Raw genomic sequence first — 245,602 nt, 5'->3', positions numbered from 1 at the left:
GGCTGTTTCCATAATTTGGGCTATTTACATAATTTGACTATTGTAGATAGCACTGCTATAAGCATCAAGTGCATGTATCCCTTTATATTAATATTTTTGTATTCTTTGGATAAATAACCTAAATATTTTTAGGTATGTAAAAACTTAAAGAATTCATCACTAGCAGAACCACACTGCAAATAATAATCCATCATAATCATCATCATCATCATCATCCTTCAGGCAAAGAAAATATTAGATGGAAATATAGACCTTAAACAAAGGATTTGAAACTCTGGAAATGTTACTGACATGTATATATATATACATAAGATATTTATATTATAGAAATCTCTTTTATTTATTTATTCATGAGAAACAGAGAGAGAGAGAGAGAGGCAGAGACACAGGCAGAGGGAGAAGTAGGCTCCATGCAGGGAGCCTGACGTGGGACTCAATCCCGGGACTCCAGGATCACACCCTGGACTGAAGGCAGGTGCTAAACCACTGAGCCACCCAGGGATCCCCCAGAAATCTCTTTTAAAATAATTGTTTAAACCAAAACAGTAACAGTATGGTTTACAACATATATAAAGTACATCTGAAGTTTATAAAATATGTAAAAGTAACTTGTATGCCGAAAATAGCATAAAGATCAAGAGGAGGAAAAAAAAAAGATTAAGAGGAGAGAAATAGATGTCTACTCCTGTGCATGAGGTGCTATAACATCACTTGTAGACTGAAAAGTTTAAGATACATACTATAAACCTTAAATTACTAAGATAACAAAATAAAGAATTAATAGCTTATAAGTCAGGAAGGAAGGCAAAATAGAAATCCTAAAACATACTCAACACAAATGGCAGAAATAGAAGAAAAGGAGGAGCAGAGATTAGATAAGTAGAAAGCAAAAAGATGATAGCTTTAAACCTAACTGTATCAATAATAATATATTAGTGGCCTAGACACCCAAAAAAAGCAGACTTTGTCCGATTAGATACAACTATATGCTACCTACCAAAACAAAACACAACAAAAAACACAGTGCTCTTTAAATCTGAAGAAATAAACAGATAAAATATAAAAGAATGGAGAAAGATAAACCATGATAACACTAATGGAAGAGAAGATTAGATGTCTGTAATAATGTCAAAATAGATTTCAGAGCAAAGAATATTACCATTGGTAAAGAACATCATTACACTATAGTAGAAGAGCCACTTCATCAAGACCTTATATTTATGTGCCTAATAACATAGCTTCAAAACAGGGCAAAATCTAAAAGAAGTGGAAGAAGAAATAAAGCCACAGTTCTATTTGGGAATATCAATACCTCCTTTTCAATAATTGGTAGAGGAAATAGACAGAAAATGACTAAAGATAAAGATTTGGAAAAAAAAAAAAAGATTTGAATAACACTGTCAACCAGATTGGCCCGATTGACATTTATATAACACTCCTGCAACAGCCATGTTTTTTAAGTACACACAGAACACTGATTTCAAGACTTATAAGCAGATAGATCAATGAAACAGAATAGAGCAGGAATTGGGTAATTAGAGCTCACAGGTGAAATCCAGGGTGCCTCCTGTTTTTATAAAGTATTGTTAGAACACAACCACATTCATTTGTTTATGTATTATCTATGGCTGCTTTTGTGCTACAAACAGCAGATGGGATAGTTCCAACAGACATTATGGTCTGCAAAGCCTAAAACATTTATTCTCTGGCTCTTTACATAAAAAGTTTGCCCAGCCGTGGAATAGAGTACTAAATAGACCCACACATATATGGACAACTGATTTTTGATGAAAGTGTAAAGGCAATTCGCTTGAGAAAGGATAGTTTTTCTACAAATAGTTTAGATACTATCCGTATGTAACAAAATGAACTCGAATACCTACTTTACACCATATATAAAAATTATCTCAAAATAGTTGATAGACCTGAGTATATAACCTAAAACTATAAAACTTACAACGAGAAAACATAGAAAACTTTTGAGACTTTGGGTTAGGCAAGGATTTCTCAGATACAGTACTAAAAGTATTAATTCATAGATTGGACTCCATTAAAATGAAAATGTCTCCTCTTTAGAAAGCACAGTTAAAAGAATGGGAAGATAAGCCACAGGGAGAAATTACGAAGGATTTTCTAATAAAGACCTTATATCTAGCATTCTATTTTTTTTAAACTTTCTAAACATATTAATGAGAAAACAACACACCCAATTTAAAAATGAGCGAAGTATTTGGACACATCACCAAAGAAGAATATGAATAAATACTTACCATATATAGTACCTAGCTATTCAGTATTTTACCAAGAGAAATGAAAGCTATGTCCATGCAAAGACTTGGGACTAATATAGTGTATTTATTCCACTAATACATTATGCACCTACTTATAACAAGGAAGTCAGTTTATCCAACAAATATATTGGGGTGCTTACTATGCCCGGTATGATTCTTGATGCTAGGAATACAGTAGAGAACAAAACAACAAAATTTCTTGCCTAATTTGCTAGCATTCTGTTTTAGGTGCACAGACAATGTATTAGTTTCCCAGAGTGGCTGTAACAAAGTGCCACAAACTGGATGACTTAAAATAACAGGAGTTTATTCTCTTAAGGTTCTGGAGGCCAGGGGGATCCCTGGGTGGCGCAGCGGTTTGGTGCCTGCCTTTGGCCCAGGGCGCGGTCCTGGAGACCCGGGATCGAATCCCACGTCGGGCTCCCGGTGCATGGAGCCTGCTTCTCCCTCTGCCTGTGTCTCTGCCTCTCTCTCTCTCTCACTGTGTGCCTATCATAAATAAATAAAAGTTTAAAAAAAATTAAAAAAAAAAAAAAGGTTCTGGAGGCCAGAAGTCCTTCTGAAACTCTTGATAGAATCTTTCCTTGCCTTTTCATTACTTCTGATGGTGGTTCTTAGTTAGCCCTTGACATTTCTTAGCTTATAGCTCTATCACTCCAATGCTTGCCTGTGTTGTCACATGGCATTGTGCCTGTGTGTTTCATAAGGATAGCCAATCATATTGTATTAAGGACCCACCCTACTCCTTTATCACATCTTAACTAATTACATCAGTCACAGCCCTATTTCCAAACAGGGTCACATGATGAGATACTGGGGGGTTAGGACATCAACATATCTTTCAAGAGGAAAACACAATTCAATCCATAACAGCCAATAAAATAAGTAAATTAAATATTATTTTAGAGCAGGGGTTGGCATACTATGGTCTGCAGACCAAATCTAGTGTGCATCCTATCGTAATAAATAATTTTATTAGAATTTACCCATGCCCATTTGTTTACTATCTATAACAAAGTTGAAAAATTGCAACAGAGACCTTAATACCTACAAAACCTAAAATATTTATTGTCTGGCCCTTTACAAGAAATGTTTGCCAAATCATTTTAGAAAGTGTTAAGTGCCATTGAGAAAAAAAATAGGAAAGGGGTGTCCTTCTGTCTAAAATGAGTCTCTTGTAGACAGCAGATAGATGGGTCCTGCTTTTTTATCCAGTCTGAAACCCTGCACCTTTTGATGGGGTCATTAAGCCCGTTCACGTTCAGAGTTACTGTGGAAGGAGCCTCGGTGTCCATCGAAAGATGAGTGGATAAAGAAGATGTGGTTTATGTATACAATGGAATATTACTCAGCTATTAGAAATGACAAATACCCACCATTTGCTTCAACGTGGATGGACCTGGAGGGTATTATGCTGAGTGAAGTAAGTCAGTCGGAGAAGGACAAACATTATATGTTCTCATTCATTTGGGGAATATAAATAATAGTGAAAGGGAATATAAGGGAAGGGAGAAGAAATGTGTGGGAAATATCAGAAAGGGAGACAGAACGTAAAGACTGCTAACTCTGGGAAACGAACTAGGGGTGGTAGAAGGGGAGGAGGGCAGGGGGTGGGAGTGAATGGGTGACGGGCACTGGGGGTTATTCTGTATGTTGGTAAATTGAACACCAATAAAAATAAATTTAAAAAAAATAGGAAAGGGGGAAAAGCAATCCTGGGTGCTCAGGGAAGACCTGTTTGAGAAGGTGAATTTAAGAAAATGCTATAAGGAATTAATCTTTATGTATTGACTTAGAAAGGTGTCCAAATATAAGTGAAAAATGCATGTTACAGAACATTTTTGTGATCCCATTTTTGTATAATAAGAATGCATATACTTGGGCGACCCGGGTGGCTCAGCGGTTTAGCGCCACCTTCAGCCCAGGGCCTGATCCTGGAGACCCGGGATCGAGTCCCACGTCAGGCTCCCTGCATGGAGCCTGCTTCTCCCTCTGTGTATTTCTCTGACTCACTCTCTCTGTATGTCTCTCATTAATAAATAAATAAAATCTTAAAAAAAAAGAATGCATATATTTATACAATATAATGTTGTAATATACAAATTGAAAAAGTCTTTTATAATCCCACCAAGATAACTAATGTGAACAATTTGGTGGATACTTTTGGAAAAAAGACTTGTATATGATGTATTTTCAACTTCTGTTCATTTGAAATTTTAAAAATAATTTTTCCTTTGCATTTTAATATCTCATTGATATAAATTTAATTTCTTATGTATTATTAAATTACATCAAAGGCTTAATACGTGTGAAATAGTAATGGAGGATTCAACTTCTTGCCCAAGTTTGAAGTTATCTTTTATATTTCAAAGAGGAACCACCATCACTCACACTAGAATTTAACCTGGAACTGAATTTTAAACTGAATTTTTATGTCTGTGTGCACAAAATAGTATGGCAGTTGAAGAGTCAGTAGCCTTTAACTGCTAGTGAAAGGGTAAAAGGTGTGATTCTGTTAATAATTTGCTTTTACTCCCTTTGTCACATTCAACAAAATATCCCTTTCATGTCTCTGTGACATTATGTCAACATCAGGGAAGTTTGGACTGGACATGGAGGGCTGATAATGTTTCCAAGTATTTTTCAAAACAGGACTAGGATGCTTAAATATTGTTATATAGGTGTTTATAGGATTGTTTTCTACTGAAGATCCAAGGGTATGTAAAATGGGATACTTTCAGAAATGCTTATAGCAGGCAAAGATTTAAGAAGAATGCTTATAATAAATATTATCAAAGCCAGCTTTCTGAACAAGGCTCTCCTCTCTTTATAGTGAGACCTGATGAAAAGAGCATGACCTTTGGAGACAGAAGACTTAGTTTCAAGTCCCTGTTTCTTCACTTCTTAATTTTGTGATTTGGGTACGTAACTTAAACTGTCAGAATTTTTCTTTTGTAAAGTTCCAGTAATTAATCCTTGCAATGGAAACCCATTGAATGTACAACACCATCGAGCCCTTAAGGTAAACTGTAGACTTAGGGTAATTCAAGTGTGTCAGTGTAAGTTCATCCTTGGTAAAATGTACTATTCTGGTGAGTGATACTGACCATAGCAGAAGCTATGCATGTGTAGGGGCAGAGAGTTATGGGAATTCTCTGTACCTTCCTCTCAATTTCATTTAAACCTAAAGCTGTTCTAAAAATATAAACTTTTAAAATAATGAAATAATGATTCCTGCCCTACCCACCTCCTTTTCTAGGATATTAGGAGAATCAACTGAAGTAATTTACATAAAAGCACTTGTGTAATGTGTCATACTATGTAAGTGTTAGTATGAATTAATAATTAGTAATAATGGAATAGAGCAGAGTTGGATAATTTTTAAGATAATAATTAGTATAATGTAGGGTATGACTGACTCTTTGCATATTTATTCAAAGTAACACTGTAATGTGTATATATGATACCATATTTAAATTGTCCCCATCCTTATCCCTGCCCAGCTTACTCATTCAACAAACATTACTTTGCCTTCTTTTTTGGCAATTGTACTTCATCTACCATTCTACAATTATAGGAGTAACGTTACTATAGTAACTAAGTTTATATTGACATTCTTCCTCCCATGAAATCTGTATCTAAATGTATTATTCATACTTTTTCTTCTGTCCTTCCGTCAAAAAGAAAAAGAGACTCAAAAATCAATCCATAAGTAACAAAAATAATTTATAAAGGGCATAACTATTAAATATTTATTAATTATAATTCCCACTTAAGAAAATCCATGAGAATGAAAATGAATAAGAGTGATCAACTATAGGGATAATCTTGAATGTGTTCTAATTTTTAAAAACCATTTATAGACTTTATTGCTTTAATAGTCAATTACTTGTGATGCATCTTTTTTTTCCTCCAATTAGCTTTATTTATTTTTTTTAATTTATTTTTTATTGGTGTTCAATTTACTAACATACAGAATAACCCCCAGTGCCTGTCACACATTCACTCCCACCCCCCGCCCTCCTCCCCTTCTGCCACCCCTAGTTCATTTCCCAGAGTTAGCAGTCTTTACGTTCTGTCTCCCTTTCTGATATTTCCCACACACTTCTTCTCCCTTCCCTTATATTCCCTTTCACTATTATTTATATTCCCCAAATGAATGAGAACATATAATGTTTGTCCTTCTCCGACTGACTTACTTCACTCAGCATAATACCCTCCAGTTCCATCCACGTTGAAGCAAATGGTATTTGTCATTTCTAATAGCTGAGTAATATTCCATTGTATACATAAACCACATCTTCTTTATCCATTCATCTTTCGTTGGACACCGAGGCTCCTTCCACAGTTTGGCTATTGTGGCCATTGATGCTATAAACATCGGGGTGCAGGTGTCCCGGCGTTTCATTGCATTTGTATCTTTGGGGTAAATCCCCAACAGTGCAATTGCTGGGTCGTAGGGCAGGTATATTTTTAACTCTTTGAGGAACCTCCACACAGTTTTCCAGAGTGGCTGCACCAGTTCACATTCCCACCAACAGTGTAAGAGGGTTCCCTTTTCACCACATCCTCTCCAACATTTGTTGTTTCCTGCCTTGTTAATTTTCCCCATTCTCACTGGTGTGAGGTGGTATCTCATTGTAGTTTTGATTTGTATTTCCCTGATGGCAAGTGATGCAGAGCATTTTCTCATATGCATGTTGGCCATGTCTATGTCTTCCTCTGTGAGATTTCTCTTCATGTCTTTTGCCCATTTCATGATTGGATTGTTTGTTTCTTTGGTGTTGAGTTTAAGAAGTTCTTTATAGATCTTGGAAACTAGCCCTTTATCTGATAAGTCCTTTGCAAATATCTTCTCCCATTCTGTGGTTGTCTTTTAGTTTTGTTGACTGTATCCTTTGCTGTGCAAAAGCTTCTTATCTTGATGAAGTCCCAATAGTTCATTTTTGCTTTTGTTTCTTTTGCCTTCGTGGATGTATCTTGCAAGAAGTTACTGTGGCCGAGTTCAAAAAGGGTGTTGCCTGTGTTCTTCTCTAGGATTTTGATGGAATCTTGTCTCACATTTAGATCTTTCATCCATTTTGAGTTTATCTTTGTGTATGGTGAAAGAGAGTGGTCTAGTTTCATTCTTCTGCATGTGGATGTCCAATTTTCCCAGCACCATTTATTGAAGAGACTGTCTTTCTTCCAATGGATAGTCTTTCCTCCTTTATCAAATATTAGTTGAGCATAAAGTTCAGGGTCCACTTCTGGGTTCTCTATTCTGTTCCACTGATCTATGTGTCTGTTTTTGTGCCAGTACCACACTGTCTTGATGACCACAGCTTTGTAGTACAACCTGAAATCCGGCATTGTGATGCCCCCAGATATGGTTTTCTTTTTTAAAATTCCCCTGGCTATTCAGGGTCTTTTCTGATTCCACACAAATCTTAAAATAATTTGTTCTAACTCTCTGAAGAAAGTCCATGGTATTTTGATAGGGATTGCATTAAACGTGTATATTGCCCTGGGTAACATTGACATTTTCACAATATTAATTCTGCCAATCCATGAGCATGGAATATTTTTCCATCTCTTTGTGTCTTCCTCAATTTCTTTCAGAAATGTTCTATAGTTTTTAGGGTATAGATCCTTTACATCTTTGGTTAGGTTTATTCCTAGGTATCTTATGCTTTTGGGTGCCATTGTAAATGGGATTGACTCCTTAATTTCTCTTTCTTCAGTCTCATTGTTAGTGTATAGAAATGCCACTGATTTCTGGGCATTGATTTTGTATCCTGCCACGCTACCAAATTGCTGTATGAGTTCTAGCAATCTTGGGGTGGAGACTTTTGGGTTTTCTATGTAGAGTATCATGTCATCGGTGAAGAGGGAGAGTTTGACTTCTTTGCCAATTTGAATGCCTTTAATGTCTCTTTGTTGTCTGATTGCTGAGGCTAGGACTTCCAATACTATGTTGAATAGCAGTGGTGAGAGTGGACATCCCTGTCTTGTTCCTGATCTTAGGGGAAAGGCTCCCAGTGCTTCCCCATTGAGAATGATATTTGCTGTGGGCTTTTCATAGATGGCTTTTAAGATGTCGAGGAATGTTCCCTCTATCCGTACACTCTGAAGAGTTTTGATCAGAAATGGATGCTGTATTTTGTCAAATGCTTTCTCTGCATCTAATGAGAGGATCATATGGTTCTTGGTTTTTCTCTTGCTGATATGATGAATCACATTGATTGTTTTACGGGTGTTGAACCAGCCTTGTGTCCCAGGGATAAATCCTACTTGGTCATGGTGAATAATTTTCGTAAGGTACTGTTGGATCCTATTGGCCAGTATCTTGTTGAGAATTTTTGCATCCATGTTCATCAGGGATATTGGTCTGTAATTCTCCTTTTTGGTGGGGTCTTTGTCTGGTTTTGGAATTAAGGTGATGCTGGCCTCATAGAACGAATTTGGAAGTACTCCGTCTCTTTCTATCTTTCCAAACAGCTTTAGGAGAATAGGTATGGTTTCTTCTTTAAACGTTTGATAAAATTCCCCTGGGAAGCCATCTGGCCCTGGACTTTTGTGTCTTGGGAGGTTTTTGATGACTGCTTCAATTTCCTCCCTGGTTATTGGCCTGTTAAGTTTTTCTATTTCTTCCTGTTCCAGTTTTGGTAGTTTGTGGCTTTCCAGGAATGCGTCCATTTCTTCTAGATTGCCTAATTTATTGGCGTATAGCTGTTCATAATATGTTTTTAAAATCGTTTGTATTTCCTTGGTGTTGCTAGTGATCTCTCCTTTCTCATTCATGATTTTATTAATTTGAGTCTTCTCTCTCTTCTTTTTAATAAGGCTGGCTAATGGTTGATCTATCTTATTAATTCTTTCAAAGAACCAACTCCTGGTTCTGTTGATCTGTTCCACAGTTCTTCTGGTCTCGATTTCGTTGAGTTCTGCTCGAATCTTTATTAACTCCCTTCTTCTCTTGGGTGTAGGATCTATTTGCTGTTTTTTCTCTAGCTCCTTTATGTGTAAGGTTAGCTTTTGTATTTGAGTTCTTTCCAGTTTTTGAATGGATGCTTGTATTGCGATGTATTTCCCCCTTAGGACTGCTTTTGCTGCATCCCAAAGATTTTGAACGGTTGTATCTTCATTCTCATTAGTTTCCATGAATCTTTTTAATTCTTCCTTAATTTCCTGGTTGACCCTTTCATCTTTGAGCAGGATGGTCCTTAACCTCCACGTGTTTGAGGTCCTTCCAAACTTCTTGTTGTGATTTAGTTCTAATTTCAAGGCATTATGGTCTGAGAATATGCAGGGGACGATCCCAATCTTTTGGTATCAGTTCAGACCCGATTTGTGACCCAATATGTGGTCTATTCTGGAGAAAGTTCCATGTGCACTTGAGAAGAATGTGTATTCAGTTGAGTTTGGATGTAAAGTTCTGTAGATATCTGTGAAATCCATCTGGTCCAGTGTATCATTTAAAGCTCTCGTTTCTTTGGAGATGTTGTGCTTAGAAGACCTATCGAGTATAGAAAGAGCTAGATTGAAGTCACCAAGTATAAGTGTATTATTATCTAAGTATTTCTTCACTTTGGTTAATAATTGATTTATATATTTGGCAGCTCCCACATTCGGGGCATATATATTGAGGATTGTTAAGTCCTCTTGTTGAATAGATCCTTTAAGTATGATATAGTGTCCCTCTTCATCTCTCACTACAGTGTTTGGGGTAAATTTTAGTTTATCTGATATAAGGATGGCTACCCCTGCTTTCTTTTGAGGACCATTCGAATGGTAAATGGTTCTCCAACCTTTTATTTTCAGGCTGTAGGTGTCCTTCTGTCTAAAATGAGTCTCTTGTAGACAGCAAATAGATGGGTCCTGCTTTTTTATCCAGTCTGAAACCCTGCGCCTTTTGATGGGGTCATTAAGCCCATTCACATTCAGAGTTACTATTGAGAGATATGAGTTTAGTGTCATCATGATATCTATTCAGTCCTTGTTTTTGTGCAATGTTCCACTGAACTTCTTAAAGGGGAATTTTAAGAGTCCCCCTTAAAATTTCTTGCAGAGCTGGTTTGGAGGTCACATATTCTTTTAGTTGCTGCCTGTCTTGGAAGCTCTTTATCTCTCCTTCCATTTTGAATGAGAGCCTTGCTGGATAAAGTATTCTTGGTTGCATGTTTTTCTCATTTAGGACCCTGAATATATCCTGCCAGCCCTTTCTGGCCTGCCAGGTCTCTGTGGAGAGGTCTGCTGTTACCCTAATACTCCTCCCCATAAAAGTCAGGGATTTCTTGTCTCTTGCTGCTTTAAGGATCTTCTCTTTATCTTTGGAATTTGCAAGCTTCACTATTAAATGTCGAGGTATTGAACGGTTTTTATTGATTTTAGGGGGGGATCTCTCTATTTCCTGGATCTGAATGCCTGTTTCCCTTCCCAGATTAGGAAAGTTTTCAGCTAGAATTTGTTCAAATACATATCTGGCCCTCTGTCCCTTTTGGCGCCCTTGGGAACACCAATTAAACGTAAGTTTTTCTTCCTCAGGCTCGTTTATTTCCCTTAATCTATCTTTCCCTTAATCTATCTTCATGGTCTTTTAATTGTTTGTCTCTTTTTTCCTCAGTTTCCCTCTGCTATCAACTTGTCTTCTATGTCACTCACTCGTTCTTCCACCTCGTTAACCCTCGTCGTTAGGACTTCTAGTTTGGATTGCATCTCATTCCATTGATTTTTAATTTCTGCCTGATTAGCTCTAAACTCTGCAGTCATGAAGTCTCTTGAGTCCTTTATGCTTTTTTCTAGAGCCACCAGTAGCTGTATAATAGTGCTTCTGAATTGGCTTTCTGACATTGAATTGTAATCCAGATTTTGTAATTCTGTGGGAGAGAGGACTGTTTCTGATTCTTTCTTTTGAGGTGAGGTTTTCCTTCTAGTCATTTTGCTCAGTGCAGAGTGGCCAAAAGCAAGTTGTTTTGGGAAAAGGAGAAAAAGAGAGGAGAGAAAGAAGGAAAGAAAAGAGAAAGAGAAAAAAAAGGAAGAAAAAAAATGAAAAAAAAAAGAAGAAAAAGAAAGAAAGAAAAAAGGGGGGTGGGGGAAGGAAACAAATCAAAAAGCAAAACAAAACAAAACAACACAACAACAACAAAAAAAGAACCACGGGGGAGTATCTTCTGATTCTGTGTACTTTAAGTCCCTTGGCTTCTCCTGGAAGTTGTCCGTCTAGCTGGTCTTCTGGGGGAGGGGCCTGTTGTGCTGATTTTCAGGTGTTAGCAGTTGGGGGAGCTGCTGTGCCCCTGCCTGGTGCAGGGCTCAGTGGGGGTTGTTTACCCCGTGAGGCCCCAGGAGCAACAGCCCTAGTGGCGGGGCCAGCTCTGGAGCCCTGGAGTCAGCCCCTGCAGTAACTCCGGAGCTCTCCGTCTGCAGGGCCTGGAGGCTCCGGGGCGGGCCGCTGATCTGCTCAGCTCGGGGCAGGAGCGTCCTCGCTGTCCTGGGCCCTCTGGGCCTCTGCCTGTCCCGGGGGGAGGCCGGATCCTGGGCTGTGTCCCGGCGCCCTGTGCTCCGGGGCCTGCGCTGTTGGATTCGCGCTCCCGGGCCGCAGCCCCCTCCGCGGAGCCGCCGCCCGAGCCCCTCTGAGCTGCTCCGGGTCCCGCCAGGTCCTGCCGTGCGCGCTGCAGCCCTTAGGGAGCTCGGCGCACTCTCCTGGGCACGCAGTTGCTCTGTTAGTGTCCCCGGGAGCCCGAGGGCATCCTCGCCCTTCTGGGTCCTACTCCAACTCCCTGCGAACCCCTTTCCGCCCGGGAAGGTCGGTGCAGCTCCTGCTTCTCCGGGACGGGGCTCTCCTGTCCTGGGGACACTCGCCCCAGCCTCAGCCCGGCTCCTCGCGGGGCCCCTCCCCCTTGGAGGCCTTTGTTTCTTTATTTCTTTTTCCCCGTCTTCCTACCTTGATAGAAGCGCAAACTCTTCTCACTGTAGCATTCCAGGTGTTCTCTCTTTAATTCTCAGGCCGAATTCATAGATTTTCAGGATAATTTGAAGGTTTTCTAGGTAATTTGGTGGAGACAGGTGATTTAGAGACCCTACTCTTCCGCCATCTTGCCCCTCCTCCTCCACTTGTGATGCATCTTATAGCACCTTTCAACACATTACCTTGTTGAACCACCGTAGTTGGGGAATTGTCACTCTAGAAGAACCACTCAGTGCTTGGAATAAACCTTCTGTATATGTGGTTAATAATTATATTTTGGTTTTATAGAATCTTGTAAGATATATGCAGAATTCAAGGAAAATCATTGTATGCAATATGTGGTTATATGCATGGAAATATATACGTGAAAAATTCTGCCAGAGATGAAGGAGGATAAGGCTAATAATAGAAATTTAAGTTGAATATGTATTGCCAACAAAATGAAAGGAGAGGAACAGTAAGCAGTATACTGTCAATTTGGTCCATTTTAAAACAAGCCCCAAAATGAAGTTGACTGTATTGCATTTAATATTTTAGGTAGTGCTACTGTGTTTCCATATCTTAGGTTGGGACTATGAAATTAAGTTCCTTAATAGATGTTTCTTCACATCTCAATGACAATCTTTTAAAAATCAGGAAACATTACTTTTTTAAAAAGATTTTATTTATTTGAGTGACAGAAAATGAGCAGGGAGAGGGACAGAAGTGGAGAGAGAGACAGAGAGAGAGAAGCAGACTCCTGCTGAGCAGGGAGTCCCATGTGGGCTCAGTCCCAGGACCTGGAGATCATGACCTGAACCAAAGGCAGATGCTTAACTGACTGAGCCACGCAGGCACCCCTGCTTGCTTGGTTTTTTTTTTTTTTTTTAAAGATTTTATTTATTTGAGAGAGAGAGCACAAGCAAGGTGGGCAGAGGAAGAGGGAGAAGCAGACCCTGCTAAGTGCAGAGCCCAACACAGGGACACCATCCCAGGACCCTGGGATCATGCCCTGAGCTGAAGGCAGTTGCTTTACCAGCTGAGGCACTCAGGTGCCCCAGGAAACATTACTAACTATTAAAATGTGAAACCTACCTTTGCCTGTTTTTCTTTTACATACTTTGTTTCACAGCCCTGCTTAGATAAATTTAATTGCTTTGTGGTAACTATAAATACTTTTATGGGATCTCTTTGTATCCGAGTTTTGTTACAAGATTATAGTGCAGCAAGAGAAAGATTGCCAGTCTCTAGGAACCACAGAGAATCTTCCCTACACTGTGAACAAACTCATTGGTGTAGGTGGTCTGGATGGCATGACCACATAGTACTCTCCCAGTATGCTCAGATGTTTTCTTCTTTTTGTCTTGATGAGCAGTTGAATTATGTGGATTTTTCTAATATGGGACTATTTAAAGTTAGGAACTAAGAAATAAAACAGGTGGAGAAAAATAGTCCTGCAACTTAATTCTTTAATCCTTTATCCTGGAATAGTCTGAACAGTTTGTGATGAGCAAATAATTTATAGAGTGATTGTTGCATGGTTAGCGGGTCAAGTTAGTATTGATATTTAATAAAAGAATACCATATTCCAGATGTAGTACTGTGAAGCCCTCATCAAGAAGTTCATAGTTTTGTAAAGTACTAAAGAAGTTACATCTCAAGTATTTTTTAATTTAAATTTAGGTTTGACTAAGTACTGAAGTCACATGGTACAACATTGGAAAGATGCAAAGAGTATATGTAGAGGATTTTCCTTCTACCCTGGCATCTCACCCAGTGGCAGCCAGTCTTTATTTTTATCCTGCTAGAGGTATTTTATGCTTATATAAGGAAATGAGTGTGTGTTTTAGCTCCTTTTGGGCTTCTCCCCACAAATAACAAATATACTGTTCTCTGCCTTAATAATATTTTATTTTAGATATCATTACACACCTCTAGGTAGAGATCTAGAGCTTCCTCGGTTTTTTTGTAGCTACACGTATGCTATACTTGGATATACCATAATTTAACTGGTCCCCTATTCACGTGTCAACCTTTTATTATTAAAAACAATGCTACGGGGGCGCCTGGGTGGCTCAGTCAGTTAAGTGTCTGTCTTCCGTTGAGGTCATGATCCCAGGGTCACAGGATCAAGCTCTCTGCTCAGTGGGGAGCCTGCTTCTTCCTCTGCCTTTCCCTTTGTCCCTCCCTGTGCTTTCTCTTTCTCTCTCTCTCTCTCTCTCTCAAATGAATAAATAAAATCTTTAAAAAAAAAACAAAAACAGTGCTGTAGTGAATAACCTTGTATGTATTGTTTTGCTCATATCTATAGGATAAAATACTAGAAGTAGAATCATTGGATTCAAATGTGTATATATATTTTAATTTTGATTGATAATGTAAAACTGGACATAAACCTTGTCTGGGTAGTTCTTTGTTTATAATTGAGTTTTAATTTACAAACAATGAAATTCACTTTTAAATTCCCACAGTTTGGGGAACCCTGGGTGGCGCAGCGGTTTGGCGCCTGCCTTTGGCCCGGGGCGCGATCCTGGAGACCCGGGATCGAATCCCATGTCGGGCTCCCGGTGCATGGAGCCTGCTTCTCCCTCTGCCTGTGTCTCTGCCTCTCTCTCTCTCTCTGTGACTATCATAAATAAATAAAAAAATTTAAAAAAATAAAAAAATAAAAAAAATAATAATAAATTCCCACAGTTTGTTGGGAAGGTTATGCCATTTTACACCATACTGTGCAGTGTATAAGAATGCCTTTATGTCATAGTCTCATAATACTGTGTTGATAATTTTTTAGTTTTTATATTTTTGCCAAAACTAGAAATGATACTGGGGTAGTTTTTGTTTAGTGTTTTTACTAAGTACAACTTAATATACAATAAAGTCCACAGATCACAAGTTTACAGCTCAGTAAGTTTGGGTTTTTTTAAGGTTTTATTTATTTATTCATGAGAGACACAGTGAGAGGGTAAAAGACATAGAGGGAGAAGCAAGCTCCCTGTGGGGAACTCGATGCAGAACTCAATCCCAGGACCCTGGGATCACACCCTGAGCCGAAGGCAGATGCTCGACCACTGAGCCACTCAGGCATCCCAATCGCAGTAAGTTTTAATCACCATCTAGTTCAAAGTATAGAACATGTCCAGCGTCCCAGAAGGCTCCCTTCTGCCCTCTTCCCCAACCCCCCAAAAAGATAACCACTGTTCTGATCTCTATCACCACAGATGACATTTGCCTGATTTTGAACTTTATATAGAGGGAATCATGTATAATTTTTTTGTGTCTCATTTCTTTCTTCTCTGTTATATATGAAATTCAGTCATGTTGTAAGTACCTGTAGTTCATTTTCATTGCTGTAATTGAGTTACTTGAATTTTTCTGTTTTACTATATTTGTGGTTTTGGTTGCTTCTACTTTTCAGTACTTAGAAATAAAACTTGTATGTACATTCTTGTACATGTCTTTTGGAGGAGTGAAGCACTCATTTCTTTTGACTCCATACGTCGGGTAGATTTGGTTGATTTAATATCTAATCTAATTAGCATTTAATTTATAAAGAATAAAATCTATCATTTTTAGTGTGCAGTTTTTAGGGAACAATTCCTCATAGGGCTCTTGAAGATTTTCTTAGAGGCTTAGAAAATAGAGATAATGTCTCTCTCTAGAGTAAAAGACAGACATGCTTACGCCCATTTTAAAAGGCCTGGTTTCCTAAGCTCAGTCTTCATCCCTGTAACATGACCCACTGGGTGTACAGGTGTTACCAGTCTCTCTTCACAGCGCTTTGTCAGAAACGGGCCCAGGCAGCCAGCACAAGAAAATGCTAATACTCTGAAAATGCTGCTCCTGGTATGAGTGATAAAGTCTTCTGTCTCTGACACAAGAGTCTTGTGTCTTCGGCCAATATCCATGGAACTAGCAGGCTAAATTGTTAGCTTGCAAATAGGGTAAAATCTCAGTGCTTTCACAATTCTTGATACAATTCAGTGAATTTTGACAAATATTTAGAGTTTTATCACTGCCACAATGAGGTCATAGAACATTCTTACCACCCTTAGAAAGTTCTTTTGTACCTTTTTACATTTATTTCCCTTTTCCACTTCAGCCCCAGCCAGCCCCTGATCTGCTTTCTGTCACCCTGGTTGTGTCATTTATTGAATATCCCATAAATGGAATTATATAGTACATAGCCTTTTATGCATGGCTTCCTTCATTCAGCTTAATGCTTTGGAGATTCATTCATGCCCTTGCATGTATCACTAGGTCATTCCCTTTTATTGCTGAGTGGTATTCTACTATATGGATGTTATTGTTTAGATATTGAGTATTTGTTTATTCTTTCTCCAGTTAAAAGACATTTTAGTTGATTATAGTTTGGAACTATGATGAATAAAGCTGCTGTGAACATTTGAGTATAAGTCTTCATGTGGACATGTTTTTTTAGTTCTCTTGAATACATTCTTGCAGCTTATTATTATGTTCATTTAACTTGGTAAAGAACTGTCAAATTGTTTTCCAAAGTATTTGTATCCTCTTGCATTCCTTTCTGGGGTAGTTTTAATTTGCATCTTTCATTATGAGTAGGGTTGAAAGTATCAATCCATATGTTTAAATTATTTGTATTTCCTTTTCTATAAATTGCCTATTCAGCTCATCTTGCTGGTTTTTCTCTTAGGTGTTGGAGATTTTTAGTGATTTGTAGGCATTCTTCATATGATGGGATGTTTTTGGTCATGGTATGAATTACAAACTTTTTTTTTTTTTTTTTTACATTTTGGCAAGTAGCTTTTGAGGTTGCTTTTGGTAGGTTTTGCCTACTAAAAGAAATTTGTCTCTCTGAAGTACTTGCTAATAGCATAAGTCCTCACATGATAAAGAAACAGGATTGCTCTTTTAATTAACCTTAGAGTATAAGTTGTGTTTCATCACTATTTTATGTAACCATAATTCCAGTGAGAATAAAGAAAAATATTCTGAAGAGTTAAATGTGTTTTCTGCATTCTCTAAAATTTTACCACCTTTTAGAAGATAGCTTATACAATGGAAACAAGAGCTTTAGAAATCGAGTCTTTACTTACTTTGTGTAATAAGAGAAAAATTAATAAAAATAATATTATATGTGTCTTTTACAGAAATATCTACTGCAAGATGTTGACATTGAAGATTTGGATAGTGCAAGCATTGTTTATTTTCTTCACCACTGAATCTGTAGGTAAGGCTCATGAAATACCCTACCTCCCAACCTCACAAATTAGGTTTATATATTTTTATATAATTATGTAATTATAATTTGACATGAAAAGTCACCCAGTAATCCTAAATTCTGTCTAGGTATACTAAAAATAACTTTAAGGTGGGAGGGGGAAAATATGTTGTTGGTTTTTTGGTTGTTTAATATATAGGAGAAAATCTGTTAACCTTTAGCGCTTTGTTTTTTAATGGCCAAAGGTGTCACTGCTGTTCAGTGCTCAGTGACACCTTTAGCAGAATAAAAAGGTCTGAAGCAGTACTGCTCAGACTGGTCCACAGCCTGATGATTCCTTTATTACTACTTCACAATGAGATAAGTACAGAAATTAAGAAAAAATGTTTAGACACTCTTAACAGTTTGACATAGCGGTGACATCCAAACATGTGATCATTGGACTTATCTCATCAAACATGGTATAGAGCGAAAGTATAAGTCTGTGAAACATTGAGGATAAAAAACCAAACTGATCTTTCATCACAGATAGCTTGAAAAGCACTGCCATAAATCAACCCTTTCTAAATCCGGGAACGCAGCTTCTTTTTGAACACTTCAAGTGACATAAAACTTATTTTGAAAAGTTTTGTTATTTAGAAATTTTTTCCTCATTCTTGAGCCCAAATTTTCCTTCTTGTAATTTTTTCCCATTATCCTTAATTCTAGAGTAGTCCCACTTTCTCTTCCCACTGTTCAGCTCTTGAAAAATATTGAAGGACTGCTTTCATGTGTCTCTGAGGCATCTCCTGCCCAAACTAAACTTACCCAGTGTCCTAATTATTCTTTATAGGACTTGACTTCTAACCCTATATATGCTGATTACCCTTCCTGATTCTTCTCTTGGTTGCCCATAGCCCATTTGAAATAGACCATCACACCTCTCACACTTACCAGCTGTAGGACTAGGCCAGTTGCTTGATTTGTGTCAGTTTCCTGATCTATAAGATGGAGATAATAATGGTTCCTGACTCCTATGGATATTGTGAAAATTATATGAGTTACTATACTGAAGACATCTGGACAGTGCCTGGCCCACAGTAAACATTATAAAAAGGATAGTAATTATCTGATTATTATTGAGGTTTGAATAAAATGCACTTAAGAAAAAAATGAATTTAATATACCAGAACTGGACATGGTCTGAATATAGTGATTTTATTATTTACTTTGATCTGAACATCATTTTTATTTAATCAGCATAGTTTTTGCTAGCTAAGATAGACCATAGTTTCATGGTAAGCTACTGGTCAGTGAAAATTCTTAGGTTTTCACATGGATTACTTTTAAGCCATTTCTCCCTTACTGTATGTTTATTTAATCTCAGCTTGAGTAAGAGATATTATCCTCTCTAGCAAGTTTCATTATATTAGTTTTGGCCTGTTGGTCTAATCTTTTAAAATAATTTTAATTCTAGTATTACCATCCAAAGTGTTGGCAATTCTTCATAGTCTTGTCCTTTGCTAATTTGATGTGTGTGTGTGTATATGTGTCTGTTTTCTGCCAAATTATTAAAAACATGTTCAGAATAGCAGGACTACATTATTGCTGCCTCACAAATTACTCAAAAACTTCATGGCTTAAAATGATAGTAATTATTTCTCAGGGTTTGTGTGTGTCAGAAATAAAGTTGGGCACAACTGGACTGTTTCATCTTTGCTTTGTGATGTCCGAGGCCTCAGCTGGAATATTCAGAGATTGGTGACTAGAATTATCTGAAGGCACATTCATTTACATGTCTAGTATTAATGCTGGCTGTAGGCTGAGGGCTTTGCTAGGCTTGTTGGCCAGAACACTACATGTGGTCTCCCCTTGTGGCCTTGGCTTCCCTGTAACGTGGGTAGGTTCCAAGGACAGATGTCCCAAGAGAAAAAGAACGGTAGTCGAAAGTTGTGTTCTTTTCATAGTCTGGCTAGTCACATAGCACATTTCATTGGCTGAGGCAGACATAAGCACCCACACAGATCTGAGGGCAGAAGGGGAATATTGACCCTATTTCTTTGTATTGGGGGTATCGGTCACATTGTAAGAAGAGCATGTGGTATGGAGTAAATACATAGGTATGACCATGTCTGGAAAATATAGTCTACTGCAAGGACTTCAGCATATTCTACTTAAGACCTCTCTGACTTTTTTTGGTAGTATTTTTTATATATGAGTTATCAACCAATTAAGAATCTCTTAGTTTGAACCTATGAAATTTCTTTTTTTTAAGGATTTATTCATTCATTCATTCATTCATTCATTCATGAGAGACACAGAGAGAGGCAGAGACATAGGTGGAGGGAGAAGCAGGCTCCCCATAGGAAGCCAGATGCAGGACTCAATCTTGGGGCTTCAGGATCACGCCCTGAGCCATTGGCAGGCACTCAACCCCTTAGCCACCCAGGCATCCGAAACCCATGAAATTTCTATTTTTGTAGACCAAGGACAGCCAGATATCAGCAGTTTTGTAATGTTCAGCTGTTATCTGTTATGGTATATACTAACCTATATTTCTTCATCTTGTCTGAATAATTACCCCAACTAACTTTATCAAATGCTTTTTTAAAATTAAAATGCTCTCAGGACGCCTGGGTGGGCTTAGCGGTTAAGCGTCTGCCTTTGGCTCAGGGTGAAATCCTGGAGTTCTAGGATTGAGTCCCACATCAGGCTCCCTGCGTGGAGCCTGCTTCTTCCTCTGCCTATGTCTTTGCCTCTCTCTCTCTGTGTGTGTGTGTGTGTGTGTGTGTGTCTCATGAATAAATAAAATCAATCAATCAATCAATAAAATTAAAATGCTCTTTTTATAATTTAATCTCAAATAGCCTGATAGCCCTGTAAAAATTAGATAAATTTGGCATAGGATGATTAATGAGCCTGTGTTTCACTTTGGAACATTTGCTCATTTCTAGTATTTCTCTTATTCTGTGTGATTAAAAATGACTAAGTCTGTAGTTACATCTTATGTTCTTTAGTATTTTAAACTATATTTCATATTTACTGTTCCTTATTACTTTCTCTAAATCATAAGAGTGATTTTACCAAGGAATAAAGTGAGGTCTAGGGAGTTGTAAGGACCGGCTCAGTATTACAGGGTAACTTATTAGTTTACCATAAGATGAAGTTGCATACATTTGGCTGTGTAGAGTAATATGTACACTGGGATTTAGTGTAGACATATGTAAATAATAGTAAGGTCATATAAACAGCCCATAAGTTTTGAAATAGAGAAATACACATTCCTACTCTGGGCATTATAGGTTTTATGAGAGGTTCTGGGATTCCATTTGAGAGTATAGTTTTGACCTAAAAAACTGTTTTTAATTCTTCCTGCTGATTTTGAGAGAACCTTCCAGACCCAATCAGTGTGACTTGATTGTCTCTGGAGAGTAATAATAATGATGATAGGCTACCATTTATTATTGGTAGACTGCTGAATACCAGGCATTGTTATAGATGCTTTACATAAGTAATTTTTAATCTCAAAACTCTTTAAGATAGCTTTTATTAACTTCATTTTCCAAGTGAAAAAACCGAACCTCAGTTAGAATGGGTAATCACCGAAGAACCCATTGGCAAATAGGGTTCGCTAGGGAAAGCTGCCTTACACTTCTGGGCAGTGAGGCTAGAATCATGCCAAGTACTTAGGATTTTATCTTGATGGTAGTAGGTAGCCATTAAATAATTTAAAATAGGGAAATGGCATGATCATTTTGAACAGTAATTCTGATAGCAGTATATAGGGTAAACTGGAAGGAGGTCAGACTGCAATATAATGGCTTGAACTTCAGTAAGCAAAATATGGTTGGGGGTAAAGAAGTTGATAGACATATTAAGAATATAGAACCAACAAGATTTCAAGTGATATTGTTAAGTTGGAAGTTGGAAGAGATGTAGAAGGTGACTGCAAGATATCTGGCCTAGATGACTGGATATAAATAGTGCTGTTAGCAGAGGTAGCGAAATAAGAATAAGTTTGAAAGGGACTGTGATGCTTGTAGTTTTAAATGTATTTATCCTTTTTTTTTTTTTTTTTAATATTTGAGAGTGGATGGGTGAGTGGGGGGAGGGGCAAAGGGGGAATCTCAAACAGACTTCCCACTGAGCACAGAGCCTGATGTGGAGCTCAATCCGACCACCCAGGAGATGAAAGCCTGAGTCAAAACCAGCCTGATGTTCAACCAGCTGGGCCACCTAGGCACCCTTTAGATGTGTTCATCTTAAAGTACTTAGGGTTTATCTCAGATAGATGTGTCTCACAGGTTATTGAAAGCAGTAGGAAGTTAGAGCTGGAGATAGGAATATAGTTATCATCAGCATGGAGTTAGGTGATAGTTAAAGCATATAGTTGTGGTATACTTATTTTTTATACAGGCTGATTTTTTGATTTTTAATATGGGATTTTACCCCATTCATTTATTGTTAAAACTAATATATTTGACCATCTTGTTCTCTTATGTTTTTTTTTGTTGCTCCCTTGCTGTTTCCTTTGTTGTCTGAATTTTGATAAATGAACAATGTATAATATCTTCCCTGGCGCCATCCACATCCAACAGCATTCAGGACCAGAGAGGAACAGAGCCTACCACTGCCTGTTTGCTGGGGGTGGGTTTAATTTAGACCCTGGGACAGGAACAGGATTGGTGGTGGAGTAAGTATGAATCATGCTGTAGACAGTCTGTGTTTCCTTAAAGTAAAGTTAGATATTATAAAGAGGGCTAAAGCTAGGATAGATTTTTTTTCATCAGCCTTATAATTTGTATATTTCTTTACAAATCAAGGCACTGAATTCTGGCCGTATTATTTTTTCACTGTGTATTTCTTTTTCCCTGTCTTTCAGAGGTAGTTTAGTGAAGATTAAGGGACTGCATTGATATGAAGTATCATTTTATACCAGAATAATTCAGTCCATTTTTATATTTTCTCTTGTTCCTTTTCAGGTGAACTTCTGGATCCATGTGGCTATATCAAACCTGAATCTCCAATTGTACAACTTGGTTCTAATTTCACTGCAGTTTGTGTGCTAAAAGAAAAATGTATGGATTATTTTCATGTGAATGCTAATTATATTTTCTGGAAAACAAACCATGTTACTATTCCCAAAGAACAATATACCATCATAAACAAAACAGCATCTAGTGTCACATTTACAGATATATCTTTATTAAATATTCAGCTCACTTGCAACATTCGTACGTTTGGACAGATTGATCAGAATGTTTATGGAATCAGAATAATTTCAGGCTGTAAGTTTTATTTTGTTTTTGTCTCATTTCAAACTTTGTTATGACTACTGAATTGCGTTTGTAATGTCTGGTTGGTCTTTAGGTAATGCATTTATTTGTTGATTCATTGGCTTTTGTACATACTTGTTTTAAAAAAAATACGTTTTGAAGTAGGACTCCATTTGCATCACTAATATACAGAAAGCCTGAAGAGTAACATAAGATTTGTATCTTTCCTGAAAGCCAAGTATCTGTCAGTTTTCTAGAAAAATGTTTTTACATGAGACCTGCAAAAAAGCAGTGTTAAATTGAAACTTCTGAGTGTATTCATAGTAACTTTTAGTATCCTTCAATTGCTGAGAAGATTCACATTTAAAGCAACTATCTGAAGAAAGTGAATAAATACTGGACAAAGTCCTTCTGTGTCAGAATAAATAATATGATCCAAGAGTGGACTGTCAAATTTTTGGATCCCCAAAACCATAATTTGGTATTTGCTTTTCCTCCAGCAGAGTTTCAGAAAACAATAGGAAGCGAAGTATAAGTGAATCATATATTTCCATTTAATTGCCTCTTACTAACATGCAGTATATTACTTTTTAAAATACACTTCATTGAGAATCAGTAAATATTCTTACTTATAAATGAAAGCTGATTTTATGTAGAAAATTAATTTGAAACATGCTAGTTAGTGATAGTTATAGAAAATGTGTATTAACCTAAAAATAGAAAAGATTAAGTTTTTAATCACTAATCTTTCTTTGTGTCCATACGTTTTGCTCATGTTTGGTTTTTTCATCTAATTTAGGTTACAAATGTCTTGGGTAGTATATAAATTGCATATTATTTGTGGATATAAAGCTTTTTGAAAATTGCTCATTTTTCCCTTTTAGTGCCACCAGAAAAACCTACAAATTTGAGTTGCATTGTGAATGAAGGGAAGAAAATGATGTGTCAGTGGGATCCTGGAAGGGAAACATACCTGGAAACAAACTTCACTTTAAAATCTGAATGGCAAGTTGTTTTTTATTTTTGTGTGTGTTAAACTTATAAAGTTAGTAATTTGTGCTGGAGTTTCTTTTTCTTCAAGTGGAAATATTAAATGCATATTTTTGTTTAAGCTTTTATTTTAGAACATCTGAAACATATAAAAATAGAAAGTATAATAAATTCCCATGGGTTCATCATCCAGCTTCAGTAACAATCCGCTCATGACCAGTCTTATATACCCCACCCCAAATTATCTTAAAAAATATCATCTCATCCATAAATATTTTAGTTTATATCTCTAAAAGATAGGGATACTTTTTTAAAACACATAACTATATACCATTATACCAAAATATAATTGAAGATACTTTAATTGTTGCATTTCATTTAGTACTCCTCTTTCCTCAGATGTTTCATGAATAGATGTATATACATATTTTTAAATTTTTTTCTTTGGCTGTAGTTGACAATGTTATAATAGTTTCAGCTGTACAATGTAATGATTCAACTTTTCTATGTCTTAGGCAATACCACAACATAGCTTCTGCCATCATATAACACTATTAAAATATTATTGACTCGGGATCCCTGGGTGGCGCAGCGGTTTGGCGCCTGCCTTTGGCCCAGGGCGCGATCCTGGAGACACGGGATCGAATCCCACGTCGGGCTCCCGGTGCATGGAGCCTGCTTCTCCCTCTGCCTGTGTCTCTGCCTCTCTCTCTCTCTCTGTGTGTGTGACTATCATAAATAAATAAAAAAAAAAAAATTAAAAAAAAATATTATTGACTCTATTCCTTATGCTGTATCATGAATATATGTATATATTTTTACAAGTTACCAAATCACAGTCTAAATAATCTCCATGCGTTGCAAATTGATAATGTAAATCTAAGTAATCTCCATGCATTTCTCTTTCTTTTTCTTTACAATTCAGTTGTTCAAGTAACAGTTATACATTGTTTAACATACTCCTCTTTTTTTTTTTTTTCCTAGAAATTGCTATTAGATCTAGACACTTGATCAGATTTGGGATTCTTTTTTTCCCCAAAAATAATTCATAGGGGTGGTGTATACTTCTAATCAGGAACACGACATAGTGTTTGATTCTTTTTTCTCCCCTTTTGCTGCCTTTTTTTTTTTTTTTTTTTTAGGCGCACACCATATTTTATCACAATTTAAAGTGGAGTAATAATAAGCAATTAGACAATGTATGTCTACTATTTTTGTCAGTCATTTTAATCTTTTCTAGTTTTATTGTGAAATCCTTGATATACATTACTGTATAAGTTTAAGGCATAGAGAATGGTGGTTTGATTTACCTAAATTGTGAAGAGATTACCACAGTAGGTTTAATCTAACATCCATCTTTTCGTATAGACATAATAAAAAAAAAAAGAAGGGAAAACTTTTTCCTTGTTATAACTCATAGGATTTATTCCCTTAACATCTTTCCTATGTATTGTACAGTAGCTTTCTCTTCTTTCACTTAGCATAATGTCTTCAAAGTATATCTCTGTTAATGCAAATGTAGGATTTCCTCATTTTTTAATGGCTGAATAAATAGTACATTGTTACCACTTTTTTATCCATTTATCTATTGATGGACGCTTCAGGTTGTTTTCATGTCTTGGCTGTTGGAAGTAATGTTGCTATGAATGGGGCTTGCGGTGGGGGAGGTGGTGGTGGTGGTGCTGATACCTTTTTGAGTTAGCAGTTTTGATTCATTTGAATGTATTCCCCAGAAGTGGAATTCCTGGATCATGGCCACTGTATTTTTAATTTTTTTAGGATCTTCCATACTGTTTTTCATACTGGCTATAGCACTTTACAGTTTCACCAACAGAGCATAAGGGAACCGTTATGCTCCACATGCAGACCAACATTTGTTATCTTTTTCATGATGACCAGTCTAATAGGCTTGAGGTGATACATCATTATGGTTTTAATTAATATTCTTCCCATGACAGGTGATGTTGAGTGTCTTTTCATGTACCTATTGCCCTTTCGTAGATCTTTGGAGAAATGTCTGTTCAAGTCTTTTGCCAATTATTTATTTGAATTATTTGTTTTTTTGCTGTTAGTTGCATGAGCTCTTAATATATTATGAATATTAACCCCTTATTAGGTCTAGGGCTTCCAAATATTTTTTCCTATTCTATAGGTTGCCTTTTCTCTTTGTTGATGGTTTCTATGTGGATTTTTAGTTTCATGTAGTTCTACTTGTCTATTTTTATTTTTGCTTGTGCTTTGAGTGCTGTATTCAAAAAATCAGTACAAAGACCCATGTCACAGAGCTTTATTCCTGTGTTTTCTTCTAGGAGTTTCATGGTTTGAGATCATACATTTAAGTCTTTAATCCATTTTGAGTTCGTTTTTGTGAATGGTATGAGATAGGGGTATATTTCATTCTTTTATATGTGAATATCCAATTATCCCAGCACTAGTTATTGAAAAGAGGCTCTTTTCCACAAGTATTCCTCTTGGCTCCCTTGTCAAATATTAATTGGCTTAATTAGTTGAAGTATGCTTGGATTTATTTCTCTCAGTCCTGTTCCGTTGGTCCATTTGTTTTTATGATAGTACCATACTGTTTTGATGACTTTAACTGTGTAGTATAGCTTGAAATCAGGTAGTGTGATATCTCTGGCATTTATTTTTATCAGGATTTTTTTTGACTATTCAGTCTTTTGCGTTTCCACATAAGTTTTCAGAGTGTTTTTCTCTATTTTTGTAAAAAATTGGAATCTTGGTAAGGACTGCATTGAATCTATACATGGCTTTTGGTGGTAGTAACACTTTAACAATATCAATTCTTTGAATTCATTAACACAGGGCACCTTTGCATTTATTGCATCTTTGATGATTTCTTTCATCAGTGTCTTAGTTTTCAGAGTAGAGATCTTTTACCTCCCTAGTTAAATTTATTCCTATTTTTTTTTAAGATTTTATTTATTTATTCATGAGACAGAGAGAGAGAGAGGCAGAGACACAGGCAGAGGGAGAAGCAGGCTCCACGCAGGGAGCCCGATGTGGGACTCGATCCTGGGTTTCCAGGATCAGACCCCTGGCTGAAGGCGGTGCTAAACTGCTGAGCCACCTGGGCTGCCGATTTATTCCTATTTCTAACAAATCTTTTGGTTGATATTTTTTGTTTTTCTGGTACTAAGATTGAGCACTGGTTTCAGTTGTCAGCTTGATCCATTTGTTATAAAATTTCTCTTTTTTTTTTGCAAGGACAGTTTCTGTTTATTGGACTTGGCTTTTTTTTTTTTTAAGATTTTATTTATTTATTCATGAGAGACACAGAGAGAGGGGCAGATTCATAGGCAGAGGAGAAGTAGGCTCCTTGCAGGGAGCCCAGTGTGGGACACCCAATGCAGGACTAGATCTGAGGACCATGGGATCACACCCTGAGCCAAAGACAGATGCTCAACCACTGAGCCACTCAAGTGTCCCTGGACTTGGCTTTGACATGAGTGACACATTCTGCATACCCTAGTACAAATTGATCATAAACAAACAGTTCTTGGCACAATTTTTATCAAATATAAAAGCTGGAAGAACTTTTTAGTGAATGTTTACACAGATCCATCACATATGTCATACAACATTTTACTATATTTGCTGTATCATATATATGTTTATCTATGCATCCTTCTCCCCACCTATCCATCTTTTTTTTTTTTTTTTTAACTGTATTTTAAAGTGATTTGCAGGCATTAGTATAATTCATCCTTAAACACTTTGGTGTTTACATCACTAATTAGATGTAATTAACTAGATATTTACATGTACATTTTTGGTTTTTGGTAAAATTTATGTGTATCTTAAAATATACTTACATACCTTATGTGTATCAGTCAGTAACTTTTGACTAGTACAGTTATGTAACTCAGACCCTTACCAAGGTATAAAACATTATTCATACCCCCAGAAAGTTCCCTCCTGTTCCTTCCCAGTCGAATCCACCCCCATCTCACGTCATCCCACAAGACAACTACTGAAATGATTTTCTTCACTGTAGATTTTTGCTTGTTTTGAATGTCCTGTAATGTAATCACACAGTATATACTCTTCTGTGCAAGGTTATGACTCAGCAAAACGTTTTGGGGATTTAACTATATTGCTTCCCATTAGTTTTTCACTTAAAGGTTTGAGATCATCAGTGATCATTATTTGTATATGAGGTACAAAATAGTGGTATTCTTTTTTTTATTTTTTTTTATTTTTTTTATTTTTTTTTTCTTTTTTTTAAAACCTGATATACTTAAAACTTTCTTTTATTACCTGTTGGTTATCCTGAGGTACATTCATATAGAGAAGCAAAATGGTATTAATGTTTTCCCTTTCTAACCAGTTTTATAATGAGTTAGCATCCTCCACAGGTAGATGATGGTTATTCCCTTCATTTTGAATTCCTATTAAGATATATTTGAGGTGTTTCAGTCCATTACCATTATTTTTATTGATACTTATATTGTCCCATCTTTGGTTTGTAGGAACTTACTCAGATTGGCTTTTCCTTTTGACTTCAGTCATTAGTCTTGACAGCTTCCTTCATTTCTGATATGACATGATTTTCCAGTTTCATCTTCGTATATATGTCTTGCCCCAGACCTAAAATCAACCATTTCCCAAGTAGCCATGATTCCATTTAATATGAAATACTATTTAGAGACTTATCTATTGTCTGGGTGCAAGGGGAGCTTACTGCTACTGGGTTGTTCTTTCTGAGCTTTTTCAGCAGAAAAACCTAGAAAATGTTTTTAAGGTAAAATATGTCATGTACTAATACTGATGTTTCTAGTTTAAAATCTGGACTGTTTTTACTTAATTTCATCCATCTAACATCTACATCTCTTTTTTTCTATGCTGAAAACCTCTCCAACAGCACCAATATAATTCATTTGCTTTATCTCATAGTAAACATAACAGCTGCAGAATAGTAATGCCAGTAACAGCACCAACAATATGAATACTAAAAAGAATTTTAAGATTGTTTTTATTCCACTAAGGATATAGTTAAATTACTGTTTTAAATATACTTAAAATAGTTTCCTATGTGTTATAGTACCAACTCAATGGAAGAGTTCATTTGTTCATTTTACTTTTGATTTTTAGGAATTTTTAAATTAAGATATAATTGATATACAATATTTTATTTGTTTCAGGTGTGTGTACATCATAGTGATTCATAAAAGTTTCCTGTTTTGTGGTTTTGACTTGCTCTTTTATTTAAAGACTATGTGTATTTTTTTTAACTGATGCATAATTTAAATATGAATGAGTAAATAGTAGTATCACTTGAAACTTTTTTGGTGATAGAAATCAGGAAGCTTTTGCCTTGGTTTGACTGCAAAGAGGCTAATGGGATTTTTCTGGGGTTGACAGAAATTTTTATCCCTGTCCCCCTAGCATATTGTGTTTAGAAAAAACATATTGTACTTAAAGAAAGGCATTGCAGGTAGTTTTCTGGAATGGAAAGAAATAGTAGTAAGATTACAGGAAATAGATGATTTTTAGAGAAGTATCATTGGGGATAGAGCACAGTATTCTAAATGTAATAGTGTTCTTGGAGTAAAAATTCAAAAATAATGTGTTTTAAAATATAGATCAAACTCAGTTTTAAAGGAAAGCATATTTTTAAGAAATTTTATTTCAAGTTGTAATAATCTGGGTCTCATCAAGTAACCTTTTTCACTCTAATTTTTTAGAATCTATTTTTAATGACTGATTCTTCCATTTTTGTATTTAGGGCAACAGAGAAGTTTGCTGATTGTAAAACAAAACGTGACACACCCACCTCATGCACTGTTGATTATTCTCCTGTGTATTTTGTCAACATTGAAGTCTGGGTAGAAGCAGAGAATGCCCTTGGGAAGGTTACGTCAGATCATATAAATTTTGATCCTGTAGATAAAGGTAGTTATAAACCTGAATTTTAGAACTTATTAGGATATATAGAGTGGCTTATTAATTAAAGTGGTTTTTATCCAATAAATAAATAAATAAAGTGGTTTTTAGATTTTAATTAATATAGAAACAAGCACTTACTATCTTAGTGACTTCTAAAAATTCATTTTATCAACAACATTAAAAATAATCTGGAAAAATCTCAATAATCTAACTGTACTTATAGTAGTTTTCACTTTGAATGTTACCTGTTAGTATTTATGCAATTTTCAAACATTTTATAACATAGTAATCATAGTATACATGTTTGATTTTTATTGTCTTTTTCTATACATATATCATAAATACTTTTGATAACTGAACCTAAAAAGATTAACGAGCATATAATAAATTGACAAAGAAAAGTAAGATTTCTTTAGAAACCTTTGCTCTTCATTATATTAGTATGACATTGCATTGTTTTCAAAAAAATTAGTTCATTTGGTAAGAATGAATATTGTGAAATAAAGAAAATATAAGGAGTATGTTTGATTTTATGTAAGAAGTTGTAAAAATAAACCACGATAAACATTCAGATTTATTTTTTTTCTTTAGTGAAGCCCAGTCCACCACATAATTTGTCAGTAAGCAACTCAGAGGAACTGTCCAGTATCTTAAAATTGACATGGATCAACTCAAGTATTCAGGGTTTTATAGGACTGAAATATAACATTCAGTATAGGACCAGAGATGCCTCAACTTGGAGCCAGGTAAATTGCAAGTTACTGTTTATGCAAATAGTCTTGCATCCCTCTAACCTAAAAGTCTCAGTGTCCTAAGATTGTGGTTATATGAAATATTTTGCTTGACATCTCCTCTTGTTCTATATTTCATAAGGGCAAACAGGAGGACTTTCAGATAAAAAATAGAGTTTTACTGAGTACAGTAGCTTTTAAGTGAAGTATGGAAGCGATACAAGGTGATAAGGAATAGTATTTTTTTTTAAGGTTTTATATATTTATTTGAGAGAGAAAACATATGGGCTGGGGGGGAGGGGCAGAGGGAGAAGCAGACTCCCCACTGAGCAGGGAACCCAAGGTGGTGCTTGATCCCAGGACTCCGAGGTCCTCACCTGAGCCAGAGGCAGACCCTTTGACTCAGCCACCCAGGTACCCCAGAAATAATACTTTTGATGGAAGGTTAAAGGAACATAAAAAATAAGCATATTAAGTGGGGGAATATATGAAGAGATTATATAACTCAAGTAGAGCAGAGGTTGGCAAACTATATCTGCAAGCCAATTTCAGCCTGCTTTGTTTTTATAAATAAAATGTTATTGGAACACAGCCACACTCTTTTTTTTTAATATTGTCTTTGGCTATTTTGTGCTACAGTGCACAAGTTGAGTAGTTAGAGCAGAGACCATCTGACCCATAGCCTAAAGTATTTACTATCTAGCCATTTTTAGAAAATTTGTCAAGCTCTTAGTAAAGGAAGGAGTTGTTGGGAACTTATAGGACTGAAAAGGAACAGTGAACCAAAGATGATGCTGTCATCAAAAGAAGTGCTTGGAACTATTTAAAAGATGATCACCATAGCTTTGTGCTCCCCAACGATATTCTTTGTTATAGCTTCATTTGTAACTAACAGTATGCTTTTGCTTTCTCTGGTTGCAATAATGAGCTCATAAGGGATTTGAGCCCATGACCTTAATACTTCTGCTCTCCATTCCACTTATCTAAAAGGCTACTCAAAATAAAATTAGAAAAAGCAACAAATGAAAATGGCTCAATGCCTCTTGTTTTACAGAGAGTATACATACCTGAACTTCAAAATATTTTTTAATATCATAGAATCTTAATTCTTTGATACAAAAAAGTTGATATACCTATTTTGTATTCAATATTGAAATCTCAGAGTAGTACAATCAGTTATCTATATATTCTCTTTTCCTGAAAACCAAGTTTATATACAATGATACCTTTTGCTTTTCTTGATTGAGCTGGATATCTTCCTTTTGCCTATCCAGAGCTGTACTCTGTTCTTCCCTACTTTACTCTGTCTTGGAATGCTGATCCGTATGAATTTCATCTGTGGATTCACATTCTCTCTGGTTTCCTCATGAATATGGTTAATGAGAGCCAGAGGGTCTGATGAAAGGAGGGAAGAAAAGTGAGATCAGCATATTTATTTTCCCTGCTTCCTTCCTGGAGCTGCCCATGTCTTTCAACCTAAGGCCACTGCTCCTCTCAAGTTAATCCCAACTGACCCTCTTCCAGTTTCGGGTACCTCGCCTCATTTGGGCCTATGGGTGATAATAGCTACAAGCCCCAAAGTCCTTACCACTGTCTAAGGTTTCCCTCCATTCTGCCCATACTTCCTTTAGTAAACTCTTCTTGAATTAAATTCTAATTGGAACATACCATCTTTTTCCTGCTAAGTGGTAGAGGCCCCATGGAAGAAAGAAATAAAAATAAATGATTAATAATAGATACTTCCATACTTCCTAAATCTATTAACTTCACTAATTTAGACTGCTTTTGGACTTGCACTTATTTCTTTCTAGAGCTTGAGTTTATTCTCATTTCATTAAATCACTTTCTAAAATCTTAGGGAATTTAGGACCCTTACAATAAATACCACTGGATTTTTTGTTGGCTGATGTGCTTTGATTTCAGATTCCTCCTGAAGATACAGCATCCACCCGATATTCATTCACTGTCCAGGACCTTAAACCTTTTACAGAATATGTGTTTAGGATTCGTTGTATGAAGGAAGATGGTAAAGGATTCTGGAGTGACTGGAGTGAAGAAGCAAGTGGTATCACATATGAAGATAGTGAGTAATTAAGATATATGAAGAAATAAAGGTTTTGGAATTGCGGCTATGCATTGTGCCTGGCTTTAATAATTAAGACCTCATTGCTTTATTTTTGTGATTATTTTATTCAAATTTACATGTTACAGTTTTATTTTAAGGACATCAAGATATAAAATGTACATTGATAGTATAAATCTATTTGATTTTTAATAAAGAAAATTATCATGGAATGACCATGAGAAAACTGTTGACCTAACAGTTAAGTATAGAACATTTTATTAAAGGACAGTGGTTCAGAGATGTCCCTATATAGAGAATCATATCCTGAGTCATTAAAATCATACTAACAAAATGTACCATAGTCCCTCACTATCATAAATATGTTTATACTATTATGTTTTTTTCTACCAGCACTTAAACCCCTTGAAAAGGACCCTGGAGTTTTGGTTGGTTTATTTTCATTTTCCTTTTTTCCCTCCATGATCATATAGGGCATATAGTACAGAATCCTAAAGGGTATAGGGTCTAAGGTAAGATTCCCTGCCCAGAGCAGTTAACATCACTGAGTTCTTTTGTAGCAGTCAAGAAATAGTCCTGTGGCATAAAGATTTTCCTTTTTGAACATTTTTCTTTAATAGTCTCACCTTTCATGTGTCAATGGCAACAGCTATGTCTGTAAATCCTCCTATAACCACCTCTATTCTTTCATTTCCAGCTCCACTAGATAGTGAAGTCAACATGTGAAAGGTAGAAAAGTAAAGTGCCCTTCTTCACAAAGAATTTTCTTTTATTCTCGTAAATGACATGAAAGAAAGCAATTCTGCTATTGCTGATTTGGGAGTTCTCAACCGGATTTCTTTGTCTTGGCCAGGAATTCTTACTGGAATCATTGGGGCGTTGAAAGTTAGTGGGTCAGTCTGGGGAGTGTGAGGGGTGGGTTCCAGAACTACTTTAAAGTGTAGACAAAATATTATGGTTAGTGCCTATATGTATTTTCTGGAGAGATGGTACTACATAATCTTTATCAAAGAGATACTTGGAAAATGATGAACCATTAAATTAAGTAAGCATTTCTTCAACTTAATGAATGATGCCTCTAGGTTCTTCTTATGTTAGGAAGTCTTTCTGGCCTGTAACATTTCTTAGAGTTTCTTGGTCTTTATTTTGTATACTCATGTATGTATATCTGTTTGACCCCCCTGTACTGGCAGCCTTGGCCCCAGCCTCCCTCATCTGCCTTGCCTTTTTTCTCTATTTTGTCCTCCATAATTACCTTTTTATAATCAGCATATCACTGCTTAGATTTTGTTCAGATCCTTTTTTATTCTGTTGAGTGCCATATCTTATAATTGCATTTATAAAAATTTTGAAAAATCACTTGATTCCATAGGAATTTTTAAAACCTAATTACTAGCATTTGATACTTGGTTTTATAAAGTGGACTTTCATTTTTCACATTGGTTGGTGATTATCAGAAAATGCTGTGAATTCATCTTTATTATATCCTATAAACAATCATCCCAACATAAGGTAATAAACTTGGCCCACATTTACCCCATTTATTTTGTTTTGTATTCTTACATATATGAATTCAGGAGTTTTAAGTATATATCTAAATATAATTTTTCAACTTGATTTTTAGCAGTAAGAAATGGTGATGCATCTTTGGTTATACCTTAGGATATATTTGTAGCTTTACAATTTTAAGATTAGAAAAGCATTCCAGCATAATTAAATTATCAAGCTATCTGTCATTCTGACTAAAGGAAGACCCAGGCATAGCATGCTAGGGTGCGGAAAAATGCTAGTTTAAACAAAGAGAGATACCATGTGACTGAAGAGCAAGAATATTAAGAACAAAATGAGAATAATCTCCGGGATTATATTTTAATGTTAAAAACTTTTATTTTAAAAAGTTTATATCATTTCTTTAGGACCATCCAAGGCACCAAGTTTCTGGTATAAGATAGAGCCATCTCATACTCATGGCTATAGATCTGTACAACTCATATGGAAGGTAAAAAACAAAAATTGCATGTTTATATTCTTTTTCACTTACATAAATACATTTTATATGGCATTATGAGTATAGTTTTTTAACTTCAATTTTTATTCATCTTAATATCAGGAAAACATTTGATAACATACAAACACAAAGCTTCATGTGTACTACTACATAAAAGAGCATAAGCTGCAGGTTATATCTCATAGATAATTTAGGACAATTCTATGGAAGTTTTATAAGAAGGATCTTGTCTATCATTGAACTTTCCTCAGTTTCATAGAAAATAATTATTAGAGGTTTTGAGTAATCAAAATGTATGCCAGTAATAGGAAATATAATATGTATGCAAGTAATAGGAAATATAAAATTATGCCAGTAATAGGAAATAAAGAATTATTGTCAACTCCATAAATGCAAGTGTATCATACAAAGAAAAAGAAGAAAGAAAGAAAGAAAGAAAGAAAGAAAGAAAGAAAGAAAGAAAGAAAGAAAGAAAGAAAGAAAAAAGAAAAAAGAAAAAAAAATACTCAAACATAAAATAATTTAGGGCCAGATAGTCACAGTGCAGAAACCTATATAGAACTAAAAGCTAACAAAATGGTGCTACTTTCCTGCCTAGTCAAAGTCATAGGTTTACTCATTTACTATGTAATAGTTTTACTTAGGATAGTGAGTTGTAAATAAGGTTGCCAGTACCTTTCAGTTAAACATTTAGAGGTTTGACATAACAAAATTTGTGAACATCGAGAAAAATGATTAGCTTTATTAAAGAGTTGTTAAACATATTTTAAAAAATAAACTATCTTATTATAGACATTGCCTCCTTTTGAAGCTAATGGAAAAATTTTGGATTATGAAGTGACTCTCACAAGATGGAAATCACGTTTGCAGAATTACACAGTTAATGACACAAAATGGACAGTAAACATCACAAATGATCGTTATATAGCGACTCTGACAGCAAGAAATCTGGTTGGCAAATCAAATGCAGCTGTTTTAACTATCCCTGCCTATGACTTTCAAGGTTTGTGTCTGTGAGATGGAGTCGGACTTATGGGTGGAAAATGGCAGTTGATCATATATAAGACGGGGCAACCCCGGGTGGCTCAGCAGTTTAGCATCGCCTTCGGCCCAGGGCATGATCCTGGAGACCTGGGATCGAGTCCCACATCTGGCTCCCTGCCTGGAGCCTGCTTCTCCCTCTCCCTGTGTCTCTGTCTCTCTCTGTGTCTCTTATGAATAAATAAATAAAATCTTTAAAAATATATATATATATAAGATATTCTAAGACATAATACATAATGATTCTAAGTCAACAGCCACATAGTTTGTTCCATTATTATGCACCTCACTTAAACTTTGAAGTAATTTTCTGATTTCTTATCTGGTTTTTTAAATATTACTTTAAGGCTCTGGGAGCCATAGACGAATATCACTGAGATATATTGTTTATTGCTTTAAAGAAGAAAAATTGCCATTTACCTATAGAAAAGATTTGAAGAATTTTGAGAAAACTTTCGTTTCAAAATAAATTATATGTGTAAATTATAATAAAGTGCTTTTATTCATGAAAATACATAGTAATACTATAGGCTACAAAATTTGATAGCAAGGTTACATGGTCAAGCAAATGTAAAATATCAAAATTTAAATTTTTAAATGTTCATTTATCATATCAGTATTCAAACTTTGTTTTAAAGCTACTCGCCCTGTAACGGATCTTAAAGCATTTCCCAAAGATAATATGCTTTGGGTAGAATGGACTGCTCCAAATGAATCTGTAAACAAATACATACTTGAGTGGTGTGTATTATCAGATAAAGCACCTTGTATCCAAGACTGGCAACAAGAAGATGGTACTGTACACCGCACCTATTTAAGAGGTATACCCGGCTAGAAGAAATTTAAATTGATATCCTTTGTGTAACTCTTCAGATAGATTTTTCTTTTACATATTTTTTCATGCTTTATAGATGTTGTGGTCCATTGAAAAGATTGTCAATTTATGGCAGTTACTGGTTACATCTAGTTTTCTAGATGTGTGACTCTCACATTGTCACATTTAACCTCTCTCAATTGTAGGGTCTGTTTATCAACAAAATGGGGTTAGTAGTATCTTCTTTTTATAACTAAGTATTTTGATCATCAAAGAAACACTTAATGGTAAAGGAAGAGAAATCTAATCTGACCTCTGATGGTACTTAGTTGCATGTTTTCTGTACCTGATTTAACTCCCTCCTCCTGCAGTGAGAAAATAATTTCTTGTAGCATCTGAATGACTTGTTAACCTCTTAAAAATGTTGAATAGGGGAACCAGAACTAGAACTCAGATTTTCTTATGTCTTTTAACTGTAAGTTGTAATGGAGAACAGAAAGTAATGATGTTGTAGAGCTCCAAAATGGTGGATTGCTCTTTGTTTTAAGGTACAACTTACTACATAATTTTAAAGTGATAAAACAACTTTAAAGAGAAAACATTCTGCTTGAATCTGGGTTTTTGGTTTTTTGGGGTTTTTTTAGTGAAGAAGGATAAACATTAGAATTCAGCAATGAATAACAGGATTAATTAGAGAAAAGTTGTAAAACAAGAACATATCTGCCATAAAGTTTGTGAGTTTTATTTATAAAATAGGCTATTTGGCCCTCATTAACCTCTTATTTATTAAACAATTTTAATAAATTTTATTGTTTATCAGCCTTATCAAATTAAAAACCAGGTGGAGCTAGAGAGAAGATACATGTTGATAGTAACTGGACAATAGAAATGTTTTTAAGAAAGCATGGCATAATCTCCAGAGACCTTCAGGTTGCACAGGGAGCCCCAAAGCTCAATAGCTCTTACAACATCACAGAATATAACACTTAATCATTATCTTCCTGATAATATTGAGTCAAGAAAAAGTAAAATTACTCTGTTTAAGAAAGCAAAAGAGCATATATAACTTTATGAATAATACTTAAGGAAATAAAAGTTCTTGTTGAATGTATAAGCTTCAGTATAACAAATACCTTATTTTCTGTTATGGACAGATAAAATTCTATATAAAAAGAAAGATTAAAAAAGATTTTACTATTGTATATTAAAGGAATAGATACTTTGTTAATTTGAAGAGATTATAAAGAGATATTCAAGATAACTTTTTATTCTGAAACTTTTTTTACTTTCTGGGGGAAATTACATGAATTCTTTTTTTCCCAGTTGCCTGACAAACCAGGACCATTTTCCTAGCTCTTACCAGTGAGTCTTTAGGCAGTTCTCAGATAATTAGTTAATATATACAAACACTGTCAAGCTATAAGGCCAAGGATAATTCGAAATCAGTATTTTAGAAGTTCTGGATATAAATATAATTACTTTTACTGACAGTATATTTTTTATATACATCATATTGGCAATAAAAGTAAGCTTTTACTTTCATAAACAGCTTTACTCTATTAAGCTTGAATCCATTACACAAAAAGCAATGCTTACTTTAAAAACTGCAGTTAGAAAAGAAAGTTCAATAACCATGAAATTATAATGTAAAAATAAATAATGGAATTAGACTCTTTTCTTATGGGGGGAAAAAATGCTTACTCTCCTATTCTTTCTTTAGGAAACCTAGCAGAGAGCAAATGTTATTTGATAACAGTTACTCCAGTGTATGCTGATGGGCCAGGAAGCACTGAGTCCATAAAAGCTTACCTTAAGCAAGCTCGTAAGTCCAAACTCATTTTCTTTGAATCGTGTTGAGGGATCCCTGGGTGGCTCAGCGGTTTGGCGCCTGCCTTCTTCGGCCCAGGGCGTGATCCTGGAAACCCGGGTTTGAATCCTACATCAGGCTCCCTGCATGGAGTCTGCTTCTCCCTCTGCCTGTGTCTCTGCCTATCTCTTTCTCTCTCTCTCTCTCTCTCTCTCTCTCTCTCTCTATATATATATATATATATATATATATATATATCTCAGGAATATATAAAATCTTTAAAAAAATGAAATGTGTTGAAATTTCTGTTAACAAAGACATTTTATCTTTTTAAAATAAGGGGGTGTCTCATAATGTTCAAATATCATAATGAAATTTTGGCAAATTTTAGTGATAGACTGAATCGTAATGATTTTCAGTTATCAAATACTTTTATTCTGTTCTAGCACCTTCCAAAGGACCTACTGTTCGGACAAAAAAAGTGGGGAAAAATGAAGCTGTCTTAGAGTGGGACCAACTTCCTGTTGATGTTCAGAATGGATTTATCCGAAATTATACTATATTTTATAGAACAATCATTGGAAATGAAACTGGTAATGAAACTATCAGTTATTAAGAATTACTGGGGGGTTTTTCTTAAGCTTTTAGATATTAAGTCTCACCTTATGTTATACATCTTAGTAGGGTATATTATCCTCAGAAAAGAGACACCTGAGAACATGCCTTGTGGTGGCTTTCATGGTTATATTGAAGACATACTGTGTTGTGATTGTAAAATATTGTCAGATACAAAAGTTTTCTGAAAAATATATTTTTATTCCTTTTTAATACTTTTGCAATGTCAAATAAAAGCCAAATCAAACAGAAACATTGAGTAGTAATAAAGCACACTTCTTGATTTCTTCTAGCTGTGAATGTGGATTCTTCCCACACAGAATATACACTGTCCTCTTTGACCAGTGACACTTTGTACATGGTACGAATGGCAGCATACACAGATGAAGGTGGAAAGGATGGCCCAGAATTCACTTTTACTACACCAAAGTTTGGTAAGAAATAATGATGTTTGTTCTTTTCTTTTTTCTTTTTAAAATTTAATCAGACTAAAAACCAGCTTAGTTAATAAGCTAAAATTTTGTTAAAAGTGCGTCTTTGGATTCATAGAAATGCACTGTCCATAAATAATGGTCTTTGTACTGTTTATCTGATTTTGGTTGTTTCTTTAAACTGTCAAAACTCACCTCTGTTATTTCATGAACTGCTTCTGACTGATTTCATCTATACTCTATAAATGCCAAAAGAATTTGTGTTTCTTTCTAAGTGGTTCATATATTCACTGGCTAAAGTCAACTGTGGTCTCTTTCCTCCTTCTCTTATTGCTTCTTTTTATAGGCAGGCTGCTGGAAAGATGAGTCCACCCTTGCAGGCTCCACTTCCATTCCTCCACTCAGTCTTTAACTTGCTAAAAACAGGACTCCAACCCACCACTCCACTGAAATCTCCCTAATGTCACTCAGGGAAGACCTCCTAGTTATGATCTCCAGAGCATGTTTTTAGTCTTCTTTTTTCTGTACTTCTCAGCATTTGACTCTTGGCTTCTCCATCCTTGAAACTGCCTCTTCCCTTGGTTCTTCTAACTTCTTTTTGTAATAGCAAATTTATTCTCCTTCTCCTGAGTCTTCTCCCTCTCTACTTCCTTCTTGGCTTCCTTTTCGCTCTTTTTAAAAATGGTTTGTATTTTCCAGAACTCTGTTCTCAATCCTATTTTATTATCTACCTGTTCACACTCCCTGTCCATGACTTCAGCCATCCTTTCTCTCCTTCCCGAATACATTTCTCTTTTCCCTGCCACATTCAAGTCTTTGCCAAAGCCAGAAATTTAGATAAGGATATAGTAAATTTCTTCCTTTCTTTGTGCTTACATAAGCCAAGTATAAAGTCCTGTTGATCATGTCTTCTAATTACTGCTTTTGCATGCCCTTTCATAGTCTCTTTCCTTGACCCTAAGCTTCTCATGATTTTCTCCATCTTTTTGTCTTTTCCTACTCACCTTCTCTTGTTTTGCCTGTTCCTGTAGCATCCCTAAGGCAGACTGAAGCTGCATTCTTTAGTCCTACTACATTTTTAATCATTACAGAAATTACCTTATTTTATTATAATTGTAACCCCCACCCCCAAGTACCAGCACAGCAATTGATAAATAGAAACTCCATATCCCTTGTTGATTGAATGGTTGCTGAAAGAGAAAATGAATGAATAATTACATAAAATAGATGATAAAAGATCCTGAGCTTTGCTGGGATAGCCAGTAATGAATATAATTTCTGAATAAGATTTGTGGTGACATATTAACAAAATATATATGTAACAAGTAATATTTGAAATTGATCTTTAGAAAAAAAATAAACTTTTAAAATATTATCCAAATTATGAAAGTAACATTCATTAATGGGAGTAGACTGCATCCTATATTGTCCTCTAAACTATACCATAAAATACAGAAAAGAAAAATCACTTCTAATCCCTCATCTAGAATAATCTCTTAACATATTTGTATATTCTTCTAGTATTTTCTATGCATACATTTTTTTCTAAAAATTAGAGCATATGTGTTAGGATTACTTCATCATCTGCTGTTTTCTCTGATCTGTTTATTGTTTTATGGATCTATTATGACGTCATATAACATGCTCCCAAAGGACCTTACAGCTTATTTGAAGAAATACAGCATAAGTAAAATAATTAAATGGAAAAGCATTTGGGCTGTGTAGGCAGTAGATAGAGTAGGAATTTAAAGGGGAGGAGTTTCATCTTCAAAGAAAGGAGAGAGTACTTGAGCCTCAAGATTAGGATGTGGACAAATAGGAGGAGAAGGGCATCTTAGGACAGAATGAGCAAAGGTCCAAGACATAAGAACATAGTAAATTGAGCAGCAGTAAAGAAAGGTTCTGCCTGAATTCAATTTGGTATATATATGAAACCTGAGTGTACAAGAGTTAGTATATGCCGGTCTATAGTCTGTTGATCTGATTTACTGATTTGTGTTAGGCTTCATAGAAAATCAAGTTCCCTACAAAGGGATATGTGTGGTGCAAAGATTAGAGTAAATGAATAGTATGTGACTCCAATATTTTATAAATTTTTCCAATAAAATACTAATTAGAAGGAGACTGGAGGAGTTAACCTGAGACAACCAGAAGATAAATCATTAAAAAATATCTCCACAATATAAACTATCCAATTAGTGATTCATTTGATTAAGTCAGCCCTCTTTTAAATGCAGATTAGGGATCATCTGCTATTTAGAAATCTTATGCTTACTGGTTTTTAGGTGCTTCCACTCCTGGTGCTTAAGATTCTTAAAAATTCTGGGGCACCTGGGTGGCTCAGTTGGTTAAGCATCTGCCTTTGGCTTGGGTCATGATCCTGGAGCCCTGGGATCGAGCCCTGTCTAGCGCTCCCCACTAAGCAAGAAGCCTGTTTCTCTCTCTCCTGCTCCTCCTCACCTCCTGTGCTCTCTTCTGTCTCTCAAATAAGTAATGTCTTAAATTAAAGAAAAAAAAAGATTCTTATAAATCCTTAGCCGTTTATCAGATATGCCATCTTTTTTTTTTTTTTTTTTTTTAAGATTTACTTACTTATTTGAGAGAGAGAGAGCACACATGAGCGAGCATGTGGTGGGGGAGAGGGAGGAGCAGAAAGAGGGAGAGAATCTCCTGCAGACCCCTTGCTGAGTGCAGAGCCTGATGCAGGACTCAGTTCCACCACCCTGAGATCATGACCTCAGCCAAAATCAAGAGTTAGACGCTTAACCAACTGAGCCACCCAGGTGCCCCAATGACATCTATTTCAAAATAGTAAATAACTACTAAAAATTTTGCTTGAACCTTTATTTCTTATAGAGAATCACAGTGCAACTTTTCCACTTCTCCACAGAACTCAAACAGACCTCAAAGATAAGGTTTTGTTAAGGCTCTGCTGAGGGGAAATCATAAATGTAATAAATAGGTTTGGAAGCTTTAACTTATTGGTAGATTGTCCAGTAAGATAAACTAGTCATTTTATTCCCCTAACCAACATACAGTTTATCTTACCCTGTGGCCAGGTTACTGTGTAAGGTATAAGGGGCTAGGATATCATTTACCAAGGAAAGAAGGGGAGAAAATAGCCTCTAAGTTTGAAAGGGCTATAAAAACAGGATGGTATTTTGTCTTTTCAACAGTCCTCTCTGGCTGGGAAGTTTCATTATTTGTGTTAGTACATGTGCTGACAATTATTTTCTTTTTTTTTTTTTTTTCCTTCTTATCTCTGTTTTTTAGCTCAAGGAGAAATTGAAGCCATAGTTGTACCTGTTTGCTTAGCATTCCTGTTGACTACCCTTTTGGGAGTATTGTTCTGCTTTAATAAGCGAGACCTGTAAGTACCCCTATTTTTATTTTTGGTGTTTTTTCCTGGGTTTATGCTCTGTTCTCTCCCTCAACCCCTAGCCCCATATAATCACTGATCTGCTTTCTGTGACTGTAGATTTGCCTTTTCTAGGATTTCATAGAGAGTCAAATAATATGTAGTCTTATTTTTATATAGTGTTTCTGAGACTCATTGTTGCATATACTCCTATTTTTCTATTTATTGAATAGTAATCTATAGATTTATCAAAGTTTGTTCATATATCTGGTATGGAAATTCGGGTTGTTTCTTTGAATTGGGGCTATTGTGAATAGTGTTGCCATGAACATTCACCTACAGAGCTTTGTGTGGACATATCTTATAATTTATCTTGTGAAAAAGCTAGTAGTGGGATTGCTGGGTCATATAGTAAGTGCCTATTTAACTTTATAAGAAACTGTCAAACTATTTTTCAAAGCAGATATACCATCTTGTAGTCTCACCAGCTCTGTGAGTTACAGTTTCATATTATCAACACTTGGTACAGTCAGGGTTTTTAATTTTAGCTAGTTTCTTATTGGTGTTAATGCCATTTTTACATTGGGTTATTTGCCTTAATATTGAACTTAGGACTTCTTTATGTATTCTGAGTACAAAATTATTGTCAAATGTATTTTGGAAAGTCTGGTCTTGTGGCTTTTCTCATTTTCTTCACTGTGACTTTAGAAAAACAAGGTTTTTAATTGTCATGAAGTCCATTTTATCAATTTTTTTGTGATTCTTGTTTTATGTCCTGTGTAGGAAATCTTTTCCTAAGTCAGTGTCACGAATACGTTCTTTGTTCTCCTCTAGAACTATAATCATTTTAGCCATATATCTGTGATCTAATCAGAATTTCATGAGATCAGGGTCAAAGTTCTTTTTTTGTCATAGATAACTAGTTAGTTGCTCCAGCCTTACGTGCTGAAAATACTTGTATTGCCTAGATATCTTTGCCAAAATCAATTATCCATGTAAGTCTGGATTTGTGGATTCTCAATTCTATTCAATTGATCTATATGTCTATTCATCCCAATACCATACTGTCTTGATTTTTACTACTCTATAATAAGCTTGAAAGTAGCTAGTAGAATTCTTAAAATATTTTTCAAAATTATTTTGGCTAGGTTCTTTCATAAGCTTATAATATTTATGGAAAGGAATTTCCTTTAAAAACTGAGATTTTATTGAATCTGTAAATCAGTTCAGAGAAAGAAATGTAATCTGAACAGGAGTTTGCATCTTTATAAGTCACCCTTTCAGTCCAGGAACATGTTAATTCTTTAGATTTTCTTTAATTTTCTTTTGTAGTGTGTTGTGGTTTCCAGTGGATAATGAGCCTTATACATCTTATGTTAAATTTATTCCTAAATATTTTTTATATAATTGTAAATGGCATTTTGAGAAATTTTTATTTTCTAGTCACTCATTGCTAGAAATGCAATTTTTAAAAATATATTGTCCTTATATACTAAGACCTGGGTACATTCATCTACTCTATACCTTTTTGGATTTCTTAGCATTTTCAATGCTCACCAGTAAAGATGGTTATTCTGATGTTTATGTTTTCATTTACTTTTATTATACTGATTGAGTAGTAACTTTTCATTATCCCCAATTTTAAGGGAAAAAGCATTCAGTCTTGATCATTATATGTGATGTGGTTTTAAATTGAGAAAGTTGGGATCCCTGGGTGGCGCAGCGGTTTGGCGCCTGCACAGGGCGTGATCCTGGAGACCCGGGATCGAATCCCACATCGGGCTCCTGGTGCATGGAGCCTGCTTCTCCCTCTGCCTATGTCTCTGCCTCTCTCTCTCTCTTTCTCTCTCTGTGTGACTATCATAAATAAATAAATAAATAAATAAATAAATAAATAAATAAATAAATAAATAAATAGAGAAAGTTCTCTTATATTTCTATTTTGCTGAGAGTTTTTGTCATCAGTAAGTGCTACATTTTGTCAGGTGTTTTTTTGGCATCTGCTGAGATGATCATACTATTTTTCTCCTTCCTACACATATGGTGAATTTTATTCGTTGTTTTTTTTTCATGTACTAAACCATCCTTGCATTTCTTAGACTTTTCTGGATTCATTGTGTTAATTTTTGCATTTATGTTTCATGAGTGATGTTAGTCTGGTCTCTTTTGTGGTGTCTTTATCTACTTTTGAAATCAGGGTAATAGTAATTACCTCATAAAATGAATAGCCTCATCAAATTAATGGGGACACATTGCCTTCTCTGTTTTCTGGGAGAGTTTACATAGGATTCATATTATTTCTCTTTAAGTGTTTGCTAGAATTTACCAATCCATTTGAGCCTGAAATTTTCCTATGGGAGGAAGGTTAATTTAACTCAGATTTTCTTTCAGTCCGTTTCCAGGAATTCACCTATTGACAGGTTGGTCTTTTTGTTTAGGTTGTTAACTTTATTGCTTTTTATGTTACACCCAGATTGTTATAGTAGTTTCCACAGGACAGTCAGTCTAGTCTGTTAGGATCTTATTACTCATTTTTATTTTTATATTTGAACCTATTCTCAAGATGACTCACTTCCTGTATACTTAGTATACACTTAGGGACCTTTAACTTTGGGCTAGGAATTATATTAAGGGAAATAATCTTGTGAAAAACCAAATTTATCATGTTTTATCTGGTAACTATGTGATAATTTATTATTTGATTTTAGTTGGAAATGGAACACTTTTGCTTTTTTTGTTGTTGGGAAGGGGTGTACTATAAAGTTTTGTGACTTGGCTCAACTTTGAATTGGTTTTTATTGCAGAATTTTATTTCAGTTTTTTTACATTGAATATTTAACAGATTTTTATTATGACTAGATTAAGCTCATGTTTAGAATTAGGGACTATTATTTATTGCATGTAATTCTACAGACATTATATTTCTTTTTTCTCCAGCATTAAGAAACATATCTGGCCTAATGTTCCAGATCCTTCAAAGAGTCATATTGCCCAATGGTCACCTCATACACCTCCAAGGGTAAGATAATATTTCTGACTTGTTTATACACAGGCATGTTAAGGGTACATTTAAGGAGTTGACCAAATGATGAGACCAAATTGAAAAGTAAATGATAGTAAGATATTATCACAGCATATTCTGATATTCCTTAGTCTAGTCAGTAAACATGAAAAGTACTTGATTGAACTTGCAAATAGAAAAGTTCATGTGTAAATACTACTATATGGCAACTGTGTTAGAAGGCAAGCATTTGGACTGGATATTAAAACCAAATTTAAATCCAATTTAATACTGTTGAAATAATTTCTAGAAACCTAGATTAAATTCTTTGAAATTCTCTAAAGCCACAATAACTGAACTATATTACCTTCTAATAATTCTTGAATTTTATGTTAAACTGTGTAACACATTTTAATCTTCTGTAAGACTTAAGTCATTTGAGTTTGATTTCTCATGTTTTCTAGTTTTTCTGTCCTGTTAATCCTAGGCTCTGTACTCTAGCAATGAAATACTCTGTACACCAGTAGCTTATCAAAATTTAACAACAGTGTTGATTTGGAATTCTGATGAAATACAGACTGATTCTTATTTCTCAGAATCATTTCCAACAGTATCTGCAGTTCATCTAGTTGACAGGGCTTACTGATAGATTATCTCTGCACCATGGGAATTACTGAGAAGTTTCAGAGATGCATTTCTCTGTGGCTTTAACTAGAATTTGACATATGTGCTTCAGAGTTTCTAAATGAACATATGCCATAGATGATAATACCTTCTTCTTTCTTTCTTTCTTAGCATAATTTTAATTCAAAAGATCAAATGTATTCAGATGGTAATTTCACTGATGTAAGTGTTGTGGAAATAGAAGCAGCAAATGACAAAAAGCCTTTTCCAGAAGATCTGAAATCATTGGATCTGTTCAAGAAGGAAAAAATTAGTACTGAAGGACACAGCAGTGGTATTGGAGGGTCTTCATGCATGTCCTCCTCTAGGCCAAGCATTTCTAGCAGCGATGAAAATGAGTCTGCACAAAACACCTCGGGCACTGTTCAGTATTCCACAGTGGTGCACAGTGGCTACAGACACCAGGTTCCATCGGTCCAAGTCTTCTCAAGATCCGAGTCCACCCAGCCTTTGTTAGATTCTGAGGAGCGGCCAGAAGATCTACAGCTGGTAGATAACATAGATAGCAGTGTTGGCAATTTGCCCAGGCAACAGTATTTCAAACAGAACTGCAGTCAACATGAAACCAGTCCAGATATTTCACATTTTGAAAGGTCAAAGCAAGTTTCATCAGTCAATGAAGAAGATTTTGTTAGACTCAAACAGCAGATTTCAGATATTTCACAGCCCTATGGATCTGGGCAAATGAAAATGTTTCAGGAAATTTCTGTAGCAGATGCTTTTGGCCCACGTACTGAGGGACAGGTAGAGAGATTTGAAACAGTTGGGATGGAGGCCGCAATTGATGAAGGAATGCCTAAAAGTTACCTACCACAGACTGTCAGAAGAGGTGGCTACATGCCTCAGTGAAAGACTAGTTCCTGTTACAACTTCAGCAGTACCTGTAAACTAAAGCTAATTTTATCTGTTATTTCAGATAAAAATAATCTTCACTCACTGAAGATGATCATTTGCCCTTGAGGACAACAATAAACTGTCCTCCCACATGGGCTATTTCTCTTCCAGAATATCTGGGATTCTACTTTCAAGCACTACATAAACTGACTTCATCCTCTGAATAGCTGAATGATTTTGTGCTGTTTCAGGATGTTTGCACTGAAGAAAAACAGAAAGCTTGTCTGAAATTTATAAAGTAAAACTTTGTTTTGGTAGCTAGAAAACAGAGGGTATTTAAATAATAAGCAGTGATATACTTAGCACAGCTATACTGATTTTAATGAGAATAGTCACCAAACACATTGGCTGAGATAGAGTTAAGATAAAAAATAACTTAGTCTGAGCAAGATCTAGACTCTACTTCGGCTGACAGCTTAAAGAGATGCAGGTGGCATAATTTTACAAACCCAGTTTTTGATGTCTGACCAAACTCAAACCCCCCCACCCCAAAAAGTGGGCTTAATTATAATCTTATCAACAGAAAGTAGTGGACATTCTCTTCCTCTCTTCCACTGGTAATGATGCTGCCAGTAACTAGAAAATGGAATTCTAGAGTCTGAATTTTGCAAATTAAAAAAAATATTTTTGAACATTATATAATCATAAATAATCTAACTAAATTTTCAAAATTTGCTTTCTGTCATTATTACATTATTACAAACTCAGCAGACTGCCCAGTTTGGAGGTAGCAGTGAATGCCAAACTGTGTTAACCATTTAAAAAATTCTTTGCCATTTATGAAAATTTATTTATTAACATTTTTCTATAAACATTATTGACCCTTTTTGTTAAAAGGCTAGAGAATTTGGTTGATGAAGCACTTTATACAATGAATCTTCACCTTAAAATGTGTTTTAATTTAATAGGTTTTGGTTTTGATTTTAAGTAGGCCAAGATTTGAAGGTTGTTGTTTTTTTCTCTAATTGTGTGAAGCAAACTAAGAGGACATGGGCACTACTTATCAAAATAAAGCACCATCCAAAAATGTACGTGTTGATGTTCGTAAATATCACAGTGCATACCCTTGTTGTAAAGGCACTTAATGAAGGGATAGTATTTTAGTGTCTGCCAGTTCTGAGGTAGGTGGAACTTAGTTCCCCATTGTGATTTAGATTTTAAGCGTCTCCCCACATGTTCTGTTCTTCCCAGAGAGAAGTTAGCCAGGACTCCAGAGTTAGCACTAACTCCACTTTCACATTTATGCCATACTCTACCTACCCACCACATTTGACGAGGAGGCAGGCAAAAGACAGGAACAAGAAGTATGAAGAAATTTTCATTAATCATTAGTGGTTGACTAGTGCTATCGAGTAGATTTGCAGAAAGTATGTTTTGGTTTTCTGTCGTATTTAACTCACAAAGACCAGGCCAACTTCAGATAATTTGTAGAAGTTACTCAATAATAAAAGGCTAAGAAAAGTTGCTATACATTGACAATTGAAATCTAATTTTATTCAGTACTATGAGACTATTGTCCATATTAGACCTCCTGTTTACAAGATATCCTGTGTATTCTTGCCTGCTATGTTTCAGAGCGCTTTCACGTACATGGTCTTGGTGAGATGGGGCAGAGGCATCATGAGATTGGCAAGGAAGCACATGATGAAGACTGGGCACAGAGAAGCCAAATAGGGACAGAAGGACCCCAAAGTCACACTACAGGATAATGGCACCACCACCATTTAGGTTGGTCAAAGCCTGGTCCAAACCAGGATTTCACTGATCTTGCTAGGAGTCTGTCAAGAAATTTCTATCAATTTTATTTTTCATTTCCTCCAAGTAAGTAGTCATGTTATTATAATCATGGTCAGCTCTACCCTTCCTCATGATAAACAGCAGCATTAGGAAGAATTCCAGTGTGACATGTACTCGGCAGCATAGGAGCAGTTAGAAAATGTTAACTCATAATCTAAGGGAATGAGAATGAAATCATTGAAGAAAGAACACTGTATAAGCAAATCTGTTGAAACTGGTCTAGAACATGGTGCCCTGGGTGTCCCCCAGCTGCCAGGCCACTTTAGACATACTAAATAGTTGCTATACAAATAATCCATTCAGGAAATAGCCCTAGATTCGTTTATAATATGTGATATACATCTTTGCCCGACAAGAGAAAAGCATTCATCAAGCTTGTTTACAGTACAAAACTACTTTCCTAAGCCAGGTCTTAGGATAAATTGGGGTTAGGGGCGGTTTCTTCAAGTTTCAGGGTAATTTGTTTTGAGGCATGAAATTGTATCTTAGGTAGGCATAGAAACAAATCTGGTTTATATGAAAATGAGTCTATGAGTTAGTGGCTGTGTTACTAACTCTTGAGTATCTAAAAATTTCCTGTAAAGTAATGCTGGCAGAGCCTCTCAATGGACAAAACTAATGCACTGCTTCTGATGCACTTGCCCTCGGATGGGATTAAAAAAATACAAGTGTGTCACATGTATTGCCACTGTAGTTTGACTGTTCCTGGCGTGTTGGGTATCCCATCCCCTTATAAAGGCATGATGCTGAGCAACTATGGGGAAACACCCAAACCTCAAACCCATTAAAATCTAAAACTTTTTTTTTAAAACTTGGATCAGTAGGTCAGCACCCAGGAACATACCCAACATGGAAGTAGAAGCAGGGGGAAAAGCAAAACAATTCACATGTTATGTGTTCATATCAGTTCTCTACCTGTCTGTTCATTTAATTTCAACCTTACACATGAAGTTACCTAATCTTCCTGGCGTACTGTGAAGTTCATGGTTCATGAAGTAGAAATATACTTGTAAAACATTTATTTATGAAAGCTCATCCTTTAAGTAGAACATCTTAAATAGTTTCATAAGTAGAAATCAAATTTTTTAAAATGTCTGTGTTCTCTCCACAGGGTTAACTAGTTAAAATCATGGCAGAGAATGTACAAGTAGGATAATCATACATACAATTCTCTAAAACTTGTTAACTGGCATGTATCAACCAAGTATAAGTAGGAGAGCTCTTCCTCCCTTCTGTTATATTCCACATCATTCTCCTATGTTTGGTTTTAAGAAGTTTTTAAACCATATATATATGTTACTTCATTGAGAGGGGTAGTATGTCAATGTAATAAGCTATATAAAATTTTTAAAATTCAACTGTTAAAAGTTACTGGGATAGCTTCCTGTTGCAGGTCGTGTTCAGTTCTGTTGCCTGAGTAATACTGCTTTAAAAAATTCATTGCACTTTTCTATGTATTGAGACTATGGAGCCATAAAATGGCAAGCTGTTTAATGTAAAATTGTTCATTGTTGGGGCACCTGGCTGGCTCAGTCAGAAGAGCATGCGACTCTTGATCTCAGTGTCGTAGGTTCAAGCCCCACGCTGGGTGTAGAGATTACTAAAAAAAATAATAAAGTAAATAAAATTGGTCATCCTCATGGATTTCGAAAATGGTATAAACTAACAACTTAGAGCCTAATTCTTTTGGCTGGTCTTTTGATAGCAGTTCCTTTTCAGAACTGCTGACTACTTCTAAACAGAATTCAGATGTAAGTCAAAACAGACTTTCCAGAGCCAAACGTACCATCTTTTCAATCTTTTTTTGTCACACGTGCTCCTAGTATGCATTAGCGTGGTATTTTGGTCTACACTGCATTAAAAAGGAAAGAAGGGAACTTAGTGTGAGCTCAATTGGTGTCCATTTTTTTCGTAAATTTTTAAGGGCTTTTTGCAGTCAGCAGCTCCTACAAGTGGGTTAGTTTCACTTCATTACCCAATGCTTTAAAGTTGATTATAATGAAAATGCATTGAAGACCAATGGAGATACATGTCCTAGATCTCTTATCCCTTAAAAACAAGCTTCGTCTGGATGGTAACTACATGTTTCAAGTGCTATAACATGAATACCAAAATGTGATGTCAAATGGGTATTTTAAAAGCAGATATTTGAAAATTCTTGTCTTAATATATGTTTATTGAATATACTCTAAATAAGTGTGCAATTTGCTAGTATTACAATACAGTGATTAGCATTAGGTATGTATCCTCTTTATATCCCAGCTGTGTCCCTTTTACTTGTAAGTGCAATCCTTTCAAGTTCACTTGCTATTTTACCCCCACCTAGTCTACCTTCACGTAGAAGGCTTGCCTAGAGAGTATTGTACGTATTTTCACTTGTGTAGTGAATTGCATGTGCCAATTGTTACCGTAGTTATCAGTCTTATGTTAACAAGTCTAAATGTTACTGTAAATGTATCAGCTCTAATCTTTCAAGTAAATTTAAGAAATAAATTCTTGTTTAAATTTTTTTCTGCGTGATCACTAATGTGATGTAACTGCATGTAATGTTTGAGAAAACTTATTTGTCACTACTGTTGTTGGGTCTTACTGTAAACTAGATGCTTTTAGAGGTTTCTTTGGCTTTTTAAATGTTCATTTAGCATAATGGAATGGGTTTTAGAAGAAAATTAGTACATTATCTTGGTCTTAGTAACATGGAATGGACTGAGAGCTTGTAAATCTGGAAAACTGTTAAATGAATTTGCCAAGTTGAGTTCTGGAATCCAACCATCATACCGCCTCCCCGTAGGTTTTATTTTTTGGTTTTGGTTTTTCTGTTGGGCTGCCGGCGGACCAGCCAAGTGCAGAGGTACTGCGCCATCTAGTGGCTGGCCGAAGCCACACTTCTAGAGTCTCCTTACTGGCAGAGGCATGAAGCCAACTGAAGACGCAGCATCCCACTGCTACCCTGAGGTTGCTGAGTAGTAGTATGTAAATCTAAGTCAACAGTTCCACTTGGAAAATCCTACGCTATTAGATTTGCACATCTTCTCATTGTGATTTTGTCTAAAATATGCAGGGAGTTAAATCCACAAACCAAGTTAACTTCATCGCCTCACATACGTACTACAGGTTACAAAAATAATAATCTGGCTTTGGGCTAAGTGTTCCTGTTTTAAAATCCCTCATTTGACCCTAACAGGCTCAGTCTGACTTCTTAGTAGCACTTCTTGTCATTTATGTCATTTATATTATGCATCCAATACCTGCTTCCAGGAAGATTACAGACTTCCCTCAGCATTCCGTTCCCCTAGCTCAGGGGCAGAGACAACTTTGAGCTGTCTGTAATGATTTAGCTCAGAAGCCTGCCTTCCCCCGCCAGCCCCTGCATTTGCTCTTAGCACACACAGCAGCACCCCAAAGGGAGGTAAATGTACTGGAACTTAAATAAAAACAAGAAAAAGAAACAGAAACAGGAAGGAAGGGAGAGAGGAGGAAAGGGAAGCAAAAGGGTCCTTCCTTCCTCAGCAGAATGCATTTTAACCCAACGCCTGCTCCCTCTTGGGCCTCGAGGGGAGGTGGAACCCGGCGCACAGCAGCTCGTGACAAGAGGCTCTGGGGGCAGGAGCCCTTTCCTGAGGGCCCAGGTCCCACACGTCCTGTCCCCGCCGTCCTGCCAGGCCGCCCACGCCCACGCCGGCGCCCCGGGCTCGCACCCGCCCGGCTTGGCCCCGCCCGGCTCCTGCCGAGCCGCTAGGGGGCAGCACTGGCGGCGTGAAAGGCCTGCCGCTGTCCAACGACTCGCAGCCTAGGGCCAAACACTGGCTTTTTCGGTTCAATCACCTTTCCTGGTCGGGCTGTGCCTCTCTTTCCATGCTTGTGTAGCCTCCTTTCCAGATCTATACCCTCCAGTTGCTGGAACACAGTTTTCTCCTACCTCCCAGGCTACACACATGATTTTTTTTTTCTTCTAAAATGTTCTCCTAGGCCCAGTCTCTTGTTTAGCTAGAAAATTTCTCACGTATTGATGAAGGAGAGACTCCCCTAGATCCTCCTGGGTGGGATCTTTCACTCCTCTTTCTCCCCAGGCTTGATGGCCTTCCGCGTCCCGAGACCACACTGATGGCCAGTGCTTGCCTCCAACCTAGGAGCCACACCCCTGGAGGCAGGTTCCCTGTTTCATCTCCGAGTCCCTGGCACCTAGTATGTCAGGTGGATGTAGGTGCTTGGTAGATCTTGCTTAGAGGAAGAAATCAAAGCGTGAGTATCAGAGCAGATTTCCAAATTCGTTAGTCAAATTCTTTTTTAGCACAGGTGTCATGTTTCTTTTTGCCCAAGGGTGCGTGGTACCCAGGCAGTCAGGGCCTTGCCTCTCCTCCACCTCCAACATGAAAGCACCCCCTGATTCCCACCTCTAACCAGCAAGGGCTTAAAGGCTTTTCTAAAGCAACACAGATACTCGATGTGTCAAAAAACAACTTCCCCCCTCCCCCCCAAAAAAATTTAAAGCCGGGATGGATCCTTACAGCTTCTTGTTCCATCTCCTCATCCCTCAGACAAGGACCATGAGAAGACAATCCAACAAACATTGCCACACCACAGGAGGGCAAAACTCAATTTGGGGGTGATTACACCAGAAAAAGACAACAGCCCTGTCCTCAGAAGTTATTCTGGAGAGGAAGATGAAATAAACACTTTGGATGAGGCCTTAGCCTTAAAAAAAAAGAGTACATCAGAAAAGGAACATTAAGTGCAGACTAGGGAACCCAGGTTCTCGGTTACCTCAGGGCTTGAATATAAGGCAGCCCCAAATAAAGAGACATCTCCCAATTTTCCCTTAAGAAAAACCTGAAGAAAATTTTTGAACACGAATGTGTACCTTTTATAAATGTTGATTAAATAGCTGCATGTCTGCCTCTAGTTGCTATTTTAAATCAGACAATATCCAATACACCAGGACAAAGTACTGATTTTTCACTCATGAAATAATTCTATCCAAATCTTTCTGTGCTCATGGACAACAGGGTTTTCCCTTGTCATCACCAGTTCCTCTTTTTGAAGTATTAGCACAGTTTTCCAGAGCTCATCCGTGTCACTGCCACACAGCTGAGACACAGAGTGATGCAGCTGTCGGGAAACAGACTCCCAGTCCTGAGTACCCACTTGTGTAATATTGACAGTTTCCCCAACTGCCTCCGAAGTGGATATGCATTATCCCCATAAGGTAACTGCTTACCATTTTGCTTTTTAAGAGAGTCTTTAAAAAAAAAAAAAAAACTTCCTTAAAATGAAATCATATATATTTAATAGTGAGCTCATACCATGGGAGTGATTACTAAATCTGTGGGGTTTGCCTTTGGCTCTGTTTATGGCAATTCTTCTGGTGATCTCCACTAAAACTTCCAAACTAAGCCTAATTGAGGTCTTTTCCATTTATGAGTCTTTCCCAAACACTCCTATTTTCAAACTGAAAAAGAGCATGTAATAAGAGCAACTTTGCAGGGAATTTATTTTTAGGTGACTCCTCCTTTCCCTGGAAATGATTTTAAGGAAAGTACTCATTTCATATTCAGGCAAAAATCTGTTCATTAGGCATGCCTTCCTGGAAGAAAAGAACTTTCTATAAAACTTTGAAGAAGTGATGGGCATGGATGGATCAAAGAAGAGAGATCAGTATGTGCACACTGTTCTCAACTTAATGCTGCCTTTCTTCTCTGGGTCAGATTCAACTGTAATTCTTTTTATAATATGAGATTTAAATTTCAAAACTAAGTCAACCATAATTCTTTTTTTGTAAAAAAAATATAAAAATAAAAATAAAAATTCTTTTTTTGTAGTAGGATATTAAAATTCCAAAACTGTAATAGGAGATCAAAATTTCAAAGGAATTTTGTTGACCTTTCTAGCAACACCCAGATGTTACCAGCCCTACTTCCGGCCCACAGCCAAAAGTGCGACTTTCTCAAGCAAGGACCCTAAGTGTCCTAACACTACTACTCTCAGGCTGGCCACGGTCAGGCTGATCTGCAATCCACAGTCCTGTGCAAGGCAGAGAGCATCCTGCACTTTTTCTTCACCCAGGACAGAAATAGGAAGGCCTTCTAATCATGGATCTCTGACCACAGTTGAGGAAGGTTCAAGACAAATATCCAATTGCAAGCTTTTTACTGATTTTGAGGCAACATTTGAACAGGATTCTCTCCTCTCCTAAAGAATCATGGAAAGCAAACCAGTCCCATTTCTAAGCAACAAGGCTCTATGCAAATAATCCTGCAGGTGAGAGTCTCTCCTGACCCCATGATAATCCAAGTGTCAGGATTTGATAATGTCAGACAGCCTCCCTAGGACCTGTCATAGCACAAAGGGAATAGTTAGAAAAAAGAATGAGCAGGACAGACGGAGCTTGGTGACAGGCCTGGCTTGAGGCCATCCTGACACTCAGGATATGTCAGTAAAAGAGGCACTCTGGGTGCATGTGCATGGCCTTAAGGGTAAGCAGGTGCCTCCCTTGTTCCCATCTTGCTTGGAGAAGGTGTAGCTCTGGGATTTCTGTCAACTCATGAGACTGGGAGTATTCCAGGTTCTCTAGCTGGGCAAGTGGGGTGACCGTGAGATTCTGGTTAAGGAATGGACAAGAGAGAGTAAAGCCTGGGGGAGGACAAATGTTACAAAAAGCTTTGTTGATGCTGATGAAGGGTGACACAGGAAGGCAAAGACAGCTCACTAGACATCCCAGAAACCACACTGCCCAACAGGAAAGAGGTAAATGAGCCACAAGGTGAGACACAGGCTATACTTCTTTTGATGCTGTGGATAATGTGCCCAAGGAGAGACATCTTGCAGATAATGAGTGAAGCCTAAGGATCTAGGTCCCTGGCTTATGACACCAGGCCCTATCTCCCCTCCGTAGTAGTACTGGCAGGTTTCTGTCTTGGGGAGGCCATTTTATTGATTGCAGGGGCTCCTGTCTATGCTATGCCTCTGGCTGTGCCCACTAGCTGGAGAGGGTGAAGCCAACAAGAAGGAAGCGTTTCCTGGATGTGACTAGATAGGAAACCTCACAAGGGTATCTCCATGCAATCACTAATGGCCAGGAGCTGAGAAAGAGCTCATTTCCCTTTTTAAGACAATTGTAGTCAATACCCCTGCCCAATCAATATCTACCTGTATCCCTCCTTCCTATGTTCCAGCATCCACTGACTAGCCTTTGAGAGCACAGCCCTGAGACTACAGGCCTCAGCTGAGATTCTGTTTGTGGAAAGCATCAAGAAAAATGGTAGAGAAGGGGGTAGGAAAATGTGGAACTCCTGCCCCAGCTGCTCCCCAGGTTTTCAGTAACAGCCAAGTTCACACCCCCTCCCCCCACCCCAGAATTTAGCCATCCGCAATTACACACTCTGACCCACATAGAAATGAACAAACTGCAAGATTACCCATTAGAATCAGCAGGGACTTTGAAGGCACACTAACTTGGTACCACTTCTCTGACCCTCATTTTAATAACAACAATAAGCATACACCAACCAACTGGACAACCGGACATGGATAAATTCCTAGAAACACACAATTTACCAAGATTGAATCATGCATGGAAAATCTTAACAGACTGATTACTAGTAAGAAGATTGAATTGGTAATCAAAAACCTCCCAAAACACAGAAGTCCAGGACCAAATGACTTCTCTAGTAAGTTCTATCAGTCATTCAAAGCAGAAATCATACCAATCTTTCTCAAACTCTTCCAAAACAATAGAAGAGGAAGGAGCATTTCCAAACTTATATCATTAAGCCAGTATTACCCTGAAACCAAAACCAGATAATGACACTACATGAAAATTAGAGGCCAATATCCCTGATGAACATAGATGCAAAAATCTTCAACAGCTCTACAGCCATATCACCCTGAACATGCCCAATCTTGTCTGATCTCAGAAGCACAGCAGGGTCAGGCCTGGTTAGTACTTGGATAGGAGAAGTGTTGAATTAAACTAACATTACACAGTATGTTACATAATTGGAATTTAAATAAAAACTCTTAAAGTCCTCAATAAAATATTACCAAATTGAATTTAATAATGTTCTAAAAAATCATACACCATGACTGAACAGGATTTATTCCAGAGATGCCAGAAAGGATCAACATTTTCACAAAAGTCAACATCCACTGACAACAAGAAACTCTCAACAAAATGGGACAGAGGAAACATACCTCAATATAATTAAGACTGTATATGACAAGCGCCTAGCTAATATCATACTCAACAGTGAAAATCTGAAATCTTTTTTTCTTCAGGAATAAGACAAGGATGTCTACTCTTGCCAGTTTTATTCAACAAAGTATTGGAAGTCCTAGCCAGGGCAATTAGGCCAAGAAAAAGAAGTAAAAAGCACCTAAATCAGACAGGAAGAAGTAGAAATGTCACTATTTTCAGATGACATAGTTCTGTATGTAGAAAGTCCGAAGACTATCAGAAAATTGTTAGAATAAACAAATTTAGTAAAGCTGCAAGATATGAAAATCAATATAAAAAAACCCTCTTGCATTCCCATATGCTAGTAACAAACTGGAAGAGAAATTAAGAAAACAATCCCATTTACAATTGCCATAAATAAATTGAACTCAAGAGGTGAAAGACCTGGGCTCTAAAAACTATAAGACACTGATGAAAGATAAAGATGACACAAGTAAATGGGAAGGTATTCCATGCTCATAGATTGGAAAAATATTGCTAAAAGCCCTTACTAAGAGGGGTCCAGGATGGCAGTGTAACAAGACCCTGACCTCCTCCAATGGACTCACCAAATCTACCTACATTTAGAGCAACTCTTCCTGAAGAACTCACAGCTGACTAAACCACCTCTGCCCAACAAAGGATAGAGGGATCACAAAGAGAACAGCAGGAGACATGGAGACAGTTATGACAGGAACCCCAGCCCCAGTGCTACAAATTTCAGCAGGAAAGGATATCACCGAGGGGCCCACGTACAGATTCACTTGACCTGGGGCAGAGCAAACAAAACAAAACAAAACCCCAGTTGTTTAAAGGGCAACTAGACTGTCAGTAAAGGAAACCTGTTTAACAAACCCTAGACCATCCCCTAAACGGTGGGAGAGCTGCTTCAACTTTCTCCAGGGTTGGAGGTGCTGATGAGTGGTAGGTTTGCATTTCCCCTCCACCTTGACAGAACAGGTGGAAGCAGGGTGCGGGCATTTTAGCTGACTTGCTGCCTCCATGGGCCCCAGGCACCTAGCCCACACCAGCCCATCATCATCTCAACACACGCCCCCGCCTGTGCTGAGCTACAGCCATCCCACCAAGGCTGCCGTGGTGCAATGCACACCAGGGAATCTTCAGCCTATGCCCACTACAACCCCATCCATCCTGCCAGGTGACCACTGGCCAGTGTCTCTCCTGGCTCCAGCCATCCTGCCAGGGTGGCCCTGGCATGGAGCACCCTAGAATCTGCCAGGCCATACCCACTTCAGCTCCAGCCATCTCAACATGACACCCTCTGTGAGGAATGCCCCAGCTCATGCTTCCTGAAGCTCTAGTCATCGCAGCAGGGTGGCTCCAGCATGGAAAGGCCCGGAACCCTGGCCTACACATGCCCAGATCCAACCAACTAGTCAAAGCTGCCAGGCATATGTAGTCCACACAAGGAAATTCCTATACAAGCCCACTCCTTTAAGACAGAAAAGTAGATGTTTCACCCATTTCATAGGAACAAAGTCAAACAAAATGAAAAGGCAGAGGAATAGGTCACAAAAGAACAACACAAAATTGCAGAAGAACAATTTTTAAAATGAAGATAAACAATTAACCTGATAAAGAGTTCAAAGTATGGTCATAAAGATGCTCACTCAGCATGAGAGAAGAGTACATGAACTCAGTGAGAATTTTAAAAAAGAGACAGAAAATATAAAAAACAACCAGTCAGTGTTAAAGAATACAACAACTGAAATTTTAAAAACATGCCAAAGGGAATCAACAGCAGATTAGAGGATGCAGAACAGATCAGCAATGTGGAAAACAGGAAGTAGAGGGAAGCACCTAAGCTGAATGGTAAAAAGAAAAAGAATTTTTAAAAATAATGATAGGGTAAGGGAACTCTGGGACAATATCGAGCATGTGAACACTCACATTATAGGGGTCCCGGAAGGAGAGGGGAAAGACTAAGGGGAAAAAACTTAATTGGAGAAATAATAGCTGAAAACTGCCCTGATCTAGGGAATGAAACAGATATCCAGATCCAAGAAGCACAGAGAGCCCCCAAAAATATGAACCCAAGGAGAGCCACACCAAGACACATAATAATTAAAATGGCACAAATTTCCCTTTCAGCACTACGGCCACAGCCATGAGTATGCTCAGGCTTCAGAAGAGGCTTGCCTCCAGGGACCTCCACTGTGGCAAAAAGAAGCTCTGGTTGGACCCCAATGAGACCAATGAAATCACCAATGCAAACTCCCATCAGCAGATACGAAAACTGATCAAAGGTGGGCTGATCATCTGAAAGCCTGCGACTGTCCATTCCCAGGCTCGGGGCCAGAAAAACACTCTGGCCCACCGGGGAGGCATATGGGCATTGGTAAGAGAAAAGGTATTGCCAATGCTCGAATGCCTGAGAAGGCAACATGGATGAGGAGGATGAGAATTCTGCACAGGCTGCTCAGAAGATACCGGGAATCTAGGAAGATTGACCACCACATGTGTCACAGCCTGTACCTGAAAGTGAAGGGTAACATGTTCAAAAACAAGTGGATTCTCATGGAACACATCCACAAGCTGAAGGCAGACAAGGATCGCAAGAAGCTTCTGGCTGACCAGACTGAAGCCTGCAGATCTAAGGCCAAGGAGGCCCGCAAGCACCGTGAAGAGTGGCTTCAGGCCACAAAGGAGGAGATCATCAAGATTCTGTCCAAGGAGGAAGAGACCAAGAAATAAAACTCCCTCTCTCTTGTCTGTATGTAGTGGCCTCAGCATTAATCAGATCAGTTATTCGAAAAAAAAAAATCAGTTATTCGATAAAACACATCTTTATGTACCCCCCCAAAATAAATAAAAAAAATAAAATAAAATAAAATGGCACAAATTTTAAAAAGAGAATCTTAAAATCAGCAAGAGAAAATAACTGGTTGTGCACAAGGGACACCTCATAAAGCTATCAGTTGATTTTTCAGCAGAAATTTTGCAGGCCAGAAGAGAGAAGCAGGATACATTCAAAATGCAAAATGGAAAAAACTGACAGCCAAAAATACCCTACCCGGCAAGATGGTCATTCCAAACTGAAGAAGAGTTTCCCAGACAAAAAAAAAATTAAAGGAGGTCATCACCACTGAACAAGTCTTATAAGAACTTATCAGGAACTTCTTTAACCAAAATAAGTCCTACCTAGATTTAAGGAAATTAGAAAGGGAGAAATCTCACTGGTAATTGCAAATATACAATAAAGGTAGAAGATCAATCACTTACAAAGCTAGTGTGAAGGTTCAAAGACAAAAATAGTAAAAGTTCAATTTTATCAAAAAATAGAGGATTCAACAAAACAGAAGTATGTAATGTAATATACTATGCAAATTATGTGGAGAAGAAAAATTAAAAATGTATTGCTTTTATAATGTGTTTCAATTTAAGTGACTATCAACTTAATAGAGGTGTCTGTGTACTTAGGATGTAACATAGGTGCAGAGTAACCACAAAACCAACCTATTACCGATACACAGAATAAAGCCAAGAGTAACATTACAGAAAGCAATCAATCCCAAAGAAGGAGAGCAAGAGTGAAATAGTGCAGAACTACAAAAACAACCAGAAACCAATTAACAAAATGGCTGTAAGTGCATAACAATCAATAATTTCTTTAAATGTAAATGGTGTAAATACTCTAGTCAAAAGACACAGGTTGATGTAATGAAGTAAAAAAAATAAAACAAGACCCATCTATATGCTGCCTACAAGAAATTCACTGTAGACCTAAAGACAAAAACAGACTGAAGGAAAGGAAAAAGATATTTAAACTCAAATTGAAATGGAAAAAAAAAAGAAAAAGCTGTGGTACCAAGACTTGTATCAGATAAAATTGACTTTAAAACAGACTGAGGAGGGCAGCCCGGGTGACTCAGCGATTTAGCACCGCCTTCGGCCCAGGGCGTGATCCTGGAGACCCGGGATCCAGTCCCACGTCGGGTTCCCTGCATGGAGCCTGCTTCTCCCTCTGCCTGTGTCTCTGCATGTCTCTCTCTCTCTCTCTCTCTCTCTCTCTCTCTCTCTGTGTGTGTGTGTCTCTCATGAATAAATAAATAAAATCTTAAAAAAAAAAAAAAAACAGACTGAAGAGGACGAGTTAAGATGGCACAGCAGTAGATGAACCCTAAGCTTGCCCCATTCCTTGAGCACAGCTAGATAAACATCAAATCATTCTAAACACCCAAGAAATTGACCTGAGGACTGAGAGAACAAAACAAACTGCACAATTCAAGGGAGAAACACAGGTTTCTCCTCCCTTGAAGGGAGGAGCTGTGGAGTTGATTTAGGGGAGAAAAGAGCTGCAGGTGCTGCAGAGGGGAGGCAGCCTTGATCACAGAAAGGAGAGAGAGAGAGAGAGAGAGAGAGAGAGAGAGAGAGGGAAAGCATGAGCAGGAGATTGTGCTAGGAAACTACTAGTTTGGCTTCCTCAAAACTACTGGCTGGGATAAGGAGAGGAACTGACTGCAGCAAGTTTTTATAAGCAGCAGAGAGCAGTCTAAAGTTTTAAAGTCTGTCCATGGCCAGAGTCATGCCTGGTGGGGTTAGTAATGTTCCAGTGTGAAGGAGAGGGGAGACCTGGGAGTGGACAGTGTGGGCAGAGAATCCACTGGATCACATGGGGAAACAGATTTCCTCTTCCTGGAGTGCTTTTGGGAGTGGTGACATGGCTTCTCTGGGGACAAAAGAACTGGTGGTGCCAACATGTCACCCTGTTCCCTAGCAAAGTAACAAAGACACCTTGGCTTCTTGCTGCATATAAACTACAAACCACCGTGTGGTCACAGACCATTTTCTGGGGTGCACTGGCCACAGCACAGCAAGACCTTCCCAGGGCACCTGGGTGGCTCAGCAGTGCACACTCTTGAACACCTCCTGAAGCACCAGGCCCAAGACCAGCTAGGGCCTTTCCTACTATAGTCAGTCTCAGAAGCAGGACTAGAACAGGCTTTCCTTACTATGACCCAAAAACAGTGACCTAGACAAAATAACAGGATGGAGGAAATCACCCCCCCAAAAAAGAAAAGGAAGAAGTAACAGCCAGAGATTTTATCAATACACATATAAGTAAAATACCTGAACCAGAATTTGAAATGACAATAATAAGGATACTGGGTGGACTTGAAAAAAGCATAGAATACACTAGAGAACCCCTTACTGCAGAAATAAAAGAATTAAAAACTAGTCAGGCTGAAATAAAAAATGCTATAATTGAGATGCAAAGCCAACTGGATGCAATAACAAGGAAGATGGATGGAGCAGAGGAACAAATCAGTGATATAGAAGATAAAATTATGGAAAATAATAGAGCTGAAAAGAGGGGAAAGAAAGATTTTGGATCATGAATGTAGACTTAGGGAACTCAGCAGCTCCTTAAAAATTAGTAACATTCATATCCTAGGAGTCCCAGAAAAAGAAAAGAAATAAAAACTTGTTTGAACAAATTATAGCTGAAAACTTCCCAAATCTGGGAAAGGAAACAGACATCAAAATCCAAGAAGCACAGAGAACTCGCATTAAATTCAACAAAAGTAGGCTATCACCAGGACCCAGGAGATCGTGACCTGAGCCGAAACTAAGAGCCAGATGCACTACAAACTGAGCTACCCAGCTCCCTCTGAACATTTTCTAATTGAAGACTGGTTAACGTACAACATATTTGCCTCAAGTGTGTCAAGTTTGAATTTGTGTTTTTTGCATTCTTTGGATAAATAGCCAGGAGTGCCATTGCTGGATCATAGGGTAGTTCTCTTTTTAACTTTTTGAGGAACCTCCACACTTTTCTACGGTGACTGCATCAGTTTGCCTTCCCACCAACAGTGCAAGAGGACTCCTTTTTCTGCACATCCTCACCAACACTTGATGTTTCTTGTGTTTTTTTAGACACTCCGACAGGTGTAAAGTGATTATCTCATTGCAGTTTTGATTTGCATTTCCCTTATGTTAAGAGGTATTGAGGCCATTGAATGTCTTCTTTGGAATGTCTTTTCGTGTCTTCTGCCCTTTCTTAAATTGGATTATTTGGTTTTGGGGTGTTGAGTCGTGTCAGTTCTTTATATATTTTGGATACTAATCCTTTATGAAGTATGCCATCTGCAAATATTTTCTCCCATTCCATAGGCTGCCTTTTAGCATTGTTGTTTCTTTCACTATGCAGAAGCTTATTATTTTGAAAAACAACAATAACCATATGTTATTCACCGGGGACGTACTGTGTGCCATGCCCTCCATTAAGCTCCAATCATTTCTTCATTTCATCTCTCCTTAACTGTATGCAGTGTTACTACTATCCCCCCCCCCCCAACAGTTTATAGATTAAAGAAGCTGAGGTTGAGGGGCTCGTGCCAGACCACAGACAGATGAGCAAGCAGCAAAGCTGAGGCAGTTTAACGGAAATGCTTCTGCTGCGAACTCTATCTTAACAATAGAGGGTTGCTCTTACAGGACTGCCATGGGAATATTAAATAACACAAGCTTTGACCAACACACACAGACCAAAGAATCTGCTGCATGTTAGAAAACACATCCTGGGGGCTCCTGGATGCCTCAGTCCATTAAGCATCCAACTCGTGATTTCGGCTCAGATTATGATCACAGGGTCTTGATATCAAGCCCCATGTGGGACTCCAGGCTGGACCTGAAGCCTGCTTAAGATTCTCTCTCTCTCCCACTCCCCTTTCCCTCTCTCCCCCTCTCTGCTCCTCCCCCATGCTCCTGTGAGCGTGTTCTTTCTTTAAAAACAAAACATATGCATTTTTAGTCGCTAAATCTGACAGCCTTACCAGGATACCTCCCAACCTACCAGCATCCAACATCTGAGAGCTTTTTTCTGTCACCTGGCCCCGAAGCTCCCATTGGGTGGCTGGCCTCCTCCACCTCTATATGGAGCCAAAAGTGCCTAAAAGTTACACATCCAGTGAAGAAGCCCTTAGCAGTGACTGAGGGGTTTAGGAGTGTGAAAACTCAAGTCCCTTGCCTTGACTGGCGACACACTCCAGGAACCCAGTTACTTACCTCTAATGTCCCCCCAGAATCAGGGTGGGTGTGGGGGGGAGGACTCTGCCCTCCACTGGCATTTGAAATCCCACCATATTTGGTTTCTTCCCCTTCCCTCTAAGCCTTCCCTCACTCCTTGACCAGTTTTTCCTGGGAATGTGCCCCTAGTAAATTAGTCACCTGAACTTGTGTCTCAGTGTTTGCTTCTGGGGAATTAATCTCAGATACCACCCCAACCCACACCCTGCACAGATGCAGGCTTCAGTACTCTAACCATATGGGTGTGGCCTTAATTTGGGGTGAGAGTGAGCCCCAAATAAGAGAGAGATAGGGGGGCCCAGGTGATGGGCGGAGGCAGACTCACACAAAGGCTCACACTCGCTCACCAGGCCCCAGTTTATCCAACTCAGAAAGGGCCCATCAGCATAACTTGTTTATGCAACCATTTAACAGCCAGGCTTCACTTAGAAATGTGGACGGAAGAGAACCTACACCTGGATCCCATCAGCCGCGCAGTACTCTCCTGCTTCCCCACCCACAACACGAGCTGACTCCTGACCCCAAGGCCCTCCACCAGGAACCACCCTGCCCCAAGGAAACAATGGTGCCCCATTTTGTTTCAGGTTCCATTTTTAAGATGTTGGCGTCCACAGCAGTTTCTAATTAGATGCCAGTTGTGTATCTTCATTTACAACACTCAGGCAGAGATAGTCTATACTCTGATCACCAGAGATACAGTATCCAAGGCCGGGGAGTTTTTCAAGGATCTACGAAAACATACACATCCTTAGCAAGAAAAGAGCATTGCTAAGTTGAAAATTGAAGGGTATTTGAGTAAGTGGTTATAAAACAAAATATCAACTTCATTATTTTAGAAGTTATAAAAATGTTATGTTGTTCCCTATAGAGGGAAGCCCAGGTGGCTCAGTGGCTTAGCGCCACCTTCAGTCCGGGTGTGGTCCTGGAGACCCAGGATCGAGTCCCCCGTCAGGCTCCCTGCATGGAATGGAGCCTGCTTCTCCCTCTGCCTGTGTCTCTGCCTCTCTCCCTCTATCATGAATAAATAAATAAAAATTTTTAAAAAAGAATCCCTATAGATACAGGATGATTGCTGAGAAATGTAATCATATAATAAAATTACATATAGTCAAGTAATTTCAAAAGCAAAACATAAAAACCCTTACAAAATGTTTATGGAAAAAAATGTAATGTGAGTGGAAGCTTCGATATAGTTGACAGTATGCAGGCTCCCTAACGTCTCTGCAAGCTCAGGAGGCCCAGGTTTTAGGATATGTATTAACCCCAACCAACAGGCCCCAACTGCTGAAGCACAATGCTGGCAGGCCAGCCAGAAATGAACCTATTTGTCATCATGCTGCAGGGGAAGGGATTTGACCGATCTAATCTGAGGGGGCTCATCACAGCCCCAAGGGGAGTACAAGCTTGCTCACAGCAGGCTTTGCCAATGGCGTGGCAGGGCTGTGGTCTGTTGGGAAGAGCAGATGCTTCTAGGACACCAGTGCCGCTCAGGAAGGATGGGGGCCTAGGTCATCCTAGGAAATGGAACAGAGCAAATCCTGAGGTCTGTGGTCCCACGCCCAGCTGGATCAGTGGCAAAAGCAGGTTAGAATGGACCCTGGCTATAGGAGTGAAGCGAGAGGAGATCCCATTTTGTTGCTGGTTTAAAAAAAAAAAAAAAGGACTGAATGTGTCACGGGGCAATTTTCTGTGACATGACCAGATGTGCTGACGGGGCCAGCTGCGGTCACAAGGAGCATCATGGCAACAGGGAGGGACACTGGAGCCTTACTGGAGGCCGATGAGCCTCAGGAGCAAGCGGACCAGGAGCGCCCCGCGCACCACACCAGCTTATGCCCCGGTTGGAGGATGGGCTCCCCGAGGGTGCTGTCACAGAGCACAAGCCGCCTGAGGCTCTGGGAGCAAGCGCACCGGCAAACGGAAGGTAACACCCGCACAAGCACAGAACTTTAAACGAGGCAAGAGGCCCGAGTTGCTACAGGAGAGGATCACACTACCCGGGTTTACTGGGACTTGGGGGTTCTGTCGCGGCAGGACCCACGCCCGGGCAGACGCCTCGGTCCCACTCAGCTGGGCTCCTACCACAGCCCCGGCTCCGCACAGCCCTTCAGGAGCCGGGGGCAGCCCTGGGCACGAGGGACGACCAGGTAGCCATGTAACCCTACAAAAGAGGGCTTTGTTGCTTGGTTCTGGAGCCCTGGTGGTGAGAATAAGCCAGAGAATCCCTGCTGTGTTATCGGCCTCTGTCCGAATCCCACCGGAATGTGGCCTGGCGAAGCTGGGGTGCCAGCGTGCCAATGCCCCAGAGCCTCTACCGTCGGTCATCGCCCCCCCGGGCAGCTACGTGGGACATGGCCTGATCTCCCCCGAAACCACGGGCTGACCCCTGGAGAGAACCGGCAGGCAGCCAGAGGTGCAGAGCAGATGCACACTCTGTTGTCTTTTAACACAGAAGTGACCTGAGCAATGTTTATGGAAACTGATGGGAAGGACTCACTCAAGATAGGGAAGTTGGGGGACGCCTGGGCAGCTCAGTGGCTGAGCGTCTGCCTTTGGCTTAGGGCGTGATCCCAGGGTTGTGGGATCGAGTCCTACTCTGGGCTCCCTGCCTGCAGCCTATTTCTCCCTCTGCCTCTCTTTCTGTGTCTCTAATAAATACATAAAATCTTTAAAAAGAGAGAGAGAGAGAGAGAAGTTGAAAGTAACGAGAGCCAGAGGGAGGGAGGTATACAAGCAGGGCCCCCTCTGCCTCGGAGACCTTCCCAGAAGTCTGGCCTGAGGGGAGGACAGATGGGCTGGTGCATCCCCTGTGGAGTAGGGGAAACACATCATCTGCTGAGAGCCGTGAGGGGAGATGCTGAGGGAACTTCAGGAGCTAGGATTGAAAATGCTGCCCCTGGGAATCAAGTAGAAGCAGGGTGAGGCGCAGCCGAATCCCCGGCGGGAGGTATGCTGGCAGGAGCAATTCCCTATGTCTGATTCCTGCTCCTCTGTGGGTCCGTCATCAAGAGACTCCCTTGATCTTTAACAAAGGTGGATATTTACATTTTGAAGTCTCATTTTAAACACCGGAGTAGGTAAAACTTTAAAACAGTAGCATAGCTTTACATGAAAATGTTATTACAGTTTTATTGCCTGAAAGATTGAAATACAGATGTGCTTACCGTAAAGGATTTTAAAGGCTATTCGAATTATAGCACCCCCTTTTCATACTCTGCTTAGGAGGACGAACTGTCACACACATGCATTACATACGGTATCGATTTCTGAACAATACGTGGGAAAGACAGCATGCAGAGCCTAGAGAGAGTGGTCCTCTTGGCACACAGGTCCGGCCTTCTGCATTACAATCATTCAGAACATTCTGCGTGTCCATTCTGCTTCGCCCATTTTGACTTCTATTTCAAAGTCCAGGCCGCAGGCTACTTTCCTGGCATTTTAGCTCACACACACAGTGAGGTTGGGCAGAACAGAGAATCCCGTTCCTAAAAATGAAATCGGTAGTATGTGCGCCTAGATTCCCTTGAATGACCATCTGAGGCTTGTGACTGCTGCCTTTGCACTCTCGTGGGCTTCCTCCCCTTGCCTTCTCTCACACCATTCTCAGCAGCAAGGGCCATGCACCTCCAGGCTTTCACCAACATGGACTGGGGCAGTTTGCGCTTCTGAGCAAACTCGCTCCCCGCTGACCCCAGCGTTGAGTAAAAGCTGCAACATGACAAGAACTGCTAATGGCATTGTCATACTTGGTCCACCCCCCAAAAGCACAAGACACAGATAATGTCCCGTATTACAATTACAAATAGGCCTTGTCACTAATAGGAAACACATCAGTGTGAAATTTCCTTTTGAATGCCCTACAAAACCCACATTATTTTAAGTAGTCAACCAAATGACAAAGTCAACCCATTGTTGTAAAGTTTGGCTGAGGGCTTCAAATGCCTAGCAGCTCAGCTGGTCTCTCAATGCCCCAATGGCTTGGAGGTAGAACATTCTGTAATGTCAGCAGGTGGACAAGCAGACTGTAAAATACACACGGGAAAACTTTGTCTTCACAATGACTTAACACAAATAACTATGAAGTGTCATTAACCATATCCAATAAATTGACAAAATCCAGTGTACAGCAGTAAATGGTTGATTATCAATAGCAAAGTCAAAGGATACCCCAGATACCCCAGGCGATATTGCAAACCATTGTAGCTTTCTTGGGGAACAGAGTTATGCAATAGGTGACAACAACTATAAAAGTTTGATCCAGTAAATCTACCTTAAGAAAGAGCCCCCGAGGAATTAGGACAAAGGTAGGAAAGGGAAGTGTGCAAAGAACAACATCTACTGAAGTTGCTCTCTATACAAAGATGATGTTTAAAACAATCCTATCAAATACGGGGCCTTAGCAAGCCATAGTATGCAGGGACACCGTGGAGTCCTGAGTGCCCATTCATAATGCTACCATGATGGACTATGTTCCCGCGTGAAATTTTAAACATGAAATAGTAAGTGAAAGTAAAGGTAAAATACAATAGAATCAATATATAACACGCAGTGAGATGAACACGTATATAAGTACACACAGATCATATCAGGAAGGGACAAAAAAATGATACAAATTATTGGTGTTTAGAGATTTTTGTTGTTGATGGTGGTATTGTTACAGGAGAGTCCAAAACAAATTTTAAATTCAAAAAGCGGGGAGGGGATCAGCTATGGACAATGAGTAGCACCCGTGCAAGCGGGCAGAGGTAGCTCCACCTGGATTTCTAAATCTCAACACTACTGAGGTTTTGGGCCAGATAATTCTTTGTTGTGGAGGCTATTTGGTGCATTGCAGGGTCTCTACCAGCATTGCTCACTCCTACCCACTAGATGCCAGCAGCACACTCCCCAAAATACCTCAAGGCATTGCCAAATACCTTGAGTTGGAGGGAAACCAAATAAACTGTATCAAGAACCACTGGGGTGAGTGATAGGCAACCACCAACTCTCCACCTGAGCTGTGGGCAGTTATGAAGCCTGGGCTGGGAGCAGAGTGTGTGCCCTTCCTACAGAAGCAGCCCCTGCTCAGAAATCCAGAATGATCATGACCATTTTGTTTAATTAGCAGCTAATTCAAAGTTAAAACGTTCTGTGGGCCAACACTGTGCGGTCCGAGCCTCCTGTCTGTGGGCTACCCAGCGGTGAGCGAACTTTACCTGTACGGGGCCAGGTGGTGAATATTTTAGGCTTTGTGGGAGAAATTCTCTCTCACAACTAACTCAGGTCTGCCTTTGTGGGAGGAAAGCTGACACGGAGGATACGTAAAGGATGGGCATGGCTCTTTTCCAATTAAACTTTATTTATGGACCCTGAAATTAGAATTCCATACAATTTTCACATGTCATTAAACATTATTTTTCCTTTGGTTTTGTTATCCAGCCTTTAAAAATATCAACATCATTTCTGGGTCATGGGCCTTAGAAAAACAAGGCCCAGCTTTAGCCCGAGGGCCAATCTGCAGACAGTAGGCAACAACTAGGGGTGTGCCAGGAGAGGGTGCTAGAAAGCCCTCAGGGTGTCTGGGCAGCCGGGCACAGGCTTCCTCCACACAAGGGAGGAACAGCAGTGGGCATCTTGCGACCCACACCAGATGCCTCTCCGTTCCCAACTCCCTCTCCCCATCTGCTGTCTCTTTTCAAAACCTACCTCCCGGCCCCATAGTGTCTGTACTGGGTGTGGTTTTTGCTGCCTCCAGAAAAACCACAATGAGAGTATCACTTTTTTTTTTTTTTTCCCCAGCCACACAGTGGCTTTTCTGCCAATCTTTTAACATTTTCTGGCATTATTAGAAAAGCCATTAATAAGGCACGGACATAGCGGTTTACATGATTCCCAGAGCCCCAGAAAACTTCATTGGGAATGTTAACAGTTTTTAATGACCTTACTGAAACACAAGTTTTCCTGCTTGTGTTCTGTCTCTTTGATATAACAGAGAAAATGCAGATGGCTTTTTCAGGCCAGAGTCAGCCCAGGAGGCTGGGAGTGGGGACAATTTGTGACTCAATCCAAGGAAAGAAAGGCCACTGTGGCCTTGTAGCTTTTAGGCCTGCGTCCTATGAATCTGCTCTGGAGAGCAGTGTGTGGCCTGCTGAAGAAGCTTTTGGGGTTCCTGCTCCCCTTATGGCAGGAAACACTGACTCCCATGACCTATCTCAGGCCATCTAGAACACAACAAAGAGCCCGTTTCCCTAGCCCTCAAGACAGCAAAAGTCAGTATGAAAAATGATAAAAGGAGGCTAGTGGAAAAGGAAGAAAAAAAGAGAAGATAGAAGAAAGAAAAAACTGAATTTAAATAAAATGCATTTTAAAAAAAGAAAGAAAGAAAGAGTAACTGTTAAAAATATGAACAGCTCCTGGGAGAGACAGGAAAGCCAAAGACAGGAGGCAAGAAGGGAGGGAGGCATGAAGCAGAGGAAGGACCAGGAGCGTGGCATATGCCAACTGTCCACCAGAAGACACTTCAGGCTTTAATGAATAAGGGAGGAGGAGCAGAGGGGAATGTCTTCGTCTCTGAGACCCACTCACAGGAGCCATCTGGGGCCTCTCCTTTCTCCTCAGACATCTCATTCTTGAGTTTTAGGTTAAAAAACTTCATCCAGGGGCATCTCCCGTCAGTTCAGGTCATAATCCCAGGGTCCTGGGATCAAGCCCCGCATTGGGCTCCCTGCTCAGCAGAGAGCCTGCTTCTCCCTCTCCCTCTGCTGCTCCCCCTGCTTGTGCTCACTTGCTCTAATAAATTTTAAAAGTCTTGGAAAAAAAAAAACAAAACACTGGGTATTGTACTGTATATTGGCAAACTGAATTTAAACAAACATTAAAAAAAAATCTCATCTAGGTGTGAAACAGACAAGATTAGGGGAACTCATTCCAGGCACTCCCCTCCTCCTCCACTTTGCCCCTACAAAATTTGTGAAGATCTCTCAGTGGGAGTGGGCAGATGGCCACGGGAAAGAGGACAGTTGTGGGGTACAAGGCCAGCGTCTCCCTATAAGTGCACAAGTCCAAAGGCACAGGTGGAAAGGTCTCCATCTGAAACTCTGGAGGGCAGGGGTCCATAGAAGTGCCTGAGTCACCACAGATAGGGTGGGAAGATAGCAGAGAGAGCCTACCACAGCTGGATCTGGGGTATCCCTTTTGTTTGGCTCTGTTCTACTCCCAGTACAAAGGGGCAGGTTCCCCAGTGAGGCCTCCTGCCCCAGGCCTCCCTCACTCCTTGCCTTCTCAGCAGCCACTGTTCAGTACACTAGGCGTGAAGAGTTCCAGGTGGGGGGCAGCGTAGTGTGTGGAAGGGTGCTGCAGACACTGGAGATTTCATGAGGAGAAAACTCATGGAGAACAGCACTATCTGCTTGTGCCCAGGGTAAGGATGCAGCAATTGGCTGAGGAAAGCAGCAGGTGACCCAACAGGTGGGGGCATAGGCACATCCCCAGACCAGAGTTAGGCAGACACCAAACGGGAGAGAAAACCCTGCGGTCCCACTGAATAACCCTGTGGCACTCACAATCAGCCCCAGGTTGGACAGGGGAGTCAAAATCCTGAATGTGACTGAGTTCAAACCCAAAGCCACTCAAAAATCACCAAATTGGTTATTTCCAAATATCAAGGGCTTGGGCCAGAAATTAATTTCAGTTATAATTCCAGCATCCTGGAAAGTAAAGTGATATTTTTGCACATCTGAACTGGTGGCTTGTGAAGTGCATGCCTGCTACCTAAGTACTGACTTCTTATGCTCTCTTATAAAAAAAAAATACCGTCAGCCTTTCTGGCCGGTAAATGCCAGATTCACAGCCCCTTGGCTGCTCGCTTGTTGCCTGGCCTCCCCCGATCTCACCAGGCTCTTGCCACCTCCCTGAACCACCAGATGAATCAAAGCCCACACTAGGAAGTCGTCTGGCACCACTGGGGTCAAGATGCCAGGTCTTGACAACTGAATCCTGCCTGCCCTTAGCACTTGGCCTAAAGGCTCCCTTGACTATCATAAGTTCTGTGTTCAGCCAAGGCAAAGGAGAGAGGAGTCCTGGTGACGGAGCAGCAAAATTTTAGCAGCATGTTTCCACACCCTACTCAGGTCGTTCCGGGAAGAGGCCCTGAAGGTTGTGCTCAGGAAGCATTCCCAGGCTCGAGCCAGTGTGAGGGCCCAGAGTCGCTGTCTAAAAGCAGGCAGTGTTTGGTGCCTTCCTACTCCCAGGCTTGGGTGCAAGAGAAAGTGGCAGCAAAGGCCTCCAGGAATTGTTTCCAGGGCTGGGCAATGTTAAGATTGGGGTGGACCTTCTGGCCCAGCCTAGAGTCTACTCCCCAGTGCCCTGCTGAGACCTCCCCACATTCCTTGATTAACCAGCAGCCAATGTGCTGTGAGCTACTGGCAAGAATCCTGAGTGGAGGTACTGCTGCAGAACACTTGAGATGTTATGAGGTTAATAAGAAACCTCAGGCAGGCACACCATCAGGAAAGGCCACTCCATTTCCCCTACCTCTATATTGAGGGACAAACAAAATCTCAAAAGTGAGATTTCAGTGCTGCCTTGGAGGTGGAGGCCAGAGCTCAGGGGAGATCAAGGTATAAGGAGAGACTCTCACTTCCTACCAGACCTCTGTCCTCTTACAACTGGGAAAGTCTGCTGGAACTCTGAGGAGTAGCTCCAGCAAAAGCTGTGACAATGACCTCATTCCTAGGGAAGGCCAGATATATCCATCTTAGAAGCCCCACTGTTCCTTAAAGTCAGTTTCAGAGGCCTCAGGGTGAAATTGAAAAAAATAAACTGCTTTTTCCTGGGCAACGTGCTCAGACATATCATCACCCCTTCTCAGGCAAGTTACATGTCTGTGCCAACCAAGCTCAAGAAGCCCCTTGGGGGTATGTGAGAGTTTCTCTAACACAAGCAAGGGTGGGGAGACAGCCAAAGAAGCTCTTCTGGCAAGTCATGATACATTCTCTCTGCAAGAGTCACCCACACTGAGACCCATAGAGATTCAAGCCACAGCAACACTAAACTTCTCTTTAGGCTTGGTCTTGAAGTTTTTCAGACAGACAAATTCTCTGGTTGTCACTGAATTTTTCAAGTATGGATTTGGTTCTCCTTCCTCACAGAGATGGTCTGGCCCTAAACTCTGAACAGAAGAGAAAAGTTGCTCTTTGGTTTCTGAGCAGGTCCCCTCTGGTATTCTAGAACACAGCTGCTGGGGTTTTCTCTGTGGAATCTCGGTTGAAATGGGAGGATGATGAAGGCAATATGGAGAAGTCACATGCTTATTCTTTTCCTCTTTCAAAATGTTTTCCTGACTCTTTCCAAGTTCCTCTGTGGAAACCTCTTCCAAAAAATTCTCAAAGTTCACCACCAACTTGTCAATAAAGTCAGTGGGGGCAGAGTATGGTTTTAGAACCTGATCTTCTTCCATGTTCACAGGGTCATCAGACTCCTTCAGATTTAGCTTATCCTGAAAAAAGAAAGGGACACCCCCTATGATCATTTGGGAGCTACACATGAAGTATTCTACAGTTCATTAGGTTAGGGATTACCAATGTCTAACCTCTTGACCAGCTCCCCCTACATTCCTTCTAGAGACCAGAAGTGATGGCCAATCACCTCCATATGCCCTTCCATAGAAGCCTGGCAAGACTGGCCCATCTCCTGAGAAACAGCATATGATATTCAAACAACTTTTTTCTTCTAGAGAGCTCAAGGATATTTTCTACACAATCATAAGCTCACAAAACTCTAGTTGAGATGGGAGCATCAAAATTAGAATTCTTACAGATGAAAAATTATAATCATGAAGACAAGTGACCTTACCCAACATTACCAGAAAATCAAAGGTGGGCAGGGGCAGTGTCTTTGTCATCTTTGTGTCCCCAGAGCCTAACTCAATGCTTGGCATTCAGTGAGTGATTAATAAGTGCTTGCTATGGAAGTCAGCCCTATATTATACAAAAAAGCATTTTAAACATCAGACAATATTACCTATAAATTCACTTACTCTCTTCACGACTTTTAATAAGTAGCAAATAGAGTAACACACAGATGATAAAGGAGAGAAGAAAACAAATAACAAATATTAAGATAAATTAAAATGTCCATGTTTAGAAAATATTTCTGAGTTGAAACAAGCGCTAATACTAAAAATTCCTGCATCAAGAAGTACTAGAAACAGGGGCACCTGAATGGCTCAGTGGTTGAGCGTCTGCCTTCGGCTCAGGTCATGATCCCAGGGTCCTGGGATTGAGTCCATACCAGGCTCCCAGAGGGAACCTACTTCTCCCTTTGCCTGTGTCTCTGCCTCTCTCTCTCTGTCTCTCAGGAATAAATAAATGAAATTTTTTTAAAAATAAAAGAAATACTATAAATTATATAATTATAATATAATTAATATATATAATATAATTAATATATTATATAATATAATATAATTATTGAAAGACTTTTCAATAATTAAATTAATGGTTATATTTGAAAGGGCTTATTTTTACTAAGAAATTATACCTTAAAAATTCCAAAACAGTTTTCAATTTAAACTTATAAGAAAGGAAGTTTTCTACTTATGGATAACTCACTAAAAAACCCGATTGCCAGTTAAAATCTGGCTGTAACTCCTCCAAACTGGGGAAAACTGGAGGCAGCCTTGTGAGCCTTTGGACAGCTTCATATGTCAACATTCCCTAACAGTTTCTGGTGGTCTTTAGATTAGCTTGCTCTTGACTGCTTTTTAAATAGTCTTGAATCTTATAGCCAGGCTTTCTTTTGCTCCCCAATTAGGCAGTCAGGTCCTTCAGGGTAGGGCCAGTGTCCTTCAGTACCATCCCCAGTAGACCAGCTCCATCCCCAGCACACACTAGGTCCTCTGAGCCTAGTGAAGTCCTTTCTGCTCGTCCAAGAGGACTAAGGCCAAAGTGGATTCAGGAAGGCTGGTTCCACCTGTCATGCCAGCCATACCTCAAGTTCTGTTTATGTGAACCCTGTACAAATCTCAGCCCTGGACTGACTCCTCCCCACCTCCATCGCCCTTCCTTGTCTTCTGCAACCAGCCTGCTCAATGATTTCCTTAACAAAAACAGATGCATTTACCTTGAAATCATCTCCACGCCATGTGGCTATACTGCTTTCAGCAGGGTTGGGGACATCAGGCCAGCATAAGTGCTTCAATTTGCTAATAAGAAATGAGATTTTAAAATATGAAGCGAATTCAAGAAGTATGTTACTTACACTGCCTGGCTATGCTAGAAGAGGGAAGCTTTGCTCCGGGGAATTGTATGGCTCCCTGTTAAACAATGGCAGGCTTCTGACCTCCTGACAGAAACTGAGAACACATAGTCTGGGGAGTGAAACTGCAAGTCATCAATGGGATGTGATGGAAAGACACCTTTTCTACCTTCCCCTGCCCCTGCATCTCTACCACTGGTCCTGATGCTGGAAATCACACCATCACGGAACCATGTCTTTGAGATGTGTTCTCCAGGAAGAGTACCACTCGAAGCCTGATACAATACCCACACTTTAGTGCAGTGATTCTCAAAGTGTGGCTTCAACCAGCAGCAGCATCACCTGGGAGTTTGTCAGCCAAACAAGAGTTTGGTTGGTCACTTGGTTTCTACCTATAGTTGGGAAATAAGGTTGACATTCCTTTAACTATAACCAAGCACAGCTGTGTGGCAGAGTAGGCCCAGAACTATGCAGTTCTGGAGAGAGAGGTCTACTGGGGAGGGAGCCCTTGACCAGCAGGATAGCATGAGGCTCTCTGGGGAGAGAAAGCACAAGACTCTGAAGATGAGCTTCCTTTTCCACAGTGGCCAGGGCAGGCAGGACAAATGTCCTTGCAGCCAGGCCTCCAACACTGCACCACGAGCAAGGAGCAAGTCTATGCTGGGCATAGTACTGGCCAGTGCTCTAATTCCATGGGTATGTTCCCTCTCTACCCAGAAAAGCAGCTAGTGGCCTAAGGCCTCTTGCTGCTGCCAGACACTGGGAGAAAGGACCTTCTCCCTAACTTTAGTTTCAGATGCCAGATACAGAAGATAAAGCCTATGGGGCAGCTGGTAATCCCCTGGCGTAAGCCTGCTGCATGGGGCTGCGAGAAGTGAAAGTCATCTTGTTTGGTCAGAATTCTGATAAGCAGGCTATGGCAATATAATAAACTCAGTATATATGTACCAGATTAATAAATGAATCAATACCCTCTTAATAACAGAGTACCCTCTCCACTTATGACATCTCCCACCCCTTTCGATCCCTGATTTTGAGGGTATGTGCTGTTGCCTATAAACTCACTTGGGTTTTTTGAGACCATATGCCACTGTCAACATGATGAGAATGAGAAAGCCACCTCCAACCAAAGAAGTTATGAAGAAAATCTCAAGGACACCTTTGGGAATAGGAGAACAAAAGTCAGTAAAAGGATGGCCTCCTCACTTTCTTGACAAAAATTAATCTTTTTTCTTCCAGTAGTTTCAGCAACACATTGCTTAGGAGTTTTCAGTTCAATTAAAATTTATTTATAAAAAGAAACATGGTATTTGTGGCTCCTCATCCAGTTCTCTTCTGCCTGAATAATACCAAGTTTATTCTCCAACTTGTTCATTTAGTACATATTTACTGAGCACTTACCATTTATCAACCACTATTCTGGGTAATAAAACAAACAGCAATAAGCAAGAAATACAAGATCCCTACTCTACATTCTGGTACAAGGAGTCAGACAATAAAAAAAGGTTATTTCAAATATAACAGGATGATCAAATGTAATGTGGAAGGACAGTTAGTAACTTTCCATATTGGCAAAGGAAGATTTCTCTGAGAGGTGAAATTTGAGCTAATGTTAATAATAAAAAGAAACCACTCATGCAAAAATATGGAGAAAGGATTCCTGACAGAAGGAAAAGCAGATGCAAAAGCCTTGAAGCAGGAAGAAGTCAGAGAGCACAGATGGAAGCAGAAAGCAGTAGGAGGTGAGTTCAATAAACCAAAGCTCATGAAGGATCCTGAAGGCTATGGGTAGGTATTTGCATTTTATTTAAAACCCAACAGAAGCTACTGGTGGGTTTCAAGCAGAAGGCTAGAGTTTTAAACTCTGACTGCCGTGTGGAGAATAGACTGCAGAGGAATAAAGATAGGAGCAGAGAGATCTGCAATCTGCAGACAAGTGTAAGAAATATTGAGGCTCCAAGGTAGGCTCTTGCCTAAATTTGACCCATGGAGAAAATTCTAGCAGATAATGTAATCTGTGCCTAGTGTTATGAAAATACAGTATGATTTTAAAAGATTCTAAAGAATAATATCAAAAAGAACTCCGAAAAGGCAGTATTAGTCCTTAAAGACAGAACATGTTTTCTGTGTAAATACACATACTATACTTATAGTTTCCAGAACCTTAAAGATATTTTTCTTTTGAAAATATGTTGAGTAAGAGGCTTTCCAAAGTACTTGAACCACGGGTACCTGGATGGCTCAGTGGGATGGGTGTCTTGATTTCCGGTCAGGTCATGATCTCAGGGTCATGAAGCTAAGCCCCACGTCGGGCTCCATGCTGAGCATGGAGCCTGCTTAAGATTCTCTTTCTCCCTCTCTCTCTGTCTCTCTCTGCTCTTCCCCACCCTCCACCTACACTTTCTCTTTAAAAAAGAGAGAGAGAAAGAACTTAAACCAGATTATTTTCAGTTTTTACTGCAAAAATTGGCAATGTCTCTTCACTTTTAATATAAATAGTTCTTAAAACAGTTCTAGTATATGCTTAACACCAAACCTCTGCCCCTCAAAGACTTGAAAAAATTAACATATTTCTGTTTCTCTCATTCCCCTTCTTTCTCTCTTCATCTCTCTTCTCATTCTTCTTTTCTTCTTGATTATTTCCCATAACCATCCTATAACACTATATTATATTTCATATTTTGTTATTTACTAAATTTTTATTTCTATTTTTTCATGTAAAAGCTGGTAAGTAGAACATAGTATGTACTTTTTTTGCTCAAAAATCTTCACAAGTGATGGAGGTTAAGTTCCTTCCTGTGGGACAACAGTGCTTGTTCAACCAAGGCTTTCCCTCCAAGGCCCCACTGTGCAGTAACCTCTGACACACAGAAACTGGTGACTATGACCTTGGGGACAGCTGTGAAGCAGGGGCTGGTTTGGACTGAGAGTGAAGTTGGAATTAATTTGATCCCCTCTCCTCAAGAGGACATGGTAGTATCCATGAAGAAGGAGCAAAAGGACCTGTCTTTTCAAAATCACTTCTCAGTGTGCCTGCTCTCTCCTCACCCATATGCCTTCCAGAAAGGTCAATGAGCCAGAGGGCAGATGGTTCTTCTCACTTATATACTTCCTCTATGTTAGGCTTCCCCCTGCCTTTGGCAAATATCATCTTTAACTGGCCTAATGGAAATGCCAGGAAGACCTAGCCAAGGTGTAAAGGAAATACTCACTAATGGATAATGTCTTGAAGTTTATCTTGGTGCCATTAGTTCCCCCAGCATTGGTGCTGGCCATGACTTGGAGACTATAAGAGGTTCTTCGTGTCAGGGACTCCAGTCTGTACTGCAGGATGTTGGAATTGACTGTCTTGGCTAAAGGAAAAATATAGAAGTCAAATACAATAGCCAAGCCCAAGTAAAAACTGTGCTTTAGAACAGTAAAATAAGAGTAATGGAACCTGTACTCCCAAGCCAGTCCATCACATATCCCAATCTCTCTATCCATGTTCTGCTTAAAATTACTCTATAAACATATACCAAAGACCTAAACATAAAAGCTACCACTATAAAACTCTTAAAAGTCAACATAGGGTAAATGGTGGCCTTGAATTTGGCAGTGGTTTCTATATGATGCCAAATACATAAGTAACAAAAGAAAATAGATTAATCTGGACTTCACCAAAATTAAAAGGTTTTGTGCATCAAAAGACATTATCAAGAGGGATGCCCGGGTGGCTCAGCAGTTGAGCATTTGCCTTTGACTCAGGGCATGATCCTGGGCCTGGGGATCAAGTCCCACATCAGGCTCCCTGCGAGGAGCCTGACTCTCCCTCTGTGTCTCTGCCTCTGTGCCTGTGTGTCTCTCATGAATAAGTATATAAAATCTTTAAAAAAAAAAAAGACATTCAAGAGACATATCAAGAGAGTGAAACGACAAACCACAGAATGAGAAAAAATATTTACAAATCATGTATATTATATGGAACTTCTATCCAGAATATATATTTAAAAAATTCTTATGACTCAACAACTGAAAAGACAATCCAAATTGTAAAAAGGGCAAAGAAATTGAAAAGATTTTTTCAAAGAAGATATACAAATAGCCAATAAGCACATGCAAAGATGCTCAACATCATTAGTTATTAAGGAAATACAAAACAAACCATCCACACTGATAAACCATTTCATACCCACTAGAATAGCCATAATAACTTTTTTAACAGATAATAAGTGTTGGTAAGAATGTTGAGGAATTATAACTCTCATCCATTGCTGGTAGGCATGTAACATGGGGCAGCCACTATGGAAAATAGTTGGGTAGCTTCTCAAAAAGTTAAACTAGAATTATCATATGACCAGCAATTCTACTCATAGGCATATGCCCCAAAGAATTAAAAGCAGAGATTCAAACAGTATTTGCACACTGATGTTCATAGCAGTACTAATTACAGTAGCCAAAAAGTGCAAACAACCCAAATGCCCATCAACTGATGAATGAAAATGTAGAATAATAGAATATTCTTCAGCAATAAAAAGGAATGAGATACTAATACAATCTACATGATGGATAAACTCTGAAAACATGATGCCAGATGCAAAAAGCCTTAGATTGTATGATTCCATTTATTGGAGATAGCCAGAATTAGGTAAAACCAAAAAGACAAATAGCAATTGTGTGGTTTCCAGGGACTGTGGGAAGAAGACAATGAGAAGTGATTGATGAATAGGTATGGGGTTTCTATTCGGGGTGGAAACAGATAGAGATGATGGTCACAAAACATTCCTGATACACTTAATGCCACTAAATTATACACTTTCAAATGTTTCAAGTGGTAAATTTTGTTATATGTATTTTACCATAACAACAGCAACAACAACAAAATGTTAGCCTAAATAGGAATCCAAGCCTTGTCCAGAATTTAGGATGTGAGTAGTTATTGTGGATCAAGACAAAAGTATGACTTAGCAGTGGGCAGCAGGAGTCAGGATAATGGGTCCTGCACTGAGGTAAGTGCCACCACTCTACTCTTTAATCCAGGATAACCCCACTCTGCATTAATGATTGGGAAGCTCCCAGGAGGCCAACTTGTTTACAGCCTAACAAAGACAAACTGTATCAACTCCTGTGGTTCCTACAGGATGCTTAAATACTATCACTTCACTCTCATTTGACTCCAAAAGAACTCAAGAGGTAGGTGCTCTTGGTCTCATTATCAGAGAGAGTCAAAGAAGCGAAGTGACTGATGCAGACTGTAGAGCACCAGCCCTTATGGCAGGTGTATCCATAGCATCTACTTGGGATTTGGAGGTTTTCCGACTTGTCTACAAGCACACTTACAAAATTCCTTTCCATCTTCAGCTTGGTAAAATATGGTGTAGTTTTTGATAAAACCATTTCTCTTACTCTTGGGAATCTCTTTCCATGTGATTGTGACTGTCTTCACACCAATGCTGTCTGCCTGGGTCACAGGACCTGCTGATGGAACTTTACAGGACAGGGAGAAAACCAATAAACACTGAATCACAGCTGAGTAGATCCTTTCTCCACAAAGGTTGTGGCTAGTACTCAAAGCAAAACCGGTGCCAGAGGTGGAAGATAGGGGCAGAGTAGGGACACGATGTATCACCTTGTTTGGGAACACAGTTTTCTGGCAGTATCCATCTTGAACAGAATAAAAGCACTATTAAAGGCCTACAAAAAAGTACTTTCTTGCAGAGCCCTCACTGTCAGTTGGCATTCAGCTTTCATTCATATCACTAATCACTATTATCAAATATAGCTGAAGGACATGTCCCCATGGGTTACATCTGAGTGACAGGATTTATTTTCTCACATTGAATCTGGAAAAAGTTAACTACTAAAAGATAAAAATAAAGCGTGAGCAGTTCATCAGTACAAACCTTGATTACTGCCGCACAATTAAAAAAATTTTTTAGCATCTCCGACTTATGATTTAAATCTGTAAAGTCCCTAACTTGGTCTTAAATAAACGTTATTTCTGCTTATAGGGCTATTTGCACAAAGTTCCTTTGTGAGGCTGGGCAAACTATCTCACCTCTCTGAGCCTTGATATTCCATTTGTAAAATGAGGGACTTGGACTTGATGGTCTTTAACTTCTACCCCAGCTTTGAAATTCAGTGAACCTACAGCCTGCCCACACTGTGTCAAGAATATGTAGTTTACAAGCTGAAGGTGCAGCACAGCTAAGCACTGAGGCAACTGTGAATGGGCTACAGACATTCATAGCCTCATCTGGATGTTTGACAGGCCCCAGTGTTTACTCGCTCCACATGGCTTTTCCATACATACTGCCTTCTTGGACGTAAGCCTGGGTGGAATATGGCTGACCCACTCGGTCTCGCAACACTGGATACACAGAGATGTTATAGCACCATAAGGGTTTTAATTCATCTGTAAGAGAGAGAGAGAGAGAGAGAACAAGTCTTAAGCTCAGAGCCTGGCAAAGGAGAAGAACCACTAGACCCAGTTACAGCTATGACTTAGGGAAGATACTCTATTTCTCTACAGGTACCACATTTGGAAAATAAAGAGATTAGGTTGGATGGTCTCCAATGCCTATTCCAGTTCTAAGCTTTTAAAATTAATTCTTAGAATTAAGTCTGTGCCACTCTGATGAGATGACAGAGCCATCAAGGAAGGGAAACGTAAGAGATCCAGTCCCTCTTCCATCGTGGATTTTGTTACACGATTTGGAAGCACAGCAGAATAAAATGTAATCCTTCTGTTAACAACATGTCACCCTGAGAACTCAGATACCATGAATTCCAGCTCCTCTGTCTGCCTGAATCTCTGCAAGAGTGTAACTCTTTATATAGATGCTATCAAGTATTAAGAAATGGTTGGGCTGACAGGATTGGGAGGGTGAAGCCTCACTCATCTGTCTTTCAAGGAGCAGGGACTTTTTTGAAAAAGAAGGCTATTTCCTGGAGAAGGGACATAGATCTTAAACAGGAAACCACAACTAAAAGGGTAGCCTGGACAGAACAGGTGGGATACAAACTCTAGTGTTATCTATATGATCAAGAATCCAGGAAGGACTCTCTGATGGTGGTTTCCACCTGGAAATGGGACAAATACCTGGTCTGATACCCATGGCTTCCCAACCCAGCCTAAGGGAAATGCCAAGAAGTATGTCACTTCACTAAGCTTGCACTCATTGTGCCAAACACTATTAACCACATCTACACCTTTGAAGTCAAAGTTAAAGACTTTAAAACTAATGGAAATGAAACCGAATCCTATACACAGGGAGACTATGGGATCCACAATGGCTACCTTTCTGGATTGTCCAGTTCCTGGCCTGAGACACAGATTCCCAGGAAAAACTGGAGGGCTCTGAGTCCACATCTGGGAACCACTCAACCATCCATGTGTCCACCTCTGGAGCAGAGCTTTGCCATTCCACCACCAGCTGGTCCTGAGTGAGGCAGGCCTGCATGGCCTCAATGCACTGAAATGCTAAGGGAAGGAAAAAAGAAAAGAGAAAGCTGCTCAACTCATTCTCCAAATGCAATAACCACACTGGCATCCATTCACTGCCCAAATCAAAGAAGGTCAAAGTTCAAGATCTCCAGTGCAGTCTCCCTTATGGTGCTGTTTCCATCCTTTGTATTGTATCACTTTTCCTTGCGCCTCACCTTTGATGATTAATTACCTTCTTAATCTTTCCTTATATCCCCACAATTTACCTGTTTCCAAGAAAGGATCTCACTAGACTCACAAGACTTCCCTTCCACATATGTCAGTGCAAGTAAAAGGAAGCAAGTCTGAAACGAGTGAATCTTCACAAAATTTCAGGTATCAGTAATTCTACGTCTGGGAACTGGGAGATGGTGTCCCTACAGTCATACCTGGGAGGTGGCTTCAAATTTTGACTGTCTAGGCTGGCCCCACACAACCTGGCTATGGATTCCTATCCCCAACGTGGTAAGAATTGTATCTGTACCAGAAAGATGCATACACACTCTCCAAAGCACCTAGGTATGGACTGATATGCAAATGACAACATTTTCTACAAGCATAACAAAAAAAAAAAAAAAAAAACCCTCATGTCTGGAAACGGGCAACAAGGACTCCTTTACTAGAAATTTGAACATGGGGGTTTAAATACAATACCTAGGATTTAATTAGAATCAGAGAACTATCTTTTTAAGATTTTTTTATTTGTTTGAGAGAGAGAGAGAGCAGAATGAGCAAGAGAGAGCAAAGCAGGGGGAGAGGCAGAGAGAGAGGGAGAAGCAGACTCCTCACTGAGCAGGGAGCCTGATGCAGGGCTCAATTCCAGGATTCCGGGATCATGACCTGAGCTGAAGGCAGATGCCTAACCAATTGAGCCACCCAGGTGCTGCCCAGAGAGCTATCTTACTAAAAATGTTCTAAATAAGCAAAATTGAGGAGAACTACTGGAGGGCAGTGTGGTACGGAAGCATGGCACAAAGGGGTGGGGCCCAGAAGATCACAGGATGCCACTCTCCCCTTTTCTCTGCTCCTTGCCACATGCCTAAGGCTTCAAACTTGGAATTAACAGAAAGTATACTTCAATGAACATTAAAGATAGTCCTGGATAAAGACAGTAGACAGTGTCTTTCAAAAACAAAAACAAAAACAAATCAGAGAGCTTCTGAAGCTAGAAGCCTAGGCCAAGTATAGGAATTTGGGAGGGGTCTAGGAGTGCTGAATCCTGCTATTGCTAGGCAACATGCCTCAATAGCTGTGTGCGTATTTTGAAGCTTCTATTCTTGAAGGCTACACTTTATGAATCTTTTCCCAAACTGGGCCTTTATGAGACACTCCAACTGCTAGTCCCAAGAACAAGGCCAGGTAATTTGTCAGCCTGAAAGGGTCAGGAAATGCACCTGAGGCATAAAGGAAATGTGAGGTGGAGGAGGGGCGGGGGCCAGGGTATCAACCCCACGTGATCCCTAGAGCTTCTATCACCCCTACATCTGCTCATAACCTCTAAGTATCCTTAGTTACCATTCCAGTCAGACTAAAAGGCTTCTGGAACCCTCCCTAGCCTCCTGTAGCAGGTGTTGTTCATGCTCCCTGATCTTCTCAATTCCTTCTGACTGTTTTTGTGTGTTCTCTTTGGTTGGAAGAACTGTGTGATGTAACTCCACACTCCAGAGTCCCCTTGCAGGTCATGCTGGAACCACCCTCCCTAAGATTTTTATTACAGATTGTACCCATTATGGGTTGAACTGTGTCCCTCACAAAAAAAAAAAGATATCCTCAGTACTGCAGAATTTAAGCTTATCAGGAAATCAGGTTGTTGCAGATGTCAGTAGTTAACCCAATAGGACTGGTGTCCTCCAAAGTGGAATGTGAACACAGAGACCGAAAGACATAGGAAGATGGCCCTGTGAAGATCAAAGCAGAGACTGAAGTTATACTGTCGAAGCCTAAGCCTATGGCTGTCAAAAGCTGGAAGAAGGAAGGAAGGATCCTCCCTTGGGCCACGGCCCTACCAGTACCTTAGACTTCTAGCCTCCAAACAATGAGACAATAAATTTCTGTTGAGAAACCACTCAGTCTATGGTACATTGTTACAGCAGCCCTGGGAAAATCACATAGCACATTTGGCTTGGCCAACTCCCCTTCCCCGGCCTTGTTTCCTTTACATCCTCTTCTGGACTCCCTGGAGGCACTTTCGTAATAATTTCTTGCACACAAATCCTGACCTGAACACAGGAGTGAGTGTTGGTTCCTAAGCCCACACTCCTTTACTTTACCAACACTAGCTGTCTGAGGATCAGGAGTCAGGTTGAAAGAGCCAAACATGCTGCAGGAATGAAGGGACTAGCCCAGTCTCTAGGCCATGGGAGGTGTGGAAAAGGCTCAATTAAGCCATAACTGTCAAGGGTGCTGAAAGAGAAGTTTCCAAATCATCACTCCACTTTATGTAAAGTAACTCCTGAATCCTTCTATTATTCAACAAGAGTATTTTGGGATGCCTGGGTGGCTCAGCAGTTGGGCACTTGCCTTTGGCTCAGGTCATGATCCTGGGGTCCTGGGATGGAGTTCCACATCATGCTCCCTGCAGGGAGCCTGCTTCTCCCTCTGCCTATGTTTCTGCCTCTCTCTCTGTCTCTCATGAATAAATAAATAAAATCTTTAAAAAGAGAACATTCTAAACAATTTCTCCAAATACAACATACCCCCAGGTGCAGTAGAAAAATCCATATTCTTCCTGAAAGAGGGAGGAGCTTTGACTGCTAACACCTTGAAGTTCTTGTGGTTTACATGAAGGCAGTCACTGTGGACCATCAAGGACAGCCCTGGGTGCTTCAGTGCCTCACCTTAGCTGTCTGAGCCTACCCTCAGCTCTGCCCCAAGAATCCTGACCACCTCTCATCCCCCACCACACAGTGGCTGTGCTCTTCTGGGCCCTGCCTCAGATCACTCCAGAGCCACCTGCTGGCTAAGGTCCTTTAAAACTTAAAGGAGGTTCAGGCTGGAAGGAATCTGAAGGTCTATCTATTCCAAACCCTTATTTTAAAGATGGTAAAAATGGAGGCCTTCAGAGGTATATGTTCAGTGTCAAATAGCATCAAGTCCAAGATTCTGAATAAAGTATATTGTACAAGCTTGGAACCTGCAGACCTGGGTTTGAATTCTACCTGAGTGGTCATGGACAGATTCCTAAGCTTTCCTGAATCTCAGCTTCATCATCTATGAAATGGTTCTAATAGCATCTACCTCATGGACCACTTCACAGCTAACATTAAATAAACCTATGTCATCTTAGCACAATGTATGACATATACTAATAGACAGTATATGATAATTACACTTACTTAGTGATTGTTCTTAGTGAACACTTAGTGTTCTTAGTGATTGTTATAATAATAATTATTATTATAACTATTCTCTAGTTGACTCTACCTACCTTATTAACCAAAGTTCTGTAAAGCATTACTTTCTTATATGTCTAAAACAGTAGTCTTCAAACAGTCTCTGTATGAAGCCAAATAGTAAATATTTTAGGTTTTATAGGACACATGGTCTTTGTCACAACTATTCAACTCTGCCACTGTTGCACAAAGGGAGACATAAAAAAATGTAAACAAACAGGTGTGGCTGTGTTTCAATAAAACTTTATTTACTAAAACAGATGTCAGGCTAGGTTTCATCCATAAACTGTAACTTGCCCACTTCTGGTCTGGGACCATTATAACTGAGGATCACACTGATGCTTCTGCCACAAAGCAAGTACCTTCTGAATTGGGAAAAATTAAAAACTCTATGGGAATTTAGCCTAATTTTAGTTAAAATCAGATTTTGTAGTATTTTTTAAGTTGATAATCCCTCTCTAATAAAAATTTAATCAATCAGACATCTTATTAAGAATGACAATAGTGGGGTGCCTGAGTGACTCAGTCCATTGAGCATTCAAATCTTGGTTTTGGCTTAGGCCATAATCTTGCAGTTATGAGAATGAGCCCTGCACTGGGCTGTGCTCAACAGAGTCAGTTTCACATTCTCTCTCCCTCTTCCTCGGCCTCCCCCTCGCTCTCGCTCTCTCTTTCAAATAAACAAACAAACAAATAAAATCCTTTTTTAAAAAGGAATGAAAATAGTAATAATTAGAATTAGGCAAATTATTTTAAATACACACTCTCATTTCAACCTCACAACAGCTCTGTGAAGGAGGTGTTACTATATAATAGTTCCATTTCACAAGTAGCTGAGGTTTAGAGACGTTAGATAACTTGCCCAAGTTTAATGGTATCTAGATTTCTGTAGCTCAAAACACAGATTTTGTATATAACTGACCCTTGAACAACATGGGGGTTAGGAGCACCAACCCCATGTACAATTGAAAACCTGTGTATAACTTTTGACACCCCCAAAACTTAACTACTAATAGCCTACTATTGACTGGAAGCCTTACTAATAATAATGGATTAACACATATTTTGTATGTTACATGTATTACATATTATATTTTTACAATAAAGTATGCTAGAGAAAATAAAATGTTATTTAGAAAGTTGTAAGAGAAAACACATTTACAGTATTGTACTGTAAATAACTGACATTTAAGTGGACTCACTCAGTTCAAACCCATGTTGTTCAAGGGTCAACTGTATATAGGAGTTCTAAAATGAGGCAAAAGGGAAGAAATGGGTTAAGTCTGAGGTGAAGAGAAAGAAGGGAGTATAGACAAACAAGTCTAGGGCTGATAATACAAAGGACTGAATCAGTCTAGGTCTATGTAAAGAGAGGTCTACGTCTATATAAAGAGAGGTAAGAAACTGGAGAGTACATTATCTAACTATGATGTGTTTCAACAAATAGTTACTGAGTACCTTTTCAATGCCAACTGCTCTATGCCTGTTCTAGGTGTTGCAGATGGGGGAAGTGATATGAGAAAGAGAAAGAGGAGGAAAAGAAAAACAGACAAAAATCTCTGTGCTCAGGAAGTTACATCCAACTGACAGAGAGATAGATAATAAACAAAATAAATGAGAAAATCTATAGAATAAGAAACAGTAAGATTTATAGACAAAAAGAAAGAAGAAATCCCTTGCCTGCAATTCCTTGAATAAGAATCAAAGAAGGTATTTTATTCCAATATGCAATATAAAATATGTGTTTGCCTGGGAGCAGTAAAATGTTTAAAACTGCTTAACCAAAAGTATAATGAGCATTTTTTTTTCAATTAAATTGAATGGTTTTATTTTTATTTGTTTTTTTGTATTTTTTTTATTGGAGTTCAATTTGCCAACATATAGCATAACACCCAGTGCAATAATGAGCATTTAATTGACAAGTACAAACATCAGAAATTTTCCCAACTGAGTAGTCACATGGAAAAGGGAAAAAAAAGAACACAGAAGAGTGAGCAGACAAAGGCTGGGATATGGTCAATACTGTGAGAAGGAGAGCTCAAAAGAGAAGTTTCTGCCACTGAGGACAAACATGATTTATCTGACAGTTTTATATGGCTCACTCAGACCAAAACAAATATGAACTGCTTGTAAAACTTCTAGGTGTATGACTTTGTCTCATATGACTTTATGAAGTCTCAGATTTTAACACAGGCTTTGTTCTAAAGGAATTGTATCTCATGAGTTCATTAATTACCACAAGATTTTGGTTTCCTCACCATAACCTAAAAGGTTTCCACTTCATTTGCATTTTGACTTGAGGGAAATAGCCATCCTTGAGTGGACTTCCTGGCCAACTAGTTGGGACAGGGCATCTAAGTAAGAAGTTTACACTGTACTTACTCTTTTCATTAAGAGCTGGAATCCTCAGGGTAGCCACCGGAGATTCTCCAAGAGAATTATAAGAAACCACATACACCCAATAGGTCTTGCCTCCCAGATACAGTTCATGTGTCTGGTTAGTGGTGTTCACTGTCTCTGTGAGATTAGTGTTGTTTTCTGGAAAGTACCATATGTTGTAGCCAAGTGCCTTCTCCAGGACTGGGGCTCCAGTTGCTTTCTGAACCCAAAGGAAACAAAACATGTTGCCAGAAACAAGAAAAGACAAGCATTGAGACAGTGATAAATGGTGAGGATGAGGGGTGCGGGGTAATGTTAATTATTAGGTGCTAAACTACAATTAGGTTATCACCCTTCTGGGATGAACAGTACAATCTGTGCTGTGATATTAACCCTTCAAGGGCCAAAAGAGATTTGATAAATAGTCTAATTCCATGAGGCAGTTTTAACTAGGAGAATGTCCAAGCCAATGTAAGCAAGTCACCCTCATAACCTTTTGATGCTTATCTTTTTTTTTCCTTCTCCCACATGCATAGGACAGTATAAGCTAAAAATGTGAGTCATTCACTCTAAGAATCCCAATTCTGTTCTGGCCTTGGGTCATCTCCTGTCTAGAAGCTTCCAAGGGCTGAAAAGTACTTGTGCTACTGCATAAAAAGCAGCATGCCTCCTTCTTTGAGAAAGGAATTAGCTTCTCTGGACCAGGCATACCAGAAATCCCAGCTAAGAGTCCTAAAATATTCAGGGTTGCCCTGTCAATCTAAATCTGTGGTGAGAAGCCTAAGGTGACCCCAGGGACTCCAAGCCAAACTCTTCTTTTCAGCCTTGAACCTGAACCTACTAACCTTATGTTTTGCTTAGGGATCAGCACACTGAGTATTTCCCAGGAACTATAAGGCTTTCCAGTTGTTCACTTTATGTTACTGATAACACACACAGATGGAATAGAATGAATGTAAGGTCAAACAGGACTTTAGAAGTCACTTTGTCCCTTTGCCTTTCCAGTTCAGGAATTGACTGAAACTTCCTAATGACTGGGAGGTTTTTACCTCTTAGGACAATGCATTCTCTTTTGTAAACAACAGCTTTATTAAGATATAATTCAGATGCCATAAAATTCACTATTTTAAAGTATACAATTAGGGATTTTTTTTTTTTTTTTTTTTTTTTAGTATATTCTCAGACCTGCGCAATCATAACCACCATTCAGTTTTGGTCCAATCTTTTTAACTAACTTTAATTCTTAGAAAAATCTCTTACTGAGGCAAAAAGAAAGACCTCCCCAGGTGAGGGGGAGAAAGAGGAAGGTATTCAAGTCCATTTCACCAGCCTCACATGTTAGCCTACTTGACCCAACACTCTGTGGCTGACCACAGATGGAATATGTGCCACTGTTTGCTCTCCTTCTCCCAAAATATGTTGACTGAGTGATTTGTTTCCACACTTAATCACTGAGAAAGAAAACACAACATCTGGGATTCTCACAATCTTGATTTTCAAAGGTTTCCCAGTGTCCCTGTTTGTGTGCTCCCTGGCCTGCTGCCTCTGCAACCAGAGGGCGTCCCATAGCCCTAGGGTTTGACGCGAGTGGGGAAAGTAGAGGACATAATTGGAAATAGAATATCATTTTATAAAGCAGGTGATTTCTCCATTTCCAGAAGGATTTTAAACTTGCCTGGACTTTAGCAAGTGTGAAATAATATGATGAGTATCCCCTGAGAACTCTGGACACTACTAAAGAATTCTGACATCTTGCTGCTCTCCTTCCTCTCTTCTCCTCTCCCAAACTCTCCCGTTTTTAATCTGCTGGCTCCTGGCTGGGTTGTTTTTTTCTCATATTTGTCCCTTTCCTTTCCTGTTTATTGTTTCTTCCCCTCCTTTTCTGTCCTTTATCCTACCTCTTTTTCTTTTCTCTGCATGATGCCCCCACCTTCTCCTTTGCTCCTCCATCCCAGGCCTCCAACCTAGAAAGGACCATTTGGCCCCTGTTCTGTCCTTGTACCCCACTATACCAGTGCTCAAAGGGACATATATACAATATATGTTTTCAATGACATGAGGACGTGAGCTGACCACAAGTCAGTGTTCTTCTCCCATGTCGGGGTGGGTACTATACAATTTTACACTGCCTTCTAATGTAGCCAGCAGGTTGCAGGGGTGGGTGGGGGGGGGGGTGTTCCCAGAAGGTCAAGGTGCTGCCTGCATTTGAACTTTGTACCTGTCCTAAATGTTAATTTTTAAGACCAAAGAAGAGAGGAGACAGGGTCTATAATGCACATTTAGGCCATCTATAAGATGACCTATGTGGCTTTCGGAAATGGAAAAACCATAGTAAGATTTGGGGCATTATAAAGCCTTGAGGGAAGGAAATTCAGGAGGTAAATTTCAAGAATTAGTTCTTAGAGGTGTAAAGGCCAAGAGTTTGTTTTTTTAAATATTTTATTTATTTATTCATGAGAGACAGAGAGAGAGAGAGAGGCAGAGACGTAGAGGGAGAACCAGGCTCTGTGCAGGGAGCCCGACACGGGACTCAATCCCAGGACTCCAGGATCACACCCTGAGCTGAAGGCAGACGCTTAACCACTGAGCCACCCAGGCATCCCAAGGCCAAGGGTTTTTAAACAGAAAAATATATATATAAGCAAGTCACCTTCCACATCAACTGCACTGGCCTTCTTCCATCAACCATGGCTGGCTTCAGGACTCTCCACAGATCCAGGCCATATGGAGCTGTAAGGAAACAAGAGTGGGGTGTCAACATAAGACAGAAGGGAGCTGAAACAAAATATGGGGAAATTAGCTGGGCTGCCTGTTAGAAATGCAGTTGGGAAGGATTTGCTGAAATGCAGTAGGAGAAAAGTGATTGGTGGAGGGAAGGCAGCATTGCAACAACCAATGATGTCTTCTTTTGTGGCCAAAAGATTGACATCAACCAAAAGTAAAAAATAAAATTGCTCTCAGATCTGATGACTTAATGTAAGGTAAAAGAAAAATACAATAGGTACTACTGTAATATAACTTATCACTGAAATCCGGATTGAAATGTAACATCTCATGTCCTCTAAGATAAAACATCTACATATGCTAAAGCTAAGAATAACAGAAATAACTGATGAGATAGACACATAGATAGAGATATATTATATTATATATGCTATTTCAGGGTGGGGAAAAGAGAGAGTAGGAGAGGGAGGAAGGGAGAAAGAGAGACCAAGATTGATTCCAAATAAGGATAAAACTGTATACTTAAAATGTTATAAAATATAAGAAAGAATTAAAGAAGAAAGGAGCCAAGAAATAATCTTTACTAGGTCATTCCCTGAGCTTTAAATTCAATGCCGATCTTCGTGGCAGAAAAAGCCAAAAAGATCATATTGAATTGCACGTTTCTCATAGGCTGATAAAAAGCAACCATATGAAGGAGCAAGTATTTTCTGGCTAGGGGAATGAATTAATAAATGGAATTTATAATGGGGATCTTCTCAAAAAATGGGTAACATAAAGTTCAATGTCTGCTATCAGAGTTGAGCAAAAGCACAAAAAATGGCATATGTATTTTTCATATTTATGTTCCATAAAATGCAAGGGCATGATGTTAAACCTGATTTGTACATTTCTCCAGTGAATAACATAATCCAAGACAATACAGTTCAAGTTGTATTAGCTTCTGATGATTTAACCACACAGAGATAATTTCAAAATCCTGAGTTTCTGGTTTAAGAATGACCTATGCACTTTAGCAATGAGAAGAAAGCAGAGAATTCTAAAGAACTGTCCAGAAAGCTAGTGCACTGCCTGTAACTTAGAGAAGGAATCAAATGCCTCTAATTGAAGATGCAGCTGATGAGTTCTGAATTTTTCTTGAGGAAACCACATGGCTGAAGATAAGGTAAGTAGGTCTGCAGAGAATGGGGTCAACCACTCAGGCCAAGATCTGAGCTATTTTAGTACTGCCAGACTGTTTTCAAGTATCTGAAATCACACTTTGGGAGATGGGGTGTCTTAAGGTGAAATTGCTGAACTTCAACTGAAAACAACTTCATAACGTAGAAAAATGAGCCAAAGGGTAATTAAGTCAGTAGCCTGTTTTATCATAAATGGAGAGCCACATTTCTACAACTACTCATGCAGAAGCTAAAGTGCGGGTAAAACAGCTTAACTGGTAGGACCCAATCTTAATGAGATCTACTGTAACTCTATGTTAAGTTGCATATCAAGAAATTAGAACTGTTTAGACTTTTAACATAACTTCATTTGTGCTCCACTAAGATGTTGTCTTACTGTCTTATGTGCTCTGTCAGAAGTTTTCTGATTTCCCAAAGAAATCGATATTCTTCAATATCAGTATCTTCAAATTGATTCTTCAATAAAGAAATCAGAAGACAGCCTGTAGCTACCATTCTCAGACAGAGAACAAGAGGCTGGTTTCCACCCGTCTACAAACCAATAAGATGTGAACACAGGGTTCCTCCCAGCAGATAGCTTTAGCACAAAGCTCCAAAGTCACAAGATCTTCAAAGGTAACCCACAGAATCGGAAGGACTCTCACTCCATCTCTCACTTGCAGAGTCTCTCCGTTCCAGTTATGTTCAGTCAGACTCAGGGATAATAGCACTGAGGGTAAAAAAGAAAAAAATCTAAAGGCAAAGTGTGTATTACAATCCAGCTCCAAATAGTCATCTGATGGACAAAGGCAAAATAAATTGATTATTAGATAATCAATCATTCCAGGTACTTGGTTAGAAATATGAGTGAAATTCTCCTTATATTTATCCCACAGGCAGCCATTTAGTTATAGTAGATGATGACGGTAAAGAAATTTAATCAGATATTTTCTCCTTTCACTTGAAGCCACTATTTCCTGTAGATAAAGTCCAAAGAGGAACAGTCTTCTCGCTACTGACTTCCCACAGATGCAGCTTTTACTGAAACCACTGCCTGAGTAGCACGGAAACCTTCTACAATTAACAGCAATTTTCCATTAGCCATGCGCTAGTAATGGCTTTGCAGTATAACCAAAGTTAGAAAAGTACTAATTCTGTATTGTAAAAGAGCAAAATTAAATTTTTCCAAGTCCATAAAAATTACAGCTACATATTCAAAGGCATCAATTCTTTGAACCCATTAGCAACAATTTGATACTATTTTGCTTCCATTACAATCTTCCATTACAATCCAGACTGACAACCACCACCAGTCAGACACCTCAGGCACATCCTGGTGCCCTTGCTGAAAACCAGTAACAGGAATAGTTAACTTTTAGCATTTTATAGTATATAGTTGCTCTACTAAGCACTTTACCTGATTTATCTCATTTAACCTTGACACTCTTACAATTAGGTACAGTACTATCATCATTACTATTTCTGAAACACAGAGAAGCCTCTTTCAGTGTTATAAGCTTTTAGGTAATAAAGCCAGGATCAGAATATAATTACATCTGTGTCATATAGTAGATACTTATATGCTTAAATGTGGGCAAATAACCCTAACAATCAATCTATGGAAATCCAAATGAAAATAAATAATTTTCACATTTAACTTAGAAGAGAAAATTTCAGTTAGAAATGGTTTGAGGTGATGCGTATTCAACAACTGGCATTTCATTGTGAAATAGAGAAACAAATTGTTTATGAATTGGAAAAGGGGAAATCAGGATTTGCTAAGGGCCAGGGGGTGCATCTTCATCGATTTTCACTGGGATCCTGAAAAAATGAAGAGAAACAAAAACAAAAGTTCTATAGTGATGACTTTGATAAACAAGTGGTTTGCTTTATCAGACAGGCATCTAGTGTTCTGCTAACAAATCCTAGCCTAGTTAGCCAAAATAATACATCAGCTGAAATGGTAAATCTTGTTTCTGGCAATAAAACAAGTGGATGGAACTGAAGCTGACATGAGAGAGTGGCTGGGCTGTCATGTGCTAACTGAAGACCCGGAGCCATAGTGGCCTCAGAAGGTCACTGGAGAGAAGACTGCCAGCTACAGTGCAGAGAAGGGAAGTGCAAAACCTGAAGTGGAACTTAACCTCCTAGACTGCCTGCTGAAAGGTGTAGCAAAGGCAGAGGACACTTTGCTCAATGACACTGCGTGCGTTGCCTTCTAATCTTTTAAAAGGGAGGGCTCAGTTAAAATACAACGACTACTCCAATAGATTATAACCAATGGGCTCTTTTTTGCTGGGTAACTTATGTGCTGTTTTGTATTTATAAACTATTGTATCTGTACTCATTTGACACTTTGAGGTGATGTCTGTAGAATGCAAATAAGTTCTCAAAAATTGTATGTAATTTTAATCAAAAGTTACATAAGAACTTATGTAACTTATGTAACTTATGTAACTCTTACATAAGAACCAACCAACCAATCTGACTAGTTTTGTTTTAATCATTTCTGTATTTCTATTGATGTAAAATTTAAATAGCCTTATCATTTGTAGTACTGTTAGAAGTACATAAAGACATAATGATTTGGGATTCTCTACGACTTTTTCTTGTACTGCTGGAGCCTGGCATAGAAAACTAGATGCCTGAATGACATTGATGAATGGAGTCTTGGGGTGAAAAGGGTCTTCTCAGCCTGGGGTGCTTGAGTGGCTCAGTTGGGCAAGTATCTGCCTTCCCCTTAGGTCATGATCTTAGGGTCCTGGGATCAAGTCCCATATCAGGTTCTCTGCTCAATGGGGAGTCTGCTTCTCCCTCTTCCTCTGCCTCTGCACTCACTCTTTCTATATATATATATATATTTCCCTCAAATAAGTGAATTTAAAAAGAAAAGAAAACAGGAAGTCATCTAGCCTAGTTTCCCATGTGCTTCATGAACCACTGTTGTGCAACCACATCCATCAAAGGGTAGTTTAGATTGAACTAGCATGGACATCTCCAGTGGGGGCTACAAAACTCAGAAGACACTGGATTATTTCCAGACATCTGACCATCTGGGCAAATGTGCTGAACATCTGTTAATACCAACTTGGTCTCATAGGAAACTCACCCAAGATCCAGAGGAATAAATTGTCATATGGACCAAGGAGCACAGAAATTGACTGCAAATGTTATCTGAGATCTCTATGATACTTGGCTGTAAGACTGAATAAGACTTACAAGAATATGACTGAAATTATGGCTGAATGTGTGAGTGGGGGAAATTTAAGGTCTAGAACCTGTGTGTCTTACAAACAAATGACAGTAAAGCCTCAGAAAGTTAGAAGGATTAGCATTTTGCATTTCTTCTCCTTATTTCAAAAGATGTGTGGACATACCAAGTATTCGACTACCCATTCATTCATTCATTCATGGTATCAGGCTGAAAAATGTACCCCAAAGATCTAAATCCTAATCCTTGCCATTTGTAAAGGTTACCTTATATGGCCAAAGGGATTTTGCCCAGATGTGATTACATTAGGATCTTGAATTGGAGAGATTATCCTGGATTATCTGGGTGGGCCCTAAATGTTTTCACAAAGGTCATTATAAGAGTGGAACAAAGAAATCTGACACAGAAGAGGAGAAAAAAAGAGTAATGTAATGATGGTTGCAGATACCAGAGTGATGTGTTTAGTAAATGCGGGAAGGGGCCCACGAACCAAGGAATACAGGCAACCACGGGAGCTGGAAATGGCAAGAAAATATATTCTACCCTCATAGTCTCCAAAAGGTAACAACCCTGCCAACAACTTGACTCTAGTCCAGTGAAACTAATTTTGGACTCCTGACTTCCAGAACTGTAAGAGAAAAAACTTTGTTGTTTTAAGTCATTAAATTTGTGATAATTTGTCACAGTGGCCATAAGAAACTGATACATTCAGCAAACATTTATTGACTACTGAGGGACAGGCATTGGGAAGACTCTTGATTTACAAAAAATGGTAACACAGGCTGAGTGATCCTGAGCAATCTGCTAATACTTAAGAAACCCAGATCCTTCACCTCCAAATAAATGGGGGTGGTTCCACATATTTTATGGGGCTCCTAGGAGATTTAATAAAACAGAAAGCCTGGCATGTATTGAATGTTTATTGCGAGCTAAGTACATTCTTTCATTTAATTTTTAAAATAACACTAAACAGTAGGGACTACTTTTAACTCAATTTTATAAATTATATTCCATTATGGAAAAGGGGAATAAATAATGAGAAAACTGAGGCTTAGAGATTAGGTGTCTACCCAAAGTCACTCCACAGCCAGGCTGGGATTTCGCCAAGCCCACAGAGTTAAAGTACTGCTCTAAATGACCATTCCTGAGTCACAATGAGCGCTCATTCATTGTACGGTCCTTTTTCTTTCCATCACTATCATTAAGAATCTGAATTTTTTTTTCTTATTAATTATACCTTTATTTATCTCTTAGTAGCAGTTCCATGGCTTATGCTTACAATATATAGCTTTATCATAGGATACCTTTGAATAATATTACACCGCTTCACATATAGTATAAGAAGTTTTAAGAATATTAAAGATGTGATCTTCTGCCTTTGAGGAGGGCTGGCTTACCGTGTGGGCTCAGGTGGGCACAGTGAGTGCCCTGAGGAGAGGGAATGTACAGACTGTGAGAGCGCATGATTCTCAAGTACAGAGCTTGACAAAACCCACTCAGGCTTGGCCCAGGCCACCCAAAAGCGCTAGGCAGAGAAGGAATTGCAGGGGACCAGCTTGCCTTCTTCCTCAGTTGTTCCCACTTTCTCTTGGCTCCAGCCACTCCAGAACATAGACTCCGCCGGGGCACATCGCAGAGTCATGACGTACTCTGTAAAAGCCTGTAGCTCTGTGAGGTTGTAGGTCTCATCTCTATCAATATCTTCTTTGGTGAAGTTGACTTCCATCTAAAAGACAGAGATGACCCTGAGTTTCTGAGTTGGATGGGAGACCACCTGTTATCTTTCTATTTTTCTTCTCCACTCCCCAACCCTATCTTACCTTTTCAGAACTAGAAGCATTGTACCTTAAGTTTAAAAAAGTATAATTTTCATAAATAAACCTCCATGCATGCCTAGGAATTATTTGCACCTAAACAGATGTGAGTCATCCACCACCCTCCCGGTTTCCTGTCTCCAAGTTTGGAGAGCAGAGATTCCTGCCCCTGGGCTGGGTGTGAATGAGCAGTCTTGTTTTGGAAAATACAAGGTGGAGTCCTGGGACACAGGGCAACCTGGGCCTCAGTTTAAACATGGCAGGTGACTCTAACACTTCGAAATACGGAATAATAGGCAACAGAGATCTTAGTGGCATTAAGTTCAACCTCAGGTCATGGGCAAGACCTCACAAAGTTAAGTGACCATGGACTACATCAGGGTTTGTTATAGGCAACACTGGGATCAGAACATAGATTTCCTCCCTCCTAGACACTTTCCCTTTACCAAAATCTTCCACAGCAAATTACTGGTCTTTGGGTGACCAATAGGGCTGCTAAGGATCTCAGCATGAATTCATTTTGACGTTCTCTTGAAAGAGTGGAGGGGGAGAGGTAAATAAATAAATAAATAAATAAATAAATAAATAAATAAATAAAGTAAACAAATCACTTTTCCTTTCTAGACCTCAGTTTCCTTATTGGTAAAATTGCCTTATATAATCTCTAAAGTCCCTTGTGGATCCAAATTTCCAAGAAAACTAAAAATTCGGATATTTATTTTTGAGCATGGTTACTGTTGCTGCTATAAGAACTTTTAGGTGTTCGTTTATATAAACTCATATTCAGTTGATTAATAAACTGCACTAATAGGCATGTCTATTTTGAGAGTATGCCCACTAGTCCCATAAAACCTTATGAGAGAGGGAAGTCATGACATTTCTTATGTGTATATAACAGCTGTGAAAATAAGTACATAATTATAGGTATTGGGCCTAAAGGAAATTGAGCAAAATGAGAATGTGTATATGTGGCAAAAAGCTGAGCATCCCAGCTGCAGATAGACACTTCTGTACTGCCGGGCTAGTAAAATGGTGCTGGGAAAAGGAGGTAGGAACTAGAGGTTTCACAGCTAAATCCAAAGTTCCCTGATCACCCTCCTCCAACAGCCTCTGGAAATGTGCAATGGCAGAACAGGGTCACTAGGATAATCCATCATCTCTGGGAGTGTAGCCTCCCCAACTGAGCCTAGTTACGGGGAGAGTTGAAGCAAGATTAAGACCTTTAGAAGAAAGCCAATCATACATATGGTGCCTTCCTTATGTGAATCAAAATAAAAACCATATTAACCAAAAAAATAGATGCAAAGAAGTCTAATAAAGTTCTATTTTCCTTTTATGCTCATTTAAATATGTAATATTCTTTTAAAATAATCTTTCAAAGTTTTCTCTTGCTTTACTAGTATCCTCAAGCACACACTTGGCCTATATGTTGGGGATCCTCGGATTCATGCTTAGAGAGCTCTAATGTAACTATGCAAGCATGTTCTTTCCAGCCCTACTCCCAAAGCAAAAAGAAATAAAGAAAAAGAAAAAGAAAAATCTGCTCAGTCTTTTAAACAATGTGCCTGCCAGAAAGGCTTCTTTTAGTTTGGCTTTTTGTCCAGGCAAGTCCAAGATCAATTGGCCCTCAATTGATCCTCCCTATACATGCTTAACTAAAACTTCCCCAGCTCAACACAGACAAGGACTCCTAACAAAATACTAATTAACTTCATTAGGTTAACTTCATCAGGTTTGTTTCTAACAACCTATACTTTATGCCAAATTCTAGCTCGCCCAAAGTGTTTATGTTTTAAGAGATGAGTCAAAACTATTGGTACAAATCCTAAATTAAACTCTTAAAACAGTCTTGAGATCCTTTGGCAGAGTGCTCATATGGTTTCATTTTATAAAAGTGGAAACTCCTTAGAATAGGCAACAGGAAGATGGTCTGGAGGTTGCTAAAATATGGTCAAGTGAATGACAACTTGGAGTCAGAAAACCTTTGCAACTTATAAAACTTTAAATCTTGGACAAGGGATTTAAGCTCTATACATCACAATTTACTAATCTGTAAAAATAATAATAGTGATGCCTCATTGAAAGGTATATGCAAGGATTAAATAGCCTGGAGTATTAAGAAAGCACTGTGCAACCCATACAGCATCATACAAATGTAAGTCTCCCTGATATGGACATATTGGGATTTTTTTATAGTCTAATGCATGGAGAGATGACTTTAAATGACAGTGCTGAGTATTATTAAGTGCAGTGACAGAGGAGGAGTACCTCTCTCAAGTTCTCAGAAGGAAGTATGTCAGAACTGAGTTCTGAGACATGAATAGACTTAACAAGTTTGTGGGAAGGAGGAGAGGTACAAAGCAGAGAGACAGAATAGTGAAATGACATGACATAAGGGAAACCAGCAATTTAGAGCCATTAGAGAAACAAGGGCAGGATGAAAGATGAGGTTGGAGAGTTTGGTAGGGGCCACATCTTGGAGGGGTAAGGATCTGGACCTTTTCTGTAGAAAAGTTGGGTTGTTATAGTTGGATTTAGAATTGATTGTATTTGAAAGCTGAAAGCAGAGAGATACTAAATACATATTCCACTTCCCTTCTCATTTCCTTCAGGAGAGAAGAAGAAGGACCTCTTACCTCAGACACTGGAAGGAATAGAGCAAAGATACGTGAAGATGTAGGTGAGTTTGTCAAAGAGGTGGTGTAGAGAATGCTGAATGCTGGGGTAGTTTACACCTGCTGCCCTCACTGTTGTACATGGCTTATTAATTTTCTAGAGGAAGAGATTCTGGTTTATTTTTCTTGTTGAATCCTATTCAGCAGCCATAGGACTCTGGGCTCAGACAAACAGAATAAATCAAGGGCAGATCACCCTAGCAAGTCCTTAGCTTTACTTAAACAATAAATGTGGTGTGAAGGAAGATGAGCTTATGTTGTGCCAGGAATTACCTTGCTTAAGGGTTACCTTCTGGGTTTCGAAAACTACAAATTAGTAATCTTACATTACATGTAGTCAGGTACTAGGAGTATGGTTCCAAAGCTGGCATAGAAAGAAAACCAAGAGGAAGAGTGAACATCTTTATTTCTTTTGTCTTAAACACAGACAAGTGAAATTTAACCAACTTTCCTTTCTGAAAAGGTTTAGGTTAAGAAAGGATGCAATAGATAAAATTTGATAAAATGTGATAATATTAAAATAAAGAAGTTCTGTTCATCCAAAGTAACCATTAGGAAAGTGAAAAGGCAAACCACATAGTGAGATATGTTTACAACACACATAACAAACAAAAACTCAGAAATGAAATATATAAGAAACCCCTACAAGTCCATTTAAAATTCAGACCACCCACTAGAAAAAAAAATGTGCAAAAGGCTTAAATCAACACTTCACAAAGAAGGACTCTAAACAGACAATAAACACATGAAAAGGTACATGAGCTCATTAAAAGTCAGGTAAATGCAAATTAAAGCCATGATTCCACTGTGTTTGTATAATGTAAAATTATACAACAATGAAAATGTATAAACTCCAGCATTATATAACATGAATGAACCTTAAAAGTACAATACTGAAAGAAGCCAAATACTTAAAAAATACAAAATGTATGGATTTCTATTACATAATGTCTCAAGCCATGCTGTTCAGGGATGCAGGTTTAAATGGTAAATCCATAATAAAAAGTGAAGGATTATTTACCATGAAAAATCAAGATAACAGCTTTAAGGAGGTATGAGGGTTGTCATTAGGAAAATGCAGGCAGGGAACCTTGGTATACTATTTTAGACCTCACTGATTCTAACATAAGTGCTGACTTACTATAATTTATTAAATGTAATATTTATGTTTTGTTCACTTTTCTAAGTACAAGTCATATATCACAATTTCATAAAAGGTTGGAAAAATAAAAAAGGAAATAGCCAAGCCATAGACTCTTTGACCACCAACACATCTAGACACAACCAGAGTGGAATGCAAAAGTAAATTTCTCACTCTTTAATATGTCCCTGTACCCAGAATGCAAGTGAAACACTTGTCTGATCTAAAAGGCCCAAATAGGAAATTGGCAAGAAAAGTATTACTATGGTCTGTCTTCTGTTTTTTCAAGGTAGAAAAAGGAAAAAATTAGTTATCAATAATTCTCTTATTTGGGCTCACTAATAGAAACATTGTAAAGGCATAACTTACCCAGTAGGCACTATTTATTGTTCTGAATCGAAGAGTGTATTTTAAAGTAGATGAATGAGGAGCCAACACAGGCCTTATCCATTTTATTTGAAGCATTCGTTTGATGCCCAAAACTGATTTCACACTGAAAATCTCAGGTGGTTCAATTTTCACTGAAAATAAAAGTCATAAATTTCTCATATTTGCAAAAAGACCAGAAGGTGCCAATAACATCCACCTAAAATTGAAAAAAAAAAGAAAACTAGAAAGGAAATCATAATGCGTATTTTGTAATCTGTTATATGTAGATGGCATTAGGAAAGCAGTACAAGGGACACCTGAGTGGCTTAGTGGCTGAGCGTCTACCTTTGGCTCATGTAGGGATCCTGAGGTCCTGGGATGGAGTCCCTCCTCAGGCTTCCTGCAGGAAGCCTGCTTCTTCCTCTGTCTATGTCTCTGCCTCTCTCTGCATCTCTCATGAATAAATAAATAACATCTTTTAAAAAAAGAAAGAGGAAGGCAGTACAAAAGGAATGGTGCCACCCTTGCTTCTCCCACTCCCCCACCCCACCATAAAAAGGAATGGCCAGTGAGGAGAACATTCCTCTGATTTTTCTACAAATGTACCTTTTACTGATTGGTTCCAGATCTTATGCCAACAAGAAAGGAGGTCAAATGAAGAGACTACATGACTAGAAAATGTGTTGTTTCCCTTATTTACTCTCCACACCCCTCAACCTCTCTTTCCTAGACTCCCAAAAGTGTCTAGTAGAAAGCACCTCTCATTTCCCTTGAACACTATGAATATTCTCACCCTAAGTCTCTCTCTTTCAAAATACGTAACATTTTTCTGGTTTTCAAAGTAGCATATGCTTATTCCAAAAAATATTAAATATAGAAAAATACAAAGAAAAAGTTTAAATCATCCATACTTCCATCAACCAGAGCCATTATAACATTCTAGTGTATTTCCAGGCTTTTCTATGTAAATATTTGTCTATTTGTTTTTTTTTTAATTTTTATTTATTTATGATAGTCACAGAGAGAGAGAGAGAGAGAGAGGCAGAGACACAGGCAGAGGGAGAAGCAGGCTCCATGCACCGGGAGCCCGATGTGGGATTCGATCCCGGGTCTCCAGGATAGCGCCCTGGGCCAAAGGCAGGTGCCAAACTGCTGCGCCACCCAGGGATCCTTATTTGTCTATTTGTTAAACAAAGTTGATATTATGCTAACTAAAACCTTTGTCTTCTTAAATAACATTATTCAATCAGTATGTACTGTCTAGCATTAAAATTCTTCCAAACAATGAATTTAATAAGGTTGCAGGATATAAAACTAATATACAGCAATCTGTTGCATTTCTATACACTAGTAACAGAGTAGGAGAAAGGAAAATTAAGAAAACAATCCCATTCACATTTGCATCAAAAAGAATAAAATGCCTAGGAATACACTTAAACAAGGAAGTAAAAGACCTGTACTCTGAAACCTATGACACTGGTGAAAGAAACTGAAGACAACAGAAACAAATGAAAAGATATACCATGCTCATAGATTGGAAGAATTAAAAAATTTTAAATGCCCATGATGCCCAAAGCAATATACAGATTCAGTACAATCCCTATCAAAATGACAACATTTTTCACAGAACTAGAAAAAAATAATGCTAAAATATGTATGGAACCACAACAACAGACTCCAAATAATCAAAGAAATCTTGAAAAACAAGAATAAAGCTTCAAGTATCACAATCCAAGATTTCAAGCTACACTTCAGAGCTAGAGCAATCAAAACAGCATGGTACTGGCATAAAAACAGACACATAAATCAGTGGAACAGGATTGAGAGTCCAGAAATAAACATAAACATATCATCAATTAATATATCACAAAGGTGGCGAGAATATACACTGGGGAAAAAGAATCTCTTCAATAAATGGTGCTGGGAAAACTGGATAGTACTTCAAAAGAATAAAAGTGGACCACTTTCTCACACTATGCACAAAAATAAACTCAAAATAGATTAAAGACTTAAATATGAGTCCTGAAACCATAAAACTCCTAAAGGAAACACAGGCAGCAACCTCTTGGACATTGGCCTTAGGAACATTTTTCTAGATATATCTCCTCAGGCAAGGGAAATAAAAGCAAAAATAAGCTATCAGGACCTCATCAAAATAAAAAGCTTTTGCACAGTGAAGAAAATCATCATCAAATTGAAAAGGCAATTTACTGAGTGGAAAAAGAAATCTGCAAATGATATATCCAAAAAGGGGCTAATATCCAAAATATATAAAGTCATACAACTCAACGCCAAAACAAAACAAAACAAACAAAAAACCCACACACAATTTGAATTAAAAAATGGGCAGAGGACCTGAAAAAGACATTTTCCAAAGACAAAGAGAGGGTGAAGAGATACATGTAAAGATGCTCAACATCACTAATAATCAGAGAAATGCAAATCAAAACCCCAATAAGATACCACCTCATACTAGTCAGAATGGTATGAGAAAAAGAAATAACAAGCATTGGTGAAGATGTGAAGAAAAAGGAACCCTCATACATATCCATAACTCTAGGTATACCCCTAACACATACCTACCATATCCTTGAGTTTTGAATCACTTTTGGGTCTTCACCTCTTTGAGAAAAAAAAATGAGTATATAAGAATAAAAATGATACTTACTTATGGCATCTAAGTTCCAATATGTTATATCAGATTTCATTATACCATCTGCATTTTGAGCTTCTACTTGAATGGTGTAATTATCTGGGTTTGTTATTGTTGGAGGAAGAAAGGAGCAAGAAGCATGATTTCCCCTTGTAGAATTATCAGTTGAGCAAATATCACTTTTATATCCATAAGAGCTTTGAAGGAAAAAGCAATTCAACATGAGTTTAGTACAGCAGTTTGGAAACAAAGTCATACGTAACATATTAAGCATGTATTTATTAGTTTCATTCTGGGTTTCTCTGAGGACTATATCGACCCAAATATGATGCCTCTCTCCAAATTGCTTCCTCATCTCTTCCCAGGAGAGATCAGTTACCTGCTTTTTGCCTGAGATGCTATGAGCCATGGAGACTTCCTTGCAACTCTGTAAGTCCACCAAAATCTATGCTTGTAATACATCTCCTAATGGTAAGAAATACTGACTAGGATCCTGAAAACCCCAGATTCTAGCCTTGAGAAGTTATTCTTAAAAAGAAAAATCAAAGAGCATTTGTTAAATAAAGAGTGGTAGATATATAAACAGAATTTAAAATATAGTTTTTAACACATCTATAGTTATTGATATGGAAAGATGCCCGTACACTTACTGGTGGTAGAAGAAAAAAAAGGATGCATATTAAGTATTGAATAATCACATTTATATATATAAACTTATATATTTATATAACTATTCTTAGGGCAGCCCAGGTGGCTCAGTGGCTTAGCGCCACTTTTGGCCCAGGGTGTGATCCTGGAGACCCGGCATCAAGTCCCACGTCGGGCTCCCTACATGGAGCCTGCTTCTCCCTCTGCCTGTGCCTGTGCCTCTCTCTCTCTCTCTCTCTCTCTCTCTCTCTCTCTGTGTGTGTGTGTGTCTTTTGTGATTAAATAAATAAAATCTTTAAAAAAATGAAGTCATTTAAAAAAAGTAACTATTCTTAGAGATGTCTGGAAAAGTATTCATCAAAATGTTAAAGTTATTACCTTTAGTGATGGAATTTCAAGGTTTTTTTTACATTCTTTTTATTTTTCAGATTGAATTTTTTACCATTGGCATATATTGTTTTCAGACAACTCATTAAATTTTTTTCCTTAGACATACAGGTAACTTAAATCCTATCAAACTACAACTTAATGAACACAAGTACAAAGATTGGTAGGAATCAGATGGGTGGGTATAGTCAGAGTCTCCATGGCTATGGGAATGATATCAGAGATGAAATAGGCAGAGAATAGAAAAGGCCCCACTTTGCAAGATGCCAATGTTGGCTGGGGTTGAGGGCAAAGGAGCAGAGCTTAAATATATAGAATAATAAAATTTTGAAAGTAAAAAAGACTTTAAAGGCTTTCTATGGTTATTGTGCAGTGTAAAAATGGCCTCCAGAGTAATATTGGTTTGTGGTTAAAAGCACAAGCTCTGAAAGCTGGCCAGGTTTGAATCCTATGCCTTGGGCAAGTTTCCTAACCTCTCCATGCCTGAGTTTACTCATCTTTAAAATGAGAATAGTAATATATCTATAACATAGCACTGTTAGAAGGATGAAATAAGCTGATATACATAAAGTACTTTTAAAATGTCAGCCACTTAGTCAAAAAGTGAGATGTTACTATCATTGTTATTAGTACTATTACTATAATTGAATATTTTTGCATCTATTCATGCTATAACCTTTAAGAAATACCCTTTCTTCCCTTTTCTGCACCTCTAGAGCTCCTTTACCTCTCAGTTCAAAAGTCACTACCTCCAGAAAGGCATCCCAACTCCTCTTATTCTTTCCCAAGGAAAAAGCCATTCCTATCATTTCTGATCATCAGTAGGTTTTTTTGTTCATACCACTGACCCAACATCATCCCATCCACAAGAAATCTTCCCATTCTACCTTGAAGAGATATTCTCAGTGATAAGCTTAGAAAAGTACAAACAGTCTGGGAGTCCTGGAGATCCCAGCAGGCCTGAGCCATCAATAAGGGTTGTATACAGGCCTAAGAACACCAAGGCCTGGGGCACCTGGGTGGCTCAGTTGGTTAAGCACCTGACTTCAGCTCAGGTCATGATCTCAGGGTAGTGGGACTGAGCCCCACATTGGGCTCCCTGCTCAGCGAGGAGTCAGCTAGGCCCTCTCTCTCTCTGCCCCTTCCCGCCACCCCACCTGCTCGTGTTCTGTCTCTCTCTGAAATAAATAAATAAAATCTTAAGGAAAACACAACCAGGTGCTTCCTACTTTTACATGACCAATGGGTGAGAATGATAATGCACAGGGAGTGATGGAAGAGGTCGAATGACTCCTTAAAAGAAAAAACAGGAGTACACTTACTAAGGTTCCAGATTTTCATTCTACAGGTACTTTCTATTCAATACTGGGCCTAGAACTAATAAATCTGGGGGAAGATAAAAACACTTGGACCATGGATTATTGGGCCTTTATCACTCATTTTCAGAAGCAGGGCTCAGCAAAGTAGGCCTGCAGGCCAAGTATAGCCTACTTCCTGTTCTTGTATGGCCCACAGGTTAAAAACAGGTTTTATAGGGACATATGGTGGCTCAGTGGTTGAGCGTCTGCCTTTGGCTCAGGTCGTGATCCTGGGGTCCTGGGATCGAGTCCCATGTCAGGCTCCCCACAGAGAACCTGCTTCTCCCTCTGCCTATGTCTCTGCCTCTCTCTCTGTGTCTCTCATGAATAAACAAATAAAATCTTTAAAAAAAAAAAACAGGCTTTATATTGTTAAATGGTTGGGGAAAATACATAAAAAGAAAAGACTTTGTGGCATGTAAAAATTATTTGAAATTCAAATTTCAGTGTTCACAAATAGTTTTACTGGACAATAGTCTGGTCCATTGGTTTACACATTGTCTATGGCAGCTTTCCTGCTATAGCAGGAGTGTTAAATATTTTCACAGAGACACAATCTCCTCTAGGTCTAAAATATTTACTATCTGTCCCTTTATAGAAAAAGTTTCCTGACCTCTGTTTTAAATCATCTCTCTGACATATCATTGATATATGAGTACTGCAAAGGATAGTGTTTGCTTTTTTCCTTTTATCCTACCATAAAAAATGACGTATACTTTCCGTACAACACTAGTTACCAATTTCCAAGGGGTAGAGGGAAAATACATATAAATAAGATCTTGTATTGAAAAACAAAACAAAACAGAAACTTGGAATTACAGACTTTCTTTTTGAAACATAAAAAATTTAAAGATCATCTTTCAATATTTCCTAACATGGGCTTCCTTATTCTTAGGGGAACATGAAGGACATAAAGGGTTTTATGAGCTATTTTTAAATTTTCAAAAAATTCTCTGCAAATGCTCACTAAAACATCTAGCTTTTGGCTAGAATTATAATAAAAATTTTATAATTTTTATCCTAATAGAATTAGAATAAAAAGGGATGCTTGAGGTAGTGACAAATGTGTGAATCACTGTCCGGGTGGAATACTTTTTGACAAGTGTCACAAGCAAATAAGTGGCAAACTGAGAAAAATTTGCCTCTTAGTTCTGGGTTTGTAACCTCACTTACTATAATTAGATCCATAAAAAAGGAACAGTTTTATGACACGTTATGGAAAGAGGACAAATATAGCTGAATATAGTAAACAAACAGATTTTTTTCCACTGGTGACTACTCTCAGCCGATTCAGGGCTTCTCAGAGGAGGTCATCATAAAGTTACACCTCCTCTCCCTCTGTAGCTACAGATCCTGTCAGCATGGCTACAGTAGCCAAGATGTCACCCCAGACAATGAACGCAAATAGGGGTCATCAAGAAGCTGTAATGGAGAAAAAACTTCACTTCATAATTGACTAGAACCAAGAATGAACCAGGAGTCTCTGCCTCCTTCCCTTACTCCCACTGATAGCACACAAGCTCCCATACTTACTAAGTTCTCTTCACTTTGTACCATGTATAACTGGCTTCTTTCTCTGGACTCCAGGTGCAAGTAAAATTTTCCTCATAGTAGAAGATACAGGAAATGTTCTCAGGCTTAGCTGGCAGAACTAAATAAATACAAAGACACACACAATCATTTCATGAAAATAGGCAGATCAAAGCTGGTCTTTTTTGATTAGTTGATAATAGATTCTCCCATTCAGGGCCAACGAAAGAATCTAACTCCCTCTCTTCAAATATCCCCCTCAAAGAACTAGATTTCTACTTTTTAAAAAACACTTTTTATATCTTACTCAAAAATAATATTTGAGAAGCAAAACTCATATTAAAATACCAGGTAAATATAAAGTGTTAGTTAAATACTAAATAAAGCATCATATGCTAGAACCGGTCCGGGTAATTAGGCAATGGATGATATGTGGAAAAGAGAAAAACACAAAACATTCAACTATACCACACTTCAAACTTATGTATCAATAATTTTTCCCTAAAGGACTGCATTAATAGAGAAAATTTCTAAAATATCCTTATCTGTATTTTCATAGCTTATAAATCTTGCTCCTTGTAGTTTCTCACCTAGTAATACCTATTCCTTCATAGGAAAATCAGATACAATCTAGAATATGGATCTAGACCCTGCAAGGGTCCAGAGATACAATCTATGGGTACATGAACTTAAAGAGGAAAATATTTTCACTAGTTTATTGTTGAAATTAATAATTTCCTTTCATCATGAATGTGGTCAACAATCTATAGTTGAATCATTACTTGTGATGTCACCATCAAAAGAGTATTTTCATACTATATTTATATTTATTGCAAATACCTTGAAAATATCAAATACTACTGTAACTATTACTAATAATTAAAGTAATTATTAGGCCTTCTTATTTCTTTTCTTTTGATTGATTGATTCATGAGAGACACATAAAGAGAGAGAGAGAGAGAGAGAGAGAGAGAGAGAGGCAGAGACATAGGCAGAGGGAGAAGCAGGCTCCATGCAGGGGAGCCTGACGTGGGACTCGATCCCGGGTCTTCAGAATCAGGCCCTGGGCTGAAGACAGTGCTAAACCGCTGAGCCACCCGGGCTGCCCACATATTATTTTGAGAAGTGGTCCAGACATTTCACCAAATGACAAGGGGTTAATCTACACACTCATCCATGGACATATACACATACATAATTAAGAACAAAGGCAAATCTAAACTAAGGGCAATGTTCAGTTCTGAGACTGAAACTAACTTCTTTTTGAGTCTTTAGTAAAACCAATTTTAAGAAGCAGGCATTTTTGGGAGAGGAAGACAACTTAGGTTACCTTTTCATATCAAAGTAAAGCTTCAGTGCATCTAGGAAGAAGTCCTCGCAAGACAAGAAATAGGAAAAAGCCCATCACTTCTAGCAAGTAAAATACTCATGGGGATGGGTGGAGAGACAATGAAAGTAAGGTAGAGCAAGGAGCTCAGATGTCAGTGTTCTTGGTGGAGCAGTAGAAACACACAGATGGATCTGTGAAACAAGATCATCTGGGCTGGTGACCTACTTCATCAGGCACAGCCTGGGGCAGGTCACAAGCCTTTAATCTAAAAGAAGCCTTATTGGATCCCTGGGTGGCTCAGAGGTTAGCACTGCCTTCGGCCCAGGGTATGATCTTGGAGACTCGGGATCGAGTCCCACATCGGGCTCCCTGTATGGGGCCTGCTTCTCCCTCTGCCTGTGTCTCTGTCTTTCTCTTTCTCTCTCTCTGTGTGTCTCTTATGTATAAATAAAATATTTTAAAAATAAAAAAATAAAAAATAAATAAAAGAAGACTTATGCTCCACTCAGCTTCAACTCCAGCATAATGCAGAAGTCCTAACACTGCAATGGCACAGTGTAAGCTGAGGCAGCAGCTCTATACAGGCAAGGGCATGCAGAGATCCTGAAGTCCCTGGTATCTCAGGGTGGGGAGTGGGTATAGATGTGTGATGTTGGTCCAGGCCTGGGATTTAGATGAAGAAACTTCTGCACACGGAAGACTTCAGGAGCACAGGAAAACAAATGGGACATGAGCTTCAGGAACAGGTGCTAATTTGATGCCTCAAAGTCTAGACAAAGCCACCTGTCCTGCAATAGATAGCAGAGAAAGCATGAGACCAAAGCAGGCAGTCCAGAGAAGACCAGAAGGCAACACAAAGACTTTCTTACATAGATTCACAATCCCTTACCAGACGCTCTGCAGTCAGTCATATAAACTCTGATCATATACCCAGATACCATCTTAAAGAGGAGCAGGGGAAAGGCAGGAACTCTGGAAAGTGAGCATTTGCACCAGAGAGACTAAATTAGCTGAAAGACACTACAAACCAGAAGAAACTGAGCCAAGTTAACAAATAAGAGTGCTGCCCACTCTCCCCTCCTCCTCTCAACTCTGCCTGGCTTTCCAGGGTAGAAGGAACTTTTGGAATTGATTAGTTTGATCATAGACTATAAGGATGTTTTATTTTCTTTGCACACCTAACCCACACTATATTTATTTCACCTCTGTCAGAGGCATTAACTTCTAACAAAAAGGTAGCAAGCAATAAATGGTTCCAGAATGGATGGCATTCACTGTTTTGTTTAAGTCTAGGATTTTTGAATTTGTATATTTATTCATATATTTGTTCTATGAAATGAGAATTGTCCACATGGGTAAAGTAGCCCCTGGGAATAATAAATAAGAATGAGGGAGAGCTTGGTGACTGCATATTGTGTCAATACTCCCAGCTGTTTCTTGAGAAGCTGCTTTCCTCTGAATGCTACACTCCATCCTTGAAGCACCTATTAGTTAGGGACTTCAGAAAGACTCCTCCAGTAACAAAGGAGTTGGTAGGCACCATTTCACACCCCTGCCTCCCAGCATAAACTCATAGCCACCTATGGGAACCAGTAATTTGCCCACACTCCCTACCTAACTTGCTTGCAACAAGTCCCCCACCCCATGCTTCAATGGATCTGCCCTTTCCAGTCACACTTGCCTCAGTCCCAGCACTGTGGAGCCCCTCCCACAAAAGATCAATATAAACCTCACTAGTGCTACATCTCTTAACCTGTGCCTTTTGCAGAGCCTTGGTCATGATGGCGGCAGACTCTGAAAAAGCCTAAGGCACACCTTATTAAAAGTCCAAGACCTTCAGACAGTGTCCTTTGCAGATCTGCTTAGGCTGGCCAGTACCAATAGCAGCAGCTCCAGGTCTAAAGTAGAAGGCAGACCAGCATGTACTTTGTTTAAATGCAGGCTACACCTGCCAGGAACCAAACACTACTCACAACAGGCAGAGAGAGCCACTTCAGACAACTAAACTGATGCAAAAAAAGATAAGAATGCAACAAGGCAAATGCAATACCCACAGGAGAAACTCCCTAAAGAGCTAGGTCCTGGGGAGCAGGGAATGGTGCATTGCAAGGCACTTTAGGACCTCTTTTTCATATGGCCATTACCTTTAAGAACAGGAGCTATAGCTGACTTACCTTACACATAGAAAGACACAGACAATTACAAAAAATGAGAAGACAGAGAAATATATCCAAGTGAAAGAATTGGACCAATACACAGCAAGAGACCTAAGCAAAACAGACATAATATGCCTGATAGAGAATCTATAGTAATGACCATAAAGATACTCATTGGACTTTAGAAAAGAGTAGAGGGTATCAGTGAGACACTTAACAAAAAGATTAAAAAAAAGAATAAATCAGAGATAAAGACCACAATAAATGAAATTAAAAATACACTTAATGTAATAAATAGAAGGCTAAATGAAAGAGAGGAATGAATTAATGACCTAGAAGACAGAGTAATAGAAAGTAACCAAACTGAGCAAATGAGAGGGAAAAAACTATGCAATTTGAGAACAGTCTTAGGGAATTCAGTGACTCCATCAAGTCTGATTAACACTTGCATTATAGGAATAGCAGGGAAGAAAAGAGTAGAAAGGGGGGCAAAAATTTATCTGAAGAAATAATAGCTGAAAAAATTCCCTAATCTGGGAAAAGAAACATATATCCAGGTCCAAGAGGCACAGAGAACCACCCCACTTCCCCCAAAAAAAATCAATGCAGGAGATCCACACAAGACACATAGTAATTAAAATCGTAAAAAGTCGTGATGAAGAAAAATATCATAAAAGCGGCAAGAGAAAAAAAGTTACAAATAGAACAGTCCAAATATTTGGGACATAGAAAAATGGGATCTAAGAGGGAAGTTTATAGCAATACAGGCCTATTTCAAGAAGCAAAAAATGTCTCAAATAAACAATCTAAACTTACACCTAAATTAGGAGCTAGAAAAATAACAAATAAAATCCAAAACCAGCAGAAGGAAGGAAATAATAAAGATTAGAACAGAAATAAATGATAAAGGAACTAAAAAACAATCCAACAGATCAATGACCAGGAGATGGTTCTTTGAAAAGGTCAATAAAATTGATAAATGTCTAGCCAGACTCATCAAAAGAGAGAGAGAGAGAGAGAGAGAGAGAGAGCGCTCAACAGAATCACAAATGTAAAAGGAGAAATAACAACCCACACCACAGAAAGACAAACAAATGTAAGAGAATGTTACGAAAAATTATGTGCCAACAAACTGGACAACCTAGAAGAAATGGATAAATTCCTAGAAACATAAAATTATCAAAACTGAAATAGGAAGAAATAGAAAATCTGAACAGATTCATTACTAGAAAGGAAATTGAGTTAGTAATCAAAAAACTCCAAGGAAACAAAAGTCCAGAATCAGATGGCTCCACAGGTGAATTCTAACAAACATTTACACAAGAGTTAATATGTATTCTTCTCAAACTATTCCAAAAAATAGAAAAGGAAGGTAAATTTCCAAATTCATTCTATGAGGCAAGAACCACCCTAATACCAAAACCAGACAAATCCACCAAAAAAAAGAGAACTACAGGCCAATATCTTTGATGAATATAGATGTAAAAATCCTCAATGGGATACCAGCAAATTGAATCCAATGATACATTAAAAGAAATCGTTCACCACAATCCAGTAGGATTTATCCCAAGATTGCAGGGGTGATTGAATATTCTCAAATCAATCAATGTGATACACATCATATTTAAAGAGAAATGATAAAAACCATATGATCATTTCAATAGATGCAGAAAAACCATTTAACAAAGTATAACCCATTTATGATAAAAACTCTCAACAAAGTAGATATAGAGGGAACATACCTCATTATAACAAGGCCTTATATGGAAAAACCCACAGCCAACATCCTATTCAATGGGAAAAAACTGAGAACTTTTCCCCTACGATCAGGAACAAGACAAAGATGTCCACTCTCACCACTTTTATTCAACATAATACTGGGAATCCTAACCACAGAAAACAGATAATAAAAAGAAATAAAAGGTATCCAAATTGGTAAGGAAGAAGTAAAACTTTCACTATTTGCAGATGACATGATACTATATATAGAAAATGCTAAAGAGGGCAGCCCGGGTGGCTGAGCAGTTTAGCGCCTGCCTTCAGCCCAGGGCATGATCCTGGAGACCCGGGATGGGTCTCCCCGCACGGAGCCTACTTCTCCCTCTGCCTGTGTCTCTGCCTCTTTCTCTCTGTGTCTCTCATGAGTAAATAAATAAAATCTTTAAAAAAAAAAAAGAAAATGCTAAAGACTACACAAAAAAACTACTAGTATTGATCAATGAATTCACTGAAGTCTCAGGAGACAGAATCAATGTACAAAAATCTGTTGCATTTCTATACACTAATAATGAAGCCACAGAAAGAGAAATTAAGAAAGCAATCCCATTTACAATTACACCAAAAATAATAAAGTACCTAGGAATAAGCTTAACCAAGGAGGTGAAAGACCTGTATTCTGAAAACTATATAACATTAATGAAAGAAATTGAAGATGACACAAAAAAATGGAAGACTGGAAGAAAAAATACCACTAAAATGTCTATCCTACCCAAAGCAATATACACATTTAATACAATCCCTATCAAAATAACAACATTTTTCATAGAACCAAAACAAACAATCCTAAAATTTGTATGGAACCACAAAAGACCTCAAAGAGTCAAAGCAATTTTGTTTGGAAAAGAAAAGCAAAGCTGGAGGCATCACAATTCCAGAGTTCTAGTTACACTACAAAGCTGTAGTAATCAAAATAGTATGGTACTGACATAAATATAGACACATAAATCAGAACAGAATAGGAAACTTAAAAATAGGAGTACCTGCATGGCTCAGTTGGTTGAGCTTTGCCTTCAGCTCAGGTTGTGATCTCAGGGTCCTGGGATCGAACCCTATATTGGACTTCCTGCTCTGTGGGGAGTCTACTTTTCCCTCTCCCTCTGACCCTCCTCTCCACTGGTGCTCTCTCTCTCTCTCTCTGAACTAAATAAAGACTTAAAAAAAAAAGAAAACTTAGAAATAAACCCACAATTATATGGTCAGGGATTCTTCAACAAAGCAGGAACAAATATCCAATGGGAAAAAGACAGTCTCTTCAACAAATGGTGTTGGGAAAACTAAACAGCAACATGCAAAAGAATGAAACTGGACCATTTTCTTACACCATACACAAAAATAAATTCAAAATGGATTGAAGACCTAAATGTGAGACCTGAAACCATAAAAATCCTAGAAGAGAGCATAGGTGGTAATTTCTATGACATTGGTTGTAGCAATATTTTTCTAGATAGGTCTCCTGAAGCAAGGGAAATAAAAGCAAAAATAAACTGTTGAGACTTCATCAAAATAAAATGCTTCAGCACAGCAAAGGAAACAATCAACAAAACCAAAAGACAATCCACTGAATGGGATAATATATTTGCAAATGACATCTCTGATAAAAGGTTCTTATCTGAAATATATAAAGAACTGATACAATTCAACACTCAAAAAGAAAATAATTCAATTAAAAAATTGGCAGAAAAAAAATTGGCAGAAGACATGAACGGACATTTCTCCAAAGGAGGCATCCAGATGGTCAACTAATACATAAAAAGATGTTCAACATCACTTATCATCACACCTGTCAAAATGGCTAAATCAAAAACAATAAAGAATAAGTGTTGGTGAGGATGTAGAGAAAAAGGAGCCCTCTTGTACTGTTGTTGGTGGAAATGCAAACTAGGAATGCCACTGTGGAAAATAGTATGGAGCTTCCTCAAAAAGTTAAAAATAGAAGTACCCTCTAATCCAGTAATCACACTATTGGATATTTACCCAAAAAAATACAAAACACTAATTCAAAAGTATTCATGCACCCCTATGTTTATTGCAGATTTATAATAGCCAAGATATGAAGCAGCTCGTGTCCAATGATAGATAAAGTGTGATATAAATAAATAAATACAATAATATTCAGCCATAAAAAATAATCTTGCCATTTGTAATAACATGGATGGAGGTATAGAGTATAATCCTAAGAAAAATAAGTCATAGAAAGACAAATACTATATGATTTCACTCATATGTGGAATTCAAGAAACAAAACATATGAGCAAAGGGAACAAAGAGAGAGAAATAAACCAAAAAGCAGACTCTTAAAAAATAAACTAATGATTACCTGAGGAGAGGTGGGTGGGTGAATGGGTGAAATAGGTGATAGGGATTAAAGAAGGCACTTGTCATGATGAACACTGGGTGATATATGGAATTGTTGAATCACTATACAGTACACCTGAAACTAATATAACTGTATGGTAACTAGATTGTAATTAAAATACAACAAATTTTTAAAAAGATTTTCTGTCTTTACTGCATGCATGCTAAAAACCATGACAAAGACAGTGATCTCTAAGTCCAAATGCTTAAAAAGACCGAGGTACCATTAGCATGATAAGTCATTCTCCATGACCTCACCTTCAATATGGAGGTGTCTGTGTGTCTAAAATGAGTCTCTTGTAGACAGTATATTGATAGGTTTTGTTTTTAATCCAGTATGATACTCTGGCTTTGGATTGGAGCATTTTTAGCCCATATACATTCAGAATTATTATTGAAAGATATGAATTTAGTGCCATTGTATTACCTGCAAAGCCACTGTTTCTGTAGACTGACTCTGTTCTTTTTTGGTCTTTGTGATTTTTGGGCTCTTTGTTCAAATGATCCCCTTTAATATTTCTTGCAGGGATGGTTTAGTGATCACAAATTCTTTTAGTTTCTGTTTGTCCTGGAAGCTCTTTATCTCTCCTTCCATTATGAATGACAGCCTTGCTGAATAAAGGATTCTTGGCTGCATATTTTTCTCATTTAGCACCTTGAATATATCATGCCAGTCTTTTTCGGCCTGCCAGGTCTCTGTGGACAGGTCTGCTGCCAGCCTTATGTTTCTACCCTTATAGGTTAAGGACCTCTTGTCCTGGAGCTGCTTTCAGGATTTTCTTTTTATCTCTGAAATTTGCAAGCTTCATTATTATATGTCAGAGTGTTGACCATTTTTATTGATTTTGAGTGCCTTGTGGACTTAAATGCCTATTTCCTTCCCCAGATTAGGGAAGTTCTCAGCTATAATTTGTTCAAATAAGCCTTCTGCCCCGACCCCACCTCCTCCACCCCCCCACTCCCTTATCTTCGCTTATCTTCTGGGACCCCTATTAGAATATTATTGTGCTTTACAGAATCACTGATTTCTCCACTCATGATCCACTAGTTGTTTTTCTCTCTTTTTCTCAGCTTCCTTACTTCCCATCATTTTGTCTTCTATATCACTGTCTCTTCTGCCTTGTTTATCCTAGCAATTAGAGCCTCCATTTTTTTACTGCATCTCAGTCAAACATCTGGTTCCATGGGTATCAGGAAAAAATTGTTTTAAGAATGATATTGTAGGGGATCCCTGGGTGGCTCAGCGGTTTGGCACCTGCCTTTGGTCCAGGGTGCTATCCTGGAGTCTCAGGATCGAGTCCCACGTCAGGCTCCTGGCATGGAGCCTGCTTCTCCCTCTGCCTGTGTCTCTGCCTCTCTCTCTCTATGTCTATCATGAATAAATAAAATCTTAAAAAAAAAGAATGATATTCTACTCTACGTGAGCTTATTATAAATGAAACTACATTTGTCTTATCCTTACTGCTTGGAATAGGACAAGAAAGCAATATTCTTTTTTAATATTTTATTTATTTATTCATGAGAGACACAGAGAGGGGTGGGGCAGAGACATAGGCAGAGGGAGAAGCAGGCTCCATGCAGGGAGCCCAATGCGGGACTTGACCCCAGTACTGTGGGATCACACCCTGAGCCAAAGGCAGGTGCCAAACCGCTGAGCCACCCAGGCATCCCAGAAAACAATATTCTTTTTCAGTATATGTGCTGCCAAAGCAAGCACCAGAAAGCAATATACTTATAAAGATATTGGAATTTAAGAAGAAAAAAATCTTATTTCTTCTACCCTCCTAGGTTCTGCAGCTGGAACCTTAAAGATGAGATTAACAAAAGACAGATTAAAAAAAAGAAAAACAGTTTATTAATGCATGAAGCACAATTCATACAGGAGAAACGTCAATGAAGAGTAACTCAAAGAGGTGGTTAGATCACAGGCTCACACAGTATCTTAACAAAAATACAATAAATTTGTGCAGAAGAGACAAAACAAAGGAAAAGGAATTTAGTCTTTTTAAAATATTTTTATTTATTTATTCATGAGAGACAGAGAGAGGAAAAGAGAGAGACAGAGATACAGGCAAAGGGAGAAGCAGGCTCCATGCAGGGAGCCCGATGTGGGACTCGATCCCAGGACTCCAGGACCACACCCTGGGCTGAAGGCAGGTGCTAAACCACTGAGCCACCCAGGGATCCCTGGAATTTAGGTTTTTAAGGGTAGTAAACTACAGGAAGGTAAATACAGGTAGGAAACTCATGGAGTAGCCTTCATTTCTGAATCTGTTGATTCTCATCATGTGTTTCCATATCAAAATAATCCTCACGTCAAAGTGGCATATTTTGCAAGGGAATATTCTGATCCCCTACCCAGGTATTACAGAAAAGATCTGTGATGAATAAAATATATGTTCAGTTGTGTTTCCAATGTTTATCAATATCTCCCCTTCTTGGACATATGGCAAGATTTTATTTTCTTGCCTCCTTGAAATTAGGTGTGGCCATATGACTTGCTCTGGCCAGTGACATAAGAGGAGCGTTTAAGTTCTGGTGTATGATTCTCCTTTCTCTCCTTCCTCTGTTCCTGCACACTCTGCAAATTCATGCTGAGATGATAGTGTCTTAAGATGGTAGAGCCTTCATCACCCTGGGCTCCTGCCTACTTCTGATAGACATATAGAATTTGCCATTTTAAACACTGAGATTTTCACAGCATGAACGACTTCCCTGAGTAATGTGAAAAAAGAGACAGTCTGCTTTAAAAATCCAGGATGCTAAGACTTGGGAGAATAATTCATTTAATCAGTAGTTTTCTTTCTTCTCTTCATGTGTCCTCATGAATTCAAGTTCTACACATGTATCTTAGGCCATTTGAGATTAGTTTTATCACCATTTGGGGATGGGAAGAACTGGAATAAGGAACCAGATAACAAATAATGTTAGGCTTCACTTTAACATACTTGCTTTACTTACAATTACATTTTTGCCAGTTACCTGGTGTGATCCCGCATATCCTAACAGCTTTTACTTTATGTATGTAGTAGAACCACCAGTATTCACAGAGCCTACATCTCTATCATCCTCCCTTTCCCCTTACTGGCATACAGGGTACTGATTTTAAGTCTTATCCACTATCCCTAATTCTAGTATCAACTCTATATCTGAAAACTGTTACAAACATGTGATAGGGCACAAAGGGCACTTCACCTCTGTTATACTTTTTATAAAAGCTCAGGAGTACTGGCAAGTACTCAAAAGTTTTAATAAGATCATGAGAAGTAAGGAAAAACTAAGAAACTGTCACAGACCACAAGAGATCAGAGAGATGTGACAATGCAATGCAATATAGTACCCTGAATTCAATCCTGGAACAGAAAGAACATTAATGAAAAAACTAGTGAAATCCAAATAAAGTCTGGAATTTAGTCTATAATAATGTGTCAATATCACTTCCTTAGTTTTGGCAAATGTATTATAAGGTATTAACAATGGGGGCAGTTGGTTGAGGGGTATACAAAAATTGTACTATCTTCACAAGTTTTCTATCAATCTAAGACTATTCAAAAACAGAATTTTGGGCAGCCCGGGTGGCTCAGCGGTTTAGTGTCGCCTTTGGCCCAGGGTGTGATCCTGGAGACCCTATGTCGGGCTTCTTTCATGGAGCCTGCTTCTCCCTCTGCCTATGTCTCTGCCTCTCTCTCTCTCTCTCTCTCTGTCTCTCATGAATAAGTAAATAAAACATTTTTTTTAAAAAGCCAGAATTTTTATTTTTTAAAAATGGGCATCTGAAGGCTAGATTTGCCATTTTGCATATCTATCCTTCCCCAACATGTTCAAAAAAGAAGCTTTAACTATATTCCTATGTTTCTAAGACTATCTATTTCTCCTATGTCTAGAACTAAGGGGAAATATTCATTAGCTTTCCTCTAAGAAAGATGAGAAGAATATTCATGTTTATCAGAGAATTTCCCACATGAAAAAAGAATATTTTTCAAAATTAAATATCTTTGATCTCCCTTCTTCCCTATATGCTCCTGATGCACTGTTGCAAGTTAGTGTTTTGAAAAATGTCTCGAAAAAGAAGAAGAACAGGGCTGATCAGAAACCTAGGGAAAGATATTCTAGAAGGGAAGTCAGGTGGAAACTGGACCAATTGCACAGAACATGGTTTAAGTAAAAGGTAATAAGAAGAGAAGAAGCCAGAGATAGAAGAAAAAGATAAGGGGAAGGGTGAGTTGATGAAAGCCATGATACACATATTTTGAACTGTAAATTGGATAAGTGGGGCAAATTTTTGGTTTCTAAGCTGGTGAGGAGAGGCTAGATGAGACTGAGAGATACAGGCCTACATGCCTATAGTGTCTATAAAACTCCTAAGCACCACAGGTATACCCCAGGGGTGGCTATAAGGCAGGCCGTCCCAGAGAAGACGTCTGGAAGATATTTTCTGTGGATCACTACTGCCCCTTGGTCACCTTCAATTACCAAATGTTACAGTCTTAATTATATACACCCAAATGCATATGTTGAGGCCCTAACCCCCATTACCTCAGAAAATGATTCTATTTGGAGATAGGGTTTTTAAGGAGGTATTAGTTAACATGAGGCCATTAGGGTATTCCCTAATCCAAATTGATTGGTGTTCTTTAAAATCCTAAGAGATTAGAACACACAGAGGGATGACCATATGAAAAGCCATGGAAAGGAATGCTACTTATGTACCAAGGAGAGAGGTGTCAGAAAATCAACCCTGTGGGCACTTTGACTTCCAGCCTCCAGAACTATGAGAAAATAAATTTCTGCCTTTTAAGCCATTCAGTGTGTAAACTGGTACATGACATGATGCCTTTTCTATGTTCCCAGTCCCCAGTCCCCACTTTTCTTCTCTGCTGTTAATACTTAGATGCAATCAAACTAATGGATATTAAATCCATTATGTACTCTATGGATATTAGGCCTGTAGTCTTGAGTTAGACCATTGTGAAAATGTGTTATTTCATCATTTCCCTTTATGTCCTTGGGAATTATTGAAAATACTGTGAAAATTATATTTTTGTTTTTATGTGTGTGTTTTACATGAAACCACTCCTCCTAACACAAAAACTATTGAGATAAGAACTTACTATCATGCTAAAACAGTGGATCTCAACCTTTTGGGGGGGTCATATTATCCTCTGAAAATATGATAGGCCATCTTGCCAAATTTGCACACAGATATGTGTACATCAACATGCACACACCTATCCACACAAATTCAGGGAGTTCAAAAACCTCTTGTTGCTCATCTACTTATGCCCATGGTCCAGGTGTCCCTTTGCACTCAAATTAATAGTTCTTGTACAAAGAAGTTAATAAAAATCAGATAATCTATAAAAGGGAAAAAGTCAACCTACCTGCCAGGCTGAGTTTACAGAGTAGAAGGAGCATCCATAGTACCTTGGCCCACATCATCCCCAAGTTAATGCAGGAAGGCTGAGAAGAGAACTGAAAATGTCACTGGTCAAAAGTTAGTTTCCTCTTTTGTTTTTATTTTTTTAAGTTGTATTTAAATTTAATTAATTAACTATAATGTTTTATTTATTTCAGAGATAGAGGTCAGTGATCCATCAGTTTTACATAACACCGAGGGTTCATTACATCACATGCGCTCCTTAATGTCCATCACCCAGGGACCCCATATTCCCACTCCACTCCCCTCCAGTGATCCTCAGTTTGTTTGCTATGATTAAAAGTCTCTTATGGTTTGTCTCCCTTCCTGATTCTGTCTTGTTTTATTTTTTCCTCTCTTCCCCTATGATCCTCCTCTCCTTTAAACAACTCTATTTCCAGTGACAAGCATATTCTGGGGTTTTTAAGGAAGAGTCCTTTATTTTTTTTTCTTATTTTATACTTTTAGTTATCACATAGACCCTTCACAATTACTTCATCAATCCCACTCAATATTTAATTTGTCCATAATTCATTCCACTCTATAACTTGAAAAGAATACCAGCCACCAAAAAAAAAAAAGTACTGTGAGTTGTAGAGATCTGAGACCATCATCTTGTCTCTGCCTCAGGCCCTAAGCCCTGCAGCCAAATGGAATGACTCCTAATCTCCCAAAAGTGCCACGGTATTTCAACATCCCCATGTTTTGCTCATGTGGTTCCTTCTGCCTACAATGTCCTTTTCCCCTCATTCTTGGCAAATTAATTCAGTCTTCCAGACTTATCCTTAAGGCTAACCTCTATACTTCTCCCTACCCCAGAGATGGAGTTGTGCACCAACCCCTCACCCTGCAACATATCCTATTGCATGTGCCAGACAGAATGGTGTTACCAGTTGGCTTCTCTATGTAGAGAGAGCTTCTGAATAGTGAAGCTTCTCTTATTCCTCTTTGAAGCTAAGAATTTAAGTACCTACTGGTACATGATAGACATAAAATACTGTTAATGGAATTAATTAGAACAAAAAGTTTGCTGACTCTTCATCTCATCCCACAGAGAGATGGTGGGATAATCTAAGGATGAAGCAAATGGAAAAGCAGTAACTCATTTTTGGAAGAAATAAAGGATGCCACATTTCATCTGACAGATCATTAGAGGGGGAAAAAAAAGAAAAAGAAAGAGTTCTCAACAAAATAAACCATTTGAGAAAAATTCATATGCATCATTTCTGGAAAAAAACACCAGAATAAAATTTTCTCATATACAAACTAAATGAAGTCTTACTAATTGAAAATGCCTACGGCAATAAAGCAGAATGAAAATTTGAGTCTATAGTGGTAAAAATGCCATCAGGAAACAGTATGAGACTGGTTACATAACAGCAATAGTAACCACCTGTTAACTCAACAGCAGTAGCTACTCTCTTAGGAAATAACGGTTTTGATTTAAAGGAGTCAAATCAAAGGGAAATTTTTAACTTTTTAAAATGAGGAATGTGTTCTTTAAAATTAGTTGTAATACTAATAGTATTTGTCAGTGCCTAATTATTCATAACATTGTCTTAATTTTCTCCATTTTGTAGCTAGGAGACATGCCTTTATACTGGTCCTAAAAGCATTCTGGAAAAGGATAGAGGCCCAACCATGAAAACTCTATAAAAACTACGGTGCTCAAATTATCAACAAATGAATAATTATGGATGTGAAAGTTAAAATTGTTATTCTGACATGGGGTTTTATGTTTTTAAAATCTTATCAATATTAACTGTTGAATAAAACATTTTAAAATTTATGGTAATTACTGCTTTCTCCTTTAAAATGAGACTAATCGGGGATCCCTGAGTGGCTCAGCGGTTTGGCACCTGTCTTTGGCCCAGGTGCGATCCTGGAGTCCTGGGATTGAGTCCCGCGTCAGGCTCCTGGCATGGAGCCTGCTTCTCCCTCTGCCTGTGTCTCTGCCTCTCTCTCTCTGTCTATCATAAATAAATAAAATATTATAAAAAATAAAAAATAAAATGAGAATACTCATATATTATTTGTGAATTAAAAAAATCCTCAAAACAATTGGTGGGAATGTGAACTGGTGCAGCCACTCTGGAAAACTGTGTGGAGGTTCCTCAAAGAGTTAAAAATAGACCTGCCCTATGACCCAGCAATTGCACTGCTGGGGATTTACCCCAAAGATACAGATGAAGTGAAACGCCGGGACATCTGCACCCCGATGTTTATAGCAGCAATGTCCACAATAGCCAAACTGTGGAAGGAGCCTCGGTGTCCATCGAAAGATGAATGGATAAAGAAGATGTGGTTTATGTATACAATGGAATATTCCTCAGCCATTAGAAACGACAAATACCCACCATTTGCTTCAACGTGGTTGGAACTGGAGGGTATTATGCTGAGTGAAGTAAGTCAATCAGAGAAGGACAAACATTATATGTTCTCATTCATTTGGGGAATATAAATAATAGTGAAAGGGAATATAAGGGAAGGAAGAAGAAATGAGTGGGAAATATCAGAAAGAGAGACAGAACATAAAGACTCCTAACTCTGGGAAACGAACTAGGGGTGGTGGAAAGGGAGGGGGGCGGGGGTGGGGGTGAATGGGTGACGGGCACTGGGGGGCACTTGACGGATGAGCACTGGGTGTTATTCTGTATGTTGGTAAATTGAACACCAATAAAAAATAAATTTATTATAAAAAAATCCTCAAAACAATCAGCAGTACCAAAACATACTCAGAGACAAAACTAGAAAAATTGCAGTAGTTGAAGAGAGTGGTATTCTAGGACTTGACACAGCCTGAGTTCTAGCCCTGGCACTCCTTTGAATCATCTGGTGACCCCAGGTATTCCCTTTAAAAAAAAAAGAAATTTACTCATGAGAGACACAGAGAGAGAGGCAGAGACATAGGCAGAGGGAGAAGCAGGCTTCTTACAGGGAGCCTGACGCAGGACTCAATCCCAGGACCCAGGGTTCACAAGCTGAGCCAAAGGCAGATGCTCAACCACTGAGCCACTCAGGTGCCCCCTCAGGTATTCTCATATTCATTCAGCAGTGTCCTAGCCACACATTAGGTGTGTGGAATAAAAGATAATCCTGTCCTTAACTTCACTCTAGTTCAGTGTTTGTTTGTTTTTTTAACAAGGAAAAGGGAGTCAGAGGATGGAGAGGATGCTAAAATCCAGAGTGAGCTACTATGACTGATGGGTCCATATCATATTCCTCCAAATGGGTTTAAGAAAACAGGAAAAAGAGTTGAGAACCATGGATCACTTGCAGAGACAGAAGCACAGACACTAATAGCAAATACCACATGGTAAGTGCTGTAATTATAATAGTGCAACAAAGAGCACAGAGGATCTAAGGAGAGAAATGAGCCAATGACTATAGAAAGTCAACAAGTGGTTCTAAATGATGATACTCCTCATTCTACCACTTGCCCGTCTTCCAGTGCCTTTTCCACTTTCCCCACACACACCAAAGGACCACCACAAAGTGATTGTTTATGGGGAGTAAACATGAACAAATTTGAGGTGCCTCCCAGGGACTTAGAAATAAGTTCAATTGGGAGTTCAATAGCAAAATCTGTGCACAAAGGCCAATCTAGTTATCTGTGAGTGTAAATCAGTGGGTAGAGGTCAAATGCAGTTGAAGAACTTGAGTTTACTCTAAACTCCCGCCGAGGAAATCTGGGCATATTCTCAGACAAGTGGATCTGGAAAATCATTATCATCATTTAGTTGCAAGAAACTACTCAACTAGTTGTATCTTAAGTGGGAGGAGACTTTGAGAACACAAAGGACAGGTCCCCTCAGACTTTAAAATATTGATGGTTGGGATCCCTGAGTGGCGCAGCGGTTTGGCGCCTGCCTTTGGCCCAGGGCGCGATCCTGGAGACCCGGGATCGAGTCCCACGTCAGGCTCCCGGTGCATGGAGCCTGCTTCTCCCTCTGCCTATGTCTCTGCCTCTCTCTCTGTGTGACTATCATAAATAAATGAAAAAAAAATTTAAAAAAAAAAAAAAAAAAAAAAAAAAATAAAATAAAATATTGATGGTTAAAGAAGGGAGAAGTTGGCAGAGTTTATCCCGTACTATCTCCTGGAGGAAATGATGAAATTTCCTTGTACTGAACAAGGCAACTCATCAGACCTAACCACAGTCTTGATGAAAGAAAACTCAAAACCAAAGATTTCCACCATTGCTATGATTCTGCGAAGACTTCTATGATGATTAATTTAAGGGAAGAGACCCTGAACAAGGACATGAAGACTATCCTCAGAGCACCTTAGTAGCTCAGTCAGTTGAACGACTGACTCTTGATTTGGGCTCAGGTAATGATCTCAGGGTGTGAGATAAAGCCCCAAGTTGCCGGGGGTGGGGTGGCGTCCACACTCAGCAAGAAATCTGCTTGAGGATTCTTTCCCTCTGCCTCTCTTCCCACCCATGCTCCCTTCTTTCTGAAATAAATAAATCTTTAAAAAAAAGAAAAAAAATCCTCCCCACTCCCTTTGGGCACCGTAAAGGTGTCACCTGTCGAAGCTTTTCTTGAAAGCAGTCATATCCTTAGTGCCTCCTTTGACAAGACCATTAGAATTAATGGTTTAAAATCTGGGAAAACCCTGAAGGAATTCTGTGGCCATTCCTCCTTTGTTAATGAAGCAACTTTTACATGAGATGGACTTTTTATTAGTGGGCCATCTGATAGCACTGAGGAAATCTAGAATATGAAGACTACAGAATGTTCAAATACCTTTAAATCCCAAGCAGCACTGAGGGGAGATACCACTGTCAACAGTGTGATCCTGCTTCCCAAAATCCCAGAGCACTTTGTGGTGTGCAAAAGATGAAATATAATGGTCATCATGAACATGCAGGGGGCAGATCAGAAGCTTCAGCTCTGGTAAGAGAGGTGGTGGTGATTTTGTTTGCTGCACCCTAATTGCCTGTGGTGAATGGATCTACTGTGTAGCAGGGGACTTTGTGCTTTAGTGTATTAGCACAGTTATTGGCAAACTGGAGAGAACTTGGACAGTTTACCAGAAGGACATGATTGGTATCGCACATCACTCTCATTAGAACGTGATTGCTACTTAAAGGGAAGATGGACTCCTAAAGCTCTGGAGACCCTAATTCCACTTTTCTTCTAAAATTTGCTTGAAGGTATGTACTTAAGTGAAGACAGATTCATGTATTGCTTTTTTTTTTATGCTACCTTTTCTAAGCAAATATGTGAATTTGGGCACAAGAGTAACTTTGTGAAAATTCGTGTTAAAAAAAACAACACATCAGTCTCCTTGCAGTCTTAAATGAGGTAAAGTAGCCTCACAAAATCTGAGCAATTTCTGGGGGGTATTCAAGACCCTGGGCCACAGGAAATTCACAAATATTATGCCATGTTCTGGAGGAAATCAAACAATTTCCTGCATTCTCTGGGTCATCATCCCTAACATCTAAATGCAGCAGCTTTGAACAACTATCTTCAGTAAAAGGTCACTTCCTAGAAATACAGTTTCTCATTAGAGGGACCTCATTTGAATACAGCATTTAATGGAGACCCAGAAATCTCAAACAACTATGAATATTCCACATTGGACTATAGGACTCTGAAAATATATAGTGATACCACTTAAGTAACCTGTGTTTTTTTAAAGATTTTATTTATTCATTTATTCATGAGAGAAAGAGAGAGGCAGAGACACAGGCAGAGGGAGAAGCAGGCTCCACGCAGGGAACCCAACTCGGGACCCGATCCCCGGTCTCCAGGATCACACCCCTGACCGAAGGCACGCACGTGCACGCACACACACACACACACACACTATCCTTTGGCCTTTCAACAATTCCCAGCCAAGGCTGCATCCTGGATACAAAGTTTCATGTGAATATATTTGTACAAAAAAGTACCACTATGTGATTTTTCCCAGGGCTGGTCCTACTTTCATTCATTCATTTATTCATACATTCACTCAACTAATGTATGTTGATACTCATTCTCTGCCAGGACCCGTGCATACTATGGAATTGGGTTATTAAAGGATGGGCAAAGAAGAAATAAATTTTAAGTACAGAACTCTGGCCACAAGTTTAATTAAGAATCTATGAACTCTACTGATGGGAGAGAGGAAGCAAACAGGGAGCTACCCAGCCTCATTCAGTACCCCCACATTCCTTAACAATGCATGGTAGTGAACGTTAACTAGACTTGTTGTGGTGATTATTTCACAATATTTTCAAGTATCAAATCATTATGTTGTACACCTAAAACTAATATAATGTTATATGCAATTATATATAAATGTGGGGAAAAAAGCTGTCAAAAAACCCACAAAGTCTGTAAACCCACTTGAGGTGCAGGATGCCTTTACACAAAGAACATTTTGAGATGCCAGCATCAAGATAGGCAAAATCAGAATTGTGATGTGATAGTGAGAGTCTACAAAGCACTGACACATTACAAAAAATGGTACCTTGCCTTTAAAAAAAATAGATTTTTATTTATTTGAGAGCATGTACAAACAGGAGGGAGGGGCAGAAAGAGAGGGAGCAACAGGTTTGATCCCAGAACCCTGGGATCCTGACCTGAGTTCCAGGCAGACGTTTACCTGACTGAGCCACCCTGGCACCCCATATCCTGCCCTTCTAAAAATCCCTGTGGACTTGGTATTATTAACTCCACTTCACAGATATGGAAGTTGAGGCTCAGTGATATTATACAACCAGTCCAAAAACCATTTATGGCATAGCTGGGATTCTAACCCATGACTGTCTTATCCCAAAGCCTAGACTCTTTCCACAAAAATCAAACAGTAGCTATTAATGATTTTCTGTCCCTCAGATCTCCTGCCACGAAACACTAATACACAAAAGGATCTTCCCCTGAAGCTCCTAATTTTCTCTAGCCTAGAGTTTCCAGAAAGAGAAATCCATTATATATATTCATATATTTCCACCAGCCCCTGACCTTTGATCCCCATGATTCCCCAGCCTTACCTCAGCAATTTAAAAGTGGGTCATATTCCCATAATTATCAAAAACCAATCTAAGGAGTAATTCATATGGTGGGTTCTGACCCATAATTTCATTAAGGAGAAAAGACCCTCACATAATTGAAAAAGAGGCCTAATTTGCAAGGGTTTATCAAACTTCTCTAAAGGAGTATGGCACTCACCTCCCTGTGGTGTCCAGATGTCCTGCTGGTTCAAAGGATCCCCATCAAAGGTGCTCTGTTCCCTACAGCACAAGTCAGGACAGAGAGGGAATTTGGAATTTATCTAGAGATGTGTATTTCCTCTCTGGTTGTCTGGAAGCTTTCTCTTTGCTTTTAAGCAAAACCCAAGACGGGTGGCACTTAACCCATTTATGCTGGGAAGTGAGATGCATTATTGTAACTGGAAAAAAAAATCTGCTTCTGTGAGATTACTCAACTTTACAGGAAAAATGCCATCTGAAAGTGTCATAAACAATTAAAAGGAACTACTAAATTTGAAATTTTCTATTCAGGAAGTCCTTACAAATGTTGTAATGGGTGAAATGCTGAGAATATCTTTAACTGAAAAAGAGAAATATGTAATCATGTGATTGGCTTTAAACGAAGAGAGAGATGAAGGGAAGAAAATAATAGGAGCTCAGAAAAGAGATTTATAATTCTTTATAATTCTTTTTTATGTCTAAAGCCCAAACTAAGCCACCTAAGATTCCTATTTAGCAGTTTATTATGACAATAATGATTAATAATATGTGGAGTTCTTATGGTGTGTCAGGCACAGTACTAAAAACTTTACCTCCTTGGATTTTCCAACATTCCTAAAACATTGATAATATTTTTATTCCCATTTTACAGAGGAGGAAACTGAGGTCCAAACAATTGAGAAACTTGTCCAAAGTTAGTAGTAGAGCCAAGAAATGAGCCAAGGCAGCCTGATCTGCAGTTTCCTACAAATTGAAAGTTTAAGTTACATGATCTCTGGGGTTCCTGTGAGCACTATAGTTCTACGTTCTTTTGCAATGAACAAAATCATAAAGGACATAGACTAAGGAAAAGATTATGATGCAAAGAGAAAGAAACATAAGATTTTATCTTTAGATTTTTATTTATTTGAGAGCGAGAGAATGTGTGTGAGTGGGGAGGAGGAGCAAAAGGAGGGGGAGGGACAAGGAGAATCCTTTCTGAGCTCCAAGCCAGAAACATAGGACTTGATCCCAGGACCCTGAGATCATGAAACCAACAGTCAGACACCCAATCAACGCAGCCGCCCAGGCACCTCAGAAATGGAAGTTTTAAAACATGATATGTTTTCCAACCTCATGTTTTACTTTAAACCCATTCCCTACCTTCCTCAGGCAATGTTCCACTAAATAAAAGAGTTTAGCAAAAATAAGAAGAGAGGTAGTCTCTTACCTAGTAGATTATGACATATTAAAAACCCCACTGTAAAGTATTATCTAGCATAGCTAAACTTATGCATAAAATAGCACTTCTTTAGTTTGTTCAACCAGTACTTAATAAACCCCTATTATATGTGTCACATCTGCCTAAAGATGTGTGTGAAATTAAATTCTGGTTAAGAATTTATTGATTAAACATATACAGTTATCTGTATTCTCTCAGGAAAACCCACAAAAATTATAGGAAAGGTATAGAGCCACAGAACAAAACAAATGGGAGCAGAGACAATTACACATGAAATCAAAGATGTCAACAAGTTTTTGGAAAATGAGAAATGAATCAAGTGGTAACTGAGCTGGTAAAAATGAGAGAGCTGAAAGCTAAAAATGCCTAAGAGAAGAATTATGCCAACAAGAATTATGTCATGGAATTTCATAATGGCTCACAAATTTGAGACACGAGATGGGCATAACCTATCCTTGTTATTCATGGATTCTGTTTGCAGATCTACTCTCTAATCTGTACCCCCAAAATTAATACTCTAGGTGCTTTCACAGTCATTTGCAAATATGTGCACTGGCAAAACACCAGAACCACCTGATGCACATACTTCCAGCGGAGGTGGAGCACTCTGCTCTCATCCTTGTACACAAATATCCTTTTCATAATCTATTGAGAGCCATGTTTTCTGCATTTTTGTTGCTGGTTTTGTTGTTTAAAATGATCCCTAAGAACAATGCTAAAGCACTCATTAGTGTCCCCAAGTGGAAGAAGTAATGTGCCTTACAAAGAAAATACCTGTATTTACTGACCTTAGGCATGAATTACATGGCTACTGGTTTTAAGTTCAAGGTTAATGCATCAACTATACATATTAAATAAGGTATCTTTAGGCCAAAACACACATAAAACAAGATTATATAATGATCAACTGATGAAATCATTGTAACCAGAGGCTTGCATGAACTCAACTGTGTACCTCCCCCCAGAGAGAACGGTTCCTTATTCAATAATTTAGTGTTGTCAGAGAGTTCACAGAACATAATTATCATAAATAACATCTGTGCCACAATGAAGATTAATGTAAATGGAGGCAGGAGAGTAACCTATCTGCAAGGCTCACTGACATTATGGCAGCAGAAGTATGATGACAAGGGTTAAAGGATGCGGTAGCCACATAAGAGGAAAACATGGACAAATCTGAGCATGTACCAGACCACAACAGAGGACAATATCATAAGTGACTAGAACAGATCATTAATTAAGCTTGAATAAAGTAACACTGAGGTTGGAGAAGAGACTCAATCCACACACTCCAGCCTTTCAACCCAATTCCACAAACTTAATTTGACATCAGGTCCTGTGCTGGCACTGTGGAAATGAAAAGAGGCCCCACTCAGAAAAAGTTCACAACTTAACTGGGAAAAGAGACATGTAAACACAATGCTGTAAACCAATATGGCAAGGGGTGCCAAAGAGACATGTATAAAGTGCTACAGAAAATGAAAAAAGGGAGATCTCTGAGTGGCTCAGCGAGTTTAGCACCTGCCTTCAGCCCAGGGCATGATCGTGGAGTCCTGGGATCGAGTCCCATGTCAGGCTCCCTGCATGGAGCCTTCTGCCTGTGTCTCTGCCTCTGTTGCTCTCTCTCTGTGTCTCTCATGAATAAATAAATAAAACCTTAAAAAAAAAAAAAAAAGAAAAAAAAGAAAATGACAAAAGGGAGCCAGCCATTAATTCTATGCTAAGGGAAGTGGATCCCAGAAAATAAATAAGAAAAAGGGACTTTTTTGGTCAATCAGAGAAAGATAATTATCATACGATCTCACTTCTATGTGGAATTTAACAAACACAACAGAGGATCATAGGGGAAGACAGGAAAAAATAAAACAAGATGAAATCAGAGATGGAGACAAACCACAAGAGACTCTTAATCATAGAAAACAAACTGAGGGTTACTGGAGAGGAGACGGATGGGGTAACTGGGTGATGGACATTAAGGAGGGCATGTGATGTAATGAGCACTGGGTGTTATACAAAATTGATGAATCACTGACCTCTACTTCTAAAACCAATAATAATACATTATATGTTAATTAATTTAAGTTAAAAAAATAACTTTAACCATAAAAAAGGGACTTTTTAGTGGAATACAATACATGGATGTATTATAAACATTTCTGGGACAAAGATGTGTAATAGATATTTGCTGACATCTGGGATGAGATCTAGAAGACATACTGGTATCCCTTCACTATACCTCTTGAAGCAGGTTGACTGTTGGACCCCCAGAAGATGTATCCAACCAGAACCTCAGAATATGCTCTTATTTGGATTAAAGGTCTTTGCAGATATAATTAAGATACAGATCTCTAGATGTAATCATCCTGGATTAGGTAGATCCTAAAACCAAGGACCAGTGTCCTTAGAAGAGACAGAAAACACAGAGAGACACAGGGGAAAGCTATGTGACTAGAAAGACAGTCAAAGTGATCAAAGTGATACATCTGCAAATCAAGGAAGCCTAAGACTGCCAAGACACCAGAAGCAAAAAAGGCATGGTACAGATTCTCCCTCAGGGCCTCCAGAAGGAACCAACCCTGCTAACACCTTGATTTTGGACTTCCAGAAATGTGAGAGAACAAATGCCTATTTTTAGCCACCATATTTGTGGTCATTTATTAGATAGCTCAAGGAAACTAACATACTCCTCTAACCCAAGGCAAGGGCAAGTCTGGCCCATCAAATTCTTTCATCTAAGAATATGAAACTGAATCAGCTAGATTGCGGTGGACAATGAGGCTCTCAGGTCGTAAGTGCTGGCAGATATGTTCTAGACATGTAAGAAAAGAATGAAGGTTAGGAAGACAGTGAAGAAAAGAGATAAGCAAAGGAGAAAGATCATGTGAGGGAAGTTCAGTACCCAACTTCCCAGCTGCTTATGTGGAACACATGGGATTCCGGTGCATTCTCTGCCTGTGGATATCCATGACACTACCTGCTATGTCATTCCAATACTATGCTGCTAAGTTATATTTCAATCTGTTTTTGTTCCTTGCAACCAAATGATCCCCAATATAACAAGGATGCTTGGGAGTAACTTGGTTTTAAGAAAATAAAAGGAGGTGGAAATAAAATGGCAGTTACTAAACAAATGAGCTATTTCAAAGTGTAAACTGATTAGGAAAGAAAAGGTTAACAGTTGGGAAATTTTACCAATAAAAAGGCACACTGAAAAGAAAGCAAGCAAGTTTTCTTTCATAAAGACAATGTTGATGGTTTCAGGCCCCAGAGTAAATATTCACATCAGGGGAGAAGTTGGAAAAAGAGAGAATATCCAAACAAAGACTGAAACAAATACAGGTCTACTAACCACAGTTCACATCCTTCCCCAGGGTAGGTCTTGTGGTCCTTCTGCCTTGGATTAGTTCTCAATATCTGATATGCCAATTGCTCAATTCTTTCAGTCTCTGAACATCTATTAGTATGTACTATGTGCCAAGGACTGTGGTAGGTCCAGCGTGGTAGCCACTAGCTACAGGTGGCTGCTAAGCAAGCAAAGTGCAATTCCAAACTGAGATGTGCTAGAAGTGTACTATAAACACCAGATTTCGAAGACTTACTACAAAAAGAAAGTAATATTCTTATTAACAATATTTCTATTGATTATATATTAAAATATTAAAATAACATCTTAAATGCATTGAGTTAAATATATTATAATTGTACTTTTTTTTTTCTTTTGGTAGTCTCCACGCCCAGCATGGAGCCCAATGAGGGGCTTGTACTTACAACCCCAAGATCAAGACCTGAAATGAGATCAAAAGTTGGACCCTAAACAACTAAGCCTGCCACCCAGGTGCCACTACTTTCTTTTACTTTTTAAAACAAGGCTTGCATTATATTTGTTAACTATAGCTGCTCTAGTTCTAATCCAGCCTTGCCTCAGCCTCTCTCCTCCCCCACTCTTCTGAAAATCAACTATATTTTTATACTCTCAAAGTTTGTAAATTTTCCATTAAGTAATCCATGCTTTTCCTTTACCTTGATCTTAAAACTTAAACATTAATAAAATAATCCAATATTATGATTATATGATTGGTAATCACAGAAGAATCAAGTAGTGTTTTGCACAGATAGAAAAAATAAATGTAATTCCATGTCCCTCAAATGGTCTTGCTCGATTGAGTATATTTCAAGAATCAAAGTCAACTGCATTACCTTTTCCTAAACTCTATTCCTCAAAATTATGGCACATTTATTCCTCCTATTTGGACAATGACTTTCTACTAGAGCTTTTTCTTTTTCCTGAAGTTATTATTTTCTCTTTTCTTAGTGATATGAGGAACCTACACCTTCACCTCATACTAAAATCATCCAAATTTTTCATCATATATTTTTTTAAATAAATCCATTTTCCTTATGAAGCATATTGGAACCAGCTACAATGAGGTATTGGCAGTAGGAGGTGGATGCAACAGGAGGAGTGCACAGGAAGTGAGGAAGCAGCACATCTCCTGAAAAGCTTAATTCTGAAATAAACATTGTGACGAGGACACATTGGTAGGATGCAAGGGAGAGGAGAGGGCATGTGTTTATTTGTCCTCCCAGAATTAAGAATGGGCTTGACTGGATGTATCTGTAGATTGGAGTCCTTTCCACCGGACAGCCTCAATCTTCCCCATCAAAATAGGAGAAACAGCCATTTGCTAAGAAAAGGATTTAAGGATCTCATTTACCTCATGAAAGGAGCACACCAGGGGCCAGATCCTGCTGAGGACAAGGATAACTAAGTGGCACTCAGGATCTACATGGCTGAAGAATGAGAACTGGTAAAAAACATCCTCAGATTTCTGTGGCACTTATCTGAAGACTTCAGTTCTTTATTATTTCAAGAGAAAAGAACTATAGTGTAAAATCAAGGAATATGTTCCAGGCACAGATCAAAGGAAGGTTTCTGTTTCCATTACTGTTTCCTTTAATAAACTCTTGACTCATTCCCTCTTCCTGTTTTAATAATTATAACGAGATAATTACATAGTAATCTGCAAATTAACTCTATTAAAACTATAAGAATCTCTGGCAGCCTTTCTCATCTAGGCTCCTCATCTGAACTGCAAACCAGAATTTAAATGACTATTTCACTTCACAAAGAATGAAAATAATTAGTACCAATCCAGATGACAGAAGAGAACTTCACTTACAAGATGTACAATATAATATTACATACAATTGATGCCTTCAGGGTATTAGCTTAATTCTCTCACAGAACTCCAGCTGAGAAAGACCAACTGAGGTGGATATCCAAAAAGGTAGCTGGAATTACTGAATTTTGAGCAATTACAGTATTCTTTTTTTTCAATTACAGTATTCTTAAAATACATTGGTGATCTTATAAATTGACACCCTGAAGAATTAACACTCCTTTAGATTAATAAATTCTGATTTTCAAAATAAATTCCTAAATTGCATAGTTATACTTTCCATAGTTCTTTTTTTAAAAAAGATGTGTTTGTTTATTTGAGAGACAGAGAGAAAGCACAAGTAGGAAGGGCAGGGGGAGAGGGAGAGAGAACCTTAAGCAGACTTTGAGCTGAGTGCAAGACTGATGTAAGGTTCAATCTCACAATCCTGAGATCATGACCTGAGTGGAAACCAAGAGATGGATGCTTAACTGTGTCATGCAGGCACACCCCCTTTCTATAGTTCTTAACTCTATACCTGCAAGAAGCAATGATCCCATTTCCAGGGTTTGGGATTTTAATCCGCTAATGAAGGAATGGTGTATAATTCCACTAATTTAACAAAGGAAAACTATAGTAAAACTCCAAAACTGCTGTGTGCACAATCTCACTTCCAGAGGAATGATGATGTGAATGAGGCACTTTAAAGTGGATTTCTGATACTAACTAGCCCTACAAGATATGTTAAGCAGAAAATTTTAAGTGGAAAACAAAAATCACAGAGTAATAAATATCAGAGGCACAAAAGCAAAATTTAAATTTATCTGTAAAAATCAGTCAAGAGAAACATAAAGTAAAAGGAAGTAAAATATGGTATCAAAACATGGAGGGGAGTGTAGTAAAGAGTGAGTTGTAAAATAAGTGACCAACAGCTTAATATAGACTGCTATATGCAGAAGTTGTTACATATAAACCAAATGGCAATCACAAATAAAAAATAAAAAGTAATAGATGGCAAAAAAATAAGGAATCCAGCTATACAGGCCTACCTCAAGAAGCAAGAAAAATCTCATATAAACAACCTAACCTACATCAAAGGAACTAGAAAAAGAATAACAAAATCCACAACCAGTAGAAGGAAAAAGATAATAATAAAGATCAGAGCAGAAAAAAACAAAATAGAAACTAAAAAAAATAGATCAATGAAACCAGCAACCAGTTCTTTGAAAAGATCAACAAAATCAATAAAACTTTAGCTAGACTCATCAAAAAAAGAGAGGAATCAAATAAATAAAGTCAGAAATAAAAGAGGAGAAATATCAACACACATAAATACAAAACGTTATGAGACTATTAGGAAAAATTAAATGGCAACAAATTAGACAATCTAAAGGAAATAGATAAATTCCTAGAAACATATAACCTCCCAAAATTGAAACAGGGAGAAATTTTCTTTTGACAAAGGAGGCAAGAATATGCAATGGGAAAAATATAGCCTCTCCCAACAAATGGTGTTGGGAAAACTGGACAGTTGCATACAAAACTATGAAACCGGGCCACTTTCTCACACCATACACAAAAATAAATTCAAAATGGATTAAAGACCTAACTATGAGACCTGAAACCATACAAATCCTAGAAAAGAGCACAGGCAGTAATTTCTCTGACATTGATTATAGCAACTTTTTTCTACATATGTTTCCTGGGGTGAGGGAAACAAAAGCTAAAATAAATTATTGGGACTTCACCAAAATAAAAGGCTTCAACACAGCGAAAGAAACAATCAACAAAACTCAAAGACAACCCACTGAATGGGAGAAGACATCTGCAAATGACATCTCAATAAAGGGTAAATATCTAAAATATATTAAGAACTTCTATAACTCAGCAAAATGAAAATAATTCATTTTAAAAATAGGCACAAGACATGAGCAGGTATTTCTCCAAAGAAGACCTCCAGATGGCCAACAGATGAAAAGATGCTCATTATCACTCATCATCAGGAAATGCAAATCAAAACTTCAGTGAGAAATCAAGTCACACTTGTCAGAACGGCTAAAAAAAAAAAAAAAAAAAAAAAAAAGAATGGCTAAAATCAAAAACACAAGAAAAAAAGAGGATGTGGAGAAACAGGAACCCTCATATACTCTTGGTGGAGTACAAACTGTGCAGCCACTATGGAAAACAGTATGGAGTTAACTCAGAAAGTTAAAAATGGAAGTACCCTATGATTAGAAAAAATACAAATTCAAAGGGATACAGGCACCTCTTTATTTAATGCCACATTATTTACAATAGCCAAACTATGGAAACATCCCAAGTATCCACTGATTAATGAATAAATAAAGAAAATGTGGTATATTCACAATGGAATAATATTCACAGCCATAAAAAGAGTGAAATTTTGCTATTTGCAACAATATCCATGGAACTAGAGATTATAATCCTAAGTGAAATACTAAGCCAGTCAGAGAAAGACAAATACCTATGATCTCACTCTAATGTGGAACTTAAGAAACAAAACAAATGAGCAAAGGAAAAAAAAAAAAAAAACAGGAGATGGTAATATTGTTGAATATAATAATGTACAGAATTGTTGAATCACTATATTGTACACCTGAACTAATATAACACTATATGCTAACTATACTGGAATTTTAAAAAAATTAAAAAATACAAAATAAAGTGGAGTTTTAAAATCTATTTTTCTGAAATAGAATCATATAACTTTAAAGGAGACTCTTAGAAATGGATCCATTACATTATCATGCCAAGAGTTAATGCAGTATTGTGCTTTCTGCGAAATTCTACAAGCCTTTCAAGAATTTACCTCATTAATTAATCTTCAAAAATGTTTAAGATCCATGAATAAAAGAAAACATTATTTGTATTTTCATATAACTAAATATGTCTCACAAATACCAAATCATTTTTCCACATCATTACATCTAAATCATTATACAAAAGAAGAAATGATGTACACAGATAATAGTCATGCTTTCTTTTCTGTGTTAGTATCAGCTGAGAACTAGTCAGTGTGTGCCAGAACCTGGTTTTTCCAAGTAGAGTCTAGGAATTAGCCATGTGAGTATTAACTAGCTTGTTTAGAAATGCAAATCATCAGGATTTGTTAGGCCTGCATCATCTCAGCTCCAATTATCCCTCTGCCAAATCCTGCTTCCTATCCCTTCCTTTCAGAAGCATTGATAAACATGCCATGCCCAAGGTAAAGCAATCACAGTAAATTCCCACAATAAAGACAAAATTTCCATGTTTATGTGCAGCTTGGCACCTGGCAGTATATTAGGTACTGCATAGATTATTAGTTGAACAAGTGGATACAGCTGTCTGCCTTGGAAATCTCAGAGCAATCTTTCATAACCAAATTATGTATTTTCTATAGTAGTGTTTTCCAAATTTACAAATCCACCCTCACTTTTGATTAAAAAAAAAAAAAAGTAATTCACTCTCCTTTGTAGAAACAGCACAGTGACTCCTCTAGTTGAAAATCTCACATATCGAAGATATCATCAATCCTCTCTGTATATCCCACGAGGCCAAGAAAATTTGGTCTAAATTTATTTCTGTAATCTGTATCATGAAAATAATAGTCTTCTTTTTAGTTTTAAATAAATGAATCTTTTTCTTCAGCCAGTTATTTTGTAACCTTTCATCTCTTACTTGTTCATTTTCTTTAGACAAGGCATGCCACTTACATAATTCCATCACAGAGGGCCCTGCTCTTAAAAAGTCCCTAAATTAGGGTTAATGTCTTGCTACTACTGTCTTGACATTCTTGATTATTTTGCAACAAGGGTCCCCGCATTTTCATTTTGCATAAAGCCCTGTGAATTATGTAAGCTAGTCTCATCGGCAGATTTGGTTCTTAATGAGGGGGTAGCAATCAAAATCATCAGTGAAAGACATTCTTCCCCAAATATATATAACAGGGCCCCACCTCCCGAAATTCTGATTTAAGAGGTATGGGGTGGGATCTGTACATGTATAATTCTTAAGACACACATATTTAAGAAAAAGTCCATGGTACAAATTCTACCTCATAACTAATCACATTGCTTTAAATAAGTTCTACTCAAAAAAACAAAACAAAACAAAAAAGCTCCTGATGGCTTTTAAGTAGGAAAGGCATTACTTGGTCACTCATAGTATTAGTAATTGATCACTCCAAGCTCTAATTGTTTCTACGTCCTGGGAAATCTGTCTACTCATCCACTAAATATTGACTCCTTTGGGGGTTTTGTCCTAGGCCTTTTCTTCTTTCTCTACATCTCATTCCTCAGAGGTCTCAACCATCATCTATGGATATCAGTTATTTATAACAACGTAGTTTATCATATAAAACATTATGGTTTTTCTATTTGAAACCTTATTTACTAAATATTTCAATTTATTTTTTTCCTTTTTATTCAATTACAATAATTTACAGTGTTACCTTTGTTTCGGGCATACAAAATAATGAGTCAACTATTCTATAAAGTATCAAGTACTCATCATAATAAAAGCACTCTTAAACCCCTTCAATTTTTCTTTTATAGCTTCTTTATTTACAATATTGATTGAGACGTTTTGAGATTTTTTTATACATTTAAATCTTTATATATTTAAATACCTACTCCATATGGAATTTGTTGGGGCCAGGCGGGAAGGGAAACTCCTCAATATGGCGGATACGCCAAAATGGCTGAGGTTCCTGTCACCACCTCCACTTGGGACGACAGCTTGAGCAGACCCTTACACCTCTCCTTTGGACTTCCCCAACCGAACCCAATGCCCTTCAAACCCCAGAGGAGGAAGTCACCTTTGACTGGTCGAATTGCAATCCTTCCTTTGCATAGTGAGGGTCACTCTGACTGGTTGGATTGCAATCCTTCCTTACAACGTTATGTAAACCCCCTACCACCTTGTCTTGGCGCGACTTCCTCGACTCACTCTCTTTCCCCTGTGAGTCGTGGAACCTCGCCCGAGGGTGCCTGCAATAAAATCTGTTCTTGGACCCTCGCTTGCCTTGGCGGTCTCATTTCCATCTAGTTACTAAAAAACTTAACAGAATTTACTTTGCATTCTTCCACTTCTTATTCTACTGAATCAAAGTATCATTTTTTTCATTGATTAATTTCTGGATTTTTCTTCCAATTCTAGGATCTATGTTCTGGAAGTGTGCAGTATATGTGAGGGGAAAGGGAAGAAGAAAAAATTTGTTACCCAAAAGGTCCTGTCATAATCTGGAAATGAGAGCTGATTCACATTATGTACACACTGTGCATTTATTTTAAGGGCCCAGAGGAGCAGATAAAAATAAATAAAAGTCTAGGCACTAGAGAAGCATAGGATCCATACAACTTGTACTATTATTGGCATGCTTATTTTATTTCATGTCAGCAAATCAGCTTTGGGCAAGTTAAAGGTGAAGCCAGAGACCACAGGAATCCTCTGCAATTTAATTAAGTATTCAGAAAAATGGAAAAATATTTGACACAGATAGCATCTTATATGATGGATAAACCAAACCAAAAAACTGAAAAATATTTATGTAGATAATAGGTATTGCAAAGACATTACAAATAGAAACATTATAACCAAGTTGGGATAAAGGTTTCTTTCCTGACAGATTTATGTATACTCCTCATCTTATTACAAGATGTGTGTTGCTGCTGCTACTTTTATTTTTGCAGCAGCACTCTATGAAATTCTACATTAAAGTGGGGAGACTTTTGTGTTATTTTTGTAACATGACCTCTGCTTCTGAGATGACTTGTGTTTGTGGAAAGTATTATTGCTAATTCAATGTTATAGAACACTGAATTTAGCCTCAAGCTTAGAATGTAGAAAATTGCAAGAAAATGTCACTTCCACCTTAACAACAACAAAAACAGCCAGATGATACACAAAAATTTTTCTTGAGCCCATAAAGGAGCTGAGACCCTAAGGCAACCAATAAAAGGAATTCTAAAGAGGGACAAGTTCCTGCAAGGAGAGGCAGAACAGACAAATTGCTTTACCTTAAACAAGAACAGGAGAAAGAACTGGCCACCCTACAAGCAAGACTTGAAACAAATCCTTAATGCCAAGTGTGGGCTAGCTTGTCTTTTTCAAATAGTTGGAGAAGCCAGCCACAAACAAGCTCTTTATCAGAGAGTGCTCCACTGAGTATTCACAAGAAAGACTGGGGATGGGGCAGGAAACTGATCTCACACACACCCAACCCCTCCTCAGTGAAGCAAATGGCAAGGTATCCTCAGTTATCGGCATCATAGGACAAAGAACACTCTCACCACAGGGCACAGACAAAACTCCACTGCCTCTGTAGGAGGAATAAAAGCAAACCCTCTGGATTTTGCTAAAAAGTCCCTAAATTGGGGTTAATGTCTTGCTACACAAGCCACACACAGATTCTCAACTCACTGAAACAGTGAAATAATGTGGAAGAGGGCAGGAAATCCTTTCACCCAGTACTCAAGACACATTGATGGCCTGCCAGAACAAGTACGTCTATTTTCAGATATAAAAAGTATTTACCTGAGTCTCTACACATAACTGGAATTTGAGCAAAATGTGTCAAGATATAGTTAGCAGAATTAAACTAACATATAACTCAGATATTGGAGCTATCAAATGGAAACTTTAATAATTATATGAACAGCTTGGTGAAAAATATTTAAATCATGTCTACGGAGTTTTTTTTATATGTCATCCAACAGGATAGTTTTGAGATGTTAATATTCCACTCTCTTATCTTTCCATTCTTCCATATTACTGGCAAGAAACCAGGACCACTGTTATTTCTTTGACTTAAGAATGTCAACAAACTAGAAATGTCCACCTGAAGTACAGGACTCTTCGTCTTTAGGGAGAGCCCAGATTAATAGAAAAGGTACCTCAGGGAAAGGAGAGGGAGTGCCTTGATGAGCAGCAGAGAGTAAGGGTAAGAAAGCTCCTACCCATCCTCAGACTGAGAATAGATTAAGAATTTGTAGGCTCAAAAAAAAAAAAAAAAAAAAAAAAAGAATTTGTAGGCTCTATGAGCTTGATGTGAAGGGCCTGCCCAGGGCTTTGGTGGTGCTCATGACCTAGAATCTCAGCCAACTCTAAGTTTATGTGTTGGGTGAGAGTGATCCCCAATAATGACTGAGATAAGGTTCCTACTAGTCCAATCAGATAAATGAAAGATTCAAAATGAATTTTTAATTTGTGATATTACATTCAAGAGTATAGAACAGGATTCCTATCCTTGTTTTCAATTTTATCATTATGTAATAATATATATTCTGTGGTACACAGCTTCTAAAAGGTCTCCCACTGATCTTGCCTTTTGTTATTCACACTCTCTGTAATGCTCTGTTGAGTTCAGGTTGGAACTAGTAACTCATTTCTAATTAATAGAGAACAGTACAGGTGATGATGGGATGTCACTTTTGAGATCACGTTTTTAACTTCTTTCCCACATTCTCTTGCTCATTCACTTGTCCTAAAGAAGCCAGCAGCTATGTTGTAAACTGTGCTACAGAGATGCACACATGGCAAAGAACTCACAGGGCAGCCTTTGATCAACAGGTTGTGAGAAATGGAGGCCTTCAGGCAGGCCAACAGTCTGAGAGGAACTAAATCTTGTGAACAATAATTTGAGCTAGCTTTGTAGCAGATCTTTGCCAAGTCCTGAGATGACTAAATCCCAGCCAATACCTTGACTACAGCTTTGTTAAACACCCAGAAACAGAGGCCTTAGCTAAGCCACAGATTCTCAACTCACTGAAACAGTGAAATAATGTGGCTTTATGGCACTCAATTGGAGGTAATTTATTTTTTTTAAGATTTATTTATTTATTCAGATTGAGAGAGAGAGAGAGAGGCAGAGACACAGGCAGAGGGAGAAGCAGGCTCCATGCAGGGAGCCTGACGTGGGACCTGATCCCAGGTCTCCAGGATCACGCCCTGGGCTGAAGGTGACACTAAACCGCTGAGCCACCTAGGCTGCCCTAATTTATTTTTTTTAAAGATTTTATTTATTTATTCATGAGGGACACAGAGAGAGAGAGAGAGAAGCACAGACACAGGCAGAGGGAGAAGCAGGCTCCATTCAGGGAGCCTGACATGGGACTCAATCCTGGGTCTCCAGGATCACATCCTGGGCTGAAGGCAGCACTGAACCGCTGAGCCACCTGGGCTGCCCTGGAGGTAATTTATTATGCAGTAGTAACTAAAACAGATTTCAAGTAGGAAAGTTATTAGTAAACATCTATCTACACATAGTATTTCTTTCTAAAGTAGGTCTGGACAGTAGTTCTTTTTTAAATTTTATTTGAGAGAGAAAAAGAGAAAGCATGAATGGGGCGGGGGTAGAGGGAGAGGAAGCAAGTTCCCCGCTGAGTGGGGAGCCTGAGGCAGTGCTCAAACCTAGGACCCTGGGAACATGACCTGAGCTGAAGACAGATGTTTAACCAACTGAGCCACCCAGGAGTCCTGTCCAGTATTTTTTTTTTTTTACTTACTTACTTAACCCAGGGCTGATTATGTCACATGTCCTCCTTAATGTCCATTGTCCAGTTACCCCATTCCCCCACCCCGTCTCCTCTAGCAACCCTCAGATTGTTTCTTATGCTTAAGAATCTCTTATGGTTTGTCTCCGTCTCTGATTTCATCTTGTTTTACTTTTTCCTCCCCTACATAACTGTTGTTTCTTAAATTCTACATAGGAGTGAAATCATATAATTGTCTTTCTCTTATTTTGCTGAGCATAAGATCCTCTAGTTCCAACCACGTCATTGCAAATGGCAAGATTTCTTTTTTTGATGGCTGAGTAATATTCCATTGTATATATACACCACATTTTCTTTATCCATTCATCTGTCAATGGACATCTCAGCTTTTTCCATAGGTTGGCTATCGTGGACATTGCTGCTATAAATATTGGAGTTGCAGGTGCCCCTTCGGGTTACTATATTTGTATCTTTGGGATAAATACCCAGTAGTGCAATTACCAGGTCACAGGTTAGCTCTATTTGTATAACTTTTTGAGGAACCTCCATACCGTTTTCCAGAGTTGGCCAGTAGTTCTTAAGCAAGGGTGCATATCAGAATAAGGCAGGGCTAAGGGGAATGTAGGAATGGTGAAATATAGAAGAAAAGCAAAGTGGAGGTAACAGAAAAAGGGAAGACAAAGTCCACTTTGTTCCAATGAGATTCCAATGCCTCAGTTCAGTCGAAGGCAGCTGAGGCTGTCAGAGCCATTGTCCCAGGACAATGATCTCCTTGTTAAAGGGCCCTGGCTTAGGACATTCCTTAAATGGTCCCTTAAGATTCCTTGGTTCCCTGTTCCTATCTCCCATTTGGATTTGGTTTATTTCTTTCTTTTTTTTTTTTTTAATATTTTACTTATTTATCCATGAGACACACACACAGAGGGTTGAGAGAGAGAGAGAGAGAGAAGCAGAGACACAGGCAGAGGGAGAAGCAGGCTCCATGCAGGGAACCCAACATGGGACTTGATCCCAGGTCTCCAGGATCAGGCCCTGGGCTGAAGGTGGCGCTAAACCGCTGCCCTGGATTTGGTTTCTATGCTGCATGGAAGACAAATCAGAGTGAAGAAGGATTCCACTAAGATATCATCAGAATCTTATCCCTAGACCTTATTTTGGGACAGCTTTAGCAGTCAGATTTTAGGAAATGGCTCGAAGTGATCCTACAAAAGCTCATAGAACATTCCTTGTTTAATTCATTTATTCTATCCTGGCAAAGCTTATGCAACAGCTCACAGCAATCCTGACACAGTACAAAGAGATATCACTTCATGTGTGTAGTATCTTTACAACTAACTCCCTCAGGATCATGAGCTACCAAATGAGGCAAGTTTCATTTTCAGTCATGTCATATTTCCCAAAAGTACTAAGCAAGATTTCAAGTTATTTCCAGAAAAGGCTGGCATACTTAGGTTCAAACAATCCCTACAAAAGGTAAATAAACCTCAGTGAGGGGAAAAAAAACAACATAAATTTGATAGATAGGTGTTTTTAGTCTATTGGTGACCTTTATAGGATCTAAAGGCCTTTTGTCAGAAAAAAATATCAGAAAACTTACTCTTCTCAGGTAGCTAAGAAATACTTTACTCAATTATGGGAAGCTCTCATACTTAAATATGTGGTAACAACCATTAAAGAACAATCATTCAAGGCAGCTCGGGTGGCTCAGCGGTTTAGTGTCACCTTCAGCCCAGGGCGTGATCCTGGAGACCTGGGATCAGGTCCCACGTCAGGCTCCCTGCATGGAGCCTGCTTCTCCCTCTGCCTATGTCTCTGCCTCTCTTTCTCTCTCTCTCTCTCTCTCTCTCTCTCTCAAATAAATAAAATCTTTAAAAAAAAAAAAAAGAACAATCATTCAGATATTAACCTCTCTGCTTCAGAATTTCCCATTATATGCCCTTCTTAATCTATACCCTATATTTAAAATCTATCTCATCAGAACATGTTAGGAAGGTCTAAAATGTAGATGCCAAAGACATAAAATGCCAAATTCATGACCTGATATAGGTAGTTTATGAAGATAAGACAATATAAAAAGATACCACATCTCTTCAAACAATTCCATTTATAGCTGCATCAAAAAGAATAAAATGCCTAGGAATAAACTTAACCAAGGGGGTGAAAGACTTGTACTCTGAAAAATATAAAACACTAATTAAAGAAATTTAAGATGACACTAACAAATGGAAAGATATTCATGCTCATGGATTGGAAGGACTACTATTGTTAAAATGTCCACATTACCCAAAGCGATCTACAGATTCAATGCAATCTCTATCAAAATACCAGCAGCTTTTTTCACAGAACAAAAAATAGTAACTAAAATTTATAAGGAATCACAAAAATCCCCAAATAGTCTAAGAGATCTCGAGAAAAAAGAACAAAACTGAAGGTATCACAATCCCAGATTTCAAGATATACTTACTACAAGGCTGTGGTAATAAAAACAAGATGGTACTGGCACAAAAAAAATGACATAAAGATTAATGGAAAAGAAGGTCCAGAAATAAACCCATGTTTATACAATCAATTAATCTACAATACAGGAGGCAATAATATACAAGGGGGAAAAGACACTGAAACCAAAGACTTTATGATGCTGATACTTTTGATTCTACCCAAAAGTGTCAATGAAAGGTTTCACACAATTAGATCCCAACTGTTATCTGGCTGACATCAACTATAAAATGCATCCTGATTTCAAAGATACTAAAACCTAGGAAAATGTACATCCTGCAATAGATCAAAGTAATTTCAAGTCTTCAGCAGTGATTTTGTACTTGAGGAGTCCAGCTTCTGTCCAAATTTAAAAAACAAAACAAAACAAAACTTCTATGACATTTCAGGACTGACCAAAGGCAATTACAAACACTTTACCTGGCAGGGCTCACAGGAGAAAGCTGTCCTCCTCTCCACTCAGATATGGTATAAAGCCAGCCCACTGCAATTTCTCCAAGTTGCTGCAAGACTCAGACCTAGGTGACTCCATTTGGAGGTCTCCATATGGGGGAAAACTGGAAGACTTAATACTTTTCCATTTTGACTTAATACTTTCCCACTCCTAATCCTCCCTTTTCCTCTTCCTTCCACTGTAGTCTGTAAATCTGCAGAAGCCTTTTTGTGGCTTACTCAACAGTGAGCCAACACCTCATATTCATGCGGATGCTAATGACCTCCAATTAGTAGGCCAATTCATAGGGAGAAGTGTAACGGGGGAGTCTTTCTCTGGTGTAGACTGTTTATACAATTACAGTAAGTGAGAACTTGACTGTAGTGGATAGAACTGGAGGGTATTATGTTGAGTGAAGTAAGTCAATCGGAAAAGGACAACCATATGGTTTCACTCATATGGGGAATACAATAGTGAAAGGAATCATAAGCAAAAGGAGAGAAAATGAGTGGGAAAAATTAGAGAGGGTGACAGAACACGAGACTCCTAACTGGGAAACAAGAGGTAGTGGAAGGGGAGGTGGGCAGGCGGATGGGTGACTGGGTGATGGGCACTGAGGGGGGCACTCGATGGGATGAGCACTGGGTGTTACAGTGTTATACTATATGTTGGCAAATCGAACTCCAATAAAACTTGACTGTCACTTTTATTTTGGCTTGTTTAATCCAGTACTCTGGCACATGGCAGCTCAGCTGAGCTTCTGTGGATCAGTCATGTAGAATGCAGGAAAGTAATTTGAACACAAAGCATGGCAACAGTCAGAGGTTCCTAAGAAGTTTATTAGCCAGAATTCCCAGATTCTTCTCATTTTCTGTGTACTCAAGCTAATGTTGATCAACTGCTACTTATTAAAACACTGAGTTGGATTGCTACACATGATAAAACTTATTAATCAAATGGAAACAATTCACAACTCCGTAAATCAGTATTTGGATGACAAACTACTTGATTCTCATGAGAAAGGAATTCAAGGGAAGAAGAAAGTTACCTCAACTATGGTAATCAAGGAAGGCTTTGTGGAAGAAATGCATCTTTGGTAGAGCACTGAACTAGTACAATTTGGGTAATTAGTGGACAAAACATATACATATTAGAATATAATATTCCCATTTTCTTTTTTTTTTTTTTAATTTTTATTTATTTATGATAGTCACAGAGAGAGAGAGAGATAGAGAGGCAGAGACATAGGCAGAGGGAGAAGCAGGCTCCATGCACCGGGAGCCTGATGTGGGATTCGATCCCGGGTCTCCAGGATCACGCCCTGGGCCAAAGGCAGGCGCCAAACCGCTGCGCCACCCAGGGATCCCTAATATTCCCATTTTCAAAGAATATAAAGGTCCTTTTCTAACATTGAGGAAATTTTTCCAGGTTAGATTTTTTTCTTTTTGTAAATTAACAACAAAGTATTTTCCTCTACAGAGGGACACGGAATGGGATATATGATTATTTTTCATATTTGCAGTCTTAAAATTATTTTGACTACATACATTTTCCTTTGATTTGTATACTCCAAACCCAAAGTAGTGGATTACAGAAAGTGTATCTTGAATATTTTGCCATAGTTGTTTACCTAATCCATTATGTGGCATTTAATACGCAATCTGACCAGTTACCAGCCATTGGGTTGGAAAGAGGCATCCTCCAATAAGGTGTAGCCACTCTGGTCTAAATAGCTGCACTTCGAAAGCTAACTAGGAATAACAGAGTTTTGGAAAAGAAGCCTGGCTTCCCTCCAGCTGTTCAATTAAATTAGCTTATTCAATTTGCCTCACTTTCAACTCCACTTAATTGAAAATAGTTTTGATATTATTTTCAAACCACAAATATTTGAGTACTTTCTTGATGCCAGAAAAAAGTTTGTGCTTTCCCTAGAGCCTAGATTTCAAATTCAGTCTAGAATTCTAGAACTGCACTGTTGATACAGAAGCCAGTGACCACATGTGGCTACAGGACACTCCTAACATAGCTAGTGCAACTGAGAAATTTTTAATTTTATTAATCTAAATTTAAATTTTAAAACAGACTTGCTTTAGTTATTGGAAAACTTTTAAATATGTTTGGCACAAATTGAGTATGTGAACCTATACTGGATATGTGAATCACTATGTATTATGTATATTTTACTTCAACTACTATTGAAGTATTTCCAATGAAAACCACGTACAAAACGAGATGTGAAGTAATTATAAAATGTGCAGTTGATTTCAAAGACTTAGTACAAAAAAAAGTAAAATATATCTCATTAATTTTTATATTGATTACATGTTGAAATATTTGGGATGCATTGTTTACATATATGACTCACACTGTGTTACTAAAGTACAGCACAGCTCTAAATCAAGCTTTGCCCATAGAAATCTTAAACACAGGGCTATTTAGGAAGCTCTACTACGTGTACCTCAACTCCTGCTCCTTTTTGTTCTGTTCCCTTTCTTCTTTTTTCCCCTTGTTTGCTTCTTCCTCCTCCAACAGTGACATGCACTGGACTCTTAAGAGCTACAGACTGCTCACCTAGGGTTTAGAGGATTCAAGGCAATCCATCTCTTACTGATCCAAAATTTATTTTTTTTTTAAGATTTCATTTATTTATTCATGAGAGACACAGGGAAAGAGAGACAGAGACACAGGCAGAGGGAGAAGCAGGCTTTATGCAGGGAGCCTGATGTGGGACTCGATCCCAGGTCTCCAGGATCATGCCCCTGGCTGAAAGTGGCACTAAACCACTGAGCCACCAGGGCTGCCCTGATTCGAAATTTATTAACGATAAGAAACAATGGAGTGACACCTGGGTGGCTCAGTGGTTGAGCGTCTTTGGCCCAGAGTGTGATCCCGGAGTCCTGGGCATCAGGCTCTCCGCAGGGAGCCTGCTTCTCTCTATATCTCTGCCTGTCTCTAATGAATAAATAAAATCTTAAAAAAATAAAAAAAGAGAGAGAAACAGTGGAATGACTTAGCAACTCTAACATATTAAGAGGATCTTAGGAACTTTCAGGAAAGGTGTCAAAGAAACAAGCTTCGCATTTCCCCATGGACAGTATCAGAAGTCATTTTCAAATAAGCCACTAAAAACCTCTTAAACACTTTTGAGTTTTAAGATTAAAAAAAATAAGTTTTAAAATCACAATGTCCTAACATATTAATAAAAGATAAGGTAATTAGCTTATTCTAAACTACATTTATTTTATAAATATATCAGATATTAAAAAATAAAATTATAATGGAAAAGATCTTTCAGCAAAGCATTTTAGCCATCACAGAATGGACTCATTAAGTTATCATTATCTGTACTTCTAATAGTCCCTTCTCCAACTCCTACAGCATTTTCAGGCCACACAAAGAGAATGGTAGGTGTCTTCCTTAGCAGTTTATACAGATTCATTGCTATTTGAAGCTAACAAAGAAGTTAGTCTTTTCCTGACTCAATTTAATACAGAAATCTATTTACTATTCCTGAAAACATAACATTTTATCACTATTGGAAAACTGCTGGCTAATTGCAAGCTTCTTGGGCACACAGATAAGGCTACTTTTTCCAGCCTCCTTTATGGTTAGATTCATCTGAGTTCTAAACAGTGGAATATGAGAAGAGATTCTCACAGCTATTGGTGTCACCACTGAGCAGCAAGGTAGCACCCCATGTCTTGATTCTATCTCACACTAAATTTTACCACTCAAGATGTACAGTCTGCACAACCTGACTAGGTAAATATGAAAAACAGATGTAGAAAGACAAAAATGCCCTGCATGCATATGAAAAGGCACTCAACGTCACTGATCACCAGGTAAATATAAATTAAAACCACAGTAAATAGCTAGAATTAATAATACTGGCAGTACGAAGTAACGGTGAATATATGGAACAAATTAAATACTCTTAAAACACTGGCGGCTGTGTTAAATGGTACAACCACTATGGAAAACTCTTTAGCTGTTTCTAACAAAGTTAAACCTACACACCTACCCTATGACCCAGCAGTTTCACTCCTAGGACAATTGAGTGCTTATGTTCACCAAAAGACTTGTAAAAGAATATTTATAGGAGCTTTATTCATAAAAAAAAACTAGAAACAACCCAAGTGCCCATCAATAGGAAATCAGAAAAACAATTTTGTAATATATTCATGACACAATACTACACAACAAAAAAATGAATGAACTACTGATACACAAAACACAACATGGATAAATTTCACATATTTTATGTTGGCCTAAAGCCAAACACTAAGGAATGGCATACTCTATAATTGTTTATATAAAGCTCAAAAACAGGCAAATCTAATCATTGTAATAAAAATCAGAATAGTAATTATCTCTAGGCAGGGATTTGACTGGAAGGGGGAAAGCAGGTGAGAAAAGTGTTACATATCTTGATTTGGGTGATGGTTAGAAGTATACACAGGTAAAAATTTAAGCTATGCTCTTAAGATTTATGCATTTATTATATGTAAATTTTATTTCAAATACAGAAATTAAAAAGCTAACTCGTCCCAGAGCACACAACTATTAGCAAGAAGTTGAGATGGGGTTCCAACTTAGGTCAACTTGAATCTTTTCATTATGGTAGTATTCATTTTCCTACCATATTATATACACAGAGGAGAAAACTACAACCCTCTGTTACCACTTGGTTTAAATAGGTGACTAGCATCACTCTATTTTATTCCTATATCCACACTACGATAAACTATACTTATTTTGGCACTGCATTCTACTTCAAATGCTCATATTTGTGGCACTGTACAACAGTACTTCTGTTTACAAAATTGAAGTAAATCACTGGAACTAAGTCTTCTAGAATTCCAGATGACTGCAACACAGTAAGATAGTTCAGAAGAACAAACATACTAGGATGAAACGGTCAGAACCTGCACTGCATTTACTTGGCAAGAACACACTGACTGATTACCACATGTGAACAATCATGAATAAATCTCCAGGGATGGAACATCTTAAGAATGATGAAAAAAATAACAGATGAGGTACACAGTAAGATGCCAAAATCGTCAGTTAACAAGCATCACTCATGCCCATGTGATATTTACAAGAGATTCAGCCACTATAGTTGTAAATGTGATCTGACTAGTTTCTCAACTACTCATTTAACATTGATAAAGCAGCTAGTGCAATACTAGAATAAGAACATTATAAGTGTACCAATATTTAGCTATGATACTCTGCATTCTTAAACAAGGCTGCCTTTTTAAAAAAAAAAATATATCGTACTGTATGCATTGTGTGACTTCTTCATCAGCTGGAGATGAACAGGGAGAAAAATCCAGTTACTGCCTTCTTTTTATATATAAGCCAACCAAGGCCTAAAGCAGATCACCGATTGTCCTAGGCATCACACAAGTCAATAAAGCCAAAGTTAAGGTTACTCCAACTAGTTATTTATTATATAGCATCATGCCCACCGTGTTACACAGGAGCTTCCCCTCCTATACATAAAAGTTTTTTAATAAAGTGTTTGGATTTCTGTTGAGAATGTCTTAATACCCCACATGGTAACCTCCCCTCCCAAAACTAAGACAAAAATCAAATTTAAATATCCAAGACTTTGGGATAATAAGTTCATCTATTCAGAAGAAGCAAAGCTGGTTTTTGTTCCTGAATAGTGAAAAAGAATCCCACAAATACATTGGACTCCAAATGCGGTAAACACTAACTAATGGAGACCAAAAAAAAGAAAAAAGAAAAAAAAAATTCCTTCGAGGAATTCTCACACAGAAAATGCAAATCCAATACTCTGCTGCAACAATTCGCAATCATCCCCTAAATTACAGCAAAACAATTAAAGAATCACTTAAAAGATTAAGGAATTTACCTGAACCACCTGTCCCCAAACTAGAGGACGTCCGTTTGCTCTCTCGGACCGCCAACGACCGCGGGTCCCAGCTCCCCGGCCCGGCTAGGGGCGCGCGCCTCTGCCCAGGGGGGAGTCAGTGTGCGGTTCCGAGCCCCCGCGGTGGGCCCGAGTGGGCTTCAGAGCGGCTGACAAGACCCGTGGGACCGAGGGCACACGTGGGCTCCGTCATTCCCGTGGTGCGGCACGCTGACTCCGGGGTCCCCCGGGCCCACCTCCCGCTCCGCCCCAGCGCCTGTGGGCTGGCTTCCCGGCTTCGCGGCGGGGTGAGCTCCGCCAGGTCCGGGGCAGCGGAGGGACCGCGGTGGGGGCCGCCCGGGAGCAGCCCCGGAGGCCGGACGCCGGCGGCATCTGCTTCCCCGCGGCCGCCGCCGCCGCCGCGCCGCACTGCCCAGGCTCAGCTATCTCCCGGCCGGATCTGAGAGCGCGCCCGCCCTCCCTGCCGCTGCCTCGGACACAGTGAGATTCCTCACGAACTCATGTTTACTAATTTTTTTTTTTTTTCTAAGCACGCAGTTCGGCGTGGGGCACGGTGGAGGAACCGAGCCGACAGTGAGCAGGAGCAGCGTCGGCCAACCACACACATAGCAGCCACACGCTGCTAAGCGACTGAGAAAGGGGCTCAGCAATCAAAGACTAGAGAGGTGCCCTGTTTTCAACACATTTAATAAATCTATGACGAGCATACAAACCAAACAAAATGAAAAGCTGCCTTCTCCCAAATCAGAGGATCAATAAAATAACAATGCAAACTGGGTAAAGTCAAGGGTAGGGTGGGAGGGGCAAACTTCTGACCAGTGCTGCTGCATTTCTACATAGAAATGTTATCAATGCTGAAAAAAATCTGAAAAACCGTAACTCCTCTACTCCCAGAACTTAGGAACAGACGGGAGTACCTAGGTAAATCTACCCTAAGTGGAATCAGGACCTCTCCTCACCTTTATTTGGTATTACATCACCATTATTCCCAAACCTTCCCAGGATGCTTGATATTCCACATTTTGAGCTTCCTACTTTGGCTTAGTCCAGAGCTTTTGGCTCATTAAAAAATGCAGAAGCCTCTAGGAAAGAGAAACTAAGCTTCATTATTCACATCTCAACCCTATGCCTTGAGAGAAAGCTTTGATGTAGAGTTAGAGAGACAAAGGAGCACTTAGACGATAAGGGCTTCCATGTAAATTCAGATTGCTGAATCTGAGTGAGGCTAGCATTCAAGGGACCTATAATTCATAAATTGATAAAGCCTTCTGATTCTGAAGCCAAGCAGCAGAAAAACAAATACTTAACATTAAAAAAAATATTCTTAAAGTCCTAAGCGAATACTAGCCAGACTTAAAAAGTCCACTCATAAAATTTAAAAACATCAAGATCTTTTGGGATCAATACAGTAACACTGAACCTAGAAAGGTAATAATAAGGTAAAAAGAGCATGTTTCTTCTCCTAGAAAAAAAAATATACAAACTACAGGGTAAACAAATTACTCAAAAAGAGTATGATGCAAGTTTAAATCAAAATAGTATGTGGAATGGTTTTGATCAATTTTCATTTGACCCTGACATGTATAATTCTCTGGAAACACAGATCACAAAATTGGATAAGTGAGTAGAAGAAAGGAAATCAGGCTGTTAATTGGTCCATTCAGCAAACAATATTTATGTAATGTAAACCCTTTCTACTGATTGCCAATTTTAGAATCAACATATAAATAAAAGAAGAGAGACTTTATGGTTATAGAATAGAATGCACATTTTTAGCTCTGGAAATATAAATGTACAGTTTACAGATGATGTAGTATAAAAGTCGTAAAAGAGAGGAGAAAGGGTGCTTTTATCATCATCTCATAAAGTATACTTCTAACTTTAATAAAGTTATCAAGGAAGTGAGAATAAGTTAAATCTTTACCTATTATATAGAAAGCCGAGAGAAATCTAAATTTGGTGAGACAAAAATAAAACATACAATATCAACTACCAGAAATGGTGAAAGTGGGTTGTGGATGTTGAATGTGGGATGTGGATGAGCAATTAGGAAAGGGAGACACAGACTACTGCTTCCTATTATAAACTCTTCTGTGGCATTTTATTTTCTAATCATACCTATATCTGTTACTTTAATATTTTTTAAAGAAATCATTCACATGTATACCTAGAAATGCAGAACGTAAGTGAACATAGGAACATTTACAGTTGGTTTGTAATGACAGTGATATTTGGTACAATGTTCTTTCCTTTTTTATATTTGATTCAGTAATGCTATTATGGTAATTTGACATATCATGCAAATTCAAAAAATTTTTAAAAGTAATTAGGCAGCTATGACCAAAAAGCTCTTTAAGAAATGGGGAAAGGTGAGGGAGACAAATGGGCTGTAAATATTCTTTATAAACAAAACAAAGTGGAGGAGAAAATTAAGACACACAGGTCCTGCAAGTAACGACCCAAACGCTTTCTTCATTTAACCTTTCCCAGAATTGAGATTACAGAATACAGGTTAAATATTTCCCGTGTTTTCATTACTTGAACTTCCCTTTGAAGTTGTCTGTTCTTTGTGCATTCTTCTACTGGTATTCCTATATACCCACATATAAAAAACTACACATGGATAATCCATTATAGTCACAGTAATATTTTTCCTTGTAATAAATTCCCTTTTTGGGCCTGAATTTGTTGTTTCCTTCATGACTTCTGACCCTTGAGATTAAAATCAACTCTCAATCCCAATTCAAAGGTTTCATATTTAGCCATGTTTTTTGTAGTTTAATAATACATGCGGAACAGATTTTGAATATGGCTGGGGCAGGCATCTAATTAGTCCTAACATCTGTTGAATGACCCTCTCTTTTCATATGTGATGCCTCCTTTATTAACCAAATTCATGTAACAAGATATATTTTGGGGACATGTTGTTTTGGATTTTTTTTAAATTAACAATAACAAACATTGATAATTGATCATTTTTTGTCTCCCTAATATTTATATCTCACTTGTTTCATGTCTTAATGTTTTGGTTAATTTTTTTAAAGATTTTATTTATTTATTCATGAGAGACATAGAGAGAGAGAGAGGCAGAGACATAGGCAGAGGGAGAAGCAGGCTCCATGCAGGGAGCCCAATGTGGGACTCAATCCCAAGATTCCAGGATCACGCCCTGAACCAAAGGCAGATGCTCAACTGCTGAGGCACCCACGCGTACCTCGGTTCATTAATGATTTATTAAGAACTACTTAACCTTAGTATGTCAAGAATGTAAGATATACACTAGTAAATGAAAAAAGGATTCTTTCCCTCACTAATCTTAAAATACCAGAAAATTAATTATGGCAAGAGTGAACAGCATTGTATTTTGTTGATATAGTTTGAGTTCAAAGAATGATTTTCACCATTACATCTGTGTAGTAATGTATACTATACATATTTACGTAAGACCTTGTTCATTTCATTGGTTTTACAAGTCTCAAAATTTCGAAATACAGATCTATGATATGCCAATAAAGAAAAATTAAAAGTACTGTTGGAAAACTAAGGGGGGGAAACGTGTTTCATCCTTTATTTTCAAGTAAAGTCTATATAGAATAAAAACAAACATTTGTTATGTTGTTGAGTACAGAGCTCACATTGCATTTCCATTTGCATTATATATCTAATGATCTAAAATAAAAGTCACCTTAAGAGGCTTATGTCTTTCACCGTCTGCTACCTGAAAATGTTACCTTGTTTCAGTGACATACTATTGCTTTAAAGGCTCCTTTTAAGTAAAAAATGAGACTCAATTATTTCTAAACAAGTTTGTCATAAATCTTACTGCTTGTTATAGGGTCAAATAAACACCACACTAAGATTAAGCACTTAGACATGAAACATGTCTAAAACCCCTGAAGAATGCACTAGAAATAAGCAAGACATTTAGAATGCTTTAATCTTTCCAGTTAACACCATGTGTATCAGTAACTGCAATGTTGTAATTTTTAGCATTTCACATAACTAGTAAGAATTTTTTTTAAGGGTGGGAGAACAGAAGAACAGAAGATACGAGAGTGTCAAGTTTCACACTTCTGTTAAAAACTCAAAAATCAAAACTATTTTCTTCTCTGCATCAAAACTATACCACAGACTTGAAGGATGTTTTAGCTTTAATCCCATGACTCATCGTCTACTGGATTGGGAGCTTGTGAAGAAGAAAACCCTGCTGTGTTCAAAGTGCTCTTGCCCTGGTAATTCTTAAAAAGAAAAAAGAAAGACACATTTAATTTTATGTTATCTCTAAAGTTACATTGCCCAGACTCAGAGAAGGGACTCAAGCTTCCCACCATGTTTTCCCCAAATAGATAATAAAAAAACTTGATTCTCACTAAATTTAATCCATTGGGGAAAAAAGGCCCATATCAACCTGAAATCTAAATTGCACAAAATATTTCAAGAAAAAGCTTTCTTACACCAGTAGTTTTGGCAAATGGAACTGAAAGTTCTGTATTTCATAAATAAGCATAATATTTAATGATTAGTACACTCAATGTTTCTGAATAAAAGTGGTGCTGCCTATAAAATGACACATCAAAAAAGACACTCATTTCTAGTATTTTTGTCTTAATAATACCATCAGAATTCTAAAAACAAAGAATTCTTAATAGAAGGCTTAAAAGAATCCAAATTAGAATGTTAAATGCCAGCAAGTTTGGGAAAGGATGTTTGAGCATAAATACTGTTAACTGCTCACTTTTACAACCAAAAATATATACATACATAAAATTTTAAGAAATATTAATCTCCTAGATGAGAAAAAATGGTTTAGATAATTATTGAATGTTAGTTATTTTACATTATTAACCAAGAGTAACTCACATTCACCAAGAGTAAACTGGAAGCCAAGTTTGGAATTTTTCCCCTCAACTAACCTTTCTAGTATCAACTGATGCAAATACATTTCCTCTTGAACTACCACTGAAGCCAGGAACATATGTACTAAAGGCAATTTCTTCCAACCATGCAGGAACATCCTGTTGAGCCTTTAAAAAAGAAATTAACTTCATATACAACATGCAGCAAGTCTCAAAGATTGGAACAGTTTACTTATCCTGAATATACATAAATATATTTAATATCTACTTTCAACGATAAGGTCAGAATACTATCCATTTGGTTTTAAACGTTTAAAACTTACATCTGACAGTACTTTCACTAAAGGTTGTGCCAAATGGTTATCTGATTCAGGATCAAAAAAGGAAATAGCTCTGCCAGTATTTCCACAACGACCAGTACGTCCAATTCGATGAACATATTCATCAATAGTAGAAGGAAGATCAAAATTGATAACGTGTTGAACATTTTCAATATCTAGCCCCCTGGCAGCTACTGAAGTAGCAACAAGAACTGGACACTTCCCACAGCGAAAATCTCCAAGAGCTTGCTCTCTCTCTCTCTGTTCTCGGTCACTAGAAATAAAAGCAAGCATGTGTTAGGACAGCTCTTAAGAAAATTATTACAGTGAACCACTGAAGTTCAACATATATATTTATTTTTAATAGTTTAGTAAAAAATAACAGCATTTAACATTGCTATCTACTTCTTACATACTAGTTATACTAATTCTTTTCAAGCCATCATTTCATTCTGACAATACTTGGAGGGTGGAACAGTTATCCCTATTTGCATATGGAAGTAAGGTAACAAACAGGTAGTACATAGAGCTAAAACACAGACTTCAGTATGATAAACATCAAATCTATTAATAATCTCTTTCTCGTTCTGACAAATAATATACAACTATTTGATTAGAATATCTCCTCAAAAATTTTTAACATATAATCTCAGATTGATTAATATTTTAGATCTACCAATAAAGTTGTATTAATATGACATTTTCATGCAACTCAATAAAAAAAATTGTCAAGCAAGAGAAAGACTGGATTCAGAACAACAACTTAACACCAAAGGATCAGAGAGCCTTAAGCGAACTCTGAGTAGTTACCAGTCCTCATGAGGAGTCTAACACAGACCTTTAACTCACCTACTCCTAACACCTAACTCTTGTAAAAACTCAAAACAAAAAATAACAGTTTAGATCTTGAGAACTCTGAATCCTAATCCTAGGATTATGTGATGTTAGTTATATACACTGGTATTTCTTAACAAATGAGAAATGCAAGTGTCCTCCCTACTGTGAAATCCTATTAATCTACTCACCCATGAATACTTGTTGTTGATATTTTTTCTTGACAAAGAAAAGTAGCAATAAAATCTGCTTTTTTCTTAGTCTCAACAAAAACCATAGTTCTTTCGTCACCTACAAAACAATGAAACAATGATTAACATTCAAACTACAAAATTAGGGAAAAGAAAAGGCGGCAGGGAGGTGTTAATAGGAAATGATCTCATTCACCACTGTATTCCCAAGACCATGATTTATTTCCTTTTTTTTTTTTTTTTTAAGATTTTATTTATTTATTTACTCCTGAGAGACACACAGAGAGAGGCAGAGACATAGCAAAGGCAGAAGCAAACTCCCTGCGGGGAGCCAGATGCAAAATTTGATCCCAGGATCCTGGGATCATGACCTGAGTCAAAGGCAGACACTCAACCACTGAGCCACCCAGGTGCCCCGAAAGTTAAATATTTCCTGAATGAATGAATGTCAAAGTTAAAGAATCAAGGACTATTCTCCTACTTTAGAGACAAAAAAGAAAATTAGCTTGCCTATTGCCCTCCCAGGCCAACACCATGGTAGAGACTTAGGGCAAGATAAATGGTATCTATCTGCCAACTCTAAACAGTTACAAATTCATCTCAAGACCTTAATTTCCCTCTCTAGTTCAATAAATGCCTTTGCTCCTTAACTCCCAAGATAATCAAATCATTCATTTTGCCTTGATTGCCCTAGATATTCATAAGGCATCCAACCTAGGGTTGACATATTCTACAATATTCTATGTTCCAACATTCTCTCTTAATTCAAAGTATCATATATTAAGAAAATTATTAGGCCACAGAGATTATTTCACACATTTCCCTATGTTAGAGAGGAAAGAGGATAATTTACAGAAATGGAAAGAAGATTGTATTACTGTTCATAATCCCTCTCCCCCATCTCCCTATTAGTTAGCTTCATTTATTCAACAAATATATAGTGCGTAAGAGATTTCAGTCACTATATTCCAGGTGTTGGAAATACTGCAATAAAATAAAGCCCTGGCTCTCATTGTGAAGAAGCAAATAATAAACTAATGTTACACATTAAGTCCTAAAAAGGAAAAAAAAAACCCCACAAGGATAAAGAGTCTCAAGAGAGTTACTTCAGATATACCCTTATCAGATGATATCTGAGTATAAATAAGAATAAAATAACAAACTCCTGAGATAACTGGGGAAGCACATTACAAGGCATAGGGCAGGAAAAATATAAAGGTTCTGAGGTACAGGTGTTCTTGATGTGCTAAACAGAAAACAAAAACAAACAGAAAAGAGCCAAGTACAAAGTACATAACACTCTTGAGCAGCTTAAGCCCTGTTCTCTTTTCCTGGTTCTCAATATGAACCGAAGTGGCAATAAAAATTTAACTTTGTCTCTCTTGCTCTAAAATTTTTCCTATTGATTTTGTATTTGTTCTAGTTCAGACAATAAGCCATACTATCACTGGTGTCAGCAATAACTGCAAATGTCGCTTTATGATTAGACCATTCAGTGATCTCTATAAATTGATGAATTTTAATTCTCTATTCTGTTGGGTGAGAAGTGATAAAGAATACATTTTGTTAGTCTCTATTAGCCCACTGTGATCTAAATAAAATCAATTAAAAATCTAAAAAGAATTCTGCTAGATTGTAGTTTTTTGTATTTGTGTGAATTCTTGAACTGTGGCTGAAGTGGTAGGACTGAAGCTATAAGCTCTTTATGCATATGTAATTTAGAAAGGGCTTTTTTATCATGTGTAATCATTATGTTAATACCTTATGGATAATATTAACAAATTAAATTATAAAGTCTCTTAATGCCTCTTTAAAAAGCCTCACCCCTGTCAGAATGGCTAAAATAAAACAATCAACAAGTCTTGGCAAGGATGTGGAGAAAAAGGAACCTTCTTACATTGTTGGTAGGAATGCAAACTGGTGTAGCCACTGTAGAAAATAGTATGAGGGTTTCTCAAAAAAATTAACAGGACCACCCTACAATCCAAAAATCGCACTACCGAGTATTCACCCAAAAAATACAAAAACGGTCATTGAAAAGGATACATGCACCCCTATGCTTACTGAAGCATTATTTACAATAACCAAATTCTGGAAGTAGCCCAAGTGTCCATCGATTGATGAATGGATAAAGATGATGTGGGGTGTGTGTGTGCGCGTGTGTATGTGTGTACACACACACATCATGGAATAGTATTTAGCTATAAAAAAAGAATGAAATCTTGCCATTTGCAACAACATGGATGGAGCTAGTAACTATAAAGCTAAGCAAAATCAGTCAGAGAAAGATAAATACCATGGGATCTCACTCATATGTGGAATTTAAGAAACAAAACAAAGGAAAAAGAGAGAGACACAAATCAAGAAAGACTCTGAACTACAAAGAACAAACTGATGGTTACCAGAGGGGAGATAGGTGGGAGGACAGATTAAACAGGTAATGGGGATTAAAGGGTACACTTATCATGAATATTCACTTTATCCCATGAATAAAATACATGGGAGAAGATGAAAAGCCATAAAAGGAGGTAAAGTTTCTACATTTCAAACTAGTAAGATACTGACATCAGTACTGACACACTGTGATAAATTATGAATGTGTAATGCAATGCCTCAAATGATCACTAACAAAGCTATGCCAAGATATACTCCAAAACTAAAAAAAAAAAAAAAAAAAAGGAAAATCAAAACTGAATTCTAAAAAATGTTCAAGACAGAAAAAGGGGGAAAAAAAGAAAAACAGAAGGAACAAAAAGAAAATAAAAATGAAATGGTTAGGTCCTAACCTCTAATAAGTGCACTGAATGTAAATGGTATAAATTTAACAATTAAAAGGCAAAAAATTGGCAGAGTGGCTAAAAAAAAAAATACAAGTACATCCATGCCATGGAATACTTCTCAGCAATACAAAGAAATCTACTTTTGATACACACAAAAACCTGGATGAACTTAAGGGCATTATAATGAAAGGGAAAAGCCTATTTCAAAGGTCACAAATGTATGACTCCATTTATATAACATTTTTGAAATTATAATATTATAAAAATGGAAAAGAGATTAGTTGTTTTGAGGGGATAGAGATGGGGAGTAAGGGTAGGAATGGCAGGTCTGACTATAAAAACAGCACAAGGAGTATCTGTGTGGTGATGTAGTAGTTCTGTATCTTGATGTTGGTGCTAATGACACAAATCTACCAACCATGAAGCAAAATGGCAAAGAACTATACACACATTATACAAGTATCTGTTTCTGTAAAAGTGAAGGTAAATCTGAAGAACTACCCAGACTATCTAGAATGCAGCACAGAACAAGTGGAAAATATGAAAATAAGGTTAATAAATACAGATAATGGAATAAGAAGATCTAGCATTATCTAATTAATGTGAAGAATATAATGGAACAGGGGAAATGCAGAACTAGGAAAAAAATGCTAAAGTCTCTTAGAGCGTCTTTAGAAAAGTCTCTTAAAGTTCTATTAAATAAATTGTAGATTTTTTTTTTATTTTTTATTTATGATAGTCACAGAGAGAGAGAGAGAGAGAGGCAGAGACACAGGCAGAGGGAGAAGCAGGCTCCGTGTACCGGGAGCCCGATGTGGGATTCGATCCCGGGTCTCCAGGATCGCGCCCTGGGCCAAAGGCAGGCGCCAAACCGCTGCGCCACCCAGGGATCCCTATTAAATAAATTCTAATTTGGTTTGTTGAGTTAAATAATAATAACAATAATTTATAGAGGTAAGCATTCCTAAAATTTCCAGAAAATAAAGAAATTGAATTCCTAAAACTTTTACTGTATTAAATGTTTTGATAAAAATTCTTCCTACAGGAACTAAATCTGAAACACTTAAGATTCCAAGTACATATAAGTTGAATCTTTGATAAACTCAAGAGTAATTTAATAACTTTGGTTTAAAAAGATAGCCCTATCTCTTCTCTGATTTATCAGTGTTTAGTACAGACACCTTGAGTTTTTCTAAGCATATATAGGTTTGCAACTAAAATAACCTAATATTCTCTATAATGTTTAAGAGTATAAAAAAGTAAATCTATGTTTAAATAAACTGATTCATTATTCAACAGTATTTTCCTTTTGCATAATTTGGAAGATAATTTCCAAGGTCTTTAGCTTTAGGTAACTTAAAACAGCAGACTATATTGAGTAAATTAATTATCAATGAACACAGTTCTCACACATTAATTATTAAATTTGAGTTTATATTCTTTTGCCTATTTCTCATATGCAGTATCTTTCAGTAATGTTAATGAACATGATCATTTTTGCCAATTTAACACTTTACACTTTTATATTTTAACAAAATGTGCCATAGAAAGTAGTATAAAAAGTTCATGAGCTCTAATAGCTACAGTGCTTGTGTCTAACATCTCTCAAATGTTCAGTCCTGCCTCCAGTTTCTTCTATGAAAAAGAAAAACTATGATTCTAAGTTATATTTAACATGACTAGTTGAGACTACCAGAGAAGTAATAATTTTTAAAATTTTTTATTTATTCATTTGAAAGAGAAAAAGAGAAAGAGCGAGCATGAGCAGGAGGAGAGGCAGAGACAGACTCCCCACTGAACAAGGAGTGGGTCATGGAGCTCAATCCCCAAACTCTGAGATTATGACCCAAAGGCAGAAGCTTAACCAACTCAGCCATCCAAGTGCCCCTACAGGAGAAGTAATATTGACAGAGAAATAAAAACTATATGTGCTTTTGTTTTTCAAGGAAAAAAAAAAGGAGTAGTTTTTCCCTCAAAGGAGTAGCTCTCAAAATTTTGGTCTATGGCCCCTTTAAATTCTTAAAAAATTATTGACAATCCCAAAGACTTACGATTAAGTGGGTTATAACTACTGAAATTTGCCATATTAAAACTTAAAACCAATAAAAAAATTAAATATTTGTTTAAATGTATTATGCTAAAGTAAATAATTCTTAGTGTAATAATAAAGTTATTTTACCTCATATACCCCATGAGAAGGTCTCAGGGGCCCTGGAGAAGGCTCATTTTGTCTTAAACTGAATTGACAGCTTACTCCAGAAAATTTTAAAAAGCACAGTAAAGGACAAAATCTGGAAAATGAGTTTTATTTGTGTTGATTTATACTATGTGAGTCTTTTAAAGAGAGCTATGAAGTATATTAAAAACTTAGCAAAATTCAATCAACTGGGAAGTAACTACTTCTTGATTTACTATTGATGATTAATACTTATAATATGAAAGGTTATTCTTTCTTTTCCTTCTAATCAGTTTATACAGCAGAGACTGTTCTGACTTTATTATGTTTTTGATTATTTAAAGGAAAAAAGAGCAAAGGTCCCATATTTATGAAAGAGCTACAGTTCTTTACAGTCATGTTGCCTTCTATATTTACTTTTTTTTTTTTTTTAAGATTTTATTTATTTATTCATGAGAGAGACAGAGAGGCAGGGACACAGGCAGAGGGAGAAGCAGGCTCCATGCAGAGAGCCCGACACGGAACTTGGAACTCGATCCCAGGTCTCCAGGATCCTGCCCTGGGCTGAAGGCAGCGCTAAACCGCTGAGCCACCGGGCTGCCCCTATATTTACTTTTAAATATTTTATTGTCACTTCAATTAAATTGGTAACCAAGTATTGTTTCTCAGGCACCAATGATCCTACACTAATCAAGTATTTAATTCTCCTTTGACAACTCAAATTTTGCCTTTCTAAGAGTACACTCATAAATTCAGAAAAAGATGGGATCCCTGGGTGGCGCAGCGGTTTGGTGCCTGCCTTTGGCCCAGTGCGTGATCCTGGAGACCCGGGATCGAATCCCACATCGGGCTCCCGGTGCATGGAGCCTGCTTCTCCCTCTGCCTGGTCTCTGCGCCTCTCTCTCTCTCTCTGTGACTATCATAAATAAATAAAAATTTTTTTTAAAAAAATTTTTTTAATAAATAAATAAATAAATTCAGAAAAAGAAATACACCCAAACTACCTTTGAGACTTCTCAGAGAACCTCAGGAGGAGCACAAAGTTTTGTTATCTCACCTTATAAAAGAGAGGCTAAAAATAACTAGGCTTGTCTGATGCGTTACTATTTTAAAGTTGCATAGTAAGAGATATCAAATCAAAGAGATACTAAGCTTTCCCTTAGTTAAAAGGTATAGGTAAGATATATACTTTATGGTAATACTTTCAAAATGTATACTTCATGGGAAATCCCTGGAGGTGTATAAATTCCCTTAATATATATATTATGTTTGTACCTTCAGGAGAAACTGAGTAAAACACTTATAAAATAAGTAAAGTTTTTCTATATTCACCAGAGGCCTAGAAGTACAGTGTCTAATATAACAACATAATGTCGCTAGTCATCATTTCACTTATTACTTAAGACATTTATATTTGGTTATGACTATACTTCTTTCTTCATTTGAATCTAGCACATTCTAGGCTAGTGGTTCTCAAATGGGGATATATCCCAGACTTAATCATAGCATTTTGTAAACATACACATAACCAGATTCTATTTGACACTTTTTGTGTCAAATATTTACCGGATATTTTTGGTATGAAAAATCAGGCCTACCCATTTTTATAAATCAAATATGACATTCATATACTTCTTTGAAAACAAGCTTAATCATCATTAGAGACATTTCTTCTAAAATTTCTTTGGTATGCTAAATATTCCAAAATAACGTATTACCTTTATTTTACATGCCAGACAAGCAACCACATTTCCTTATAAGTAGCATTATTTTTATTATGAACCCTCATCAAATCTTCCATGTTTAACAATTATCAGTAATAAATTAACCATGATCACTAAGTCTGTCAACTATACACGGTTTTTGTTTTCTTTTGGTGTTTTCCGAAAGGCTGTGCTATAAACTAGATAGCACAGTTTGTATCTTCACAAAGGATAGACTCCAGGCCTTGTGGAGAAAATAAAAACTGTATCAGGCACTTCAAACTACCTATATTTCAAAAGAATAGTCTTGGATAGAAGGTTCTATGTTGACATGACTTTAATAACTTTCAGATCCTATCACTGGACAAGCAGAATTTCTAGACTAGTTCAGAAGCAGACAGAATCATGAAGGCATATTGCTAACAGGTGCAATGGAACAAGAATTACATGAAATATCACAGGGGGACCTTTAGAAAACAGGAGTTCATTCAAATTTCTATGTACTACAGATATAATTTGACTGAGTTTCCCAGACTCACTTTCCTATCTAAGCAAATAATAGAGGCTTTTAAAAGGTCAATGTCAGATTTCTTAAGCAAACTTCCAAAAAGAAGTGTGTAATCTTAATAATTATGCAATAGTGTGTGGCTCTAGATTTGCAAGACAAACTCAAAGAGGCCTATATTGTTAATTAACAGTCTTGCTGCATCCATGCAAATAAGCCCAACATAATGAAACAATCTTTCTTGTGATCAAGAATAATCTCTAAGATTGTTGTGATCATGAGAGGATATATGTCATCAGGAAAAACTGTAAAAAACTTTGAAACAAGCAAAAAAGATTACTCTCTAGCACGTTTCATGGTTATACATCTTTTACTGTCTTTTTTCTGTTATACCTCTATTGCAACTGATAGCAATGCCAATGATTCTTATGAATAAAAATACTGATAAAGTTTTCCCCTCAAAAGCAGCTGAATATTGCTTTGTGGATATTTATCAATTTTATATTTAAGTGTGAATTTATTTGAGCCTTCCTAATAGCCCCCACATACACTTGGTTCTCTGAATTCTTCGAACTGGCTGTAACATCTTACTAGTTCTATTAAATCTCTGATAAATGTTCAAATAAAATTAAATTATTAAAAAGGCAGTTGGTTATACTATTATAAAATAATGATACCTATACAATTTAAAGGTGCAGGGGACTGGCTAGCAGATTTAACTTAAAGAGTAGAAAAAATATGTAAAATTTGGGGATGTACTGAATTCTATGCAGATTTTTAAATATATACATATATATATAAACTACAAGAACAATGAACTCTAAACTACAAAACATTTAACAGTTTAAATAATACAGAATATAGCGATAATGCTCATACAATGACCTCAAAGGTTTCTCAAAGGCAAAACTGCACTTCTGAAAAATTATCATTGGGATTATTCTTAAAATTATCTTTATTTCACAATTCACAAATAAAATAATCTTAAGGTTATTATATTAGAAATGTGCTTTAACTCCAGCAAAACTACATATTGCTCATTCCACATACGGAATTTCAATTTACTACTGGGCAAGTTATTTGACCTCTCTGTATTTGTGTCATCAATGTTAAAATGTAGTAACAAAACCTACCTCAGAAGGCTGTTTTGAGAATTAAATGAGTTAGCACATGTAAAATGATCAGAACAGTACGTAGCCAATAGAAGTTATCATTTTAATTTTATATGCCCTGTTGGGTATATTACGAAACATGAGATGAAGAAAACCAGTAATATTCCTCAAACTCAAGATGTTTGGCTTTAAAAAAAAAAAAGGCTCAGCAAAACCTAAAGGCTAGACGCCTTTAAAAGTGCTTTCTAAATCAACTTCCTCTTTTTCCCTCTCATTGTCAGAAATTATATAGTTTCCGGCCTTCCCTTATTCTTCCATACCAACAGCAACATCCAAATTGAAACAATTACGGGCAGCTCTGGTGGCCCAGTGGTTTAGCGCTGCCTTCAGCCTGGGGTGTGATCCTGGAGACTCTGTATTGAGTCCCATGTCAGGCTCCCTGCATGGAGCCTGCTTCTCCCTCTGCCTGTGTCTCTGCCCCTCTCTCTCTCTCTCTCTCTCTCTCATGAATAAATAAATATTTTTTTAAAAAATTGAAACAATTACTATAATGAAAGAGGGGCGAAGGAATGTACAGCATATAAGTACACTTACTTAGTCTGTGATGTAGTAAGAAGGTATTAAAATGGTAATATTAGGGGGATCCCTGGGTGGCTCAGTGGTCTAGCGCCTGCCTTTGGCCCAGGGCGTGATCCTGGAGTCCCAGGATCCAGTCCTGCATCAGGCTCCCTGAATGGAGCCTGCTTCTCCCTCTGCCTGTGTCTCTGCCTCTCTCTCTGTGTCTCTCATGAATAAATGAATAAAATCTTTTAAAAAAATAAAAATAAAATGGTGATATTAAAAAGTTTTATTTCCAGGCACAAACTAAGTCTATCTCAATCAAACAAAGAAATAGGACTTCCTCTAAAAATTGTGGTTTTTGGGGGGGTCGGGGGGAGAGAAATTTCTCATGGGTATTGTGAAGAAACACAACTACATCTTTAAAGTTCCCTTCAGCTCTAAAATTCATTGAATCTATGATTATGGGAAGCCTTAGGAAGCAAAAACTGGGAAATAAAAACAAAGAATTCACTTGTGTTGGAGTAAATACAGTTTGATATAAAGATATATTAGTGGCTTTTTTATTTCTTAAATCAAAAAATATGTATTTCTTATGGAATAGTTTTTAGCCAAATACTGTTTAAGTCTCAGATACTTTCTATTTTTAATCTTTATGAAGAAAAGACTATACTGCTACATAATTTACACAGGAAATTGAATCATAAAACCTTTTATAAAGAGAGCTTTAGAGAAAGAGCAATGAAAACAGTTATGCAAAACCTCATACCAAACAATTTTAGAGTAATTTTTTTAAATTGTCATTTTTAAAAAATCAAAACCATAACAAAAAATAATTATATCAATGTAAGATACCTATGCTTCGTAGAATTTCGACAAGTTTTTCTCTTTTTGAGTACTGGCCAACTTGGAGAATGGTCTGCTGAACATCTCTACATGCTCCACCCACTTGTCCAACAGCAACAAACAAATAATTCGACTTTAAAAACTCCCCAGCCAACCTTCAAAGACAAAAGATTATTCCTTAACTTATCTTCTTCCATTAATACTGAATTTCTGCAAGTGTTACTTCAATATTAGATTGTAACAATTATAATAAGAAAGTAACTTATGTCATCCAAGTACTAATTCCAAAGATCAGTATAAAATGTTAAGATTTTATAAAATATTCAATAACTGTTAGTGAAAAAGTTTGCATCAAATTATGGATACAGTCATTTCAAGTCGATGTGGTAGTCATGCAAAACTATATAAAATGTGTACGTTATAATAAAAGTATGCTTAAGTATCAGGCTACAACAAACAAGAATTTTTGTTAAAAAACTAAAATGCAAGCCTAGAGCAAAAATTCTGTTCTTCACAAATGCTTCTACGTATATTACTGCTAAGAGCTTATTTTCTTATAATATTATTTGTTAAATTACTATACTTTGAACAATTATGAGCAAACCAATCCTAGGTCAGTGCTTTTTGTGTCATGACACATATAAAAAATGATAATATTTATAGAGCATAACTGAGCAAAAAAGTCAGACAGGAGGTGAAGGGTCCTTGGGCTGATGCTCACTCAAAAGGTTAAGGGTATCAGCATGTAGACACACACGTGATTCACTGACAGCAAACAATTAAGGTCTGCTTAGATCATCTAGAAACATAGGAAAGGGAGAAAGGGAACAGCCAATCAAATAGTTTAGCTTTCTGAGAATAAGGAGGAGATCTAAATCTATCATCACTCCTCTTCTCTCCCATTTAGCAGTTCCTTACTTTCTAGCTGTCTCCTAAAATATCATAAAAATAGTTCAAACTCATCATTTCCAGAATTTTAATAAATCACTGCTGCTTCTTTCGCATCTGCTCTTACAATAAAAGAAAAAGAAAAGCTTCTTTTTGACATCCCTCCTTCTAGAGTCAAGCACCTTCTCAAGCACAAATCTCAAAATCATCTGCAATTCTTTATTATACATCATCCTTTTCATTTGATAAACCATTCAGTGAGTATCTGTGGCAGGCACATATGGCGTAAGGTACTGCAAGGACAAAGATGGATATGATGGTCTCTGCCACTGAGATGCTTGCATCAACAGGATAAACAGTTATATAAAAATAATTACTGTATTTTAAAGTGTTTAACGTTTTAATATTTGCATAATCATATTAAACATTTTAATATTTAATATATTCAATACTTTAGTTTTAATAATTAACATCTACTGAACACATACTATATTCCCAAAAATGTTCAGTGTTTAAAATAGTTTCACAAATATAAGGGCAGGAGATGGATGAGATGAGGTATATTTAGAAGAATCTTCAAAGTATGAACCTGGATCTGAGCAACAGCAAGCAAGAATGTAGAATGGTGGTGATCAGGGAAAAGCATTCTAAGCAGAAAGAAAGAAGAAACAAGAACAGATAATGAGGAGGGACAGAATTTGGCCTGATTAGCCAACAAGAAATATATGATTCCAAGTAATAAAGTAGCAGATGAAGCAGATTACATCACGTTTAGAGTTTGAAAGCTGGTTAGTCTGTGGAGATGTGAAAACACGGTAAGGTTTATATTGAATAAATGTCTAAAAATCCTAGACTTTATTTTGGAATTACTAACACAAAATTGAGATTAGAGTCAAGGGAGACAGGTTAGAAAGCTACTAATATGAGCAAAGGAAAACCTAAAAGGACTTAAATTAAGGTGGGAAACAGAGGAGAAATGAACAGTTTTGAAATATTTTAGAGGTAACTACCAAAATGACTATTTTTGAAGGGCAGAAAGTTAAAGCAATGTGAGGAAGGAATCAATACGATTCAAAGGATTTTGGCTTAGAAAGACCATGCTGCCAATAAGGAAAACTGGATAGGAAAGAGGGTACCAAAGAATAGCTTCTACTTTAGACACAATGAACATTAGTTACTAGTAATTCTTCTAAGAAAATACTCTTAAAGAGTTAAATTCTTAAGTCTGGCACTCAGGAGAGAGATTAGGGACACAAGTAATAAATTTCAGACAGTTACAGAAAGAAACATAAGCCGAAGAAATGGATGCTGCAAAGATTTAGTCAATATGCACAATGACAAAAGTGTACTTTCAATACGATAATGGGCAGCCTGTAACATTTAAAAGCAGAGAGTAAAGCAAGTGAGGAGTCCTCAGCTCAGGTCCTCTATTCTGTTTATCATATATCCCCAGGACTTATAATCAAATATGGCTCATAAAAAACCCTCAACAAATATTAGTGATGAGAGCACACATTAGTCACTTTGGCCAATATCCAAATACTTTCCTATTTCAGGGCAAATCAAAAAACAGACAGGCAGCAGAATATTACCTGCTATTTAGATAGGTAATTATCTACCCACTATTAATTGTCAAATATGATGATGGAAATGTAGATAACACTTTTCAAATTTAAGACATCATTTAATATAAGCTATTATTTTATGTGCTACTAAAAACAAAAAGTCCTGATAATTCTTCCTTATAATTTAGACTTTCTCCTCCAAAAAACAGCTTTTTAATATTACAAAAAGACTTTTTATAACATCCCTTAAGTAAACCAAATCAATAGCCAGCCCCCACTATCTGATGACTTGAGAAGTATTGATCCCATGTAACACTGTATCAGACAAGGAGGCAGTTTACAGCAAAAGAGATAACTGAGCATGCCCATAACCATAAGGTTGGTTTATAGGTCGTATCATATCACAACACCCAGAAGCTGTCAGCCTCACAGAAAGTGGAATATACTCTTAAAGAACAGCTCAAAGGCCAACTTAGTGTTTCTTTACAAGGACAGCACATCATTCAACAAGGCACAGTGACTTTCAATCAGAAATCTTTATATCATGCATTTGGTCTGAGAGCCAAGGGGTGCAAGCAAGAGTGGCCCCCTTACCATCCCTCCCAGTGACTCACATAAGAAATCTGTTCCCCACTAAGCTATAGGTATGGAAGTATGGAGGTCGTGGTTCCCCAAGAGAGAAAAGTTCTGTCAGAGTCAAAGGCAGGAGTATTAGTGAATTACAAGCTCAAGCTGCTGTCTGGTCACTTGAGGCACCTTGTGGCCAAGGGAGCAGCAAGCAGGAAGAAGAGTCACAATTCTAGAAAGGGTGTGTCATCCTAATCTGAGAATTCACCAAGCCATAGAGTATATATAGTAAGATACTCAATACATGTCAACAATTGGTACATGAATTTTCTAAAAAAGGCCCAATTCTCCCAAGCCCTATGATTTTGAAGAGAAGGCATAAATATAAAAATAACTTCATTTAGTAAGCACTAATTAAATCCTAGGTAGGTGCTGTGTAATCACACACACATACACATTTTAATAAAATGTGACACTAACGGACAGCCAGAGATAAAGGCAAAAAACAATGAAAAATATAGTACATATTTTAGGAATACATCCACTTTTTAAAACTATGTTAAAATCTTAAAGTAAAAAAAACTCTTAAAAATAATATATTTGAATTGCTTTTCCTTTCACTAAACCATTTATATACAAAACAATTATTTTTAAGAAGAAAAAAATGTCACCTTTGAATTTCTTCTGGAAAAGTTGCACTAAACATAAGGGTTTGACGTTGTTCCTTTGATGGCATTCCAGGGCAGGAAATTAACTTCTTCATTTCTGGCCCAAAACCCATATCCAGCATGCGATCAGCTTCATCCAAAACTAAGTATTTGACTTGTCTGAGACCAATCTTTAAGAATATTTGCAAGAGTTAGAGCAGAAAATGCATACTAGTCAATATATTAAACTACAATGTTCTCAACCATTCCAACTACTAATTTATTCATAGGCATGAAGATTAGAAATCAATGCATAAAAGGAGAACCGTTATGCTTAGATAACAACATACTCTTAATCTCAGTATTGATGGATCTTTGATCTTCACTAACATGTTAGCCATTAGCCATATGTAACTATTAAGTACTTGAACCATAGCTAGTATGCCTAAAGAACAATTTTTTATATCATTTTAAAATTTGTATAGCCACATGTGGCTACTGACTACCATACTAGACTACATAGATAATAGATCATATTATCTGATAAAGTCAGACTTGAAATTTCCTAACAGCATAACATATTCAAATGTCTTTTAAGTGGTAAATTAAGCTCTAACACTTAAACTCTTCATAAATTCTCCATTTCTCAAAAAAAAATTCTCCATTTCTCTAATCACTTACGAACAAATGAAAAACTTCTGTCACTTGTGCATGAACACTTATTACTAGAAAGAGAAGCAGACATTTTCAAGGAAAACAAATGAATTTGGCACAACCATGTAAAGTTATCTAGTGAAAAATCAAGGTGAATTTCTCTGGATAGTCTGAATAAGTATTCTAAGAAAAGTGCTTTTATGAAGACAGACCATGTTTTGAGTAATCTCTTTAGAGAAGAGCCTAAAAAAAAAGCAAATGAGGTTCATCAAAGTAGACTTAAAGCACTGATTTAATGAATAGGTATATGAATACCTAAAATAAGTACATAAGCCTAAAATGTCTTTTTAAAGACTCAGAAGTTTAATAATCCTGGCTAACATCATTCCCGGGCTTTAACAGGAGACAAAACTGCTAATACCACCAGGCTTTCTTTCAGGAAGAAAACATATCACAACTTATATGAAACTATATAGAATCATTTACTCCATTTTTCCTACTATGGTGGAGTATAAGATACCAACCTGAGTCAGATCCAGATTCTAATCCTAGCTCTACTGCTAGAGGTACCTGAGGGACTTCAAATAAATTATATAATCTCATTGTCTTTTCAAATACAAAAATAGGAAATACTATTTATCATTGTCTTTTCAAATACAAAAATAGGAAATACTATTTATCTCCTATTGGAATTATTTTAAGAATTATGTTAGAATGCATTCAAAGAGTGGTTCCTGGGTGGTGCAGTTGGTTAAGCATCCAGCTCTTGGTTTTTGCTCAGCTCATGGATTCAGGTTTGTGAGATGAAGCCCCTTGCCCAGCGTGGAGTCTACTTAAGACTGTCTTTCCCTCTCCTTCTGCCCCTCCCATCCCATGCTCATGCTCTAAAATAAATAAATCTTAAAAAAAAAAAAAAAAAAGAATGCATTCAAAGAATCTGATGGAGGCTAACATAAATTATGCTCTAATAAATATATCTCTCTTTGCATCATTCTTTCCTGTCCCATACAAAAAAATTATTAATCAATCCATAATTGTATTACTTGTATAGAGCCTACCTTTTCTTTACCTATGATATCCATCAGTCTCCCAGGAGTAGCGCACAATATATTACAGCCTTGTACTATTTGTCGAATTGAATACCCCAACTGGGTTCCTCCGTATATAACAACAGCTCTTACACAGGTCCTATTAACAAGAAAAATTCATGTTATTTTCTAGTTATGTGAAAATTATATATTTGTTTCTAACAAAATATGAAAACAAATCTATTAAAGTAAAAAACTAATACATTCAAGTATCTAAAAAATTAAATTATTCCTCGGAAGAAGCTGAAAAGCAAATGATAAATGATGGGGAAAAAAAAAACCCTAAAATCTATCCAATAAAGGGCTCTTCAAAAACAATAGTAAACACCAATAGCACCCACATACAAATTGGCCAAAGACATTAACAAGTGGTTAATAAAAAATATAAATGGCTTTTAAACATTTGTTTAAAGTCAACATTATTTTAAAAATGAAGACAAATGAAGACTAACACATTTTTCCTGAACTGTAGTAATGCCATGTTAACCATGGTGTGGGAAAAGTGGCACTCAAATGGATAAACTGAAACAGGCTCTTTCACAATTTTAATCTCTTTTAAACTTTAAAAACTTCTCAGTATGTCTAGGTGGCTCACTGGTTGAGCATCTGCCTTCAGCTCAGGTTGTGATCCCAGGTCCTAGGATTGAGTCCCACATCGGGCTCCCTGCAGGAAGCCTGCTTCTCCCTCTATGTCTCTGCCTCTCTTTCTGTGTCTCTCATAAATAAATAAATAAAATCCTTTTTAAAAGAAAATAAAATTTAAAAACTTCTCTGTCCCAATAAACTCATACGTATGAATTTACCATTCAGATATGTCCCCACAAAGGGGAAGGTTGACTTTACAGTAATATTCCCTGCCACCTTTATTTATAGCCTCAAGAGACTGAAAATTAAGTGTCTAATAGTAGAAAAACTCTAATTATAGTCCACCCATCCAAAGGGATACCATGCATTCATAAAAAGAAAAGGGGTATAGTTCCAGATTAAGCATTATCTCCAATATTTACTATTGAAAAAAAAAAGAATAACAATAGCTTAGTATGCTACCATCTGCTAAGAAGAGTATTAAAGTGCATACATGTGCACCAGCTATTTCTACACTAAATCACACAAAATTATAAAGAGTTCACTTTAAAGAGGAGAATTAAATAAGTGAAGGGAAAAGAGTACAGGACAATTTTATGGTTTTTTTTTAAGTTTATTTATTTATTTAAGTAATCTCTACACCCAACATGGGGCTCGAGTTTTTGACACTGAGATCAAGAATTGTATGCGTGGGGCTCATGGGTGGCTTAGTTGGCTACGTGTCCAATTTGTAATCTGGCTCAGATTATGATCTCATGGGTCATGAGATCAAGCCCTACATCAGGCTTGCATTGAGCGTGGAGTCTGCCTGAGATTCTCTCTCCCCCTCCACCTCTGCCCCTCTCCCCTCTACTGTACACTAGCATGTGTGTGCTTGCTCTCTCTCAAGTGAATAAATAAATCTTTAAAAAAAAAAAAAAGTTGCATGCTCCACTCAATGAGCCAGCCAGGGACCCCCAAAACTTTATTTTTATTAAATAAACTCATTACTCTAAAAGAATTCTTTGAAAAAAAAAAAGAATTCTTTCTTTTCTCCTATTTCTAGGCCTAAATAAGGTAGTACATATAAAATACTTGTAACTTAGCAAATGCTAAGGCTTCAATAACTTAGTTATTACCATTATTATTCTAAGGGTACCATAACTTAACTAGGTCTTGAATGATAGACATTTTGATACTTTTCAGTCTTCTGCCACAACATTACAACAAATTTCCATGTACAAATATTCATTTTGTGCATACATATTATTTGAATTTACCATGCACATGTTTTCATTTCTTTTAAAATATGGTATTTTTTTACTTGATTTAAAAGCCTAAAAGCAACATAGTACACAAGGACTATCAAGAAAAAACACTGGCTGAAGCAATACATATCATCCACCTTTTCCAAAAAAGTCTGTTAAGCTTGACATTAGATTTTTAATAACTTTAGTTTTTCTTCTCATTTTAAAATAAACTGATTCTAACTTGGTGATGGGCACTAAGGAGGGCACATGATGGGATGAGCACTGGGTGTTATACTATATGTTGGCAAATTGAATTTAAATATTTTTAATAACATAAAAAGTAAAATAAAATAAACTGATTCAAGGGGCACCTGAGTGGCTCAGTTGAGTATCCAACTTTTGACCTCACCTCATGTCTTGATCTCAAAGTCATGAGTTCAAGCTGTCATAATGGGCTCCAAATAAAATAAAACAGATTCACAGAAAATAAAATGTAAACAATTCCTACATAGAAAGCTCTAAAGAAAAAACTGCGAAAACATTAAGATCCTATCAGATAAAGTGGTAAATAACAATGTTTAATTAACAAAGAAAAATTTATTAAGCATTCCAAAAGTAGTTCAACTCTTAATAATCAAATAAATGGAAAAAACGAAGATGCTGTGGTGGTTTTAAAATATATACACGAAGTTCTTCCATATTCTTTCCTTTCTTCAAATAAATATCCTCTCTTTCCCCTTAAGTGTGTGCAAGGCTGGCTTCATAGGTGAGCAACCTGTGCAGTCACGTAGGGTCCCAAGATAAGAAGAGCCCTTAGCTTGATTTAATGCTTTAATTCTTATGAATTTTAAGTCCAGAATGGACTCTGCATTTTCATTTTGCACTGGTTCCAGCAAGTGACATAGGTAATCCTGAGTATGGGGTAGACTTAGTAATTTGCTGAGTGATGAATACAATATGGCAGAAGTGACTGAGACTGTTTTATAAGAGCCACTTATAGCTTCCTCCTTGCTCTTTCTCATTCATTCTCTAAGCAAGCCAGCTGTCACTTCCTAAGGACAACCAAGGATCCTCATAGGAGCGGTACAGTGAAGCCTTCAGATGACTACAACTGTGGCTGGTACCTTGTATGCAGTCTCATGAGAGACCCTCAAGCAAAAGCACTCAGCTGAACTGTTCCCCAATTCCTAATCCCCAGTAACTATTAGGTAATATTTATCATTTTGAGCAACTAGGTTTTAGGTAATTTATTAGGCAGCAATAGATAACATAATACAAAATGTTGACAAAATGTGTAGTGAAATTGGCATTCTTATATACTGCTGATAGAAAGGTATATATTGGTGAAAGTTTTGAGTTCATACCCTTTAACATTAAACTTTTAAAAACCTACTCTAAGGAAATACTTAAAACATAAAAATAGAGTTTATTTAGCCAGCTATTCATTATAATTTTATTTCTAGTAGGTCCCAAACTAGAAACCTAAATGCCACAAAAGAGAGAAATAAAATACACACACATAAACAATCTTAAAATGATAAAAAATTTGGGTGATTATAAGCCTTTTATATATCACGAAGTTGTATGTAAACATTATTATTAGGAACACCCAAAGTGCATTATACATACATTCAAAATACCAGAAAATATGCCACCAATATGTTCACTACTTTATCAACCTTCTATTACCATTGATTTTTTTTTTAAGATTGTATTTATTTATTCATGAGAGACACAGAGAGAGAGGCAGAGACACAGGCAGAGGGAGAAGCAGGTTCCATGCACAAGCCCAATGCGGGACTCAATCCCAGGACCACAGGATCACGCCATGAGCCAAAGGCAGATGCTTAACCGCTGAGCCATGCAGGCATTCCTACCACTGATTTTTAATATGCATATTTATTTTAAAATATAAGCATGCTTCTTATAATAAAAATAAATAGGGAATTCCATAAAGAAAACTATGAAGAAGTACACTTAAATCAAGTAACACTAATTACACGATTACACTGAGTTCTTCCCAAAATATGTGAAAAAAGTCTCTACAGAAAAACTTTTGAGTGGCATTCCAGATGTACATACCCAAAAGAAAATTTTCTGGCTTCCAGATAAATCTGATTGATCAATTCTCGAGTTGGTGCTACAATAATACACTCTGGTTCCTGCAGCTCTTTAAAACGACTGGCTGTTATTCCATCATGCATCATATGTGCCAAAATTGGCAAGAGAAAAGCTGCCTAGAAGTTGAATTACATAATTTACAAATTTTTTAATACATCATCCTTCTCCCTGTAGAAGTAAATGTATTCCTTACTCCCTTACAGCCTCTATATTCTTCTTACACCTTGCTAATAAATTTAAAATTAGAGAGGAAAACAATTTTTATTTCAGTGAATATTTAACACTTTAGCTTTTATGCTGGTATTTTTTCCGTTAATTGAAAAGCACATCATACCCACCAATTCTAAATAATTAACTTTAACTTATTTACAGAGGATAATGTACACATAACCTGATACAAATCACTGCACTTAGCAATTATTCTAAATGAATTCCTTTTGGAGTAGAGATAAAATTCTCAGACTGCCTGCCAAAAGTGGTACACAAACAACAAAAATTGGGAAATCAATCATTTGGATTACCCACACTTAGTCAAGTTACTGTGGCAGAAGAAATTTTGTGCTATAGTTTTTCTCATTAAGCAAATTAGACACTAAAATCTACCTCCAAAATCATGTGTAAGTCATACATCAGCTGCTGTATTATACAACTCATTTATTATCCCTTCAACTCTACTACAGAGGCTGATTAAAACCAAAAGAGCATGAACTACAGTTCTATGATTCAGAAACGACAGTCTGTCATTAAGACTCATCTCAAGAGCCCTACTTAACAGACAGATTCCAGAGGTAAGTCCTAAGAGCAACCTGATCTCATCAGTCTTTTAGATAGCATAACCTGAAGTTACTTCATATTAAAGACCAGGTGCAATGCATATTGCTATTTCTCATTCTTTTGACTCCAAAATTTTATCCACTTTATTATGTAACTTATTTTCTCTCTTTCTCTGCATTTCCTAACCTCTGGTGCCTTGACCCTCAATCATTTTTTTTTTTGAGGGGGGAGGGGCAAAGACAGAGGGAGAGAGAACTCCAAGCAGGCTCCATGCCCAACACAGAGTCCAGTGAGGGGGCTCAATCTCATAACCTTGAGATCATGACCTGAGCTAAAATCAAAAGTCAGACACTTAACCAACTGAGCCACCCAGGCACCCCTCAATTGTTTTGTTTTAGATACTACCATGTTCCAGAAGGAGTTGTTTTAAAACAGACTAAACATCTATGAACTTCAACATTGCTCCAGAAACAATTCAAAATTCTTTTTTGAGAAGTACACAAACCCCAATAAAACCAGAATTCAGAAGCAAAACTCAGTATGACAGGACATCAAAATCATCAGCCTTCCATCCAACAAAAAATATTCAAACTACTTCATAAGAACTAAAGTTCAAAAACTGCTAATAGTTTGATTATGGGGCAGAATACATGTGGGAAAAGGACTTACAGTCTTTCCAGATCCTGTCTGAGCACAAGCCATCAAATCTCGTCCTGCTAATATAATAGGAATACTGTATTTTTGCACAGGAGTAAGCTTAGTATAACCGGCTTTAGCAATGTTGTTATTCAGTGTCTGACAGAGATTAGCTTCCTCAAAAGTCTAAAACAAAAAGGGGAGGAATATGATTAAATTCCATATATCCTATGCAGATCATTCCATAAACTTCTTTCATTTGAGTTAGTCTCAAGTTTTTGTTAATTCCACTTTATCTACTAAAGTTACTTTACCAATACGCCCCTGCACAAAAGTACTATCTAGAGCCTGTATACTATTTCTTGATGGAATTAAAGAATATTCTCTGTAGATACTAGTTCTAAAGACATTTTTTTCTGGCCTCTTAGAACCTGTGAAATACAAACACAATGATCATTAACCAGAGACTACTGAAGGCACCAACCAACTCCTTAGAATATCATTCTCCTAAGGGAGACTTTTCTTATATACTTAGGAAGCAGAAATCTTCAATCTCTAGGAAAAACACCCTTTTTAGTAAATTTAAAGGAAGTTCTCTTACTAGTTTGGGAATGTGGGATGAAATTTAATACTCTTTCAACATAGCCCTTAATTCCATAAGTAATACATGGTAGATATGTCTCAATTTTTAATCTAAACCATTATATGTGAAAAATGAAATTTTTGTATTAATATCAACTTACAAAAATATACTATATATTTTATACATAAAGTTTGCTATATATTCAATACATAATTATTATACTGACCAGAATTGCTGGTGGTGCATCATGTCCAGATACTTCTACAAGAATAGTATCATATTTGTCAAAGTTTATGCCTGTTTGATAATGTGCAAAGATGGAGTCCTCATCCTCAGGTGGAGGAGGTGGTATGTAGGTAACCTTTGGTCCTTAGAATTCAAATAAAAGATAGAGCTTACATTACAATGATCAGAAGAAAATTAAGAGGGAAAACAAAACCTGAAAATCAAATTTTAAATACTGAAGAACTTCCCAATGTTTACCATTAAAGTTTTCACTTCAAATAAAAAAAAAGGTTAACTCTGTTCTTATTTTTCATTTTTATTATAATGCAACAGACGTTCATGTGGTTCACACAAAAATTAATATACCTTGAGTGTCACCACTTTCTCCTCCTTCAGCTTCCGATTTCCAAGAATCTTAAAGGGAATCAAACCAGAGATAAATATATTTTTATTTGAGGGGTGAAAGAACTTTCACTGTAAAAATCAAATACCTTATCTAAAATAAAACTTACTTTTTCCAGAGCTTGTTATTACTTCTTCATTTAAACCTTTGTAACCACCTAATTAAAGAAATCCATATTGACAATTAATCAAGATACAAGGCTATGCACCTCTTTATTTTCATTGCTTATCTTCAAAGAGAACAAGTTCTAAAAATGGACATTTTTAAAGTCCTTCATACAAATAAGACAAGACAGAATTCTTAACTATTTTAAGTTTCTTTAATATTCAAAATGCTGATTTTATGTAAATTATACTGTTTCATACTACTAGTTTTTACTTAAGCTGCTCTGTCCCTTTCCTCATTTCTATATTCCTCAGCAAAGGAATGCATTTTTTTAAATGAACTAAAAGTCCATCTGTATTGGGTATCCCCACTACCATTCCCAGGTTGTATGATTCAGCAGGACTCAGAATAGTCATACGCACAGCTATGATTTATTACAGTGAAAGGAAAGGGAGAACCAGCATGGGGCAAAGTCCAGAGTTAACTAGACACAAGTTTCCAAGAGTCCTCTCCCACTGGTGTCATACAGGATACAGTTAATTTCCCAAGCAACAAGTTGTGACAACATGTTAAAACTGTTGCCCACCTGAGAAGCTCATTAGAGACACAGTACTCATGGTTTTTATTAGAGGTTGAAAATGTAGACATTTTCTGGTTGGCACATACTAATATTCCACACTCCTGAATGAAAAGCATGTATTAAAACTACATTGTTGTACAAATACTCCAGACACAGTAAGCCACTCTTAAAACTAGTTGGGTGATGAGAACACTTCCCAAATCCAATTTCCCAGATGCCAAGCAAAAAACAACCTTGTAAGCAGGACATTAGAAGAATAGCAGTCAGCCCTGTCACGTTAACTCTTTTCCATATACTACCTTCATGGTTTTAGATAACTAGTTATCTATTAAAGTCACTTTCTGGTATTATCACAGAAAAGAGTAAGAACTGCATTCTATTTGAAAATCTAACTGGATATATATTTACATGCAAGCTCTCTAACTTCCTTGTCCTGAACATCCACAGGTCTTGAAATCCTTTTCCCAACAAGATTTGAGCATTTGTAGATATAGTTTAACTAGCCATTAATAACCTCCTTCTATAATGAAGAATCTAAGAATCAAGGGGAGAAATAAAGACAGTTCCAGGGAGTCATCTATTTGAATGCTCTCAGACTACTAAAGATCACTGAGGATTTTTCAGAGACATCAAACAAGTTTTATTATTTTCCTAGTCTGGAAAGCATTTTAACTTTTATATTATGAAATCTAAACATTTGTAACTCTGAAAAATTTTTTCATAGTACAAAATCATGTATACTGAAACTTTATGCCTTATGCCAAATTAAATAACTATCTCATGAAAAAGCATTGTTTTATTATAAGAACATGTACATATAGACATATTTCAATCTTCAACATCTGGACAGTATCCCGTTTTATGGTTATATTATTTATTAAACCATTATTTGTCAATGAATTTTGGTTGCTTTTCAGGTTTTATTTATTATAAATGAAGCTTCGGTGAACAACACCCTTGTGCATACATTGAGCAAATACATCTATGGTATATAATTCCTATAATGGAACTGTTACACTGAGAAGTATTAAATAACTCTCCAAAACAGGTGGAACAAATGTCTACTTCTCAAAGTATATAAAAGCAGTAACAGTTACCTTTAACTTTAAAAATTAAGTTGAGATTCCATAATGTTAACCATTTATAGGTAAACCAAGTAAGAACTCACCTCGTCTACTTCCACTGCCACTTCTGCTTTGGTAAGTGTCACCATTACCTGTAATGCATTTTTTTGCAGATTATTTTGAGAAAACTCAGCTCATTTTTTTAAACACAGTTCTCCTTTTTTATTTAAATATTTTACCTATTTATTAGAGAGAGAGAGCGTGCAAGCACAAGTGAGTAGAGGGGCAGAGGGAGCAGCAGACTCCCCGCTGAGCAGGAAGCCCAACATGGGGCTCTACCCTGGGACCTCAGGATCATGACCTGAGCTGAAGGCAGATGCTTAACTGACTGAGCCACCCAGGTGCCCCTATTGGGTCTCTTCCTTGAACATGTAAACCATATAGCTATTTCTATTCAAGTATTAAGTGTTGAGGATTCCTGGTCCCTTCATTTATCCATCTCTTAATTCTACATTTATTTTAAAACTTTTCTTCATTTGAACATTGTTCAAAGACTTCCTGGTTTTGTTTTTTTTTTTTTGAGAGTTTCGAGTTTACAGAAAAATTGAAGGAAAGGAACAGAGATTTCCCATATACCTCCTCCTGCCCCCACATTTGAAGAGCCTCCCTCATCATCAATATCCCCCATCAGAGTAGTACATTTGTTACAGCTGATGAACTCAAGCTGACATGGCATAATCCAAGTTTACATTAAGGCTCACTCTTGATGTTGTACATTCTATGCATTTGGACAAATATAAAATGACATGTATCCACCATTAATGTATCATATAAAGTATTTTCACTATCCTAAAAAATCCTCATGCTATTCATCCCTCCCCACAACCCCTGGCAACCACTGATGTTTTTACCCTTCTCCAGAGTTGTTCCTTTTCCAGAACTTCGTAAAGTTAGAACTTATACAGTATGTAGCCTATCCATATTGGCTTCCTTCACTTAATAACATGCATTTAGGGTTCCTCCTTATCTTTTCATACTTCGAAAGCTCATTTCCTTTTAGTGCTCAATAATATTCTATTGTCTTGATATACCAGTTTATCCACATTTGCACATTTTTATCAACAACTGTGGTTTGTTTGTTTGGTTGGTTTTCATTTTCTCTTCAAATCCCCTAACTCAGAGTTCTGTCTTTGAAACTATTGCAGGGACACCTGAGTGGCTCAGCGGTTGAGCTTCTGCCTTCGGCTCAGGGCGTGATCCCAGAGTCCCAGATCAAGTCCCACATCAGGCTTCCTTCATGGAGCTTGCTTCTCCCTCTGCCTGTGTATCTGTGTGTGTGTGTGTGTGTGTGTGTGTGTGTGTGTCTCATGAATAAATAAAATCTTTAAAAAAAAGAAACTAGAAACTATTGCAAATTTAATTTTCCTTCCCCCAATTAAAGCTATAATTTACACCTCAAATTAACTGGTAGATAAGAGAGAAGAAGTAATTCACAATGCACAATTTTGTAAGGAAGGCAAACTTGCCCATGAATTTTTGCCTGCTGGTCTAAAAAGCAGAGAAAATCATGAGCTAACCTAGTATACTTAAACATATTAGGTTACTAACTGTAGAGCTAAAATCATATATAAATTATTAACATTCAATAAGAAATTCTATTTCTTACCTGCACCACTTAATACTGGTCTTCTAGAACCAAAAGGGCCACCAGTGCGCTGTGTCCCCTCATCTTGTTCATATTCACGATCTATATTTGTACATAATAAAATGAGATTGTTACTTTTAAGAAGTTTTAAAATCATACAGCAAAGAAAAGAAAATCAAATTATAGTGCCAGAAATTAAAGATGTGAGGCAAAACAGTTTAAATTTTACAGGAATCAAAATAAGCATTCTTCTAAGTACCATACAAAGGACTTCTCCACAAACTATTTCTTTCAATTATAAATTACGTCCTCAAAGTTTTATTTTATTAAAATTATTTTATAAAAGAAGCTAGGGCCAATGCTATGTTAAAATAGCATATAAGCAAAAGTTAAAGAACCTCCAAAAAGTAAACTGTTACTGCCCCCAAAATTTCAGAATTACATAATCTCATTACTTACTCTCCAGAATAGCACCCCCTTATTCCCACTGTTGCCAAATGAAAGCTTTCAAGTCCTGAACAACAACCCCTAGACCCCTACTCTTTTTTAAATGTGACAATTCACTAATCTCTTACACATTTATTAAATCATTATTACAAATTTAACTTCCAAAACCACTAATCTAACCATTAAGAGACAAATGCAATCCAACAGTGACTTCTGAAGTCAATACCCCTAGCTCCAAAGAATGATGGCTGGAGTAATTTAAGGGAGAAAGCCACATTAGTAAATGTACAATGAGGGGTAGAAACTTAGAGAAGGCCATCTCTTTCTAAGCTTGGTCATTATCATCAGAGCTCTAAAACACTTAAATAAGATTAAAGAGCTGAGTCACACAAACTTCTAGAAAGATTCATATATTCCAACTAACAAGTATGCAATTAGATATGGATCTAAAAAATAATGTTATATACAATGTAGGTGATTATGTACCAGTCTGAAAAGCTATTCTCATATAATCCTCTCAACAATATTATGTGTTAAGGAGGAAATGATGAAAAATAAAACCTAATAGATAAAGCACACCGTTTGCAATTCACTACTAACTTGGATTTCCTAGACCAAATCCTCCACGGCAACCTCGGAAACTACCTCTTCCACCTCTTCTAGATGACCCTGAAGCTTCTGAATCATTTCCATCTTGAAAGCCTATAGTATTAAAACACACACACAAAAAAACAATACAAAACAACAACAAAAATCTTGGAGAAATGGTGGCCAAATTTAATTTAAGCCCTGGATATTTCAATGACCTTAAACATTTTAAGACATTAATAGTTATTAAAAAGAACTGCCATATTTGACCTATAAGGGTTCAACTTAACTAACATAAACAAACATAGCTACAATTTAGGAAAAAAAAAACACAATGCTTGCTTTGAAAAAACTAAAACTGACTAGGGGTGGCTGGCTGGCTTAGTTGGTAGAATATGTGACTCCTGGCTTCAGGGTCTTGAGTTTAAACCCATGTTGAGGGTAGAGTTTACTTAAAAAAAAAAAAAAAACTAAAAATGACTAAAAGGAAAAAGTGTCACTTGTAAAACAATGAAAGTTGCCACAGTTGGATCATTAACAAGATTTTTACAATGTAGAGAAGGATTAGATAAATCTATACTTCTATTTATTCTTTACAGAAAATAGTAAAACATCTTAAAGCACAGATATATAGGCATATATAAAGTCTGATTTCCTGCTATAATGTATTAATTCAACTGAATACCAAAAATCAGAATAAACAGCTCAAGTAAAATTTGATCCCACCTGCAGCAAAACAAGATCAATTCAAAACCAAAATGTCAACTGGGCAGAAAATAAGGAAACTGAGATTTAGTTTATGAATCTGTCACTATTTTACACCCAAAGAAACTGATCAATAAAGGTAAAAATTCTCCATATATTTCTTGCTATTGAAGTACATGTGTTTTTAAAACCTTAAGGGCAGACTTAATGTAAGGTAAATTCAGAGTTATACATCTACTACTTAAAACTTAGATTCCTCAATCTGGCAATAATCTTTTTGTCAATAATTATATCCACCTTTTAATTCTAATTTATTTGTGCCTCTTTATCTTTGAATAAACTTTGTTGGGGTTTATCTCTTTTCAAGAGACAGTTTATCTTTTTGATCCACTTCTTTTTAAGGTATGTTACTTTGGTGTGTGAACATGAATAAATAAAATATATAAAACATATGTATATATATATGTGTGTGTGTGTGTGTGTATATATATACATATATATATACACACACACACACACACACAAGTTTAAAAAATAAAATCAAAACCTATGGACTCACTACCCAGCTTAAAACAAAAAATTTTCAATACCTCTGGAGCCATGGATAGTCTTTTTCTCTATAATATTTCCCTTTCTTTCTCAACCAATATCCTAAATTATTTTTAATTTCCTTGCTCTTAATTTTAGCAACCATGTACATATCTTTATGCAACATATTGGTCAGTTTTGTGTTTGAGCTTTATGTAATGGAATTATACAGAATATATTCTTGGTCCTGCTTCTTTTATCCACCTTTGTTGTTGTTGTTGATTTGTAAAAATGTACTTCACTTTTACTGTTGAATAATACTTCATTGTTTCTGTTTCATTCATGTTTATTATCTTTTTAAGTGGCTTCTACTAAGTTTTTAATTACTTAAGTTGAACACTTAGCTCACTTCTTTTCTACTCCATATATTTAAGACTATAAACTTTCCTTAAAAAGTTAGCTGCTTAATAGGTTTTGATGTTTTTACTGCCAATTCAGTTCTAAATACATTATTACTGCCATATGAATTTTAATTCATAAATTGAAATTTTCAGTTTCCAAATCTCAAGGGTTAGGCTTTTCATTATGGATTTCTACTTTCATGATACTTTAACAAGAGGACACAGTTTGTGATAAATTCTGTTATATTTTGGGGCTACCTCTTCGCCTTAACTGATGGTAAAATTATAGTATTTTCCATATGCTGCAAAAAAATGTGTAATTTATGATATGGGGCATATTATTCCAAGCACAAATATTAAATCAAGCTTAATAAATGGTATTCAAAACTTCATAGATCTCACAGTCTTAATCAGTCTGGTCTGCTTATTCTGTCAATTCTAAGGGAAAAATTATTTAAATCCAGGATTAGAGGTTTAACTAGAATTTGCAAATTTTTCCATATAATTATGTTTACTTTTACTTTAAATACTTAAAAATATGTTGTTAGATTTCAAGCCATGTTCCAAACTATAATAACTTCCCAGTAAACTTGACTTTTATCACTAAGTAATTATTTCTTTATTCTTAATATGTCTGCTTTAGAGTCTATTTTGTCTCCCATTTCTATGTCAGTTTATTGGGGTTAATCTTGGACTGACATTTTTTTCTATTTTCAACTCTACATTGAAATTACATTTACTGTTAACATATATTATGATTACTTACATATCCATTTTTTACTTCTATCACCCTATTTTGTGTTCTCCTTACCCTGAGTTTTTTAATGTATTTTGTTCTCCTTTCTGTCCAATCGATTTTCCAAACGCTGCATTTTATGTTTTTGCTTTATTCTCAATTTCAGTATAAATAAGAAGTATTTATTTTCAGCCTTGTCTCCTTCCTCAAAGTCCTAGCCTTCTATTCTACTGGATTTCTTCCACTAGTAGGTTATATATTACATCCTTTTTCTTATTATCCTTCAATTTTACCATTTTTAAGAAATTCTGAAATTAGTTTCAATCTGTTCTCTTTCCTACTGAGTTGACAAAGAACTAAAGTATTTTCATTTGCTAGTATTTTAGTTATTTCTAAAACCCCTAAATTAATTTACATTACTACAATCTTCTAGAGTCAGACTTACTTGTTTACCAATATGTTTATCAATTTTAAAATGTGTGTTTATTTAGTTTTGCTCATCATTGCTTCCTACTTCTTTCTTGTTGCATTGTTTCTTTCCTGCTAATACCATAATTAAGTAGTTCTTTCCTCAGTGGCCTGACAGTACTCAACATCATCTTTATCTGGGTGTTTTCTGACACCTAAATTATCTGGATATAGCAGTTTGGATTCAGAACTACTCTCCCTCAGGATTCTAAATTCTACTCTATTATGTTCTCCACCTTTATGGGGAAAAAATTCTGCTCTCTGTTGTTCCTTTACAGGTGTATCTGTCTTTTTTCTCTGTTAGTTCTAATTATTTTTATCTTAGTAATTTTGCAATGTCAATATACAGATAAGGGTGGAATTTTTTTTTTCATTTGCTCAAGATTCTTGTACCTCCTTAACTCTGGAAAAGTCTCTCAACTAGTCTCTGAATAGCCTTCTTTTTCCTGCTTCACCTCCTCCCATTTTCTCTGTTCTCTCTTCAAGTGATACTTAGACATTTGTTAGAATAACAGAGCTTCTTATTTTATCTCCCATATCAATTAAATGCTTTCGTGTTTTCCATTCTCAAATAGAATTTCCTCAGATCTATCTTTGGATTCATTTATTCTACTCATCTTCGTTTAATCTGTTTAATCTATTATGTTTTCAATCAATAACTACTGCTTTCTGTAAATTCAATTTGGTGCCTTTTCAAAAATAGTTTCTCTACTAAGCAAATGACTATATAATGACTCCCTATCTCCAGTATCTATAGCTTTTAATTCCATACACAGGAGATACACATTTAAATGAACATTCTCTTTTTTTCCCCAAAGCTTATGCCAGTTTCTAATTATATAAGGAGCCTAATAATTAGAGGTAAAAAGAACATGGATATCCTACAGAATTAAAATTCTGCATGACTTTCTGGTTAGAAGGTAGGGATAGAAACTTTACATATTCTACATGGTTTTAAAAATAATTTGTTTTTGGACGCCTGGGTGGCTCAGTGATTGAGCATCTGCCTTTGGCTCAGGTCATGATCCTGGGGTCCTGGGATCAAGTCCCACATTAGGCTCCCGATAGTGTCTCTCATGAATAAGTAAATAAAATATTTTTTAAGAATAGAAAATAATAAATTGACAAGGTAAGTAAAACATTATAAAAGTTAAAATAAATGAATTAGAACTATACTTCAACATATAAATCTTTAAAAACTTGGAATAAAAAGGTCACAAAAATGGGGGTTGGGGTGCCTGGCTGCCTTCATCAGTAGAGCATGCAACACTCGACCTCGGAGTTATAAGTTTGAGCCCTACTGGGTACAGAGACTACTTAAAATCTTTAAAAAAAAAATCACAAAAACTAGGTATAATAAACTTTTTAAAAGTATGAATAGGAGTATACTCTACACACCAATGTTTTTAAAAAGTTACCTCTGGGAAAATGATATATAAAATACAGAGGGAAGGTGGGTCTTCCAACAATTGTGGATTTTTTTTTCTATATATGAAGTAACATATGACAAAAAGTTCCTGTTAAATCCAGGTAGTGGTATACAAGTGTTTAGAATATTCTGTGCTTTTCTGAGTTCTTGAAATATTTCAAAATTTACTTTAAATGTCACTTTTCATAAAATAACATTAATATATTTTTAAAGGTGACATTAGTCCTTCCATGAAGTATATTCTGCATTTCAGAAGTGACAACTGACAATCTCTTGCAGCTCTTAAAGAGTAATTTTATAAATCATTTAAACTTTGTGTAAAAGAAACATGAATATTTCATTTCAAAAAGTACTTACCATAAATTTAGCGAGGTCACTCAACCTTCAATATACAAAATTCAATTTTATTTCTATATACTAGCAAACAAAATGAAAAATTTTAAATGATATAGATCACTAACATCAGCAAAAACTGCAAAGTGAGAAACTCCAAATTCTGCTTCTCCAAAAAAGAAAAAAAAAATGAACAAAAACTATCAGAATTAACATTTTCCAAAATGAAAACTAATCAGGCTTGCAGTAATCCAGAGACTATTTTTTAAAAGCTGATTCTCTCAAAAAAATAAATAAATAAATAATAAATTAAAATAAATAAAATAAAATAAAATAAAATAAAAGCTGATTCTCAGCAAGAAACAGTGAACTCTGTGGCATATTTCAACTTACTTCAGTTCCATCTCCTGGCAATTCCACTTCTAGGCATATATCAAAAGATGCAAAGACAAGGACTCAAACAGACACATATATATGAATGTTCACAGGAGCATTATTCACAATAGCCAAAGTAAGTAAAAACCCCAAATGTTCATCGATAGATGAATGGATAAAATGTGGTATTATACATACAAGGGATAATTATTCAGCCATAAAAAGAAATGTTCTTTGTTCAAATACATGCTACAAACATGAACAATCACTGAAAACATGCTAAGTGAATTAAGCCAGACACAAAAGAGAAAATGTATGATTCCACTTGTATAAAATACCTAGAATAGAGGCAAATTCAAGGAAAACATAGAGTTTACCAGGAACTCAGAGGAAGAAAATAAAGGGACTATATAATGGATACAGATTTCTGCTTATGTTTCTGTTTCAATTTTGGAAACTGTGGTGACAATTGTACAACACTGTAAATGTACTTAATGACATTTAATTATACAGTTAAATTTAATTAAAATAGCAGATTTTATGTCATAGTTATTTTCTCAAATTTGACAAAAAATATTAATTCCCACATCCAAGAAGCTTAATCAACTCCTAATAGGATAAATTTAAAGAGATTTACACCTATACCTAACAATATAAAACATGAACAAATGGTACTGGGATAGTCACTTGCAAAAGAATGAAGTAGGAACCCTCCCTCATATCACATACAAAAATGAACTCAGAAGGGACTAAAGAGCAAAATAATAAAAGTATTAGAAGGAAACATAGGTGAAATCTACATGACCCCGTAAGAGGCAAAGGTTTTCTAGATACAAGAAAAGCACAACCAACAAATGAAAAAATAAACTAGACAGCATCAAAATTTAAAACTTCTGTGCTTCAGAGAACACCATCAAGAAAACAAAAAGGTAACAGGAGAATATATCTGCAAACCATATATCTGACAGAACATGTATCAAGAAGATAAAAAGAATTCTTTAAAAGACAAACCAATTTTTTAAATAAGCAAATGATCTGGATACACCTTTCTTCAAAAGAGATACAAATAGCCAATACACATATGAAAAGCTGTTCAACATACAGCCAGCCATCAGGAAACACAAATCGAAATGACAATGAGATACCATTTTACACCCACAAAAATCACTACTGCCAACAAGACATACAGTAACACAGATCAGTGAGGGTACAGAGAAACTGGGACACCTATACCCTGTTGGAAGGAATATAAATTGGTGAAGCTGCTGTGAAAAATAATCTGGCATTTTCACTCCTGGGTATATGTACCAGAAAAGTGAAAACATATGTTCACATAAAACTTGTACACAGAAGTTGATAACAGTATTAGTCATAATAACCCAAAAATAGAAACAACCCAGTAATCAATCAACTGATAAACAGAATGTTGTATAACTGTATAGTGAAATATTACTCAGCCATCACAAGTAATTAAGTACTATCACATGTTACAACATGGACGGACAAACCTTGAAAAGATCATCCTAGGTGAAAGAAAACACAAGAGACCACATATTACATAATTCCATTTATATGAAAAGTCCAGAATCAGCAAATCCATATCTACAGAAAGTCGATTAATGGTTGTCAAAGAATGGAGAAAAAAAGGGAAATGGGAATAACTGCTGATAGACACAGGGTTTGGGGGGGGGGGGGTGGAGAAAGGAAATGTTCAGGAATTAAATGATGAGATGGGCATACAACAGTAAATATATTTAAAACTACTGAGGTATATCTCTGAAATGGTGAAACCTATGTTATATGGAGTAATAGATAAATAAAAAACATATGCATCACAAAATATCAGATACTTAAAGAAAGATGTTTAATAACTCTCTAGCGGAAACTGCAAAACACAACTAGGAAAAACTAAAGATTTACTCGAACGGGGATATTCATGGATTAAAACTCAATACTGTAAAGATGGTCATTCCACTCAAATTCAATGCAATCCCCAAAATACGTCATTAGGTTTTTTTCCTGAAAATTGATAAACTGATTCTAAAAATCACAAGGAAATACAAAAAAAAAAAAAAAACAAAAACAAAAACCTAAGAATAACCCAGAATACTGAAGAACAATGAACTTGGAAGACTTAGCCTACCAGATACTGAGATCTATTATGAATTGCACTAATCAGGCTATATAGCAAAGATGCCAAAATATAGTAACTAACTAGTGGAAAGGAACCAAGTCCAGGAACAGTCATGCATATATACTGTCCCCTGATTTAGGGCAAAGAAGGCCTTGTAGTTTAGAGTGGAAGGAAAAGTGTTTCAGTATGTGATATGGGATCAAACGGATGCCCTCATGGAGAAAAAAAAAAATGTACCTTGATCCTTATTTACACCATATACAAAAATAAAGTCCAGATGAATTACAATCTGAATGTGGAAGTTAAAAAGATAAAATTCTATTATTTTTAAAAGATTTTTATTTATTTATTCATGAGAGAAGCAGAGAGAGAGAGGGGCAGAGACACAGGCAGAGGGAGAAGCAGGCTCCATGCAGGGAGCCTGATGCAGAACTCGATCCCGGGTCTCCAGGATCATGCCCTGGGCCAAAGGCAGACGCTAAACCACTGAGCCACCCAGGGATCCCTAAAAAGATAAAATTCTAAAAGAAAAATAGAAGAGAGTTCTCTTCATGACTTTAGAGGAAGCAAAGAGACTCCCAATATAAATGTCATCCAAGAGTTATTTTTACTACTTTACAAACTTTCTCTAAGTTTTAAATTATTTGCCAATGAAAAGGTAAAAACAAACACCCAACAGAAAAGGTGGCAGAAGATTTGAGTCAGCACTACACAAAAGATGATGTGCAATGGCCAGTGAACATATGAAGCACTGCATATTTCATTAGTCCATCAAGAAAAGGCAAATTATAACCACAATAAGATATATCACCACAAACTTAGTAGAATGGTTAAACTTAAAAAGAAAATACCAGGCGTTGGTGAAGATGTGGGAGTATACCTTAGTACACCTATCTTGAAAACATTTGACAATAGCTATTAAAGCAAAAAATATACAAAATCTATGAGCCAGCAATTCTACTTCTGAATATATACCAATAGTACCAAAAGAAATGTACTAGAACATCCACAGCAGCAGCTTCAAAATAGCCTAAAACTGAAAGACATCCAAACAGCCATCATTAGCATAACAGTAGAACCAAAGAACCTTATAGCAATAATGATCTACAACTGCAAACAACACTATGAATGCATCTCACAAATACATTAAGCAGAAGATGGACAGAGAAGAGTATGTTGCATGATTCCATTTATATCAAGTACAAAAACAGAAAATTAACCTAAGTTGCTATAAGTCACAATAAAAGTTAACCATGGAGTGGGAGTGAATGAAAATGAGCATTAAAGGGACTTCTGGAGGTGCCAGTAATTTCTATTTCTTGATTTGGATGCTTATAAACACACTAAGCCCAAGTGTGTTCAGTTAATGAGAAATCATTGAGCTACACAGGTACGAATGAGGTATGCACATGTCTGGTGCTATATATATATATGTCATATTTCAATATAAACTTAAATATGCTTATATTAATGCATACATATTGGTAATTTACTGAGTGACCACTATGTGCAAATTTTCTACCTCCAAATATATATAATTAAATAGAATAGCCATCAGAGATGTGCAAAAATGAACGATTCCCTGCCAGTCATTCTATATTAGTCATTAAGCCAGGATTAAGCATAAAGATCTGCAACTGACTTTTGATTACCTCACTTAAATATGAATTAGACTAATTTAAAGAAAATATTAAAAAAAGAAAGAAAGAAAATATTGAGGAAGATACTGGGCTGCAGAAAACAACCAAATATTTAAAACTAAGAACAATGTCTGAGGAACATTAAATGTTAAAAATTGCTTGTTAAAGGGGGAAAAAGGCAATTCTAAAAGAAGAATCTGGCTTTTTCTTAGCTAAACTTTCTCCTCGTCATTACACATCCCCCTGCAATCATTAAAAAACATCCCAATTTATGACAAATAGTTAACCCTCATTCACCAAATTCTTCCCCACCTCACAGCCCTAAGAAGGCTATTTTGAAGGGCATACGAGTCCTAGCTGTACTAGGAAGGGCCTGGTGTTCAATGGGCTATCTAATGGGCAAAAGAAAATGATGTTCTCAATACAGTAAAATGATGTATCTGATTATCATATATTGTTCCTAAGAATAAACTCTTTTATCATAAGTAGGTTTGCACAACTTTAAAAATTTTATAAGTTCACTATGTTTTCATGGGTTTTATTGTTGCTATTTTAACATGTCTACCCAGAAATTATCAAGAATTAAATATAGTAATGTTTATACCATCTCACCTCAACTTCATTAGAGGCCGAATCAGCAGAGTATGGTAGAGCACTGCCAGACCCGAACAAAATGGGGGTCTTCACTCTCCCACAAATCCAAATATTCTATTCAGAGAGACATCCCAGTTCATAGATATTGTGACTGACCAGAACTCACAGTCCCTATTCTGTACTTCACAGCACATTCTGGGGATCTTTAGGGAAAAAAAAATCCAGTGACCTTAGAAAGTCTAAGTACAAATCATTCCAAAATGTGGTCCTTACCGCCTCTTTTGGAAAATCCTCTGTTCCGTGTTTGATTATCTTCACAGTCATTATTAGATTCTTGAATAAAAATTTAACATGTGAATAGGATCTAAATAATTAACTTTAAAGTTGTAATACCTAAAGAAAAGCACTATCACAGTATAAATTAGTGAGGAAAATGAGTATTAAGTTAAAATATGAACATTTTAATTCTTTTTTTAGTTTTATTTTTTTGAACATTTTAATGCTTGAAATAATTTTAGCAACAGAAAAAGACATTATTCAGTCAACTATACAAATCATTTCACGTATCTAAATGTTAAATGTTAAGTGTATAACTGAGAACTCACTATTTCCCAAGTGCTCCACACAAGTAAAAAAATAAGAATGTCATCAATATTGATACGATTGAAAATGGTTTCAGAATTATCTAAACAAGGGACACCTGAGTGGCTCAGAGGTTGAGCATCTGCCTTTGGCTTAGGGCATGATCCCAGTCCTGGGATCGAATTCCACATCAGGATCCTTGAGAGAAGCCTGTTTCTCCCCTCTGCCTATGTCTCTGCCTCTGTGTGTCTCTCATGAATAAATAAAATTTATTTTAAAAAAAGAAATATCTAAACTATTAAAGCAGTCAAGTGGTTCTTAAATGTAGGCCATACACCATGAGAAATACATGACAATTTTTTTTTAAGATTTTATTTATTCATGAGACACATGGGGGGTGGGGTGGGGGGCAGAGACACAGGCAGAGGGAGAAGCAGGTTCCATGCAGGGAACCTGATGCAGAACTAGATCCCAGGACTCTAGGACCACGCCCTAGGCCAAAGGCAAGACACTAAACCACTGAGCCACCCAGGGATCCCCGACAATTCTTTTTAAAATGCTATCAATATGTCTGTAATTTGCCTTTCTTACTAAATCTTAGGCATTAGTGGTTTTTTTTAAACATATGCAAACTTTTCCCCAATCATCCTAATGAAACAATTGGGGGATATCTTGTTTTTTCTGTTTTTAATGACATTATCAAGTAACATTACCATTTTCTAACCAGTGGAATAAGAATCACTACAGTGAAGGCTGCCTAAGGATTAGCTAGAAAGTTTGTTAAAAATAAATTCCTAGAAAAAAATAAAATAAATTAACTAATTCCTAGAATCCACACCCAGAGATGTTTATCAGCAACAAATAAATAATTTTTCAAAGTTTAAAAATATGTTAGTAATATGACTTTAAGTAATAACTTTAAGCTTTCTGGAAGATTCCAACAAAGCCACATTTGGGGATTACAGAAACAGTTTCAAGAGACCTTGCTACATGTCATTACTGTTTAAAATCCGAGACCTTTATGTCATAGTAATGACATCAAGTATCTAGAAAGCTTAGAAGATATCAGTTAAGTTCCTATGCAAAAGTACTAATCTACTTAACAATTAATATTATTTTAAAGAAATAACCCAGGGCTCTTGTTGTAGGCTCCTACTTGAAATGAAGTCAACAAATACCAAATATTTCCTAAAGAGCCTTTTAATATTGACAACTTTCCAGGAAGGAGGCTTTAACACTACAAGGGAGCTTAACAGGAAGGAAAGAATTTTGGAAAGCTTGGCCATCCCTGGAATAATGAGGACAGCTAACATTTATTGCCTTATATAAGAAAAATCTACAAATTAATTTGAGATCTGACAAGGACAAAGGGGTCTCACAGTGTCTTTGTCCAGTTATTCCCCTAAAACAAACCTGTATTTTGACCCCACTGGAAATTATAATAGGCAAATGACATCAGGTGAAGTTGGGTGAAGAGTACAATTGCAATAGGAGAAGGGGAAGGAAACTCTCTACTATTTTTCTAACTTGTAATGAGGCTCATACTATTTCAAAATAGTTATTAAAAAAAAAGAATTTCTGTAAAGTTAGGAAATAAAGCCAAGCACAAACAAAAAAGAAATATCATCCCAAGATTAGCTATGACCATATATTACATGAAAATTAATTATAGAAAACATGCAAAATATACATAACATGTAAAGTATAAATACTTAAACATATAAACAGAAATAACGATACATTAAGTATATTAAATATATATTTAGTATGTAAATATATTAGATATCCAATATAAACATATTTATACACATAATTTTTAAAATAGTAATGCAGAATTCAGTATGGTTTAGCACTGTTCTAAAGGAATAACATGTACTTTTTAAATCTTCACAAAAACCTTGTAAAATAGGTATTATTCTTTCTATAAATAGAAAAAATGAAATACAGAGAAGCTTAATATGTTTTTTCAAGGTAACATAACTGAGAAGAGGAGAATTTGGGTCTTAAACCTACAGTGTCTAAATCCAAAATTAAAGGTCTTTATCACTAACTAAACCAGCTGGAAGAAATGAGACTGCAGGGAAAATAACCACAAAAGATGCTATTTGTGTGTAGAATAAAAGCTCTATCATGATATCAGAATCTGTTCCTCATCGTATCAACAACAATTTTAAGAATGAAAGAACTCAATCCATATACATTTTTTTTTTATTTTTAGGGGAAGTAAGCTTGAGAAAGAAGAAAGACTATTTTGGAGGAAAGTTCTTTCAGGTTCCATGAGAAACTAGAATTTGCGTTCAAAAGTGCTCTGGCCTACCACTGATAAAAATCAACAAGGGAAGAAGGTCTGGGCTAAGTGAAAATGATCTTGAATATTCAATGATTTTAAAAAGGAAGATTAAGTAAAATAGAAATGGAAAAGAATTAAAATGGTCATTTTTTCCTTCCATCAAATATTTGTTCTATGTTAGGTATATTTTCATTTGAATAAGATGAAAAAAGCACAGAAAATCAGGAAGAATGAGACTGACAATGGCTTAGGGAAAGAAACAGTCTTATAGGTATATTAAAACCCTATCTAATTCCAAAGGGTTTTATGGTGATCAGTCTAGGCTTGGTTTTGATTTTGAGAATCACTGTTAAAAGTACAATGAGATTAACTCTCAAATATTTAATGAAGATAGATGGCATTTACCATGAATGTGTCTGGTATTAAACTTCATATTTTCATTAAGCCTGCCTAACAACCTATAATACAGACGTCCTCCATTCTGCAGAATACAAACTGTGGCTCTGAGAAATTAAGCAACTTGCTCTTAGTCATTCACATAGCAGGGACAGGAAACAAAGTCTGCAGCTCCAAAGTATATTATGTTATTAAGAGTCTACAGATAAGGGCACCTGAGTGGCTTAGTCAGTTAAGTGTCCGACTACTGATTTCAGCTTAGGTCATGAGACAGAGCCCCACATGGGCTCTGCACTGGGCATGGAGACTGCTTAAGATTCTTTCTCTCTCTCTCCCCTTCTGCCCACCCACCCTCTTCCTCTTTTTTTAAAAAAAAGAAAAAACATTCCACAGATAAGTGATTACCAATAAGAAGACATCAGAATCACCAGTGATGCTTTTTAAATATAGGTTCCAAGGTCTCACCCAAATCTACTTAATCTACTTAAAAGCACTCTCACCCAAATCTACTTAAATCTACTTAAAAGCACTATTACTTACAATAATCTATCTTCTGATAACATTACTCTACTTTCATCATTCTCTGTATTCCTCCAAACCAGTTGGTTAGTACCTTTGCCAGAAATGTCCTGATTTCAGCAGTAATCCACATTCTCATGAATCTTTTCCCACTGTTAAAAATTACGTGAGGCTGAAGAGGGACCTGCATGTCCTAAATTGTATGTATATATGGACATGGAGTTTTGTTCTTTCCATTATCCACTTTTTCTTAAGGAAAGAAACCATTCAAAAGTTGCACCTCGGGCAGCCCGGGTGGCTCAGCGGTTTAGCACCGTCTCGAGCCCAGGGCCTGATCCTGGAGACCCGGGATCGAGTCCCATGTCAGGCTCCCTGCATAGAGCCTGTTTCTCCCTCTGCCTGTGTCTCTGCCTCTCTCTCTCTCTCTCTCATGAATAAATAAAATCTTAAAAAAAAAATAAAGTTTAAAAAAAAAAAAGTTGCACCTCATAGATTAACTAAGGCAGGTTGCAAAAGGTCAAACTAGGACACCTGAATCCTTGGTTAAGGCTCTGGCTATAGCTGCTTTATATATTTTTTTAAAGATTTTTATTTATTTGACAGAGAGAGAGAGAGAGAGAGAGAACAAGCATGTAAAGGGAGAAAAAGGGTTCCCACCAAGCAGGGAGCCCAGTGTTGGGCTCGATCCCAGGACTCTGGGATCATGACCTAAGTCAGAGAAAGATGCTTAACCAATTGAGCCACCCAAATGCCCCTACAGCTGCTTTGTAAAATCAGGTTTAAATAAATTAGAATTGAAAAAGACTATGACACTTAATCTTAGTTTCTCTTTAGCATGTACTTTGAACATTACATTTTAAAAGCTACTACAAAAAACATTGAACTCACCTCTCCAGAAACCAGAGCTATCACCTTCTTCAAACTTATTTGAAAAACCTATACAAAAGAGAAAATTAAACTTGTAAACTTCTGACAATACCTATACCTCTATGGTAAACCAAAAAAAAAAAAAAAAAAAACAACAAACAAAAAAGGGACTGCTAGTTATTAGTTATGATGACCCTTTAAAATAGGATAAACCACAAAGAACTATATATAAACACTGAAAGAAAACCAACACAGGTTGGATTATGACTTCTGCCTTGTGTCAATTAATGAAGGTAAAATGTCCAGCCAATGTTATATTACCTCAAATGTCATATGCTTCTATATACAGATGGTCAGAATAGGGGTATATATATCAACATAAACACTATATATTTTCTATTCAAAAGATCAAAGTTTTTAAAACCTTATAAATTAACTCAATCTCTTGATCCACCAGTGGACAATACCAAATTATAATCTAATCTTTAATAATCCTTCCCATCTCAATAATAAGGAAATTCTTCCAACATTTTTTGTTAAAAAAATTTTTTTTACATCTTTCATTTATCTCTGCTTTCAAATTTTTCATATAATAAAAACCTGTATCTAGATTTATGTGTCTCTGGAGCATACAGATACATCTCTAAAATTAATTTTAAATGCATTATCAGTAGTATTTCACAAAAGTATTAAATGTTGGATCTTAAAAAATGATCTTTAGTGCAAAGATATTCAGAGTAATATTCATTAAAATTAAATGTCCCTATAAGATGGCTGTCAATCAGTATTTAAGCTAAATTATAAAATATTAAATGTATTAAATCATGGTTTCTGCAATACAGAAACCAATTACTGTCTGACATATTAAATTTATATGCAGAATGTATACATAAAGCTACTTAATATCTCAGGTTCATAAATCTAACATCGCTTTTAGCACAGAAATTTAATACATAATTATGATACAAAAATAAGTACCAATAGGATTAGGTGACAAAAAAGGTTTTCCTTGAAAAGATAAATAATTTCAAAATAAAAACAATCTGTACAGAAAGAGTATATTACCATGAAACCTAAATTTTGAGTTATTTAATCCATTTCAAGATTTGCAATCTTTCAAGTTGGTTCAGAAAAGGATTATTCTATCTACTTCCCTCTACAACTGCCCCTTCCCTCCATTCTATCCTCTTTAACTGCTGGGTTTCCAAAATGCTTCAGAAGTCTTCCACCTACACAGTACTGGTCTTGATCTTAAATTCTGCATCAGTTCTGATATACAGTTTTTAAAGTTTTTAAGGAAGAAAAGAACTTCAAAGCTTCTACTCGTTCTTTGTTCAACTAGATGAAGATTCAAATTTACCTTTGGAAGTATGTAAGATGGATCTCTTACTGGGAGGCACAGGGGAAGGGAGTCTTGAGTACAGAAAAAAAAAACTAGGGTTCACTAAAATTGTGATTATAAAGTATCATAAGCAGTTTACCTCTGTTTCCAAAACTCTTTCCAACTCCAAAACCACCCATTGTAGATGTATTCTCTCTTTTATTAGACTCACCAGCATCTGAAAATGTTCAGAGTTAAAACTCTTTAGAACATAAAATTAACTGTCATCAAAAACTAGGAATTAAATGAATCTTTGGGATTACTTAAAAATAAAATTTTTTAAGGGGGAGGCGGGGCACCTGTCTGGCTCAGCTGGTAGAGCATGCAACTCTATCTCAGGATGGTAAATTTAAGCCCCATGTTGGGTGTAGAAATTACTTAAAAATAAAATCTTAAAATGAAAGAATGAATCAATCTTTTCTGTAAAGGGACTTCCAAGGATAGGGAGAAAGTAGTACAGAAACTTATAAAAATAAAATATCCTGCAACTTTTATTTAAAAACTCTTGAATTATAATACCAAAGTAAAAACATAAACATACTACTGGTGAAATACAGCTTTCTACTACTACTTGTTACTTAACTTTTTATCAGGAAATTCAACTCTGTGATTTTCTGTATATTGAAACCTCACCCTGAAGAAAGCCACTTATTTATGCTTCTGCATGGAAGTCCTGCTATTGAAAATTTTATACTCTTATCCTGTTGTGGTTTTTTTTAAGATTTTATTTATTTATTCATGAGAGACACAGAGAGAGAGGCAGAGACATAGGCAGAGGGAGAAGCAGGCTCCCAGCGGGCTCCCAGGACTCTGGGATCACCACCTGAGCCAAAGGTAGATGCTCAACCACAGAGCCACCCATGTGCCCCACCAGAGAGCCACCCAGGTGCTCCTCTTGACCTTTTTTAAAATTATTATTACTTAATCATTTTGTTAGCATTTAAATTGCTCTCAATCTTTCTACTTTTAAAACTCAAATTAGGAAGGAACTACACAATAAAGAAATAAAAGCTGAACTACCACTTCCTGAGTCACATCTCTACCACTCCGGGTCTTTCCTTATATTATCCTGTGAACTTTATCCTCACAATGATGAGCATCCAACATTTTAACTCATACCAAACTATTTGCCATAATCCACATTGTTAACTTCTAATATTTTCTACCTTCCTACACACTGGTCCTTAAGCAAGGCATTCCCTGCTTTTCTATTTTTCCTATCAAAATTCTTTTCACTCTGCAAAACCCCATTTCAAAGGCCACCTCCTCTATGAAGTCTTCTTTCAGACTTCAGTCATAATCAATCCTTCCTCCACATTCCCACAACATACTATCACTTACTTTCTTTGTGTTTCTCTACCACCAGTTAAGAATTTTGAAGACAGAGTTGCTATGGCAAGAAGCATAGCTATTTAAGCCAAAAAACTGGACAAAAGACATACAAACTAATATAAACTGACACTTTAAACTATCACTAGAAAAATTTAAAGCATTTTCTTGTGGTCTTCATAAATTGTGTCTTACCTAACTATACAATAACCTAATACAGGGAAGTTAAAGATCTACAAAACTCCTCAAGCCACGTGCAAAATTGTGTATGAGCAATTATCCGTATTTTCATCAGATTCTAAAGATGTGTATGATTCAAGAAGTTAAAGCTATTTAGGGGATCCCTGGGTGGCGCAGCAGTTTAGCGCCTGCCTTTGGCCCAGGGCACGATCCTGGAGACCCGGGATCGAATCCCACGTCGGGCTCCCGGTGCATGGAGCCTGCTTCTCCCTCTGCCTGTGTCTCTGCCTCTCCCCCTCTCTCTGTGTGACTATCATAAATAAATAAAAAATTAAAAAAAAATAAATAAAGCTATTTAGGTCATACTTCACAGAACATGAAAAGTGATCAATACTCTATTATGAGCAATTAAGGGTCAGTTTCTTTCTTTCCTTTTTTTTTTTTTTTCATTTTCTTTCTTTTTTTTTTTTAATTATTTATTTATTTTTTATTGGTGTTCAATTTACTAACATACAGAATAACACCCAGTGCCCGTCACCCATTCACTCCCACCCCCCGCCCTCCTCCCCTTCTACCACCCCTAGTTCGTTTCCCAGAGTTAGCAGTCTTTACGTTCTGTCTCCCTTTCTGATATTTCCCACACATTTCTTCTCCCTTCCCTTATTTTCCCTTTCACTATTATTTACATTCCCCAAATGAATGAGAACATATAATGTTTGTCCTTCTCCGACTGACTTACTTCACTCAGCATAATACCCTCCAGTTCCATCCACGTTGAAGCAAATGGTGGGTATTTGTCATTTCTAATAGCTGAGTAATATTCCATTGTATACATAAACCACATCTTCTTTATCCATTCATCTTTCGTTGGACACCGAGGCTCCTTCCACAGTTTGGCTATCGTGGCCATTGCTGCTAGAAACATCGGGGTGCAGGTGTCCCGGCGTTTCATTGCATTTGTATCTTTGGGGTAAATCCCCAACAGTGCAATTGCTGGGTCGTAGGGCAGGTATATTTTTAACTGTTTGAGGAACCTCCACACAGTTTTCCAGAGTGGCTGCACCAGTTCACAGTCCCACCAACAGTGTAAGAGGGTTCCCTTTTCTCCGCATCCTCTCCAACATTTGTTGTTTCCTGCCTTGTTAATTTTCCCCATTCTCACTGGTGTGAGGTGGTATCTCATTGTAGTTTTGATTTGTATTTCCCTGATGGCAAGTGATGCAGAGCATTTTCTCATATGCATGTTGGCCATGTCTATGTCTTCCTCTGTGAGATTTCTGTTCATGTCTTTTGCCCATTTCATGATTGGATTGTTTGTTTCTTTGGTGTTGAGTTTAATAAGTTCTTTATAGATCTTGAAAACTAGCCCTTTATCTGATATGTCATTTGCAAATATCTTCTCCCATTCTGTAGGTTGTCTTTGAGTTTTGTTGACTGTATCCTTTGCTGTGCAAAAGCTTCTTATCTTGATGAAGCCAGCATCACCTTAATTCCAAAGCCAGACAAAGACCCCGCCAAAAAGGAGAATTACAGACCAATATCCCTGATGAACATGGATGCAAAAATTCTCAACAAGATACTGGCCAATAGGATCCAACAGTACATTAAGAAAATTATTCACCATGACCAAGTAGGATTTATCCCTGGGACACAAGGCTGGTTCAACACCCGTAAAACAATCAATGTGATTCATCATATCAGCAAGAGAAAAACCAAGAACCATATGATCCTCTCATTGGATGCAGAGAAAGCATTTGACAAAATACAGCATCCATTCCTGATCAAAACTCTTCAGAGTGTCGGGATAGAGGGAACATTCCTCAACATCTTAAAAGCCATCTATGAAAAGCCCACAGCAAATATCATTCTCAATGGGGAAGCACTGGGAGCCTTTCCCCTAAGATCAGGAACAAGACAGGGATGTCCACTCTCACCACTGCTATTCAACATAGTACTGGAAGTCCTAGCCTCAGCAATCAGACAACAAAAAGACATTAAAGGCATTCAAATTGGCAAAGAAGAAGTCAAACTCTCCCTCTTCGCCGATGACATGATACTCTACATAGAAAACCCAAAAGTCTCCACCCCAAGATTGCTAGAACTCATACAGCAATTCGGTAGCGTGGCAGGATACAAAATCAATGCCCAGAAGTCAGTGGCATTTCTACACACTAACAATGAGACTGAAGAAAGAGAAATTAAGGAGTCAATCCCATTTACAATTGCACCCAAAAGCATAAGATACCTAGGAATAAACCTCACCAAAGAGGTAAAGGATCTATACCCTCAAAACTATAGAACATTTCTGAAAGAAATTGAGGAAGACACAAAGAGATGGAAAAATATTCCATGCTCATGGATTGGCAGAATTAATATTGTGAAAATGTCAATGTTACCCAGGGCAATATACACGTTTAATGCAATCCCTATCAAAATACCATGGACTTTCTTCAGAGAGTTAGAACAAATTATTTTAAGATTTGTGTGGAATCAGAAAAGACCCCGAATAGCCAGGGGAATTTTAAAAAAGAAAACCATATCTGGGGGCATCACAATGCCAGATTTCAGGTTGTACTACAAAGCTGTGGTCATCAAGACAGTGTGGTACTGGCACAAAAACAGACACATAGATCAGTGGAACAGAATAGAGAATCCAGAAGTGGACCCTGAACTTTATGGGCAACTAATATTCGATAAAGGAGGAAAGACTACCCATTGGAAGAAAGACAGTCTCTTCAATAAATGGTGCTGGGAAAATTGGACATCCACATGCAGAAGAATGAAACTAGACCACTCTCTTTCACCATACACAAAGATAAACTCAAAATGGATGAAAGATCTAAATGTGAGACAAGATTCCATCAAAATCCTAGAGAAGAACACAGGCAACACCCTTTTTGAACTCGGCCATAGTAACTTCTTGCAAGATACATCCTTTTTTTTTTTTTTTTAAGGAAGGGTCATTTTCAAAAACAAATTGCTAGCTACACAAGCTCTGAGAAAAAATATAGAGGTTGAAACTAAAGTATTCCATTAACAATAAGGGAAAGGAGTTATATTCATTGGTCTATGAATTTCTAAGATTATTCGTAGTACAATGATAACTTTTTAAAGTATTAACATTCAGCCAAGAGTTTTGATCAGAAGATTAATGTGTTTTTCAACCTAACACATATGAAATTAACAGTGTGTAGTAAAATCGGTCTCAGTGACGGTTTTCTCATTTAAAAAGCCTTTATTTAAATAAATAAATAAATAGAAAATTTAAAAAAAAAGCCTTTATTCAAAGATACAGGCTTCCAGTTACAGAATGAATAAGTCACACAGATAAAAGATATATCATAGAAGATATAGTCGTTGGTATTGTTAATAATTTTGCCATGGTGACAGATGGTAGCTATACCAGTGATGAGTATAGTTGTGGAATCGCTACGTTGTATATCTGAAACTAATGTAATGCATTGTGCATCAACTACACTTCAATTTAAAAAAGAAAAAAAAGGAAAAAGCATTCAATTAATGCAAAACTTTAACAAGATATATGAATATACTTTCTGAATTTGAAAATTTAAAAATACCTAATTAAAACATTTCTGGGGAGCCTGGGTGGTTCACTAGGTTAAGCATCCATCCAACTCTTGATTTCAGTTCAGGTGATTATCTCAGGGTTTTGAGATGGAGCTTTCTCTGTGCTGGGCATGGAGCCTGCTTGAGATTCTCTCTCTTGCACGCCCTCTGCCCCTCCCCCCCACTTCATCTCTAAAAAATAAAAAAAATTTTAAAGGCTTTATTCATTAGTATTTTGAAATCCGCATCAAAAAGTGTCACCTAGGGGATCCCTGGGTGGCTCAGCAGTTGGTGCCTGCCTTTGGCCCAGGGCGTGATCCTGGAGTCCCGGGATCGAGTCCCATGTCAGGCTCCCAGCGTGGAGCCTGTTTTTCTCTCTGCCTATGTCTCTGCCTCTCTCTGTGTCTCTCATGAATAAATAAATAAAATATTTTAAAAAAAACAAAAACAAAAACAAAAAAGTGTCACCTAAATTAAATTCTAAAATTAGATTTTAAAACATCTACTCTAAAATATATTTTTTAGAATACATTTAAGTATTAAATGTTCCTCTAAGTGTAATAATTTTCAGGTATTTATTATCTCTAATGTTATTAGTAACCAACAAAACCCCCACTTGAACCTTTTAGCAAATCATCAATGTCTCTTACTATGCAGGCTTTAAAAACACAATAAAAATGCATATTTAAAGAAATTATTTCTTGGGGCAGCTCAGCTGGTTAAGCATCTGCCTAGGACTCAGGTCATGATCTTAAGGTCCTAGGATTGAGCCCAGCCCTGTATTGGGCTCCCTGCTCAGCAGCAGTCTGCTTGTCCTCTCCCTCTGCCCCTTACCCCTCTTGTATATTCACTGTACTCTCTTCTCTCTCAAATAAATAAAATCTTAACTGAATCTAAACAAGAAATAAAGTTTTCCAAGTATCAAAGGAAATACCATACAACAATCTTTAATGTCTCCAATGAATAAAAATACCTAGAAATAAAGTTTTTCAATTAACATCCAATGAATTCAAGATTAAGCACTACGTGTATTTAAAACTACCAATTAGCCCTAACTTATGATACCCTGTAAAAGAAATAAACAGTCATGTGGATTTTTAAATAAATTTTAAGTTTTAATATTTTATGGCACTATACTAAAACATAAAGTAAAATACTTTCAGCATTGTAATATCAAATCTAAAAATGGACTGTAGGAAGGTATTTTGCTATATCATTACCTGTCAAATCAAGTACTTGTTCTAAAAATAAAAAGTTCCAAGTTTGGGGAAATAACCTCTTAATACTAATAAACTTACAGAAATGTTTCTATATTGCCTTTTTTTGAGAAATAAAAGTTTAAAAAAGAGGCCCTTCCTACCCTAATCTCTGAAGTTTTTACAAACATTCTCCTGCCAATTGTGGGATATCAATAATCATAAACACATCAAGAAATATCCCTATAAAGCCATCCTTAACCAATGTAGTTTATCAATTTAACTCCTACTATCCCAAAGGAAAAAGCAAAAAGGAAACTGCTAAGTGAAAAAACAATAAACTCATTATTCCAAAGTCTACTGTGCAGTGAGTTACAACAGACTTAGCTTTGCACTAAACAGCTATAATAGTTTCTATTCTTTCCACCACTGAGCAGTTAGTAAGATTATGGAAAGACAAATATACTTACCTCTGTTTCCCATACTCCTCCCTGAGAGAAATCCACCTCTCATGAAATGATCTCTTCGAGAAGGTCCATCATTCATTTCTGAATCAAGTAAATTTAAAGCAAGTCAAAAAGGTATCTTGTGGTACAAACATTAAACCTTTTCAATGTGCCATCCCCCATGATAAAGGAAGAATTCTATAAATCAATAAAGACAAACAGCCTAGTAGCTTTAGATAGGTAGTTCTCCAAAGGAAAAATAAATGATGACTAAATCTTACTCAGTTAAACAAAATGGAAATCAAAGGAAGAAGACAGCTTTTTTCAATCATATGACTGACTGGAAAATAGTTTTAAGTTTGCTAATACCAAAAACAGTTAAGGGCATAGGGAAACAAGCACAAATCATATACTATAGTAAAGCTACAAATTAGATCTTGATCCTAGCTTTAAAAGAACATGCTTTTTGAATGTATATTCATTTCTTCTCTGGATAAACAAACCAAATTGTCACACAGAAATTAAATCAGTACTTAAATCTCTGCATCATGGCCTAGTTGTTTTTTCTTTATTTTTTTTTTTTTTAACAGGCGAGCTCTACCAAACTCTCAAAGAACAAATCATTCCAATGACATATAACCGTCCCAGGAAACATAAAGAGGAAATATTTCCCCACTCATTTCTACCAAGTCAACACAACGTTAACAAGTCAAGGACAGAAGAAAATCTCTTTGACTCACAAGTAGATGCAAAATCTCCATAAAAATTATTAGCAAAACAAATCCAATAGGAAATTAAATAGAACATTATGACCAACTGGGGTTTATTCCAGTATGCAAGGATATTTTAAACAACAGAGCATCTTAAAAAGGTAAGTAACAACATTAACATATCAAAATGAAAAAAACTATCTCTACAGATAAAAGTACATGAAGTAACTCAACATGGGGGCACTTTGGTGGTTCAGTCCAGTTAAGCACCTGCCTTGGGCTCAGATCATGATCTCAGAATCCTGGGATCGAGGTCTGTGTCCTCTACTCAGCAGGAAGTCTGCTTCTTTTTTTCTCTTTCTCTCTCTTTCCCCCCCCTTCCTCTATCTCAAGTAAATATTTTAAAAAGCACTCTAAAAATAACATGATTTATGACAAAAATATATATTAGCAAACTAAGAGGTTTTCATGGCAGCTCTATTCATACTAGCAAAAAGGAAATAATTCAAATGTGAGTCAAGAAGAAAATAAACATATAGTATGACCTGTTTAGCCAAAAAAATTAAAGTATAATAGATCTAATTAAACAAAACAAAGTACTGTCTCCTTCAAAAAAAGCACTCTACATGGTATACAACTTTACACTTTACAAAATTACATTCATCACCTCATTTGATCTTTATCCTTATAATAACCCTGTTAGGAATGAGGGTAGGTATTGCTGAGTTTGTTTTTAGAAAAAATTAAAACCCCAAAATAACAGAACCTATATGTGCTAGGCCTAGAAAGCAGGATTTCCATCCCAAAACTGTGCTTAATTATACCCACTGCAAAAACAATTTAAATGATCTGAACTAGCAGCAGACATAAGAAGAAAAAAAAGCTAACACCCAAAAAGAAAAAACTTAAGATTCAAGTAGTTTATTACCATCAAAATAAAATTAGTTGACAACTAAAACAAGTGGTCAAATTCAAGATAGATAATTGTTATCACATGTGCACAAGAAAATCATCATTTGAGCACCACAGATATCAGGCACTACACTATATTAGGCCTTTGTATATATTAACTAGCTTATTTAACACTTAAAAATGTAAGAGCTATTATCCTCATTTTTAAAATGAGAAAACAAAGTTTAGAGAACCTAAAGTTTAGAGAACCTAAAGTTTAGAGAAGCAACTTCACCAAGGTCATCCAGCCAGTATGAAGACTGGACTTCAATTTGAATCCAATCATCAGACTTAAAGCCCTACTTGTTGGAGACCTGTATACATTCTCCACAGTACATCTATAAGAGAAGCACCTTAACATCTCTAGATGGTAAATCAAAGGACAAACTTAAAAATAATCTTGGACAACACCCCATTAGTCATTCAAATCTGAAAAGTAAAACACAGGAAAGATACAAATATTTTTAAGAGTTAAAGGAAACAGCATGCAAAATTTTTAAAAATCCCAAGGTATAGTCTAAAAATGATGGTCCAAAAACTGAAGGTTCTAATAAAGAATTAATTCATCTTGTCTTCTTTGCTTTTAGCACGCAGTCAAAAGGAAATAGGCAATTACTCTCTTTACTTTTTTTTTTTAGTAGTTTTAGGGATTGCTGCTCTCACTTTCATTAATTTAATGATATACCATCACTGAATTTTATCAGGTTCAATCCCCATCATAATAAATACATAGTTGGAAAAATATCAGTAAAGAAGTCCATGATACTAATAAATGATAGAGTATAGCTATTTACCTTTGGTGCTCTGAAGCCTATCAAAACAAAACAAAAGAAATGAAAAGAAACTCCATTTAAAACGAAATTAGATTAATGGAAGCAATTCCCACCAAATGACATGTAATTACATCAGACCAGATTCAGAAAGAAGGAGCAAATTATGAACAACTTAAAAAAAAATCCACATATTTAACCACCAAGAAAAAGAACAAGAACTAGAAGACTTTAGTTCGAGCTCTAATCCACCTGTAATCTTCCAATCTTCATCCAGCGTCATCTGCTTAACCCAAAGTGAAAAGGGTAAGAGAAGATGAAAAAGACTCAGTGGCAAAAAGTTCTGAAACAACTTCTCAGTATTTAGGGCTGCCAGCTGTATTAATCTCTAATGCCCTTCATTATCTCAAGTAGCTCAAGGACTACACATTTATAAATCATCAACCTTCAGTCTTCCAACCAGAGATCATGTAATTATAAAAGTAATGTGCACAAAAATTGCCTGGAAATCTGGTTAAAATGTAGATTATGATATAGTAGTTGTGGGTGAAACATTAGAGTCTGCATTTTTTTTCCAAGTTTTTTTTTTAATTTGAGATAGAAAGTCCATACAAGCAGGGGGATGAGGGATGATGAAGGGCATAGAGAAAAGCAGACTCCCCGGTGAGCAGGGAGCCTGGCATAGAGGTCTATCCCATGACTCTGAGACCATAACTTAAGCTGAAGGCAGACAGATGTTCAACCAACTTAGCCACCTCTAGATTCTGCATTTCTAAGTTCACAGGTAACACCAATGCTACTGGTCTGCCAACAATATTCTTACATCCACCAAAAGACATAACAGAAGTTTACAAAATAGGAAAATACTGTAAACTATCCACATGCCCATTAATACAATGTCCTATGTTATATCCATAAATAACCTACAACTATTTCCAATAACATGGAGAGAAGCTTAAACACAAGAGAATTTAATGTATGGTTCCAATTCTATATAATTTGTATATACAGGAAAAACTTTATGCTGCTAGAAATTAGAATAGCAGTTACTCCTAGTCAGAGTGATGGTTGCCTTGAACAAGGGTTTTTAGAGTTCCACTAATGCTCTGTTCTTGATATGGGTGAACACGAAGGTGTATTCACCTTGTTCAAATCCAGCGACCTGTACATTTATGATGTATACCTTAAAAATACTGAATCTGGGATCCCTGGGTGGCGCAGCGGTTTAGCGCCTGCCTTTGGCCCAGGGCGCGATCCTGGAGACCCGGGATCGAATCCCACATCAGGCTCCCGGTGCGTGGAGCCTGCTTCTTCCTCTGCCTGTGTCTCTGCCTCTCTCTCTCTCTCTATCATAAATAAATAAAAATAAAAAAAATACTGAATCTGGCAGGGAAAGAAGGTAGAAGAGTAGGGTCCCCAAGTCACCTGTCCCCACCAAATTACCTAGATAACTTTCAAATCATCCTGAAAACCTACGAATTTGGCCTGAGATTTAAAGAGAGAACAGCTGGAATGCTACAGTGAGAAGAGTTCCCGCTTCTATCAAAGTAGGAAGACGGAAAAAAATAAATAAAAAAGCATCCAAGGGGGAGGGGCCCTGCAAGGAGCGGGTCAAAACCCCAGTCCCAGAGAAGCAGGAGCTTTACCAGCCTTCCCGGACGGAAAGGCGCTTGCAGGGAACTCGGGCAGGATCCCAGGAAGGGCAGTGGAGCCCCCCAGGTCCCCCGGGTCACTAACAGAGGAGATGTGCCCCTGGGGAGAGTGCGCCACATTCCCCGGGCTGAGCTCCCTACAGGGCTGGAGTGTGCGCCCCAGGGGGCCCAGGGACAGCTCAAGTGGAGGCTCTGCACGAAGGGGGCTGCATGGCCCCGGGAGCCCGATTCCAGGGGCGGGCGCAGACCCCATAGCCCAGGGCACCAGGGGACACAGCCCAATATCCAGCGCTCCCCCCGGGACACGCGGGGGCAGGGAGGACCCAGGACAGCAAGGACGCTCCTGCCCCCAGACCCCCCAAGCTGTGCAGATCGGCGCCCCCGGAGCATTCAGGACCCTGTGGACTGGGAGACTGTGGTAGTTACTGCAGGAGCGGACTCTAGAGCTGGAGAGCTGGCCGCTGCCACTGTTGTTGTTCCTCCTGGTGTCACCTTGTGCCTGGGACTGAGCAGGGCCGCCAGGGAGCAGGGACCTCGCAGGATAAACAGCTCCCACTGAGCAGTGCACCTGGCAGGGGGCGGGGCAGCTCCCCCAGGTGCACACACCTGAGAATCAGCACAGCAGCCCCTCCCCCAGAAGACCAGCTTAAAGGACAGGGGAAGAGCAAGTTCTTGACCAAGCAGTGCTGGAAAGTTCCAGGGGAAGTCTAGGGACTTACAGTATATAGAATCACAGGATACCCCACCTTTTGTTTTTGTTTGTTCCCCCCCTTTTTTTCTTTCTCTTTTTCTTTTTCCAGTACAACTTGTTTTTAGTCACTCTGCACTGAGCAAAATGACAAGGAAGAATTCACCACAAAAGAATCAGAAATACTCCTCTCTCCCACAGAGTTACAGAATTTGGATTACAATTCAATATCAGAAAGCCAATTCAGAAGCACAATTATAAAGCTACTGGTGGCTCTAGAAAAAAGCATAAAGGATTCAAGAGACTTCATGACTGCAGAATTTAGATCTAATCAGGCCGAAATTAAAAATCAGTTAAATGAGATGCAATCCAAACTGGAGGTCCTAAAGACAAGGGTTAACGAGGTAGAAGAACAAGTGAGTGACATAGAAGACAAGTTGATGGCAAAGAGGGAAACTGAGGAAAAAAGAGACAAACAATTAAAAGACCATGAAGATAGATTAAAGGAAATAAAGGACAGCCTGAGGAAGAAAAACCTATGTTTAATTGGGGTTCCCGAGGGCACCAAAAGGGCCAGAGGGCCAGAATATGTATTTGAACAAATCATAGCTGAGAACTTCCCTAACTTGGGAAGGAAAACAGGCATTCGGATCCAGGAGATAGAAAGATTCCCCCCTCAAAAAAAAAAAAAAAAAATCAAGGAAAACCGTTCAACACCCCGACATTTAATAGTGAAACTTGCAAATTCCAAAGATAAAGAGAAGATCCTTAAAACAGCAAGAGACAAGAGATCCCTAACCTTTATGGGGAGAAGTATTAGGTTAACAGCAGACCTCTCCAGAGACCTGGCAGGCCAGAAAGGGTTGGCAGGATATACTCAGGGTCCTAAATGAGAAGAACCTGCAGCCAATAATACTTTATCCAGCAAGGCTCTCATTCAGAATAGAAGGAGAGATAAAGAGCTTCCAAGATAGGCAGAAACTGAAAAAAAATATGTGACCACCAAACCAGCTCTGCAAGAAATATTAAGGGAGAACTCCGTAAAAGAAAGAGGAAGTCCAAAGAAACAATCCACAAAAACAGGGACTGAATAGGTATTATGATGACACTAAATTCATATCTTTTAATAGTAACTCTGAACGTGAATGGGCTTAATGATCCCATCAAAAGGTACAGGGTTTTAGACTGGACAAAAAAGCAAGACCCATCTATTTGCTGTCTACAAGAGACTCATTTTATTTTTTTTTATTTTTTTTTATTTATGATAGTCACAGAGAGAGAGAGAGAGAGGCAGATCTACAAGAGACTCATTTTATTTTTTTTTATTTTTTTTTATTTATGATAGTCACAGAGAGAGAGAGAGAGAGGCAGAGACATAGGCAGATGGAGAAGCAGGCTCCATGCACCAGGAGCCCAACGTGGGATTCAATCCCGGATCTCCAGGATCGCGCCCTGGGCCAAAGGCAGGCACTAAACTGCTGCGCCACCCAGGGATCCCAAGGGACTCATTTTAGACATAAGGACACCTACAGCCTGAAAATAAAAGGCTGGAGAACCATTTACCATTCAAATGGTCCTCAAAAGAAAGCAGGGGTAGCCATCCTCATATCAGGTAAATTAAAGTTTATCCCAAAGACTGTAGTAAGAGATGAAGAGGGACACTATATCATACTTAAAGGATCTATCCAACAAGAGGACCTAACAATTGTGAATATTTATGCCCCGAATGTGGGAGCTGCCAAGTATATCAATCAGTTAATAACCAAAGTTAAGACATACTTAGATAATAATACACTTATACTTGGGAGACTTGAACACGGTGCTTTCTACAATTGATAGATCTTCTAAGCACAACATATCCAAAGAAACAAGAGCTTTAAATGATACACAGGACACGATGGATTTCACAGATATTTACAGAACTTTACATCCAAACGCAACTGAATGCACATTCTTCTCAAGTGCACATGGAACTTTCTCCAGAATAGACCACATACTGGGTCACAAATCAGGTCTTAACCGATACCAAAAGACTGGGATCGTCCCATGCATATTTTCAGACCATAATGCTTTGAAACCAGAACTAAACCACAAGAAGTTTGGGAGGATTTCAAACACATGGAGGTTAAAGACCATCCTGCTAAAAGATGAAAGGGTCAACCAGGAAATTAGAGAAGAATTAAAAATATTCATTGAAACTAATGAGAATGAAGATACAACTGTTCAAAATCTTTGGGATACAGCAAAAGCAGTCATGAGGGGGATATACATTGCAATACAAGCATCCATCCAAAAACTAGAAAGAATTCAAATACAAAAGCTAACCTTAAAAAAAAAAAAAAAAAAAAAAAGCTAACCTTGTACCTAAAGGAGCTGAAGAAGGAACAGCAAATAAAACCTTCACCTAGCAGAAGAAGAGAATTAATAAAGATTTGAGCAGAACTCAACGAAATAGAGACCAGAAGAACTGTGGAACAGATCAACAAAACCAGGAGTTGGTTCTTTAAAAGAATTAATAAGATAGATAAGCCATTATCCAGCCTTATTAAAAAGAAGAGAGAAAAGACTCAAATTAATAAAATCACAAATGAGAAAGGAAAGATCACCACCAATATCAAGGAAATACAAACGATTTTATAAACTTATTATGAACAGCTAAATGCCAATAAATTAGGCAATCTAGAAGAAATGGACGCATTTCTGGAAAACCACAAACTACCAAAATTGGAACAGGAAGAAATAGAAAAATAGAACAGGCTGATAACCCGAAAGGAAATTGAAGCAGTCATCAAAAACCTCCCAAGACACAAAAGTCCAGGCCAGATGGCTTCCCAGGGGAATTCTATCAAACGTTTAAAGAAGAAACCATACCTATTCTACTAAAGCTGTTCAGGAAGATAAAAAGAGATGGAATACTTCCAAACTCGTTCTATGAGACCAGCATCGCCCTAATTCCAAAACCAGACAAAGCCACCAAAAAGGAGAATTATAGACCAATATCCCTGATGAACATAGATGCAAAAATTCTCAACAAGATACTAGCCAATAGGATCCAACAGTACATTAAGATCATTCACCATGACCAAGTGGGATTTATCCCCAGGATGCAAGGCTGGTTCAACAAGCGTAAAGCCATCAATGTGATAGATCATATCAACAAGAGAAAAAACAAGAACCATATGATCCTCTCAATAGATGCAGAGAAAGCATTTGACAAAACACAGCATCCATTCCTGATCAAAACTCTTCAGAGTGTAGGGATAGAGGGAACATTCCTTAGCATCTTAAAAGCCATCTATGAAAAGCCCACAGCAAATAACGTTCTCAATGGGGAAACACTGGGAGCCTTTCCCCTACAGGAACATGACAGAAATGTCTACTCTCACCACTGCTATTCAACATAGTACTAGAAATCCTAGGCTCAGCAATTGAGCAGCAAAAATAAAAGGAATTCAAATTGGGAAAGAAGAAGTCAAACTCTCCCTCTTCCCAGATGACATGATACTCTACATACAAAACCCAAAAGACTCCACTCCAAGATTGCTAGAACTCATACAGCAAATCGGGGGTGTGGCAGGATACAAAATCAATGCCCAGAAATCAGTGGCATTTCTATACACTAACAATGAGACTGAAGAAAGAGAAATTAAAGAGTCAATCCCATTTACAATTGCACCCAAAAGCATGAGAGACCTAGGAATAAACCTAACCAAAGAGGTAAAGGATCTATACCCTAAAAACTACAGGACGCTTCTGAAAGAAATGGAGAAGACACAAAGAGATGGAAAAATATTCCATGCTCATGGATTGGAAGAATTAATATTGTGAAAATGTCAATGTTACCCAGGGCAATTTACACATTTAATGCAATCCCTATCAAAATACCATGGACTATCTTCAGAGAGTTGGAACAAATCATCTTAATATTTGTGTGGAATCAAAAAAGACCCCGAATATCCAGGGGAATATTAAAAAAGAAAACCACAGCTGGGGGCATCACAATGCCAGATTTCAGGTTATACAACAAAGCTGTGGTCATCAAGACAGTGTGGTACTGGCACAAAAACAGACACATAGATCAACGGAACAGAATAGAGAATCCAGAAGTGGACCCTCAACTTTATGGTCAACTAATATTCAACAAAGCAGGAAAGACTGTCCATTGGAAGAAAGACAGTCTCTTCAATAAATGGGCTGGGAAAATTGGACATCCACACGCAGAAGAATAAACTAGACCATTCTCTTACACCATACACACAGATAAACTCAAAATGGAATGAAGATCTAAATATGAGACAAGATTTTATGGTCAACTTTATGGTAAACTAATATTCAACAAAGCAGGAAAGACCATCTACTGGAAAAAAGACAGTCTCTTCAATAAATGGTGCTGGGAAAATTGGACATCCACATGCAGAAGAATGAAACTAGACCATTCTCTTACACCATACACACAGATAAACTCAAAATGGAATGAAGATCTAAATATGAGACAAGATTCCATCAAAATCCTAGAGGAGAACACAGGCAACACCCTTTTTGAACTTGGCCACAGTAACTTCTTGCAAGATACATCCATGAAGGCAAGAGAAATAAAAGCAAAAATGAATTATTGGGACTTAATCAAGATAAAAAGCGTTTGCACAGCAAAGGACACAGTCAACAAAACTAAAAGACAACCTACAGAATGGGAGAAGATATTTGCAAATGACCTATCAGATAAAGGGCTAGTATCCAAGATCTATAAAGAACTTATTAAACTCAACATCAAAGAAACAAACAATCCAATCATGAAATGGGCAAAAGACATGAACAGAAATATCACGGAGGAAGACATAGACATGGCCAACAAGCATATGAGAAAATGCTCCGCATCACTGGCCATCAGGGAAATACAAATCAAAACCACAATGACATACCACCTCACACCAGTGAGAATGGGGAAAATTAGCAAGACAGGAAACAACAAAGGTTGGAGAGGATGTGTAGAAAGGGGAACCCTCTTGCACTGTTGGTGGGAGTGTGAACTTCCTGCCACCTGTGTGCCAATCTGTGTGGAGATTCCTCAAAGAGTTAAAAATAGATCTGAAAATAAATAAAATAAAATAAATAAAATAAAATAAAATAAAATAAAATAAAATAAAATAAAATAAAATAAAATAAAATAAAAATAGATCTGCCCTACAACCCAGCAATTGCACTGCTAGGGATTTACCCCAAAGATACAGATGCAGTGCAACGCTGGAACCCCGTACCCCAATGTTTATAGCAGCAATGTCCACAATACCCAAACTGTGGAAGGAGCCTCAGCGTCCATCAAAAGATGAATGGATAAAGAAGATGTGGTATATGTATACAATGGGATATTAGCCATTAGAAACGACAAATACTCAACATTTACTTCAACGTGGATGGAACTGGAGGGTATTATGCTGAGTGAAATAAGTCAATTGGAGAAGGACAAACATTATATTGTGTCATTCATTTGGGGAATATAAAAATTAATGAAAGGGAATAAAGGGAAAGGAGAGAAAATGAGTGAAAATATCAGTGAGGGTGACAAAACATGAGACTCACCCAACTCTGGGAAATGAACAAGGGGTAGTGGAAAAGGGAGGTGGGCAGGGGGTTGGGGTGACTGGGTGACGGGCACTGAGGGGGGCAGTTGGAGGGATGAGCACTGGGTGTTATGCTGTATGTTGACAAATTGAACTCCAATAAAAAAATAAAATTAAATAAATAAATAAATAAATAAATATAAAAATAAAAATACTCAATCTGGGGACACCTGGGTGGCTCAGAGGTTGAACGTCTGCTATCAGCTCAGGGTATGATCCTGGGATCCTGGGATCCTGAGATCAAGTCCCACATCAGGCTCCCTACGGGAAGCCTGCTTCTCCCTCTATGTCTCTGCCTCTCTCTGTCTCTCATGAATAAATATATCTTAAAAAATATATATTGAAACTGTGTGTGCACCATGCTTCAAAAAAATTTTTTTTCTTTTTAAAAAAATAAGAAGAACCTGGCCTAGAGAGATATGTAGACAAAGGCAACTAAACTTGTAATAAACAGGTGATTTACATGTTCCAAAGTTTATTCTTTAAAAAAGATAAAAAGCATAAAACGAAAATTGAATTAGAACATGAGAAAAGAAAACTAGAGGCCAATCTTACTTAATTCAAAAGCACTAAAAAGGGGTTCCTGGGTGGCTCTGTCAGTTAAGCGTCTGACTCTTGATTTCAGCTGAGGTCATGATCTCAGGGTCGTGAGACTGGGTTCAGCACTGAGCATGAAGCCTTCTTGAGATTCTCCTTCTCCCTCTCCCTCTGTCCTGGATCACCCTACCCCTGGCCTGCACACTCCTTTTTTTTCCCCCCTAAAAGAGAGAGATCTGGCTCCTTTAAATAAAAGTACTAAATAAGATATCTCATTTCATTGAATACTGCAATAAAATAGCTATGCAGGGCTTATCCTAGGAACACAAAATTAGTTCATGTTTAAAGAATATTAGGAGATTTAAAGGAACAACAGAAATCTGGAATTCAAAAAAAGGGCATTTGTTAACATTCAACTGCCTTTTCTTTTTTTATATTGAGAGAAAGAGAGGAGGAATGGCACAGGGAGAGGAGAGAAAATCTCAAGCAGGCTTTCCCCACTGAGCACAAAGCTTGACATGAGGCTCGATTTCACAACCCTGAGATCATATCCTGAGCCAAGATCCAGTCAGACATTTAACCAACTGAACCATCCAGGCACCCCCTTCACTGCCATTTCTAAACAAAACAAGTATTTGAGCAGAAATAGAAAGAAAATTCCTTAGCACAATTTAAAAAATCAACTAAAATAAGCCTAAAGCAAACATTATATTTTAATTCTAAAAATTTTGGAGCATTCTCATTGAAGCGAAGAAAAGTCTAAATGCTTGTTATTTTTACTATTATTTAGTGAATGGTAGGTTTTATCCATTGCTTTAAGACAAAAAAAAGAACAAGGGGCACCTGGGTGGCTCAGTGGTTCAGCTTCTGCCTTCAGCTCAAGGCGTGATCCCAGAGTCCTGGGATCAATCCTGCATCATATTCCCCACAGAGCCTGCTTCTCCCTCTGCCTATGTCTCTGCCTCTCTTTCTCGGTGTCTCGCATGAATAAATAAATAAAATCTTTTTTTAAAAAAGACCAAAAAATGACAAAATTGTGTAAGAGATGAAATTTGCATCACATATCAATAGGGAAAGGACAGTATTTAACAGAGAGTGCGGGGAAAATTGGGTTATTTTATGTGGGAAGAAAATAGGTTATTTTACATCATATTCAAAAAATGGATTCAACTGTCTACTTAAAAATGGTTAAAGAGGGGGCAGCTGGGTGTCTCAGTCCGGTCTAGAAGCTGACTCTTGATTTCAGCTTAGGTCCTGATCTCAGGGTAGTGAGATAGAGCCCTGCATCGAGCTAGGAGAGTAGTCTGCTCCTGACTCTCTCTCTCTCTCTTCCTCTGCCACTCCTCCCTTCCCCCAACCCCTGCTCACATGCAAGCACATGCTCTCTAAAAATAAATAAATCTTTCCTTAAACAATGGTTAAGCAGGGAAAACAACTTCAACTTCTTAAAGACTATTTACAAAAACCTACAACTAACATCATACTTAATAGTGAGAAACACAAAGTGTTTCCACTAAAATCAAGTACAGGTCAAAGATGTGCCTTCTCATCACTTCATTATCATACTGCAAGTTCTAGCTAAAGAAATAAGGCAAGAAAATGAAAGGTTCACATATTGGGAAGAAAGAAATAAAACTGTCTTGTTTCACAAATAACTGATCACCTATGTAGAAAATCCAAAATAATGACAAAAAAACTCCTGGAACTAATAAGCAACTATAGCAAAAGTGCACGATACCAGATTAGTAGACAAAACCAATTGCTTTCCTGTGCACCAATAACAAACAAATTTACTTTGAAAATAAAAATATATTACCATTTATACTAGCACTCAAAAATGAAATAGGTGGGTATTAATCTAACAAAATGTACAGAAGATCTATTTGAGGACAACTATAAAACTGTCATGAAAATCAAAGGATTAAATAAATGGAAAGATATTTCACACTCATAGATAGGAAAACTCTTTATTGTCAAGATATCAATTCTTTTATCTCTAGATTCAAAGCTAACCCAATCAAAATCCTACCAAGTTATTTTGTGGATATTGACCAATTGATTCTAAAGTTTACATGGAGAGTTTACATTCTATACCTTGAATAGCCAACATAATATTGAAGGAAAAGAACAAAGTTGAATGGCTGGCACTACCCAATTTAAATACTTACTCTAAAGCCATTATGATCAAGACAGTATAGTATTGGCAAAAGAATAAACAAATCAATGAAACAGAATAGAGAACCAAGACCCATGTAAGTATGGTCAACTGATCTTTGACAAAGTAGCAAAGGCAATACAAAGAGCAAACACAGTCTTTTCAATGAATGGTGCTAAAACTAAACATCCACATGAGGGGGGAAGAAAGAACATAGAACCAACCTTACACCCTTCACAAAAATTAACTCAAAATGATCACAGATCGAAAGAAAAGAAAATGGATCACAGATCTAAATACACATGTAAAACTATAAAACCCCTGGAAGATAACGTAAGAGAAACTCTAAATGACCTGGGGTATGAAGATGACTTTTTAGATACAACACCAAGAACATAATCCATTAAAGAAATAACTGATAAGCTAAGCTTCACTGAAGCTAAAAACTCCCACTCACTAAAATCTTAAAAAGAGAGAGAGAGTGAGGAGGTTAGTGCCTGGGTGGCTTAGTTGGTTAAGTGTCAGACTTGATTTTTGGCTCAGCTCATTACCTCAAAGTTAGGGGATCCAGCCCAACCTCAGGCTCTGCTCTCAGCATGGAGTCAGCTTGTGCCTCTCCCTCTGCTCTTTCCCCTGCTCTTGCTTGCTCACTTGCTCCCTCTCTCTCTCAAGTAAATATAATCTTTAAAACAAAAAACAAAAACAACTTCTACTCTGCAAAAGACAATGTCAAAATAATGAGAAAACAAGCCACACACTAGGAGAAAATATTTTTGTAAGACACATCTGATAAAGGATTATTAGCTAAAACACAAAAGGAATTCTTAAAAACTCAACAATAAGAAAACAAACCTAATTAAAAACGGTCAAGACCTTAACATCGGAAAAATGCAAATTAAAACAATAAAGTACCACAATTTGCCTTTCTGAATGGCCAAAGTCTCTAACACTGACAATATCAAATACTAGCAAGGCCATTTAGCAACAGGAATTCCTATTTATTTCTGATGGGAATGTAAAATGGTATGAATATCTTGCAAAGCAGTTTGGTAGTTTCCAACAAAACTAAATATACTCCTACCACATCATCCAGCAAAGTATCCTCATTGGTATTTACCCAAATGGGGTGAAAACTTATATCCACACAAAAACCTGCACATGGGTGTGTTTCTAGTAGCTTTGTTTCTAATCACCAAAACTTGGAAGCAACCAAGATACTTACTGAGACAAATGAATTAACAACTGTTGTACATCCAGACAACAGCATATTATTCATTGCTTTGAGAAACAAACAACTGGGGGTCCCTGAGTGGCTCAGCAGTTTGGCACCTGCCTTCGGGCCAGGGCGTGATCCTGGACTGGAGTCCCAGGATGGAGTCCCACATCGGGCTCCCTGTGTGGAGCCTGCTTCTCCCTCTGCCTGTGTCTCTGCCCCTCTCTGTCTCCCATGAATAAATAAATAAAATCTTTTTTAAAAAAACTGAGCTATCAAGCCATGGAAAGACATGGAGGAAACTTAATGCATATTACTAAGTGAAAGAGCCCAATCTTAAAAGCCTATATATACTATATGATTCCAAATGTATGACATTCTGGAAAAGGTGAAACGATGCAGACAATAAAAAGATTATTGGTGGGATCCCTGGGTGGCGCAGTGGTTTGGCGCCTGCCTTTGGCCCAGGGCGCGATCCTGGAGACCCGGGATCGAATTCCACGTTGGGCTCCCGGTGCATGGAACCTGCTTCTCCCTCTGCCTGTGTCTCTGCCTCTCTCTCTCTCTCTCTCTCTCTCTCTCTCTCTCTCTGTGTGTGTGTGTGTGACTATCATAAATAAATAAAGAAAAAAAATTAAAAAAAAAAAAGATTATTGGTTACTAGGGGAAAGAGAAGGGGGAGAGATAGGCAGAGAACAGAGGATTTTTAAGGCAATGAAAATCCTCTTTCTGATACCATAATGATGGAAACATTCATCCAAACCCACAGACTATACAATACCAAGAGTGAGCCCTAACGGTAAACTACAGACTTTGGGTGATTATAATGTATTGCTGTAGGTTCCTCAATTCTAACAAATGTACCATTCTGGCTGGGGATGTTGATAATGTGGGAGGCCATGCAGATGTGGGATAAGTGCATATGGGAAATCTCTATGCTTTCTCCTCAATTTTGCTATGAGCCTAGAACTGCTTTTAAAAAATGAAGTCTTACTTAAAATTTTTTAATTTTAAAAAATGGTTAAAATGGTAAATTTTATGTTATGTTTATTTTACCATAAAAAACCTTCATTCATACTATATGCATTACATTCTGATTTGGCTAGCACTCAAATAAATATGGTTACCATGAATTAAAAAAAAAAACATTCGGATGATTAAAAGCTAAATGTGAAAGGTAAAACTCTAAGCATAACATAGGAGATTACTTCTGACATAGAGGTGAGGAAGAGCTTCTTAATTAAAACTGCAAAAGCAAATCAGAAAGCAAAAATATTTAAGCACTTCAAAAGAAAGTTTTTGATCAGTAAGGCAAATCATGGACAAAGATGACAGAAGAGCATAAAATCTAAAATACTGGAGTGCCTACCAATCAACAAGAGAAACAGAGCATGAATAATAGAAAAATGCTCTAAAAATATGAAAAGGCAACTTATAGAAGTGGAAACCTACAATAATAACAGCACATGAAGAGACAGGTAAGCTCTTAAAAATCAGATAAATGCTTTTAAAACATGAGATTTTACTTTAAAGCCAAAAGACTGGCTAAAATTAAAAGACTCAATAACATCCAATATAAATTGAGATATAAAAACCCTCATGTCCAACTGATGGGAATATAGACTGGTATAGTTATTCCAGAGAATAATTGTTAAACATTTAGTCAAACTAAGTACATATACACTCAACACTGTAACTCCTTTCCTGAGCCCATTACCCAAAAACACTCCAGCCTATGAAAGGGTATATACAGAAATGTTCTTCCTTGTGGTAGTGGAAGGTAATAGGAGGTCTTCTTAGTGTCCATCATGGTAGTATAAGGGTAAATAAAACTTCATGATACAGTGTATGAGATACCTTGCACTAGTAATAAATAACGATGTCAATTATCAATTAGAAACAGATCTTAAAGGTAGCAGTGGGTGGATGAGAATGAGATATTTATCTGTTACATTTTTCTAAGTTAAAAATATATGTGCACACAGAAAAAACTGGTACACAAAATATTTTTTTTAAAGATTTTATTTATTTATTCATGAGAGACACACACAGAGAGAGACACAGGCAGAGAGAGAAGCAGGCTCCTCACAGGGAGCCCAATGCAGGACTCAATCCGGGACTAGGATCACGCCCTGAGCTAAAGGCTGATGCTCAACCGCTGAGCCACCCAGGTGTCCCACAAAACATGTTTTAAAACACACACATAGGGACGCCTGGGTGGCTCAGCAGTTGAGCACCTGCCTTCAGCCCAGGGCATGATCTGGAGTCCCGGGATCGAGTCCCACATCGGGCTTCCTGGATGGAGCCTGCTTCTCCCTCTGCCTATGTCTCTGCCTCTTTCTCTGTGTCTCTCATGAATAAATAAATAAAATCTTAAAACACACACACACACACACACACACACACACACAAATAGTTCCTTTGGGAAAAAAACAGAATGAGAAGCCCCTGACACTGCCTCACATAAATAGCTGGTCTAGGAATAATTCAAATCATTCAAAAACGGGTAATGAAAAAAATCAGCAAAGGCAGTACAAGATCCATGCAATACAATGAAGGAGGAAGAAAGAACATAATAGAAAAATGACACAGAAACCAGTTCAAAAAACTTAAATCCTCTAGATATACACTGGCTGGATTCCTCTCTAGGGAAACAGCTCTGCCCAACAAGACGGCCTGGCCCGGGCCCAAATACTCCACAATAGAGCCAATCAGTCAACAAGCTGTGACTATGCACACAAAGTTGATTTCTCATCAGCATTTTTAATGTTTCACTCAAATACAAAAAGGCACCCAAGTATAACCACGCTTTTGAAGAAAGCCACCCATAAAAAAGACAGACTAGGCCGGGTTTGGGCTGGACAGCGCTCTTATTGCTCTGGTAAGAAAGGCTCCCCAAGCAGACACCCAGATTCAGGGCTTAAGGTGGGTCTTCAGGGCTCCAGCATGGCAGACACCCATCAAGGGCCCTCTCTGGACACAGAGAATAGGTGGAACAGAGTCTGGGGGCCATGCTAGACCCCAAGTGTAGGATCTGTACCCTGGAGAGAGCTGGTGGCTGCACTCCTGAACAAATCAAGTGTGGATCAGGCCAACTTGTCAGCAGGTGGGCCTAGCCTGGGCCAGGGGTGCCCAGAGGTGGCAGGCGTGGAAAAGGGAAAGGAGAGAAATTGGTCTGGTGCCTGTGATGGGTATTATAGCTCAGTCAATTTTATATCACAGTTACTGAACTCAGAACAAGTGTTTTAAAAGATTTAAGACTTTGGTTGAAATGTCTGGCAAAGGCCTAAATATAATTCAGACACTAAAGTGTTACAGTTTGTGTTAAGAAAGGAATGAAGACAGGTTGGAAGGAACAGAACAGGATATAAGAACCTAAGCAGAGTACGCATTATTGGAATATTTAATGTTTTGTTGTAATTGAGGTTTAGAGGGAATGGTCATTTATTATGTCTTTTTTAATAACAAACTTTCATATTGAGCATTTTTACTCATTACTAAATAATGAGGTTAATTTTGAAATAGCATTCTCAACCAAGAAAACATAATTCCTAGAATTAAATATTAAAAGATATTTAACATCTTTATGGAGAAATTATAAATAAACAGGAGACAATGAGGCCCATAGATGGAAAGACTAAGCACAATAAAGATACTTTTCTTCCAAAATATATAAATTTACTGCAGTTTTATGAAAATGTAAGATTTTTGTGACTTTAAACAGATGCTAAATTTCACTTGGAAAAATAAAGGTCAAAAATATGATTCTGAAAAAAGAATGAAAGGGGAATTGCCCTAGCAGATAATAAAACTTATTATAAGCCCAAAGAATTAGTACAGTATTATTTTGTGCAGAGACAGACACATGGAGCACTGGAAATCGAAGGAGAATCCAGAACAATGTCTCTCCAAAATTCATGTCCTTTCTGCAACTTCAAACTGCGACCTTAGTTAGAAGTAAGATTATTACAGATGTAATTGATTTCCAGTTACGGAATGCATAAATCACAGATATAAAAGGTAGAACAGAAGGAATATAGTCAATGGTACTGTAATAGCATTATATGGTGACAGATGGTAGCTGTATTTGTGAGCACAGTATAACGTATAAACTTGTGGAATCACTCTACTGCATACATGAAACTAATGAAACACTGTATGTCAACAGTATTTCAATAAAAAAGCAAAACATGTATATAATATGCCACTGCAATATAATTATGTATGTGGGAATATATGCAAAGATTAAAACATCAGACTCAACAACATACTACCAATGGGGGCTTAATTCAGGGCCCAAAGTTTCAAATCATTTTCTTTCTTTTTGTCTCTGCAACTTAAGTTGTTTTTTCTTTAAAATGCATATTTTGGTATTGGCTTAGATATATTCATTAGCCTGATAAGCATTTCTGCAATTTAGAAAGGCTATTTCTATGAAAAAAAATTTTTTTAATTTAAAAAGAGCTACAAAAGTACCTGTAAATTGTCTGCTTACCTTCCTCTGAACAACATATTCCATTACCTAATTACATTTTTAAAAAATATTTTGTTTATTCATGAGAGACACAGAGAGAGAGAGCCAGAGACACAGGCAGAGGGAGAAGCAGGCTCCATGCAGGTAGCCCGACATGGGACTCGATCCCGGGTCTCCAGGAGCACACCCTGGGCTGAAGGGGGCATTAAACCACTAAGCCACCAGGGCTGCCCCCTAATTTCATTTCCTTTGCCTAAACATTCAGAGATCACATGCTAAAAGAAGTCCTTGTTTTTGGTTGGTGGCTATTTCAATCTAGCTTCTTGAAGATTTCACCACAAAACAATGTTCTGCTTTGATATACTATAGATGTAAATTTTATTTCCTTTACAAAAACTAGCTTTCAACAATTCAAAGAACAAGGTTTCTCCTGATTACACAGTAATTTATCCAAATAGACACAGATTAGTTTTACCTATTCAACTTTTTTGTATATTTCAAGTACACATGAATGCATGTGATTCATAGGATGGAAGCAAAGTTAGTCTTCTGCTGGGGTTTTAGCAGGCAGCAGTTTAATCAAGTTTTCATAATCTGAATATTCTATGTTAAATCGCTGCATTTAAATGTTTATGAAAGATAAATGGATCTTGACAATAGCAAAAGCATCTCTTCTAAACTTAACTTCTATCAAGATAATTACTCTGAACTGAAGATGAACAGGGGAATTAAATTTGCTTTACCCCGATGAACTCTCTCTCATATTCTCCTTTACATTTTAGAAACTATCTTTCCACATTTTTTTCACTTTAGAACAGGCCTCAGTGACCAGGCAGCTACCTTGACTATAAAATGTTTTACCTCTTCCACTAACTTTTGAAGAAATAAACAATGAAACTATCTGGTGCCATTAGTCCCTCTCTCTTGTACTACAGCAAAACTTAAAAGTGATAGTTACACAAATTCAGAGACTCAGTAAATTCATAGTAACTGAAATGGCACAGGAAGTACCACACCGGTTGTCAGGAACTGAGGAGAAAAGGGACAGGGGAGTTACTGTTTAGCGAGAATGAAGTTTCAGTTTAGGAACATGAAAAAGTTCGAGAGGTGGGTGGTGGTGACGGCTGCATGGCAATGTGAATGTACTTATCAATGCCACTGAAATGTACACTTAAAAATGGTGAGGAGGAGGGCAGCCCAGGTAGCTCAGCGGTTTAGCACCACCTTCAGCCCAGGGTGTGATCCTGGAGACCCGGGATTGAGTCCCACATCGGCTCCTGCATGGAGCCTGCTTCTCCCTCTGCTTGTCTCTGTCTCTGCCTCTCTCTCTCTCTCTCTCATAAATCAAACAATCAATCAATCAACCTTTAAAAAAAAATGGTGAGGGGTGTCTGGGTGGCTCAGTCAGTTAACTATCTGCCTTTGGCTTAGGTCATGATCCCAGGATCCTGGGACAGAGCCCTCAAACTGCTTCTCCCTTTCATTCTGCCCCTCTCATGCTTGCTTGCTCTCTCTCACTCTCTTGCTTTAAGATAAATAAAATCTTTTTAAAAATAGTGAAAGTGGTAAACTTTATGTTACATGTATTTTACCACAATAACTGAAAAAGATACATCAGAAATAGCACTTCAGCCAGCTTTGGATTTCAACAAAAATCAAAGACTACCGCCATGAGTTTTTCCTAACCTAAGTCCTATCACTTGTGCCCTTCATCTGCATCTACTCTATGAAATATTTAGGCAACCTAGCTAGAAATAAGTGGTAGGGGAAAAAAACAGTGGCTCCCTTACCTTGACTTGTTTCTCTTATTCTTCTATGACCTTTCCTAAATTAATTTTCAGATCCCAAAGAAACTCATGATATCCTGATGTTAGAGCAGATTAGTTAGACCAGGACAATTATTATCCTAACATGTTACCACTACTGCAACTTGCTTCAACAATCTTATAGCCTATAAGAGATCCATTTTAGACCTAAAGACACGTACAGATTGAAAGTGAAGGGATGTAGAAACATTTACCACACAAATGAATGTCAAAACAAAGTCAGAGTAGCAATACTTATATAAGACAGACTAGACTTTTTTGTTCTTGTATTGTTTTTATCTTGCTTTGGCATCAGGGTAATACTGGCTTCATGGAATGATTCTGAATACACTCCCTCTATTTCATGATTTGTAAAATTTCGATAAAGAGTATCACTAACTTTTTTTTCAATGCTAGAATTCACCAAGGAAACCATGTGGTCTTGGGCTTTTCTGGGCTGGGAGATTTCTGATTCCTAACTTTAATTCTTCTTACTGGTCTAAGAAGATCTCCTATTTCTTGGATTCAAGTTTCATGATTCAATCGTGGTAACTTGTGTGGTTTTTAAGAGTTATCTGTTTTGTTTACCAACTTATCTGATTTGTTAGTATTTAACTGTTTATATAGTAATCGGTTATCACACTACATATTTCTGTGGTTATCTGTTATAGTTCTCATTTTGATTTTTGAGTAGTTTTCTTTGTTAACAGCATAGCTAAACATTGCCAATTTCTTTCCTTTTTTTAAAACTGATCATTACTTTCAACATTATATTATTGTTTACCCTGGTCTCTATTTTACTTATTTCTGATTTTCTTTGTTATTTCCTTCCTCTACTAAACTTCAGTTTCTTCTTTTTTCTAGTTCTTTGTAATGTAATGTTTATTTAAATTTTTTCTTTTTTAAAAGATTTTATTTATTTATTTATGAAAGAGAAAGCATGGGGATAGGGGACAAATCTCAAGCAGGCTTCATGATTTGCAGGGCCTGATCTCACAACCCTGAGATCATGACCTGAGCCCAAATCAAGAGCTGGACATATAACTAACTGAGTCACCCAGGTTCCCTGAACTTTTTCTCTAATGCAAGCATTTACAGCATAAATTTCACTCTCATATCTGCTTTTCCTTCACCCCATAGGTTTTGGAATATTTCATTGGTTTTTTTTTTAAGATTTTATTTATGTATTCATGAGAGACACAGAGAAGTAGAGACATAAGCAGAGGGAGAAGCAGGCTCCCTATGGGGAGCCTGATGCAGGACTCATTCCTAGCACCCCAGGATCACAACCTGAGCCAAAGCCAGATGCTTAACCACTGAGGCACCCAAGCATCCCTCTTTTTCTTTTGTTTTGAGACATATTTTGATTTGCCATTTGATTTCTTATTTGGTCCACTGCTTGTACAGTAGTGTTAATATTTACACTGTAAAAAACAAACAACAGTCTTACAATTCTATCTCCTACTCCCTTATGTCAGGAACCCTGACAATTCTCTAGCAGCCTGAAAGCCAAATATGCAACTTCCAGGTTGGGCAAAGGTTCTACGGGAAACCCACAAAATCAAATAATATAGCATTACACCTCTCTTCTTTCCTTTCCTCTATCTAGAAGTGGCCCTCATCCTAAGACATCCAAACAATAAATTCTCACAGAAATTTAACACTCTACAAGATGTCTACTAGTCTGCCCTTCATTCACTAGATGAAGCCCTTAACCTAAAAAGGGTTATAACTTTTTCCTTTAACACATACCCGATGATGAAGCTGTAGTCCTGTTAAAAGTGTCTCCATTTGCTCCAGAAGAATACCTATCCTGTAAGAGGGAAGAAAAGACTCATTTTCTACTTTGAAAATAAAAATGTGTCATCACAAATACCAGAAAATTTTAACAACCAGGCTTTGTTCCAAACAAAACAATAGCAGATTCAAAGATTTTCTGGATCATTCGTTCCTTTATTACTTTAAAACCTCTTCACTTTAACACTGAATGCATAGCATATTTATATATCACTTAAAACAGTGATCAGCAAACTGCAGCCATGAGCCAAACCTGGTGGGCCACCAGTTTTTGTAAATAACGTTTTACTGGAACAAAGCTACCCTCATTCATCTAGATATGTCTATGGCAGCTTTCCCACCACAACAGTCAAGTTGCAACAGAGAATAATTAAGCCCACAAAGTCTAAAATATTTACTATCTAGCCCTTTATGGAAAGAATCTGCAGACATTAGACTTAAAAGTTTACCCATCCATATACTTGAAAAGTATAATTAAGTACTATTTTTTATTGTATTTATTTATTTGACAGAGAGAACGAATGAGCAAGCACAAGCAAGGAACAGCAGAGGGAGGAGAAGCATGCTGCCAAGCAGGGAGCCCAATGTGGGGCATAGTTCTAGGACCCTGGGGATCATGACCTGAGCCGAAGGCACACATTTAACTGACTGAGCCACCCAGGCACCCAGTTATAATTAAGAACTATTATTACATAAATAAAATCTGACCAAAGTAACACATGAATAAATCAATGCCTACCAATATACAGTATATTTTCAAAAGTTCAGTATTTTACAATATACTCATCAATACTGTATAAAATAGAACACAAAAGGAGAGTAATAGATAACAGTTTCTGCATAAAAGTACTACAGGATTTTATTGTTATAACTTCAGTTATGCTCATATTAAGGGAAACAAATGTGTTCACAATTTGTAAAAAGGAACTCACTCTAAAATAAAGACTAACATCACTGATGCACTAAAAACAATATCCTATAAATGTACATTGCAAGTAGTACAAAGAAGTGGCTCATGTCAGCTACAGAATATTCATAATTATTTTTTTTAAGATTTTATTTATTTATTCATGAGAGAAAGAGAGAGGCAAAGATATAGGCAGAGGGAGAAGCAGACTCCATGCAAGGATCCTGAGTGGGACTCGATCCCAGAACTCCAGGATCATACCCTGAGCCCAAGACAGACATGCAACCGCTGAGCCACCCAGGCATCCCTATTCATAGTTAATTTTAATCAAAGTTGTCACAGCAACAGTTGAAGACTGTCACTGATGCTCTCAAACACTGACTGTCCCATTTTCCCTACCTTGGTCTCAAAAATATGCATTCGTTATTAATGCGTATGTATTACATTTGCAGTGGTATATCTGCATTTTTGATGGGCTCAGAAAATCCAACTTTTGTTATTAAATGAACAGCTAAATGTCAAATTAATCTAGGAATCTTCCAACATTTCTCAGGGCATCTCTGTAAATGAAAACTTGAGTAATTTTTTCTCACTTGGAACTCCCAGGGTGTCCTTATTATTGTTAACCGACTCCCTTAATTTCCCCTTCCATAATCTTCCTCTACTTAGGAAATAACTCAGAGAAGAGAGCTCTCAAATTCCTGTACATGAAAAGCAGAATTTCATAATTTAAAAAGAAAGGTGACCTAAAACTTACAGATGATATCTTAGTTAACTGACTACATTAGAATAGTCACAACATTCCTTCAAACGAATTACTTTAAATAAAACGAAAGCTAGAGGGAGTGCATTAGTAATACTTCCTAAAATTTAACAAAAGACACTAAGTGATTTTAAAAACTACTTTTATAAAGCTCAAGAGTCATTTAATTATTTTCTGAGTTATTAAGAACAGAAAGGCAATATACCATCCTTGAAATGCCCTGAGCTTTTGATAATTACTACAGCTAAAAGTTCCAATTTATCATTACCACAGACATTAAAACAATTAAGAGCACTTCAGGGGTGCCTGGGTAGCTCAGTTGGTGAAGCATCTGCCTTCGGCTCAAGTCACGATTCTGGGGTCCTGGGATCGAGCCCCACATCAGGCTCCCTACTCAGTGAGGAGTCTGCTTCTCCCTCTGCCTCTCCCCTGCTTGTGTTCTCTCTCTCAAAATAAATTTAAAAAAATCTTTTAAAAGAAGAAGGAGGAGGAGGAGGAGAAGAATTATTCTTCTTTAAAGTGAAATTCTGAAGACTTTTTTTTTCTTTTCTAGTGGCCAAAGTATTATTGGATAAAGAAAATCCAAAAAAAGGCTGATTTCAGTGCTATAAAGCTAATAAAGGTAATGAGACACTGTAGCATTCAAGAATTTAAAAACTATTAGTATTAGATGATTTTCAAGTTGTGGAATTTAATATCCCACATACACTGAATTTTAAAATTCCAAGGCAAATTCTGAAGTAAAACATAAAAAATTCAGGGCAGAGGTGCCTAGGTGACTCAGGTTGTGATCTCAGAGTCCGGGGACTGAGTCCTGCTTCAGGCTTCGTACAAAGGAGACTGCTTCTCCCACTGCCTATGTCTCTGCCTCTCTGTCTCTCATGAATGAATAAATAAAATCTTAAAAAATACATTAAAAATTCTTAACCTTTTTCATTTCCTTAAAACTAAATTAATTTCATATTCCTTTCTGCTACTGCACCACTTCTCTGCTCCTCTTGAAACAAAATGTCTACAGTTGCTGCCTCTTCTTTCTTATATCCCATTTTTTTTCCTTTAAGGTACTGAAATCGAGAATACTCAGAATAAAGCCCTCTAAGTCTGTTTTACACCATGCAACTTTACCCAATCTCAAAGCTTTAAATCCATTAATATACAGATAATTATCAAATTTATATCTATAGTCCTGATCCCTCTTCTAGGCAATAAAGTCCTATAACCTACTGACTGGTATCTTACATGTTTTCATAGGCATCTCAAGTTGAACACAACAAACTAAATAAACATTCTTTGTTTTGACCCCTCCCAAGCTTGTAGATCTTAAACAGATTCTCCATTTCAGCAGATGGCACCACCAACCATCTAGTTGCTTAAACAACCTGTGGTTGTTTCCCTACAGTATAGGGAATACAGTGAATAGCATTATAATACCACTGGATGGTTACAGATGGTAGCTATACTAGCATGAGCACACCATAACATACAGGCTTGTCAAATCACTGTTGTACACCTGAAACTAATGTTACATTGTGTTTCAAGTATACTTCAATAACATCAATAAATAAAACTTAAAACTCTAGCTATCATCTTTGATTACTTTCACTCCCCATATCCAATCAAACCCGTCCTATTAACTCTAAGTCCACAACTATCTTCAGTCTTCTCTCCCTTTTCTCTCCCCTTTCCCTCTGTGACTTCATCTTTCACCACTCTTGTCTTATCTCACTGTACTTTAGGCATACTACCTATAGTAGGCTGATATACGGCCACCTAAATATATTAAGTAATAAACTCTGGAACTTGCAAATGTTGCCTTATTGGAAAAGAGTTGTTGCGAATATAATTAAGGATTCTGAAATGAGGAGATTACTCTGGATCACCTGTGTAGGCCCTAAATGTCACCACAAAGGTCCTTATGCGAGGCAAAAAAAAAAAAAAAAAAAGACACACATGGCAGCCACAGGAAGACAGAGCAGAGACAGTTGCAGCCAAAAGACAAAGAATGCTATAGCTACCAGAATGCTGGAGGAGGCATGGATTCTCTCCTAGAGCCTCGAGAAGGAAGACAGCCCTGATGACGCCTAGATTGCTAACTTCTGGCCTTGGCAAACTAATACCTTGCTGTATTTTATCTATCATGTTCATCACTATCCCCAGTACCTAATAGGCCTCAATAAAAATTCACTGGATGATTCATAGATCTTGTCATTTGCTTACTTGTAGAACATTTGGGTGTAAACCATTTATAACCTCTTTAACTATCCAAATAAGCCAATTTAGAAATTTCAAAATGTTTTTACACTTAAGAGTTCCCATATGCAGCTGCAAATAATCCATTTGCATTTTGGCGAGCACATTTCTTTTGACCTTGTATGTACTCTTAATATTTTCAATTCTGGAATATCACAATTTCTTTTCAGGTCTTTTGTTTTTTTAAGCAAATGAATTCCTCTATCAACATGGGAAGTTTGTTTTTGTTTTTCTCATTTTACTGTATTAAGGTTTTGACCTCAAAAACTTGTCAGATCTGCTATTCAAATGAACTTCTAGCTGGACAGTTTATGAACCCTGAAGATGCCTCCTCCCTGTCCAATAGGGGTCCAATGCAGATAGTTTCCTGTTTTCTTTCCCCAGCCCCTTCGAGTCTAATGCAGACAGCTCCATGTTTTTTTCCCCAGCCCCTTTAAGTCCTTAACAAATATCTCTTTCATTTTATTTTAAGATTGTATTTATTTATTCATGAGAGACACAGAGAGAGAGGCAGAGACACAGGCAGAGGGAGAAGCAGGCTCCATGCGGGGAGCCCGACGTGGGACTCCATCCCAGGTCCCCAGGATCACGCCCTGGGCTGAAGGCAGCGCTAAACCGCTGAGCCACCCAGGCTGCCCTTTCATTTTTATACCCAGAATCTCCTGAAATGCATCAGAGTATTGTATCAATTTATACAGAATACCAAGATCTCACTTCCTATTCTAGGTTCCATGCCACATATAGCTGAGATAGGTTGTCCAAATAAACTGACTGACAGCTTATATCAGATAGTGTGCTGCATAAAATTTAAATTTCAAACAATGTCACTTCCTTTGGTCTAATGTAGAAATTAAAGTTCCAAAATACAAACAATATTATCCTCTATCCCTTCTTCTGATTGATCAGTTCTAGCCAGATCAGCCACATTCATATCCTCAGTTAAAGTCTGGTCCTTTACTTCTCTTTCTTCAGCAATTGCTACATGGAGACATCTTCTAAATTCCTGCAGCTACGTCAGCAATTGCATGGCTCGACAACTCCAACTTTGAGTCTCATGTATCACACACATACCCAAAGTTCAAGAGAGCTAGCCAGCATATCACAAGAAAGAGCAAAGCACCTCAAAATTTAGAAATAACAACCAAAGCCAGGAACCAATGTGACTGCTGCAAAAGCATACAATCTAGGCCCTAATTTCTGTACATGACAGCATCTTCCAAATAAAAGTTATTTCAAAAAGAAATTTAACAATCAAAACTCATAGTGAAATCATCTATCCTATACTACGAGAGAAACCTAGTGCAATAAGGACAAAGTACAGAGGGAAAAAAAAGAAAGCAAAAAACTCTCTAGGTTTCACCTTCTCTCTGGCATCACACAATATCTATCAGTTGACTAGAATCCACTGGCTGTAAACTGTTGATCTTCAAAAGGATTCACTTTTCTCTCTTCCAGACCTGGTCCATCAACATCTCTGCCATCTCTTTAGCCTTCTCTCCACCTTCTCATACCTTTTTTTTAGCACTGTATCCTCAACTCTATTATTTCGATTTCAAAGATGTCACAGCTCTTTCCTCCAAGCTTGCCATCTGGGCTTTTATTTGGAACCATTTTAACTGGCTTCCACAAGTTGCACGTATTTAGCATATAAGAATTTCCCTGCTTTCTAATAAGGGACACAGTATCCTCCCACATCCCAGTGATGATTATAAGCAGAAATTGCTCATAATCTTCTACAGGCTGTAGCATTTCAACTTCTGGAGGCTGCCAACTCAATGATGTCCAAGGGCCACATTTCTTCCTGTTACTTCAGAATCATACTATGAATGTGAACAGAGAAGTCCCAAACTTTATTTTCTTATCTAGACAATTATAAACGTTGCTAGCACTGCTTATTAAAATTATTACTGTGGGGATGCCTGGGTGGCTCAGGCAGTTAAGCATCTGACTCTTTTTAATAATAAATTTATTTTTTATTGGTGTTCAATTTGCCAACATACAGAATAACACCCAGTGCTCATCCCATCAAGTGCCCTCCCCTCAGTGCCTGTCACCCATTCACCCCCACCCACCACATCCCCACCACCCCCGCCCTCCTCCAAGCATCTGACTCTTGATTTCAGCTCAGGTTTTGATCTCAGAGTCATGAGCCCAAGCCCTGTGCTGAGCTCCACATTTGGTGTGGGGCCTACTTAAAAATTGTTATTGTGTATGAACCAATTATCTCAAGCTATGTCCACTTTAACCACAAGAGTATTTGTGTTCTGAAATGTGCTACCAAAAGGCAAAAGGATGAGACAGAAGCAATCAATATGGAGACTTACTCCCATGGTCATCTAACAAGAAGCATTCATTACACAGCTAGTAAGCAAACCCACTAACTTGTTACATTCACCATACTCATCCACTCCAATACTCATCCCAACAAGCTTATATGCAATGTGCAAATGCCTAACAACCGAGATGTCTGGACTACATAATTACTAGATAATCAAATTTTTCTTAACCTCACATCTTTCACTGTTTGACACCCAGGTGGTATACCAACTTCAAAAGCCTATATTTAGGAAGTTCCAACAGCTATCAGAAACTCAGCATATTAGTTCATAATTATATAAGCATGGGTAAATATTAAATTTCAAAAAAAAAAGATCCTGAAAAATATTCAGGATGATCAGATATTTTTAAAGATAGTATCAATCCAAGACAGCTGCAGAGCCAGGACAAATTTTAAAAAACAAAAGTCAGGCTGTCTCTTGAAACAGAAATTCAGAACAGCTAACCAAAGAAGTGCCTTTAAAAGAAACTAGGCTGAACAAAAGACCTCATCTCTCCCACACATACATATCATGTATTCATCCTCATTTTCTGCACTTTTTTTTTCAACCAAGGCACACAGTCATTTATTGCACTATGTTCCTTCAAGTCAACAGGGTCAGATAACTAATTGCACAACCAGCACGAAGAATCTTAATTCTAAACTTATTTGCAGACGATGCAAAAAATTTACAAATTGGCCCCACATAAATATGTATTAGGAATCATAAGGTATCCTCAATTTAGAATTCCTAAATTCTAAGAAACAAGGTTTGTTACTAAATAGCAAAAATATTTCAAGAAAAGTAAATATGAAAGCTCTCACAGTCAACCATCCCCAATTTCAGACATCCTATGCAATAAATATACACAACATGCTACAGTCTAGTGTACTATTTGAAGAAAACTTAATGAAGATAAAAATCTCAGACCAAGAAGAAATAAAAATTAGGTAACTATTAAAGTTCAACTGAAAAATCTTTATCTGTGAATTAAACTTTGTAATAAAATGAGTCTATTGAGAACCAGGGGTAAAAAGGACCATAAAATGCCTTTTGACCATGTAATTCCATTTTTGAAAAAAAATACTCCCAAATTAAATCAAAATATAAACTGTAGGGATGCCTGGGTGGCTCAGTCAGGCATCTGCCTTCAGCTCAGTTATGATCCCAGGATCCTGGAATCAAGCCCTGAGTCAAGTCCCTTGCTCAGTGGGGAGTCTGCTTCTCCCTCTCCCTCTGCCTCTGCCTGTCACTCCCCCTGCTTGTGCTGTCAGATAAATAAATAAAATCTTAAAAAAAAAAAAAACTGTAGATATTCTTGACATTACAGTGAAAAGCTAACATCTTAAATTTCCACCAACAGAAATCAATTATATTATGGTAGATCCATTCCATGACATATTATGCAACAGCAAGAAATTACTTCTAGGAAATTAGGAGTAATACAGAATAGTTAGTGCTGAAGAATGAAAAGCTGCAATCAAAAACACTTTTATGTACTACCATTGGAGAAAAAAGAAGAAAATCTATTAAAAATTTACAAAAGTGTACTAATAAGCAAGACTGTTAAGCAATATTTCTCTTCTTTTCCCAATGTTGTAATGAAATTTTTATGATAAAGGAGTATAAAAAAAGTAACACATGAAAGATGTCAGTTCCAAAAAAAATGATAAATTCATATTATCATCTTGTATTTTGAAATAAACTTTACATACATATCAAATCCAACTAAAACAAATAAAGGACTACATATTTTATATTTTTGTGTGATATAAGAACTTCCAAGATATCATCTGAAGTAACAAAATGGACCAACATAAATGCAAACAAGAAATTCTAAAAGAATATTACTCAGCTATTAGAAATGACAAAAAAAACACCATTTGCTTCGACGTGGATGGAACTGGAGGGTATTAGGCTGAAATAAGTCAACTGGAGAAGGACAAACATTATATGGTCTCATCCATTTGGGTAATATAAAAATTAGTGAAAGGGAATAAAGGGGCAAGAAGAGAAAATGAGTGAAAACATCAGTGAGGGTGAAAAAACAGGAGAGACACCTAACTCTGGGAAATGAACAAGGGGTAGTGGAAAGGGAGGTGGGTGAAGGGGGGTTGGGGGGGTTGGGTGACAGGCACTGAGGGGGGGGCACTTGACGGAATGAGCACTGGGTGTTATGCTATATGTTGGCAAATTGAACTCCAATTAAAAAAAAAAAAAAAAGAAACTCTAAAAGAATTGGGCAGCCCCGGTGGCTCAGCGGTTTGGCATCGCCTTCAGCCCAGGGCCTTATCCTGGAGACCCTGGATTGAGTCCCATGTTGGGCTCCCTACATGGAGCCTGCTCTCTCCCTCTGCCTGTGTCTGTGACTCTGGCTCTCTCTCTTCTCTGTCTCTAATAAATAAATAAATCTTTAAAAAAATTCTAAAAGAAAAGAAAGTCAACTTTTGGAGAAATTTCAAGTAGGTTAACACACACACAAAAAAAAAAAAATCCCTTAAAATATATTAACTTCTAAATATGTGTGTGTGTGTGTGTGTTTTAAGTCCATTTTCAAGTCAGAACCGAAAGCCAAAAACCAACTCCAAGGCCTCTTCTTTTGAATTACAATGTAATTCTCCAAATGCCACTAAGGAAAAAGATCTGACACCACTAAGGAAAAAGATCTGATTATTCGCACGTTTCAAAAGCAGAGCACTGATAAGCCTACCATGTTCATCTTGAGATAAGATGTATTAAAGCAATTTTAAGAATTCAAAACATCACCCAAAACCAAACAGTATTTTCAATTTTTAATATGTGTCTCTCAGACATATCCAACCACATTTGTACCAGCCTGCTTCCACCCACAGTAAGTATGTAATAGTATTACATTTATTCTAATTATCAAATTACCGATTTTATTCCATTTGAAGCCCAGAGTGCCTCTTTCTCACAGCCCTTAAGATAGTTAATAACAATCAGATAGATGGAGGTAGGCACAGCATACTGAAACAGACTGTAATTTTTAACTTTTCCACCACAGTGATTTTCAACTTTGATAAAATCTGTAGCATTTAATAACCACAAACTTTCAATGTTACTACCTTCTCAAATACAGGAACATACGAAGGCATATGAGGTTTGATTATTTCTGCTTCCCAATCTTCATCTCCCATGGTGGCTTCCAGTTGTTTTTATCTAAAAAAAAAAAAAAAAAAAAGGAGAGGCAAACAACAGACAGACACATTTGGCCTCTGTTAGATCAGAATCCTAGATCTCAAAGCATAAACTATCATAATGTCACATACACCTCCTGAAACTACTGAAATAACTGGTCTTCCCCAAAAGCGTTTTCAAAAAGAGGGAAGTTTTCTTACCTTATATCTTTTTTTTTTTTCCTTTAAAAATGAGTTGAACAACTTAATTGATCATTCTAGCAATCACCATGTCCCTACTGATGTCTAGGATTTTCCCCCCAAAACCTATCCATTGAATTTATCCTCTCCTTCCAAGGGTCCCCAAGCAGCTTCTTGGATATTAAGGGTAAGGGAAAATTTTCAACCACTACCCAAAGTTACTCTCTTCCCGCACCTCCCTTCAAAGGTAAAGATGCTTGATTTGGAATCTTTGATAGTTTGTTGAGAGAGTGGGAGCTGAGGCCGAGGCAGGAGAGGGGACACGGGCTAGGCGGCCCACGGCCTCCCAACAATGGACAACCAGTTTCTCCGCGGGGCGTGGGCACATAAATCACACTACCACCGTTCCTGTTCAGAGAAAAGGCCTCACAGGGGCTGCGCAAAAACGCTCCTTCGTCTCCTCCACGGGCCTTGAGCCCTCCGGGCGTCCGCCGGCCTTTACGACCTACACAGGTAGAGAGGGGAAAGCCCCAAAGGACGGCCTAGCCTCGCCTGCCCCATCTGTTCTCTGGGCCAAACCGCCGCCGCCGGGGAGCCCACACCGGCAGGTCAAGGCCCGCGCTGCGAAGAGAGGGGCCAGGCCACTCACCTCTCCGCCGCCTGTTCTCCCGGGGTCCTCACAGGCGCCGACGCCGCTTAAACGGCTGCACGTGCGGGACGCCGGGACTGCGTCAGGTGCGCGGCTTCAGCAACAAATGGCACCAGGCGACGAGCGCCACCAGCCAATCAGCGCTCGGACAGTCGGCGTCGCCCCGCCCACCTCCAGCCGCGCGTTCCCTGAGTCAGACCCGCTCTCTAGTTGGCGCGGCGGCCCGTTGGGCCTGGGCGGTATGCGGCTGGTGTGAGCCGCTTCTCTCTAGGGTCTTGGGTGGGGGGTCTTTGATCTGGGGATGCCCTCGATTTTCCTCTCTGCGGGTACCTCAAGCCCAGGACGTCCACCTTCCTTTTCCTAACACCAAAAATAAAAGGGAAAAGGGGTAACGCCCCAACCTCTTGAGCTTTCTCTTCCAGTTTTCCCACTGCAGGCCCTGGCAGTTGGCCCCATCTGGTTCTTTATTCCTGTGGTGCTTATGTCACATCTAAGGATTCCTGCTGCTTCAACACGGAGCGTAGGCCCTTGGAGCCGGCAGATCTTTTCCTTCCAGTGACCTTTGGAAGAAGGTTCTGTCTCGCTGTGGTAAAGAAAGCCTGTCGTGTAGACTCAAGGATCCACCTCTTTGGGAAAGAGATGCCCTCTGGTGCACAAGGAACACAGATATTGTGCTAGAGTAGGTCTTTCAACAAGGCTTGAAATGATGGTCCACCTGTCTATACCCCTAAGGGTACTGGCCATACCTAAGAGTAACCAAGGGTCATTTCCATGTTTAATGCTCTCACCAATCAGATATTCTGGTTTTGCCTCACAAAAAGTAAATTCCTCGGTGTTTTCCTATTCCACCAAAAAGCCTAACAGTGGACTGTTTGAAAGTATAGTTTCCATGTTTTATTTTCATCATTCTCTGTTCTCTGAATTTTTGAAGAAATTCCTGAATATTTCATTGGGTAATAAAAATCCCAGCATAGTCTGACACTCAGGCATAGAGGATGATGCACTTTATGGGTTCAGCTTCATAGTTTTTCATCTTTAGAACTACCATTATTGTTTCTGTCTCTTCCACCAAGAATATGCCACTATCTAGTTAGCACTGTTTTCAAGGTAAATTGTTTTTTTTTTTTTTAAGATTTTATTTATTTATTCATGAGAGACACAGAGAGAGAGAGAGTCAGAGACACAGAGGGAGAAGCAGGCTACATGCAGGGAGCCAGACATGGGACTTGATCCCAGGTCTCCAGGATCACACCCTGGGCTGAAGGCGGCGCTAAACCGCTGAGCCACCCGGGCTGCCCCAAGGTGAATTGTTTTTAAAAGATTATATTTAACAAAGATCAAACCAGGATACATTTTAACATAACTGTCATTTTTGATAATTTCCATTTTTAAGCCAAATTTTCACATCATATCCTTGAGGAGGCTAGTACCTTAAATCACTGTGTATGTAGTGGAGAGCCACCAAGTACTCCCAGTGCCCTGAATTCATAGAAGGGGTCCTCTGAGGTATTTTAACTCACTTTGCATTGAATGTTGTTCTCTCAAAATGTTTTATGTCATGGGAAAATATTAAGTGAAAAGAGCAAGATATGAAATTGTATAGATAGAATGATAACCAAGTAGAATCTTTTTTAGATATAGAAAACTTGGGAGAGGGGCACCTGGGTGGCTTAGTGGTTGTGCATCTGCCTTCGGCTCAGGGCATGATCCCAGAACTCCAGGATCGAGTTCCCCTGCAGGGAGCCTGCTTCTCCCTCTGCCTATGTCTCTGCCTCTCCCTCTGTGTCTCTCATGAATAAATAATTAAAATATTTTTTTAAAAAAAGAAAACTTGGAGAGAGATTTTCTAAACTGAACTTTTTTTGTAATTGATCTAAAGATAATAACTTTCTAATTGTAGAATAGTTGACACACACTGTCACAGTTTCAGATGTACAATATAGTGATTCAACAAGTTTATACATTATGCTATGTTCACAAGTAAAGTTACCATCTGTCACCATATGTCACTATAATAATATTAATTATCCTTATGCTATGCCTTTTATTCCTTCCTATGACATTCATTCCATAGCTGGAAACTTGTATCTCCCACTCCCCTTTACCCATTTTGCTCATCCCCTGCAACCTCTTCCTTTCTGGCAACCATCAGTTTGTTCACTGTATTTAAAGATCTGATTCTGCTTTTTGTTGTTGTTTCTTTTCCTTTTAGATTCTACATATGAGTGAAATTGTTTGATATTTGTCTTTTTCAATCTGACTTACTTCACTTAACATAATACTCTCTAGGTCCATCTATGTTGTCTCAAATGACACAGTCTTATCCTTTTTCATGGATGCATAATATTCCATTGTGCATTGGAATACCACATCTTCCATCCATTTTTCTATCAGTAGACATTTAGGTTGTTTCCATATCTTGACTATTGTAAATAATGCTTCAATAAACAGAAAGGTACATATATCTTTATGAATTAGTGTTTTTTCTTTGAGTTAAAGAAAACAAACATTTTCTGCTATTCAGTCTTAGATTGTTATTGCTTTCAGGTATTGCAATGAAAGAGTTGTTTATGAAACATTCTACATAATTTTTGAGAGCTATCCCTGGTTAAGAAAAAGTAAATTCTAATTAGAACTTAAGTTCAATGTTAAGGAAAGGATAAATGAGCAATGGATGAAAATAATATTATTCAAAAATTGAACATAAAGAGTGAAAAAAGACAAACAGTTAAGTAAAAACTTGCTCCATGATGTGTGTGTCAAGAAAGTAAAGCCAGTATAAGTATCTTCAGTGTTTTGAAAGCTCACATTCTGCCATTTTGGTTCTATGAAAGACCTACATTTGGGCCTGTCCTCACTAACAGAAAAATCCAGAGGATTTCTACTTTTACAGAAAAGAAAAAGAAAAAAAAAAATAGCATTCAGTGTTTTTTCTGCAGTGATGCATTATAGAGGCAGTGAGTAGCACCAAGTTCCTTCTGCAAGAACTAAGCATCTCAGCATTAAGCTACTACAGCTTTGAATTATATCTGTGAGCATCTTTGTTTTAGCTCAATTTATTTTGTGCATCCATTAGCAAGATCCATCATCAGGTATCAGAAGAGTCTAAAAGAGGTAATTTTTTGGTTTGAGAAGGGTCAAAATTTTTTCATATAGATTCATGGTAATTGTTTCTTCACTTTACATTATTGTGACTTGTGGAAGGTTTTACAAGAATACTCCACTTTCAGATAGTGGAGAACACCCATATGTTCTATTTTCCATGTTCCCTCTGACAGATCTTAAAATAGTGACAGTACTAAATTGCAACATAGGGAAAATGGAGGAATTCATTTAATTATTCATTTAGTTATTAAATAGGTTTTAAATGAACACCTGGTGTGTGCCAGGTACTATGCTAAGTGCTGCAAGTAAAACTAGCCAATTTCTCAAGGAACAATCTAGGGAAAAGAATGGCAATAGCTAATGGAATATAAAACCTTAAGATTTCTGTCTCAGAAGCTTCACTGTAAAGCTTATTTACAGTTTATCCAAAATCTATATATCCCACGTAACAAGGCTTCCTCAAAGATGTTTCACAGTTTAGAATCAAAGTTTGCTATTAAGATCCTTTACACTTTGGAAAGAGGCATTAAATTCTCTGAAGAGAACTGATATTTTAGACTTCTTATGTTTTCAGTATGATCTCCGCATTATTCAAATAATGATTTTTTAATTGATGTAAACTATGACTAGTATCATGTCAAGGCTGTTAAATTATTCTTTTAAACTATCAATAGGACAAAAAGGGGTCACAGCAAATAGGGGAGAATAGATATTCATTCCTAGGTACTAAAAATATTTAGAATCTCTTACTACACACATAACCACACAAAAGATTTTTTTAAAAATAAATATTACAGATTGGAGCCCTGTAAATCAACACAAAATGGAGGAGGGGGTAGGTTAATAGCCTCTCCAAGATACTATGGTGCTTGTAACACATCTAAGGAAGAAAGTCACTAAAGAGGGGTTTTCAGCATATTAAGCAGGATTCAGAGAAATGAAAATCTCTATTTTTCCAATAATGTATTAAAGCAGTATTTAGGGATCCCTGGGTGGCACAACGGTTTGGTGCCTGCCTTTGGCCCAGGGCGCGATCCTGGAGACCCGGGATCGATTCCCACGTCGGGCTCCCGGTGCATGGAGCCTGCTTCTCCCTCTGCCTGTGTCTCTGCCTCTCTCTCTCTCTCTCTCTCTCTCACTGTGTGCCTATCATAAATAAATAAAAATTTAAAAAAAATAAGCAGTATTTACCGAAGTGTGGTACACATACCACCAATTTCAGGCAATTATAGGCAACTTTCATTATAATAATTATTTGAGTGTTTATACTTAATATTTATTTTAATGTTTTAGAAAACTAACAATCATATCAAACCTAGTATTTCAGAAATATAATTGCTTAGAATGAGGCTAAAGAGTTAAGATAAAAAATGTATCCAATTAAAGAAAAACTAAATATTAATAGCATGCAGGACTGACAAAACTCATGAAAGTGGTATTCAAATGACAAACATTGGGAAAACATTGGTGCAAATAAGAAAGACATTGGATATGGGCACTGGTCACTAGACAGGTTTCCTCTATTGTGAGGTAAAGATATTTCATCAGCACCTGTTCTGATTCTATGCTCACTTAGCAACTTTCTAATCAATAATTAAGCTTTCCCAAATATTTTGATACTAAGAAAGGAGGTGCAGTTATAAAACATATAAGCCTCATTTGCTCCCTTTTATGAAAACAATGACAATCCAGTTTAGCTATCAGTCTTGTTTAAATAGTGTTCCTGAAAGATCCTGACTGTAATCAACCAGACCTCCTAGAGGACATAATTCACTCAGTAGTCCCTAAGTACTTTCACAAGTGTGTTTAAGGAGAGCTAAAAGTAATTGTAGGATACAAGTCAAATACTGTGTCAGAGTACCTTAGACAATCCTTTCTTAGACTAAGGGATCTTCTTGACCCTTCACTGTAAGACAGTGTTTCACCAGTGAATTTTAGAACATGGTAAACAATCATGAGGAAAGTTAGTATTCCAAAGTCTAGTCTTTTCCATTCCCATTAGATGTTAGCTATACCTAACAACAACAACAACAAAGAAAAAAAAAAACTGGCTTTTCTGTGTCCCAAATGGCAAAAGAACTGTGATTTGTAAAAGTCATCACTATCACTCACTCTTCCTGGGTATAAAAGAGGGAAGTATTTCAACTCAAGAGAAGTAGCAACCAGGTCCTGTCAATGAACCTCAGCCAGGGATAAATCTCTTTCTACCTACCACTACTAAGATAAAAGGGTTGGAGCTTTCAAACAGGAAGGAAGAAATTTCTAGCATTTGATTGAGAAGTCAGTATTGATAATCTCTAGTTGTCATTCATTAACTACATGGGTAAGTTATTTTATCACTCTGTAAAATGAGGATAACTAGAGCCAACAGATAGAGTTATGTAGGTTTAGGCCCTGCACAAAACATCTGTATACCCCGAAATCTATATTTTAGAATTGTAACTCTGTTAAGTGGTGCTTAATAAAAAGACTTTATTTGTTATGAACTCACATGGAGTTATCTATACTTGCTTATTCCACCTACCCATCTTTCATTCCTGAACACATTGCAATCTGGCTTTTGCTCCATTGCTTCACCAGTATTGGCAAGGTCATAGCAGCACTGACGCCTTTGTTTCTAAAACCAACTTAAAGTTTTCAATTCTTAACCTAACAGATCTTTCATCAATCCTTGACACTGTTGACTACTTCTTCTTTACAAAAATACTCCCTATATAATTGGATAACCATATGGAAACAGATAAAAGTGGACCTGTTCTTCACACCATATAACAGGATAAGAAACTCAAATGTAAAAGCAATAAAACCTTGCAAATACTAGAAGAAAATTTTAATGAATTCTTCTTCTCTTTTAAAGATTTTATTTATTCATGAGAGACACAGAGAGAGAGAGAGAGAGGCAGAGACACAGGCAAAGGGAGAAGCAGGGTCCACGCAGGGGGCCTGATCTGGGACTTGATCCCGGGTCTCAGGATCATGCCCTGGGCCAAAGGCAGGCACTAAACCGCTGAGCCACCCAGGCTGTCCTTTGTGAATTCTTCTATACTTGGAAAAACATTCTACTTACAATTCAAAATCCAGAAGCAATAATTTTATATAATGTAACTACATAAATATTACAAATAAAACTTTTCATTACAAAAAAATTAAAGGAAAAGCAAAAAGCACATGCAAACTGGGAAAAATTATTTCCAACATAATCCAGAAAAAGGATTAATATCTACAATACAGAGAGATGCTTGATTTCTTTCAATAATGATGCAAATTAAAACTACACTAAAATACAATTTTTCACCTATTAAAATGACAAATATTTGATAATGTACTGTATCAGACAGGCTGCAAGGAAACCGTTATGCATTGCTGC

General features: G+C 37.5%; 3 protein-coding genes and 1 pseudogene across 10 annotated transcripts; 2 read left to right on the top strand and 2 right to left on the bottom strand.

Annotated features, from left to right (window-relative positions):
• The first annotated feature begins 5,124 nt into the window (after window positions 1-5,124).
• Window positions 5,125-51,338, top strand: IL6ST (interleukin 6 signal transducer). The gene is made up of 16 exons (NM_001287021.1): window positions 5,125-5,212; window positions 17,343-17,422; window positions 22,375-22,680; window positions 23,553-23,673; window positions 29,405-29,571; window positions 30,157-30,311; window positions 32,220-32,379; window positions 34,296-34,378; window positions 35,180-35,390; window positions 36,067-36,249; window positions 37,963-38,064; window positions 38,496-38,642; window positions 38,958-39,098; window positions 42,369-42,465; window positions 45,391-45,472; window positions 46,250-51,338. The coding sequence occupies exons 2-16, from the start codon at window positions 17,359-17,361 to the stop codon at window positions 46,985-46,987; spliced, it is 2,757 nt and encodes a 918-aa protein (NP_001273950.1). The 5' UTR covers window positions 5,125-5,212; window positions 17,343-17,358; the 3' UTR covers window positions 46,988-51,338.
• Window positions 51,339-59,169: 7,831 nt separating this feature from the next.
• Window positions 59,170-59,756, top strand: LOC100683085 (annotated as a pseudogene).
• A 7,438-nt stretch (window positions 59,757-67,194) lies between these two features.
• Window positions 67,195-152,362, bottom strand: IL31RA (interleukin 31 receptor A). 5 transcript variants are annotated; one of them, XM_038530622.1, is made up of 16 exons: window positions 152,147-152,362; window positions 128,438-128,499; window positions 121,234-121,312; window positions 108,236-108,353; window positions 104,325-104,506; window positions 101,657-101,808; window positions 97,218-97,383; window positions 91,213-91,292; window positions 88,566-88,782; window positions 82,606-82,788; window positions 81,619-81,720; window positions 80,646-80,969; window positions 78,539-78,679; window positions 76,392-76,485; window positions 75,192-75,273; window positions 67,195-73,566 (listed from the first exon to the last, which is right to left on the bottom strand). In XM_038530622.1, the coding sequence occupies exons 3-16, from the start codon at window positions 121,289-121,291 to the stop codon at window positions 73,102-73,104; spliced, it is 2,364 nt and encodes a 787-aa protein (XP_038386550.1). In that variant the 5' UTR covers window positions 121,292-121,312; window positions 128,438-128,499; window positions 152,147-152,362; the 3' UTR covers window positions 67,195-73,101. The 5 variants fall into 5 exon arrangements, with proteins under 5 accessions (XP_038386550.1, XP_038386548.1, XP_038386549.1 ...); XM_038530620.1 differs by having other exon boundaries at window positions 121,234-121,324; window positions 152,147-152,361; XM_038530621.1 differs by lacking the exon at window positions 128,438-128,499 and having other exon boundaries at window positions 121,234-121,324; window positions 152,147-152,361.
• Window positions 152,363-156,076: 3,714 nt separating this feature from the next.
• DDX4 (DEAD-box helicase 4) lies at window positions 156,077-239,250 on the bottom strand. Of its 4 annotated transcripts, XM_038530606.1 has the most exons (22): window positions 239,131-239,249; window positions 238,230-238,323; window positions 228,861-228,921; window positions 206,560-206,637; window positions 199,918-199,995; window positions 198,458-198,505; window positions 194,056-194,115; window positions 184,452-184,553; window positions 183,426-183,506; window positions 181,864-181,911; window positions 180,120-180,167; window positions 179,974-180,021; window positions 179,609-179,751; window positions 178,833-178,985; window positions 177,351-177,505; window positions 173,425-173,554; window positions 171,737-171,903; window positions 168,055-168,200; window positions 158,366-158,465; window positions 157,344-157,614; window positions 157,078-157,188; window positions 156,077-156,402 (listed from the first exon to the last, which is right to left on the bottom strand). In XM_038530606.1, the coding sequence occupies exons 2-22, from the start codon at window positions 238,299-238,301 to the stop codon at window positions 156,316-156,318; spliced, it is 2,187 nt and encodes a 728-aa protein (XP_038386534.1). In that variant the 5' UTR covers window positions 238,302-238,323; window positions 239,131-239,249; the 3' UTR covers window positions 156,077-156,315. The 4 variants fall into 4 exon arrangements, with proteins under 4 accessions (XP_038386534.1, XP_038386535.1, XP_038386536.1 ...); XM_038530607.1 differs by lacking the exon at window positions 199,918-199,995 and having other exon boundaries at window positions 239,131-239,250; XM_038530608.1 differs by lacking the exon at window positions 184,452-184,553 and having other exon boundaries at window positions 239,131-239,248.
• Between the last annotated feature and the right edge of the window lie 6,352 nt (window positions 239,251-245,602).

The sequence above is a fragment of the Canis lupus genome, chromosome 2 (genome assembly GCF_011100685.1).
Source record: "Canis lupus familiaris isolate Mischka breed German Shepherd chromosome 2, alternate assembly UU_Cfam_GSD_1.0, whole genome shotgun sequence".
Taxonomy (NCBI): Eukaryota; Metazoa; Chordata; class Mammalia; order Carnivora; family Canidae; genus Canis; species Canis lupus.
Note: the sequence above shows the minus strand (reverse complement) of the source record. Positions and strands in the feature narration are given on the sequence as shown.

Excerpts from the sequence above, each read along its gene's own strand:
- DDX4 (XM_038530606.1), bottom strand. The coding sequence starts at position 238,301 with ATGGGAGATGAAGATTGGGAAGCAGAAATAATCAAACCTCATATGCCT. Across the intron at positions 180,022-180,119 it reads AATAACAAGCTCTGGAAAAA|ATTCTTGGAAATCGGAAGCT; the intron begins GTAAGTTTTATT and ends ATTCCCTTTAAG. Across the intron at positions 157,615-158,365 it reads TCAACAACAAGTATTCATGG|TGACCGAGAACAGAGAGAGA; the intron begins GTGAGTAGATTA and ends TTTTATTTCTAG.
- IL6ST (NM_001287021.1), top strand. The coding sequence starts at position 17,359 with ATGTTGACATTGAAGATTTGGATAGTGCAAGCATTGTTTATTTTCTTC. Across the intron at positions 17,423-22,374 it reads CTTCACCACTGAATCTGTAG|GTGAACTTCTGGATCCATGT; the intron begins GTAAGGCTCATG and ends GTTCCTTTTCAG. Across the intron at positions 45,473-46,249 it reads CACCTCATACACCTCCAAGG|CATAATTTTAATTCAAAAGA; the intron begins GTAAGATAATAT and ends TTTCTTTCTTAG.
- IL31RA (XM_038530622.1), bottom strand. The coding sequence starts at position 121,291 with ATGATGTGGGCCAAGGTACTATGGATGCTCCTTCTACTCTGTAAACTC. Across the intron at positions 108,354-121,233 it reads CTGTAAACTCAGCCTGGCAG|TTCTGCCAGCTAAGCCTGAG; the intron begins GTAGGTTGACTT and ends GTATTTATTTAG. Across the intron at positions 78,680-80,645 it reads TGAAGATGGAAAGGAATTTT|CCAAGACAGTCAATTCCAAC; the intron begins GTAAGTGTGCTT and ends TTTTTCCTTTAG.